Here is a 288,358-nt window from a genome sequence, read left to right as displayed (position 1 = left end):
ATTCCTTTCTATCTCCTTGAATGACTGACCTCTTCAGACAAGAAGATGGGATGTCCAATAGTACCATGATTATAAGTCCCAAATTCAAGTGGAGGTTAGTTACAACTGCCAATGAAAAGTCTATTTTCAATATAGCTGTCTGTTGGCATCCATAAAAAGTTCTACTGATCCTCTGCATTTCAGCGGAGCTAATACACCATTCTGGAATAGGGAACACCAAGAGAAATTTAATTTAATTTACATATTTCTTTGTTTTATTTGTCCTTTGCTGGGCAACTGGACAAATTGCATAACTTAAACTTAACACATTAATTTAAACTGCACATAATACAAAGCATCCCCTTTGCCTCATCAGGACAAACACAATAAATATTTCAGCATTTGTAACTAGTCAATGCTTGACCTTAAGACATGTCTTGCACCACCCTGAAGGTCAGTACCATTGGACTATGGTGGATCATCAAAACAAGCTGTTTCCTTATTTGCAAATACTATACTGAAAACACCTTGTATTTGGTCCTGAAGAGTGCACATTTATGGATTGCTAACAGAAGTACTTCAGTTAAACTCCGCCATAACAGGAGAGAGGTAGTCTATACTCAAACCACACAGCCTCGTTCTTGACCAAAAAAGTTTTATTACTTCCAACCACTACAAGCACTACTCTTATCTTATCATCACTGATGGGCCTTCAGAGGGCACAGTGATATACATGGCATAAGAACATAAGCCAAATGGGAGAGACTACAATAGACTCTCTTGATAATCAAATGAAATGCTCCATTTCTACAGAATTACTCAGTCTGACTCAGGGTTTCCACAGAAATGAAATAGGGTTCTTTATCAACTACTGTAAAAATCCTAAAGCCTCTGACAGGGAATTAGGTTCTTTCCATAGAATTTTAAAGTCATCCTAGACAATTTACTAGAGACTGCATCTCTGCTATAGAATTCTGGGTGCTAATTAAAAAATTACATACAAAGATTACCATTCTTCACCGTATTCCCTAGGACTTTCCCCCATAGCTGTATAATAAGTTAACTCCCAGTGTGTATCTCTCACTGAAGTAAATGGTCATCACTCATGCATCTGAGAAGAAAATCTGGCTGTGATGTCTGGCGCCAAACCACTGACGAACTTCATCTGATTAGTTGCAGTCATGGGTTTATATCAATGTTCCCTCTAATCTAATGGAGACGTATGAATGTGCACCCCCAGCAGAAACACAATATCTATCTGTAGGCACTCTGCTAATTATCTGGATGGCATCTGAATCTCTTCTGAGAGGCTGCACAAGCCACAGTGTACAGGAAACACTGGCCTACACATTTATCTCAATGCAATACAACATGGGTGACCAGATAGCAAATGTGAAAAATTGGGACTGGGATGGGAGGGTAATAGTACCTATATAAGAAAATGCCCCAAATATCAGGACTGTCTCCATAAAAATTGGGGCATTAGATCACCCTAAACACAACCAAAATTGGTATTGCCTTCTCCGGAGTGTCATTTAAATGCAACCCATTTTATATAGTGTCTGTCTTCCTCACAGTATTAGTGTTAAAAGTGTTTTTGTTCTCATTAGTTCAGGAAGGAGCCCTGCTATCTACCATGAAAGGTGGATGAGATTCCCCGACGTTCATCTAGATGAATTCCAGATCAGCTCAATTATGTTTCTTACATAAAATAAGCACAACATAAATGTCTTCAATATGCAAAGAGCAACACAAAGGAGGTTTTATATTTCACATTCAGAGTTAGGGCTACATTCTGCCTTCCTTAAATTATGCACAGTACTGTCCTCGCTAACTTATTGTTGGCTGAATTTGTGAGGCCTTACATGTAACTCAATGGAATTTTGCTGTCTTTTGGGTAACAATTTTTCAATGCTGTATCTGATCATTCCAAAATTTCAGTGGACACTGTAGGCATCAGTAGACAGAACCTTATTGATTTTAGCAAAATCTGAAAAACCAAAAGGGAAGAACTAAAGGGAACTCCAAGCCCCTGGTGTTTGGTAAGCAATCCAGAAGCTTCAACTCGGTCTGTAATTGTCTATTAATAAAAGAAAATAAACCAGGCTGATGGCAACCATTAATATCATACTCCCATCACTCCCATCTCAGCTATGCCCATCCTCCCAATACAGTTTAACATACAGCGGAATGGGTGGAGGGCACAGAATCTCTGGCAGAAGGGAGTGCCTTTGGGGAAATTACATGATGCTCCTGAAGTAGAAGGAGCTTCCTGAGGAAAATGAAGGGATGCAAAATAACCCCTGATATGTGCCTGAACTCAGTCTACACAAGCAATAATGTGTGGGACTCTCTAGTTTATGTGGAATACAGGATGGAGGTGGGGAAGTAAAAGTACATCTATCTACCTAAAGCTATGTAACATACCACAGGCATCTGACAAAGCAGGTCTTTGCCCACAAAAGCTTATGCTCCAAAAAATCTGTTAGTCTGTAAGGTACCACAGGACTTCTTGTTGTTTTTGTGGATACAGACAAACACAACTACCCCTCTGATACATATGACAGACAGTGACCTTATAAATAGACACCTCCCTATACTGTAGTATACATTAGCTCAAACATCCAGAGGAGCATCAGACAGACTAAAACTGACCATATCATGCACTAGAATGTATTCATGTGATGTGATTTTAACAGAGATAGGCCCAAATCAAAACCCTTACATCAGCACTTTCATCTTTAACCTATGTTTATAAATAGTCTTATTAGAAGACCCAGAAGATTAGGCAATATTTTGGGTATTTAAAACCCATCATGTTCAGGACGAAGAAATTCTGAGGACTTGTTTCTGCTCCATCTCTAGAGCATGTGCAACATATCCCACTTCAAGAGTGCATCTGAGCCAAATTTCATTTTAAAACAATGCAGTTCAATATGGGCCTAGCGATCACAGAAAATCACTTGGCTTGATTATTACAGACAAGACTGTATATACAGTTTCTTGTCTATGGAGAGAGAATTTCCTATGAACTGAGATTCCAAATAATCAATACTGCAGTTCACAAAAGGACTTTGAAATAACTAATCTAAACACATTGTTCTCTGTATTATGGACTTTCAGTTCTCACTAGATGCCCTTGCACACGTAGCCCTTCCTCACTCTTCGTATGTCCCATGTCATGATTTACTGTATTATAATAACAGAACAGTGATGGAGTTAATTTAAATGCCTGCTTTAAAACTTAAAAAGATGGGAGCTGGCCATTGTAGCAGCCTTTGGATATACATGCACATGGCTACAGTGCAGTGAAATTAAGAGTTACATTCAACCAGATAATCTAGTAATCAACATTGATAATCCCTGAACCCAATTTAATGGCAATTTCTTCAGCTACAAGGATTTCACTTTTGATGTGTTTTAGGATAAAATGTTTAATATTGGCAGAATTATAATTTTACCTCTTGAATCTTTTTTCATGGGAGGGGAAGATTTTATGGCACTAATCTGAGGCCTGTTTTTCCCATCTCCCAAACACCAGAGGAGGGGAAAAATAAAAGAGTGAAACAGAAAGCACAGAAAAAAAATGTAGGTTTTTTTGCTAGAAACATATTAATATTAATTTTTCAAGAAACCAGAGAAAAGTTAATTATCAGAAAATAGAAAAATTGACAATACTAGTAGAAGAAAAACAAATTTAAAACCCATGTGTAGATATAACTCTGAATACCTTGATCCCAATCTTACCTCTACTTTATCTAATATTCCATTATCATCAATGTGAATTTTGACTGCAGGATTTGTCTCATATTTATTGAGAACTTCAAGTGAAGTCTTAGATTTATAATCATACTTTATAGAGCTAAAAACTTCCAAGAAATTCTTTATAATTAGGAATTCTAAAGTTATTAAAATAAATTTCATTTTCACTAGTTGCCTCATTTCATTATGAAATATCAACCCTTTGAATATTTTGTTTTAACATTAGAGACAAATTAATATCTTGGATGGCCCCTTTCAAGGCTTTGGATTTATTTAAATAACTCAAACTCACATACAATTCTGAAAATAAAATTACAGAAAATAAAACTGAAGGATGTATTCATCACTCCAAAAAGTGTTCATAAGTAATTTAAGAATACATCATATTATGAACATGTGAGTTCTGGTTTTTATGTTGGTCTTATGCTGTGAGACATTAAATGCAGTATGCTACAAGTACAGTATTAATTGCGTTTATAAATTTCACAGTTAGAAATTATAACCAAAGAAACAGAGGTCATTAACAGTTATCTGTATGTATTTCTATTACATCATACAGACTCTTTGCATATCAGCTCATGCCACAAGTAACTACTTATCCCTAATTCCAGTAAAGCCAACTGAATTATACTGTTTATAGTACCACTAGTATTGGCAAAAGTGTATGGCTAGAGATCTAAAAATTACAACTAATTAAATCATTTTCCTTCTAAAAGTAGATTTTCTGGTATTCATTCCTCTTATGTGTTTTCTTTTGACATAAACACACTTTCTCCCTTCCTCCCCAGATAAGCATTTAGATTTATTTAATGTAATAAAAAACCCCACAAAATCTACAATGCATCCTTCACTAAATGTAAGTATCTGATCAATTTTCTTTCAAAAGTTAGTTTTTGTCTCAGCAGCAGTAGCACCAATACTCTTGGCTTGGACTGAATCTAATTCTAAGAGTCAAGAACAAATGCAAAAGTGAAAAAGCCCTTCATCCCTTTACATGTTTTACACCATGCACACGCACACACACACACACGCACATGCACAGATTTCATTGTATGCATTTTTAAATATTTTGACTCAGGCAAGTTGTTTTTTATTATTTTAAATTCCTTTTCCTTACTGCAAATGCTTACAATCTCCAGCCACACAAAATTACCTGTGAAAAACAGTTATCTACCCTCTGCTGTTAGTAATTTCCTCATATATCAAACCAAAATCAGTATGTTATATATTATATATTTCAGAACAAAGCAGGGAGGTACCAATTAATTCCATGGCATATACATGAAAATACTTAGCGGAAACTAAAATATATTGCATACATAGTTCCTAAACAAATGGAATTATTAAGTCATCATTAAAGATATTTCATTGCTTCATATGTTATGGATGATGTTTATTCCAAATAAAAAGACTTATTTAGTATATTGCTCTGCTAAATGAGTCTGTGTGAAATTCACAAGCAAGTATGAAATAACATTAACAGTATATGAGCTATATGCAAACAGAACTGATACAGTATTCAAAGATTTATAAACTAGCTATATAATGAGTTATAAATATAAATATGCAATGTCTTAAAATCATATTTAACTGTTTAAAAACCAATTTGGCTTTCTAAAATATTTCAAAAGTAATTAAAGTAGATTTTTTTTTAAAATCCCAATGTCCATACAAATTGTTTAACTTTTTTTTCTAATGTACTAAAATGCAATAATACAAATTGGAGAGGTTTTTAAATTAATTATTATGTAAAATATCTGATTTCCACAAGGGTCATGTTCCAACTGTAGCAAAGGCTTCAGCTCAGAGAGCCTGTGAACTGGCAAAAATATTTTCTAAGGTAAAAAAATTTAACTTATTTAGTACTAGCAAAGTAAAATTTTGCTTTAGAAGAAAGTACTTATAAATTATGATCAAACTTATTAATAATTTTGTTTTGCATTAGAAATATCAATAACAATTTTGACAAAAAGGGAGGAACATTACAAAGTTTGTATAAAAAATTACCAAGTAGGAAAACCTCTAATTCCTGAGTCTTTGACACATACACATTACTATAAATTAAAGGACTCCATAGGATAAGAATGAACCGTAAGCTGACTTCTGTTAATTGTCTGTTTCCTCTAGTCAAAATGTTTTGTCTTTATACACATTGTAAGCTTTAATCCCAACAATTATCCCTCCTTGTAGACTGCCTCTGCCTATTAGCTTAAAACAACGTGCTTACTAAAGTATAAGTTAAAACTCATAAATACAAATAAGAAATATATATTATGTCTGAAAGATCAGGTTCCTACATTTTATTAAAAGAAATGCTTTCTTGATCCAAATTTCTCTGTTTTCTTTTCTACTGCAGACGTTAAAACATCAACACTTAAGTAACTAAGTTTTAGATTCAGAAGATATATCACCTTTGTTCTAGTTACCAAAATATCTTTCTGAATTTATTCAGAAAAGTTTTTGGTTTTAAATCTTACAACTGCTAAATAAAGGCTGTAAAGCATTTAAATCCTCTGAATACTGAGAAATAACAAACAAAATTCATTTAAGCCAATTATCAGCTGATAAGCTAATAATAAAACTCACCTAAAAGACTTTTTAAAGTATTTGCAAATCTCCTTTGCTTAAATTTTAATCTACCCTTTTGTCACCTGCATTTTAAAGAAATAGTGAAAATGTATTCTTTAGCAAAATATAGGATAATTAGTAAACGTAAATAAAACCCACATGCCCAATCTAGTTCTCAGTGAAATGAAAGGGAGCTTTGCCACTGATTTCAAAGGAGCCAGGATTGGGCCCCAGAAATTTAAAATCACTTGTCTCATGTGTTTATCATATCATCTTATTAAAAATTGGGCGTGCCTACCTTCAGAGACATTCAATGATTTAATCCTTTTATTTTTAGTAGGACTAAGAGAAAAACCCCACTCAGGGAGAAAATCATAAGGCAAGACTTTAGCTATTAGAAATAACATGCATATCTTTGATTTTCTCCTTAGTTTACAAGAACACACAAAAACAATAATCTCCCTTCAACTCGGTTCTACATGTTTCGCAGATTTCTGCTTTTATGTGCACATGGGCTATCTACATGGGCCATACTTTTATAAGTTACTATATCATGCTATACTTAACCGATCACACAGTATGTCCCATATGAAATTCTATACAAGGTCTAAAGTGTGATCCTCGTGTGATTCTTTACCCTGTCATATATGTTGTCAAACTGACTCAGAAAATATCTCACTGCCTTTCCTTACTTTTCTGGCTAGCTCTGGTTCTCTCTCACCTGGAAAAAAAAGCTGCTTCAAAGTTAAATTGCAAAGTATCATTTTGTGATTACTAATCACTGATCTGTATCCTTTTAAAAAAGATATCTTTGTGCAATTTACTAAGATGAAAATCCATTCTGCTTTTTCTTATGATTCCTTTCAGTTTTATAGAAATGATTATGCCAGATCACAAACTTTCAAGAAAAAAATACGACATCACTATAAGTTTTAAAAATCCATTTAAACTGCCTAACTCAATAGCTAAATATTGTTTGATGAGTACTGCAGTCTGAAAACTGCATTTTTATTTTTAACTTGCTTTTGATTTGTTGCCTTTAAAATACAGGTATCGTGAGAAGAAATACTGCATGCATTATCAACTGACAGGTCTTATGGGGCCCAATTCTGCATACCTGTTCCCCTAGGAATAATCCTTATTTATGCATTTCTATTGACCACCTTGGGATTACTTATATGAATAAGCACCCCATGGGTGACTATGAGTTTATGGTCAAAAAGGTCATTAATAACTGCTTTACTGTATAAATAAATTATTTTAATATGACAAAAGACCTTGGGGAAAATATTATATAGTACAGAGGATGTATATACCTCTTCTTGAACTGGAACTAGCTAGCATCATATAAAGTAGCCCTTACGTCTAACAGGTAGGAAAATACAGTGCAGAAAAGGATCAGCACATACTACAGTCTCAGTCCTGCAAGGGGTTTGCTATGCAGAGCTCCCTGCTGGATTGGGGGTCTGTGCTACTAAAAGTCTGGGGATTTTGGATCCAAACCTGCAAACACTCTTATGGAAGGGAATAGTGCTATCAAGGATTACACAGACAGTGCTATCAAGAATTCCATGAACAACACCGAGTTTGCTGGATCAGGCACTCTTTTCGTACATAGTTATTAATAGCTGTGCTGGACTAGAAGTTGGACATTGCTATTGTGTATCACTTTTGATAACAGTTTTCCAGCCTCTATTTCAAACGCTGTTAAGTTCTAGCAAAAATATAAACTTTGTTTTAAATGGTTTATTCTGGGGATTTGGGTTGGCAGAAGAGATTCTCATGGGGGAAAAAATATCCACATCTAATATGGGAAAACTAGCAGAATCAGTGAAAACTCCCCTGCCTTTCCACAAAAGGGGGTAAACAAAAGTAGGGAATAATGAAAGAAAAAGCCAATTCTCCTCTCCTAATTCTTTACATTGTTAAAATCAGTTTGTCCATTTTGAAATGCACTGGGTGGAGATGGGTTAAATAGGTTTTATTAGGCTATAACAGCACCATTTGAAGTAAAAGAACTAACTATGGGCCTGATCCTAGGAGATGCTGAGCAGCCTTGATTCTGAGCTATCTGCGTGGAAACTCCAGGTATTTGGCACTGGGAGGCTACACCTTGTGGCATTTTGTCATCATATTACAACAGATAAGGGCCGGCTAGTATTTTCTCTCAGAATCACAATACTTCCAACCATAAGCAGTCACTCCAGACTGAAATCTTGGGTACCTAAACCAGAGACTCTCGGGCTGGAGTAGAGAGGTCCTTTTACCTCTGTGTTTGGCACTAGTGTGACTGCTGCTGGAATACCATGTCCAGTTCTGGTGTTCACAATTCAAGAAGATGTTGCAAAATTTTGAGCGTTGACAGAAAAGAGATAAGAATGCTTCAGGGGTTAGAAACATGCCTTATAGTGATAGACTTCATGAGCTCAATCTATTGAGTTTAACAGACAGAAGGTGAAAGGGTAACTTGAATGCAGACTCTATGCACCTACATGGGAAACAAATAGTTAATAATGGGCTCTTGAATCTAAAAGAGAAAGGTATAACTTAATCCAACGTCTGGAAGCTGCAGGTAAATCAATTCAGACAGGAAATAAGGGGTACATTCATGAGAGTGAGAGCAATTACCCATTGGAACAATTTACCAAAGGTTGTTGTGGAGTCTCCATCATTGACTATTTTGAAATCAAGAATGGAAGTTTTTTTTTAAAAAACAAAACAAAACAAAACAAAAAACCAAACAAACCTAATGCTATTAAGACAATGGTTTTCAACCTGTGGTCTGCAGAGGCCTCAGGGTCTACAGACTACGGCTACATCTACATTAGAGAGTTTTGTAGACAAAACTGGGGTTTTGTAGACCAAACTCATGGAGTGTCTACGTACAAAATGTGTTTTATTGACAGAAACTGTCAATAAAAAAGCTGTGTAGATGCTGTGGGGGTCCTTCTGTCAACAGAGCAGGTCGCAAGATCAATCCGCTTTTAGGTGTAGGTGCGAGCTGTTGACAGAAGTTTTGTAGGAACATCGCTTCTGACAATAACTTCTGTAGACAGATGCTTCTAATGTAGATGTAGCCTATGTCTAAAAGGTCTGTGAAAGGTTGTTATAAAAAATAGTGATTTTTTCAATCTGTGGCCCACTGTGGGCACACAGACTGCGTTTAAAATTTCCAAAAGCATCTTTACCCCCATCTCAAAATTTTTAGGAGGCCTGCAGGTGAAAAATGGTTGAACGCTAAGAATCATTTTGGGGAAATTGTATGTCCCCTGTTATACAGGAAGTCAGACTAGATGGTCATAAAGATCACCTCTAGCTTTGGGGTCTTATACAAGCTATGAAATAGGGCTGTGAAGATTTCAGCCCACATACAAAAGGATCTTTTTCTTGAAACAGAATCTGAAACGTATTTTAAATTCATTCAATTGGTTTTTACTATTTTTACCCTAAAGAAATAAAAATGCATTGCTAATAAATAAAGGTAGCGTTTTCAGATGATTTTTAATGTCCCTGTAACTGCTAACAGAGCAAATTTTTTTCAAGCTCAAATTCTGCAGTCCATTAATCATTAATGGAGACAGTTATTTAAATTAGAAATGGGTTTTTGTATATGGGCAGTTGCTTTTATTATCTATGAGCCCAATAAATCCTATTTTAAAAGAGTCCAGATTTATATATGGTATGATCTATAGACTTGCTAATTTTACCCCATATTGCAAATTTTCATGGCGGATCAAAATGTCTCACTACTTACTCAGATTAATTATCCACATCTTTAAAAGTTTTTGGCTACACAGAGTTAATAATTATTTTTTACCAAATGCTTTCTTATTCACAAGCTCCCCTTTCATAAGTCCATAATTTAACCAAGATCTATAACCTATTGGTTACAGCAGGAGTGAGAAAGAGAAGTGGTGACTTTTTTTTTTTGTCTGTTTTTAATCCTAGCTTTGACCTTATTCAGTGGGAAGATTTTGGACAAGTCACATGCTATCTCTACGCCATGTTGTCCCCAGCTGTAAAATGTATATGGTGGTTGTGGTGTAAGGATGAGCCACTTAATTGTCATACAGCATTTTGAAAAAATGAAATCACACAATTCTTGTTGTTTTAGGGTAGGTGCACCATTCATGGTAAGTTCAATGGATATTGAGCAGCTAAATACAACCAATGCATGGGTTTACAAATATCCTCCCCAGACTTGATCACGTACATGATGGCCATGTGGAACTCCACTGAAATCAGTAACAGCACCCTGATTGGAGTCTAAATATTGTTTAACTTCAGATTTTTGTAGTTCTACATTTAAGTGCAGGTCTGTTCAGAAAAGTGACTGTGTGGCTTCTTCTCATGCAATACAGTCCAGTCCTATGTGAGGATTTAAGTGTAAACATTTGTTATATTCTATATTGTACTGATCACCAGGGAAAGTATTAAGCCTTTTAAAAGCAAAGATCTCCTTATTTTACTGTCAAAATCTGACCGAATCTTTCAGATATTATAAATGGGTATGGATATACTGAGTTCAATGATGTTTCTTTCAAATACTCCAACACAGAATTTGGCCCACAGCATTTATACCTATTAGCCTTGAAGAGGGGTTTTTTACTTTGCCTTGCACACCAGCAACAGTACCATCTTCTAAGTTCTGAGCACAAAAACTCTGTTATAAGTGGCCAAAAGATAAAGTTTGATTTTCAGATCCTGGGCTGAGTTGTTTGAAAAGCCATCTTCTGTCTTGTAAAACTAAGAAAAGTTGAAGCAGACATTAATATGATTGAAACGCATCTCTATGGCAATGGCCAACACCACAACTAGGCTTTGCTTTAGGCCCAGTGGATGGTACATAGATTTTTGCCCAACTATCTACACAAGGGTGAATTTCACTCCAAGGGAGATTAGTTATGGATTCCAGCAGGCAGAAATGTAACTGTAAAAATGACTAATACCGTACTTCGCATCTGGGAAAGTAACAGAGAGATAGCCGTGTTAGTCTGTTCTGGTCTGGCTATGGTCTGCAGAAGTGGGTCTATCCCATGAAAGCTCACCACCTAATAAATTATTTTGTTAGTCTTTAAAGTGCTACTGGACTGCTTTTGTGTTTTGATAGTACTTCGCATGTATATCTTTTAAACTTTACTTTCAATATTTCTCTTCGTAGTTGTTGACTTTAACTTTTCTTTGAAAATAGCAAACATTCTAGCATACATTGCACATATATCAGTGCCTTGATTAGTGTATTTCCTCTAGCATCGCAATCTTTGAAAATTCAGAGTTTGTTTTTTTATCATCAAGGGCAGCTTTTCAAATTGTTGGCCTTTTTAGACTCTATCCTGTCACTTATGAATAAAAGAAATCTTAGCCACTGAATTACTAGTGGTTGCTTTGTAAAAAGAAGTCATGTGAACTGAAGTGGCCCAGTCTTGTGATATAATTAATGTATGTGGACCCCTGCACCTGAGTGGAGCCCTACTGATTTCAGCAAATATAAGGCTCTTCCCATGTCACATTGCAATGTTGGGCCTCCTTTCCAGCATAGTTATACTGGCGAAGAGCTCCTCTTCCTGTATTCTAGTCCATCTATACATATAGATAAGCCTGCCTGCCCATCTGTGGACAGTTTTTATCTTATGGCGAAACAAAATTCCTAGCATTTTAAATCAATTTAATATTTTTTTACAAAAAATATATATTAAAGTAACAAAACATTTTAAATCATCCACCTTATCTATGTTCCATATTGTGCCTTGGATTGCTAAAAAGGAAATGTTTTTGAGCAGCTTATTTGCTTTACATCCTCCATGATGGATACTGCATTTTGCTCACTTTCAACTGTGAAAGTAAATTCATCAGCATCTAGTTATTTTCATATTCCAGTTTTCAGATATGAGGGTGCACAAGGCTGAAATGCTTGAGCTTACAGCACAATGTGGAAATACTGAACCTATTAAAAACCATGAAAACAATTTCTATTAATATTAATTCAAAATGTAAAAACTAAACGTAAGGCTTACGTTGGTCAGTGTCCCTTTAAATATTTTGTTGTTGTTGTATTGAGGCTATTTTACACAATCAGTTCTTAAGCAGGAATCTCTGTTGATATCAGTGGCGTCTATTTCTTAAGCTGATGACATGACCTGACCTCATGGATTTTGTAGTACATATTTCTAACTTTACAAGCTAAACTTCCAATGCTAGATCTAAATTCAAAAAGGAAAAATAAATTTCTTCCTCTGCTGATAGAGGTAAACTCAGTAATGCTGCATTAGCGCAGAAGAAAGTTCTATAAGCTTGTAAGAGAATTTTCAAGTTCTTATATCAGCCAAGAGATTGATGCTAGAAACAGCCTGGCTTCATTGTAATTTGCAGTGAATGAGTTTACTTAGGATTTACATCAGTGTAATTGAGAGCAAGATGTATGACCATTCAACATATCTCCGTCAGTGGCTTCACTGACAGACAGGTCTTGTACTCTTTGGTTCAAATTTTCTATTAGGTTGTAGATAAAAAATATTAATTGGGTGTAAAACCCTTTTTAAAACAGTGGTGGTTCTTCCACTTAAAAACAAACAAACAATGGAATGTACTAATAATACAACAGTTACTAGTACCCTATTGTAACTAGCTACCCAAGTAATAAGCTCTTTTGTTGATTGGATTAGATTGATTTTTGATGACAAATTCAGGAAAGTCAATAAAATCTCCAAAACAAAGCTATACTGGTTACTCCTTTGCCTAAGAAAGTTCTTAACTGGAACTCTAAGTGGAGCTATCAAGTGAAAAGTGACTATAGAAATGCCTCTTGCTAGTGCATATATTTGCATATATCTGTCTTCAGAGTCACATTGACCTAATTTACCTCATTGTAGTCTGCCCTTGACATACAACTCCTGCTGACGTCAATGAGAGTTCCCACCACATATCACAGCCACTATATGATTCTTGGGTTTTAATTCTATAAGTACTGTGTAATCTGTATATCAGCAGAAGGGAGAGTTGCATTCAACTCTGCCTTGTGCGTGATCCAGCATGTTGCAATGCTTTTCAGGTTCCAGATCTTTGATATTGGATGATGGGATGCAACAGAAAAGAACACAGCCAGATTTCAAATGCTATGTTGAGCCCGGAGCACCATTTGTCTCAGAGGGAAGGAGGGAAGAAATAGCATTTTGGTTCACAAACACAGACAGCAAATACAACATGATGTGGAATAAATTAGGATTCAGTGAATATTTTCTGCAGGTGCTACCTACTTACCATGTAATTTTGGCTCTTATATTTCTAAAAAAAACCATATAACTTGCTATATCCAACATAAGAAGTGGACACTTCAGACATATATATATATCCTGAAGAATGAAGTGAATCCATTGACTTCAGAAGAAAATGATACACCTCAGAAAGAAAGAAAGGATTTCAGTATTTACTGCTCCAACAGAAGGAACAAAATATATGTATAAATACAGTGTGAAAAGATGTAACTGGATATTTAGGGTGTGATCCAACTTCCATTTGCTTTTATCAAAATGGGAATAAATGTTTCAAGCCTAATTTTCCACTGTTTTATCCCACGTTTCGTCAGTTACTCCTGGGCAAAATGGGCCTATTTCACCATTGGGTAACTCCAGCTTTACCCTGGTGAATAGCTCCTCACATCTACTAAATCTAAATAGGCGTAAAATGCCGCCAGATCAACAGAGTAGTGTTTTGAACCTAGTTTGTTTTCACTTTGCAGAAGAGTAGACGGTTACATGGCAATGGAGAATCAGACCTGAAAACTGAAATCCAAGTTCTTCTATTATGAATAGGGAAAAAATAACCCTGGGTACTCATGAAAAACTGTGAAAATCATCTCATACAGCTCTCCATAGAGAATATTTCTCTTAATTAGTAACTAGATAGGACAACAGATGGATCCACGCTAGATTTTTGCCCATTGAGCATGTGCAGACATCCTCCATCACTAGCCGGAATTTGTGGGACTCCATTGGGGAGCCAAAGAGTTAATGTTCGAAACATGGGATGAAGAATCTAAGAAGTTACATTTCTAAAAATGAGACAAAACTGCTGAGTATCATAACAAGAAATGGCCAATTTGTAGAGTTATACATGTCAGCAAATGATTTATCATTGATTCCAGTTGGTTACCATTATTGTGATGGAAATTTTTATTACAAGCAAGGTGGGGCATTAAGTGAGCTTGTCTTTGGGCAGGGATATGGTACTATCTATGAGCTGAATTAACATATTTTTAATATTAGTGATCAAAATATGGACCACAAAACCTAATTAATATAGGGTTAAACACTGGAAAAACTATTTGTTGTACACATGATGAGTGTGACAAATATATACACACTAGCAAAGACATGCAAACATGTATGTACACAGTACAGACAAGCACAAGTTGACAGACACACCGCTGCACACACAGGGTATACACCGACAAAGAGCACCGTGCACATAACAGACTGGTACAAACAGGCCTACACATTCCAGCATTATCTGCAGTGCATACTGATAGAAACAAGCAGACACATTCTTGATTATATATGGTGCAGATGTGCAAAGACATACAGATGTGGCCCTGAATACACAAAGTACATATCCCTGAAAGCACATAATACAGAGAGACCTCTAAATATGCATTTTATACAGGCACAAACACACTTGAATACCTAAAATATGTACTATAATCTCTACTGTATATGTACGCACATATAGATACATGTAAAGGTACATGCAAAGGTGCACACAACCATTCATGCAGGACAGTTATATGGTTACACTCATATTATTAACAAAGATGTAGGCATTTGCTATTATACACACATTCCCGTCTTTCCTGTTTTTCTGCCTGAATTAGGCTGCAAGCTCAATGTTGAAATCTGCTTTGCCTTGTATTTGTAAAAACACTTCCCATGTACAACTTCTCCCCATAAATAACAACAGTTATAACACATACAGGTACATGCTTGTGTACACATGCTGGCACTTACATACATTCCAGAGATAGATTCCTTTTTGGCAGAGAAATCTCAGATATTTTTTCCACAACAAAATATGCCTTACTCTCTTTCTGAGCTGTTGTGTCCTTCAGCAAAGAGTGGGATGTAAGCAGCAAAAATATCAGATTTTTAAGTCATAACTGCTTAGATTAAATTTATAAAGACCTCAACCCCTCCCTTCCCACTCTACTTCCACAGCCTTTATTCAAAGGCAGCAGTTTGCCTCTGATTCTCATCTGGGGCCCCTTGATGAATGATTTGACCTGAAGTTCAAAGGTGGGTATATTGACTCCTTTGGTGAACACATGCAAGTCTAGGATAAAAGAATGTTATTATTTATATAGTACCATAGGTGTGCATGTCACTTCACAGGGAAATAGAGAAAACTGTCCATGCCCAGTGAATCTAGTGGTCTAAATTAAACTAACACCACAATAGACACTGGTGCGCGTGGGACAGCATGCACAGTGGAAAGGGGATGTTGCTTTTGGGAGAATGTGGGGTTTTCCCTAAGAAGAGCAGATCATAGCTTTTGTTTTGTTTCATGTACTTCTTATCAGTGTTTTTAACCTATTTTTTCTTCAGGTGGTCAACTCTGAAAGGTTTTGAAGAAGAAACTCGGGGTGTGTCTATAAAGCACTCTTACTTCAAAATAAGCTATTCCAGAAGAGGTTATTTCAAAAAAATGCTGCTACACACAAAAATGCATTTTGAAATAGCACGTAGCTATTTTGAAATACAGCCTCTACACACAATAGAGCCTAAGTTAAAATAGAGCCATTGGATACACTACGGTTCATTTTGAAATAGGCTCTATTCCCTGTCTGCACAGTCCCTGTTCTGAAATAGCTGTTTGAAAATGAGTGCTGTTCATGGTAGAATGAGGTTTATCAATTTTGAAATAAGCCAACCACTATTTCAAAATAGCAATTATGTTGTGTAGACACTAGGGCTGCAGCTACACGACAGAGTTTTGTTGACAAAACTCATGGAGCATCCACGCTACAAATGAGGTAAGTTGCTCCCAGATGAGGCATAACACCTCTGTCAACAGATTTTGTCGCTAAAAAATAGTGTAGACGCTCCTTTAAAATATTAGCATTTTCCAGGATGATGCTCTAGGTAGGGAGATGAACTCTCACACGTTCCTTTGGCTACTAATATACCACCAAACAATGTACAGTTCACATGTGTTGTTCTGTGTGCTATAAACTGGTTATCTCCTTGGCTGCCAACCATCCTATAAAGCTAGACAATTCAGTATGGAAGGAATTCCTGCACATATATAGTTTGTAAAGCTTTGGGATCCTTCATAATGAACACATGGTGTTGGCCTAAATGTGTCCTTCTGAGAGATGAACTCCTGGCTGCCTTGAATCTGGTGTCCCCAAAATGCTGGCGGCATGGGGGCGTATGTGCATGTGAATACACATATAACAATGCTTTGCCTATTGAAATCTCATATGTAATTTGAAGGTAGTCTAGTCTGTCCACCTGAGCTGATGGAAAATATACAGTGGAGCAGGCAGTAAATGTAGTTCCCTACAGTGCCAAACCTGGGGAGTCTTTGAGAAGATCTGCTGGAGAAATCTGTTCAAGATATTTACTATATAATAGGGCTAAGAAGTCTGCAAGACCTGCTGAATTAGCAAGAAAGCAATGTGTTTTGCTGTCCTGATAATGACATTTTAGAAGTCACTTTAACATCAACAACTGAAGGAGTTAAGTTTCTTGCCATAGTCCCCACATTTTAGTTACATATTTTGATAATATTTGAAAATATGTATGTGCACATAAATTCAATCTTTTTAACTTTATCTTATCTTTTAGCGGATTTGTATTAACATCTTCATCTTGAGAATAATTTGAGTTTCTTTTTAAATTAAATTAAAAATTAACAATAACAATAAAAAAGAAAACACAACAATAAAATCTGACATGGTACCATAAATACTTCTCAAAGCCAAAGCACGATACTTGAGAAGTTATTGTGTCATTTGGAAATGAAACCTGGAAAAACAGGGGCAGGTACTGTTCTCACAGAGGTCAATGGCACAACTCCGATTGAAATGAGAAGAGCATGGGCCCTTAGTCCTCTAAAAATGGGAAGAACCCTTGATAAGGCTGCCACGTGCTCTATACCATGCAACACAGAGACAGAACATGCCAGGGAGGAACGGATGGATCAACATCAATATTCTCACTGTGTCCTCCAAACTGACTCATCATTGCATGTACAAAAAATGCATTGAAACCACTTATACTTGAAGAGATATGGCTGAGTTGAAACACATCTTAGATTCTGTAAACTTTTTCTGACACAGTCTCATGGACTTGTCACCACCCCAGCTCAATGTTTATGCTCTAAGCCTGACTCAGTGCAAAGAACAAAGCTAGAATGGACAGATTCAGCTTTTCTTTTTCATCATTTTCACTCTGGGGTTCTTTGATAATAGCACAGGGCTATTTGTGTTCAGCTCTAACAACTTAAGGAAAAGATGACATTAAAAAAAATGTTCCCATTACTTTTTTTGAAAAAATGTCATTAAATAATTATAGTCATCTTCTGATTTGTAACATTTATTTTAAAAGATATATCTAAATTTGGAAATAGTGACCTCTTTTTAGCTATGGTTGGGTGCAACTGACAGAGCAATGAATAAGTGGTCTGTGATGTACTGCATGGGAAAACAGCTTTTGCTGTATTTCTAACTTGCTTTGAAAACAAAAGGTTTCAAAATCCTTCCAGTGTACACAAATATAAAAAGGAAATGTTTTTATTTTGTTTGCATAATTTTATTGGTTTCTGAAATCTCCAAAGCTGCATCTACACTACAGCGATAGTCTGAAAGAAGTTCTTCTGGATAAGATCGTCCAAAAAGCTTCTTTTGAAAGATTGCGTCCACACAGAAAAAAGCAGATCAAAAGATTGATCCACTCTTTCGATAGACTGTGTCCACACAGCCCCCGGTCTTTTGAAAGAACAGGCCAGGGACTGAAAAATCTGGTGCCACGAGGACTGCTCTTTCGAAAGAAGGGCCGTGGAGCATCTACGCATTCTTTTTCTGAAAAAAATTTTAGGAAAAAGGTGTTCTTCTCCATATGGGACAGGAAGAGGGCCACCAAAAAAAGGGCAGAGTTCTTTAGATTTCAGATCGAAAGAAGGTATTTTGTGTGTAGACACTCCGCGGCTTTTTTCAAAAAAGGCCAGCTTTTCCGAAAAACCTTGCTAGTGTAGACACAGCCCAGTAGATGGACAACTGACACAGAATGTACTATTAATGCTATATACCACAGGGCATATTATCAATATAGCAGAGGAATACAGATGCTGTTAATGTCTTACAGTCATTACTGAGCTCCCGCAGATATATTAGTACTAATAACATACAGTTCTAATAACATTATGGTTGCTTTAGATATTGGATTTTAAACAAAAATGGTTAAAATTTAAATGGGCTCATTTCAACATTGTATTTATAAAACAAAAGAAGAGAGGATGAAGGGCTGGATGCGTTCTGGGGTGTACTGTTTGGTGACCAAAGACATGAAACAAATTTGAACCAGTGACCTGAAAATGAAAGTTTCTCTCATCAAGATGGATGGGTCATGGGTTTGAATCCAGCCAAAGCTGGTACTGCTCAGAGACTATAAATGAAGTTTACATCTTGTGGGGGAAATGAGTCTAGAAGTCTCATTTCCTTTGCCAATGGACCACTAACCACTAACACACTACAGTCCTTTGTTGGCACTCTCAGCAGAGAAGGGAAGGAGTGAGTGGGTCACAGATATGAAACATACCTCTGACTTCTAAAAAAGGTCACACTTAGGCAAAACTTGTACTGCTGAGCCTATTATGCATAGTGGCATTCTCGAAATATTATAGAGTAGATAATTGGCAGCCTGAGGCCTGCAGACGAACCTCTCTGACTCCTCTTCCGCACTTTATGAGATCATCAGATAGGTTTAAACGAACCAGAGCTGTGAAAGACATAATTGATTATGTATTATTCCTCTTGCATACTGTATTGGCACATGCGCATTCAGATGGGCTTTGATAGCAAATGCAGAAACAAATTAATTTTAGTGATGGGCCATTCTTCAAAATTCAGATTAGAATGCAGATTTTGAAATGCATGCAAGGGAGGAAATGTTTGGAATTGGAATTTTAGGTCCAACCATTGAGAAAAGGGCCTGCCTCAAACTTCTGCTCTGGGATTGATTTCCCTATTTTTTTTTAAACAGTGGCTGAATTCCTAGTTTTCCAGCCTTTGTGAGTGAAGAACTGCGCAGATCCACATCTCTTGAGAGACATTGTCTGAAAAGGAGTCATGGAACTTAAAACATTTGCAGTGGGAATTCATAAGTGGCACGCTATTTGCCAGACACAATTTTTGGACATATTTAGCCTGCTATTTTTCATGAATTATTGATGAACAGACATAGATTTACAGATTATTCAATGTATGACTGATGCCAACATATGTCAGCACACAAGGTTGCTCACAAACTATTTGCCAAGACAATTGCTTTGAGTATTTTGAGAATTCGATACTGCTAATTCAATATTCACACTGAGATCTGTCGCTCAGGTCACATGCAATTACATCTGCTGTCTGACTGGATGACTCCCCCTCATCAAGGAGCTTTCAGGATGGCTGCATGAAGAGTTCCAGTTTAGACTCAGATTGATCCATGTTTGTATGAACATATTCAGCACTTATCACAAACAAAATGTCATCCTCATGCATGGTTGTGGAATGTGAATAAGTGGGTCTCAAATAACATCAAAGCAAATAGGTAGTTTTTATTTAAAACATACACTTTTCTTTTTGGAAAAGTCTGACAATTTCCTACACTAATGTTTTCCAGTAGAAGGACAAATATTTGCTAAAACTTGGTACTATGTATAATAAAAATACTTTCAGGATGATGTACATATGACATCCTCCATTCAGCGGGTGCCCAAGATGCATTTATAAATCACAGGGCAGAAATTAGTCCCAAATATTGTTTAATCTCAACACAAGTTTATTTTCAATCAACTAATTGTATGAGGGGAAGAAAAAATGCAGAATCAAATCCTGTCTCAGATTGCCCACCAGTGCACCCATTAATCTCAAGGGTCAGTTAGGTCCAGGTGAATGGAAGAGTCTCCTAACACACACAATGGAAGTTAGGGCTGTAGCTGTGTTCTGATCTGCTTCGAAGCCACCAATTTGTCATTATGTTATATTGCATTATTTGCCTTACTCACACATTGAATTAAAGGGGATAACTCAAGTAAGCAAGGCAAATAGAATATGGGTCATGATATAATTTGTACAAATACAACTCCAACACGAAACCTTGGAACAACATAAATATTATTAACATTTATCTATGCTTTATTTAGTTGTACAAAACATCTCCATGAATGGATACACAAAAGATGAGTCAACAAAATCTTAATAGATTATCATTAACCTACACTGCATGGTCTCATCTTTAATTTCCCGCAGAGACACTTCTGTGTCTGTTTTATGTACATATGCGCTCAGTTCAACCAGAGCTTGCATGGGCGTAAAGAGGACAACCAAGTGAGCAGACTCAGCAAGCAGGGATGCAAACCAATCATGATCTTCCATATATAGGAGGCTGTGAGAGAACAAGAGCAGCACAGAGCTGAAGACGGCTAACGAAGAAGGATGAGAAATGAGTTGACCTAGTGGAGTCCTATGGAAGATGGTTGAAAAACAGAGCTGAAAAAAATCTGAGAGAAGGTAACAATGATTCAACTATCTGCCTTCCCATGAGTTGAATTCCCCGCCAGGATTTGTGCAGAGATGCATTTAATTATATTTCCTTGAACAGCCATTTTAGAATATGGTCATAGTAACTCTGGCAACAAGATCTGCCTGTGAATTTGGCTACTGGATTGGACTCCCAGATGTCTTTTTTCCTTCATTGATCATGCTCCCTAGCTATGCTACTTGACCAAGGGAACGGGAATTAATTAGTTAAATACAATAACATTTATAAAATACCCTTTTCCTCACTTTTGGGGAGGCAATGTGCAAACAATTCAAAGAGAAAAAATAATAAACCAGTAGCATTCTAATACTTAAAAACCTGTGGTGGGAAAAGGACCGTTCTAGCCAATAGATAAGATGAACGAAGGCAGGTGGTGCAGGTGAAGCAAGACCTGCCTCCACCCTCCTCCCTCCTCTAACAGCCAGCCCCAAATGGCTCCATCAGCTGCAAGATGTGGACACAAAGATACAGCTCCTAGAGGTAGAGGGTATCAGGGCATAGGTACCATTCAGTGACCAGATCTCTAATACAGCAAGTCTCTCTTCATTAAGGGTTTTAAAAACCACTGGGGTAGAGATTTTCAAAGCTCTCTGGAGATTATAAACACACAACTCTTATTAACCTTAATCCTCCTGACAGTTTTGAAAATCTCCACCAGGTTCCAGTTGTTCACTTCCTTGTTAACAAGGCAGCAGCCACAAACACAGCTCTGCATCTATTAACTTCTGGTGGTTCTCACATGGGGCCAACAAAAATAGCAATATTGTGTTAGAAGCTTGGAGAGGCAGCTAGGGAAGGGTGTCAGAAAATAGTTCGTTGGTGCCCCGTGGTTGGGACATGAGGTCTTCAGGTTAAATAAATCCTTACCATTATGCTCATCTACAAGCTGCTTCCTCCTCCAGTCAAAATCCCCACCCTCATGGCTTAGGATAACTGAAGAGAGTGCCTTTAGAAAGCCCAACAATATTAAGTTAGCTAGAGAAGTCTCTGTTCACCAGTGCTAGGCACTATCTCCACACTGCACTCCCAACCCAGAAAGCACGTGGGGAGGGAAACAAAATCTGGACCTACTGCACAACAGTGCAGGCCATTAGTCACCTCCAGGTTACAAGTGTGGACCGTTTGTGTAGCATTTTGAGGAGGGAACTGGCAGTGAAGATAAGATGTATTTACAATTAGAAAGATGCTCTTTATCCATTTTAAAAAGAGAACATTCATGCTGGACAACATGCAACATTTCTGGAGTCAGACCTAGCAGGCCCTGGAACAGTCTCTCTAGCAAGCTATCCAGAGCTTGGTTTGGGTGGGTTTGGGAAAATCTGTGAAGAGTACACTGTAAAAACAGCCCTACTCTACCCAGATTATGAAGAAATAATCTAATAGGTCTTTTTAATCTCCAGTTTCTGCAATTCTAAGTCAAATATAAAGACAATCAAATGTGGGACATATGTGCAAATATCCGGGTTCACGTATATGAAGATACAATTAATTTATGAGACATATATTGGATCACATATGCACTTTACCTGTGAAGAATTACAGATTATCTATTTTATATATGTGTATATGTACCTACACACGTTTATGCCTTCTCCTTCCTAACCATGGCCTTGCACTTTCCTTGACGTTTATAATTGCTGGAAGAAGGAGCTGAAGCGCATTTAGCAGTTCATGGTAGAGAGAGAATTAACATCCTTGATGGACCAACCATAGCCAAAGGGGCATACAGTTGTGCAGGTATTCTGGGGAGCCTCAAGTGGGAACAACCACACATAACTCCTAGCAGGAAAAAGGGAATCCAAGCAGCTAGAAGCACCCACCTGCAAGCCGAAAATCTGTGAAGGATACAACAATGCAAGAAAAGAAGAGCCTTCTCTGGGTTTGCTTGGCATCCTGCAGTATTGTTGTAAGGGCCTGTGAAGAGAACATGATCCATGGTGAGAAAAGAGGGTGTTTCTAGAAGCATTTAAATGAGTGGGTGAGCTGGCAACAGAAGCTGCTTCTCTCACCAAATACAGGCATCAGTTTCAAGCTCTTGTTGGCCATTGCTTTGGTCACAGGACGAGCTTGGCTGTGTTCACAAGTATTAGATAGCTGTAAATATCTCTAACCTGTGATAGCTTTGTCTGGATTGTGCCATGCACATGCATGGGGGCCATGTGACCAGTGGTGATAGTATCTTCCCAACCCAACTTGTGCTACCCCTTTATATTTAAGTATTCACAACTGTGATCTATATATTGACTGCTTTGGGTTTTGTATGCAAATAATGCCAGTCCACAGAGCTCCATTCCAGCATATCCCCAGGTCCAATAACACTGCAGCTAATTTCAAGAAGGGCAAGTTTCTAGGGAAGGCCCAAATAGCTCTGGGAAGAGTTCTCAACAGCAAGCAAGGGAAAGGGAAGGGAATCTGTGAGGAAAGGCACCAAACACAGCAACTGAGTCTCACAGAGAATGAATGACTGTGGAGTGCACGGAAGACTGAAAAAGTCGAGGAAAAGATATATTCCAGAGTGGAGACAAGAACACTACAGTGAGTAGAGCCTAGCTCACAGCCAGTGTGGCTTCCATTACCAAAGAAAGCATCTGAGCTAATGCATGAAAATGCCAGTGCTGATAGTTTGAATGAGATGGTCCAAAGAAAAAACAGTGAGTTTGTGACCTTCCATCTTGCTTGCTTTTTTTTTTCCCCCTTACATGTGAAACATTCGGGTTTTGCCAACTCTCTTTTTCTTTATAGATTCCATCGGGAATCAAAGAGTTAATAAGATCGTGACACCACCACCGCCCGGCATGTTGAGAAATATGACCTCATGGTTTCCTTATGCTCCCTCAGTCTGAATTCATCTACTGTCTCATGTTATACTGTGATTGTAAGGAGAATGGGGCAGGGACTGTCTGTTTCTTCTGTATTTGTATGGTACCTACCACAGTGGCATCTTGGTTTATGACTGAGACTTGTAAACACTACACTAATACTAATAAAGAAGAGTACAGGTGCCAAGTAACTGAAACCTGACTGATGGATGGCGGGGGTGTTCACTGAGTTGTGAGGCTTTTTGTTTGTTGTTTATGTTATTATTTGCTTAACTCAAATTCTTAACAAGCAGTAGGAATAAAACCCTGATTGTTCAAGATTAAGCACTTCATGGCTTCCCATCTCCAGGTCCCTTAAGGCAATCTCCTGTGAACTCAGGAAAAATATGGGTTAATATTATTGATGCCTGGTAAGATAAAAACAGGCATTTAAAATAAATAAAAGGGCATGGGGTGCTGTGGCGGAAGGGACCCCAAAATCTCTCAATCCTTCAGACAGCAGCAAAACAGGCCACATTTTCCCTTTGCAGGGACCCTTCAAGCAAACATCCATCCATATCTATGATGCAGTAGCTACACGCGTAGGGATAATCCACCCAAACTACGCCTGCTTATTGCAGCTTCTGTGTAGCTGAAATCCATCTAAGTTAAATACTGAATTCCATTTGAGACATAAAATGTTTTGCCCAACATCACACAGTGAATGGCAGAGTTCTGTTTTCTAAGCCCTTGTTTTAGTCACTTTGACTGGACATACCATTCTGTAATGGGGCTGATCTTGTGTATAGGGCAGTGGAGGAGAAGTATCAGAGCAGTGGGAACAACCGGCAACACTTCCAGCACATGGTCAACTTAGAGCATTGTCTGGCCTCTCTTTCTGGAATGGGTAGTTGTCTCCAACATGAAATTCCACCACTAGCAAAATCCCTCTTTAGCATCAGAACCTAACCTATTGTGTATTGTTGTTATTTACAGTTGAATAGCTACGCTGTTTAACTCCACAGCCAACCACATTTTAGTGATAGTGGAGCCATGTTTGTGTATATTTATAAATCAGTTCTGGATCCTTTGGTATGAAAACCCATCTGGAAATGTAAGAAAATAATCTTTGCTTAGGTGTCAGGTAGGGCGAAAAATATGTAATGCTGAATTCTTCTGTTAGATGCTTAAGTCAATGGGAGAGGCACAGATGTGTCTGAGAGCAGAATTTGATCCTTATTATTTTGCATAATTGTCATTTCTGCAAAATGTGTCTTACTATCCATTTATAATTTTTCAGCTTCAATTTGCCTTTTCTTAAGTATGCACATAATACCGCACACTCATGCAACATGCCTTACGAAAACAGGTTGACTTCTCCTATCTGGTGTTTTAATATTGGTGACAATGACCTTGAATCCTTTGGCCTAGAGTACAGACCTCTGAACACTGTTACATGTTGTCTGGTCCATGAAATAAAACATGTATGCTACTTAAGTCTCAGATAACACCAGTCCTCTGCTTTCACACAACAGTCTGTTGGCCTGATCCTGCTTCCATGAAATTCAACAGAAGCAGAATCAAAACTTATGTCCATTTTTTTCCCTTAGCTGGTTACTTATTTGCACCAGTATTTGGAAAACAGAAATAAAATTAAAAAATCGTACACACCTTAATGAAATACACCATAAATACCAGTGGTTTTTATTAAGCTAGAAAAAAGTGTTCATGGTCAAAATGCATCCTTCACCTTTTTAATGCCAGACAAATTTCTAATTCAGGCTCCTTTACATACTTTCCTTGAACAAGTTAAACTGGATTATAACCTTTCCAGATTCTACAAAGTGTTAACTTTATCTAAATCAGTACTATGGAGGTCTAAACAATCACAATCATTAGATATCTGATTGTAAACTCACATACTCAGAGGTCACCTTACAGTTCAAAACAACCAAACACACCTCATTGCATAATGTGGATACCAACCACCACAGTCAACTCCACAAGAAACACAGCTATACTTCTTGGTCTTCCTTACCTAAAGCAAGAATCAAAGGAATCAGACCTAAAATCTTCAGCTGTTCTCTTCCTCTTTCACCCAAATACATTACCTGAGCCCTCATATCTGCAAACACTTACTTATTTATAGGAATAGTCCTATGGGGTTCAAAAACCTGCTTGCCAAAGTTAAGTTATTTACAGCCTTCAGACTGCATCCCTGTAAAATTATGGTAAGGAAGACACTAATTGAAAAAAGGAAAAAAAATATTTCCAAAGAAAACATTAATCAGAAATAAGTAAAATTAGAAATATGGGGAAGTGAAAACCTGCCATAGGTACTACTCGGAAACTCCAGCTGAAAATGATCAATGAAAAATAGATTAGCTAGAATTGTCAACTATCAGAGACTAGTGGGCTAAATTGTTAATTAATAGTTTATACAAAAAACAAAAACTTCAGCATTCACTATCATCAGCAAAATTGTTTACAATTGATATTTTATGTTAAAAATAAAATGAAAGAAAAGCGCATGTGTTATTTTTGGAAGAAACCGGAAAAATAGGATAAAAAACTTTAACAATCTTCATAGTAGCAGGTGACAAGTGATAAAAATGGCAGTACATCAATAACTTCCCTGATCCATCCACTCAGTTTCCACTGTCACCTCAAAGGAAGTCTTTTTCCTGCATAATTTTGGTTACATTCATATGAAAAACTCATCCCAAATTCATCTAGTTAATTCTAAATTGTGCTGTAGACTTTTGCTTGACAATACGAATAATTGAACCAAACAGTGTTCCCTGTAAGCTGTGTGCTTGTGTGGCTGCACAGGAGAGACTCAGATGCCACCCAGCTGGTGAGCAGAGCACCCAAAGCTAGCTTTTGTGTTTCTGTTGGTGGTGCATATTTACACATGCCTCTGAACACAGCAAAAATTTAATCCTCATGCGGACGGATAAAAATCCACACATAGATGGAAAAGATTAGAGGGAGCACTGGAGTCAAACCTTATTTCTTTATACTTGTGTGTTGCCCCCTGATGCCAATGGGCATCATTCTACTATTAAAATCAATGGGACTATGCTCAAATGAGCAAGGCAAGATGGCCATTTTTTATTTTTTGTTTCAGACATCACTTGCAGAATGTCTGCATTCATGGCGGGTAACTGTAATCTGCTGAACTACTATCTCAAGGAGGACATAGCAAAGTTTTTGCTTGTTTCACACTTCCATTACAAGGGTTTTTGCAAAGTATTAGAAAGAAAGTCAACTCTAGATTAATTCTGGGGGCTAATTTCTGCTTTGAGAACTCGTACAAATAATCTCATTTACTTGAAATGTGTATGCCAATTAATGCCATGAGGCAAATGAGAAATATTGGCCTTTACATACATAGGTCCTCTATTTTATCATTTCTAACAGACTTACCATTTACCATTGTCTTTCACAAAAAATTCTCTTGCTCATGCAGTAGACCTTTGAATAAACATACACAGAGTAACATTTCTATTAAGGCTGACTTTTACTACACAAATGCCTACCTTAAGGAACTGCTTTATAACATCCTTAGGGATTCCATTACAATTTTGTCTGAATTTAAAAAACGTATAAAACTGTGGTAGATATTCCTTCCAATAAAGGCCTCAAAACTGCATTCCTCACATACCCAGATCATCCACTGACTTCAGAAAGAGCTCACTAGACAGTTTAATATCTAATTTATGTTTTATTCTCTTCCCTTGTTTTGATTGTTCTATTTGTTTCCTTTTAGGTGTCTTCCATGTTGTTTCTATTGGATAATGAAGTCATCTTAGGGCCTTGAGCATGAAAACACTTAGATACGTCAGTCAGTGACTTTATGGACTTGTGTAGTCCTATGGCACTCAGTGGGACTTTGTACATGTTCGTGTCTCTAAGGTAAAGTCTGCATGGCAGAGCTATTTTGGGATACATCGGTATCCCGAAATAGCTACTCCATGTCTTTGAAACCCGCACGTTATTTTGAAATATTTTTCGAAATAACAGGAGCGCTGTTTCGGCATCCCTCTACTCCTCGTTGCAGGAGAAGTAAGGGACGCTTCAAAATAGTGTAGCGTGCTGACATGGGGCACTGTTTAGACAGAGCCAAATGCCGAAATAGCCTATTTTGAAATACACTAGAAATAACGTGGAATTTTCTCATTTTGACTTTAGGGTGCCGTGTAGACATAGCCCAAGTCTTTGTAAGATGGGTGTTTGTGGGTTGGCTGGTGAAAGCTATCTGTTGTATAGAACCACATTTGCTCTATTTTTACAACAATCTAGTGGTCCCCTTGCTCTGAACAACTGTGTATAGAATAGCAGCCCATGGACTAGTGAAGCAATTGTGCAAGAGGCTGCATTCCCTGCACTGTAGTCTCTGCATGGCGATAGATAATCACACTCGCCAGCTTACTTGCACTTATACCACATACAGCCCAGTTACCCTACGTTGGATACAGAACGTTGTCACCCTAAGCAGAAAATCCATATAAACCAAAATGCAATTTTTACATTGGGATGTATTGACATACCTTTTACCTTTCATTCTACTTCACTATACAGAAAGTTCCACTAGTTCTGAGTTCTTTTATTTGTTCCACTGAATATATAGTTTTAGGACCTGTACTATTCACTTCTGCAAAAAACAGTAGAAACATATAACGGAAGGGAATTGACTAAGGAATTGACTCTCCTCTATGGATTCACCCATAACACCTGCTGGCACTTATGGAGTTTATATTCTGGAACTAGAAAATACATTGTATCATGGCAAGAATGACTTGATTCCACTTATGTTTATTCTTAAGGCAAAGGTTATATTCAATTAATTAGTGCAAAGTTTCAGTATGTTAAAAATATAATAAAAACAATAGGTAACAATTTAAAATGTGGTTGCTTGAGGTTAGGCTCCTAAATTTCAGTCCCTTGGATATTTTGGCCAATAAATAAAATATAATAATAAAACAGTGATAATTTAAATGCAGTCTTGGTTATAAGATGTAATGTCTATGAAATATTTGGATTTAGATATTTAGGTATGAAACTGAGCAATATTTTTAGATACGTAATTAAAATTAAACTATTGAGCTTTATCAGGACAATTCAGGTAAAGCAGGCAACCACGATGTGTTCCAAAGCGGCATTATATACTACATCAGGTAATATTTCTCCTTTGGCATGTTAGATACTTTGCAGATAAGTGTTTGTGATGTCATGTTACCTGCTGCTCTGACATTATGGTACTTTTCCAAGAAAAAAATCACGATGCGACGTGATCAACAAAATCTTTCTAACCTTCACGGACAAACCATTCTAACTGAGGGAGGGAAAAAGAAAAAAAAGACAAGAAAAACTTCAAGAACGACTCTACAGAGCATGCTTTCCATGTGAAGGGATACATGACACCTATCTCTTGGATAAAAATTACACTGTTGCATAGAGAAGAGATTGTAGCCCTGTAACATTCATTCTTACACATATATTGTGTGTGTTTGTATGTACCACTAATGTGGACATGTGCACTCACACTGTGAAAATAGACACAAAAATGTGAAAGACACTTTGCTTTTACGATAGGTACATTGAAGCCCAAATCCTGTTCACTGACTCCTAAGAATTAATTGAGTGAACAAGACTGCTGAAGGGCCTGAACCAAAGCTGATTTAATTCAGTGAAAAGACTGCCATTGGGCTTTGGATCGGGCTTTGAATAAATTAGTTGAGCCAAGTTTGGTGCATATCAATAATAAAATCCAAAGTATTCTGTTGGAACATCAGTGACTTTGTGACAGGCCTTTTTTGCCATGACTATTTCAGTTTGTATGATTACTGCCTGCCATTTGCCTGAACAGCTTTACGTTCTCCTAAACTACCAAAACTACTGTACACAGATAAACAGATAATTGATATATGTAATGCTCTTCGTTAATTTCCGCTGCTCATGAAAATATTTTTACATACATGCGTACCTGCATACATGTACATGCACACATACCGTATCCATTATCAATGCATGTTTAATCAGGAAACCTCCTTAACTAGAATGAGTCAAGAGACTGACTTACTTTAATGACAGTGAATGGTAATGTCCATTGTTTACCTGGGACAGCATTAGCAAAATTCCACTTACTGTGGGGGCGTAACTAACAGGTACCAATGGGGTAAGTGATGGTTAACCGGGTATTATATAACTATTTTAAGTTGTGATCTTTGCACCCAGAAGCAGCCACATTAGGATGAAAAGAAGAAGAAAGAAGAAATGCAGTGAATATAATTTTTATATTGTACAATAGTTTATTTCAGGCCTAGTCAGATTTTGTTTTTTAAAAGTATCTTCTCTTAACTGGGATACCTGCTCATACGGGGACAGTAAGTGAACTATCCAAACTCAGAGTATTCTGCTGCATAGACTATAAAGATCAAGTAAGTGAAAATGAAGAAAACATACAGCATGATAGGTTAAGACAATTTATTTTCAGAACAAGAAGTGAGTGTCATTCCTATGCATTTCTAAAGGAACTTTGCTAATGGCTTCAGTGGAAGCCTAAATGGTCCATAATCCATGAATAACATGTTAAGCTAAATGACCATATTACACACAGAGATATATTGTAGCAGGTCATATATATTGTATATGTAGATATAGTGTATATATGTGGTAGCCTTTTTGTGTTCCTGTCTGTTTGGGTATCACTGATAGGCCCAGGGACTGTTACTCAGCCACGTTAAGTTTGCTGAGTGCTCTCTGTTGACATCTCTGCTCTCATGTTGACATCTGCTTTTTATTTTAATAAATACCGTTACATTGGAAAAAAATCTGCTTTGCCCAAGAATGATCAGAGTAACAAACAAAAGAATCTGCAGCCTGTGGAACATGAGTTTGGTAGGTCTCAGCCCAGTTTCCAGTGGACAGGCGTCCACACAAAAAAAACCCACCAGAGCTATACAAATTGGCCTCTTTTAGGCAGTGTCAGTAGCAAGACCCCAGTAGACAGAATTTGCCTCTCATCCACAAAAGTTGTTCCTGTCAGAGTAGACGAACATAGGCACACGAAACCACATGGAGCAGAGGAAAAGTAAAACCTGAATTTCTACCACTGCTGGACTTTTTGAGCATGTGAAGCTTGAGCTCTCCAATATGTGGTTTTTCACCAGCACAGTTACAAATAACAACAAATAAAAATGCATAAATTAGATGATTTTTTAAAAAGTCTTCTTCCATTCTTGGAATATGATAACTTGCTTTAAACTGAAATGTAGCAAGAGCTTCATTTTCAACATGGTAGAGGGCTTTTTATGCAGCTTTAAGTGAGAAAGGGAAAAAATATATGTACGTTTTAAAAAAGAATCTGTTCCTGCAAAAACTTCTCAGAGCAGTGCTTGCTACTGGGAGAAGTTATACGATGGACCAGCTGAGTCCTGTCATAGGACGTCTCAAAATAATAAGCACTACACATGGTCACATGAACACTTGCTGAATCAGGCTGAAATTACTTTATTTAGATACATAGCAGCAGTGTTTGCAAACAGGGGAATAAAAGTCTGTACTGGGGGGTTTGTTGCAGGTATGTATAGGTGCCACGTTGAAAAAACCTTCTCCTGGTTAGCTGGTTAAAAACAGGGTTAAAAGAAAACAAAACAAAAAATAAAAATCCTCATGATCAGTTGCATAAAACATGGCCAATCACAGGTTAATATACAATTTTTTAAAAAGCTTAATTCTATAAACTATGATGTAATAGACTAAAATATGCTGTTACTGACTGCAGGGTAAATAATACTGAATGTGCCTTTAAAAATCTGCAGATATTTATTTATGAAATTGCCTATAATTTTATTTGCGTACAATAAAATCTGGTGAGTAACTAGCACATATTTTAAAAAATTCGTAGAACCCTTGGCTCCCTGGGAGGTGATTACATTTTCCTTTATTATTCATATTATTTGTGTGTGTGTGTGTGTGTGTGTGTAGATGCACAAACACACAAATCTGTACTATTTATATGTACACATAAACAAAAGCATACATACATACTCCAAAACAAAGAGTCTGAAAGCTTATGCAAAAATTATTATTTCAACTTAAAATTCACATTTTTAAACTATCAGAGCCTTTGAGGCTAATAGTATCTTTCATGATCAAAAATGAAAGTATTAAATAAATCTTATGTGATTTTTCACCATATATGTTATTTATTTTACTTGTTGCATTTCACTCATCCTGGCCAGTTACAATAAGCTTGTCGTTTTTCCTGTCTAGTCATTTTCAGCTTCTCATCATCACCTACCCATACAAATCTGTTGTGTTTGGCTTTTGGACATAACACATAAAGATTTTAATATGGAAAATAAATTGTTTTAATTTCATTGCAAGAAAATCAGGAGAACATGACTTTTCCTGTCAGGACGTCAGACCTTCTCCACACACTCTTTCTATTTGTAAACTAAACGCAATTTTGGATTTAAAAGGGGTTGATGTGGCTGCTTTAGGATAACATTGTGGGTTATAACAACACTATGTGTCTGATCCTGCAAACTGTCTGAGCTTAGAACTCCCAACTGGGGTCAACTTCACAAATGAGACCTGTTCCTCTCTCTCATCCGTCACACCTAAATATTGCAATCTAGTACAAAAGCCTGGCATTAGGAGCCCACAGTGTAACAAGTGACTTGCTAGAACACAAACTATAGCAGGTCAGGGCACAAATAAGTGACAAGGCTTAGTATTGCTTTGCTTCATTCAGTTCAAATCTGATTCTTTCCCGCTATTTTACTGTATCTATGTTATACATAAATACCATTGTAATAATGGGACGCATAATAATGCATTCTCTCTATGAGCACTGGATTCGTCATTCACGCCTTTGCATTCCTAACCCTATGACAAAATAAGGACTGCTTACGGTTACCACCTTTGTCAGATGGGAATAAGAGAAAACCAAAAATAAAGAAATAAACAAAATAAATATATAAATAAATAAAAGATGTTCTGAGAGGACATTTTAGAGAAACTCCATTTCCCTTAGCATATCATGTATTTTTTTCTCTCAAATGTGCATTTTTACTTTTCTCAAGTACACAGTGCAGTCATAACAAGCCCTATTGAACGTATAAAATGACGCATGAAAAGTTTGAATACATTTCATTACATCTTAAAATAGGGGACGGAAGGTCACCGGAAGGGACAATTAAATAAGGGATGGTCCTTTAAACTAAGGGTTGCATCAGAATCCTAGACCACATGGCCCTGGATATACATCACCACTTTCCATGCCATCAGCAACGTATTGCCACTAGCTGATTCATTCTAAGCTATCATATTACCGGCACAGTGCTAGGCTCATGCAACGCACACAGTTGCAGATGCCAATTTAAATAACCCGGGACGAAGTCAGACAAAGAATTTGATGGGAACTAGGAAAAAACCTGCCAGCACATACACTGCTCCTTCTTGCTTATATCAACAGACCTAGCTGCCGTCATTTCTGGTCTCTGATGGACTGCATGTGGCAGAACAGAGTAGCCACTCTGTCTAGCAAGCACTTGGGCACATTCTTCTGCTGTTGCTGGGCAAACTAATGCTGATTCCTGTGCCTCATTCCCTGAATTCCAGCCCTTCCCATTCTGCATTTGACATGAGTGCTCATCTTAGGCATTGCAGGGAACAAGAGTGGAGGAGCTTGGTGAAAGAGGAATCCACGGAGGGAACCTCTCCAGTAATAGCTTTCCAGGATATTATAGAAGTGCCCAGGGAGAGGTAAAGAGATGGAGTCAAAGGACAGGGAATTAATGAGGAGGGAGAGGAAATGGAAATGTGGGGGAAAAAAATGGAAAATAAGTATGATGACAGGCCCAACCACAAGGCGTGCGAGCCTAGCCTTCAGGGAGTAGCCAGTGGCAATGTAGGGCCCTGACGGCAAGAAATCCAAGGCAACCTATGCCAGTGAGCTGCATTTATTACCCCACCTACATCATCCTGTATTTTACTGGCTAACGTATTGCAACTGGACAAGTGTACATGGCAGAAGTTGTTGCTTTGGTGGGGGTAGGCCTGGCAATTAATGTTGGACAGATTTTTTGAAATACATCTACATGTAAAGGTGTCAGGTCCTTTTCTTCTGGCTTGCAGGGGACGGGAGAGTTCCAAAATGTTTTACAAAAATATAAGGGTGCCCCCCAAAGCTATGTGTCCCTAACCTATTTTGCAGCATCTCTCCTCTTTCCTTTCTTCACACTCTCCCTTCCAGTCCCCACCACTAACTCTCCTTGTGGCTTGGTATTACTCTGTTATCTGTTAAACTGAGGCCTTGATCCTGTAATCAGATCTGCAGAGGCCCACCCATGCAAGTCTATACTTAGGACTGGGGCCTTAGAGGGCACGTTACTTAGGGAAGACACTTCATTAGATTTTGTTCTGCAAAGCTCCATTCACTGGGGTATATTATATTAAAATAAAACAACACTGTAATTAATGATATTTAAAGAAGAAAGTAGAAAAACTTAGGTGACTGGCTTTAGTTTGCTAGCAGGAAGATGGGCAACTCCTCCAGAGACCAAGAAGCTCAGCAAATCACTAGATGGGCATTCCAGACAGAGAAGACAAGGACCTAAAGACATGTCATTGCTGGCTTTTGTATCTTCCTTTCGACAGGTGCAGCTCTGGTTACTTATATTCAGAAAGCATTGCTGACTTTACATTCTGTATATTTAGGTTTAATAACTGGCAGTGTCTTGGCTGCTGGCTGCTTCTCCCCATCCTTCCTCCTAGTTAACTTGCCTTTTTTGCCTATCTTCTGCTCTAGAGATATGCTTTTATTTATTTATTTTTTTTCCTGGAATGGATGCTGGGTCTCATTCATTCCTGGTACTATCACATACATTCTCCTTCAGGGCCACTTTCCTTTCTTATGCCTATGTAGAATGTGGATACCAACATGAAAAATGGCTTCTGTTCTCGTGCCTCTAGCATTATGGATGACACACCTCTATGTTTACATGGGTGTGGGCCTTGCTCTCTCATTCATAAAACATTTACAACTATTTCCTGGAGTAAAGAAATCAACTCCGCAAATTGTATCGCTAACGGAAAAAATACAAATATTCTGGGGTCTGATCCTGAAGCCCTTCCTCACCCCCCATGTACGTTTGACTGGAACTGCTCAAGTGCCTGTGGATTCTTCCATGAGGAAAAGTAGCAGCGTGGGTCCTTGTAAGATGGTCATGGAATTTCTATCCAGCACACCTGCTTTCCCTTTTCCTTTTTCAAATTTAAAAATACATCCCCTAAAGAATAATATCCTATGAAGATATTTTCTTTGATTTCTACTTTCAATAAAGATGTATACAACAGCAGAAAACATTCAGAATTTTCCCGTAACTGAGCCCGCATAATTTTTCTGCCTACGTTAGCCTAACCGATTTAAAATATTGATATTCTAGTTTGCTTACTTATAGCTTGCTGAAATCAGGGGTCAATGGAACAATTCTTCCCCTGGTTGTACCCATCTGTATCACATAAAATGCTTACCGGCTGCTTGACCAAGAGGTTGGAGCAAGCCTGAGTGCTTTGCCATCTGAAAAGATTTGTGCCTAACAGGAGCCACCTACTCCCAGTTAGCAGGAAAAACTTTCAGTCACCATTTCAGAGTCTCCCTCTAACTAACAGATGGACTACCCTGGGAAGACTAATTAGGCTCCTAACTGGTGGTATAAAGCTACCAGTGAAGGGTAAAGGAGGAATAGGGAAAGAATGAGAGGGGTTTCTCAAAATGCCAAGAGAAGCTCAGAGGAGCTTTGAGGGCGGAAAAATTCCTGGATGAAATGTAAGAAAAAATATACAGTTTGTTTTCCTTCTCTCCACTCCATCCCTGCAACATTCCTGTTTCCCCGCGTGGACAAGGGAGTGGTGGAAGGGGCGGCCTTCTTCCACACTAGAGCTCATAATACAACAGTAGTGACACTGCATACACAAGAAGTCACATCTTGCCTTTAGCTGACCGCTTGTCAAAGCCACTTGCTTTCCAGGGGTTACCATCAAGTGATTTAACTCAAGGAGGTATGACAGCTCTCCCCAAATGATCCCAGTATGGAGCACTGCTGCTGTACAGGGGAGACAGACACAATCACCACCACACCTGAAAATTCTGCCTGGGGTTAACTGCCATCTTGAATGTTGGAGGCAACTCTGACGGGGCGGGACACCATCTGGTTATGATTTCAGGCTGGTTCTAGGATAAGGAGGGTCAAATTGAAAAATAAAACTTGTGCCATGCTATGCTGTCATTCATTTTGGTGTGTGCAAAAGAATAATTAATAAAGCAGCTTCTCTTGTCCTTCACAAGCTACCAGAACAGTACCAATGACTTTGCTGTAAAATATATGACTGCAATTTCTCTGGTTTGACTTTGAGTGAAACAAAACAAAAAAGACGTCCTATAGTACTTTAAAGACTCACAAAATAATTTATTAGGTAATGAGCTTTGTTCGTCATGAAAGTGCTACAGGATGGCTATTTTGTTTTGTGCAGATACAGACTAACAGAGCTGCCTCTCTGTGACTTGATTTTAAGTGGAAAAGCTTAATTTTACATGAACAAGTTTTGTAGGTATCTACTGTAAACTGGTCAGTGTTGACTACCTGGAATTAAAAGGTTACTGGAATATACTCAACATGTTTTTGTTTAACCTTTATGCACCTGTTTTCTGCAGGATACCATGTCATTTATACAGAAGACTGCCTATATTTAAATACTGTGCAACTTCCCAATTCTGCTCCAAACAAAGTCCATACAAGTTGCAGTGTTCAGAATATATTTCTTCCCTTGGGTTTGTTTTGTTCACAAAAAAGAAATCAGGGTGAAACAACACAAAATGCAGTCCAAATTTTTTTTTCCTTGGGCTTGGCTGCTTTTGAGTGCCTGTCTCAAGACTGCTCAGCCCAGGCCTTATGTCCTCTTCCATCTCCCATCTACGGAGGATCAAGGAGCTATCTGTAAAAGTATGCTGTTTGCTAAAATTTCCCACTGTTGCTATCGCTGGCTGAGCTTGATCAGGCATGGTAATGGCACAACCCTGAGTACAGACAAAGTATTGGTGACTGCCTGTGTTTAAAGCACTCCATCATGCAGTGCCCGCCCGCCCCCCACCACTAGTTTTGCTGGTGCAACTGAACTGGTGGTAGCCAGACTGGGGATATTTTGTCCAAAAAAGGCCTAGTATTTACTGACAACATAAGTGAGTCAGCAGAACTTCCCTAACATTCCCCAGCCATGATTATTAACTACTAACAAGGTGAAGTTTTCATGTCTGTTAGAAAGGATACAGAAAAGTATTTTCATTTGAAAAAGGAAAAAACAACAAACAACCAGAAGCATGTCTAAAAGTGTGAAAGCCAAAGCGTAGCTTTGTAAACAAGTCCCAAAACGTGTGCGTGTGCGTGTGCGTGTGCGTGTGCGTGTGCGTGTGCGTGTTTAAAAATAAATATCTCGAGTAAATAAAAAAGATGGGAATTTTCAGTAGGAATTAAAAGTTATTGAAAATTGCAAAAACAACAAAAGAGATCCTGCCCCCAGTTATAATATGATCAGAGTAAATGCTAATTTCTCAGTATCCTATTTATTAACAAATAGGCTCGCAACATATCATAGAGTTACCCAACTCTTGGTAAGTACTTGTAACTAAATGACTGCTGCTAATCTATTTAAAAGAGAGAGAACTGGGACAGATTTACAGGTAATCTGTAAATGATTCAAATATCAATAAACATGTCTGGTGTGGAGGAAGAGGGTCATTCACTATTCCATGTAGTTTATTACTCACATTGTAGTTTTTTGGCAGATGGGACTGAGGTATTTCCTTGTGTCTCAGTGGTAGTAATACAGAAGGCTCAGAGGCCTTGATCACAAATTCCATTCACAGGCCTGAGCCTTTATATAATTGTAATTAAGTGGGCTGACGGACACAAAGTAACATGCACTCACCCGTGCTCCTAGGAATGTGTTCCTTGGTCTTTTATCAACCTCAAGTGTAGTAATAGTTTAATATTGGATATGTATTCTTTCAGGGGAGATTATATGCTGGCCGGGCACAGGTATGTGCTCAAGATCCAAACAGGCCTTTTCAATCTCCTACTACTAAGATCTGCTTATCTTTCCTATCTTTAAATACACAGAAATGTTTATCACAAAACCAGAAATTAAGGGGTGCCAGGAAAACAGTGCTAGGCTGTATGTGGCCTAAAGACCTGTTTGTCCCCCACTATGTTGAAAAGATAGCCTCAAAGTTGTGATGAGACCGGTCCCTAACAGCACTTGTACACAGCATGACATTTTGTTATGTTGCAGCAAATTGTGTATTATAATATAGGTGAGGATAATAGCCTGGTATTACATAAGTTGACAAAATGGAATATCAGAAATGGCCTTCTAACAAAAAGCCTTCCTGCATAGTCTTTATGGGGATTTAGAATTCCAAATGCAGTCAATTAAAACACACTTTTCTACCATTGTTCATTTATGAGTCTTTTATTTGTAACTGAAATATATTTTCTTCCTTTTTCTAAAACTGGTATAATGTTAAAATAGGGCAGGAGGTTCTTCCTGTAAATGGAGGAATACTTTGTTCCTCCATCAATTAGTCTGACCCGTATGTTTCTGCATCATGACTATAAATCTATCTATATATATATATAAATAACATGCCAACCCTGTCAGCCTTAATCAGAAACCTCCAAGCTTAAAACTAAAAGACCTGAAGATTTTGAAACAAGTATTAACATAAGGGTTGAAAAAGAAATTCACTAATGAATAAAGAAATTAAGATAGTTGTTTAATATTGTATGAAATTTTATTAAAAGACTCCTATCCTGCTACAGCTGCTTTACTCAAAATGGTAGACTTTCTACAAATCAATCTGATGGTAGTTTAGAAAAACATAAAGGGAATGTTAGCCTTTTTCAATTATTCTCTCAAATTCTACCTATTAACTTAAACTTTTCTCTTCTGCTATGAACATGGCCACTGCCGTTGCTAGCTCATTGTAACTATTGTATTTCAGAACTGTGCTCCTGTAAAGCAACGATGTAGGCCTCCTAAGGGACCAAGACTTGCTGGGTTTATTGTATGACGTCCCAAATGCAGAGGATGAGGAAGGATTTAGCCCTGGTGGACGTGACACATTTAAAAGTTACACGTAAAATTACGGAAAACATGATACCTTATGTATAGATTGCAATTTTTAATTTAAAGAAAATAAAGAAAATTATTCAAAGGGGATTTACCCGTTAATGGAAAAGAGGATTTGATTTTGATTTTTAACAGGAAAAAGGGACCTGAAGTTGAAATCCAGCTCAGTGGTTATCTGCTCCTTCCTCCTGGTGCTGTTTTTATTCTGAACTGCCTAGCTAGCCCTACATCTTGTCAGACACCCTGACAGGAAGTCCTTAGAAGCACACACAAATTGCACCCAGAGTTGGCTGTAACCCAACAGAGCAGGGGCCACACAGGAGAATGGGCTTTGGGTTTAGATCAGCCCAAGGAGGAGGAGAACTGGGAAGGCCAGCTTTTTCTAGGGTTTGGAATAGCTCTAACTTCGCAGGGCGCTGCCAGGCGTTTGGCCTGTGAATGGAGAAGCGGAGTGTCCCTCCAGACAAGGCCAGGGGCTGGTTTTCACTGGGAGAAGGAGGGGACCACACGGGCAGGGAATGCGTTTGTCTTCTAGAGGAGAAACTCTCCGGACCGAGCTCAGAGGCGAGCTGGAACTAACCTGCGTTTGACGCTTGTCCCCATCACACTACCCCACCGCCACGCTGCCTTTGATTCTTAACAGCGACGCTGCCGTCCAAGGGCAACCGGGCTGCAGACCCAGCTCCTCTGCCTCTCCTGACACCTGGGGCTCCAACAGAAAAGCCTGCACACTCAGGCGGCCGAAGGAGAGCCCAGTGGTGGAACGCCACTGGCCTCAAGGGGCGACCCCGGGGCGCACCTGTCCCGTGGATCTAAACTAAGGGGACTGTTTGGCTTATGTGACCTTCAGTGGTAACCGGGCTGGCGCCGGTGGCTTCGGCTGTGTGTTTCTCACCTGGTCTTACAGGCCCCCGACTGCTCCTCCCGCTCCGTTGGCTCCAAAAATCCGGATCCTTCAAGGCGCTTGAGCGGCTGGGCGTGCAGGCCGGCCTGCAAGAAGCACACAGAGAGCCGTTAGGGGCCCGCAGTGCACCCCCCAGAGGTGCTGAAGCCGAGCAGGGCTGTGGAAACGTGCGGCTGTGCAGCCAGAAGCAGCGGGGGTGGGGGCGGGACTTGGCCTCTCCCTGCACCGGGGTCAAGGGAACGCCAATGCCCGCAGCCTCCCCAGAGAGTGGGTCACCCAGCAGGGCAGCTGCCGGTGAATGCAGCCACCCCGGGAAGTTCACTGGCTGCGGGACATGGTGCACATCCTCCCTACTCACCTTCGCTCGGAGCGGCCAGGCCTTCCCCAGCAGCCATGAAACCGACTAGGAGTTCTGCTGTTTCGCTGTGCAGGGCCAGAGCGGCCTCTGCCCGGGCTTCCCCTTGCAAACTCAGGGGCACCAGCCAAGCCAAAGCCAACAAACCCCTCAATGGCAAGCAGCAGTCAAGGTCAGGAGCCCCCCCCCACCCTCACCCCTTTGGCCCACTCCCTTGCTAAGGCCACAGCACCTCCGAACTTCACGACCCAGCCCAGCCCCAGCTGGCGGCCGCTTCGCATGGAGCCCTGAAACTGACAAGCTCGTCTGAGGCAGGAGTGAGGCCTTTGGTACTCGAGGGAAGTTAAAGGGATGAGGTGGCCGGGGCGGCCGCCCGGCAGAGGAGGGGGAACCACCCCTAGCCGCTGCAAATGACTCTCTTAGGAGAATGGAACCGATCCGAAAGGTGCCTCTTGGGCGGGGGGGATTAGGTTCAGCTTTGGGGGGGGCATTGGAAAGCGCAGTGCCTGAGCCCTGGCCTGGAGGCTGCTGCTGCTGCTATTCAATGAGCAGGGCGTATGGAAGTTTCCAACTTCCCACTCCTTAAAGGCTGTCTTCCAAAAGAGCCGTGAGGAGGGGGAAACCTACATGGCCCGGGTCTCCGTTGCCCTGCTCCCCACCCAGGAGAGCAGGGCTTGGCGGGCAGCAACGCCCTCCTGTAGCTGAGAGGAGCTCAGTTGGCAGCAGCAGCCCCCAGAAGGGTAGCAACAGTTGGCTGGCAATGTAAAGAGCCGTGCAGCTCAAGCCCGGGGGCTCGGGTTTACATTCGCTTCTGATCTGGCCCAGCCCACCCGCGGGTTGGATGCAGTTGGGCCAGGCTAGGTAGGAAATGCTGAAGATGTTCCCAGAGCCTGGTCTTTGCTCCCCCGTCTCGCCACTTGTTTTCCAAAGTTCCCTCCGAAACCTCGTCTCTCCCTTTCAAGGCTGCTCCCGGGCGGCGAAAGCCCTCTGCAGAGCCAGGCTGGCTCTGGGAAAGGACAAAGACTATTTCTCCGTTGGGGAGAAGGCAAACAAGTGAGGCTATGCAAGTCTGTCTGGAAGAGCCTGTGACCCTTCCACCTCTGCTCTCAACAAGCCAGCTCCGTGTCCTGGCTCAGGTAGGGGTGGGGGAACCCCCGAGGTACTTTTACCTCAGCCTTGTCTCCTTGCTTAGCCCCTCGGCAGCCTTTTACTCTCTTAGAAAGTGCAGCCAGGGCTCCCAAAGAGCTTTTATCTCGGGAGAAATCTTAACTCTTTGTCTCGGGTGTGCTCCTCGCCCTGGGTGGCTTCACTGCAGACTTCGTGCAACCACAAAGCCAAGCCTTGCCGAGCCGGCTGCCCCTCTCTGCCGGCTAGGAGGGTGCAGGGAGGGGGAGCCGGGTGGGTTTTAGCGGCTCGGATCTCAGAGACTAGCCCCCTGCAAAGCATTTTTGCAGACGCTGGACCCACAGGCCCCTGCCTTGCGTCAGCCAGACACTCCACTGCCAACTTGCTGCTCAGCTCTTCTCTATCTGCCTGGGCTGGGCAGCCCGAGGAGCCTTTTGCAAACCGCTTTTCTTTCGGGGAGGCAGCAATTAGGGAGGGGGCTTGATGGGTAGCCCAGGGAAGCCGCCCTGGTCATTGCCGCCCAGAACAGGAATGCAGCCTCCCTAACTCCTGTCTAGATGCTCTCACTGCTGTGTGCAGGGAACAAGGCAGTTTCAGAGCCAAAGAGCTGCTGCTGCTGCTGCTGCTTTGCTCGCTTGCAATCACCTCGCCCAAAAGCAGCGCCTCGGCGGGGTTTTCCCCCGGGTTCCGCCTTTTTTACCCTTTTCGGGACCACTTCGTGTCGGGGAAAGGGCGGCGCGGGCACTCGACCGGCTGCAAGTTGCCTAAAATCCGGCTGGAAGTGCGCAGGGAGGCGCCTTTGGCAACCGCTTCCCTTGGTGCATCTCCTGGTAACTGGGGTCTCCCCCAAACCGCGGCTGATTCGTGCGCCTCCCTCGCCTCCTCCCGCCCTTTTTTATGGGGTGATCCCAGAAAATCCCCCCCCCCGCCGCCCCCCTCGGAGGGAGCCGAACCTCGCGGCCAGCGGGGCAATTTCATGCACCGCTTCCGCCTTTTTCTCTCCCTCTTTTTTTTTGGGGGGGGGGTTTTAATACAATCGTTTCGCTCCACTCAAAGGCCCCTTTGAAACGCCTTGGGGGGCGGGGGGAGGGGCCGAGAACTTTGGGGAAGTTTTATTGTATTTTTCCAGACGAAGGAATTCAGTGACACCGACCCGAGCCCGAGCCGAAGCCAGGCGCGATCCGCCCAGCTGGGCACAAGTCTATTAAAAAGTTCGCGGAGGGAAACGCGGGGCCCCGGCGTGGGGCCAGCCGGGCTGGGGAAGGGGCCGAGGGCGTTTGTTTGCGGCCGTCGGTACAGCCCGGCCGGAAAGGGCGGGAGGCTGGCTGAGGCGGGAGGGGGAAGGTAGCCCAGAGAGTCTAGGTAAGTCCAAGGCGCGGCGGTTGCGGCGGCTGCTCCTTCGGCGAATGCGCCCTCCGCGAATGCTTTTTGGGGTAAGGGCTTCCCGGCTAGGTAGTTATATACAGCAAGCCCAGACCGCAAAAAGATTCGCGAAGGGCAAAGTCTCCTGCGGCTTCCCACATCCATCCATCCGGCTGCCACCTCAATCTCCACACGACCCAAAGGCGACCGGCAGAGCAGCTTCCAGGTGCGCAAGGATCCCCGCCCCCCCATCCCGACCAAGTCCCTCTCCGAACCCGAGGCGATGGACCCAACTCAGGAGAGGAGGAGGTGGGGAAGGGTGGGGGGGTTCCCTCAGCCAGTCCCTAGCACACTGGGCCCCTCCTGGCCTCCTCCCCGCCCCCACCCCCACCCCGTCACGGAGCTGGGAGCCCAGGCTTGCAGGAGCTGGGGGGCTTTGTGAGCAGGGTAGAGTTCGGAATGTCCCCCCATCTCTCTGCTCCCGAGCAGAGGGTCTAGCGCTGTGCACGGGCGCTGCGTAAAGAGAAAACTCTCCCCCTGAGCACTAAATAAATAGAGACCAGGCAGCCAGCTCATTGGTGCGGGCTAAAATCGTCACCCACCAATCAGGAGGCGCCTCACATTTCCTTTTTTTCGAAAGGGGGAGAGGAGTGGCGGTGGGGGGGGGGGGAGAAAGAAACATTTCCATTTCTAATTATTCAACAAACCCCAGACACGAGCACGCTCAATAGTGTTGCCATGCAATCCCGGCACAAAAGAGACACAATTAAATTACCATAAATCACCTCAAGAGAGGACCTGGATTACGTTTGCGTCCAAGCAGCAATTAATCCCAGGTAGACTGAAGAAAAGGAGATGCCCAGAGTCTAGGAGCAATTAAGGAAGCTAAAGCCCTCTCCGACGAGCCAGGGCGTTTGTCAGCAAATTATGCTGATGCTGCCACCCCTCCATGGCCAGTGCGTGCCATCAGGAGCAATTCATCAGGAGATTGGGCACCCAGGAGAGGAGGGGAGGGAGGAGGGGGAGGGCAGAGAGACGAAACTGCCTACTTTTCACTTAGCACCAACTCTTAATACCATCGTGACTTCTAAGCGCCTACTCAGCCCAAGCCAAGAGACGGGAAATCCACCCTTACGGTTAACAAAAGTTCCCAGGCTGTGCCACTGAACTCCAGAGCTCTTCTGCTCCAAAACCTGCTGGCAATTAGCAGCCCCGTTAGTGCCTAGCAGCAGCAGAAAGCAAATCAGTGTCCACTTTTCCTCCCAGCGTCGGCCGGCTTACCAAGAAGTTCAAGAAGAGATTGCCTAGGAGGGAGGCTAGGACTGGCCGAGCTAGCAACCGCGCAAGAACTTGGAAGTGAATCCCTTGTCGGTTCGCACGCTGAAAATAATGTCACTGAGCCAAAATAACCTCCCCCCCACCAATGAGGCGCAAAGACGCACAGTTCCTGCTTTCCCAGCTGGAAAGGCACCCGAAACCCCCACCGGGCACAGCACCAGCACCACAACGCACACGCCTAGGTCCGACTACCTCCTCGCCCCTGCGTCGTCCCTGAAAAGTATTGCAAGCCACACTGAGGGCTGCTTTGACCAGCACCAGCGCTTGCTCGAGGATCCCCAAGCGACTCAACCGAGCCCCCCGGGCTGACTGCGGTGTTGGGGGGGGGGGTCTGAACACAATATTTCAAAAGTTGCAAACCCCCGTCACTTACCTTGGCGGGTGCATCAGCGTCCGGTCCTGGGAGCCTGGTGGAGGGTGCAGCCATCACCAAATATTTTTAGGAAGCCCAAAGCAAAGCATCCCTTCCTCCAGGTATGTATATAAGTTACTGTACTGTGTGGGAGGGTCACGATCTTGCTAAGTGCAGAAGATTCCCCAAGATTAACCCCTCCACTCCCTTCCCCGTCAGCAACTTGTTGTGAGTGTGTGTGTGTGTGTGTGTAGATATATAGGTATATATCTACACACTACACACACACGCGCGCGCGCGCACACGCACACAGAGGCGCACGCGCACATGCACACGCGCACACACACACACACACACACTTGCACGCGCGCACACACACACACACACACGGAGGGATGGGAGAGCAAAGAGAAAGCGAGCGCCGAGGAGTCCGGCTGCCCCCCTGACGCCGTTTTGATTGGATGGTCTTTTCATGGAGAGGGGACGTCTCAAGTCGAAGTCACGATTCCTGCTCAGTTTGGAACCATCTGTGACTGGAGCCATGACGCAGCCAGCGCACATTACTCACTTTTACAGTCACGACTTGGAAATCCGTGCAGTTTCCAACCAAAATTACACCGCCACCATTGAATTATTTAATAGGATCCAGTTAAGGGTAATCTTATGCATTGTGCCAAGAGATGCAATGATCTAGGAGGGAGGGGGGTCGGGGAAAGGAGGGGGCGGGAGAGAGGAGGGCAGCGTTTCTGGTTGCTAATGGCTGTTGTATAGAGCTATATTAAGAGTTACAGTAATTGGCTACACGTGTTATAAGTGGAGGTTTTTTTTTTTTTTAATAAGATGATCAGTTTGTAAATACGACCACGCAGGCTCGGGAAGGGGACGATGCCTACATTAAGGGCATTCGTAGGTAGGGTTCTGCTGGGCTGTGAATACACAGGAGTGTGTTTTATTAATTGCAAGAAACGCTGCCTTGTTCTACGTGTAGAGCCAGTGACCGTCTCCAACGTGTGTTGTTACCAGCCAAATAAATACATATGCCCTGTGATAGACTGATGTTCATGTCTGCGTCGTGTCATTGTCTGCAGGATCCGCAACTGGCGCTGGGCTTGGAGTGGTAGGTGCACCATTTTATAAGCTTGCTTTTTGTCTCGCTGAGCTAGGTGGATGTATTTACTTAATCCTGCTTCCTTTGTTTCTGCCTGGCTTTAATATCTCTACTCTTTGCAGGTCTATGCATGTCAGCGGCTAAGAGACCACCCCCCCATCAGGTCGGGAATTCATTTTCTCTTCCTTCTCGTGTTAAGGAGAATGGGCTGATGCATGTGAGTGCCGTGCGGTGTGTGTGTGTGTGTTTAAATGCAATCTGGTGACATGCTTTTGCTAACTGGAATGCCTCTGGACATGCATGCCCCTAGCCTAGCAAAAGAACCTCCCTGGTTCCAAAAGGGAATGATTGGTGTTTTCAGCCTTGAAGTAACCCTGCCTCTATCCTGTACACAAAACACTCGCCCCCCCAGTACTTCGCCTGGAATACCATCATTTCACCAGTTCCTCTGGTGAGGTTATGACTAAGGACGCGAAAGAAGGGCAATAATATAAAACACACACACACACACACACACTCAGGAGCTGGAGAAGGTGGGAGCTTGGGGGGTGGGTGAAGTGGGAGGAGAAGGGGTGAGTCCAAATAAAGCAACCTATAGCCTCTTATTTGGCGAAGCACCATCATCAGGTACAGACTTTTTCAAACACACAGGCGGGAAGGGCAGGCGATTCCGGGTAGAGTCAGCGGCTGGGAAAACCTGAATGGGAGGGAAGAGGCTAGCCACGCTTTAGCTTAGCATAAGCAGGGATTGCAGCGTACTCCGGGGTCCTTCTGAGCGTGCAGCAGATTGCCACCTCCTTTGAAAGCCATTAACCCTAGAGGCGGAGGCTAGATCGAAAGAATAGAGATTGAACCCCTCTGGCGCGAGCAAAGCAGTCGGCGCGCTTTCAGCACCAGAGCTGTTGGACAGCTCCCCGCTAGACCGCCGAGCTTTCCCTGGAACTGCAAGGGATAGTGGCAGTTTACTGCAAGCGCCCTGTTGTAGGCAATCTCCAGAGAGTTCCTCGCCAAGACTCCAGATCGAGTTTTGCCATCAGATTATGGCTCGCCACCCGTTGGAAAAATAATAAAGAGAGGGTGGATAGGCACAGAGAGAAGGAAGGCTCAATAGCGCCGACAGAGAGAGAGCGAGAGAGTTGCAGCTTGCTATTGATTCAGAGATTTACCGACAGGGTGATTCCTCTTTCTGCAAGAATTCTCTGTCTCTGGGTTCCGTGCATGCACCAAATTCATTATGCAAACGAGTATCTCCCCCTCGGTGTAATAGAAACAATAAAATAATAAAACCGAGCATGCATAAAGTAAAGACACGAATCACAGTCACTGTCTGCAGCATGCACAGGAAATACCACTACTTACCCAAACAGGAACTCCTTGGTTGGGGAGGGGGGGTTAGGAGGGGGACGGGACGAGACTGAGGGTGAGGAGAGAAAGAGAGAGAGAGAGAGGGGGAGAGAGGAAAAATCCAACAATTAATCTGCAGACAGGAGTTGGGGGAAAAATACTGCGGTGATGTCCAGGTTTTCTTCCACCCGCGCTCTCTTTTTATACAAGTGCAACCCTCTGTCTATTTCTGGAACGCGATCAAAACCCTGATGCTATTTTTAGCAAGTACTGGGAAAAAATCCACACACAAAGCCATTTCGCTGGAACGTTACATCCAAAACATGAAATGGGCAAGAAGTTCCCCCGGACTCCCCCCAGACACCCCCGCTTCTTTCTGCACCATCATCCTCAGTTGCTTTAGGTGCATTATTGCAGAGAACTAAAAAGTCCGCCTTCATGCTGTCCTATTCCACAACCCCCCAATCCACTGTTGCACTGAGGCTGTCTCCCTCTGCCTCTAGGCTTGTAAGCATTATTGTGTCGGTCTACTTGCAAGGTCTTTCTGAAGTGGGCTTTAAAAACACACAACCCGCCGCCAAAACACAGCCACCCTCATGCACTAGTTTAACATTATGCACAAACGTGGGCTTCTGCAGGGAAGCTTGTTTTGCCGAGACAGCCAGAGCGATGGTTGCACACACACAATGCACAAAGAAAGCGGGGGTTAATTCTTTCCGCCCCACCCAATGCTTTATAAACAGCAAATTCCTTTGTTTGGAGAATAAAGCGTTCTGTCTATATATAGCTATGTATATATATAAAATCTAGTGTGTGTGTGTGTGTGTGTGTTTGCGTTCCAGTCATTCACTACGGGGGGGGAGGGGGGAATTGGGAAAAAATAGAATCATTAGAGCTTGCAGGCTACAAGGAACCAGCCTGAGACTCCTTTGCAAGGGCTGCGTCAGTTATCAGCTATTGACGTCACGTTCAGATTCTCCTCTTCAGAGCCTCTAGTTCATCATAAAAGATGTCTGTGCTTGGAGCTTTGTGCTCGCAGAAAGGCACTTCAGTACTAGGGAAAGAGTTAATTAGCAAGCCCCCTGTTTGGTGGCGTGCAGCTTTCCACCCCGCTGCACGACAATCCTGGGGAGGGGAGGTGGGGGGGGGGGTTGCGCGGGTATCTGCGTGAGAAGGAGAAGAAATATGCACTGGGGGTATGGATATATTTTAAACATACACACAGAGAGGTCTCCCATGCAGAAACACACAGCGAAAGAAATCTGCATAGACAGACCACGCAGGGACATCTCCCCAGCTCATGTTTGCCAAGCAGAAGTAGGCATAAAAGCGTAGATTTTCTATTTCCCAGGCAAATATCATGGGGTTTGCTGAATATGTTTTAGCTTCCCCTCTGCTGCACTCATTCACACCCCCACCGCTGTTTTCTGAACAAAAACCTCCACATTCAGCAACCTCTAGTTTCCCTCCCCTTCCACCACCTTACGCTAGTGTTTGGCTACTGTAGCAAAAGACAGATATTGATAAAACTAGGATTAATTCTGTATATTTGTCAGGCAAACAGCCCCGTCTCCAAGAGTGACGCAAATAACAGATTCTATGGCTCTGGCTTTCTATATTCTGCACCCACGCACTCTGCTTGGTCTCCCACGGAATCAGCTACAGAGAGCAATGATCCAGATTATACGGGGGGAGCTGAGGGTGAGACTAACAAAGGAAATTGCAATTAAAAATCATAATGCTGCTATACGCAAATGGCTAAAATCTGATGTTACACACCCCACCCCAAAATGAACAATAATCTCATATTTTTTAAAAAGCACACGCCATGCATGAAGCTGCAAGCAAACAAAAGGCATTGTCTTGTTGACACATGTAGACTTTATTTGCAAACAAAGGGTCTTCACACCAGCCACCACCCCGCCAAGGGAGAAAATATACCTCTACCCCCGTATTACAAGCACTGAGAGGGAGCAGGATTTATATATTTGGCTGCCAGTATATGTGGGGGTGGGGTAGGGAACCAACTAACAGTACGTCCCCAAGTAAGGTAATCAGGCTCTCTAAAGGTGAACTGGCTTGCTCTTTTGTGAGACAAAAGCACGCAGCTGCTTCTTAAAATAGCTACAAAAAGCCAGCGCAATGGGTCGAGGCTATTTTTAAACCGATCTCTTGCTGCTAGAAGAGGGCACGAGGCATGTAGCTAAAAATTAAAAATCGTGGCTCGTGGATTCAAACAAACACACACGGCCCCGGGAAAAGAAAGGATTTATTGAGAGGCTGGAAACAGTCTTTCTGGAGAGTGCACTTTGTAACCCCTCCTCCACCCGAGCCCCACCCACTTCACACCTTGACTGGATGACAAACAGAATGCAGGGACCTTCCAGAAGCCGGTCACATCCCCCTGGCTGAGCTGCATACTCCCATTCTTTATTTATTAACTCGGTTAATTATCATCAGCTTCTTTGGCGATTAATTTCCTAATGTCAATACGCTGCAATCAATTAAGTAACGCTGGGTCTCTCTCCTGGCCAGAGGTAGCATTGCCAACTTCTGCTAATGATACAGCCACATTGGGGGCGGGGAAGGGAGGGTGGGAAATCACCAGGCGCAGGTGGAGATTTGGCTTTTGAAAATTGCAGCAGCCTGGAAGGACATTCAGAGGCGTTGTCATTAGCACATCCGTCCAGTGACTTGTCCCTGTTGGCCACAGAGAGCTGGACATATATACCTATCTCACAGAACTGGAAGGGACCTTCAGAGGTTATTGAGTCCAGACTCCTACATTCACAGCAAGACCCATCACCATCCCTGATAGATTATTTTTTTAAATTTATTTGCCCCAAATGGCCCCCTCAGGGATTGAGCTCCCAACCCCGAGTTTAGCAGGCCAAGGCTCAAACCCCTGAGCCGGGCCTCTCCCCAAGGTCAACCCTTTTCCTGCCCTGGCCACCACTTGCAGCAAACAGGGCGTCGAGAGAGGCCCTTTGCTGCAGGTCCAAGCCTTACCGAAGAGAGCTGCTGCCCCATAAGGCCTTCAGCTGAGAAGGGGAAGGCAGCCCTCAGGAGGGGTTTCAATGAAGAGCAGCCGGTATGGCTAGAAGTGGTACGCTCAGCCTATGTGCAAGCAGACGCAGCATCCAGGGCAACCTGACCTCGGTTCGTGAAGTAAAAGGGGGTTGCCAAGGTCTGACACGGACGAAGTGATGATTACACCCGCCCGAGTTACCCTCTCCACCCTGTACGCTTAGGGTTCATCCTCAATATGTGTAGACATGGGGGAGAAGGGCTCCTTGTCTGGAGCTTGTTTCCCCTGTATGAGAAGACACAGGTGCGGTGTGTAGTTCGGGTGGCAACACACACAGTATGGGTTGTGAACCATACCTTGCTGGCCCTACCCTCTCTAGCGGCAGAGGGGCCTCCTCCCTCATCAGTCCCCACCTTTCCCCCTTGTTTTCGTATTTAAACTCACCCATTGCAGTCCAAGATCTAACCTGTTGTTCTTCCACAGAACTGGAAACGTCTTCTGAAGAGAACAGGAGGACACCTGCCTTCTTCACCAAGAACCAAGCTCCCCTCCCACAAGACCAGCCTGTTAGCAGGAATGTATAATTTCCACCTCAGCTGGACAGCTGGCTACCTTCTGTACCTGCTGCTAGACAGACAACTCAAGACTGGGCTAAAGTGAAATACAATGCCCAGGGAAGCGTTTGTTTCAAATAAATAAAGTCATAACAACAATGGAAGCGATCCAAAGGAAAGAAAAGAACCTTGGGCAGCTGATGCCCTTCCTTGCAAACAATTCTCACCTCTTGCTAAACGCTAAAATGGAGTATGTGTCTCCCATCTTCACGTTTTATAGTTACCAGCAATGTTTTGGTTTCCGGAGAATTAAGCCTCCCTAACAACTGGGGCCTCATTAAATCAATGAATTGTGTATTCTTCCCCCTGACTGGAAGGGAAATTTGGCTGGTACCAGAAGGAATTGAGAGCGTAGACTCATAGAACAGGGAACCTGTCCAAGGTGCTGAACTATGGAACGACGGTCTCTAATGTCTAGGACCTGAGGAGGAGATCATTCTAACTCTTGCAACCTTCCCGGCCTCTCCATGCCAGGACAGTGGCATCCGGTACAATAAAGATAGCTTATGAGTATGTAGTTTAGGGTTCAAAAGACACCTCTGGTTTTCAAAACACAAAGTAATTCAGAGAGGAAGCCGTGCTAGTCTATACACTGTCAAAACAAAAAGCAGTCAAGTAGCACTTTAAAGACTAGCAAAATGGTTTATTAGGTGAGCTTTCGTGGGACAGACCCACTTCTTCAGACCATAGCCAGACCAGAACAGACTCAATATTTAAGGCACAGAGAACCAAAAACAGTAAGCAAGGAGGACAAATCAGAAAAAGATAATCAAGGTGAGCAAATCAGAGAGTTGAAGGGTGGGGGGGAAGGTCAAGAATTAGATTGAGCCAAGTATTGTCTTGTCTGTCTGCATTGTATTGTCTTGTCTGCATACTTGGCTCAATCTAATTCTTGACCTTCCCCCCCACCCCTCCACTCTTTGATTTGCTCACCTTGATTATCTTTTTCTGATTTGTCCTCCTTGCTTACTGTTTTTGGTTCTCTGTGCCTTAAACATTGAGTCTGTTCTGGTCTGGCTATGGTCTGAAAAAGTGGGTCTGTCCCACAAAAGCTCACCTAATAAACCATTTTGCTAGTCTTTAAAGTGCTACTTGACTGCTTTTTGTTTTGACAAAGTAATTCAGTTACCCTGAGCAGGCGGAAGACTAGCAAGTGCAGCCTGCACTTGAGCCATTCATGAGTACGGGGCATTTTTTTTCCCTTGAAAGGGATGGGAAATCCCAACCTTCCTTTTGATTCCTCAACCTCCAGCCCACACAGCGAAATAAGGGTCCTTCTGGTTGCGTGGCAGTCTTCAGATGGACTGGTTTAGTCAAGACCAAAATCTGCAACAGGAAGTCCTGCAGAAGTGTGGTGAAGGTGCCCTCATGTTCTTCTCCCACCCTAGTCCTGGCTCATTTGAGTGCTACCTCCTCAGTGCCCCCAGGCCTACTAGAAATTGCCTCCTAGACATGAATATAATTTACATCATTCTCTTAAACCCTAGTGACAGAAACACTATTTTGATTTCATTCTCCAGTTGAGAATAGTGGATTGACTCTTGCTATTTTACAAACCTAAGGGAAACACAGGGTGAACAGATATAAGGAGGGCAGCACCATGACTCTGGGGTCAGGTTTTCAAGAGAGCACAGCAGTGGCCCCCATTAAGAGCTGAGCTGTTTCCCTGTAATGAATAACTGCAGCACATCTTTAAAAATAAAGAAAAATACAATGAAACACTAGTTACTTTGATTAGATAATATAGGAATCAGAAAATTCAGAGGCTAGAACAATGAAATTCAAAGGCACTTGGATAAATTAGTGGTACACAGAACTTAGTGGGCTCAGAGCTGTCAAGTGTGGTAAAGTGTAAGCTAGTGAAAGGCCCTAATAGAGAAATGATATTAATTAGTAGTTAGATCAGGGTACTGGGAGTCTTGAGTCTTAGATTCTAGTCCCAGATTTGCTACTGGACTACAGCTGCTCTGAAAATTTTCATCTAAATTATCTACATTATGTTTTTACATAAATATTTTCCAGGTTTTTCCCACTCTGTATTATCCTGAACAAGGTACTTTACCTTTCATCTCCACGTCCTTGTTTGTCCAACTATGAAAATGGGTATGATATGTACCTACCTCACCAGGCTGGTCATAAGGAATTTTAAAACATAGAGCCTATGCATTAAAAGCAACACATAAAGGACAGAGCAGTATTATAAATAGTCAGAAAAACCATAATTTAAGAAGCACAAAAAGGACAACTGTGCCTTCTCTCCAACAATGGTCCAAGGTGTGGGTGTGTATGTATTACATTGGTAATAGAAAAAGATCATGTGCCAGAAGGACAAAAACCTTTAGTGATTAAGAGATGTGGTTTCGACATATAGAATTGTCAGAGAATCTGAACATGCAGGCCATCAAACCAACAAGATGGGCCACTTGGTGTGTTACTGTCATCTCATCTGGATTACACTAACAGCTATCTATAACCAACTTAAACTCAAACTGACAAACACCTGGTATAGTTGCATTGTTTGGTATTTCTTAAGGGCATTTGTTCTGTTTATATTAAGAAATAATTTAAAAGGTGGTAACCACTGAAACAGGATTGTACTCAGTGGACACGAAGTCAGGCTCTAGAAAAAGCAGCTGGGAGTATTAGGATTAAAAAAAATTAAAACCTTCAGAATAATTAGATCAAGGAAAAAAGAAAGCACAATGGTTTAAATATGTGAGCACAGTGCAGAGAAAATTACACCAATCATTGATGTGAAATTCACACTGATGGGGGGAAAAATAGATTAGGCTGGGTACTATATTTCACTCACATGGGATACCGCTGCTGGTGAATCCACGGTTAAATTTGATTGGGCTTTCTGTTAAAACTCGATCTTCACTAAACAATGAACTGGAACTTTTCATGAACCAGACCCCATTACCTTTAGCTGTGTGTGTATTCGTCCCTGGTAACCATCCATTAGATGGATGAATCAAGGAGAAGAAAAACATGCAACAATAATTTGGGGAACTTTGGGCAGCATCTTGCGATAGCAGAAAAGGGAGAGGCACTAGTAATGAAGAGACGGTAAAAAGCTGCAGGAGGCTATAACTAATTCAAAACCAAGTATCACAGCCAGTGCTAGAGGATAGGGTAGGGAGAGAAGTGACATTTAAATAACAGGCAGAATTTCTTTACTGGGCTGGCAGTGAGAATATGGGGCCAACTAGCTCAACCAGCAGCAGAAATCAAATCATCTCAAGAAGGGAGATGGTTGGATACCCTGTGAAAAGGAATAAGGTGCACAGTGCATTTAGCAACAAGTTAGACATGCTGAGGTGAAGGTTGTGGTAAGGTATGTGGGTTAACAATGACTAGATTTGTTAAACCCTCTCTTCTCATGACCTGTGATGTTGAACTGTTCCTACCTAATACCTGTATGCTCGTTTCCAATAGAATTTAATTTGGCTATTCAAACGCTTCATAATTGCAGAGTTGCTGCTGAGCCAGAGAAGTTGGGGGTGCATTTGCGCTTGCATTACTTCATTGGGAACTTTGCCACTTACCTGCACGAGGGATGGCCAGTTCCCAGGTTATAGAGTTCAGTGTTTCTGGCAGTACCACCCACCCAGAAGTCATGCTTTTGGAAAGGTGGATTCATGGGTAGGGGAAAAATAACATCAGAAGTAGTGGACTCCAACAGTACAAATGAGAATAAGAGGGTCACTGGACCAGCATATATAGACCATAAATTACATTTTTGTGTGTGTGTGTGTGTGTGTGTGTGTATCTCTGTTGCCAATAGTTACTATTTGTTAAGAATTAAAAGCATGGTCAGCCAAGTCCATAACATAAAGATCAGGGCAGTCTCTGCCTCATATTTCACAAGATAAACTAATGGGTCTTAGATTGTGGTCTTTGACCCACCAGTGTCTACAGAATATTTACCAGACTCCTAGAGAGGGCCGACTGGTCACATGGTACGGCTCTCATTTTCCCCAGTGTGCTTAACTGCATTAAAAAGAAGGGAAAAACAAAAATATTTTTCCACCTATTCCTTTTCCATGAAAACAAACACTGCATTTACAACAGTGATGGTTCTTCAGGTAGTGTGCATGACTCGGAATGGGAATAGAAGTGTCCACCAGATCCTCTCTGTATTAAGATGTGGCCTGGTCCAGTCTATGAAAAACTTGAATTGCTTCCAGACTAACAGACAGGGCAAGAAATACCAGGAGATAAACAGGAAGGAGCCACCTCACTTAACAGCGTGAAGAGCATGTTCCCTTATGAAATTCTTCAAAAACCACCATTGTTTACCATGTATGCACCTCTGAGGATTGCCAATGGACAATTATCCTTTTGATAACAATAAAGTTAATGTTTTTCTTCACATTCTACTATACTAATGTTGACCAATAGTTATTACAAAGGACTAACCCTCAGGACTCCTAAGTGCCGATTAAGTCACTTATCCGTATATGTCTAAATGTACACATAGTTAGACAAATGCGCTCACAATTATTTACCTCATGAGACGACCACACAGGGGTGAGTGGACTTACTTGTGAGATTTATAGAGTATTAATAAATGTTTGGAGGCTTTTGCGGACGGGTGATACTAAAAGGGTGGACTGCCATCACTGTGTTGTAATTGGCTAGAGAGCCAGCTGAGGAACCACAAGAGCTTTGTATAGTTTTTGGTATGTTCCAGATAATTATAGATTATTTTTGTGCTACCTCTGCAATAATTGCAACTGTTATAGGTATATAGGAACAGAAATTTTAAAACAATTTTATTTCATGTCATATTGAATTATTTCCCATGTAGTTCAACTTTTGTATTTAAAAACTGTCTGGATTTGTTGCTCAGTGGAGAACTTAGCACAAAATCCTAGTTGCATGACATTAATTGTCTTTTTTATGGTACCACCCACTTTCTTCTAACACTACCAACATGTTAAATAAACACTGTGTGCCAAGTTTTTGAACACAGTTACCTTAAAAGGGAAGTCAACCCCCACAGCTGGATGTTCCATTCTGGTATCAGTGTCTGAAAACCGGGTTCCAAGTGTTAAAATGTGTTTGCAATTGTTCTGATCAGCCCAACAAAATGTGAACAAATGGCAGTTTGTAGCTATAAGGCGTATCTGGGAAGCAAGGACAAAGATTAGAGTAGAAGGAAGATACAAATCAAGTGGCTAGGAAAGAGGGTTTAGGCAGAGTGAGAGATACAAATGGAAAGATGAAGACAGGCATAGAGGTATTCAGCACCTCAAAAGGTGGGAATGAGAAGTCGAATATCATTGTGAAAGGTGACAGGCAGCCAATGATTGGACTTGAAGAGGAGAGGAACATGACATGGTAGGAAGAACTTTGCAGCTTGTGTATATTTGAAAGAACATATTTCATTTATAATATATTGGGGCAACCATCTTGCTAAGAAGTAACCTTGCTTGTGATCCTGGCAGCATGGAAGACCAATGCTAGTCACTCTTTAAACAGAGTCATCACCCTGCTATGATAGGATTATAAAACAAAAGAAAAGAGTGACATAAGCTCACCTGGCAATGTGGAGGTAGGTAAAAGTCAATGCTGTTTGAGGTAACTTTCAGAGATGTATAGCCTAAAGGTGGGAGGGGACAGTCTCTTTGCTAGACAGTTCACATATTTTCTGCCTTCTGGGTTCTGGCCCTCACTCACTAAAAATTTAGGCAATTCACTCACCTACATTGTACTTCTCTTTACTCCTCTGTAAAAATAGTGTATTAGATTACAAATCTAAGGAATTGTCCCAGATTGAGGCGTCATTCAAGGAGGTTTTGGAACAAATTGATAAACCAGGGGTTGGCAACCTGCAGCTCCTGAGCTGCACATGGCTCTTTAAGTAGCCACTTGCGGCTCCAAGTGCTGCCGCCACTGACTCCACATGCAGCTCCAGAGGCAGCCACTGCTTAAATAGAATTTATTTATTTAAAAGTAAATTCTGTTTAAGCAGTGGCAGCTCTGCAGCCGCTGATCAATCAAAGGTGGTAGAGGGCCCGGAAGTGAAAGCTGCCCAAAAGGGGGCCACCCCCTGTGGACGGAAGTCAGCCTGTAGGAGAGTAGGGGCAGCTGAGCCTGCTCCTGCAGGAGCCACACAGCCTACCAAGAAGGTGGTGGGGAGCAGCAGAGGAGCGGCGTGTGCTGAGGCAAATTAATCCTGGGAGTGGAGGGAGGAGGTTGGGGCTCAGAGGGGTTAAGCCTGGATTTGGGGAGGTTAGTGTGCGGGATGGAAGGGTAAAACCTGGTGATTGGGGGCTGAGGCAGGTACAGCCTGGAGATGGGGGTAACAACTTTCTAACTGGTACACATAATTGTGTGTGCACGGTTATTAAAATAGGGGTGATAAAAAGCACGGTTTGATGTTATTTATTAAGGAAGATCTCATATTCATGTGCATTGTGGCTCTTGAAGGATTGATTTTGTAACTGAATTTGAAAAAATGGCTCTTCTCACAATTTAATTTTCGGACCTCTGTGATAAGCTAAACACTAATAAGTCACCAGGAACAGATGGCATTCACTCAAGAGTTATAAAAGAACTCAAATGTGGAATTGCAGAACTGTTAATGTTTTGTAATCTGTCCTTTAAATCATCTTCTGTACCAAATGACTGGAGGATAGTTTTAAAAAGAGCTCTAGAGGTGGCAATTACAGGCAAATAAATCTAACTGTGGTAGCAGGGATTGGTTGAAGCTATAGTAAGGAAAAGAATCGCCAGACACAGAGAGGAACATAAGCTGTTGGGGAAGAGTCAATATGTTTTTTTTTAAAGGGAAATCATGCTTCATCAATCTACTAGTATTCTGTGAAGAGGTCAACAAGCACATGGACAAGGGGGATCCAGTGGATACAATATACTTAGATTTTAGAAAGCCATTGACAAGTTTCCTCCCCAAAGGCTCTTAAGCAAATAAATTGTCATGGGATGAGAGGGAAGGTCCTCTCATGGATTGGCAGCTGGTTACAGTATAAGAAATAAACGGTAATAATAAACGGTTTTCAGAATGGAGCATGGTGTCTCCCAAGGGTCTGTTCTGGGATCTACCCTATTCAATATATTCATAAATGATCTGGAAAAAGGAGTAATCACTGAGGTGGCAAAATTTGCAGATGATACAAAATTGCACAAGATAGTTAAGTCCACAGCAAATCATAAAGAGCTGTAAAAGGATTTCACAACTCTGGGTGACTGGGCAAAACAATGACAGATGAAATTCTTTGTTGATAAATGCAAAGTAATGCATATTGGAAAATACAATCTCTACTTTAAATATAAAATGACGGGGTCTAAATTAGGTGCTACCACTCAAGAAACAGATCTTGAAGTCATTGTGGATAAGTGTCTGAAAACATCCACTCAACGTGCAGAGGCAGTCAAAAAAAAAAAAAAAGCAAACACAATGTTGGGAACCATTAAGAAAGGGGTACATAATAAGACAGAAAATATCTTATTGCCTCTATATAGATCCAGGCTGTGCCTGAATATCCTAAATATTGTCTGCAGATGTGGTCACCTCATTTCAAAAAGATATCTTGGAATTGGAAAAGGCTCAGAAAATGGCAACAAAAATTAGTGGTATGAAATGGCTGCCATTTTAGAAAAGATTAATAAGACAGACTTTTCAGCTTGGAAAAGAGATAACTAAGGGGGAATATGACAAAATTCTACAAAATCATGACTGATGTGGAGAAAGTAAATAAGAAAAAGCTCTTTAGTCCTTCAAGAACTAGAAGTCACCAAATGAAATTAATAGGCAGAAGGTAGGTTTAAAATAAGCAAAAGGATGTATTTCTTCACACCACACATATTCAACCCTGGAACTGTTTACCAAAGGATAATGGGAATGCTAAGACTTGAAACGCATTAAAAAAATCTAGAGAAATGCATCCGTCAGTCAGTCAGTATTAGCTAGGATGGGCAGGGATGGTGTCCATAACCTCTGTTTCTCGGGACTGGGAATAAGTGACAGGGGATGGATCACAGGTTCATTCTCTGTGGGGCAACTGCCATTGGCCACTGTTGGAAGACAGGGTATTGGGTTAGATGGACCTTTGGTCTGACCCAGCAGTCATTCCTGTGTTCTCACTATATCTATTTGATTGATGGTTGTAAGTCAACATAAGAGGTGCTATGCAAAGAGCAAAATATTATTTGGCCAATGTCTTTCCAACATTAACATTTGAAGTTGTTTTCTCAGCCAGCGAGCGCTTCATGGAATTCCCTTGTTTAACCTTGTCGTCTGCACCAACCGCTTTACAATACAGAGATTTGCTGGTGAAGGGAAGAGTAAGTTTTACTTTTGACTCTCAGAGAAAACTCCAAGAGTCAAGAAGACATGTAATGGAATTTGGGTGGCTGGCCAGATACAGATCGTGTCTCAGCTCATGTGCTCTTTTACAATGGAGACTGTGCCTAGATCTCCAGTGATGGCAGACACTTGTTCTTAAGTGGATAAATATAGATGCAATGCTATCTTACACTAGTCACAATTCATTTTAACAGCTAATGTACTGTGCAGCTTTGCAAATATACTTTGCAAATATACTACAAGATGGTGCAAGTTATCACCACCTGAAAAGTTCTTTGCTTTAGAGTTAGTTTACATGACATTCTTGAGAGAAGCACTGTTGTGGGGCACAGCTTGATGTAAGTGAATCAGGGCAGCAGGAGACCAAGCAAAGCATGAGGAACTATAAAGCAAGATAGCCTTTGGCACAAGTATATGAACTGGGACATTGACACACAGTTAACGAGCTACATGCTTGCTTAAATAAACACTGGGGAAAATCCTCAAATGGTATAAATGAATGTCTTGTTGACCTAACTGGGTAATGTTTAATTATTTCAGTACCCAAAATGTTTCCATTCCTGTATGAATGACAGCACATCACATGGCATCCACTACCTGACTAGAGGGCAGAGGATCTAAAATAAAGCAGGAAAATCCCTCCTGTACAGGATGGACATGTTTTCCATTAAATGAGTTGTACAAATATATCTGAATGGCTGGAAATGTGCATGTGTGCACAAATACGTATATGCAAATGTTCATGGACATGCAATTGTGCAACTGCAGTGAAAGTGTGTGAGCAAGCAAACACAACTGTGAAGAAATCTGGGTATGATCACCTAGCAGTGGAGGACTACAGCCTATGCGATCGAAGGCTCTAAGAATAGGGCAAAAGAACGGAGCTGGAGAAGCGCGTCAGAAAGTGCCACTTAGCCACAGATGGCAGATCAGGAGAACTGGAAATGCAAATACATTTTGCCTAATTAGAAAGACAATTTTGCAGCTTCTGAATTGGTCTGAACATGGTGGCAATGTATCTGAAATTACAGAGCATTCAAGGAGCAAAACCACCAAGCAGTAGGAGATTAAGCTGGCTCCCCGTGGATGAGGACCGATTCTTTAGGACAGAAGACAAAGGCTGAGCGGGAGAACTAGAAATGCATATTCTTTTTTCTGTAAGAAAGAAAGATCACAATTCACCTGTTGATGGAGAGGAGCTAGAGGTTACTGAAGCAGAAACCAGGGGCACTACCTCATAGTACAAAGGCATCAAACCTCACCAAGAACCCTGTCCTAGTGTCACCGGTTAATAACAGGTCCTGACTGCTGCAACAGCATGGGGAGAGGGAAAACGAGAAGAAAAGATTTTCCTATATCAATGTTCACCAAGCAGAGTGAGAATTTGGATGAAACATGCATCAAGATGGAGAGCTGCTTTATTCAGCAGTAGGGTATCCAGACTTCTGAGGTGAGGGAGACAGGTGTGGATTTAAGTCAAAGCTAAACTCATTCAAAATTTGTGCCATTCCTTTCTGCAGGCGGAGGGAGGTTGGGAAGAAAGAATTGGAAGATACAGGTAATATAACGTTATCATAGATGAGGGCTGCATCGCTCCACACCAGACGTGTTCAGTGGTTTCACAATGTCAGTATGGTGCTCCTGGAAGCCAAACATTCCAGTTCTGCAGTTCAACAAAAGAGCACGATTCTGGGTGAACGTGGAATGTGTCAGAAAGAGAACTGGAAGGACTGGCTAAAGACAGGTAGAGTGTAACCTCCCCAACCTGCTGCTGAGCTTCACTCCTGACATGAAGCACTCTCTGACCCTGCATGCCACACCTCTGCCAGTCTTGCTCTAGAGCATCTCCTCCATAATTTTGTGCTTGGTCACCCTGATCCTGGAATTGGGGCTTAGCACTCCCTTGAAGTCAATCTGCTCCATCCGGGTGATGAGGGCCACCCATGCACCTCCAACAGCAAGGTTAGAGCCATAATTTTGTAAAGCGTTTTGGGATCCTTCAGGGTGAAAAGTGTTATACATTACATTATTATACATAACATAGCATGCATATGACTATTATTGTTTTAGTTGGTACCTTTAAAAAGTCAGAGGCTGAATTGTGATCCTTAGCAGTAAAAGACATAAAAAAACAATGCATCACTTGATGCCTCTGGCCACTTTGGAGTCATTTCATTGTTCCCCTTTTTCCCCTACAATCACACCCTCCTGGATTTGCCCAGGTTGTCAACAGATGATGAAATTATCAATAAATCAAAACTACTCTTCTCAGGCAAAACACCTGTTGATAATCAGTTCTTCAGTGAATCAGCCTTAAAAGTAACCAGAACCTACCACATGGGCATTTCAGTCTGTACCTTGAAATGTCGCCTTTTCTCTTAATCTGAAAGGCTCTGGTGGTTTTAAAGCACCCTAAAATTAACTAACAGCTTGCACCTCTTGTTGCATATAGAGTAGCAAAGTTTGGAACATGTAATTCTCCTTAGTTTCCCTATAGATAGAACTATAAACGATTACTATGTATAAAGATTTCCCTCTACAGGTGGCTGGAGGTTGTAACAGCCTCTCACTCTTGCATCAGAGTTTTTATTATTATTTTGTTACCATTTACTCCTACTACTTAACTCAGCCCCCCGGAATCTATAGGTTGTCGATCTATTCCCAACAGTGGCAAATTCTGCATGCAAGAAATGCCAATTCCTTTCCACCCTTCTGCCGCTGACTTTAAATCCTTTTTGCAATTAAAATGTCATTTGCAAGCTCATTACAAGTGAGCCAACGCACTAAAAACGTGACGAAGTGAAAGTCAGAAACTCTGCAAAAATGTGGAGAAAAAGCCTAACTACCTCCCTCTTTCCATTCTCCCCCCCTTCCCCCAACTGGCAAGCTTTTTTTTTTCTCCCCTGCAGGAATCATCAAATACAGAGGTCGCACGACACGACGGGCTAGTGCTCTTCGTTTTGAAAAAAAGAGGGAGAAAGGCAAAGCTGTGGAGGTTTTGGAAAAGGCAGGGAGCAGAGCAAACCAGCCAAGTCTGCCGCTTGCAAAAGCATCCAACAACCGAAACCAGAAAACTTTGCAAAAAAGCGACAGCACAACACACGAGCGCAGACACACAGACAGGAGCCACCTACCTTGCAAAAGCTTCTTCACTTACATTTGTGTGTGTGTGTGTGTGTGTGTGTGCAAAAAATAAATAAATAAACCCCAAAGCAAAACCCCCAAAGGACCCCCCCAAAGAGAAACGCTTGTCCCACTTCCACGCGCCTCAGCTGGATTTCCAGGGAATTTGGGAAGGGCTGGGAAGGGAAGGAGGGGTTGGGGTGGTTATATAAATAAACTAGAGCGTTGCGCGCTGTGGCCCTTGCAAAAGGCTGTGGGTTTCGCGTAATGTGTGGCTGCACTCTTCCAGGAGAAAGGAAAAAAAATCCAGTTCGTGTTCTGTGCCTGACTTGGAGACAGAGCGAAGCAAACCCCCCTCCCACTCACCCTCCCACCCACGCATCCACCCCCACACCACCAATCCCGGCACCTCCTGAGTAACTGATCAAAGCAGAATAACTCATCACCCACGTTTGCAAAACAGCCCTCTCCCCCTCCCGGGCTGGGGAACAAATTGGCAAGGCGCGCGCCTTCGCGGGCGCTATTTATAGGCAAACCCCGAATGGCTTGTGCGTTGCAGTGCACAGCCTGCGTGTGTGTGTGTGTGTGTGCGCGTGTGTGTGTGTGTTGCATTTCACAACGCGTGTGTGTGTGTGCACTTCACAACCTGTGCGTGTGCGTGCGTTGCATTGCACAGCCTGTGTTGCACTGCACAGCCTGTGTGTGAGTGTGCGTTGCATTGCACAACCTGTGTGTGTGGGCGCGCGCGTTTGTGTGTTGCGTTTCACAACCTGCGTTTTGGTCGTGCGTGCGTTGCACTGCACAACCTGTGTGTGTGGGCGCATTACATTGCACAACCTGTGTGTGTGTGTGTGTGTGTGCACGGATTATAACACCGTTGCCTTTGACAGGTAGGGAGGTGTTTTTTCTTTGCACTGCAGTGCGTCTGAGTATCGCGTTTTTGCAGACTTTTTTGGCGCTTACAAGCAGCGTTGCATCTTATTTGAGGGGGTGTCGGGTGAGTTGGGGGGGCGTTGTGCATGCACGACTCTAGGATTTTCCCCCTCCCCCAGGAGTCTTTGTGTGTGTGCAGGAGCTGGGGTTGGTTGGGAAAGGCTCCCAGCCCTTGGCTCCCGGTAGCACAGTCAGTTCCTCCAGTGTGTGCTATTGACCTGCATTGACGTCATTGCGTCATTAGGTCTCCCTTAGAAACACTGACTTTCAAAAATAGTATCAAATTAATTCAACTGGCAGAGAGAAGCCACTAGCTGGAATGAGCCATAAAACTCCAGAATCTTCAACCCAGCTTTGCTGTGCCTCCCCCCGCCCCAAACCCCCTCCCCAAAGAAATCGGGTTGTATGGAAAATACCATCGATGGAGTAATAAAAATAAAAATAAAAAATAGATTGCAAACCCCACACCAGCCTCCCTCTCTTTCCCTTCTCCCCCTCTCTCTCCTCCTTTCCCTCTACTGATCTAAAAATAACCCCCCTGCTCGAGCTGACTGCAGTATCTTTTGTGTTGTATCTTTCTGTTTTTAGCCTTTGCATGAGCCATTGAAGGGTGGCCCAGGGAGATCAGAAGCACAAGATATTGATCTATACCCTCTAGCTCCAAGAATTAATTTTAAATGGAAGAGCTGCACCTTTATTTTGGCACTGGGTGGTGGGTGGCTGAGTAAATGACAGAGGGGTTATTTTAGGATACTAGTCCCTTTCTACTATTAATCCACAGCTTCCACTTCTGTCCCCCTAGATTTTTTCTTTTTTTTTCCAAAAAACATCCTTCTTTCCTCAGCCTACCTCTCACGTGGACCAGTGGGCAAGCACATGTAACCCCCATTCATACAAACACAATGCACTGGAGCATTGGTAATTTGCAGAGATGGTACATTCACAAACAGCACCACAGCCCCTGTAATGCGGGTTGATTTCACAGAAAGGACACCGCAGCCCAGAGGAATTTGATTAGGTGGATTTAAGTTCGCAATCTGCTTATTAGTTTCCTTACTGTGTTGATCGTCAGCTAGCAAAACTGATTTAATTTTTTAAAAATTAATTCTATTTACCATGCGGAAATAAGACCCAGAGCTTAAGGCCTGATCCAAAGTCCATGGAAGTGAGAGGAAAGTCAATGATTTCCAAGGGTTTTGGGTCACAGCTTTACAGATTCAGAGCTATGCTTGGACTTGGGTTGTGATGCCTAGGGAGGGGGATGGGTTTCAGCACCCAAGCTCCTGCCCAAGCCAGAATGTCTACACAGCTATTTTCAGTGCACAGGGTGAGCCTCCATCTGTAGAACTGGCCTCTGAAACTCACTGCCTCAGCACCCTGGTTGTTGTGTAGGTGTATCCATAATACTTGCACTGCACTCTCGGCCTGAGTTCTGACTTGGGTTTGAACCCAACCTCCACTTCTGCCCATGCACAAATCAGTCTAACTCAGGTCAGCAAGAACTCAGAGCCAGGTCCCAGGAGCCTGCTAATGGGGAGGGCCAGAGTCTGAGTCCCCCTGTGACTTGGGCCCAGGCCATCATTTAGCTTTGTGGATGCAGCTCAAGCTGAAGACCCACATCAGAAAAACCACATAGTGACGGCTGGATGCGTTAGGTGGGAGTGTCTCCCAACTCAGGCTCCAGCCTGAAGCTGAATATCTGTACCATTGTTTTAGCCCTGCAGCCCGAGCCCCAGGTCTCTGATACTTGGTGCCATAGACTTTTTTACTGAAGTTTAGATATAACTCATGAGATCTGATTCCAGCAGTCTGAAGCACAGGTTTACAGTGCAGTGTGCATTCTCCAACACAGGCTTGGAAACACTCAGTCCAGAAGCCTGGGTCCCACAGACCCAGGTTTATAAAGCAGTGGGGACATAAGTACTCACATCAAGGTTCTCTCTCTGTCCTTGATTTGCAGAGCAGTACATACTTAAGTTGCAGGATGGCTGGTCCCACAAACTATTATCATCCACAGCAATCTTTAGGACTCTGAGTAGTCCCATCAGAGGAACTACTTACTTCTGAAGGCTCTGTGCTTGATTGTAAGACTTAAAAAATAGCTCCTAAATAAGGCCCTGATCCTGCAAACATTTACTTATGTGTCTAAGGTTACTCCTGTGACTAAGAACGTTGCAGTTAATGGAACTACTCAGGGGCATATTTGCAAGACTGGGGTGTAAGTCTGGAGTTGATTAAATAGCTGGCATACTTGGTGCTCCTATTATTATTACTGCCTCAATGTCATGTGTGATTAGAACCTCAGTGGTAGCTCCCTTAGTTGAGGCTGAACATCGCTTTGGACCATACTAGGTACTCTAAAATCTACATGTTTACATGGAGTATCTTGAAATATACTGTCCCTCATGGGCCTACTAATGGTGATAATGGTCTTAACTTGGGGTCATTTAAGTAGAGTTCCCAAAAGACAATCCTCCTTAAAACCAGCATTTTACACCATCAGCTCAGTGTTCTAACTTTTTTTGCTCACACTTGAGGCTCAGATTGTGGTTCCAACCGTCCCCAAACTGATCTCGGATGCATGACACGTATCTCCAATAGTGCATCACACTCAAGGCCCCTTTCGGGAAGCAATATTGAAGAAGTTATTGAGTCTAGAGTTTGGCTTTAGTGAGTATGACAAACTGCTGAGCAAAGAGACCGAACTTTGCATATGCAACAGGACTAGGTCTCTTTTGAATCAGAGGGCTTTCAGGCAGGCTGTGTTAGCGCTTTCAACATAACTCAAGGTGATGCGCTGTAGTCATTCAATGGGTACCAAACCAGAGTGTTTGTATTATGAATGTTCCTTCTAAACTGCAGAGGCTCCTTCTGGAAATTTTCCTCCGAGACCAACATTTCAGGATTAAGACTGTTTGAAAGTGTTCTAAAATCCAGATTCTGATTTTAGTTTAGCTCTATTATCAAAGAAAAAAAAAGCATTATTAAAGAGAGGGCAGATGAAGGACAATTAGGAGAATACAGTCATGTTCCTGAAGAATGGAACCAAGCATGATCAAAGGAAATCAAGTCATTTAGTCAATGGGCTCTTTATACAGCCCCTCTAACACGAATTGCTCATATATTCAGATACGTATAACATTTTTGTGCAGAATATGCGGGGAAGACCAGTGAGGGAGGCCTAGGGAAGCTGGTGGTGTTAGAGCAATGCTGTGGTGTAGAGATGAGGAGGAGTGATTGGAGGTATAGGGAGAAAGGGGGTTAGGGCTGTCCGAGCAGAGGGAAAAATCAAGAGGAGGAGGCTAAATGGGAACAGGTGAAGGGGAGGAGAACGCTCTTAGTTGAGGATATGGGATTGGGGAGCAGGAGGCACAGGAGGTGAGGTGTGTTAGGATGGAGGAGGGACAGAGAACAGGTGGCATTGCGAAGGAGAGATTACAGGTGGGGACCCATCAGAGCCCCTCTCCCGCATCTCTGCATATAAACCAGGCTGTTAGAGTGCTTTAGAAGCACACATGAGAACTCCCCACTAAGGTGAGTGGAAGAGTTCACAACTCAGAGATTTTCCTTCAGGCTGAATTTCTCTCTCCATTCACCAAAGAATGTCCCATTCAGATGCATGGGCCACTTGACTCCTCTCTGAGCCACCTGTTCTGTAGATGGTTGTGTAGAGCCAGTTCTCTACATATTAGGCCCATATTTGGGGTAAGGAAAGACTTCCTGTCTCCAGCTGGTGCATGACGTCCTCACTACCCCTCCACCTTCTCACCTCGCCACGGCCTCTCCCAGCTTATCAGATATGGAGTTGAGAGGAAGAGGCAATTTGCCCCACGTTCCCCCAAACCAAGTGGTAAGTTGGGCCCAATCATACCTCTGTCATGACAGAGGGTCTATACCTGAGTGGTGCCACAAGCTCAAACACCGGGCTGCAACTCTCAGAGTGGGGAGCTTGAGCTAGCCTAGTGAAATGGCAGCCAAACCACTGTGGGGTAAGTGCACTGTGGTCTTAGACTTCAGAACTGTCCCCTCCAGCACAAGGGCCTCCTCTCAGCGTTAATGCTTTGGAAGGGTGGGGGACCTCTGTTTCAGACTTTGCATGAGGTCCCCAAGCAGCTCTGTTCGGCCTTGAAAATGTCAAGAAGAAGAGGAGAGCTGATGTGTATATAGTCTTGGAGCCGTGTGATGTATGCGTGCATGTGGGCTTGGAGGTTGGACTGATGAGGGAGGTCAGGTTGCTTTGGACAGGTAGCGGGACATGAGACAAGTAAACAAAGCAGTGCTGGTGAAGTGACTAACATGTAGCTAGAGGCAGTGGAAAAAGGGGCTGGGTTGTGGTATATGAGAATACTAGGAAATTATTATTTTTTTAAAACAAATAAATGAAAATTTATGAAGAGTTACACTGCCCAGTGTTGCCTCGTGGCCTTCCATAATGCAGAATGTGGCTAAATTTATACCTCTAGACATCAGGAAATGAGGAGGTAAGATGGTATAAATTCAAAGCTCTGAAAACCAGAAAATACAGCACTGAGGTATTATGTCCCCACAATGTCACCTTAACTCTGCTCTCTTTGGCCTGGTCTATATCAGGGAACAAAGTCGATCCCAGATATGCAATTCTAGCTACGCCATTAGCATAGCTAGAATTAATGTATCAGTATCGAATTTGTTCCCTGTTGTAAATCAGGGCTCTTCGGGCTCACACCAACGTCCCTCACTCCACATGATAGTGTGGAGTACCAGGGTTGATGACTGAGCCCAGAGAGCTTGATTTTGCTGCGTCTTCACACACGCAGCAAAATCAGTCTCTGGAAGATTGATTGGGGTCTGTCGAACTCCCCCATAAGTATAGATATACCCTTTGAATAATACATCACCATCCCAATAATACATGTACCAGCACTCTAAGCTTATGGATGCTACAGAATATTGTGTAACAGTACACAAGTAGTCTAGGACAAGCTATCATCTTCTCTTTTACTGAGGCAAAACTCGAGTTTAGGTTAGGCATAGCAAACATAAACTACCCACTCCTGGCTTATGCTCAAACACTAACACTATGAGAACAAAAAGTCTTGTGGCACCTGATAGACCAACAGACGCCACAAGACTTTTTGTTGTTCTCGAAGTTACAGACTAACACAGCTACATCTCCGATACTAACACTATGGCTACAGCTACACTACCATGGGGTTTGATGTTCTGAAATCAATTAGCTGTTGATTTAGTGGGTCTAGTGAAAACCTGCCAAATTGACCACAGATTGCTTTACAGTCAACCCCAGTACTCTACCCAAGACAAGAAGAGTAAGCCTATGGGCGAGCATCTCCTGTAGACATCTCAGGTAGTCAACCTAAGGTATATTGACTCCAAGTGTGTTATTAATATAACTGGAGTTGTGTACTTTAAGTCAACTTCCTGTGATACTGTAGCTGTAGCCTATGTCTACATTTACACTGCTAGAGTGGCACAACTATAGCAATACTGCTACTGCACTTTAGCATAGAGAATCACACAGCAATGAAAGGGGTTCTCCTATCACTGGAGTTAATCCATCTCCCTGAGAGATGGTACCTAGGTTAATGTAAGAATTCTTCTGTCAACAAAGCACTTACATTCATCAAGGGAGTGGATTTTTCACACCCCTGAGTGTCATAGCTGGGTTGACAAATTTTTAGTGTGGGCCTGGGCCGAATCATTGTCACACAAACCAACCCAGACTTGCTAAATTTTACTTCCCCATCCCCCCTTGCCTTGAAGGTTCCACCTGAGACATTGCCCTCAGTAAGCCCTGGAGATGACAGTAATGTATACCACAGGATCTCTGACAATGCCCTTGTCAAGAAACCACTTTTCAGTGCTGAACTCCATAGGTAACATGCACAGAAGCATCCAAATGAGGCATATTTGATCCTCCAAAGTACACATGCACCTCTTGTCATATCACAAGAGATGTTCTATCAGCCTGAAGCAGCTAATCCTTCCACCAGTTGATGTAGCTACATCTATCACAGTGCCCACAGATAAATGCTGGAATTCAGATCTGTGGATCACAGCTCAAGTAGCGACATACTCTGAGAACTTTCTTAAGTCTACTTATCATGGCACCTTCTCCTTCCGGAACCATTCTTTCCACTGGGAATTACCAGCTGTAGGTGAGCGGAGTTCAGGTTGTATCGTGGGGCTGGTGTGTGTCCTAACTGGTTATTTCCTGTACTTCAGAGGTTTAAATTTATCCTCTCAACACATTATGGAAGGACATGAGCCTCCACCGGGCAAGATTAACTGGGCATTAATTAAGTTTGTGGGCATTTACTATGGTCGAAGAAGCCAATTCTGTGTGCGTGGCACTTCATAGACAAATAAAAGACCATGTGCCAGCTGTGAGGAGATTCCAGTCTAACTTAGACATGGCATGAGGAAGAAGAACATCAGGCAAAAAATAGACAAGAGGAGGAACAAGAAGAAAACAATATATACTCCCGAGGTTATTTTTATGCGTAAAGGAGACATCTTCTATTCTGTTTTTGGATCCAGTTGTCTGTTTCCTTTGTTTAAATGCTCCTTAGAATCATTCAAGAAGGGTCAGCCCCAGAAAAAGAAGCTGAAGAAGCATGTAGGGTGGGATATTTCAGACGGACTGGAAGGAGCAAGGGTAAGATGCATAATTTGAAAGTTCAGGGAGATTGTTCTAGGCAGAGCAAAATATGGGTGGGGGCCAGAGGAACACTAATTTGGCAGAACATAAGAACAAGAGTAGGGGGACCTGTGGGAGGAGACAGAGGGTACCAAGAATTGAATGGGCTCAGAGGCTGAACTCTCTCTCAGCTCTAGAGCTGCAGTCACTTCACAGCAAGGGTGGTCTGGGAACTTGCTGTGCTGCTGCCCAAGCAAGTGAGGGAGAAATGTTCTTCTGCATAGCTCTGCAGTCCTTGACATCTGCGCTTGGAGGGGGGCAGGGTTGTGATGCTGGACCAGGCTTAGGAACACCTTCCCCTGTTGATCTTAGGTGGAGTCATCTGAGCATTCTTAAGGATTTAAACTGAAACAAGGCACATGTGACATGCCTGGCTGTCTTCTGGGGCTGGTGAACTCACAGGAGCCATTCCACTGCTCTCCATGTGGAACAGCAGCACTACCTGATTGTAAGGTCCTGCGAGAAGGGACCTATTTTGTTATATGGTTGTGCAGTGCCTAGCATCGTGTGGCCCTTGATGCTCCCTAAGCACTACTGCAATACAAATAACTAATAATATTGGGATGTGCTCTTATGTACAGAGAGTATTGTAGAAGCTCCCTGTCTGGGCTTGGGAAAAGGTTTTAAAATGAACACATTTTAAAGCCCCAGTGCAGACAAACCAAGTTGCACTTTAACACATTAGCTAGTCATGGAGAACCTGAAGGGGATGGGAGGATTTTGGAACATAAGGGAGAAAGCTGTTTTAGTCAGCTGTGACTTGTCGGCACTTTTGCAGTGCAGTGGAGAATCTAAATCCACTTGTTTCAAATGTTTATTTTAAATTGTGATGCATCCTTTCTGTCAGCTTAGTAGTTAGACTGTCTCAGGTCACAGCTCAGTCCTGGTAAAAGCAAGTGCAGTGCCATCAAAGTCATTGGAACCGGGCCTGCTCACATCTGGACCACACTCACCGAGGTTGGTAGCAGAAGATATTGATGCCACCTGCCAGCATCAGAAGATTCTGTCCTCCATCAAGGTGGGCGGATGGAGGGGGAGCTTCTAATGAGAGACACACAGGGTAAGGGAATGCTGCGGCAGGGACAAGCAGAACCAGCACATCCCCCTGCCACCACAGTCTTGCCCAGAGGAATGTGGGTGGGGTGGGGGCACTGGCCAAGTGTCTCCTCCTACAGCGGCTCTACCCATGTTCCACCCTTTCCCCACCCGTGCCCCTCCCCCACGCACCCTGACTCCACCCATGCTCCATCTGTTAGAATCATAGAATCCTAGGGCTGGAAGGGACCTCAGGAGCTCATCTAGTCCAGCCCCCTGCCTAAAGCAGGATCAACTCCAGCTAAATCATCCCAGCCATAACTACATCAAGCCGGGATTTAAAAACCTCTAGGGATGGAGATTCTACCACCTCTCTTGGTAACACATTTCAGTGCTTCACCACCCTCCTGGTGAAGTAGTTTTTCCTAATATCCAACCTACACCTCTCCCTCTGTAACTTCAGACCATTGCTCCTTGTTCTTCCATCTGTCACCAATAAGAACAGTCTCTCTTTTCTTGTGGAAGCACCACTGCACTTCAGGTGAGTGCAGGGCAGTCCCCTCCCTCGCTTGGAGTGGTGCAGCCTGTGAGTAGTGCAAGCTAGGAAGCTCACACTGCTCTTTGTCTGTGCCACTCGAGGGGAGGGGAGGGACTGCCCCCAAACTCATCAGAAGCAGGGTGGCATGAGAGTGAGCTGGGGTTTCTGCTGGGGGGGGGTGCATTTGTGGTTCCTATGTGTCACCTGTGATCTTGCCTCCTTCATGATCCGTACCATAGACACAGACTTTAAGGCCAAATGGGACCACTGTGATCGTACAGTGAGAATTCCTACCCGTAGCAGGCCAGAGAGTTTTATCCACTCTTAAAATAGACCCTGAACCTCTGGCTCAATTGCTGGTTTACAGATTTCAAGTTGCTTGTAGACTCCAACATTTACGTGAGTTTAAATCTGCAAATGACTCTCGCCCCTTGGTGCAGATGAAGACAACCTGTCACCTGGTCTCTGCCATTCTGACCCCAGGGGACAATTCCTTTCCAACCCCAAGTATGGCACTGAGGTCACACTAGCCCAAGGCTTCTCTAAAGCCACAACAGCCCTACTGCTATTCTGAGAGTGTTATCCAGTTTGAACTGGGACAAGTCTGTCTACCCTGGTGGGGAGCCTTGCTCCAGAAATGGTGTAGACACACCCTGTTAGATTCCTGCATTCTCTCTAGCCTGTCATATCTTTCTCCCCTGATAGCATTTCCACGTCAGGGGCCCTGCAAGCAGTTTGACCCATCTACCCATGGTAGAGTCTAGCCCCAGATCTGAAACTGGCTCTGAGTCTTGGCAAACTGGGTGGCACCATTTCCTTTACAAGAAGTAGGTTAAAATCAGAAGGGAGATTTCAGCACCATACAGAGTTCAGGGAGATCCGTATTGGTATTTGGGCTGGATTGTGCATCAGGTGCTTATGTCTGAAACTCGTTCTATGCCTGGGAAGACTCCAGTGCCTTATCCTGCTCAAAGGCATACTATCAAGTGTTCACAGCTGGACATTTCTTTTGCAAATACAGTAAAAGCAGAGGTAGTCACCTATTATCTACATTACCACAGCACCATTAAACCAGTTGAAGGCAGTCATCAGTCATACATATGCTCACCCAACACCCTACCCATCCATGTGCTTCCCCCTGTTTTCCTCCCTTTTCCTTCCTTTCTATCCACTTTGAATCTGAGCAGTTTTAAGCACTGCAAGTATTTTGGGGCACTTAAAGGACTAAGCCAAAGATACATAGTGAGGCAGTGGCATAACTGGGTTTAGAAGACAAGAGCAGCGCTGGGGTGCGGGTGGGGAAGGAGTTTTTCTATCCCTCAAATATTTATATTCATTTGAATTTTCTTCTCATCTCAAATTAAGTCAAAAAGTCAAATATTTGATCAGTTTGAAATGTTTCATTTCAGCATGGACCATTTTGCAGTTTTTAAACTCTTTAAAAACAGTCTATTTTGAATTTTGAAATGCAAAGTCATTTGCTCCAGAAATAACAAGATGAAACTTTTCAGCAATGTCCAATCTTTTTTCCTCAATACATTTTCCCCCAAGAAAACAGATTCATCAGATCTGACCCTGTTTGGAGAACAGTTTAGTTTTCACAAATCATGAGTGAGGTTGTGTCAAAAAATTCCCAGACAACTCTGCTGCACTTCCAGACCCTCAGTCCTGTGTTCAGCCCATTCAGCTTAGGCAGCCTCCTCATATCATTACTTGCTTTTGGTGATATAATCCCTTCCACAAGCCCCAGTAGCAATGCCAGAAATCAGGGAGACATGGGGTGAGCACTGACAATGACCATAATGAGCAATAAGGCCCCAGGGTTAGATGACTAGAGTGGGATTCAAGAGACCTGGATTCTATTCTGAGCTCTGCCATTGGCTTGCTGGGTGATCACAGACATGTTACTTGATGTCTGTGCATCAGTTTCCTCATCTATAAGTGAGCATAATATCTGACTTCCTTTGTAATGGGCTTGGAGACCTGCTGAAGAAAAGCGCCATGGAGGAGGGAAAAGTAGGAGACAAATGTTATGAGGTAATAGCAGAATGTACCAAGAAAGAGTATATGTTTCCATTCAGTATGACTGATCCTTTAGTAAGTTAACTTTTGGTCTTTTAAGAAGAACCTGCAGTGGTTCCTGTAGCACAGGGAGACACAAACATTCCAACTCCGGACACTGTTTTGACTCCTTGATAGGGGATGATGAGCTGCAGTTAATTTACTTAGAAATAAAAAAATTGCTTGTGAACACACCCCTCATCTTTTCCTCCCATGTCTAGCTCTCTCTGCAGAGGAATCCAAAATACTTCTCTAGTTTTCTGGTTACAAACCCCAGAAAGGCCAAGACATCCGCAGGACCAACTTGGACTAAACTGTTAGGTTCACTAAGAGCATATCTCCTCCTTGGCTACACTTTTGCTACCCACACCAACTTCAGTCAGATTGGGAGGCAGAGTGAGACCCATTACTTTCCACTAGCCACAACTCCCTATCTCAGGCCATGCTACAGCACAGACTTCTGCAGGCGTAGATGTGCTGGTTGGGGCATGACGGAAGGTGATCCCTGAGTGGCATGGCTGTGCTGGCAAAAGCCCCAGTGTAAACACAGTTATATTGGCAAAAGTGCCCTTTTACTGGTGTAGCTTGTTTGGAGTTTTGCAGGTTTTTACTATACCAATGCAGAGCAGAGCTCAGCTGATTTTGCTGTATCCCCAACAGGAATGCACTGCCAGTGTAGTGTACCGGTGCTCCTATAGCAGTAAAGATCACCTAATGCAGACATATCCTAATCTACAGAGAACCAGAGGGCAGCCCCAAGGTGCATTTCAGGACTCCACTGCTCCTGCACATCTCACCATTTCACTGCATACAACCCCTGACAGTCACTGACAGTGTATTCTTCAGCAGCACTAACTTATGCACTCACCATTCACCAATTGTTCAGCATTTTTGTCAATGAATTCACATTTTATGAATTAGAACAGAACATGCCCCCTTGTGGCTTGACTTAGCTCCCTTTTTCACACTGCAAGCCCCTCCACACCCAAGTGGGTGATGCTTGTAGGAAGATTATGCAGGTTTCCTGGAGCCTGGGTGTTATTTTATAGTGTCATCTAGTGCAGAAATTGAATGGCCACAGTGTGCAAATGATTTGGTAAAAGGCCAGTGTGCAAAACAAAAGAACAGCCACATACAATGAAATAAAGCCCCCTGAAGGAGCCCAGCAATATTTACAAGCAATTGTCTTTCAGAAAGGCTTAGCCGATTTAGTCAAGACAAAAGGTGCTGGAGCTGACACTCTGGCAAACTGAAGTCCCTTACTGGTCCAGAGAGCAGCCACAAGGTGGGCATCAGCAGGGCAACCTTTCTTCCAGAATGCCCCCTTTGAATGTCTTAGCTGCAGAGGGAGTTCAGTCTCCAGGGTCCTTTGCCTTTTTTGCTGTGATCCCTAATGTGGGGCTAACAACAGCCGGTTGTGGTGGTGATTGTCTTATGCAGACCCTTGCCCTGTCCACAGGGGACTGCACTGAGACCCAAACACAGGGGGGAACTTCATTGAGACACAAACACAGAGCAATTTCAAACTGATCTTGGTAACAGATACCAACACACAGGAGATTGAGTCTGGGAATAAGCATTTGACTGGCACACGCAGAGAAAGACTTGATGCCCATTTTGACAGCTAAAGGAAGGTGGAATGGATTTTCACCCAGGGCCACATCCTGAAGTCCTTATATAAGGTGAAAAAGCTCCCACTGAACTCACTGAAGGTTTTGCCAGCACAAAGATTGTGGGATTATGATGTCACAGCCTGAGTACAGGCTGGGCATCAGGATCCTCTGCGATCTAACCCCAGGTAACACATTCATCTCTTTTTTGGACAAGTCTCTATAAAAGATGAGTAGTGCTGCTCTCCCTCCTGGGGGTTCAATGAAGTTGAATTATTATTGATAAAGTGGTTAGAAGGCAAAAAACGGTATGCAACAAATCAGCCAAATTGCTAGATTGAGGGGCAGGCAGTAATAGCTGATGTTCATATTATGACAAAACAAATGCCTAGAACCTTGCACATACGGCAAAGGGCGCACTCTAATGGTTTGTCAGGACTCCTTGGGTCTGTTCTAGTTGTGCATTGTAGCCTCCAGAGGTCAGATTAAAAGGGCCCTTCTTCATTCACCTTGGGAACTCTTGGTGGCAGGGCATTTACATTACATTTGTACAGCATCCTTACATTTGTACAGCACCTATCACATTGGTTCCTGCTCCATTATTATAATACTAACAGCATTACAGTATGGCTTTAAAATATCTGAACTTGAGAACTAGTGTATATTTGACCATCTTTTCTGCCTATCTCATGTTATGTATCCTTTGATTGGAGGCTCTTTGGGGCAGGGACCTGATGTCTCTATGGGTGTACAGCTCTCAGGACAGCAGGATCTTGATCCTAATCTTGGGAGCTCCTGTAATAAACATATAAATTAATAACTATGGGTTGAACCTCACTACTCTGGCATCCTCAGGAGCTGACCAAGGCCAGTTGAGAGAATTTGCTGGACCACAGAAAGTCAATGTTTTTAGCAGCATTATTAACACTTCCCTTGCTTACTGGGCTCTTAGAAGTCATTGGAGTAAATGAGAGCTAAATAACAGCACAGAACACTGAGAGCCAGGACTGATAGTTTATGGGATCACAGGAAACTTGGCCACACCCATGATGCATGGTTATCCAGCTAACTAAAACCGTGCTGAATTATGGATGTTGCTAGACGAGAGAGCGCTGGACTAGAGAGGTTCAACCTTTACTATATTGTGCTAGGTGCTATTAACCTATGTTTCTACACTGCCCACAGCTTCAGTGTTGAGGGAGTCTTATAAAACTTTGTGTAACACATTGAACTGTTCTCCCATCCCCAGATTTCCATTTCTGCCATTCCAAAATATTTGAGTGTTTAATCTTCCACCATCTTCACTGTTCCCTTGCACTCATCAGGATAGGGTTTTCCCCCCTAGTTTAGTCAAACTGCCTCCAAATTAGAAACATGGCAGACCACAGTGTGGCTCTGGAGACTATTCATCTCCATCCCGGATTGTGTTTGCTGAGAAAGCTGCCTTCCAGATGACGGGAACATCCATTGAACAGCCAGTGACCTGGAGCTTAGTCTCTGTGCCTTGCAGGAATACAGGAGAAGACCTATAGCTGTCCTGAGAAACCATTCTTTGGACCTAGGACCAAGACTACTGTCCCCACACTGAAAGGAGAAAGGGAAAGGGGAGAGGAATCACAAAGGACTTCATAAACATTCCTCCTCTCAGGAGACTATTTTTGTAGCTTAATTGCTTTGTTACCATCTGTCTGATGCTGGACTAGCCTGCTCCTGACCTTGGGTGTCAGTTCTGATTCCCTGAAAAATGTGTCAGCTGATTCCTTACTGTGCCTCTTAGACATGCATCATACAGGTACATCCCAGGCAGAAGGAGGCAAAGATGGCTTTGTGCCATTCAGATTCAGGGCTAACTGGGGCTCATACAGCACCCCTCAAATCAGAGTAGCCTGGAGAGTTGGGATAATTTACATGAATCCTTGAAGGGCTGCATCACAGCACAGAATCTCCAGAGTGCCATATGCTACAGACATGTCTCTTCCCGCTTCCTCATGCGGAGGTAACAAAGGAACAATATAAGATGCTGCTGTGCTGGTGGAATTCTCTGACCCTTCGTGTCCACCAGGGGCTGGGTGAGGTCAAGAAATCCTTGGTGAGAAGAATCTTTTTCTCAGATTGCAAGTGCACTTGGCCTAGAACACTTCTGCCTCACATTCAACCTTGGCGAGTTTGACTTTCCTTTTGGATCCAGCCCTCATCACTATTACCCAGGGCTCTGCCTCCTCAAGGGTAGGTTGCTGCAATGGGTTCTGCTTGGAGCCACTGTGAAAGGCATTTATAAACCTCTGTTAGGACTACTCACTTGCTTAATGCTGTACTACACAGAGAGTATATCACATCTGTGCCCTATTACCTCCATTGTCTTCCCATTATAATTCAAGCTGTTGATTTTCCATAACTGTGCACTACACAAACTACTTTCTTCCCTGTAGAGATCACCTGGGATGGCTAACCTGACAGCCCATAGGCTTGTACAAAGGCAGTGGAAAACACTTGCATTGAGTCAGGCTTCAGCAAGGGTTTGGGGAAGGTTTTCCACAGGATGCAAAGATCTTCCCAGTGTCATTATTCATTTTACATGATATGAATTATGAATCCAGGTGGTGGGTATATTTTTTACTGCACATCCGAAGAGAAGGTGAGGGGAGCATCATGTAGATACAGCACAGTGAAATAAGCACAGTGGGTCATATTCTGCTGTCTGTGACCCTGGTGTAAGCCCAGAGTAATTCTTGGGAGCTCATGTGAACAGTTCCCTACAATCCACCCCAGTGTAGTGGGGATCAGAATCTGGCCAGCTTCTATTGGGATTTTTCTCTCTCTTTTTGTACAGTCTCTCCTAAGCAGAATGTGACTCCAATAACACTTGATTTGTGTTCCTACCCTCTGAAATAGTGCTATGCTGTGGGGAGAAATAAGCAGCCATGGCAGGGGTCCTAGCATGGACAGAGTTATTTTGTTTGTTGGGGGTAAGAGGGACATAATATCCTCTTGTTATGAAAAGCACCGATCTTTAAAGAGACAACTGGGACAGAATGGGAAGGGATGAGAGGCATAGCAGAAGATGGGAGAATTTTACACCCCAGTGCCAGGTGATTCTTCTCTCTTGTTTTTAACCGGGTTGCTTTCCCCAGTCACACAGGGGATTTTGTACCGCTGTGTGTTTTAAAATATGAATTCAAAGTCTCCCAGTTTCACAGGAGAGGGCAGAGGCTGTGGCTTGGCAGACTGCAGCTCCCTCTACTCCAGCCTGTGTCGTGCTGCAGGGAGGTGAAGGGAGAATGCACTTCTGATTTAACCTCGTGTCCTGAGCAAGGGTGTGATGTGTGTTGGCACTGTACTGGTTCCGTGTACTGGAGTCACATGTAACGGCTCACACAAGGTGGTGGTGTGTGGGTGGCTGAGGGTGGAGCAGAAGGTGGGGGCTGCTGGTAAGACCTTCCCCTTTGCCTGCTGCATGCCTTGGTGTGGCGAGAGGGATCACAGACTGGGGCTGCTGCTAAGCTGAGCCAAATCCTCCTTAAAGGGTGCAGTTTGGTGTCTTACTGGGTATTATTTCTCTCCCCTGTTCTCATCTCGCCCTGGAGTTCTGTAGTAGCCCTGAATTAGCATGTCACGTGTATGGCATGTGGAAATGAATCAGGGGCATGTGAGGAGGAGGAGGAAGCCTGTGTCTGTGTTTGCATCTAAGGATCTCCTCTTGCTCTGTGTTTGCGTAGGTGTCTAGCTGCCTTCTCTCCCCCCTCCCTTCCCTGCTTCTCTCTCTCTGCCTCCCTCATCCCTCCATCTGGCCAACCCAGTCCTGCCTGCCAGCTCAAGCAATACCTCAAACAGAACCTGCAGCTTTTTCACTGCGCCCTATTAGGAAAACAGGGTGCCCCTTAATCCCCTTAAACCTGTTCAGGGAGAGATTATACACACCCTTATGTATGCCTCTATACCCTCACTCCTTAGTCAGCACCTAAAACCCTGCAGACTGCACTGAGGGCAAGGTTGTTAATGCTAACAACAGGACTTGGCCGTAAAACCAACCCCAATGGCTGCTTCTATTATGGGGTGGGTCACACTCCCCCTTTTAGGAACCTGCCAGCAGGATAAACATACATGTAAGGAAAGGGATGAATCAAACCTATCCACAGCCTGGCAAAGGGAAATTAATGGCTGATGGGGACTAGAGGGAATCCTGGAATGAGGGAGGCCAGGGACAACTGCAGGAGAAGGTGAAAGCCCAAAATTCAAGGGAGGGGAGTCTCTGAAGGGGTACAACAAGATGAAGGATCTGATCCTGGGTCCACTTTGGAGCCACTGACGCAGCCAGAAAGGTTGTGCCACATTGTCCCTTTGCTGCTCTGTGCCCCCAAGTACCAGCAGCCAGCATCTGTGCATGGGCCATTCTCTGAGGAAGACAGGAGGATGGTGGTGAGGGGCAGGCAACTTTAGGCAGCAAACACCAGCCTGAGCCATTTGTGACTGACGTCTGAGAGAACATGGAGGTCTAAAAGTTTTGACATGTGCATGAGTGGTCCATGCCCAGCAAACCTGGGTTCTGCTCCACCCCAAGCCTCCCCTCCTTGCCAGCCAAGTAAGGCTCCACTCTCTCCTCTCCCAAACCCTTTTCCTGACAGGTGAATCCTCCCTTCCAACACCTTTCTTCCAGTCCTCACCAATGCCATATGAGCGGAGTCCCCACAGTTCCTCCAAATCTCACTCCCTTCCCATTGAGCATTACCTCAGATTCCCTCACATACCCCTTGGTTCCAAAAGATGGCTGCCCCTCCCTCGTCCTGTGTCCCACCCCATGTACCAGGCATGCATGGCTCTGCTCCCACTTCCCCTCCTCTCCATATTCTGCCAGGCATATTCTGTTGCCAGCTTCTCTCATCTTTGCTATATTAGAAGTCCTCTGCCCTCACTTCTCCCCCTCCACCTCTGTGCCAAATCTCTATCTTCCCTGCACAATCTCTCTGCCCGCTGTTCACCTATAGCAGTTGTGCTCCCCCTACATCTGAGGCAAGCTGTTTTCTTCCCCTGCACGCAACCCCCTCCCGCCCCATGGGGATGTTGCTGCTGGAAAGGTGCAGCCGTGTGTGGAGACAAACTATAAATAGCTCAATAAGCTCCATTCTCGTTGACACCGTTTGGACAGAGCATGGAAAAATAAACAAAGGAAACTCCATCTGAATCCATATCGAAACAGCAGCCACATTCTTCATGCTAAATAATAACTGATTTTCCACGAAGGTGTATGGATAATACACAAAGCTGAGTGTGAGAGAGAACCAAAACAAATTATACACACTGAGTGGATGTCAATATTTTGGTCCCCTTTGATTCTCCCCCTGTAGTAGTTAAACATATACGGATTGGCTATATTTAGAGAAGGGTATGTTTTTAAATATTCTGAGCTGAAAATTGCTGCCATTAATAATGGTGCAGTACTTTTAAGGAGGCTACCTAGGCTGGGAGTTGGGGATAGGTGCTTTAGTGAGGTACTGAGGCTTGAGAGATAAAGACAGGGAGAAAGGAGAACAAATATTTTGAAATCAAGCAGCAATTACCCCGGAGTTTGCAACTGTATGTCTATTTTTACAGTGAATGGTCTGTGTTCTTGGAGATTATCAGCAATTCCCTGAATCTGAGGTGTGGGGGATGCAAGGAGGGGGTTGAAGAAAAGTTGCATTGTCAAGAGTTTGTTTTATTTTTTAAGTTGAGCACAAAACAAATTCTGCAACAGGAAGGTTTCACTTCGGCCCACAATGAGTCAGGGCAGCAAAGAACACAGGGAAAACAAAGGGTGTTTATGCACCAATTCAGAGATGCTAACTCAGCTTCACTTAGGTGGTGCAGTTGCTACATTTTACAGTAATCTGTATTTCCTTTTCCTTCACCCTCGCTCTCCAAATAACCTCTCCAACTCCAGAACATTTCTATGGGGATTTTAGAGATGATTTCCTGCTCATATTACAGAAATGCCTAAAGGCCATAACCCAGATCAGGACCTTCTTACATAATGATAACAGACAGTCCCTGCCCTGAGGAGTTTATAATCTATGTAGACAAGACATACAAAGGACAGGAGAAAGAAGCACTGTCCTCATTTTATAGCTAGAGAACTGAAGCAGAGAGAGAAAGCAACTTGCCCAAGTGGACGTGTTTGTGGCCAAGCCAGAAATTTACCTCAAATCTGAGTTTCAGTGCAGCGCTTTAGCTACGACAGCAGCCTTCTTCTTAAAGAATCTAGTTTTTCTCCTCAGTTGTCCCTTCATACAGATTTCAGAGGCAGCCATGTCTGGATTCCCAAAGCTGTCCCTGCGTGAAGGAATGGTCGGAAAGGAAAGATTTTTGTTTTAGAAGCTTCACCAAAGTGGGACGTGTTGTTAGAGATGGTGACTGGGCATCTGTAGTCACTGACATATTGAATATGAAGCCACGAGCTGTGGTGCCTACAAAGACCCAGCAGGCACGCCATAGATTCCAATGTCAGGACGCGTTATTGTGATCATCTAGTCTGACCTCCTGTGTAATACGGGCCAGAGAACTTCCCGCAACGTAGGATCCTGAGCAAAGCTTTTAGAACAAAAATTCTAAAATTGTCATCGAAGGAGACTGTATCACGTGCTGTGGTAAATTGCTCACTAGTGACTTAATCTCACTGGTAAACCTTTATGCATTAGTTCCAAGCTCAATTTACCTAGCTTCGACTTCCAGCCATTGGCTCAGGTTATTCTTTTCTGTTAGAATGAAGAGCCCATTAATAAATATTTGTTTCTCTGTGTAGATACTTACCGACTACAAACAAGTCACCCTTTTAAATTGTCTCATTGCTATACTAAAGAGATTCAGCTCCTCAAGTTCATTATGCGAAGGCAGGTTTTCTAATCCTTTAAGAATTCTATGGCTCTTTTCTGACCCCTCTCCAATTTACACTTCAATCAAAGACACCAGAACTGGACACAATATTCCAGCAGTGGTCACACCAGCGACCAAGAGAGATGTAAAATAACCCCTTTACTCTTACTTGGGAGTCTCCTTGTTTTGCATGTGAGAATTGCATCAGCTTTTTCTAGCTACATCATGGCACTGAGAACCCATGTTCTCCTGATTAGCAACCAGTATCCCCAGATTTCTCTTGCCCTCCCCCAGTTCACTGCTTCCTATGAGCAAGTCACCCCACTCCTCATTCATATAATTACATTCAACCCTATTTAAAGGGCATAGTGATTGCTTACACCCCACTTACCAAGCCGTTCAATTTGCTCCATCTTGAGCTGAATGCCCAGGCTGCCTTGTGTTCTAACACTTGCAGTTTTCACCTGTGAAAACTCAGGGCAATTGCAATCAGCTGCATGTTTTTATTGTAGTGCTGGTGGAAAGCACCAGGTGGACTACAGAGTGAGCTGATAGACTCAGGCTGCAGTAGGGCCACTATCCTTATCTTTCACTGCCTCTGCCAAGAGCTCATAGGCCTGACCTGAAAGGACCCCACTACAGGGAGAGAAAGAGGTGTGGTGCAGTCTTTTTGGTCTCACTCTTTAGCTTCTGCCCTTCTTCTCTGTGAAGAGGACTAGGACATTCCTCTTTGGTCAGATTCTGGAGGATGGAGCTTTTCAGAGTGGGAAACTGAGGGGCTTTCCCCCCATTTTGGAGGGACTGTGATCTGTTCTCAGGCTCCTTTGGCAGAAGCAAACACAAACTTCCCTGCTGTGTTTAAGCCGGTATTTCCCCCTTCTCTCTCCCAGAGAGCAAACCAGTTGTGCTGTTACTCATTTCCCACTGCTGCTGGGCAGTTTCACAAGCTCTTCTGAGCTGCCTGCAAGGCCCATGAAAATAGACTTGCTATTGGGTCTTAGGGACTGAATTTCCAGGCTGGTAAGGGATTGAGTCTGCAGCAAACAGGATGACATGAATGCTATTGGAGGGAAGAAAAGAGAAGGGAATGGTACTTTTTACACTGTGGCCTCATGGGATAGCAGCAGACTGTGACAGCTACACTAACTACTAATTTATTGACTTGAAATACACCCAAGTCTTAGCAGAAATTCCGCTGAGCACCACCATTTACTACATCTTAATGGCACAAATATGCAAAACGGGGAAGATTTGTCTAATGGGTAATAAAATACTGGGAAGCAGGACTCCTGGGTTTCCTTACCAGTTCTGCCACCCTGTGACCTTGGGCAAATCACTTCACCTGTGTATCTGTTCAATAGGAAGAGTCGGGGTAGTTGTAGGGTTAGTTAATGGCTATGTCCACACTAGCACACTACGTCGAAGTAGCCTATTTCGACATAAGAACATCAAAATAGGCTACTTCGACACGTATCGTCTACACGTCCTCCAGGGCTGGTGCCATCGACGTTCAACGTCAAAGTAGTGATGGAGAACGTCAAAAGTTGTTGCCCAGGAGGAAATGTGGAGCGTCCAAACACAGAAGCGCTCCCTGTCAAAATAAGGGGCCAGCAAAGCCCCAAGCTGCTCTATTAAAGGGCCCCTCCCAGACACACACAGCCTGCACAGCATGAGATGCACAGAGCCAACAACCGGTTGCAGACCCTGTGCACGCAGCATGGACCCCCAGCTGCAGCAGCAGCCAGAAGCCCTGGGCTAAGGGCTGCTGCACGCAGTGACCTGGGACAGAGCGTCTCTCGACCCCTCAGCTGATGGCTGCCTTGGAGGACCCCTCTATTTTGATGTAGCAGGATCGTCTACACATGCCCTACTTCAATGTTGAACGTCGAAGTAGGGCGCTATTCCCATCTTCGGATAGGAATAGCGATTTCGACATCTCACCATCTAAAGTCGATTTCAACTTCGAAATAGCGCATGGTGCGTGTAGACGTGACGCATGCTATTTCAACGTTGTGCCAGCTACTTCGAAGTAGCTGGCTAGTGTAGATGCACCCAGTATCTCAAAAACTTTTGTACCTATGGATGGAAGATGTTAGAAAGAAGATCAGAATTAAAATGGTGGTAGACAGGTACCTTTCCTAACTTGGTGCACGCACACAGTCCACAGAGAAGGTAATGTGCAAACTCAGCCCCCTGTGATAAAGTTTGGTTTTATTAACAAAGAAACCAAGATTAAAGATGAGTTCAACTCTTCGGAGCTTGGCTAGGGTTCCTCCCTCAGGACTGCCCAGCTCACAACCACAAGCAGCCATTCAGCAGATGGGGCTGTGGCAATCCCTAGCGTGTGGAGGACACCATTTTGCTCTGCACAGAGGGACCTCTAATGTACAGTGCATGTCAGGATGCCATTTTGCTCTACAAAATGGCTTCCTCTGCACAGTGTGACTTCGCATGTACTATATGTATGAGGTTTTGTAGAGCAAAATGGGATCCTCTGTGTGACATGATCTTGCACATATGGTGCATGAGAGCTCATGCTGTGCAGAAAATGCCATTTTGATCAACAAAATGGCATCTTCCATGCTGTCTGGGATCCAGGGAAGAAACAGATCACTAAAATGGTCTGATACTGGCACAAAGTTTGGGAACCCTTCTGCTAAAGCTTGTGATGTCCTTGCCTCTACCCAAATGCTGCTGAGCCAAAGAGGTGGAAGGCCTACCTTAGCCTGGGCAGCACCCACAGAAACCCTGACTGGAGAATCACCAGTTTCACTGATTGGTCCACCCATGCTATTTAAGCCAGGATCAGGCACAGAAAATTGTCTTAGCAGTGAGGTGATTCCCTGTTGCTGGTGTGTTGGATCCTGCTTGTGCTTTCACCCTACCCTGTTCCTGACCTACTTCTGCCCAATGGTGCTGGAATAATTTGTATAGTGGGGTGTGCTAAAATACACTGAATTAGACTGTAAATCCTATATATGGTGGAAGCCATTTCAACTTATAGGTGCTCCAGCATCTTTAGTTCCCGCACATATGTTTCTGCCTTTCATCTTGGCTTCTACTGTGCTCCTGATCCCCCTTGTGTTTCCTCAGGTTCCTGCACTTATCATCATCAATGCCCAGTGCCCATTGGTGTCTGACACCTCCCTCACTATTTCCTTCCATCTTTCCTTGTCCAGTGCAGAGTGGTTTAGTTTCTGTAGACTAGCTCCACATCAATCTACTATATCATCTACCCATTCTCTGTGGGACCTGCCTCTCCTATTCAAGCTGTCCATTATACCAAATACCAGAGTCTTGACCGTCCACTTGTTGTTCATTCTGCAGGTAATGCTCAAATAGCTGTAACTTCTGTCGTATAATCTTCTGCTGTAGGTTCTCTTTCGGCTGTATCTTCTTATATAATTCCTCGCTGGTGACCTTCTGCATCCATCCTGTTCTCAGGATCTTTCTATAACAACTCCTTTTGAACACCAATACCCTTCTCTTTGAATCTTTCTTTATCATCCGTGTCTCACATCTGTACAACATGTTGCTGAATACACATTTTTAAGACGCTCAGCGACATTCCTAAGCTAATTGCTTCAGTTTTCCAGATCTTATCCATCACCTTCAAACTCACTCTTGATTTCACTATTCTAGCTGCCGTTTCCTTCTTACAATCTAGATAACGTCATGTTGCTTCCCAAATACATGAACTCTGCGTTCTCTCGTTTGATCTCATCTACACTGATCTTCCTTCCTATTTCCTTATCTCCAAATATCATTGTCTTCCTTTTATCAATGTTCACAATCATCATCCTACTCTTATGCCTCATTTCAAACCAGCGGGACTGACAGCCACCATGGACCACAGGTCAAGGTAAGAGAGGGACCCAGGTCTGCGCCCCCAGAAGGGGCAGCAGGGCTAAGGATGGAAGTGGCAGGGCCTAGAGCAGACAACACTTAGTGTCAGACTGTGGTGCTGCCCTCCCTCCTCAGAGTCCCATGGGGTGGCAGAGATGCTTTGCTGTGGTGTTTCAAGGGGACCCAGAGCCCCCTCTGCCCACTCCCCTGTCCAGGGGCCTGCTTCAAACCATCAGTTTGCAGGCTTGTCTCTAACTCCTGACTCCAAGTTCTGGCTCCGGCTTGATCCCTGATCCAACCCTCAGGTTTGACTCCTGGCTCTGGGGAGCTGACTGGTGCTGACCCATAACTTCTTTCAATGACTTGGATGCCTGCTTTGCCCATTAGGCCCGACATCTGATCTGACCACTAAGTGAGGCCACCTACAACCTGATCCCTAACAAAGGCTCTTGCTCTAGTGAGATACTCACAACTCCCTTATATCCCTGTGGGGGCTCAATAAGCAGCACCCACTTTCCCCTTGCTCAGCTAGATTAACACCTGCTCACTGGACTGTGCACTTCGGGTAGTGCTTGATATAATTATTCAAAGATGCTTCTCCTCCAAGGATGCCCAAGATTTCAATTCCATCTTCAGCCAAAAGACGTGCCGAGGCGTTACACACGGCTACATAAAACACAAAAGCAGTCCAGTAGCACTTTAAAGACTAACAAAATAATTTATTAAGTGGTGAGCTTTTGTGGGACAGACCCACTTCTTCAGACCATAGCCATACCAGAACAGGCTCAATATGTAAGGCAGAGAGAACCAAGAACACAGTGTAGCTGGATTTAATGGAGAACCAGAAGCAGCACTGTGGTCTCCCCACTGAGAATGCCACCTTACCACAGACCTCAGATCGAGAGGCTGCTAGCAGAAGGGCCCATACGACCTCAACTTTGAGGAAGATGCATGGGGAGAGGGTTGACTTCTAAGACAGTACAATCACAATCTGTGTGGGGGGGGCGGTGAAGGGTACTAACACAGAGCAAAGCTTAGAATGGAATAATTAGAGACATCTAGGGAATTTTAGCTGCCCTCTGGCTCATCCAGCATTTGCAGCAGAGTCAGAATACTTCAGTAGATGGACCTAGTGCAACAGTCTTCTCTCTTGTAGCAGAAGGTGGAATACTGAATTAGGTCATTAGATCAATGGTCACATCTACTGTGGCAGGAAGCAAGGCTGGAAAAAAGCAGCTATTTCAATACGGCAATTCTTTTGCCCCCATGTTTGCAAAATTCCAGGCTTTTGCCACCACACTCCCCTTCAAATATTTCTTTATGACGTTAAGGGCTTGTCTACACTGACCATGATGCAGCAGAACAGCTGCATGACTGTAGCATGTGAGTTTAGACATTACCTTTGCTAACAGGAAGTGTTCTCTGTTCAGCATAGGTTACCCCCGCCACACACACACATTGTCGTCTGTAGCTAGGGCATCAGGAGAATGTTCCTATCAATCTAATGTTGTCTATGCCAATTTGTACCTGCATCACTCATCTTCTCTCCCAAGCAACATAGTTACACCAATGTACCTAATTTCCTAGTGTAGACCAGGTCTAAGTTACATAACACTGTCAGAGCAGCATGAAGGAACTTTTTGGGGGATGGAAAGAGCTCCCTGGAGATATGTTCCTATAGCAGTGGGATATAGGCTCTACGCTGACCTCCACGAGGAGAGCAAGCGAATCAGGCTCAAAGGATTTTTGTGGTCACTTTTTATAAAAGTGACCTCATGTCTGTAAATCAAATTGCTGAACCTGCCACTCAGAAACAAACTTCCTCATAACGGTTCAGTGCATCAGACGAAGCGGGTCTTTGCCCACGAAAGCTTATGCTCCAAAATATCTGTTAGTCTATAAGGTGCCACAGGACTTCTTGTTTTTGAAGATACAGACTAACTCAGCTACCTCTTGATACGAGCACAGGAGTGGGTTGTAAAGCCAGGAGTAGGTCAGCCCAGCTCCACAAAACAACTGGATTCATGTCTGATGTATCGAAAGGTGGGAAAGGGGAGTCACAGTGGTAACCTGAAGGTGATCTAAACCCATTGGTGTCGAGATTAGAACTTAAAAATAAGGTGCAGAGAAAATACATGAGTGGAAGGATTGGAAAAAGAGAGTTCTAGGAGACGGGGGTAGAGCACGACTGCCAACTAAACACCAAGAGTATGGGTTTAAGATGTCCATTGGTCTTGATCACAAGTGATAACATTGGTTGCATTTCTGCTCTGATATTGCTACAGGATTGCTGGCGCCATGCCAGCTGGGTGTTTTATTCATACTTCACTACTTTTATAAAGATAAGGTCATGTGAGTCATATGTCACTGGCCACACACCATACATTTAAACCTCTTGTCATGGATCAGATGTCAGTATTTTTTTAATTCAACTCTCTCTCCCCCCACAGCCCCAATTTAATTATGCCTCTGCAAAATGGAGATCTGTAAGGCTTTAGTATCAGGGCTCTGGCTATCAAGTTTCCATGTTCACAATTAACAAATGGACACAGCAAGGCAAACAGCACTGGAAGAAATCAGTTAAGGAGGATCAATGATACTATGGTCATGTCAGTAGTCCAAGAGTTATGGCTAATCAGACACTGTGGTTTCAAGCCCAGATTCTGAGGCACTTAAAACTTTGTGTGTGAGATTGCAATACTTAACTTTATAAAACAAGGGGGAGGATTGAACAATTAGGTACACACTAGGCAGATATCAAGCCATCCAGCAAACAGTTCACCATCTCATCTCCTGCTTGATTTCAGCTGAGAAGCATGTGGGTCTGGCCAGTTTGATCAGATTCCATCTGGCAGTGGTTTTGGAGGTTTACATTTTTGTTTATATTTTTGATTTTGACTTTCAGATTTTCAGATGCTTCTTTTCTTAATGCGCTCATGACCCTACAATGGTTTCTCTTGTAAAACTCACAGTTCACCCCTACACTGAACCCTCACTGAAGACATGAGCTTCTTTTCAAGCTTAGAGAGACAGAAGAGTTTCAGAAAAGTCTAAGCATGCAAAATATGGAGCTTTCCACTGACAATTTTATAATGCACTAGCGGCACGGTTCTAACTGTCCAGCATTTGTACAGACCAAGCATGATGAATTATTAAACGTAGAACAAGATTAAACAGGACCAGCCAAAAATGTGGTTGGGTGCTCAAACTTGCTACATCAGCACCACTTGCTGACCAGATATCTTCCTTTTGTCTAACTCTGTAGCTGTGAAAGGCTGTATACTACAGTCCTGCCCCGTTAGCTCAGTACCTCCAGTCACAAATTAGTTTATTTTCGGATCAGGCTCAAGGCACAAAATCTGGACACGGAGTCGAAACACTCCAAAATTCAGACAGCCTTGGATGCAGGGCTTTCGTATAGTTAATATGTTTACATGAGGGTTTCGAATAAACGTTCATTTCATGAACACCACAGAGTTCAAAGACCTGCCATTTTATGCTGAATATTCTTCCAAATCCATGTCAGAAACACTGTATTCTTTATTAAGTCCACAGATCTCTATCCCCCCGGAAGACCTGGGTGGAGATTTAGAGCCATTTTCTCATTTTGTCAAAAAGCCAGCAAAACAAAAGCAAATGAACATTTTACATTTTCCCTCTTTTTAAAAGGGAAACTTAGCATCTATGATAACCTGCTTGTCCCTCTGAGAACAAGCAGATGTCAGAGTGGTTTAATAAGGAGAGAGTTTCAAAATGACAAGGTTACCCAGGTTTTGTGCCAAGCTCCAGGAAACACTGGTTATTATTATGCCTGATAATAGACAGGTTGGAGCCCTCTCCATCAAAGGTACTAGCTAGGTCCTAGAAGATACTAGTGGTGTCAAGTCAGAACTGATGTGGGAGCTGAGTATTCCTCCCCCTAGACAGGCAAGTTATGGTGAACATGAAAAGAATTATCCACTGCCACTCCCTCTTAAGTGTCAGGATGCCTGGAAGTTTCCTCAGGACTCTTCCAAGATTTTCTTCTCATAGTGGAGGATACTTCAAAACCCTGAGAGTGGAGTTATGAACCAGAGCTGGTGCGACTGCTGTGAGGTTGTGAATTGCTCATGCATAGACTCAGGGTCAGGGTCTACACTAGCAAGTTCTTTTGGAAAATCAGGCCCTTTTTTGAAAGAACACATGGCGTGTCCACACACAAAACGCACTCTTTCAACCCAAAATTGAAAGAATGTGGCTCTTCTTCCGGACACCCTCTTCCAGTCCTGGATCAGTACCAGCACCACCTTTCGAAAGCTTCTTTTGAAAAAAAGCATGTGTAGATGCTCTGCAGGCCCTTTTGTCGAGCCCTCAGGGCTCCAGATTTTTTGATCCCTGGTCCGTTCTTTCAAAAGAGTGGGAGCTGTGTGGAAGCTCTCTACTGAAAGAGAGGCCTGATCTTTCGATCTGCTTGTGTGTGTGTGTGTGGACATGCTCTTTTGAAAGAAGAGCTTCTGGAAGAGATCTTCTGGAAGATCATCTTTCAAAAGATTCCTGTAAAGTAAATGGAGCCAGTAAGAAAAGAATCAGGGAAAGAGGCATCTGAAAATCAAACACTCTTATTGTATTCAGATGAGGGACAGCCGCAGTCATTCTAACACCTGACATAACCACGAACAGACATGAACAGAAATGAGCCCTTCCCAAGTTATCTTGCCACCAAGACTGATGCTCCACTGCACAAATGAAAAGCTATGCAGAGAATCAGTACTGAGATAGTTGTCATTCTGTTGGTCCACTCAACCTACTGGACATTCTTTGAGAGAGGGGGGCCAGGAGACCGTGGTCCTTTCCCCTTCCCTCTCAGGTACCACCAGCAAAAACATCCCAAAGAAGATGTTGTTGGGTGACTGGGAGCGCAAAGACTTTTACCTGGAATTTGCCTGAAAGGGAGGTATAGTGGTCCAGTGCTTGAAGCCAGAGCTGCGAATCCTCTCCTGGAGGTTCGATTCTGAGCACTGCACTCTTCTGCTGTATGGTCTTGGGTGAGGCCCTTCACTGCTGTGCCTCAGCTTCCTCATCTAGACAATGAGGTTCCTTATATTGACCTATTTCACAAGGATATTGTGAGGTCTCATGAACTAATGGCTGTAAAAGATGGTGAGACTCTTTAAGGAAAGATGCTATAACAAAAAATAAATTACTGGTAGTAGTGTAATTTCTGCCTTTGCCACATAAGCAAGATCCAGGAGACAGGGAAACAAAATTGGGAAATTACTCCTTTCTTTCCCTCTAGACCTTTGCTGCCTATGTTGTGTGTCAGTTTCAGGAGAAAAATTCCCTTGCATCCTTCATGAAGGAAGAAGCGTCTTGAGCCCAGAGGTTGTATGGGTGGGGACAGACAGACAGATGGCAGTTGGGCAAAATATCAAGGTTTAGCTAATCCAGATGTCTATCAGAATGAAATACATTCAAAATGCACAACACACCCTGAGAGCTGGAGATGGAGAGTCTGGTTTCCTCAGGCAGGAGAGAGTTAATCCCTGTGGGGTGCTCATGTACGTCAGAGCAGGTTCCTGTCTGTGCAGTGCTTAGCTTGGATTGAGAGCTTTTGTTCCTTGTTGTTTTTCATGATTTCTTTGCATTTAATAGCATTTGGATTCCTGCCTTTTTTCAGAATACATTTTAAAGCACGTTTCAGGCTGGCAAAAGGGGCCAGGTTGACAGCCCTGAAGATTGCTGCCTTTTGTGTATCCACAGAATGGGTACAGCATTGGTATCAGCAGGGCAAGCTTCCCTGCGCTGAGCATGGCCAATGGGTCTTATCCCTGCCCTGGAGGGGCTACATGCACCAGAGGTAAAAGAACAGGGCAGACTACATCTCCCACTGAGTTCTTGCATTCTCGGATGAGACAAATAAGTGCCAACAGTTTTTTGTAAGGCAGACAGCTGCTCATTGCTGTGACAAACCAGTCTAAGACTCCTACCCCTCTTTTCCTTTCACCCATATCCCCCAAATAGCCATTGGGCAGAAACTGTTAGTCATTGTCAGGATGGGCCCCAAATGAACTGGTGACTTAGAGATAGAAAGACTTTGTGTCTCACTCCTACTTCCAAAGACAAATTCATCCCTGAATTTGACTCTCCTCTCCCTCATTTGACTTATTTTTAACTGAGTCTGACTCCATATGTCAGGAAGTGGAATTGTTGGTCTCTGACACCTGGTCTGAAACCAGATGCACCGACTATGATGTTTGAATCTGCTTGAGTTGGACTCTGGGTTGAATCCTACAATCTAGGAGATACACATATTCTGAAGTGTCAGTGCAGCAGCTAGCTCAGTGCAAATACTAAGGAAGATAAATGGGGAACTCCCTGCAACTGGATCCTGCATTCAGCTTTAGATGATTTGGTACCAGCATCTGGAGAAATGAGCAACCACTGTGGTAAAGGAGCCAAAGGGATTGCTTACAAGGAAGGTCAGGAGAATTAATGCAGTATGTATAGATTTGCCAAGCAGTGACTACCATCTACAAAGAGGGAGAGGAATTGTTTAGTGTGGTGCACAGAATGAAACAGAACAAAGGAAAATTTAACCTGACTCTCAGGAGACACTTATTATTATGGAAGAGACAAGAGGTAGAATATTATCATTCGAAAAAATTACAGCTTGATTGGAAAAAGTCCCATTGAATATGCTGCAGGGACCAATCCTGCTCTAAATTAGAGCACATCTATTAGACACTTGCTTTGTTAATTTCTCTCATTCAGTCCTGGTTGTGTCCTGTACGGTACATACAGATAATGATTACTGCTTGAGCTCCAGTTCTAGATCATATTCCAAGTCCCCACACCCAATGCAGTGGCACAAACCTCTCACACTAAATGCTGAACCTAACAATGTTAAACTAAATATAATTTAAAACAGTAAAAGGGTGTCTTCCATTCTTTTCCACTCTGCGATGTGGCCAGCCCTTTTAGAATGGTGCCCTCTTGTGCCCACTGAGCTCTATTGTTTTTCTTTTTGGAAAAAGGTGGATCCCAATAACAATGAATGACAAAGGCTCTTTGCACTTGTTGTGATATTCATTTTTGAATTACTGTGAAAACATTATTTTGGCCTCAAAATATAATTTGCGATATGGGGGTATAATATTAAATCTGATGGAGGAAACTGAGGCACAGAAAAGCGATGTGATTTGCACATGGCCAGAAGGAGAGTCAGAGGTGGAACTAGAATGTGCTCAGATTACAACCTCTTTCCACGATGGTGTTTCCCCCCACCCCACAGAAGAGTGAGGGAACTAACTGCCGTATGCCTCTTAAAATCACCAAGAAGGTACAAGAGGCAGGTAGACATAGCTTAGCGTGGGGTGGGGGCAGGCTGGTCAAATGAGGTGCAGTACAGGTTATCTGATTGGGATGTATTTTACAAACTAGGTACACAGAATCCCAAAGTACATATACATGTGAGTTATTTCACTTCCCGCTTCTGTGCTGAAATAGCACTACCTCGAAGGTGGGAAGACAATGCAGCAACCAAGTGGTAAACAGCACAGGGAGAAAGAAGAGCAGGTGTACATTCTGGTACTTGAGCAAACCTTTAACTTTCTTTTACCAAATATGTCATAGGACATTTAATATATAATAGAACTGTATCCAGATCAGAATCCCAGATCTTAATGCCCTGAACTTCAGAGAATTTGAAAGCTGAATCTGGATTCTGAGCCAAATTTTGTATCTTGAAGCCAGTCCCTCATGCCCATGCAAAGCACACAGCATCTCCGTTTTCAAGGTCTCGTATGAAAAGACTCACACAATAATCTGCATGGAACATGGCCAATGGACTCAGAGAAACTGGAAGTAGACAATGGCTGGCTCTGAAAATGGCACACAGTGAAAGCCTACAGGCCTCAGTAACAAAGTGTGAAATCCCAAATCAAAGCTGCATTCCAACTGAATGAGCTCACGATTCCTCTTTTTCAGACCATTGCAAGTAAAGTGGTTGCAAAGCTGTGACCCCAGCAGAGCTCTAATCAGGCAATTCTCTGCTTTAAGCAGCAAACAAAGCAAACGTTTCTCATTTCTTTAATGAATTTCTGCACTGGTGAAAGCTGTTAGACTGACTTCGGAGCAGACTAGGCTTTCTGGGAGTAGCAGCAGAGAAAGCTTTCTTCACATTTCTCCCTACCAGTGGATGTCACCCTGGAAGGAACATTTTTATTCCTAAGAGTATAGTTCAGTTTTCATTGCCTCTCATCTGAGCTTGCCCTCAGTGAGGGAGAAATCAGTGCCAACAATGCCTGGTATCTTATTAATACAGATTTCTGTCTCCCAAAGGCATTTCACACAGGCTACCAAAGAATCAGGTGATAATCTGATCATTCACTGTTAACCAAGGCTACATGAATCAGTGATGTAGAATGGGAGAGTTCTATATTTCCATTACCAATCACTTGAGGCCTGTGTGCACACTCTATGTCTACACAACAGCCTAAACACAAAATAAACTACGCTATTTGCGGTAAAACAAATTGCATAGTTTATTTTGAAATAGTCTATTTCAGCATGTGGCACTGTCTAAATGGCACCACAGGCCAAAATAAAGTGCTATTTCGAGGAATCCCCTACTCCTCTTGCGATGAGGTGTACCAGGATGTTGAAACAGTGTGCATTATTTTGAAAAATATTTCAAAATGACAGGTGCATTGCATAGATGTGGGACAGCTGTTTCAGGATACCATGGTATCCTAAAATAGCTCCCACCGTGTAGACATCGCCTCACTGCGCTAACTAAGTATGCCATGAATTAACCAATCATTAACCGACAGTCGCTGAAAATTCAGATCACATGATGTAACCGACAAGCCAAATTCCAGGTAAACACTCTTTGTACAGGGTGCTGAAAATGGGAGGAGTTTAGACCAACAGGCACCAGAGCCGAGCTGTGGCAATGCCCCCCACCCACCTTCCTATATTTGTTGACCCTGTCTATAACAAAACATTTGATAGGATAGGGAATGGTGTGTGGGGAAAGGTGTTGGGGATCTGGAGTTGTCAGAGGCTCAGGCAGGAGGAGAGAATTCTTTTCCTGCTGGCATGTGCATGATCCTCCAGCAGCAGCCCGCACACCCAGTCTCCTTCCTTCACCCATCCAGTCCTGCAGTCTCCCAGTGTGGGGAGCTGCCCCTCGAGCTCCTGTGCATGTTTCTTTGTACTAGTGCTACTTCCCGCAATGCTCAAGCTGGGGTCCAGCTGCCATCTGCAGGATGGAGGAAGCATAGGCCACACCGTATTTCAGCCACTCATAAGCATAAGAGGCAAGTGAAAAGGGCCCTTTTGCTGAAATCACTGCCTGTTTCCTCCTATTTCCAAAAGGAAGGGCTGTTCTCCTCACCTCTGGCAGAACAAGGGCATCCAGTGCCAAGGTGGGTCTCCTCTGCCTCCTCTCTCTTGAGTACGGCAGAGTTTACGACTGAATAGTATTTGGCTCTCATAGTCCTGTTTTTCTCCCTTCTATCAGTGGGCCTGACTACTCCACTTGATTATCAGCTGAAAGTTGCTACATAAAGAATTTTGCCCGTACTGACCAGGGGATACCAGAGGAGACAGTTTGCTGGACTCCGTATTTTCCCCAGTAGACAGATGTTCAAATTATTTGGAAAATCTGAGCCGATGGCACGTGTCAGAAAAGGAACAAAAGGAGAAGAGCAAAGGTTAGAGCAGCAGGACATTGGCGCTGCTGTATATTGGCAGTCTAGAACTGGCATATCAAGGGCTGTTGCAGGCTGGAGTTGAGGAGAGCAGGAGGAGCAGTGGCTGGGGTGCGTAAGGCTGGATTATCAGGGAATACTGTGGTGAAAAGAGAAGTTTGTTGACAGATAAGTCAAGGGCACCAGGTCCGAAATAACAGAGGTTGCTAGAGGTCAACATTGCTGTATGTTGCCAGAGTTGCCTGGGGCGAGGCAGGGAGAGCCGCAAGTCTGGAACAAGGTGCTTGGGAAAACTCAGACAGTATCCACCGTGCAGTGCCGTGCTGATCTGAGATTTGACAAGGGTCTAGCAACTGCATGTTTTCAACATGACATTGATTCCCCCGTAAAATACACTCCTGAGAGGAAAGGAAGCAAGTCCGACCTCCTTCCAGCAGAAGGAACCCTGTAGCTGAGTCCAGCTACGTTGGGTTTTTCCAGGAGGCCACGGTGATGCTCTGCATCACCTTTCAGCTATTCTGCAGCTTCCCATTTCCCAGCAGAGAGGACTATAATAATGATAATGTTGGAGTGGTTCCATGTCTATAATGGTTATTTTCCTAGCATGTGAAAGGAAAACCCTTTTAAACTAAGGGATGGGGGAAAGGAAAAGGTGCAGAAGATGAGCATGTGGTTCAGACAGACATTCCACTGTGAGAAATCTTCCCCGAAGGGGATTTTCTGTACTCTGTTACAGAGGAGAGGGGTTGATAAATTAGAGGTAGGAATGGAAGAGAAACAGTCAAACAAAAACTAGTCCCTTCTAGTGACATCCCATGAAGGCAGACATGGCCTATGTCTACACTAGCCAAAAACTTCTAAATTGCCATGCAAATGGCCATTTCGAAGTTTACTAATGAAGCGCTGAAATGCATATTCAGCGCCTCATTAGCATGCGGGCGGCCGCAGCACTTCGAAACTGACACAGCTCACCGTTGCATGGCTCGTCCAGCCGGGGCTCCTTTTTGAAAGGACCCTGGCTACTTCGAAGTCCCCTTATTCCTATGAGCAGATGGGAATAAGGGGACTTGGAAGTAGGCGGCGTCCTTTCGAAAAGGAGCCCCGGGTGGACGAGCTGCGCGATGGCGAGCTGTGTCAGTTTCGAAGTGCTGCGGCGCCCGCATGCTAATGAGGCGCTGAATATGTATTTCAGTGCTTCATTAGTAAACTTCGAAATGGCCATTTGCATGGCCATTTAGAAGTTTTTGGCTAGTGTAGACACGGCCATGCAATATAGACAAATTTTGTAAGTGCTTGTATACATATTTGCAAGAAATCTAAGTAGTAAGAGGGATGAACTTGAGGGCCTGGAATTAAGTGAGGCTATTGTTATAGCAGGCATCACAGAAACTTGGTGGAATTACAATAATCAATGACAGAGTAGGTCAGAGTAGTGGGACAATGGGAAAGGAAGCAAACAGTGAAACAGTAAAAATCTTAAGTGAATCAAAGTGTACCACGGAATCTCTTTGCATAGAATAGTAAGAGTATAGTTGTAAGCATATATGGTAGATCACTGCATGTTGAATAGTAACAGAGAGGAAGCCGTGCTAGTCTATACACTATCAAAACAAAAAGCAGTCAAGTAGCACTTTAAAGACTAGCAAAATAGTTTATTAGGGTTTATCAATGACCTAAAGGTATGTGCGTTACTGAAAAGGAATTATAGTGTCATTCTGGAAAGGGAAACAGCCGAGCTGGCTTTTATATTCAAATTCGGCACATTAACACATGGTTTAAATCATGATGGGAACTTTCTGAGTCACTATAGGGGCTCGTCTGCATACTTGGCTCAATCTAATTCTTGACCTTCCCCCCCCCACCCCTCCACTCTCTGATTTGCTCACCTTGATTATCTTTTTCTGCTTTGTCCTCCTTGCTTACTGTTTTTAGTTCTCTGTGCCTTAAATATTGAGTCTGTTCTGGTCTGGCTATGGTCTGAAGAAGTGGGTCTGTCCCACGAAAGCTCACCTAATAAACTATTTTGCTAGTCATTAAAGTGCTACTTGACTGCTTTTTGTTTTGATGGTAGATCACTGTTTCTGAAACTTTTTGAGACTACGGAACACCAAACAATAATACTTTTTATGCAGAACAGCTATGAAAATTTTCTTCAAAAAAATTGTCAGACCAAACAAAAACAAACAGCAACATACAGAGCAAAAACAGAACGATATAATTTAGTCAGGTATTCTAACAATGTGACTTCGTCATTGCATCTGGTTTTAATGACAGAAAAGCTATACCCTCAGTCTATGGTATCAATAACTTTGAATTACTCTTCCAAACACTCATGTGGCACCTGAGACCTGTTCACAAAACATCAGTGTTCCACAGAACATAGTTTAAAGAACTTTGCTGCAGATCACATGACCAGGGTGATGGTATGGTGACTGTCAAAGGCTTAGGGCAAAGGTGAAAATAAGCCAATGTGCCATGGTGTGGCATACTGGTAAGAGTGGAGGCTCAAGTTGGGATGCTGGCTCTTGCTGGCCAGTATACATGGATAAAGTTCCCATGCTGATGATGGGCATAAGTGACCCAGCTCTTCCCTTATGCCTGTCTCCCTGACAGGAGCCAAGCCATCTCCCCCATGATTTCCAGCTCCAGCACCAGATGGCCTGAGGTCGGGGGGCGGGAGCAGGCAAAACCTCAGCCTCAGTTGGCCTGAACCAGCACCCATTGCTCCCAGGCAGCCTGGACACAGCACCCTGGCTAGCCCCAGGGCGCAGGGATCCAGGTAGCATTGTGGCTACGCTCCAGCCCTGAGCCTCCCCCTTACATCCCTACTCCTTCCCCTAACTCCTGTACCCTGACCCCCTGCCTGGAGCTCCTCCCTATCCACCCAATCCCCTGCCTGGGGCCCCTGTACTCCAGCCCACACTTGTATTTCTCACAAGCACTGTTGTATTGCAACCTCCTGCCATTTTCCTGCCCTGAGGCCCCTCCTCTAAGGTGTGGGTGGGGGTTGCAATAGGACGACACCTGTAAGAAATGTAAGTTACTTTCACCCCTGGACCAGGGAGATTAGAGAGGCTAACAAGATAGAATACAATAATAATGGGGGATTTCAGCAAGAGCTGTTCACTCCATGGGATGTACTAGGGCCACCCACTCCAGGGCCTCTGGTTTTGAGGGACCTGCAGCAGCTATGCCAGTTGTCCTATGGACAGGAGGGGGAAGAATTTCCTGGGGCGGAGCATGACAAGTGGCAGCAGCAGCCTCTCCTCACCCCAACCTCCACACTCACCACGCAGGTGGTGGTGAAGTGGGGCTCATGTCATGAGTGCAGGGAGGCCTGCTGAGGGGAGGGGACATCCTGCTACTGCTGCCTACCACAACTGCCCTAGGTAATCCCCACCCAATTGGTCAGGGAGGGAGTAAGGAGACAGGCTGGAGGTAGAGCAGGGGAGGGGCAGAGACTGCAGTGCAGAGGGTTCCCTCAGGCCCTGCACCCCATTGAAATGGCCCTGATCTCAAGTGCCCCTGCACTGAATGGGAACTTCAGCTCAGAGCAGGAGGCAGAGATAAAATGTTTAGACACTGTGACTGACTGCTTTTTGGAGTAGCTCGTACCGGAACCAACAAGCAGAGTGGCGCTTCTTAAGTTACTATTAAGTGGCGCACAGGAGGCAGGCTAAGAGGTGAATATAGCTGAACAACTTAGAACTAAGAATATCATTAGATGTAATGTTTTTAGGAGGGGGCAAATTACAAAGAACTGTACTACAGTGGCCTTTAATATCAAAAATACACAGAAATGAGGACCCAATTGAATAGAAATCAAAGGGTACAGTCACAAGAGTAAAATGCCTGTAAGCTTCATGGGAACTTCTGAACACCACCATAAAAGAGGCAAAAATTATGTGTGTATCCCACATTAAAAAACAGTAAGAGGACTCAAAAATAAAAGTAGAGTAAAAGAAGCTGTTAGAGAAAAAACTATTTAAAGTTGAACGTAAAATCCTATGGGGGGGGGGGGGCAATAGAAACATACATAAATCCTGGCAAGCGAAATACAATTAGGCAAACAAAGAATTTGAAGAGCAACACAGAACCTTCTAAAATATATCAGGAGCAGGAAACCAGCCAAACAGTCAGTGGGGCCTCTGGGCAATCCATGGGCTAAAGGAGCTCTCAAGAAAGAAAAAACTAAAGTTATTGTGAAAAAGCTAAATTAATTCTTTGCATTAGTCTTCACTGTAGAGAATGTCAGGGACATTCTCATATCTGAGCCTTTATTCTTCAGTGACAAATCTGAGCAACTGTCCCAGACTGAGTTGTCCGGAGAAGGTTTTGGATTAAATTGATACACAGTACTATGTCCTAAGGACTATATGGTATTTATCTGTGAATTCTGAAGGAATTCTAATATGAAAGTGCAATACTAATAGTAGTACATAACTTTTTTGTAATCAGCCTTTGACTGGAAGATAGCTAACTTAATGCTGATTTTTACAAAAGGCTCCAGAGGCAATCCTGGCAATTACTGGCCAGTAGGCCTAATTGGCTGAAACTACGATAAAGAACAGCATTGTCACATACATAGATGAACATGATATGGTAGGGAAGAGCCAACACAGATTTTATAAAGGGAAACCATATCTGGTAATTATTAAAACTCTTTAAGAGGGGTCAACAAATATCTGGACAAGGGTAATACAGTGGCTATAATTTTCTTAGGGTACATCTACACTGGAAGATTAGGTTGAATTTATTAAGGTCGATTTGTTGGTACCCAATTTTGAAAGCTGAGAGTGTATGACCACACTGGCACCTGAAGTTGCTGGAGTGCATTCCCATGAAGGTGGGCAGCTTTGACTTCATCACCAGTGCACTGTGGGTATCTATCCCACACTTCCTGCTGCCCCCTTGCATTGTGGGTTAAGCTCCCAATGTCTGGCAGATGGTTCTGGGTATGTCTCATCAGCTTCCCATACTGCACTTTTCTCTTCTCCCCTCCCTTTGGAAAGCAACTGCAAAAAATGTTTTCACGCTCTTTTTTTCACTGGTTGTGTGTGCAGATGCCATTGCAAGGTTAGCATGGAACCCATCCCAGCTTCAAACTGGTGTGGCAAGCATTGTGAGCACCTCACACATTGTGCTGCTGTATGTGCAGAACCTAAGCAGCGTGCAGGGCGATGAAGACTGAGGAGGACATAGATATACATGAATGTGAAATGCTGGAGAGGAGGAATGGGGAGATGCTGGCTGCACTCAGTGCTTTGTACACAGTGGAGTACTGGTTCTGGTGTCATTCAACAAGCTCAGACTGGTGGGGCTGCACTTGTTCTGCAGGTATGGCACCATCAAGCTGACAGCAACATGACAGTTGTCTTGGCTGCTGTTAAGAAATGCCCCCTGCATGATGTGCATTGCCCTTTAAACCCTGTAAATCCCCCTACCTCCCCACGCAACAAGCAATAAAGACACTTTTTGAGAACTTAATTGTTTTCATTTAGGGGACATAATGTAGCACACAGTTCATGTCAGGGGGCTTCGGAGGTGAGTAAGCAAGGGCAAGACGTGTTTTGCCATCAAAAGTGGGAGAATGTCAACTGTCTGTTCTGAGAAGCGTCCCTGGGAGTGGAAGGGAAGGCTGTCCTTGAATCACCACCTCTGCCTTCTTGGGAACTGAGAGCAGAAATCACAGAATCACAGGGCTGTAAGGGACCTCAGGAGGTCATCTAGTGCAGCCCCCTGCTTCAAGCAGGATCAACCCCCACTAAGTCATCCCAGCCAGGACCTTGTCCAGCCAGGACTTAAAAACCTCAAGGGATGGAGAATCCACCACCTCTCTAGGCAACACATTCCAATGCTTCGCCACTCGCCTGGTGAAGTAGTTTTTGCTAATATCTAACCTACACCTCTCCCTCTTCAACTTCAGACCATTACTCCTTGTTCTGCCATCTGACACCACTGAGAACAGTTTCTCATCCTCCTTTTTAGAGATCCCCTTCAGGAAGCTGAAGGCTGCTATTAAATCACCTCTAAGTCTTCTCTTCTGTAAACTAAAAAAGCCCAAATCCCTCAGCCCATCCTCATAGGTCTTGTGCTCCAGCCCCTTAATCATTTTTGTTGCCCTTCGCTGAACCTGCTCCAGCAAATCCACATCCTTTTTATACTGGGGAGCCCAAAACTGGACACAATATTCCAGATGTGGCCTCACCAGTGCAGAATAAAGAGGGATAACTACTTCTCTAAAGTATCAGAAGGGTAGCCGTGTTAGTCTGGATCTGTAACAGCAACGAAGGGTCCTGTGGCACCTTATAGACTAACAGAAAAGGTTTGAGCATGAGCTATTGTGAGCACAGACTCACTTCATCAGATGCTGGTCTTGGAAATCTGCAGGGCCAGGTATAAATAAGCCAGAGCATTGAGTACTTCAGCTTTTCCTGCATCATCTGTCACTAGGTTACCCCCCTCATCCAGTAACAGCCCCACACCTTCTCTGATAACCTGTTTATTGTTCACATGCCTATAGAAACCCTTCTTGTTAGTCTTCACATCCCTTGCCAGCTGCAGTTCCAATTGTGCTTTCGCTTTCCTGATTACTGCCCGGCATTCTCCAGCCGTATGTTTATATTCCTCCTTAGTCAACTGTCCATGTTTCTATTTCCTGTATGCATCCTTCTTCAATTTAAGCTGACTAAGGATTTCCCTGTTAAGCCAAGCTGGTTGCCCACCATGTTTGCATTTCTTACTATGTAGCGGGATTGTTTGTTCCTGTGCCTTCAGTAAGACCACTTTAAAATACTGCCAGTTCTCTTCAACTCTTTTCCCCTTCATCTTCGTTTCCCAAGGGATCCTGTTCATCCATTCTCTCAGGGAGAGAAAGTCTGCTCTCCTGAAATCAAGGGTCTGTATGTTACTGCTCACCTTTCTTACTTTTGCCCGGATCATGAAATATACAATCTCATGGTCGCTGCAGCCCAGGTTCCCTCCCACTTCTATTAGTTCTTCCTGGTTTGTGAGCAGCAGGTCAAGTTGCGCACGACTCCTGGTCGGTTCCTTCAGCACTTGTACCAAGAAGTTATCTCCAACATTCTCCAAAAACTTCCTGGATTGTCTGCGTGCTGATGTATTGGTCTCCCAACAAATGTCTGGATGATTAAAGTCTCCCATGAGAACCAGGGCCTGTGATTTGGAAGCTTCGCTTAGCTGCCTGAAGAAAGCCTCATCTATCTCATCTCCCTGATCTCGTGGTCTAGAACAGACACCAACTACATCACCTCTGTTACTTCCACCTCTAAGCTTAACCCAAAGACACTCAACTGGATTTTCTCCTTCCTCATACTGGAGCTCTGAGCAATCATACTGCTCCCTCACATAGAGCGCAATTCTTCCTCCTTTTCTCCCGTCTGTCCTTCCTAAACAATTTATAACCTTCCATGACCGTGCTCCAGTTATGCGAATCGTCCCACCAAGTCTCCATTATTCCAACCACCTCATACTTGTGTGACTGTGCCAGGGCCTCTAATTCTTCCTGTTTGTTCCTGAGGCTTCTGGCATTAGTGTACAAGCATCTTAGAGAAGGGGCTGATTGCCCCACTTTCTCCTCTTCACCCAGGAAACCCACTTAATTGTTCCCTCCTCCTTCCCCACGTACCTCAGGGCTTGTGTCACCTTCCCCTGACAAACCTAGTTTAAAGCTCTCCTCACTAGGTTTGCAAGCCTGCCAGCAAAGATGCTCTTTCTTCTTTTCGTGAGGTGGATCCCATGTCTTCTCAGCAATCTGTGTTCACGAAACAGAATCCCATGGTCAAAGAAACCAAATCCTTCCCTGCTACACCATCTACGCAACCACACATTTACCTCTGTGATTCGACGATCCCTACGCAGACCCCTTCCTTCCACAGGGAAGACAGACGAGAAGACCACTTGTGCTCCGTATTCCTTGATCTTCCTTCCTAGGGTTACGTAATCTGCCGTGATCTCATCAGAGTTGTTGTTGGCTGTATCATTGGTTCCTACATGGAGAAGTAGGAAGGGGTAATAGTCTACAGGTTTAAGAATTTTTGGCAGCAACTCTAATATCCTGGATTCTAGCGCCAGGCAAGCAGCAAACTTGCCAGGATTCTAGGTCCGGGCGGCAGATGGATGACTCCACTCCTCTTTGGAGGGAGTCCCCGACCACCACCACTCGTCTTTTTCTCTTAGCGGCGGTGGTCATAGAACTCCCATCCCTAGGGCTGCACATCCCATGCCTTCTAAACCATGGTGACTCTTTCAGATACCTCCCAGGGATTGTATCAGCCTCAATCATCTCTGCCATATCACCGGTGGAGAGAGGCTGAAAGCGGTTACTTAACTCCACTGGAATTGGAGAGATGTGAACTGGTTTTCTCCTCCTGGAGGTAACACGCTTCCAGTTCTCCTCCTTGTTTTGGGCAGCCTGCTGTTCCTGCAGTATTATCTGTTGCCTTCTATCCAGAAATTCTTCACCCCCTCTGATGGACCTGAGGGTTGATATTTGTGCCTCAAGTCCTTTAACCGTCTCTTCTAAAATGGCTACCAGCTTGCACTTGGTACATAGAAAATCCTTTCTATCGTTCGGGAGGAAGACAAACACGGCACGACATGCAGGTCACAACAACAGACCTCTTACCAGCCATATCACTCTCCATTTTTTCCCTTTACAGAGATCCCTTATTTGTTGAGGTGAGTAGGAGCATGTGATTCATCATGGGCTGCAGCAGTGCTCTGTGCCCCTGTACCAGGCACCTCAGGAGTTCTGTTTGCTGCCTCATCAGCATCAACAGCCCCTCCTGGGTCTGAAACTCATGGTGTCTGAGCATTCTCCACTCCTCCCAATCAACCACTCTCTCCTCCAGCGTGGTTCTTCTGCATGCATTTAACTGTGTTGTGTCTGTGCAGGCAGCTTGCATGTGCTCGAGAAAGCATGTGTGTTTTCTTCTTCAGATCTGTGCCAGTCTAACAGCTGGATGAGGGTGGGGAGCGGTAGGCAAAGAGCCTGTTGCACACACTAAAACAAAACGTAAGTGAAGGCCAGGCAGAGAGCCATTTACTGTAGACAAGTTTCACCACACACAAAGTAATTTCATGAAGGAGCCTCTGTGGCAAACAATAGGGATGCGTTACGTACAAGGACAAATTTTTGCTTTTCAGCATCCTCTGTGTAGCAGGTACTGCACAGAAATCTTAAGTGACCTGTTTGACTTGGTTGTTTTCCAGTCATGGTAAGGCAGAGACTGGCGCACACTTCCACCCCTGTAATTCCAAAAGCAGTGTCAGCAGCCACGCATGCTGCTGGGGGGCTGGGGAAAGGGGAAATGGTAGCTTTTGTCACTATGGCAGTCATGGTCACTGCATGCTTTCCCCTCTCTGCTTTGCTGGGCCAGTGAGAGTTTCCCTTTCCCCAGGAACTCAGAGAATGGAAGGTGGGGCAAGCATCGCAGTTTGGTTTGGACTTTCCTCTTTGGTGCTGTGTGTGGTGCTCACAGTCACTGCATGCCCCACCCGACCCCTGGCTGGGACAGTGAAAGTTTCCCTTCCCCCAGGAGTCTGGAGAAGGGAACGGAGGGAGGTGATCCGGTCATGGCAGAGCAGCTTGTGCTATCATAGCTTAATGGTCCTTCCCCTGCTTCCTCTAGGTTACAATGTGACATATTGGCCTGCTTAGAATAACACATTGATAAGGAACAGATGCCGACTGAAAGTGGGCAGAAGGCTGGTCGGTATGCTGCACTGCTCTGTGGTGCAGTGATACCAGATTACTTACTGCTGGCTTGGCGTGGAAAGGTGTCCTATCATGGAGGTCAGAATAAGGTAGACCTCTCCAGAAACCTAGTGAGAAGGATTAAAAAGTACCTGTCTGCGAGCTTTATGGAGACATGTAGGGGGGTTCAGTTCTCCATCCTCAGCCATCAACAAGCTGTGCTGGGGCTGGGCTGTGTAGGTACAGCACCCACCAGTGGGTGCTGGGTTGCCCTGGCCTGTAAGCTGCTAGTCAATGCAGCCAGGTGGCCCATGAACTCGGCCCAGTAGCACGCCCTCCAGTCCTGCTCCCATGCATCCCTCTCCTGCTCATATGCTTGCCAAGCCTTCTCACCCCACACCTGCTGCTCCATGGTGGCTGTATATGCCCATAGGGCCTCTTCCTCCCACCTGATGCCAGTAGTGTGGGCAGTGCCTTGGGGGGAGTGTTCTGGGGCTGGTTGAAGCTAGTCCAGCCATGGGGATGGCTGACGCTGGTGGGCTGTGCAGCGGGCTGGCATGGCCCTCCGATGGTGTGTCTATAAGGAGAGAGGCGAATGCAGTGAGTCCCTTCTGCCACACAGCCCCCACAAGGGTATGCCCCACCACCCACTATCAATGGCAGCCCCTGCTGCACTTGAACACGCCTACCTGCCCTGGCACCCCACCCAACGGGCCAGTGGTCCAGAGGGTGTATGACCGCTGAGGGGTCCCAGCATGGGTGGCGAGTGAGCAGGGCACATGGCAGCCCTTGCCCCCACAAACATGTGGCCTGGGTCACTGTCCACTGGTGAGGGTACTACCCCTGCAGCTGATCCGCGCCTACCCATGGCACAACTTCCCACCTGCCTGCCTCCCATGCCCAGAGTACGTGCCCATGTGTTACTAACCTGATCCCCCAAACAGGTCTGGGGACACCAGCTTGCTTGAGTCCTTGTAGTCATCCTGGACGGTGGGTGCCTGCTGGGGCTCTGGCTCCTACTCCTACTGGGATGGGGGGGTCCACCACCCTGTGTCCCGGGTGCCCAGAAGATGGTGAAGCTCATCGTAAGAGGCATAACATTGATGTTACTGCCCTCGACCGCTGCCTTGCATCCCGATTCCACATATAGCCCTGGCAGAGCTTTCACCTTTGCCTGCACTTGTTCCAAAGCGTGGGCAGAGTGGCCAGGCTGTCAGGGCTTCAGCGACGTGGGCATAGCCCCGTGCATTGCACCACTTGGCCAACGTATCCAACAGCAGGTCCTCATCTTCCCACAGGGCCAAACAGGTCCCTCAGTTCCATCCTGGACCAGGACGGCGCCTGTCTTTTGGTGGCCTGGGGTGGGTCCTATGACCCCTCAGTGGGGTTCCTCGAGGGTCGTGGGAGGGGAGGGCTCTGGGCACCTGTACCATCACTTTGGCTGCTATTTAGGTGTTGGCGTTTGGCTGCAGACAACATGGAGCCTGGGCAGCTTCCATGATGTCTACCTCCTGGAATGGGGTTTCTTGGGCTCCCTGTGCCTTCAAGGGCCCCATAGACACAGACCATAGAGCCTTGTTTCTGGAGCAGAGCATGCTTCCCAGCTCCAGCTGGCCAGCACCATGGAGAACCTCTCTGTCAACCGAGAGGACCCCGAGTGTCTACACTGCACTTTTGTTGACAGTGCTCTGTTGACGGAGGCATTATTCCTCAATGCAGGGAGGGATAAAGCTGTTGGGGAAAGTGTTCTCTTTTGCTGAGGCTCTGTTGAGAAAACACATTGTGTGTGTAGGTGCTCCTCGAGTTTTGTTGACAAAACTGTAGAGTAGATGCAGCCATTGAATACTTCAGGATTTTCCACATCATCTCTCAGTACGTTACCTTGCTCATTCAGTAAGGGTCCCATACCTTCCCTGAGCACCTTTACATTGCTAACATGCCTAGAGACACCATTCCTGTTAGCTTTTACATCCCTTGCCATCTGCAGGTCCAATTGTACTTTGTCCTTCCCGATTACTTCTCTGGTTCCTCACTGTGTTAGCAGCTAGTTAGATCTTTTTTGTCTTTGCCTTCCAAGCCTTACATCAAACAGGCCAAGGCTATGCCTCTGACCTAGGATCCCTTTGTTTTCCTATCCTCTTTCCTCTACCAATAACACCAACCGTTCTCCACCTTTTTATTTCCTCACACTAATGCCTGTGTCTTCTATCATGATACTCCTTACACTTGTAACCTCCCTTTCAAAAATCTGTTCCTCTTCCTTCCACCCTCACTTCCTGAAATTTCACTTCTGCAGCTATGCCTACTAAAATTGGCTACTTGTAAATATAGAACATGAAAAACACCCTCAATTACCCAGATGCGTTTGCCTGCACTGAGTAACCCTTTCCTGCTTCCTTTTCATGGTCTGTGTTATATCCTCACATACCTCAGCTCTGGATTAGACATTATCAATGCTGATGAAAAAGTTGACTAAATAAGATTCACTCCATCCCTGAATCTGCACCACACCTCACACCCTGGTGGGTCCTTGAAACCAATCACACCTCACCTAATAAATTATTTTGTTAGTCTTTAAAGTGCTACTTGACTACTTTTCTCTTTTTAGGCTGTGAGCCAAAAATAAGCTCTTTAGTTACCTTCCTCAAGTGTTGTCAATTCTCACAATTTTATTGTAAGTCTTGCCATATACCACATTTTCTTAAAACTCCAGCTCCTGAAGGCACATGCTAAGAGGACAAAAGTAAAAACAAAAGCAATAGTTGCAGAGAAAAACTGAGAAAGATGATCCAGTGCACCTTAAAGATTCAAAACTGAAAGGCAAAAAGAAAGCAAGATGCCTTTAAAAATTGGGAGATTTATGACCTGATTTGTTTTTTAAAGACCTGTGATAAGATAGCTCATCCTGTCATATCGCTGCATAAGCCCTGATCCTGTCAACACTTACGCATATGACCAACTTTAACATGAGACTAGCCTTATTTAATGCAGTGAGACTGCTCACTTAAAAATACATAAATAAAAATATGGAGATATACATATCTCATAGAGCCGCAAGGGACCGTGAGAGATTGAGTCTGGTCTCCTGCCCTCTCAACAGGACCACGCATCATCCCTGATGGATTTTTTTTTTTAGATCTATTTGCTCCAGACACCGAAATGGCCTCCTCAAGGATTGAGCTCACAACGCTAATGCTGAAACCACTCAGCTATCCTCCCCCACAACTGCCTAAATGTTGACAGGTCTCAGATTTTAAAATATTCAGGGATGGGACTGATTCTGTGCATCCATATGACACCTAGTGCATTTATGGGTGCTCAGCCATAAAAATGTTTAACTGACCCAGATATATGGATGCCTTACTTTTGTTTTTTCGGACTTGTGTTCAAGAGGATCCCAACTGATGTGAAGTAGTATGACCACTTGATCTCCTTAGATAGCAAGGGTATGGGTTTACTGACAGCATTCCAAAGGGACACCACTCTTGATGCTTGAAACCAAGAGATCATTTTGATTACTACACACAAGAGGCAACAGTGCTCCAGGGGAAAGGTGCTTGATTTTTTTTTTTTTTAAGCTGCTCAGGGTAGGCTCTGATGATTGATACAGTGGCACTTAAATTCTTCTCTACTGCATGTACCTCACTGATGGCCTGATATCATTCATGTTATTTGTACTATGTAGCCATCAGCCACCAAAGCATAATCCTGGGGCTCAAAATAGTGTTCGGAGCTGTGAGCCAGCAAAGGCTTAATCCTGGGATGGGGACAGTGCTGGGGCCTTGTCAGGTCCATGCCCTGGTTCTTGGCGGGGCAACAAGCAAACCACAGTTACGGGTAAAATCACTAGGCCCAGACCCTGGTTCAGGACGTGGCAACAAGCAACAGTTCAGGCTAAAATTGCTAGACCCAGGCCCTGGTTCAGCGCAGGTCAAACAAACAAACAGCAGTTCAGTGTAGAATTACTGAGCCCAGGCCCCAGCCTTAGCATTCAATCAATGACTAAAGATAGCAGCGGGGTAGAGAATTGAGAGTATGTAAGTCTCTTGATACTGATCAGAAGACATTGGGGAGAAGAGGAAGGCAGCACCTCCATACAACACAAAGCGAAACTTTTCCCTTTAAGATTTGTGGATCAAACAGCAAGGGAGGGTTTGTACCACCAGCTTGGTGACTCCCAACATCAATTATCAGCTCTAATTGCAAACAAAGGCTGAGGTAAGTAACAGACTAAAAAGCCACTTTATAAATAGATTTTTTCTACATCAGTTGCTGCTTCAGTTCAACTATGAGCAAGTCTTTTACTCTTTCAGTTTACCTGCACCTGGTAAAATGCTGTTAAATGTTTCAGCTTTGATGAATGTTAATCTAGTTGAAAGCGTTCCGAGCAGCTCTATCATCTCCCTTTTTAACTCTCATAACAGGAATTGGAGGCATAAATTATGGTCAGAAAGAGGATCAGAGCTGACCCAGGATTAAAGAGAACTCCTAGGTCAGAACTCACTCCAAGAGAGGGGGCTGTAACTCATAAATGGGTTAAATTAAGGCTTACGGAAAAAATTAAACTACAGGCCAGGGTTTTGTTCATAACCATGGTTTTATTTTGTTCCAGGTATGTGTTGTTGTTGATTGAATTATGATGTCTGGAGCTTTAGGTCTTCCTCTGACCAAAGAAGATTGATATGGAAACACTCCACCTGACTTGTTTGCTCACACACTGTTCTCTCTCTCTCTCCCCTGTTCTCAGCAGCTGAAAGTCTGTAAGGCTCAGAGAGAGAAACTGTAAGAGTTGCACCTTATTCCGAGATGGGTAAAAATACAGTGAACAAAGGTCCTGGGCTGCAGAGGGCTTCAAATATACAGACAGATATAAAATCTCTTCTTTAGATTTTAACTGATTGGCTTCTTTTTCATCTGGTATCCCAAATATACCATTAGGACTGGTCTCCTGCTGTTTCCATTTTTCTACTCCTCCCCATTCCCCAATAGAAATAACAGCATAAAAAAGGGTTCATGTTCTTAAAACATTTTAAAAAACCCAAAAACCCTAATCTTTTTATATTAAACCCTGTTCCCTTCTCCCTCACAAACCAACTTGGAGTTGGTAATTCTGCAGTATGGACTTGATGCAACCGGGTAAAGCAAGAATTTTTAGTGGGTGAAGAACTGCTTATAACTTTTTGCATTTGGTGCAAGGATGTGGTCTGGATTTCCACTGACTTAAATGCTACAAATGAAGCAAGTTATTTGTTGGTGGTGGCACCAGCTGGAGCATTAAGAAAAACCTAATGATCCTGGAGTAGGTTGTGGACACATGGAAAGCTTCTTGGCTCAATATTTACAACGATGGTTTAAATCATGGTTTGTGAAATTTATTTCCCAAAGAGCCTATGGCTGAAAAACAAACTAAAAATCCCTTCATCTATACCCCAATTTCTTTCCAAGCGTTTTGTTAGAAATCTTGATTCTCCAATTTATCTTAGCACCACTCATTAAAAGCAGAGCAGGGAACAATGATTTTGTTTTCTTAAGAAAAAAAAGAAGCAGCTGCTGCTGTTTATGGAGACCGGCGCTCTTTTTTCATGAGTAAATGACACTGGATGGTGCGGATTCGACTCTTTGCTGGTGCAAACTCAGGCTGGAGTTTTAAAGTTGATTCATACCATCTCATGGCCTTTTCAAACTCCTCCTGTAAAGAAGGAAGATTGAAAATGTCAATGTTTCAAACAGCAAGCGCCACAACAGCCTATTCACTTCCTGTCCTAAAGGATCGCACGGTGCTGCGGTGGGTCATTAAATGTGTGGTATTCTATCCCGGAAGCAGTTAAGTGATGTCTGCATTTTCTTCACTCACCTCTCAGCGATGGCTTAAGGTCCAGTCCTGTGGAGTTATGAGTGATAATTACATCAGTGAGAGTTGAGCTTGCTCAGCACCTCCCAGGTTATGACCTTTGGGGGTACCTCTACATCAGTGTTCCCTGTAAGCTGAGCAGTTGGGCGGCCACCTAGGAGAGATTCAAATGCAGCCCAGCTGATTAGCAGAGTGCCCACAGATGGCAGCATGTGTTTCTACTAGTGGCGCACATCTGCACATACTTCAGTGCACGTAACTCAATTTATTCTACAAATGGATGGAAAAAAATTAAGAGGGAACATTGATCAACACTAGAATAAAGGTCCATGATAGGGCCATAGCTGGCCTGGGTCAGCTGACTTGGGCTTGCAAGGCTTGGGCTGCAGGGCTAAATATTGCTAGATAACCATTCAGGCTCAGACTTAAGCTTGGGCTCTGGGACCCCCCTCTTCACAGGGTCCCAGAGCCTAAATATCTTTAGAACAATGTAAGTCTTGCAGACTGAGCCCACTAACCTGGCCAACCAGGGGCGTTTAATCACCACGCAGAAAAGCACTTGATCAGTGTTTGTAAAGCACTTTGCCTGGTACCGTAGCTTATTTTTCAATCTCAGATTTTTTTTAAGCATATATTACATAGTGAATTGAAAGGTCGTGTGGTGTTTCTCAAGCAGGGGTATGTATACGCGTAAGGGTATATCAGGGTCTCCTGAGGGTACATCAACTGATCTAGATACTCGCCTAATTTTACAACAAGCTATATAAAAACACTAGGGGCTTGTCTACACTAGCTCCCTACTTCGAAGGGAGCATGGTAAGTGGGGTGATGAGAGTTCATTAATGAAGTGCTGCGGTGCAGATGCAGCACAAGCAAATTCCCCCCCTGTGGCAACTTAGAAGCGTCAAACTTTGAAGTGCCGCTTGCATCTAGCTGCGGCTCACCCGCTGGTCGTTCAAGATGCCTGGGCAACTTCGAAGTCCCTTTACTCCCTTTACTTTGAAGTTGCCGTGGGGGGGGAGGGAGGGGGGGGAACTTCCTTAATGAAGTGCTGCATAAGCACTGCAGCATTTCATTAACAAACTGCCAGCACCCTACTTACCATGCTCCTTTTGACGTAGGGAGCTAGTGCAGACAAGCCCTAGTAAAGTCAGTACAACGTAAAAGTTCGATCAGACAATGACTTATTTCTATTGCTTCATACACCTCATGCTGAAATGTCAGTACAATATTTCTATTCCAAGTCATTTATTTGACAAGATGGTGGAAAGTCTGCAAATTTTCAGTAGTAGCCTTCTGTGATGTTTTTGTAAGTATTTTTCAATGAGGTGTAACAAATCTGACTCCTGCAAAGGGTACAGTAATCTTGGAAGGGTTAAATGGTGCTTGTTTCAAGACCTCAGATTACCTCAGGACCATGTTTCTCAACCAGTGGTACATGTACCTTTAGCAAGAGAAGTCTGGGGGTGTTTTTTTTTGAAAAAGGGGTATTTCATTTAAAAAATAGGTCGAGAACCATCAGTCTAGGTCCTAGAGTAGGAGATTTAGAATTAAGACTCCTGAGTTCTTGCTCTGCCAGTGACTCAACAAGTGGATTGCTGAAGTCGTACCCGCTCTGTACCTATGTTTCCTTTTATACAATGCACATACCCATAATACTCACCTCCCAGTGAGGTTATGAAGCTTAATTAAATGTGTATGTGAAGCTTTCTGAAATTTTTGATTAAGAATGCTGCCAGGTATTTATAATAGTTACACAGACCAATAAAGTATAGTTTGTCTATGATTCATGCAAGAAGGGGCATTTGTTGTGGAATCACATGTAAGAGCCTCAAACTAGTTTTTTATGGGAAAAGTGAGAAATGAACAAGTAACATCCCACTTTCCCCAAAGTATCCCATGACCGATTTTTTGAATTTTCTGCCATTATGTACAGTGCCATTAGTACCAAATAAGGATACTTTCATAGTAATTTGGTTTTACTCTGTCATCCCCTTTTTAAAATTTTTCACATAATTCTACAGTTTCCTATAAGAATTTACCAGAATTTTCTCTACTTGCCAGATGGAGAATTTACATACAAATTACATGAACTATTTGCTAGTTAAATCTAGTGAAGGTCAGTATTTTAATAACATATTTGTAGCAAATGACATTTTTGATACTTAACTTACTTGGTCAGATTCTGCCCTCAGAAACAGTGAAGTAATTACATTCTCCTCTTGGAACTAGTCTGCTTTGCATATATGTAACTTGACCTAGAAGGGGAATTTGTCTCCATGCTGCAGGCCCCAGGCACTTCCTGAACTGGTTTAAAAAAGGCATATCCTGAGTTTGGGCCATCTCCAGTAGAACAAGCTCTGTCCTGCCTCTTCTCTCCCCATCTTCCCCAAGAATCCCTAATATGGTGGGCAATGAGGGGGTGCATTTTGGAGACAGGGAAAGGATACATTGAAGATGGAAAAAGGCATGTTGATATGTATTTTCAGAAGGTTAACTTTGAAGGGACACCAGTAGGTCAACTTCACTTGTGTCTGACATGTTTTGCATACTGTTATCTGAAGTGACAACTCAGCTTACTGTAACAAAGGGGTAGGGGAAAACATATTTTGTTATCCACTGTGCATTTGGAAGCACTGTATGAAGTAAGTTCCACAGTATATCTAATTACTTATATATTTCAGTCTCACCATAGTATTTGACCACTTGGTCCGCTGTTAATTGTGTGGGCCTTTCATACAGCAAGAAAGAGAAGTTACTCACCTGTGTAGTAATGATGGTTCTTCGAGATGTGTCCCCGTGGGTGCTCCACAGTAGGTGTTGGGCTCGCCCCGGTGCCGCAGCTCGTAAAATCTTCAGCAGTCTCCGTTGGGTTGCGCATGCGCCGATGCGCGTCAGCTCTTCGCGTGCTTACGGTCATGTGCGCGATCCGGTCCCCGCCAGTTCTTGATCAACCGCTCCGGACACCCCTGAAAACACACAAACAGAGCTCCGAAGTGGGGAGGAACGGGTGGGTAGTGGAGCACCCACGGGGACACATCTCGAAGAACCATCGTTACTACACAGGTGAGTAACTTCTCTTTCTTCTTCGAGTGGTCCCCGTAGGTGCTCCACAGCAGGTGACTACCCAGCAGTAACCCCCCCCCCCCCCCCCCCCCCGAAAAAGGAGGTGGGTACCCGATTTATGCGCAGGTTGCCCGTGAAAGGACTGCTGTCGACAGGCGTGTATCCTCATCACGCATCCTGTACATGGCGTAGTGCTTGGCGAAGGTGTCATAGGAAGACCACGTCGCCGCTCTGCAGATATCTCTCAGCGCGATGCCTTTGAAGAAGGCCGTTGATGCAGCCATCGCCCTAGCAGAGTGGGCTCTTGGCAGAACTGGCAGAGGAGTCTTGCAAATCTCGTAACACAGTCTTATGCAAGACACAATGTGATTTGAAATCCTCTGTGAAGACAGCGCTTCTCCTTTTGACCTGGATACAATGGACACCAGTAGTCTGTCCGTTTTCCGGAAAGGTTTAGTTCTATCGATGTAGAAGGCCAGTGCCATTCTTTCGTCAAGTAAATGCAACCGTGCCTCTTCATTTGAGTTGTGAGGCTCAGGATAGAACGAGGGCAGCACTATTGGTTCGTTGATATGAAAGCCTGAAGAGACCTTCGGAACGAAGGCTGGGTGTAATTGTAAGACCACCGCTTCTTTTGAGAAGATCGTGCAGGGTGGTGTGGACATTATGGCCGCGAGCTCACTCACTCTGTGAGCTGATGTGATTGCCAGGCGGAAAGTCATTTTAATAGTAAGTAGTCGGAGGGGGACCATAGCCAATGGTTCAAAGGGCGGTCCCGAGAGGGTGTGTAGAACTAGGTCTAAACTCCATGACGGCGGTATTGGTTTCCGAGGGGGGTACAGATTCACCAACCCCTTTAGGAAACGCGAGATAACAGGATGGGCAAATGTGGTTGATCCATCCTCTTCATGTCGAAACGCTGATATAGCCGCCAGATGCACCTTTATAGAGGATAGGGAAAGTCCGTTTTGTTTGAGTTGTAGCAAATAATCCAGAATCGTAGGTATGGTGGCCTCCTGGGGTATTAGTTGCCTGAAGGAACACCATTCGGAAAAACGCAACCATTTGTGCTGATAAGTCTTTCTGGTGGAAGTTCTCCGACTACGTTCAAGGACTTGTTGTACTCCCTCTGAGCATGTAGTCTCTAAGGCGCTTAGCCATGGATTAGCCATGCTTGTAGCCGAAGTCTCTTCGGGTGCGGGTGCAGTATTGACCCCCGAGCCTGAGTGAGAATGTCCGGTACTGTTGGTAGGGGAAATGGCCGATGTTGAGCCATGCACAAGAGCAATGGGAACCACTGTTGCCGGTCCCAGGTTGGGACTATGAGTATCATGCGTGCTTTCTCCCTTCTGGCCTTCTCCAAGACCTTGTGTATAAGTGTCGTGGGAGGGAACGCATAAAGTAGAGGGCCCTTCCATGGGATCATGAAGGCGTCCCCCAAAGACTCCTGTCCCATGCCCGCTCTGGAGCAGTATTGGGGACATTTCTTGTTTTCTCGGGTGGCGAACAAGTCGATTTGGGGAAAACCCCATCTGCGGAACACCTGGTGAAGTAGGTCTGAACGGATCTGCCACTCGTGAGTGGGCGCAAAGTGTCTGCTGAGTTGGTCCGCCTTGACGTTGTGGACCCCCGGTAGGTATGAAGCCTTTATGATTATATTGTTGGCGATGCACCAGTTCCAGAGTCGGACTGCCTCCGCACAAAGCGTATGAGACCTGGCTCCCCCATGTCGGTTTATATAAAACATGGTGGTGGTGTTGTTGGTATTCACGCCGACTGTTTTTCCGTGCAGATAATTGTGAAAATGCCTGCACGCATTGAACACTGCCCTGAGCTCTAATATGCTTATGTGCAGTGTCTTCTCTGCGGGGGACCATAATCCTTGAGTGGTTTTGTTGTCCATGTGAGCCCCCCATCCCATATGGGAGGCATCTGTTGTAATGAACACAGTAATTTGCGGTTGGCGGAAGGGCACCCCTGTTAGGAGATTCTTGGGGTTTCCCCACCATGTTAGCGAGCTTCGTGCCTCTGTTGTAAGTGACACCCTCTTGTGGACAGTGTGGACTGAGGGTTTGTATACAGTTGCCAACCAATGCTGCAATCCTCACATATGCAGCCTGGCGTTTTGCACCACAAACGTCGTGGTTGCCATATGCCCCAACAGTTGTAAGCACGTGAGAACTGGAACAGTGGGGCTGTACGTTAGTAGTTGTATGAGAGATTCGATGGCACGAAAACGAGCCTCGGGTAAATACACCCTTGACGTGACAGTCTATCCGAGCCCCAATAAACTCTATATTTTGCGTGGGGTCGGTCTTTGACTTTGAGAAATTGATGATGAGGCCCAGTGAGGTAAATGTTTTTGTGGTGATGTGTATCATCCGTGATACCTCCGCCCGGGAAGTTCCCTTTAGTAGGCAATCGTCCAGATACGGGAAAATGAAAACTCCCTGCCTGTGTAGGTATGCTGACACCACCACTAAGGTCTTCGTGAAGACTCTGGGCGCTGAAGAGAGTCCGAATGGGAGGACTCTGTACTGGAAATGATCTGTGCCCACAAGGAACCGGAGGAAACGCCTGTGGGCTGGATGAATTGAGATACGAAAATACGCATCCTGTAAGTCGAGGGCTGCAAACCAATCACCATAGTCTAGTGCCATGATTATTGAAGCCATCGTAGTCATTTTGAAGCGCTGTTTGCGTAGGTACTGGTTCAGTGCGCGTAGATCCAAAATGGGTCTCCACCCTCCTGTCTTCTTTTCCATCAGGAAATACCTGGAGTAGAACTCTTTGCCTTGAAATTGTTCCGGTACTCTCTCCACCGCTCCTATGAATAGGAGGTGGTCCACCTCCCGCCTTAATTCCGGTAGGTGAGAGGGGTCTCTGAGAAGGGGTGCGGTGGGAGGATTTGGTGGAGGTAAAGACTGGAAGGGGATCATGTATCCTGTGTTTACAATCTCCAATGCCCACTTGTCCGATGTGATGCTTTTCCATTGTGGGTAAAATGGCTTGAGTCGGTGATGGAACATGTACTGAGATTGGCACTGAGGTACAGTCTTGGCTTCCATACCTTTCGCAGGGACAAAGTACTTTTTGTCCGCTCTTTTGTTGGTAGGAGGAGCGGATGCTGGAGTCTGCCATATATTAGTGGCTGCCTCCATGATTGCATCGTCCAGAGGAATAGCAATTTTAGAAGAAGATGGAGGCCTGAGGTTTTTAAGGAGTCTGTGGTGTTTCTCCTGCACCTCCGCCACTTGAATATCTTGGGATTGAGCTACTCGTTTGAACAGCTCCTGGAACTGTTTCAGCTCATCTGGAGGAGAAATGTCTCCAGGGACCACGGCCTCGTCTGGCGAGGATGAGGAGGCATCACGATGGTATCTCTCCTCCAATTCCTCTGGATCCTGGCTGTATTGATGTGATTGCCTTTGTGGAATTTCGAGGTGGGGTTCAATGTCTTTAGACCCAGCCTCTGATTGGGGAACTCGTGGTGTTCCCCCTGGTGGAAGCAGAACACTGTGGCATTGAGGGGTGGTCGACGGGGATCCATAGTGAGACGTCGACCTCCTATGCTGACGCCCCGCATAATGATGGCGGTCGTAGCAACAGGGACAGGGGCCCAGCGATGGAGACCTGGACCATGACCCAAGGATGTAAGGGTGGTGCCTGGAATGTCGAGACCTCTGAGAGGATACCGACGTACGAGGAGAGCCTCTGTGAGAAGACTCATAGGGATCTCTGCTAGATGATGGAGGAAAGCGTGCAGACCCCTGGGATGGACTCCGAAGAAAAAGAGAAGGACGTCTGTGGCAGGCTGAAGGTGTTGCTGCCCGTTGAATCTCTGGTGGTGATCATGGTGACAGAGGCAGCGCAATTACCTCAGGAGAGGGGCTGCGGTGCCTGGTCTTCGTTTTAGCCTTTACCCTCTCGGGTGGTCTTGTCGGTGAACTTGGTACCGAAGCAGCTGTCATGCTGATTGCCACTGCTCCCGGTGCCGTTGTTGCTGGTGCCGTCGTCCTCAGTGCCGTCGATCCCGGTGCCTCTGGGGAAGTCTCGATCGGTGCCGCAGTAGCCGGCGCCGGACTGACTAGTGCCCGCACGGCTCTCAGTGCCGTCTCCCCGGTAGCTGCAGGGCCTTGAGTGGTTGCATGCGCCGCGGCTTTACCAGTTGAGGAAGCCAGCGTGCGCGGGCCCTTTGTTACACTCGTCCCGCTCCCAACAGTAAGGGGCAGGGATCGAGTAGGCGAGGCTCTTCTTTTCTTCTGCGCAGAGGAGGTCAAAGAGGCAGCCTTCCTCTTGTGCGGTCCTGAAGAGCCCTCCGTATGCGGTGCCTTCAATGAGGCAGGCTGAAGTGCTTTGTCAACTAACAGCATCTTCAGCCTCATTTCTCTATCTTTTCTAGCTCTATTAGTCAACTTGGAACAATGGGAGCACTTCTGGGGAACGTGCGTCTCCCCAAGGCACCGTATGCATCTGCTATGGCCATCCGAAGCAGGCATGGCCTCCCGGCAAGATTCACACTTCTTAAAGCTGGGGGATGGCATTGTTAAAACTTAACTCTGAGTCCTTAGGTGCTAATAGCACACTTAACAGTCTGTTAGGTGATGTTAATAACCGTTGGCCTTTGAAGGCTGACAAACAAAAACAGCGGGCCCGCCCGGAGGCGGCCGCTGCGGTTTTAAGATAGTCTTTAGCTTTTAACAACTTTTAACAGAGTAACTAACTATAATAACTATAGAACTGCTAACTATGAACTGTTAAAAACTATTAACACGAGAAAAAAATAAGATTTATCTGTCTCAGGCATCGGAGCTGGAGAGGATTCCGTCTGCAGCCATTAGCGGTTGAGAAGGAACTGGCGGGGACCGGATTGCGCACGTGACCGTAAGCGCGCAAAGAGCCAACGCGCATCGGTGCATGCACGACCCGACGGAGACTGCTGAAGATTTTCCGAGCTGTGGCACCAGGGCGAGCCCGACACCTACTGTGGAGCACCCACGGGGACCACTCGAAGAAGAAAGAAGAGTTAAAACATTTTTAAAAATTAAGAATATATGACTAGGTCCTGAAGAATTGATAGGGACACTCCGAGGCCACTGCAGTACCTGAAAACACTGCAGATTCCTTCACTGATACTAACTAGATTTCAAGTCTATGACACCCCTTTTACCACCTTGATTTCTTGGCATAAGAAATGATGGAATGATTGTAGTACAGCCCTGCCCACAGCAGCGCCCTCCCTAGGATGCTGCATAATAGAGTAATGGGCTGAAAACTGTGTGAATGGAAGACCAGGTGGCAGCCCTACAGATTTCCTGAATAGGGAAAGGTGCTAGGAATGCTGTGGAAGAGGCCTGCACTCGTATAGGAGTGAGCCCCGATTGGAGAAGGGGGAACTCCTGCTAGCTCGTAGCATTCCTTAATACAAACTACTATCCAGGAAGAAATCCTCTGGGACGAAACTGGGAGGCCTTTCATCCTGTCCATCACAGCCATGAAGAGCTGCCGTGACCTTCTGAACAGCTTGGTTCAGTCAATGTAAAATGCCAAAGCTCTATGGACATCTAGGGTATATAAACTCTGCTCCCTCGGGGTAGCATGAGGCTTAGTGTAAAAAACAGGTAATGAAATATCCTGATTGACACTGAAAGAAGGGACCACCTTTGGCAGGAAGGACAGATGGGATCTCATTCTAACCCTGTCCTTGTGGAACACCATATAGGGTAGGTCCACTGTAATGGCCCTCAACTCAGACACTCTTCTGGCCAAAGTGATGGGCACCAAAAAGGCTGTTTTGGAACTTAGAAACAGCAGAGAGCAGGAAGCAAGGGGGTTGAGAGGAGGTCCCATAAACTTGGCCAAAATCAAACTAACATCCCAGGAAGGTAAGGGCTCCTGCACGGGTAGTCAAACCCTCCCCAAGTTCTTCATGAATCTCTTGACCACAGGGTCTGGGAACATCAACGGAAGGCCCAGAGCAGGATGAAAGGCAGAAGTAGCTGCTAGGTGTACTTTAACAGAGGACAGACACAGCCCCGACTGGCTTAGGTGCCACAGAAATCGAGGGAATTATGGTCTGCAAAGGAGATAACCCCTTCTGGGATGCCTTTTCCCACTTCGCCAAGTAAGTGGCCCTCATGGAAGGTTTTGTACTATTTAAAAGCACCTCCCTCACCAGGTCTGAGCTGCAAAGTTTCATGGCACTCAATCACGAAGCTTTCATGATGTGAGGAATCAGAGGGGTAGCCAAGTTAGTCTGTATCTTCAAAAACAACAAGAAGTCCTGTTGTACCCTACAAACCAACACATATTTTGGAGCATAAGCTTTTGTGGGCAAAGTCCCGCTTCGTCAGATGCATGAGTGGGGGGTTCCAGAGGAGGGTTTAAAGAGGGAGTCTCAGTCAAGAGGAGCGCCAGAGCTGACAAGGTCTGTTCAGTCACGGAGGATGTGGCCCATTATCAGTAGCTAATGTGGAGGTGTGAACACCAAGAGCAGAGAAACTGCTTTTGTAATTGGCCAACCACTCCCAGTCTCTGTTCAATCCTTGGTTTACAGTGTCAAATTTGCAAATGAATTGCAGCTCTGCAGTTTCTCTTCAGAGTTTGTTTATGAAGCTTTTTTTGTTGTAGGACTGCTACTTTTAAATCTGTTACTGAGTGTCCAGGGAAACTGAAGTATTCTCCCATAGGTTTTTGTATGTTACCATTCCTGATGTCTGATTTGTGTCCATTTATTCTTTTATGTAGAGACTGTCCAGTTTAGCCAAAGTAAATTGCAGTGGGACATTGCTGGCATATGATGGCATATATTATATTAGTAGATGTACCGGTGAAAGAGCTCCTGATGGTGTGGCTGATGTGGTTAGGTCCTGTGATGCTACCGCTGGTGTAGATATGTGAGCAAAGTTGGCACCAAGGTTTGTTGCAGGGATTGCTTCCCTGTTTAGAGTTACCGTGGTGCGGTCTATAATTGCTGGTGAGAATTTGTTTAAGGTTGGCAGGCTGTCTGTAGGCGAGCACTGGCCTGCCTCCCAAGGTCAGAGAGGAAGGATCATTGTCCAGGATGGGTTGTAGATCACTGATGATGTGCTGGAGAGGTATTAGCTGGGGGCTGTATATGATGGCCCATGGTGTTCTCTTGTTTGCCTTGCTGGGCCTGTCTTGTAGCAGGTGGCTTCTGGGTACATATCTGGCTCTGTCAGTCTGTTTCTTCACTTCCTTAGGTAGGTATTGTGAGGTGAAGGGACAAGAGGTTGGGATGCTGAAGCCGCCCTCCTCCTGTGTCAACAGGTCGGGACGTAATGGAAACGTTATCAGATTGCACACTGACAGGTCCAACAGAACTGAGAACAAGTGCTCTCTGATCCAAGATTACTGAAGCCCAGTCCGCTTGGATTTTGAGGAGGATGCTGTGGATGAGGGGAATGCACAGAGCAGAGGTCCTGTCCAGGACATGTAGAATGAGCCTGCCCAGGATCTGGGACTCCAGGACCAGTAAGAACAAAATGTTTGGCACATCAAACTGAAGCGTGTGGCAAATAGGTCTACCTCGTGATAGCCCCAAGCTCAGAAAATTGATTGCAGCACATCTGGGTGAACGGACCACTTGTGGTTCATGAAGGTCTTGCTGAAGGTGGTCTGCTACGGTACTGTGGACCCCAGGTAAGTAACGCACCTGGAGGAGAATTCTGTGCTCAATGCAGAATTCCCATAGCCTGAGGGCTTCATGACAGGAGGGAGAGGGGTGTGCAACCCCCCGTCCGTTGATGATACGTGTTGCATGTGCTCTGACACTCAATGTCCTGCTAGGTTGTCCCGAACCACCTCACACACCAACCTGATCACCCTCAGCTCTCTCACATGGATGTGAAACTTGCGGTCTGAAACACCCCTAAGAGACTGAGTCCAGTGCTCCCCCACAAGTGCCCCCCAGCCTAAATATGACACATCGGTTACCAGGGACAGGGAAGGTTGGGGAGGCCTGAAAGGCACTCCTGCATGCACCGTCCTAACAACCAGCCTCCAATGCAGCATCCGCAAGACCTGCTGCATCAACGCACTAATTTGTCTACACTGTCCTGCACAGGTTGGTACGCAAAAGTGAGCCACAACTGCAGAGGCCATAGACAAAGTCTGGCGTGTTGCACCATGAATGTACAAGCTGCCATATGTCTCAGGAACTTCATGCAACACCTGGCCATCACAGTGGGGAATGTGATCATGTCGTTTATGATGCTGGCTATAGACCAAAACCTGGTCTCTGGCAGGGAAGCCCTGGTGAGCACTGAGCCCAGGAGAGGCCCCACAACCTCTATTCTTTGATTGCGGACAAGCGTCGACTTTGACTCATTTACCCGGAGGCAAAGACTGTCAAAGGTTTGGCGAATGAACCTTATGGGCCTGCAAGCTCCCCTTGACTACCCAGTTGTGCAGGTATGGGAACAACTGGATACCATGCCTGCAGAGGAAGAATGCAACCACTGTGAACTGACAACGTCCTCCATTCACTACAAACCTTAGGAACCTCCTGTGGGGAGAACAGATCGTGATGTGAAAATACACATCCTGTAAGTCGAGAGTAGCAAAACAGTCCGCCAGATCCAGCAATGGGATAATAAACCCCAGAGAGACCATGCAAAACCCAATCTTTTTTACAAAATTATTCAGGCCTTGCAAGGTTCCCCCTGAATTGTGGGAGAACCTCCTCTATCACGCCCTGGTCAAGGAGCGACAATCTCCTGCTTGAGATTCTCATGAGAGGGGCCCCTGAAGAGGGACTGGGAAGGAAGGTTGAAGGGGCAGGGGGTAAGAATTGAATTGGATAGCATATCTCCTTTCTACCATGCAAAGGGCCCACCAGTCTGATGTTACATGACACCAGGCATGGTATAAAGGAGATAGGTCGAACAAAAATACAGGGTGTGATGGATCAATAACAGGGAGTGGTGTGGCGCTCCCAACAGCGCCTTCAAAAGGTTCTAAATTTGGAGAGCGAGGAAGCTGTACTGTATAAGTATCTACTCATGAGGATTTGCTGATTAGCTACGTGCAGCTGTAGCCCTCCTGTTGAATAAACTTTCCTACCCTACTCTCACCTTTCAACCTTTGGGCAAGCATCTCAAACTCCTGTCTCTCCCTGTGGGTGGGTGCATCCATGACCAGTGAGTAGGGTGGTGGGGCGGATGAAGAGATGTTTGTGCTCCATAGAAGGGACAAAGTACCTCCTTTCCTTCTTCCTCATCATAGGCTGGGACAATGCCAGGATCTGCCACATGGTTTTAGCCATCTGGGGTATGGTCTGTATGAAAGGCAGTGCCACTCTAGTGGGACCAGTATCTACCAATGAGTCAGCCTTGTCTTTCTCCTCCTCTGCCTACACTCGTAATCCCTTGGCCACCCAGTGGAGCAGATCCTGGAGGGCTTGACAATCCTCTAGGACTGGGGAAGCAGAAGACTCCACGACTGCTTCACCCAGGGAAGAGGAGAAGGATGCACCAGCTTGCACTGGGCAGCCCACATCTATGACTCCCAACAGATCCGATGCAACCACCTTCCGATGAGAGGGGAACAGCTCTGATGCCTGCCTGTGCAATGCTAAGCCCAAAGAGGGCACTGTTACACCCCACATCATGAGAGGAGGGGCCACTGATGCCGACGTCACCAGGAACCCCCCAGGCCCAACAGGAGCCAGCATGGTCAGACCATGATGGAAGGAACCAAAAGAATAGGTGTCAAAACCACCAGAGCCAGCAATGGTAGTAAGGGCGCCAGTGCCTAAATGACCGATGATGCCAATGAAGATGGTTCTGTGAGAGACAGCTGTTCCATCCCAGCAAGGTGACTGTGTCAAACATGGGGGGTTGGGTGGGGGTGTGTGTGTGTGTGTGTGTGTGTGTGTGTGTGTGGCCGTCCGTCCCCGGTCTCCGAGGCCAGTGATTGAACCCAGGACAGGGTGCATGAACTGCCCCTGGCTTGTGTGGAATGCTCTTGGGGTCCAGAATGGCAACTGAGAGGCTGGCTGCCAGTTTGGTGGCCACTGTCCCAGCACAAAGCATTGACTCCATCTGGAAGAAGAATGAGCACTTGAGCTGGAGAAGTCGGAGTTGGACTCCAACTTAGAGGCTTCTGACACCAAAGACCAAGGTGCCTGCATAAGAACTGTCTGGAATGGTGCCATTGCCATAGTTGCCAATGGATCCAGAAGTGTAGGTGGGTGTGCCATCATGGACGGTTTGCCCCTTGACAGAGGACAAACTGACACCTGCCTTGGGGGTGTAGTTCCTCGGCAGCAAGAAGGGCGTCACGATCTGCAGGAAGCTCTGCACAGCCCAGACTGCCTCCAGCATTGATGGAAGCTGCAGGGAGCCAGAACTGGACTTCCAAACCGGCAGAGATGCTCTACCCTCTGTGCTCTGCCCATGGCACGTCTCTTCCAACACTGCCTGGGAGTTCTCCCAGCACTTGCACGCTGCAGAATAATGGCCCCCGTCATGCCTTTTCTTTTTGTGAGGCACCGAGGACTGAGACTTGTGCCTCCGAGAAGGTTGAGGTGCTGGCCCTTCACCAGGGTTCTGGGCTCCCTTCTTCATCAATGCAGTGACCAAGCCTGGTGCCAGTGCACTCTGCACAGAGGAAGATCTGCTCAGTCCGGTGGACGGGGATTTTTCAGGCTGGGGAGCTGCCTCCATCAAGATTTTGAAGCACTAAGCCCTGTCCTTTAAGGTCCTGGGATGAAGGTCTTACAGATAAGACAGCGGTCCCATTGGTGACTTTTGCTCAGGTACTTCAAGCAGGTCAAATGCGGATCGGTTTCTGGCATGTGCTTCCCACTGTCAACGCAGACTTTGACGTTTCGCAACCTTGGAATGCCCCGGCACCGAGGCCTTGAGGAGAGGGGGCAACCTCCTTTCTTGGGGCCTAACAAACTACTCTAATAACAATGGCACTATTGATAGTTTACACAGTTTTAATAGTTAACACTTAATTAGAACTATTTACAGATAAGATCTAAGTGCTATCAGCTAACTAGGAAGATTGCTCACATGAGCGAAGGGGAGTTCCAGCAACCGACACCATAGCAAGAAGTAACCGAGCAGGTGGTGGACCGGGTGGTGCCTATAATGCATATATATTGGCGCTACTCCAGGGGGCACTGCACTGACGCGACGGCTACTGTCTGGGGAAAAAATTTCTGGCAACTGAATATGTGTATGTGCGCACACACCTACATTGGAATACACACGAACTTGAAGAAGCAGAATTATCTGCAGTTTGATGCTGTTAGTAGGCCTTGTAGCCATAGCATTGTGTTATCACATTATAAATGCAGTACCCAACACAATATTAAATGATCAGTGTGGATTCTGGAATAATTCAATGAGTATATTTGAAAGAACATTAATCTTTTTTCAATCTTGCTCATCTCCACTTCCAGCCTCCTGCTCTTCTAGCCCTGAAATTCTAAGCTTGCTCCTTTGTTCAGAGCTGCTTTATGCTGTATCTGGGGATGGGAGAGAATTTAGCAGCTGCTACTCACCATTGCTACATAGACATTAGCCAGTGTAAAATGATTAACCACAAAGTGTGGGGCTATTTCCACTGCCATGGTAGCGACGATGATGGCATCATTCCAAAGTTTTGCATTGTGGAAGATGTTCGCTAGGCTTATTAGTGGCACATCCTGACAAGAGAAAAGCAAGAGGTATTAAAGGAGTGGGCAGTACCAACTGCATCCCCCTGACCCTGAATCAGGGAGTGGGCAGCAAATGCTACTGGCAGATGGGCTCTACCATCTATTCCCTCCCACTGGGTTATTGCTTGCAGACGGATGGATCACTCCCATTTTCCTCCTCATGGGTTTAGACTTGAGCAGTACAAATCCAGACTTCTGTAATTTTTACATGTAAGTACACACAAAATTTACGTTAAAGGAACATTCATTGTGGTTGTTAACTACGCATTCAAAAGTTAAAAATAGCCAATTTTCTGGTTGCTTGTGCACTCCTAATTCGTACGTCTTAACCATATGTATGATATAATCTTTAACTACATGACCTCATACTATTTCCCCCCACAGAACTTCTGAGGATAAATCAGTACTGTGTATCATAGAATTCTAGGGCTGGAAGGGACCTCAGGAGGTCATCTACTCCAGCCCCCTGCATAAAGTAGGATCAACTCCAGCTAAATCATGCCAACGAGGACTATGTCAAGCTGGGACTGAAAAACCTCGAGGGATGGAGATTCCACCACCTCTCTCAGTAACGCTTTCCCATGCTTCACCACCCTCCTGGTGAAACAGTTTTTCCTAATATCCAACCTACACCTCTCTCTCTAATTTCAGACCATTGCTCCTTGTTCTGCCATATGCCACCACTGAGAAAAGTCTCTCTCCATCCTCTTTAGAGCCCCCTTTCAGGAAGTTGAAGGCTGAAATCAAATTGCCCCTCAGTCTTCTCTTCTACAAATTAAGCAAAATCTCTCAGCCTCTCCTCGTAGGTCATGTGCTCCAGCCCCTTAATTGTTTTCGTTGCCCTCTATTGAACCGGCTCCAATGTGTCCACCTCCTTTCTATACTGGGGGCCCAGAACTGCACACAATACTCCAGATTAAGCCTCACCAGAGCCGAGTTAGAGGGGAATAATAACTTCTCTAGACTTGCTGAAAATGCTTCTCCTAATGTACCCCCAATATACCATTGGCCTTCTTGGCTACAAGCGCACACTGTTGACTCTCATTCATCCTCTCATCTACTGTAATCCCCAGGTCCCTTTCTGCTGCACTGCTACTTAGCCAGCTGGTCCCCATCCTGTAACAGTGCCTGGGATTCTTCCATTCCAAGTGCAGGACTTTTCCTTGTTTAACTTTATCAAATTTTCTTTTGGTCCAATCCTCCAATTTGTGTAGGTCACTCTGGACCCTATCCCTACCCTCCAATGTATCTACCTGAAGAAGACTGTAGGACCCCACCTAGTATGTTGTAGAAGGTGAGTGATGAGGAGACGAGATTTTTGGGAAGAGAAAAGATGGTCTTATTCATAACGCATCTGAATGACACCCTGGGGAACTGCCTTTGGCACACAGTTCCTATGTAATGTTGGGAAAGTTGCATAAACTCAATTTTCATAGGTGGTCACTAATTTTTAGACTATTATCTGGGCATCTGAGTGGGGGCTTATTTGCAGAATAGATGAATGGTCTGAGTTGCAAATTAAATCAATGGTGTGCTCTGACCACATAAATTGCTATATAATGGTAAGTATTCTAGAAAATCAGGTCCTAGACATCTAATATTGGGCACCCAAAACTAATGGACATTGACATTTAGTCTCCTGCATCTCCACTCCCCATTGCTAAAATGGAGCTGGTACCACTGCATCTCAGAGGGTGCTGTGAAGATAAAGTTCATTAATGACTGTGAAGCACTCAGATACTTTAGTGAGGAGTGCCATAAAAAAAAACCTACAAGGCAATTCTGGAATCAGAAAAAGGTTTGAATAATATGCTGTAAATAAGGCATGGAGATATACATGCAGACAGAACAAAATATTGAATAAGCTGTTCATTCAGTGCCAAGCCTCAGAGTTTTCAAGCCGGATTTCAACAGACCAAGCCCACATGTTTTCTGTGGACAACTGCACCTTCAAATAGGAAGTTAAGTCCTGAGACTGGAAAATATTCTGGTGTTGAGCAATGACATGAAATTGCTGGAGATAGGTCTGCAGCGCAGACCTGTGTTCTTTCCAAGCTGGTGTGCGCTAACATCGTTCAGTCAACGTTACTCCAATCCCTCTTCCAAAACACAATGCTAATGGACCAATTCTGAAGAGTCTTAAACAGTTAAATAAAAAGAAAGTAGTGGGGAGATAAATAAGAGTTGATGATACTCAACCTGCACGATCTTCAGTTCCCGTTTTCCTTTAAGAGATGCATGGCAAAGACAGACAATTACAGAAGCTGAACAGATGTGGTGGAACTCAAATAAATCCTGTGCTGTCAGGGACAGCGCACTTGGGACAGGGAGCTGGACACAAACTAAACTATCTCCCGAGTTCCGATCCAATGCTTGAATGACAAAATCCTTCTTTTTATTTCCTTTTCGGTTCTATCCCCAGCTGTCATGGACTTGGTGTATAGCGCTGGGTAAGTCCCTTTCCCACTCTATGCCTCAATTTCCATAGCTGTAAAGAGTGGCTAATGACTTTAAACAACCTCCTCAATGGAGACAGAACTTCTTGTAGATGGCAAGTGCTATAGAAGCATTAAGCACTAGTGTCTTGCTAGAACATATCAACTAATTCCTATGTGGCAGAAACAACAAATTCCTACTTTAGCATGCCTACAAAAATTCAACAACTAAGGCAACTCCATATGATCAAGGGATTCGTGTACGTATTAATAGCCTGCCTGTCATTTATTAACAACCACATCAGCCTTGAAGGGCATTCACCTGCCTTTGCAGGCTCAGAGAGACTTATAACCATCTTCTGCAGGTGGATAAAAATACAGCTCATATGAAAGAGGTGAACAACAACCTTTAGGATCTTCACTAGGACTGGCCAATATTCTAGGTCAGTGCCTTGGTATTTGACATTTACACTGACTTGAGTTGATGACAGCCAACTGATGAGAACTCATTAGTTGGCTACATATGAGCCACAACAGGGGAAGAGCTGCTAGCATTTCATCTTAGCACAGAACAGTGTTGTACGTACCTTCATGTGATATGGGGCATAATGCAAGGCCTGTCGCAGACAGTCTATTGCTTTCTTCCCTTGACCTTTCACCCTCCAGTAGAGAGCTGCCATGCTGGAGAGCACCCAGGAAGTTTGATTCTGGAAAAAACAATTCAGCAGGGAGGAAAAAAATTACATAAAGCTGTACAAAACTGTCTCTGAATCCCACCTCCTCTCTCTATACTCCCACAGATCCATAACCAATATCCTTCATTTAAAGATTAAACAATGTACCTTTACAAAAGTCAGCAAACATGTTTGTTACCTAATAATGAGACATACAAAACAGCTAAGTTATTTAGGATGCAAAATCAAAAGCCTGAAAATTTATGGCTGCTTCTGCAAAAAGCGGTTCCTCACCATTGTAACTGTTGTTCTTTGAGATGTTTTGCTTATATATATTTGAGTTCAGTGCACACAAGTGCACATCTGTCAGAAAGCTTTCCCTAGCAATTACCAGGTGCTCAGCCGGAGAGCCACCTGGAGTGGCACCTATGCGAATCCTATATATGACTCAACTGACCTGGCACCCCTCAGTTTCTTCTTGCCTTCCACTCTCACAGAGGGCAAGAGGGTGAGTTTTGAATAGATATAAGCAACCCATCTTGAAGAACAACTGTTACAACGGTGAGTAACCGTTTTCTCTTCAAGTGCTTGCTCATATCTGTTTGAGTTAGGTGATTCCCAAGCTAAAGTCAGGAGGAAAGATCAGAGTCAATGTGTGGCTGAGCAGTCCCGAAGGCTTCATCTCATTTGGATTGCTGCACAACAGCAAAGTGAGACGTGCTGCTGTATAGTCCTCTGTGCATACTTTCACAACAGATTTCCTGGAGAGGCACATACATTAGAAAGGCAGATGAGGAGGTCTCAGCTCGCATAAAGTGCACCGTAACAGGCCATGGGGAAGCTTTTGCGAGGTCATAACACGCCCAGATACAGGACATGATCTGGGAAGAGATACTGTCTAATGAAACAGAGAGTCCCTGCATATGCTTAGCAATGACATGAAGAGCTGTGTGGTCTTATGGAAGAGCTTGGTCTGGTCAACATTGAAGGCAAGCCCCCGTTTCACATTGAATGCAGCTATTGCTTCTGCTAGGAGCTATGAGGTTTAGAATAGAAAACAGGCAGGAAGGTGTCCTAACATGGAATCTGGACCACCTTCAGCAGGAAAGCCAGGTGACAACAGAGCTGGATCTCATCCTTATGAAACAGCATGTACAGGGGTGCTGACATGAGGGCTCAGAGCGTGGACACCCTTCTGGCAGAGGTGATAGGCACCAGGAAGTCCACTTTCCAGGAGAGGTAGAGGAGAGAACAAGTGGCAAGAGGTTCAAAGTGTGTGGAGGGTAGAGGTGCCCATAAGCATCCAGAGTACTGGGTTAAGGTCCCAAGCTGGGACTGGTCAGCAAACTGGTGGGTGAAGTTGGTCCATGTCCTTGAGGAAATGCCCTACCATAAGGTGCACAAAAACAGGAATACGCAAGGCCTTGCTGCTTCATGGAAACAAGGTAGTCTAGCATCTGCGGGACAGAGGTAGAGTGAAGCAGGAGAGGCTGAACAGGAAGACCAAGGAGGGGCAATTCCCGGAGGAGCGTGGCCAATGTCCAGGTTAGTGTATGTGGTCTTGTGGGATTGACAAGGTGAGCAAGAGCAGCAAGGAGAGTGGGACCGGTGCAGTGGCAAAGGGTGCTAAGAACAGTGGTGTCATACAGCAGAGTGGTACCACGACAAGACAGGAAGAGAAGTTGTCTTGTGCTAGGACAGGGAGCAGTGCTGGGTGTGACAGCGGTGCCCAGATCAGTGCCAAGAACTACTGAGGCACCAAGAGTAGGACTGTTGCTGGGCTGGTGCCAGGAACTGTATTGAGTGCAAGAGCTGTGCAGAGAGCAGGAATGCTAAGGAGGTAAAGCCTTTCATGCTGCAGAGGGCAGACGCTGAGAGCCCAACCCACCAGACGGGAGTGGGGAATGGGATGGAGTCCCAGAGTAGGAATGAAGTTGAGGCCCATCCTGAGCTGCTGCAGGACAAGGCAGAGATGAATGAATTCCGGAGCCTGAAGACAAGCATTGAGGGGATAGCAATGGGACTAACGAGGCCTGGTGCCAAACATTGGTGTGGGAAACAGTGTGCCAAAGAGCCAGATTCGCATGCACCCGCAGCAGAAGCCCTGGATCATGAACAGGCTGGCATCAAGCAGGACAGAGAAAGAGGATGTATCAGGCTGAGACTCAGAGTGGGCCTGAGACTGCTGGTAATAGCACTTGGACAGAAGCGCAGGCTTACCCCTGGACATTTGCCAAGGGTAAGGGGCCTCAGTACATGCAGGGGAGCTCACCATTTCTATGAGTCCCCACGCCACCTGGTATGTATTTGGTGTTGATGAAGGACAAACTGGCACCGGACCACCTCTGGGTGAGTCAAAGGGGATAGGGCTTGGTGCATGTGACACAAGGGCATCAGCATCTTGGGCTCCAGGAGCATCCGGTACCCTTTGTGCTGATGAAGCTGCTATTGATGGGTTGGTGCTGCCAAACTGGGCATCTTAAAGGCATGCACCAGAGAGTGAAAATGGTGGCACACTGTTTCGGGCAAGTCATGCCCCTTTTCAGTGCTGAGGTGCACAGCCTTGCTGGGGCAGTTTAAGTGCCAACTCCATGACGCGTTGCTGGAGCCAAAAGTTGCTCTCCTTATGAGCATGAGGCTTGAAATCCCTGCAAATATGGCACTTACCTGTTTGATGAACTTCACCCAAACAACGAAGACAGGAGTTGTGAGAGTTGCTTGTTAGCATGGACTTTAAGTAGTCACAGCATTGTTTAAAGTCTTGGGACTTTTTGATTCCCTTAATCCCTGGAGGGAAAACAGTAGGAGAAAGAGAAAGACCTTCTCTACCTAATGACTACCTAACATTAACTGAGCCAGAAACAATGGCTATGCAAACACAGCTATTTGTAAGTTATTTGCACAGAAAGTTAGGGAACTCTGGCATAGCAACAAGTACTCAGCCACATAATAGGAACAGCCCCATGGGCAGTAAGAAAGCAACTGCGGGCTGTCGGCTTAGCTTGGTCATATATAGGCTTCACATAGGCGCCACTTGCAGAGCCGACCCAGCTGGCTAGTGATTGGGAAATCTTTCCGACCGTCTTGCTCATGCACACCCCCGCAACTCAAATAGATATGAGCAAGAACTCAAAGAACTACTACAGGACACTAGACTTACCACCTCCACCTCTGAGATGTATTCTGACACTGACCATGGAAGAGGCCATCCCTGATGGTGCCAGCAACTGCTACTGGGGAGAGTGATTATAGGTAGACATGGCTGCAGGCTTCCCCTGGGGCTGCAGCATGGGAGGCATCAGGAGTCTGGTGCTAGAGCTTGTGGTGGAGGAATGAGGGGTCCTGGGAGTGGTGCCACAGAATTGGGTCCCAGGGCCTGAAAGGTTGCTTGGGATGCCGAACTAGATGCCCTTGAGGGCCTCACTATTGTCAGGATGGTAGCCAGAGGAGGGGCGCGGGCCAGCACCAGAACCGGTGTCACAGGAGCTGAAGATGGCAGAGCCTGCAATGGAGCTGGTGCTGCTATCTCAATGGAGGTCACGTGCAGCTTTGAATGTGTCTGACATGGAGGGAAGGTCAAAATCCTCCTCCACGACCACTGGTGCCATCAAATCTATCACCACCAGACTTGACAGACTCACCACCAGTCAATGGTGCAGCGGCTGAACATATCAGCCTGAGAATGCCAGGTGCAGCGCGGGCTGCCTCTGTGGCCTTTCTAGGCCTCCTGGAGAAGGAATGGCCTCCTTCTCTCTTCCTTTTTTTGACTCAGCACTGTGTTGAAGGTTCCTGCACTGAAGCTGGCATGTTGTTCCCCAACAAAGTTGCAGTCACATGTGGTTGAGGCCTAAATGCAGATTCCATAAAAGAGAAGTTTAAGCTGCCAAGTCCAGGGGTCAGTGACTAAAAATAGCAAGAGCCATTTTTTCCAGTTTGGTAAAAAACTCAGTAATCAAAAGCCGCAATTTGAATACAAGACAGTCCTTAATAAATAACGTCAAACTATACTTCTATAACCTTTTCAGAGCAGAGCGCACAAAATGATTTGTAATGTAATATGTGATGTTCACAAGCTTTGTACATATTCTATTTCTTCACACTTTACATCTGTGTTTGTACCACTGTCTTCCCAACTTTCACTCCTCAAACTTCTCTCTCTCTCTCTCTCTGGAGGATGCTAAAGGGAATTATCCAGTGTTTTGAGATCGCATATAGTTTACCTGTTCGTTGGAAAAAAAAACAACACTCCTGATTATTTGTTTGTTTGTTTATTTATTTATTTATTTTTTTAACTTTGCAATTATACCATCAGGAGCCACAAAAGTCCTTACAGAGCTGCATGCAACTCGGAAGCCAAAAAGGTTGCTGACCCCTGAGTTAGTACCTCTCTCACTATGTCCTGGAATTAACTCCCTGCAGATACAAAACTTATCTTACAGTAGTCTTCTTCAAAAACTATTAAAGCAACCACCTTTGGGCATGTGCTTTTCACACTCCAAACACTGCTTGAACCTCTGAGGCTGCTGCATGTCCTGGCAGGGCGAACAATGGGAGAGGAACCTCCTCACCTAACTACTACTAACAATCTAATAACTCTAATATTTACTACAAAGAATTTGTGAAGAGTTAATGTCTCTAAAGCTAAGGACTAGCACCTGTGAACACAAGTTAGAAGCTTCAATGGCCATGACTGGTGGAAAAAACTGAGTCGGGGGGTGGGGGAGGGCAACAGGGGTATGTATGTGATGTCAGGGAAACGTCACCACAGGGGACTCCACGGCTGACCGGAAGGGTACTGTTAGGGAAAAGTCTTTGGATTACTGTGTACATACTAGATTGCACAGGAGAAATCACTCGAAGACTAAAGTATCACAACCACTGCTGCTCAGTACATGCATGAGGTCATGAGTGGGATGCCGAAGAACTTTATACATTATTTTATTGAAAAGATATGCACAGAGATCGAATGGATCCACCTCATGTCATATAAGCACAGAATGTGTGTCAAAAACATTTTACAAGCAATTGCAGGGAACGATCATCTAGTATCACTATGGTCCTAGACTAAGTTTCTAGTCAGACAGTCCTAAAGGTGGCCTGTCAGGTAAGTAGAGGACATTAAGACCCTGCTGCAATTTTATTTGTTTCTCACACACATACCTTTTCCAAAACTTTGGCTATTCGTGTTCCAACTTGTTCCAATGACTGCGGTGAATACTGATCTTTGCCAAGATTCTGTAATACCTAGGGAGAAGGAAAACACAGGTGTTTACAAGGTGGAAACTGACAAGACGAAATCAAGGAAACACAGGTAAGTAAACGGCTTCTAAAATTTGATTCTGTCTCCCAGAAAAGAGCTAATCTCTTCCCTAAGAGGCACTCCATGTTGCCTGCATATCTGGGGACTTTTGTGTACACTAAAAGCGTGATAGCTACCAGTGAAAGTAGGCCCCTGAAGTACAATGCCAAAATGTGGAAAAATAGACAAGAGACGGATTCAGTATTTCATGAATCTGCGCAACATATATGGCAAGCTTTCTTTAAATAATTTTGTTGCTGGAAAAAGATGCCAGACTGACTGCTCCAGTCACTGTTTATCCACAGAATAGGTACAGCCTTGGTGGCAGCAGCTAGACAAATTTCCTCTCCAATGTGTCCTAGAGGGACCACTTCTAGGTGGAGGAGACAGCTCAGTTTCCAGGCATCATTTGATTCTCATCTATTTAATTTAGAAAAACAACAAGAGAATTAATAATATGGCCTCTGATCTACTTAGAAATGAAGTGAGATCACGCAGGCTGCTCAATACATATTAGACAGTCAGAAGTTTGCTCATGTGTTACTTCCCTTGAACAGTGAATTAGAGAGGTTTGTTAGCCTAACCCTCTCAATCATCCTATTCTTTACATAAATCTAACTCTTTTGATCCTTATCCTTAGACAGTTCCAAACAGCTGTGTGGAAACAGAAGCGTACCTCTTTCAATTGATTCTCTCCAGTGTAATGCAAGCTTGCCCGACTGGAGACCCCTTGCAGATGATCCAAGGTATGCATACTGGCAGGAAGATTGGGGTTGCAAAGAGGCTCCATGGCTGGTTCTTGCAGCTGTGTGGCAAAATCAATGTGCTCTGTAATGCTGGAGAGGAAGGAAAACAAGTTCTAAGTCATGTACAGAACCTCCTGGTCAGGAGGAGAGGAAGGAGCCAATTTTCAAAAGCAGCTTCTCTAGTTGGTAAGTTTTGTTTGGATGCTGGCAGAGCCTCATGGCCAAAACAGGAGGAATTTGACCTTTACTCTGTAGACAAAATTCTAAAACATCAGCCTTCTTTGCTAACCTACTGCAGCTGATTGTCTTTCTTATTAGACTGCGTAATTTATTCAACCGCAGCAAGGGAGGTTTAGGTTGGACATTAGGCAAAACTTCTTAACTGTCACGGTGTTTAAATATTCGAATAAATTACCTAGGGAGGCTGTGGAATCTCCATCAATTGAGATATTTAAAAGCAGGTTGGATAGACATCTATCAGGGATGGTCTAAATGGTACTTGGTCCTGCTGTTAGGGCAGGAGACTGGGTGCAATGACCTCTTGAGGTCCCTTCCAGTTTTATGATAATGGAATGGTAGAGAAACAAGATGAGTGAGATTATGTCTATTATTGACCTCCTCTTCTGTTGGTGAGCCAGACAAGTTTTTGAGCTCATGAAGAGCTCTTCTTCAGCAGTGGCTGTTAAGCTCAAGTGAATTTCCTTACAGCAGCAGAGCTAACTTAAGTTACCAAGGATGGAGGCAGATAGATAGTTTTTCCATTAGCCTATCAGACCTGTATGATTATACACATCATGCAACCCATCCACCCAAGACTGGTTCAGTGCTTGCCATAGTTACTGCAGGCTTCCAAATCCAAGACAGCTCATGGTTCTACGGTTGCTTAACCAATAAGTTTATATTCTCTTCTGAGCAGGTTGCAAGTATGAAGGGGACTTACCATATTACTCTATAGATTAGAAAGCGATGAGAAAAGAGGAAGGGAAACAGTCTATTTATTTTGACTTAAATAATACATCTTCACAAAAGCAGAACATAAACAAACATTAACCATTTAGTGAACCAAGAAAAAAAAACATGCAAACCCACAGCCCTTCCCCAAAGCCCTAGCAAAGAGATGAACTTTGCAGCAAACCCTGAACGTCAACAGGTTGAGACCAAGATTAAATTTCAGAGCTGAAGGTCCTGCTGGAGACTGACCTGAAGACAGCCTGTTCTCTCTTATGTCATTGGGCTCTTACTCAGCATCTCCACTGACAACACCTACAACACTATCACTCACACCCAGCACTCTCTGAGGCCCTAATCACCATCTGGAAACTGCTGGCAGCCCAAATATAACTGGTTGCAGAATTCTGCATGATAAAGGATTTAAGGAAGAGCCCATGTGTAATGCTACTGAGCTGACAAAGGGAGGGATAACAGTAACATGGTTTGTATTTGAGAGAAGAGGTCTTTGCCAACCACAGACAGAAAATAGCCACCCCGTTCATTGCTACTATGACATTATCTAAGATAACGGAGGATCCAACACCACCCTAAACTGTTATTGTGGGTGGCCAATTGGGTCAGACACCCTCAAATGAATGATCAAAGTCGCTGTCACAGTCCCCAGCCCTGCTGTTGATTCCATCTTAGAAACTCACCTCCCTACAATAGAGGTGATATCAAAATTGGCTGAAGTCATAACAGAATTGCCATCTGCATTAGCAGGCCATTAAGATCTTTGGCAAATGTACATAAGAAGGCCTTGCAGTAAACCCTACCCTGATTGCTTAATTCAGGTCCCATGCATGATACTCACTCAATATTTTTAGCAGAAACAGCTAGCCATGTGCTGGCTACAGCAGTGAATTCCACCCTGCGAAGTTTCAAGCACTCATCAGGACTCGGCCATCCCAAGCTGCGATAGTCACGCCTTTTCCCTAGAAAGAAGCAGTAATACAAGAAATACTTTAAGAACAAACCAAACCAAAACCAAACCCTCCAAAACAAGCTACAAAGATTAATTTTCAAAGATGTATAATGCATCAAATTTACACTGCTCGTTACACATGGAGAAGCATGGGAAGTATTCCCCACCCCAAAGAGTTAAGTCCCAATCCCGCAATTGAATCCCTGTGAGAAGAGTCCCATATCTGCGTGGAACCCAGAGGTGTCTCTATGGTGGTCTGATTGCAGGATCAGAGCCTAAACAGGATATGACAGTGGCAATGTGTATGTTTAAAAGCCTTTTTATTTAATAGCTTTCCACGTCTGTAGTTTAAGGAAAATTCTCTGGATTACACACACAGAAAAAGCAAAACGTTAACTGCATTTCTGTACTTAAGAGTTGCTTTAGGTAAATTTTGAAGCAGAAAATACTGCTAAGGTGGGTCTGAGCTTTCCTTGTCAGTTCAGCATTTACTTCCAGAGCCAATGCACATACTTTTTGATTATTACAGTCTCTGTTCTTGTTTCAGGGTGAGACGTAATAATGTCAGTATTTTTCAGGGAATGACTGTGATTGAGCATGATAGATAATTTTCACAGAGCCTTACTTGTGGAGCTAAGAGCAATTTACAAACTATTAAGACATTAAACCTTGGATCATCTTATTTGGCTGGTAAATATTCTTTCCATTTTACAAGTGGGTAAACAGAAAGATAACTGCCACTGCTCTTTTGTATAACTATGGACAAAAGCAAGGACTAAGGCAAATGGGACAAAGCCCCATAAGTCTTTCCACTAACTTCAGTGTAATGTGGATCAGACCCTAAGATTTCACATTTCCTGTTTTAATCACCAGTCAATACTATCATGTGGAATTTTCAAAGGAAGGGAAAAAATATTTAGGCCAATAAATAGCTCAGCAAGTGGATAACTATGTTGGCCTTTTATGGGTCTAATGATAAACATCAATACTACTACATAGTGAAAAAAGCAAGCAAACAGCTAAACAGGCTGCCTAGGAACTATTTCTACTTTATTTTTTTCTCTCTATTTGGATCCAAATTTCACCATCTACCCTCCCATAAAAACACGTTCACTCTATTTTGGCAAAATTAAAATAAATCTATTATACCATCTCTGGAAAAACACACTGTGAATAGAGATCCTTTAAAGGAAGTTGCTCTCAATGTGTCACTGGGAAAGCGTGATACTTTCTTCAGCATGTCAGTACTATGGAACGTGTTTCACTCTTAAGTCCTCAGAAGTTCATACGATCACTCTAAGCTTCCCTGCTGGTGGTGATCTTCTAACTGAGGAATGACAACAGAGAAGAAGGGTGGTCTACTGGTTAGGGAACTAGACTGGGACCTGGGATATCTGAGCTTGTTTCCCTGTTTTTAGTAGAGACTTCCAGTGTGACCTTGCTCATGTCACTTTGTCCCTCTGTGGTTCAGTTCTCCATCTATATAATGGGGAGAGCTCAAAGGAGTACCGAGAAGATAAATACATTAAAGAACAAGAGATGCTCAGAAACTATAGCAACACAGGACATCTGAATACTTAAGACCAAGACAGCTAGATAATATTTCTGAGCTCAGCAATAGGGGAGGGTATAAGGACACAGGTACAATCCAACTTCCAACCTGCATAGCATCAAGTAATCTTTTACTTGTTTTTTCTACTGTTTAAGTATTAAACAAATCCAAGTAATCTACCTGCTAAAATGGGAGCATACTAAAAGATGCACATTAGAACCTTCAAACTGCAAAATGACCTCCTATGTCACAAGATCAAATCCATTGCCATTGGACAAAGTCAGAAAGTTTCTGTGAACCAATACCTCATTGCATATATGGAGATACTCATCTCACAGCGCTGGAAGGGACCCTGGGAGGTCACTGAGTCCAGTCCCCCACCCTCTTGGCAGGACCAAGCACCATCCCTGACAGATTTTTTTTTAATCTATTTGCTCCAGACCCCTAAATGGCCTCCTTCAGGATTGAACTCACAACCCTGGGTTTACAAGGCCAATGCTCAAACCACTGAGCTATCCCTCCCTTTGCGTGATGTGGTCCACAAATGCCAGTTTTACAGAGAACCATACACTGACCTGGGAGCAATGGGCCCAGCATCAAGTGCAACCGCTTTGATGTCCAACTCCAAGAGATCAGATACTAGTTTTGTATTTCTGCAGAATTTTAGGTATCTGCATCTACAAAAATGATCTGCAGATATAAGATATCAGCACATTTGCAGGATTCTACACACAAATTTTGTATCCACATCCATAAACATGAGTAGTGGATTTGCAGCTGGGTGAACTGGAAGTGGCCTATTAAGTCTAAGATTGAGTGAAACTCACACTCTCAACCTTCAAGACTGTAGCTGAGCACCTCACACACCCAGCCAATTCCACCTTTTAATGGTCACATACTAAAATTTTTTGGAATAAGCGACCTTTGCTTAAAAAAACCAAACAAACACATCAATGTGTCTAGCATTAACTCTACAACATCACTCAAATACAATGCTATCTAGGACTCCAGGTCTGCTGAAATCCTCATCCATACCTTCTTTTGACTTGATTATGTGGATTCTCTCCTTCATGACAACCCTGAGCTGCGGGCTCTTCAATTTCCAGTTTGTACAGAATGCCACTGATGCCTCCTGGGGTGGTGTACACCTTCACACTTGGGTCAAGCCTATCTTACAGACCTTGGTTCTATTCTCCTCATGCATTTCCTCTCTGCTCCCTTGCACAGATTTTTGGCTCTCTCTTCACCGTACTTTATCTCAGTTGGTGTAAGTCTTCTGCAACTTCTGCCATATCAGGCCATCACCAAAGAAAACATAGTACGAATAAAAACTCAACACCGCTTTGCGACTGGGCCCGCATTTGATTTTTGTCTCTCAGTAATAATTCCTGGTGGCAGGGATTGTTCATTTATCTGACAGTGTCTGCGGCCGTGATATCTGCACATACAAAAATGCTATGCACCTCAATGGCACCCAGTAAATATTACTACTCACTTCTCTGCCTCATTATTTCTTTGTCTTCATTGAAATATTTTCCTAAAACATCTTTCCTCCCATACTACTACTCCTATCAATACCTCTCCTTCTATTTTTCATTTTACCCCGAAAGTGTTTTGGGAAACAGTAGAAGTGAAAGATGCTACGCATAACACAGTTAGACCGTACTACAGGTTGAACCTCTCTAATTCAGAACAGTGTCATCTGGCAACATCCGTAATCTTGCATTGTTTTAGTTAGCTGGATGACTACTTATCATGGGTGTGGCCAACCTGTCCGTAGTCCCAGAAAGTTGTTTACAGCCACTCTCGGCGTTTGTTATTTAGCTGTAACTTATACCTAAATGTCTTCTAAAAGGTAGAGTAAGCAGTGGAAGTGTTGGTTACATGCTAAACAATACTGATCTCTTGTGGTCCAGCAAATTCTCTCATCTGGCACTAGCCAGGTCCAAGGGTGCCGGAAGAGGGAGGTTCAACCTGTGTTTAGAAATAGGCGCTCCTAGGAGAATGTTTATGGAATACAATTCTAAATGTGCCACTTACTTGAACAGACTGAAATATACTTCTATAAACTTTCACTATTATCCATTTGATGTATTAATACAATAGAATGTGTGGCATTGAAGGACTTGCCTTCTCTGAAAATAGTAATTTACCTGGTGGTCCAGGGGACGGTATCTTTGGGCCACTGATCTCCAGCGCCATCTGGTAAAGATTTTCATCTTCTACATTAACCCCATCTTCTCCATTTCTCCCAGGTGGCTCCTGAAGATCCAAGCTTTCTGCTTTTGGTTTCTTCAGTCGTTTGACCTGGAATGTGATCTACAAAAGAACAACACTGTTGTGGTACCTGTGACAAATTATACTATACTTTACACATGAAGTACATACATAAAAACCCAAAGATACACAGAGGTTGTGTTCTTGCACACACCCACGTCAGTCAAATTTCGTGTAACTAGGGGGAGCCAGGAAACTGACCAGCGTAGCAGCACTGGTCAGTTTTCTGTCTCCTGTTAGTGGAGGGCAGCCAAGAGCCTGGCGCTGGGCTGCCCACTGCTCACAGGAGAGGGAAAACTGATCAGCGCTGTTGCACTGGTCAGTTTCCCCACTCTTGTTAGGGGCAGCAGCTTAACTCTAGTCACCCCTGACAGGAGCTGGGAAACTGCTCCTGTCAGGGGCACCAAGAGTCAGGCTGCTGCCCCTAACAGGAGCCCTTTCCCCACTCTCATCAGTGGCAGCAGCTGAGAGTCAGTCTCCTGGTTGCCTGTCACTCACAGGAGCTGAGAAACAGAGCACTGCAGCAGTCCTGGTCAGTTTCCCTGCTCCTCTCAGTGGTGGGGACCTGGTGCCTGGCTCTGGGCTGCCTGCCAGGAAACTGACCAAAGCCTGCTCCCGGTCACTCAGAGTTGCAGTAAACCAAGATACGTGCACTCAAGTTGTACATATCTCAGGGTTCTACTGTACACAGCTGTATCCTCTAACGTAAGAGAGGCTGTCCATTTAATAGCGACAGAATTGGATCACTTTCCTTAGTGTTCTGGTCCTAACACCACCAAAATGGACAACAGGCATCTTCACATTAAGTATAACTTTTACTGACTATTGGACCCTCTCTTTAAAACTAATTTGCCATTTAGAATAAAAGTCCAAGGCCAGTTAAAGCAGAATAGTATTTTGTTTTTTAGCTTTTTCAATGCATGCAAGACTTTTTTAAAAAATAAATTGTTTATTAACATATATCATGTTATTGTCCCAGTATAGGTGAGACATGTGGATGAAAACCTTTTATTGGACTAACTTCTGTTGGTGAAAGAGACAAGCTTTTAGATGTCACAGAGCTCTTTTTGAAGTCACAAAAATACCTAAAGAAGAGTTTTGTGGCACACAAAATGTATTGCCCTTCATCATAGAAGTTGTTCCAACAAAAGATATTACAGGGGGCAGCCAAAATGTGGCTCAAAAGCTGCATATGGCTCTTTTGCCCATTAAAGTGTGACTCACAGAGTCCTCTATGTGTCTCTCCTACTTTCTCCATCTACCAGATGGAGAGGGTGGAGGGAATTCTCCTTTAGCACGAGAGGGACTGAAACCCTGACCCCTGTTGGTGCCATCCACAGTGCTGAAGCCTCAAGACTTCCCTTCTCACAGATAAGAAGTTCCTAGCTCCACCATCCTGCTACAAGGCAGAATCTCTGAGCTTACCAGTTTCACTCCATGGAACTGAAGCGCCAAGCCCAGGTCATCACACACGGCTCTCAAACTTCTGAAGATCATCATATTCAGCTCAGAGGGGCAGGAATTTTGGCTATCCTTGAGATATTTCCTCACCTGTCTTGTCTCTCAAGTCATTAATGTACTTATCAAAATAAATTCATTTCTGATAAGTGCCAGATCTGAGACTGTGCGAGAATAAAATCCTCTGCACACACAATACAGGGCAAATTTAACTCCCATTCACTGGTAGTGAGACTCAGCCATTGACTAAGAAGGACTGCACTGCCCCATGCAAGAGGTGTACTTTGGCTTGCGGATTCATTCAATATTTGGCCTCTTTTCAGTAAAGATGTCAATTAGTAACAATGACAGTTATGGCTGTAAGGAGGTCGATTGAAACTACCAATTTATTTCACACAGGTCCTCAAACAGCTCTCAGGTGTTCATGTCTTCTAGTCGTTTACGCCCCAGGAAAGACTGGTGACTTAGAGAATAAGGACTATATTCCAGGTTGGACCATTCAGCCTTCCTCCAAACCATTATTATTAAAATCATGGGTAGGGCTCTATCTAATTTAAGATGCTTTATAACATTTGTAAATGTCATGATTTCAGCCACTGAAATCTGAAATTATAATTGTAGGGATCCTGACTCAAAAAGGCATTGTGGAGGGATAGCAAGGTGTGTGTGTGGGTGTGTGCACGTGTGTTTTTGAGGGGTTGGAGGGGGATTGGAGTACTGGGGTACTGCCTCCCTTCTAAACTGCTGCAGGGAGCAGCTCTGTCTTTAGAGATAGTTAGCTGGAGAGAAGTGACAAAGGCCAGGAGCCCAACTCAAGATAATAGTCAGCACCAGTGCAGAAGAACGGTACATGTTATATTGCTACCCTTATTTCTGCACTGCTGCCTGAGGAACTGGGTTTCTCAGCCAGCATCTGCAATTATCTGCCACCCAGCTCTGCTGATTACCATACAATACCACACTATTCACCTGTGCTGGTGCCGCTGCCACTTTCTGGTGACCTAGTTCAGAAGACATTGCAGAAGAAAAGGCAGCAATATTACACTCCTCCTCCCTCCACCCCTGTAACTCCCTTTCTGGTCAGAATGCCTAATTTGAGAAACACTGGTCTCTCCCATGTAATCTGCATAGTACAGGACAAAAGTACACAAGACTAGATTTCATGGCCCATGACGTGTATTCATGATTGGCAATTTGGTAGGCCCCAGTTACGCAAAATTAGGATATGAGTTATGAGTACTACTAAATTAGATCTTGCAAATGAATGCTCTTACCCATTCAGCTTCATCATCATCTCCACAATCTCCAAAACAGGAGCTAGCCAATCCATCCTGAGAACCTGTCTTTAGAACCCGGATTCCCTGCAAGTCCATCCGACGCCCTTTCACCTCCAGTGCCCCCTCCAAGGCTTCAAGAGACCAGGAATTTTCAAACTCATCCACCAATGCCAACATCTCTTCAGACATCTGAGCATCTCCCAGACTCTCCATCCCTTCTGAATCATTGCTTTCTGCAACAACTGTGTCTGAAACAAAGAGTCAATAAGTGTCACCAAAGTTCTGTGTTACAGTAGGGCCTGAAGATTTCTACCTGTTCAAACATGATGTGGACTCGCTAAGACCTTTAAAATAAAAAGTAAACACCAAGGATGACTTCAGTGAGGAACATCTTGCAATTTTTAAAGATCAGCATTTCCACTTTGAATTCTAATTTTCTTCTACCACTCTGGCTTGTGAAAGTTCTTCAAAACTGTCAAGTTGCAAAGCTTGATTTACTATTATAGGGCTGCTCATGAAAGCTGGATTAATGATACTGTTTCTAATAAGCAGAACTCAACATTTCTTAAGAATGAATCCCCTTCCTCACCATGAATACATGCATTCGAAGAACTCTGCAGAATGACAAAAGCAAACATGGTTTAGGTAAAATTTGGACCTTGCTATGGCCAAGAAAATTGTGCTCTCAGTACCACTCTCTTCCTGTGCCGCCCCCTCCCCCCCCGACCTTTTTTAAATCAGAAGTATTGAATAGGAAGACCACAGATCATTCACTGTGCATCACAGATTGACAGAAGCTATTGGAAAGTATTTGTGAAAATATATGTTGCTGTAAGATACTGCTTCATCAGTTGCTGATTCAAAAATTGGAAAAAATCTAGGTCAATTTTCATTCTTCTCCCTGTGCACAGCAGTTCCCTTTCATTGGGAACATAGATAGCCACCAGCCTACAGATTATTGAGCTTGAGCACTAGCATAAAGTAAACCTTTCCATGTACCATCTTAGCAAACCTGCCTTCTTCTCCTCACTTTTATGTAGTAAAGTTGATTCAGCAATTCTCAAGGTGTGAATGAGATGCGTGTACACAACATCAGAGTCTCTTTTAGGAAACAGTGTTCTTCAATCTGGACCATACCCTGCTCACTGGGCTTTTACCTATAACCTAATGATTTTTGTTGTTAGGCTCTAGGAAGAAGAGTGGGGAACAGAATATGATCCCTTTTAAAGGTTACCTCCCCCACCCCCTTTTATTCCTGTAAAACTGCTAACAAGAATAAGGACACCAAACATGGAGTTTTCAAGTGCCACAGATTGAAACTTTATCAAGATCCCTTTCAGCAGTTTACCTTATTACAGTTATGTTTCACTAGGGAAAGTAAAAGGGAAGAAAACTCACCAGAGCCATGTCTACATGTGCACGCTACTTCGAAGTAGCGGCACTAACTTCGAAATAGCGCCTGTCACGGCTACACGTGTTGGGCGCTATTTCGATGTTAACATCGACGTTAGGCAGCGAGACGTCGAAGCCGCTAACCCCATGAGGGGATGGGAATAGCGCCCTACTTCGATGTTCAACGTCGAAGTAGGGACCGTGTAGTCGTTGCGCGTCCCGCAACATCGAAATTGCGGGGTCCTCCATGGTGGCCATCAGCTGGGGGGTTGAGAGACGCTCTCTCCAGCCCCTCAGCTCAATGGTGGCCGCGTGGAGCGGCCCCTTAAAAGGTCCCCTCCCCCTCCCTTTCTGTGCAAGAAGCTGAGAGCGCGTGCAGGCGGCAGCCCAGACACGCGGCCAGCCTGCACGCTCTTGAGCAGCCCCAAGAACCCCCAACCGACTTCATGGCCGCACGGCAGCCCCCCCAGGGGACCCCAAGGGGAGCCAGGGCAGCAAGCGGCAGCAGGGCTCCTCCTGGACGGAGGCCGAGCTTCGAGACCTGCTGGGGCTCTGGAGCGAGGAGGTGGTGCTCCAGGTAATGGGGAGCAAGAGGTGGAACGTGGATGCGTTCGCTCGGCTGGCCAAGGGCCTGGCTGCCCGGGGTCACCCTGCCCGCACTCCGGACCATGTCCGGAGTAAAGTGAAAGAGCTGCGGCAGGGTTACGCCCGGGCCCGGGACGCGGCCGGCCGATCTGGGGCCGCCCCCGTCACTTGCCCCTTCTACAGGGAGCTCAGGGACATCCTGGGCCCCCGGCACACCTCCTCCCCTCCGGCCACTCTTGACACCTCGGCTCAGGAGCCCCAGCAGGCCCCGGAGCCGGAGTCCGCCCCGGAGGCCCCCCCTGGGTCATCGCAGCAGCAGCAGCAGGAGGAGGAGGAGGGGGACTCCTCCTCCATTGAGACGGGGCTGCACATCATCCTCCCCTCCCGGAGCAGCAGCCGGGCGTCCGCCCCTGGGTGTCCCTGGACCGTGGGAGTGGACCTACAGGTATGTACCCCCCCCGGTCTACACCCACGGGGTTGAGGGGCGGGGGTAACAGATATGTGGCCAGGGCCCTCCACATGCCCAGATGGCCATGTCCCTCACAGGAGGGCATCAGCCCCTTCCCCCGCCCCCCAGCATGACAGTGCCATGCCCCATCCCTGGGCAGGGGGGAGCGGAACCTCCAGGGTCCCCCGGGAGGAGCAGGTGGGACACCCTGCAGCAGCAGCCGCAGCAGCATGTGATGGAGTGGGGGGAGTGCAAATGCGAGACTCAGGCTAGATATGAGCAGCAAGCTGAATAGTTCCCAGGGGCAAAGGATGATCCTGGGGCTAAAACTGGCAGGTGACACCCCTGCCCTGAACAAAGAGTGGGGAGGAGCCGAGCTGGCTTTGAATCAGGGGGGCCGCAGATAGAGGCTAGGGGAAGGGAGAGCTGGAAGACAGCCAGCCTGAGGAGGGGGAAAGCTACACCCCAGAGGGGCACCCCTTGGGGTCTTCTCCCCAGGACGGGTTGGAAGGACTATCTCTGACTGCTGTACTGTCACTCCTGGAAGAAACTGGGCATCTGTGGCCTAAGAAACCTCTCCTGTCAGACCCTGCTGAGTGAAGTGAGAGTCACTCCCGCCAGGGGACGGGGTGCAGTGCAGGGGGACCCGTGAACCCCATCACAGCAACATCTCACGGGGATGGGGAACCTGCAGCACAGGGGTGGGGGGACAAGGGCCACGGCTCAGGGCCCACACTAACGCCTGTCTCCAATCTTCCCCCGCCACCCCCGTGTTCCGCAGCTGCACCATCGGAAGGACTGGAGAGCGCCGGCGAGGCTTCCATGGTCCCGGAATCCCCTCCGGGGGCATCACTCCAGGCCAGCCCCTCAGCGGAGGACCGACCGGCCCCACGGCAGGGAAGACGGCGGACCCCGCAACACCACACGGCGGCGACGGACCCCCAGCTGCTGGCCATCCATTGCCGAGGGACCCCTGCGACGGACCCCCAGCTGGAGGTTGCGGAGCAGCGTCTGCGGGTGGAGCAACACCGCCTCCACCTGCAGGAGTGGGCGCTGGCCTGGCGCCAAGAGGCATGGGGGGCCTACATGGAGACATTCAATTGGGTAGTGGACTACCTGGCCCCCCCATGCCGCGCCGTCCGCTGCTGCGCCTGACCTGAGTGCTCCACCCGCAGCGCCACCCACTGCTCTGCACGTCGCCACGCCGTCCGCCATTGCCCCGCCACCCGCCACCGAGGGCCGGACCGCCGAGGGACACCTGGGGCCAGCTGAGACTCGCCAGACGTATCTTCCGGTCCGCCCAGCCCCCAGGCAGCCCCAGACAGGGCTGCGGCCGAGGTGGGGCTCCCGGCCGCCCACCCCCAGTGCCGAACTATAGGGGAGTGGGGCCCAGGACATGCCCCCCCCCTTGTATATAGTTGGACTTATGTATTTGTGCCCCCCGTTTGCCCAGTTCCACCCCCCCATGTAAATAGTTCTCCCTGTCCTTGCAATCCCTGGTTTTCTGTTTTTTGTTACATGTAAATATATGGAAACTTTTTTATTATTCACTTATGTTATGGTTTAGTTAGTAGGTCTTGTACATAGTTTTGTCATTATTAGTTCAAAAAGCAGTTAAAAAAGGAAGCCAGTTTCATTTTACCAACGAGTGCGTGCTTTTATTTGTCCAGGAGAAGTGGGGAGGGGGGTGTGTGTGCTGTTGGGTGCTCCGTGGTGTGGGAGTAGGGGCAGGGAGTGTTGTGGAGGAAGGGGGGGGCGCAGTGGGGGGCCTGGCAGAGTTCACCCCGCGGCCTCCTCGAAGTGGGCCCGCAGGGCCTCCCGGACCCGGGTCCCTTCAGGGTCCACCTGGCGACTGGGGGCAGCGGGTGGCTGCACGTCGCCCCTGCTGGCTTCCACAGCCCAGCCCTGAATAAAGGCCTCCCCCTTGCTCTCCACCAAATTGTGCAGGGTGCAGCAGGCACCCACAATCTGGGGGATGTTGTTGGGGCCCGCATCCAGGCGGGTCAGAAGACATCTCCAGCGCCCTTTGAGGCGGCCAAATGAGCGCTCCACCACCTGGCGCCCATGGTTCAGGCGCTGGTTGAAGCGCTCCTGGCTGGCAGAGAGATGGCCCGTGTATGGGTGCATGAGCCAGGGCTGGAGGGGGTATGTTGCATCGGCGATGACGCAGAGGGGCATGGTGGTGTCCCCCACAGGGATCTTCCGCTGGGGGATGTAGATCCCCACCTCCAGCCGGTGGCACAGGCCCGAGTTCCGGAAAACCCAGGCATCATGGGTGCTGCCAGGCCAGCCCACATACACGTCCTGGAAACGGCCCCGGCTGTCCACCAAGGCCTGGAGGACCACTGAGTGGTAGCCCTTGCGGTTGATGTACCGTCCTCCACTGTGTTGCGGGGCATGGATGGGGATGTGAGTCCCATCCAGAGCCCCAAAGCAACTGGGGAAGCCCAGCGTGGCAAAGCCCGTGATGGTGGCATCTGGGTCTCCCAGCCTCACGAGCCTGTGGAGGAGCATGGTGTTGATGGCACGCACGACCTGCAGGGAAAGCACATGGGAGAGCACCAATGAGGGGTGAGCAGGGTGTGCGTGGCCCAGCCCAGCCCTGCCCAGGCCCCCCTGCCCTCCCCCCCCGCCGTGGGTCCTCTTACCTCCATAAGGACAGCCCTGACGGTGGCCTTGCCGACGCCAAACTGCTGTCCCATGGATCGGTAGCTGTCTGGAGTGGCCAGCTTCCAGACAGCGATGCCGACCCGTTTCTCCACTGGGAGGGCACGCTGCATAGCAGTATCCTGGTGCCTGAGTGCGGGGGTGAGCTACTGGCACAGCTCCATAAATGTCTGCCGGCTCACCCTGAAGTTCCTGAGCCAGCGGTCGTCATCCCACTCCTCAAGCACCAGCCGCTCTCACCAGTCGGTGCTGGTGGGGTAGTTCCACAGGCGGCAGCGGCGTGAGGTGGGGCGGGGTCGGGGTGCTGCAGGGTTGGGGGTTGAGTCCTGCTCCCCTGGGGGCCGCTCCTCCTCCGGTGTGGCAAGGAGGTGCCATGTGGGAGGCAGCTGAGCATGGATCAGGGAGGGCTGGGTGGACCTCTGGCTGCTGCTGCTGCTGGGGGTCCATGACTGCGTCGCCCGAGGTCTGCGTGCCTATGGCTCTTCAGACTGCGTGCTGTGCAGGCTGAGTGTGTCTGGGAGGGGTCCTTTAAGGGAGCAGCTAGCTGTTGCCCCGGAAGCACTAGTCCGCCCTGTGACCCTGTCTGCAGCTGTGCCTGGCACCCCTATTTCGATGTGTGCTACTTTGGCGTGCAGACGTTCCCTCGCTGCGCCTATTTCGATGTGGTGCTGTGCAACGTCAATGTTGAACATCGACGTTGCCAGCCCTGGAGGACGTGTAGACGTTATTCATCAAAATAGGCTACTTCGAAGTAGGCTTCACGTGTAGACGTAGCTCAGGACTGCTGTCAGAGGAGCTCAAAATTTGAAGTGTTATGAATATTAATGCATGCAATTCTCTAACTCTCGTGTCAAGGAAGGGGATTGCTTTAAGGACTTAACCTGTACACCCCAAGTAAATCTCCAATTCAAGAGCCAGAATGTGTCAAAGAGGCATCATACATTATTTTAAAAACTTTATAACTTCTTAAGGTTTCATTATTATTTCATGGGGGTGGGGCTGGGAGGGAACAAATCAAGATACAAGTCATGTTGCAGTGAGTGAGAGTATTGCACACAGCCTGTCTTTTTTCCCCAACCTAAAACAAATGGAGCACCAGAAAGGCAAAAGAAATTCAGTCACAGCCTTGGGTTGCAGCACCTTTAATTTGTCTCTTATTTGGGAAGGACTGGAAAGGTTATTTCTTCAGTTGATTTTATTTTGTCTTTCTTCTGTCTTGGCCGGGGTGTTTCACCCTTGTGGTAAGCAAAACTGGAGAGCACATCTGTCAGAAGGAAGACAGCTCTTCTGAAAAGGAGGCCAGGCTTGAAGCACAGAAATTGGCTTATTCTCCAAGCATTCACTGAAATTCCAAGACTGACTTACCTTCCAGCCTGACAGAGGCAGGGTCTCTTGTGGAACTCTGGACAAACATTTCTGGATCATCTTCTATACCTCCCTCAGAGTTTTCTTCCTCAGCTGTTATTATAGGCTCTTTGTGGTCACCAAAGTACTTCTGCTTGTCATGGCTTCCATCAGGGTTTCTTTCACGACAGTAGCCTGTAAAAAGCAAAGATACACATACAGTATAAAGCAGCTTCCTCTGGACACATCATCTAATACAAACTCTGAGTTAATGTACAGAAGCAATGGATTAGATATGATGCTCCACCCCCTTCATATTCCCAATCAAAACTTATCCTGCAAGGCCCCCACAACCTTCAGCAACTTCAGTGGGAGTGCAGAGTGCTAAGCACTTTGTTAGACCAGGCCTCTATACGTTACAGAATACAAGGATCTCAGATGCTTAATTTACTCAGATTCTCTTTTATGAATAGCCCCATTTCTTCTGCTAGTACCTGAAACACAAAAGTTAGCCATGTTATAAGTACTTTATTAACCTAAGTCAAAAACCAAATTTATTAAGTTGAAAATTTAATTCCAAATTTACAACTCCCTGGTATCAGCATTCAGATTTGGAAGAAGCGAACTCACTGAAGACATAAGACCACACAAAATGGGAGGAATTTCACAAAAATCAGATCCAGAAGGAAAAAGACAGCAAGAGCATAGAAAGAGCCATGTATCCATTTATCCTACACTGTGACTATACTTTCTTGGTGTCCTTAGTTAAACAAGTGATAGGACTAAATCTTAAGAATTTGAAAAATACCTTGAAATAAAGAATAGCCATTTAAGAATCTCCATTTAAGAATTTAAGATGAGGGGTTGGATTGCACCCTCAGCAAGTTTGCAGATGACACTAAGCTAGGGGAAGAGGTAGATAAGCTGGAGGGTATGGATAGGGTCCAAAGTGACTTGGACAAATGGGAAGACTGGGCCACAAGAAATCTGAGGTGGTTCAGTAAGGACAAGTGCAGAGTCCTGCACTTGGGCCAGAAGAATCCCAAGCATTGTTACAGGCTGGGGTCCGACTGGCTTAGTAGTAGTTCTGCAGAAAAGGACCTGGGAGTTGTAGCAGACGAGAAGCTGGACTTGAGTCAACAGTGTGCCATTGTAGCCAAGAGAGCTAATGGCATATTAGGCTGCATCAAGAGGAGTGTTGCCAGTAGATCCAGAGAAGAGATTATTCCTCTTTATTCAGCTTTGGTGAGGCTGCATCTGGAGTACTGCGTACAGTTCTGGGTCCCCAATTATAGGAAGGAAGCGGACACACTGGCGAGGGTCCAGCGGAGGGCAACCAAAATAATTAGGGGGCCGGATCATATGACTTATGAAGAAAGGTTGAAGGAATTGGGACTGTTTAGCCTGCAGAAGAGAAGACTGAGGGGGGACTTGATAACAGACTTCAACTTACTGAAGGGAGGTTGCTAAGAGGCTGGAGAGAGACTGTTCACAGTGGTCACGGATGGCAGAACATGGAACAATGGTCTCAAGTTGCAGTTGGGAAGGTCCAGGTTGAACATTAGGAAAAGCTTTTTAAATAGGAGGGTGGTGAAGCATTGGAATGGTGTACCCAGGAAAGTAGTGGCGTCTCCATCCCTGGAGGTGTTTAAGTCTCGCCTCGACAAAGCCCTGGCTGGGCTGATCTGATGGGTTTGGTCCTGCCTAGGGCAGGGGGCTGGACTTGAGGGCTTTCCTAGCTCTCTTCCAGCTCTATTATTCTATGATCTCATTTCATATATGTAACAATTTTCATTTTTGAGGGTACATTTCAACTGCACATCTCAAATATCTTACTCAATTTTAATTAACAGAATTTCAACCCTCCCACCTTACACATTTGTGACTCATGACAATAGTATCTGAGCCCCTCGTAATTTTATCTATTGGTGTAAATAATCAGATGCCCATCCCTCACAAAACCCCAGTGAGGGAAAGAAGTGCTATTATCACTATCTTACATATGGGAAACTGAGACACAGAGAAACTAAATGACAGAAAATCTGCAGTGCAAAAGGAAACTGATCCCAGATAGTCTGAGTTCCAGAATAGTGCCTTAATTATTGGTTCTCCAAACACTGAGATATGAAGTAATGAAACAGTGGTAGAGATGGAAATAAAATGCAAGAGTCCCCAGTCCTCAACTGTATCCTCAAAGATGCTAGTCACATTCCTCAGTGCACTAAACAAAATACTCCAATTCCACAATGATGGGTGTGGTGTAAGACTGAATCAAACAGTGGTTTCAACCTTTTCCATTCACTTATATAGGCTTTCCTCAAAAGAAAGAGAAAGGAAGGGTGGTTATGAATTCCAGACTGAAAACTTATGGAATAGAACATGATATCTTCAAAGATAAGCTTATTCTTTAATACTGAAATTCTGGAATTATTCTGCCTTTGTAGAAAAAACAAAATAATTGGATTTTCAGAGGCGCTGAACGCCTACAGGTCCCACTGAAACAGTGGGAATTGTCAGTGATCAGAACCTCTAAAATCAGTCCAGCAATTTTTACTGGGGAGTTCTAAAAACGAAGTGCTAGGTCTGTAAGCATTCTAAATATCTTCTGATTTCTGGCTTTTCAGCTCTGTATTGAGATGCTAGCTGACCTACATTATTTTTATGAAACCAGTGAATAAAGAAATAAAGTATGCTTTTTTACATTTTAACTTTTTGTTGTTGTTGTTTTAACAATACCATACAATTAAATTCTGGTTTTCACATTTTAGTTCTTTCATTAGTTATTGTATCTCTGCCTTTCCTTCCTTTTAGTCTCCCCCTCAATGAAAATTTAATTGGTTTTATCTTTTTAAATCTCTGCAATATGCAGAGAGCTTCATGTGTAATTTATAAGAAATGGCATGCACAGGACCCCAAAGCTGAAATTAGTCCTTCTGGCTGACATTAAAACCAGAATGACTTTGATGCAAGTCAGGTGCATTCTAAGAATACAATGCCCTTCAGCAGAGGAGACGCTGGCCAACTTCACATTCTGATAAAGAAGAAAAGCAAAAGAGACTGAGGTACAGGTTTTTTTTTAAACTACTACTTCAAAATTTAAAAAGGAAAAAAAAAAAACTGGGAACAGCAAGGGAAAAAGACACTTTTTAAAAAAGGTACTCAAGACTAGCATCGTTAATATTAAATTTACGAACACTGACAGCTAAAAGCAGACTGCATGGGAGTGCTGGTTTCTTGGGATCAGAAGTGCTACTATATATAGAAAGAAAAGTGGCCTAATTTTTTTAATTACTTCTTCCAGTTGCCTGGCATCATAGGAGAAAAGAGAAGTTGGTTGAAGCCCAAGACCTTTGTAGATTGGATCAAGTTATTGAGGCTGTGAAAAGTCTCAAGGTAGAACCTTAAATCCTTTGCCCTCTGTAATGGCTGTCAGAAGAGCAGCTGGAGAATTCAGGTTAAAAGGATGGACTAACATAACTCAGTAGCATGTGATCATTCAAGGCTGTAAATTTTTATTGTCTGTATTACTATAACATTTAGGAACCCCCATAACATTAAAACTCCATTGTTTTTATTATGTAAGAGAGATATGTGATGTAAAAGCTAACTTTGCTGAGTTAGGAGCTGGAGGGTTAGCAGCAGAAACTCTTTACCTATAATTATGGGACAAATTGAGAGTCACTTTTGACCAGGAGTGCATATCAATTTCATTGATGTTCTGTCAATTGCCACCTCTGTGTTTATTTCACTTCCAACTCCATAATTCACTGATTGGCTTTTGGATATCCGATGATAAACACTGGGCTAGTAATAATTCTTGTTCTTGCTTATACAATTTCCCTGATTAGTGTATACAAAGGTTCGCTCCATATTCCCCACCCTACAAATCCTATGTCTATAGCATGATTTTTCCAGATCCAAGTCTCAACCCACCTGATATATGGTGCTAGAAACAACCTCCTGTTATCATGGTTGGCACTAGCATGGTTGCAAATCCAGTCTAAATAGAATAGGTACAATTCATTTGAATTAATAGAACTGCATTATGCAAACACACTCAATGGACCTAACTAGGAACATAGAGCCCCCATTCAGGACTCCTAAAAGGGTCGAGGAGACAAAAGGGGCAGCTGTCATGCGATCCAATGATTTAAAAGGGCCTGGGGGCTTGTGGCCACCATAGCAGGAACAAAGGTAACAAACAGCATGAAAGGGATGGGATGAGGAAAGATGCTATGATCATGGCACTTTCTAACATTGTTAGGGGTTAGTTAAAAACACTTTAAAATAAGTAAATGAGGGAAATAAAGCACTAGCAGACTTCTTGTACTGATTCACTTACTGAGATTACGGGACTATGGTAAAATACAGAACTACAAAGCTGCATCATAAATTCTCTTTCCATTCCCAAAACTGGGGCTTTCAGTTCCCAAAATGCATGACTCTGCTTTCACAAAAGCCAATGGAAATGTTATCACTGACTTCAATAAGGGCAAAATTGGGCTCCACATTTGCTTTTCATTAATGGAAACATACTTAAGAGTTCCAAAGCATCAAGTAGCCAGTAAAATCATATGGAGTGCTGTCTAGGACTACGGCTGGCATCCAGCATTGTCAGATAGCGAAGGGCACAAGGTATCCTTCTGCCATGTCATCTTAACAGCTAACATTTACCTGAACATCTTCCCCTTTCATTGCTGCCTGATCACTGCTTTGGACCTAATTTAGTGGATGTACACTGTATGCCTGAAAGAATAGCTATTATTTCTAATGGCTGCTTAAGTTGTAAAACTCCCAAATATTATCAGAGAGCTAACATCAGTGCAGAACTCAAAAATTCCAATTAGTTCAGTCTTCGCTCCTTCCATTATTTTGTAAAGGTGGTTCATATTTACAAGGTGTCAAAGTAGAGCAAACTTGAAACTGAGTGAAATGCAACAACTAAACAACCCTCCTTGAGTGATGAAAAGTGAAGAGCAATTTTAATTGTCAATAGTAATTTAAGCGGTTAGTAGTAAACTCCTTTCTTAATGTTACCTGACAGTGGTCCTTATTTACTCCAGGCTGGCTTAGGTCTCCTCCCATGGAAGTGAACAGTTTCAGGAGACCACAGGCAGCTCAGAGTGATTCTGAGCTTCTCACCCACATACACCAGTGTGCAGACTGTGTCACATCATGTTGTGCCTTATACAAGCAGAACAAGCCAATTCATTCTAATTTTATAAGGAACTATGTAAAGGTCATATTTTTTATTCCAGTAATAGGTTTACAAACTAAGAGAACTATTATATAGAAAATCAGAATCTTAACTTGAAGAAAGCTTTATTTTTTTAACCTGAGAGTAGCAAAAATTATTTCAATTGGTTTGCCTATAGATTTATTTTTTAAGACTAACCATAAATCTCAGTACAGCGGTTTTTAATCATGAAGGCTTTTTATGTATTTATTTACACAGGCAGATGCTGTCTGATATCGCCAGATTTCCTGTTCATGTTGAGAGATGGCAATACCTTACCCTTGCATAATGGACCTATCCCTGATGAGCACAGTACCACAAAATGCCCTTATGAAATATAAACCAACAATAAATAAAACATGAAAAAAATTGAAGAGGAAGATCTGCCTGTTTAAATTTGTATGCTATGTGGCCTGAAAGGGAAAAACACACACACCAAAAAAACATACCCTTGGAGAATCCATTGGGTTGCTTTACACACAGTGTATCAAACTCTTTAAAAAAATATACTCTTCAGTAATTAGGAGGGGAGGGGAAGTGAAGGGCAAGAGGGGACCTACTTATATTAAAACCATCACATGCCCTCCATTTCTTCTCCTCCCTTGTCACTGGCTACAACGTGAGCTCATTCTTTACAATGCAGGTACAGAAGTCACAGTAGGCTCTCAGCATTGTCTGGGAACGGGCCCAAACATGGAAGAAAGCATCTAAATTTAACTTGCCAACCCCGTCAGCAGATGAGAGAGACTAGGAAATAAGATTAGCAGTGCCTCTTTCAGTGCTCCAATGCTACATATAGAGCAGCAGGTTATGCAGCATTATGGCCTGAATTTCAATTAATGCCTCAAAAACTACTCAATTTCCTTTGGAGAACAGGAGACACACACACACAAGTTCAGAATGCTGATGGTTTGTTCTCACAGAGTCTCCTATGCACTTGGTCCTGCATGTCTTAAATAAAAATATTTACATTACTGAAAAACACTATTACTTCTCTCTCCACATGGCTAAGTCAGTTCATAATCAAACAACAGACCATTCAGCTCACTTGTAAAGCAGTGAAATTCCTGAAGGTAGTTTGAGGTCAACCTTTGGTCAGGGTTCATTCTCCCAGTCACAACTACAAATGAAGGCACAACAGGTCCACTAAAGTCAAATTAAAAGGAAGTCTATCCAGAATTACTTGCCCTCAGTTTAAAATAAAAAGCTTTTCATTGTTAGAAGAATTAGGCCTAGTCTCCCACAAATTTTGTAGGTATATAACTATTTCAGTCAGTAATTTTCTTACTTCTTTAAAAATCAAAATATACTGGAATAAAAATGCTGTTAGACTAGTTTAGTTTATTTCTCTTCCTATACATGAACGAATCATATGGGTATAAGCACCTTTTTATCCCCACTAGGGCTTGTACTGCTTTGTCTATGCTATTATAGTTAAAATAAATTCATTTCTTTTTAAAAGAAACCTTTAGCCTAACTATTGACCAGCCCACACCTAACCCTCTTTGAAACCCTCATCTTCCTTAGCACAAATTGCCTGAGACATTTGCTTTGGGTTTTCTGTCTAGTTTTAGATAAGATTACAGGACAGGGAACAGTTAGTCAGATCCTATGATCCTTACCTGCTTGAAAGTGACTACTCATGAGTCAGATGACTTACATATAAAGGGACTGTAGGATCAAGCACTATGTTTCATAATCATCAGTCCATTTGATGATACTAAGTGTCACATATGTAACAATGGGAAATAATATTGCTAGTGTCATTTATGTCACGTTGTGGTAAGATTGTTCTTGCAAAGTCATGTCATCAACTGCATTAATTTTTACTGCCACACTCTCACACTGCCCATGAATTCTCTAAGCTAACTACTTCTACACTCCGACCAGTCCCAGATTCCAGACACTTAATATTTTCAGTAACAACCTGCCCTAACTGCTTCCTTACGCTCCTCTACACGTGGTACTTCTTTAGCAAATGATATTAGTCTTTATTGGATAAGCAATATTCAGGCTAATAACAATGACAGAGTTAAATGATTTGTATGGAATCTGCACCAGCGTACCTCACTCGCGGTTCCGAGTCCGAGAATATGTGCCATCAACAGAAATGCACAACCTACCTGTGGGCACTCTGTTAATCAGCTGGATGGAATCTGAATTTCTCCTGAGCAGCTGCACAGGTGCACAGCTTAAAGGGAATGCTATTTGACGTTTCAGTCAATATCTTAGGCAACATCTATGTTACCTGGATGACTGACCTACTCAGCAGAAAGCTTACCCATACATTTATTGCTAATCCTTTGCAGTAAGCATCTGGTTAGCAGCAGGACAAAAATTAACATTCCTTCTCTCACACCCCTTTTTTATATTTGTTATCCCAGTTTAATTGGGTGTTCACTGTTTTGTCCTAAATGAAGCAAAATTAACGGTTTGTTTTTTGGGTTTATATAGCATCACTGGTGATAGTACAACCATAGAACAGACAAGGGCTAGGAAATTTATATATATATTTTCTTCCCCTCAGACACCCACTATAAAACAAAAACAATCTGTACTAATCTGTCAAAGTTTCCAAAGAATGGTGAGTCAATGGGACATATCCATCCAGGTTGCAATTGTCAAATACAGGAAAATTTAGAACAAAACTATAAAGACCTTTGAGTTTTAGGATGTAAACAGTTTTACATCTGATCTCTTGGAAAAAAGTGTGGGAAATTTAGGCTGTCGTAAAATTACTGAAGCAGCTGTGGAAGCTTTCTTCTGTTACTTGATTTTCGTTCTACAAAATTGTCTTACCTTCAATAATATGTCCCCAGATTTATCATTTCAGTCCATACTCATTGCCTTATGTCTGGAGGACATAGGTATAGCTATTACGTCAGCAAGGATCCTTGACTAGAGGAATTTAGGAGGGGGCAACCCAGAGAAGCAATATAGTGATGGTGGGACTATGCGGAAAACTAAAAAGAAACGTCTCCCTCTTGGTTACAGATCACAAGGTTCAGAGGTACTAAGTGGAGTAACAGAAACCGGTACAGCTCAGATGGTAAGGTGGGCATATTCGTTATCTACCTATGAGAGCTCTCAGGCGTTCACCATTTTGTCTGAAAACATGGATCGACTTTCACAGACGGCCACGAAGCACATAAAACTTACTGCTCTCAGATCAACACAGGGGAAATGTCCTGGCTTTGAGGGTGCAATGAACAGTAAGTAGGACTAGCTCTCTCAGGAGCCCAGCCAAGAAATCCCTGCATAAAATTTAGGCTGACAAGAATAAGCATATGAAAGCCATATCAGGCTCATATACTGGCAGTAGCACATTATTTTAGGCTCTAGTTTTGAAGACTTCTTCCCAATTGTTGATGTAGTACCAAACTCACTCCTAAAACTAGGATAGAGAATTTGTAGTGGGATGCTTGGAAGGACCACACCCCACCACCCTTGAAGTAAATACTGCAAGGAACATCAGTTTCCTTCTGTAGGGAAATTTTCAGTTTTCCTAGCTCCATAGTCCCGGGTAGCTATACTAGGTTATAGTTTTAGAGCTATTGAAGGCAATGCAAGACAGACAATAAAAGAATTGGAATCAGCTAAAAGAAAAGCAAGACATGGGTAAGCAAACTATGGGTAAGCAAAGTTTCTCTCATAGTCCAAAAATGGCTATGAGTAAAACAAGGCCTGAGGTCAAATTCCCCTTGAGTAGGGCTATGCAGCCTGGTGATGCTGATTATTTTAGGTGCCAACATGCATTGCATCACCTTACAACATGAATATAAAACATACGACTATAGCCCCTTCAGACTCTACAGGCCACGCTCTGAGGTTGAAAGATATCTCCAACTTAATGGTTACGACCTCCAGAGTCTGGCAAGTTTCTAATGAAGACATGGTTGGCCCCTAATGTAAGAGAGAAGCAGAGAACCCTGTTCTAATTGTAATCTAGACAACACGTATCTGTTTTGGACAACCTTGAGGTGGATCTCATCCCTTCTAGCATTTTCTTTACCCTAACAGGACTGTCTAACGTAATCAAATCAAATCTAAAATAATCAAACTCAGGGATGAGTTGATCTCCAATAGACCATAGTAATTTGGAAATGATCCACAACTACTTTGTTAAACTCCCTGCAGAACATTGCTGCATGGCTCAGGTTGCTATACGAGAGGATATTTAAATGTGGTGTGTACACAGACAAGGAAATATTAAAACGGATGTTTATTTGTTTTGGTGGCCAGAGGGGGTGGGGGGACCCAATCCAGTTACAGGGAATTATTTTAAAGAATTTTAGTATCACTTTTCATTTTCCATGGGAGCAGTCGGGTTTGGAAACTACCATACCTTGGCTTACATCTGTTTGACAAAAGAACAACTAGAGAACTAAGAAAATCTTCAGGGAACGGGTTCATTCAACCAACCAACCCTGGCACAAATTTGTCCTGTGAGTACCGGAAAGGCTACATTAAGGCAAAAGACAGAAATCTTGTTTGCTACAGTAATTCTTTGACAAACAAACCTATCTGATAGTAATATGCAGTGAAGACACATTCAGTAGATTAATTTAGAATGTGGAACTAAACCAAAGCAGACTAAATGATCATCAAAAGAAGCTGCAAATGAGAAAGGAACAGCTGCCTCTATCTTCGGGAAAGGAGCGAGAGCAGCTTTGAACAGAAGGAGCAACATGAAATGAGAAGACCACTTTCAACTAAAAGACTTCTGTAGGTGCTACCAGAATGAGTTCTTTTAATTTGCATATCCTTAGGTATCCATCACTGCTGGATAATTCTAAAGAGAAGACAACTGGAATAAATGCCACTCTCATTCAACAGATCTGTTCCATGTGTGGAATCTGGCCCAATTGTTCACTTTACTGACTAGAATAAGTTTGAAGCACTTTTTACTCTAGTTGGCATTGCCAAGTCAATGCAGCTCATAGAAGACCTGATTCTATCTGCAAAGAAATAGATCTGTTAGCTGAAATACAACTGCAAGATCTTTTTGTTGATGATACTTAAGGCAGACAGAATCTAGCTTGACTTTCACATGCCAGCAATAGCAGTAAAAAAAAAAAAAAAAAAAAAATCAATTTACCATGAAAATGTGGCCATTTTGGCATTGTTACTGTCCAGTGAAAGTATTATTTAGTTGTTTGCCAACAGCATACATATATGCTTCTCAAAGCCTTTAAAACACAAAGGGAAGCAAGGGTAGAGTAGAATTTTGAGGATCTTATTTGTTACAAAATCTCCAAGAACCCCCATAATATAATTCTCTCTCCCCTAACTATTCTTAGTTTAAAGAATTTATTTTGCTATTAAAAGTAACTGTGGGCTTATCTACACATAATTCCAGAGCAAATCCATATGGAGACACTCTTATACCAGAACAAAAAAGCATATGAAATGAACAGGAACAAGACATTCTTTTTCCAGAATGAGAATAATCTGTACATAGATTTGATAAATAGCCATTGTGCTTTAAACTCTCACCCTACCTTAAATCCACACTTACTTTTAAAGGACAGACAAACCCTGATTGATGTTAACCCTAATAGGACAGTAGAGGGCAAGAAATGAATGAAACAGGCTAACTCACTCCCTCCAACGCAGAGTTGTGTGAAGTGTGTGTGTGGGGGGGGGTGGGGGGGGGAAACTTTCGTAAGTCTGGGTCTCAGACTCACCCATCTCACTAAAATATTGAACTATGTTACTATTTTTACATATGTGCATTCACATTTATACACCCATTAACAAATTTTTTACATTTTGCACACTTACTCTCTTACACAGGAGGAAAGGGCTTTTTTTCCCATGTTAACATAACCAAAATACCTATCAGTTTGGATTACATTAGACAGGCTGGGAGGTCCTGCAGATCTGAAAAGTCGGGCCTGATGTAAAAAGTTTGTTCATTCCTGCTCTAACACATGAAGAATTTAAGGGATGTGCTAACAATCACTTCTAATTAATGAAAACTGAAGAGAGATCAAGCATCCTCCATTCAGTGGTTAAGTGATTCGTAAAGAAATGGCATTAAGCTTTATTTGAATGAAAATACTGAGTGGGATAGATTTTCAAGTGTGTGTTTCACTTGCAGATTTAAACTAGTGCAAATGGTGGATTTTCTGTATCTTGAAGACTTTAAATCAATCTGATGACTTCACTTACTCAGAGGTTACAGGTTTATTAAAGGCGTGCGTGGGTGACGTTCTGTGGTCAGCAAATGTGCTGGAGGTCAGACTAGATCAGTGTTTCTTAAACTGTGTTCCACGAACAACTCACAGGTGTGCTGTGAGCATCTGACACTGATGGTATATATTATATTATTAAACCAGATATAATGTTACTTCTTCATTACTATGATGCCTAATTAAAATTACTTCATTTTGTTTCTGTGGTATATGTAGCTCTTTAGGTTTTTTGGGGGGTCTGACAACCATGTTTTTTGAAGAAAATTTTCATGGGTGTTCTGCATAAAAATGTTATTGTTTGGGGTTTGTGGTCCCAAAAAGTTTAAGAAATACTAGAGTAGATTGTTATAATGTTCCATTCTAATCTTAAAGTTTTTAGTTGGAGCAGAAAAACAACAAATTAGACTGAGGTTGGCATAAGCATATCAAAACCAGACACCTCTGGTTAAAGATGAGGAAGCCATGAAGAAAAAGCAAGTTAAAGCAGCTTGAATAAGGAAAAACCTCAGCTGATGACGATACAATAAGCACAAAGGTCTATGGACTATATCCCAGATAAACCTTGACTGAAAGAATACATTTAGCAGCTTTCCATTTGGAACTGCAAGGTTAACCAAGCTCTACAGACAATCTCAGGGTCCAATCCCATGAGGGTAAAGGACAATTACTGCATGTTTATGAAATTTCATATAACATTCTCATAGGTAATAACACTTTCTAAATTGGTTAGAACTGTAATAAATACATCATTGTTTTATTTGAAGTGTATAGCACTTGAATGCATTTTGTTTAGTTTGTATAGCTGACATATTATTCTACCAAAATACGAGTGCAGTCTAATGGTTGCAGGCCATTTATGGAATTAAACTCCTGGTTTCATTCCTGACTCAGTTGCTGACTTGTGATGTTATTTTAAGCAAGTCATTTAATCTCTCAATTCTTTATCTTATCTCCCCAAGCAAATGAGCATCTGACGGTTGAATGGTACCATTATTAACATTTCTCCTTTGAAGTCAGTGTCACTTGGTTTATGGGCTACGGCAGCTGCCTCTTTTCGGCAGTCACCTGAGAAAATGATTCAACTTTAATCTGCAGTGTGGTTCAAAATTACTCTATGCTATGGCAAGCAGTGCTTCCCGAGTGCTCAAAATTTGGTATTATGCAGTATGAGGACAACCACCTTCCAACAGGTTTTCCAATAGGAAGCTTATGTTAAAATGAAGTTTTAACCTCTCTCAGTTCTTCAGGAAATAAAAATTTACAAGAAGTTCCCTGACAAAGTGAGGCAAAGTTCCTTTCTTTATAAAAAGGCACATTTGAGGCTTGCTGAACTGGCAGTATCAGCAGAATATAGTTGATAGGAATGGCTAACTCCTGAAAGTAGCTTTTGGGATGTCATGGAGTTGACCAGTGTTTCCTCTTTGAATCCTAGCTCCTTTACGTCCAACTCCTGGGTCACGTTATATGCACACCCTTTAAAATTACTTCAAACTGCTGTTGTGCAGCCTCTCTGTCCCACTACGTTTAATACATATATTAAATACTTGACTGTCAGTCTTCTAATAACTGATCACCAAGTATTTTCTGTGTTCCCACATCACCTTCCGTTATGGCCCACCATAGGTAGGACCCTTTCCAGTTAGTCTGTTAGTGCTCCGCCGCTCCAAGGAAACTGGGGAAGTGTTTCTGATAGTCTAATTATGTAAAGTGCTCATAGATGCTACAACCACAGTGCATAAGGACTCTAATCATTATCAAGAGTCCATAATTTTACCTGTTGACAGAAATGCATTTCCTACAGTGACACTGACTACCTAGAAACCTAAAACAGTTGAATAGCAGAGTGTGTATTTATAGGGATGTGAAAGGTTAGGTTTTTATTAACCATTTTTGACAAAAAACAATGAAACTTTTTGCAGATTTAATGCACCCTCCACCCTGCACCACCACCAGTGTTTAAAACCCAATCTGAAGAATACTGGGTTAGCGCCCTAGATCTAGAAGGTGAAAACTAAATTTGAAAATGAGATGGAAGGGGACTGTTAAATTTAACCTGCTTCAGATACTAACTGCGCTTAATCAATTTGATCAATCAGCTCCTCCCAAAACAAGTGTGATGGGAAAATAAACGTGCTATTCAGACGGTGGCTGTCTGTAAGTGGGATGGTTAATCAAGCAGTAATAAGCGTGCAGTAAAAATGTAGCACAATTGTAGCATACCTTCAAAAGATCTGTATAAACATTAATCTGGTATCAACACTCCTAAAAGTAAAGAATTGGTTATCTTCATTTTGCAGATGGAAGATAGATACACGAGCAATACACACAATCTGTGCAAGAATCATTACTATCTTTTAGCACCTCTATGTAAATTGTCCTGACTGCTGAAATTATTTAAAATGTATACTTGACAATGAGCTGCACTGGCAGAGAAAGTAATCCCATGTTCACATCACTAGCCCATGCTACTTCATAAAGGCTACATCTACACTTACTAGAGAAGATCGATCACTCTGGGTCGATTTTCTGGGGTGCTCTTTCGCATATGCGCAAAACAGCACATTCCAGGGTCAACGTCGACCCCAGAACTCCTCCTAGCTGTATGGTAGGAGCGCTCCCATTGAAATTCTGCCATGAAGACAGGCACAGAAGTTGATGGTTGCAAAGTCAATTTTTGATACACAATTGGTGTACCAAAAATTGCGTAACAGCCATTGACCTTCAAGGGAGCATAGATGCAGTCAAAGTCTCCCTGAGCCCATTTGCTCCTTTTTTGTAAGCAGGCACAGTATCGAAGCAAATAATTAAACATCTTGTGTGTCATGCTCTCTCTCCCAATAACAGAGAGGCAAAGCACAGGGATAATACAAAATGCCCATGTCTGTAAACTGAAGCACAGGCAACTGTACTAGTGTTCTTTTAAAGAATTCCAGACAAATGCCAACCAGAAGCTCAGGATTAAACAAAATTCATTCACACGGTCCAAGTTCTAAGCATTGCAAATGCTGCAAAAGTGTTCGTCTATCTGGTGACATATGCATAGAGCTTCAAAATTAAGGAGGGAAAAAGTGAAAAGAACTATGCTAGTTGGCCCACTGAGAGTATATTAAAAGCAATGAGATAAAGCAGAAAAAGGGGAAAAAACCATGAGTGCAAAGAGACTATTTTTAGCAATACTTCATATAGGCTATGGAAGAGCACCTCATCGAAAATAATAGAATCCCCATTGCTAAAATTTTTCAAATATATAATTGACAACGTGGTGCACTGGCACGAAAGGACTGATCTTTTTCCATTTCTGAACTGTATGATTCAGTAAGCAGCACACAGCTAGCACTACATGCATATTATCACAGTGTCTATTACAATTTACTATGAAGTCAGTAGTAGCAGCAGCAAGGAGATCTCAGTAAATTATTCATGTTCGCCTCAGTAAATTTCTTGTGTACGTCTCATGTGTTTCCATAAATACCCTAAGATATAACAGACTTTTAGAACACTGAGTTGTTTTACATATGTGCATTTCAATGCAGTATTCATCATTGTGGTTGCACTGGTTATGCTTCACTATATTTCACAGGATGGTGTAATACTAAACTGCAAAGGAATCTGGAGATATATGTGCTTGTCTCACTCTATGTTCTTAACTACGCCTCACAATAAACCTGTCTCATCCAAAACCAAGAACTGAAATTAGGATGCTATCACTAAAGATGAAAAATGGTGATTTTTTTCCCCCAAAAGTTGTGTATAAACTTGTGTGCAGGTCTGTGATAGGAAGAGACAACCCAAAATACATGTGCACACATATATGCATCTCTGTGCGATTTGCCTGTGCTCTCTCAATTTGAGTGTGCTTCAACAGAGTCTGAGACCATCTTAAGTGCTGGCCCTCACTTTCCAATAACCTATGTATATTTTCCTTTCCTGTCTATCTGAGGCTACAGCTACACCACAATAGAGAGATGCAATTTCCAGCTTGCATACACAAACTTGTGGAAGCTCAAGGAGAACTAGTATGAATTAGAAACACTGTAGCCATGGTAGCACAGGCAGCAACATCACATACAGGCTAGGTCTACATGGAAAGGTATTGTTAGCAGCGTCATGCTAAAGGAGCAGTCTCACAACTGCAAATGGCCACTTATTAGCATAATCATGCAGCTAATTAGCATAGCTGCGCAAGATCTCGCTGCCAGCAGAAGCTGCTGCCAGCAGTAAAACAGGCTGTGTAGCTGTGCCTCTGCCAGCAAACCTCCCTCCAACCCACCGCATAAGGAGCTGGCGACAGAGGGGGTTTTTGATGACAGAGGCACGTCTATACAGCCTGTTTACTACCAGCAGCAGCTTCTGCCAGCAGCGACATCTCATGCGGCTATGCTAATTAGCCACACAGCTATGCTAATGAGTAGCCATTTCAAATTGTGAGACTGCTCATTGGCATGAAGCTGCCAGCAATACCCCTCCATGTAGACCCAGCCGCTGAGTACAAATCCATGTGTACATAATTGGCATGGATGCCACCTGCACTTGTATGGCTACTCTGCTATTGATAATCGTGATACCTCTCACCAAGCTAACATGAGTATGTGACATGCGCTGGGAATCACACCCCTACCTGGTAGTTTAGATGTAATATAAACGTGGAATGGATAAAAATTCCCAAACCACTCTCAGCCTCTTGGAATAGTCTTCCCTTCCCTAAGAGAAGGGGACAAACAAGTTTGCTTCCTCATTTTTGCATTCTTAAGACTTTAGCTTAAATCCAAGTTTTAAACCAGAAAACTCACCGATAACAAGGTTGAATACACTGGTAAGTTTATTTTAAATATTTCAATAAAAAAGACATTTACACCACACATCAATTTCATACTTCTACTAGTCCTGCATTGGCCCACAATCATAAGATACCTATACTGTCTTTCCCATCTCTAATGTCTATAATATAAAGGAGCAGCATGACATGAATAGGCACAAAAAAGAGAAACAGTACAAATATGTGGCAAGACACCAAGAACTTGATTTCTGGCATTAATGAAGTTAATATACCTGTTAAATGTGCAGTTTTCCTTTTGATTACAGACCTGACAGGTCCCCTAGAGGACCTCACCAGTTAAACATTCTTGCTCTGTTAATGCATACCCATGGCTAGCAAAAGCCATACTGCTTGCCAAGTTTTCACAAGCAGTAGAGGCAGAGGTTGTCCTTTCGTGATGGTTTCCGAGGAAAGGTTTCATAAATTGTCTTCAGGACAAAATTGAGAACAACGCATAAACCATTAGGCAAGCAAGGAAGAGACACATGAAACATTCAGTGAGAGGCCCAGTGAAACTGGCCGAGTTTTCTCTGAGTTTTTCTTCTTTGGATCTCAAGAATTGCCACTGGTGGCAACAAAACACCACAACTTTCCAGACATCTTTTTAAACACTCATCTCTATGCGGAACTTAAACACAAACAAAAAAATCCCTAGAAAAACAGAAGCATTTGCTGCAGGTCATGCGTGAACAAAGAAATGATCGTCTAGCATAGTGAGAGTACATTATGGAGCACTTGTAAAAAGAAAATACCATTTAAAAATTAACTCTTCAAGTGCAGAAGTACTGTCTATTATAGTTTATTTTTAAGACACGACTCCCTATCAGACTCTATAGCTTTGAAAGATCTTACAGTACTTGTCTGAAGAATTTAAATGGGTGCATCAGAGAGCTAAAAGTAACCTACCAGTCACAGCTGTACAATGATATGAAGAGACATGGATTCAGTCCTGCTGACCTAGAAGATGAGGGATTAGTGCACTGTGAAGTTAGTATGTGCTCTGTACTCAAGGGCAGCCCCTCTATTAATGTAAGGAGTAGCCCTGAATTAGCTTTGAATGGATTACTGTCCTCTGCTCCACAAGAGATGTGCCTCAACACCAGTCCTTGCTGGCAGAGAGGAGAGTAAACAGAGGGAAACAGAATGAGTCTTGGGAAAGAATACAGTGGTCTTAAACTCCAGTACATAGATTGCACTTTGTCCATAAGGCTATGTCACTTTTTGGCCACTTTTCAGCAGCTGCTTACCACTGCATATAGAAGAGGTGATGTTGTACACCAAAGGACAAAACTGCAGACATCGGATCAACTTCAAGCTGCTTTCACACTCCTGACATTTTGTAGTCAAATCCAGAGCATGCCTGAAGGCTTGCAAGGCTCTGCTGATGTTCTTCAGAGCCAGATAGGCATTTCCTAGGCTCAGGAGAGTCAGAGGCTACAAAGAGAAAAGCAAGAAATGTGTTGAGAGTTTGAAACTGATGGTAAACTGTTGCAAAGGACCAAATCTGGTGCCTTCAACCTTCCTAAATTAGTTAGATGGGGTTTAGGGATAAAGATTTCTTTAAAATAGACTGCTTATTCCTACAATGCAGAAACATCAACATAAATTATTGGTTTTAAAACAAATTAGTTGGACACACTGGTTGTGTTTAAGATTTCAGGTTTTAAAATGACAGGTAAACCTGGGACAGAAGCAGAGATTAACTTTTTGCTAATCCAATTTTATTCTTCTCCAGAAAAATTATAATTTAATTACTCAGAACTCCAATTTTATATTAACTTGAGATTTGTCTTTTGACCCATTGTCAAGTTTTTTGCAGTAGTAAACTGACACACTTATAATTCTGAATAGCCCAGAGCAGTGTCCTCACATCAGAGACAAAAGACATTGTAATAATTCTTCAAACCAACTTTGACATGCATTTTAAATATCATCCAGAGATTTAAGTCCTGGCACACAGTGAAGCATTAGACTGTGTTTTCAAAAGCATCTTTATGGCTTATGCAGATAAATGAAGTGCCCTATGGCCAGAACACTAACTGCACTAATGAAACAGAGCAGCCAAATTCCTCCACTAAATGGAACTTTTAAGACTAGTCATGGCTTTCGAAATGTTTGCTTTGTAGTATTAAAAACATGCTTCAAAAGAGGGTGTGCTTTATCAATCTGATGATACAATTAAGTCAAAAGATTCATGACCACAGAGTTAATTCAAATTTGAGGTCAGTATGATGCTCCAGCCAACTTTAGACAGTTTAGTTGATTATTGTCCTTGTGACTTCCCAGCATGTGTGTGTTATATTCATTTGGTGATATTTCTTGGGTGCTTTTGGCAATTCACCGAACCTCACTTGTTCATACACAAGCCAAACATCATTCTGTCCTATAGTTATTCATACCACCTTCTTCCTATTTTCCTTCCCTTACATCCCAGAGAATCCCCTTTAAATGCTAACTAATTCAGACACAGTATGGTTGTGGTATTACTGTCAGGCACTCTGGTCATTTAACATCACTAAAACACTGTAAACATTTAACTGTGATACACTCAGCCTTGTACTGCTTTGGACTTTTACTAAAGTTATTGGAAAAATACTCCTGCCAATATACCTTTCCTAAAAGCCAGGGATAATTGTGGGGGGTGGGAGGAGCAGGGGGAGAGGCATAGAGAGAGAGGATGACGACAACTTCCCAATTCAGTTACTTCATCATTTGTCCCTTGATTTCTTGTGATCCTCCTTTTTCATATACTTATTTCCACTTTACACTGGGTAGATTCTTTTTCAAACTGTTACAAAATTGCTGCTAGTCTTTTATTAAAAATACTCTGATTTTACACAGTTGATCGTATTTCTGCCCTCCCCACTTATTTTAAAGTGAATTTAATACTGGAGGGGGCTGGCAAGACTGGAAAAATCAAGTCTTTTGTTCAAATAAGAGGGACAGCATGGGGAGAAGCAAAAAGGGCTTTCCCCATATACTATTGCCAAAGTGCCTCAACCCTAAGCCCCAATATGATGGGGGAAGTAGAAGCTGTGATTTGGCCACTTATCCCTTGGTAACTGGAATGAGACCAATTAATTTCACTTAGGATTGTTTTTCCATTTTATTTAAGATTTACACAACCTTTTTCTGGCCACTGCACCATTTATAAGTTTTCATTACAAGCATAAAAGTTGAAAACATGGTCTAATTATTTTTAAAGGAGTCTGGAATGCCTATGTTTTCTCTGAGAAAGTTTTCGTCAAATAATTTGCTGCCTATTTATCTACAAGTTTGAGAAATATACCATAACTTGTACCAGGAAAATCTGCAGTCAATTAGAAGTAAAGTTAATCAGAGCATTTACAGAGATACAAGACTTTTTGCAACACTATATTCTGACAAGATGCTGCAAGTGGTATTAAAAATGTAAAGAAAGGAATCTAAAATGGAAGAGATTATCCAAGAAAACAAGGGAACAATCCAGGCAGTAGAAATGGGAATGAGTTATTAAGGAACAGCTAGATAGCCAAGAAAGTCTATTTTTGCACACTACAGGTTGAACTTTTTGTCCAGCACCCTTGGGACCAGATCAGTGCCAGAAGAGAGAATTTGTCAGACTGTGGAAAGTTAATATTGTCTAGCACATTGCCAACACTTCCACTGCTCATTGGGCTCTCAGAAGACATTTAATGGTAAATTACAGCTGAAAAACACCACAGATCACTGAGATCCAGGACTGGTGGCTGTAAACAAAGTTTATAGGACCCAGGGAAACTTGGCCACACCATGGTAAGTAGTCACCCGGGCTAACTAAAATCATGCCAGATTAAGGATGTTGCCATACAAGAGATTTCTGGATTAGACAGGTTCAATCTGTACTTTTTGAACACCTTTTGATCACCAACATTTTCTTTGATAATAGAACAGTCTTGTTCCAATATTTGGAATTAATTTTGAATTTTTTAAATTAAGAGCTCATTGTTAAACCTGAAATGCAGACAAGACGTTCCTTGCCAAGTTATTAACAGTAGCCCAAGGAAAAAAAGGTTCCGCAGTACCTGACAATGTTTCAGTAATCCAGTTCTGCACAGTCTTCCCACATTTCTGAAAAGCATTATTTATCTTTTTATCTACTTGCCTATTATGTGGGAGGCAGCAGATTCCAAATTAACTTTCTTGTACAGCTCAGTAATGACTAATACGGTTACATAAACACTATTCAGGAAGCTGGTGCAGTCCTATGCACTATCTATATGGACCCTGATTTTCACTAAAAGCTTTTAGTGTGCATTGATGTACGGCTGTTTGACTGCTCAATAGGGAACTGGTGGTGCACAATAGTTTGGTCCATGCAGTTAACGTATAGCATGTTTGAGTACGCTAGATTTACACCTCAGCTTGCTGTGCAGGTTTTATGTAGTCCTGCATATGTGTTTCCAAATCTAATTGTGCAACGACCAGTTTCTAAAAGGAGGTACATTACTTCATTTCTTTTCCATCTTCCATCAAAAACTCTGGAGTTCTTACAAACATGAATAAATTAAGTTTCACAACAGCTCTATGAAATTGGGAAGAGATAATAGCCCCAGTTTACAGATAGGAAAAACGTGACCACTTGGATTACTTGCATAAGTTTATATGATGAATCTGTGGCAGGACTAAGACAATAATTTGATCATTCGGCTCCCAGTCCTATGCTTCAGCCACAAGATCAGTATTCCTTTCATGTACAACCAATCTTAGCAAAACTTAGTGAACTTCCCAGGGATCTCCTACCTCCAGTAAAACCTGATCTGAACACACTTTATGTGGTGGTTTCTCTTTCCTCCAACATATGAGGATTAAATAATAACATCGCATCAAGAATCTCCATTTTAGATATTGTCCAGTGACGCCAGGATTTGAACCTAGCAACAGCGAGCTGGTTGTAATTTTGGTGTGCAGAAGCAACCTAATTAGTCACTTAAAGACAGTTATTCTTTCACACATTTACACTCTAAACACCCAGTGTCATTTGGCACTTTAATTTCCTGATCTAATCAATCTTGCAGAGGAACTTAAATGAACTTTAATTCAAATGAGATGCCTAAACATTTCCTATATGAGAACAGAACTAGGATTTGGGAATTAAGCGATCACCCAGGAAGAGAGTTTATTACTAAAATAACAAAAGCAAACCTTACTTCAGAGTTATTGATGGCCACAGCTTTTAGCAGGAGCCTGCTAGCATCCAGATGAAGGCCATAATGAATCAAAAGGTTAGCTAGATTGACTAGAGGGATATCCTGATATTCAGGTGGGGCTAAGTTCAATGCTTTTCGCAAGCACATGACAGCAAAGGTGCTATTCCCAACTGCTCGCCAGTAGAGTCCAGCCTCATTAAGAATGAGCCATAAAGGATCCGTTGGCTGAAAAAAAGACAGTCAGAACATTTCAGGAAAATACAATTACTTGCCATAAATTCTCTCCAACAATAAGACATTCGCACAAGTAACATTACGACTACGTCTAGATTCAGTCTGGCTGCCAGCAGCATGACAGAAATGTGGGCTCATGAAATTCCAAATGGCCATTCATTTGCATATTTACATGTCTCATTTTCACATTTGCAGCAGAAAACAAGCAGTGTAGAGATGGTTCTGCGGGCAAAACCCCCCTTGGCCAGTAGCCCTTATGCCACTCATTGAATAATATTACACAGGCATGCAGATCTATCAAGGGTGCCTTCTTAGGCCCAAACATTAAATGCACAAAAGAAATATAGTACTAAATGCAACTGTCTATGTGCAGAGGACTTGGGGCAATTGTTTTAATCCTAGGCATAACTGTACTAATATATATTATTATCTAGAACTTCCTGAAGTACAAAAGTCTAGAATCCTGACTTTGTTTAGTTCTAGGGTGGTGGGGAGGGAATAGGAAGACTGGCTCTTTTGCATTTACAGTTGTAAATTCTGCTTCCTTCTCCCAGCACTTGGTATGAGAAGCAGTTATTTTCAGATTTACTACTACTTTCTTTGCTCATTTTACTTACTGAAGAGACACCCTAACTTAAATTATTTTAAATGAAACAGGTGCAGGGCTCCATGCACACTTCCTTTTCCCTTCCTTCATATTGGTAAGAACAGGTGACATGCTGCCAATCATTCTGACCAATTTTGTCTCACTGTGTCCTTGCAATCCCTGTATTGGTCTATCTGTAGGCACCCAAGTATTGCACACTTCATTTGTGAACTCTTTGGGGGCAGTGACTTTTTTTTTTTTTTCAATTGTTTGTTCAGCACCTAGTAGCATCCACAACTAAGGCCTTTAGATGTTACAGTAGTAATTAATAAATGCTGTGCAAGAGCACTGGCACCACTAAAGGACATTGTCAAGGGTTAAATCCAAAATCTTTTTTTCAACATAACACTATCAGTAAGCACTCAAAACTCTGCACACAGATTTAGTTTTTCCCCAGAGAATTAACGATGCTGACTGCTATCCTCCTATTCCAGAAATGCCTCCAGTCCTCTGTATTTTTTGCACATAAGCATGAAAAAAGCATGTTTATGACAAGATCTAACAGATAAGGAAATGGTTGATTGGACAAGCTTTTCCAGATTGAATCGATAAAATAAGTGAGCATAACCAAGAAAAAAAAAACCCAAAAAACGCCTATACATGGGAATGGCCATGTTTAAACACCTCCCCACCGCTGTACTCCCCAAAACATAGGACACTAGGCCTACATTTTTACTTACACAAGAATGTGAATACCACTCAGCATTGGTCTTCTTATGGGCTATGAAAAAATGCATGAACACCCCACACACTGTATTTAGACTGACTGTGGTGTGTACATACATAGACGCAGCATATCAGTCTACCAAGCTCCAACTTGGTTTCTCCAAAAGTTTATCCTGACATTTACTGTTATTTGTATTGAGATAGCACCTGAAGATCCTGCTCCTGGTTGGGTTTCCATTGTGCTAACACTTAAGACAACCTCTGCACCAAAGAGCTACCAGTCCACATAGACAAGCAAGGATGGAGGAAAGGAACATAACACAAGCAAAGCAATGTCTATTGGTTTGGTGACCATCATATCAGTTCCAGAGCTATTTGCTGCTGTTTGATTCATGAACTGGCATTGTATTCCCTTACAAAATCGCCTGTAAATTTAGACAGGAATGGAATTCACTCCTCCACTGTGCTCTTATGCAGGAACAAAGCTACAATCGGATATACTGAGTAAGCTGAAAGAAAAGCATCCTTCTCTGAACATTTGTGGTCTTCGTGGAGTCTATCTTGAAAGAAGTTATCAATTCCAGCTCTGCTAGATAGCAGGCAAGGCAATCTGTAACTGGCAAGTCAACGAACAAGTTTAGTTATGATACTCCTAAGGAAGCAAGGATTCTTAAATTTACTTCAAATGCAATTCTTGACTCACCTTCTTCATAGAGTGATAGATGAATGTTCCTATTTGCTCCTCTGTAATAGTTTGATTGTTGATACGAGAATGCAAGATCTGAATAGGAAAAAGCATTTAATGAAAAATAGGGTGGAAGATTTTAAAGTGATCTCTCAGACAATACTTTTACAGGATATAGCTATCTGGGATGCTCAAGTTTCATGTCCCTAAAATTTCCTTACCCCCTTTGTTCTGAAGCTAAAACGCAACCCATACTGATGCACTGTTAGTGGTCTGTGGGAGGGAAAAGTCTAAAAGATCCATTGAAGCAACCAAGAAACTGTCAATAGTAAGGAAAGGAAGACAAAAAGTCATTGGAACTGGAAGCAGCTGGCCTCTCTCCTGTGACAAGGGGCGTCAAAACCAGTGAAGAGCTTTCATTCTGTCTTCAGAGTTTTAGAAAAAAACATTCAAGATTAACTATCGTGTTTTATTTCACACACTTTTAATAGGTGTTTACAGAGGCCATATCACAGGGCCTTATGCAAGGTATTAAGAAGTTTCATTTGCCAGCATGGGGAAGCCAGTGAAAGTTCTGAGCACCATGCAAGATCAGGCCCATCTTTTTGTTACAGAATCTGACAAAGCCCCTCCATTTCCCACCTTAGCCTTCATGAAAACTGGCTTATGGATAGGAATGTACATAACTCAAAGATGCTTTACCAGATCATATACTATCAATTTTACAATCTGCCGAAAGTGTACATCCTATTTTTGTGCACATATGGCTCTTGTATTTAACATTAGAAAAATATAGGTTAGAACTATAAATATCTACATGTACTAATGAGGGCCATTAGTGATGGTCAAGTACCTGACTGACTCACTATTCAAACCAATGACCTGTGAATGGCTGTGTTTGTCCTGTAAACCCACACTGTGGTTGGTCCTAGAAAGTCATGTGACCAAGCCACCTGGTACTAGAATCCACCTTGAACCTGGTATTCCCTCCATGGGAATGGGGGCTGGCATGGGGAGAAGAGAGGAATTTTTGTTCATCTGAATTCACTTTGATCTCTTTTCACTTGCAACCACAAACCCTACTTTTATACTAAATACCACTTTATTGTGAAACCTCACGTAAATAATTATTACCGGGAGGGAGCAGCAGCATCGTGTATCTCATTGATAAAGAGCGCTGACTTGATCTCATAAACTTTCCCTGTGTAAACCTTTTAAACAGGGTAAAATAGATTTATTTGGGGTTTGGTCCCATTTGGGAACAGATTTCCTGGGTGCTGAGTCTTATAACTGAGCCCTCCAGAAGCTGAAATGGTCCAGCTTGTTCCTCTGCAGCAGGGTGGCAACTCCAACTCTGTGCCTTGTCTAGGGGAGACAAGAAGATCTGGCCCAAGAGGACTGGCTGATGGGGAGCCCCAAAGAGCAGTAAAGTGAGCATCAGTGGTATGAGCAGAAGGAACAACCCTAAGGAGACTTCTTTGATTCACCCTGTCACATTCACTCTAAAACAGTAAAATGCAGACACCCAGTATGAGATTGTAACCTTTGAAAACTATGCCTCTTACTCGTCTTGCATTGTCATCCGGCATTTTAAATTTCAGTTCCAGATGACCATCTAGTTCTTTGACTAACGTGTACAGAGTTTCATTATTAAGGGCATCAGTAATAGATGAACAATCTGGCAGCTGCTGGGCCTCTCCACACACATGGGCCTCTCCTGGGTGATTCAAGATCGAATGGACTCTGGAAGTGGAAGAACAGAGTGGATGACATTTGCTCATGTTTCAAGTAGTGGGATATACACAGAAAACAGCTGAGTGGAACACGATTTTGTCCATACTGCATTTTAACCATTTTGCATTCAGGTATGGGGATAATTTCCCAATTTGGTCACAGCTGTATTGTAGAAAGATCAGTATATGGCTGTTGCTCCTCTTGTGGTGTGGGAAGAGGGAGGGCCCCCACAAAAACACAAATGCTGCCTGTTATTAATCAGAAAGATTGACACCCCATCTTTTCCAACCACGGGGGAACCCAGCCCTCCCAAATGAATACGCTAGTCTCTCTCAACATGGCCACATCACTGCTACCAGATTAAACAATACAATGGGAAATTCACTATGATTAATCAACACTTACCTGAATCCTCTGTTTTCTGGAGGTAGGAAATAGGTAGGCAGTTCCTCTGGGTTTGGGAGTGTTGGAAAGGATTTTATACAGTCTGATCTTTTAGGCCAAAGAATATGCTGTTTATCCTAATTGGAAAAAATAATTCTTACAATGTTGAGAAATAATTGAATATTGTTTACCTTTATATTAACTAGCTGTTAAGAATGCCCCACGAATATATTAGGAAGACAGAAAAGGAAAAAAACCACCACCTTCTGCTTTTTCTGGCAAAATGTCCCACGTTATCAAGCCAATGTTTCAGTTGCTTTCCAGCTTTAGTGAACTGTGCTCTTCTACCATGACCTGAGGTTTTAGGCACTAAACCCAAATTTTGCAATCATGAGAGCAACCCAAACCCACATTGTGTGACAGAATTCACACAAATGAAAGAGACACGCAGAAGTAGTGGTACCGTAGTGCCCAGCAGAGCAGCTTACCTGTGATAACGAAGGAGAACTCAGGTGTATAAGGGACATATGTCCTATAAACACATGAGTGGCTGAACACTGATGCTTTAGAATACACCTTTACTAAAGGAGAACACAATCTTGTATGAGAGCCCTGTATAAAAGGTAAGCTTATACTTTTTGCTCACCCTGTAGGCATCTGATTCCAGGCCCCACAGGGAAACAACAGAATGGGCAACAGGAGAAGACTGCGAGGACTGACTGAGATCGCTGTGGTTTGCGAGGCAATCCATATTTATGGGCATCATACTGGATCTTGATGAGTCTTCTCCAAACTGTTGATGAAGGAATAACATGATAGGGACATTATCAGTATTTTAAGGTAGCATTTTCTTTTGAAGTAGTGAACTACTGATACTGAAATTTTGTAAATTTGAGTTGCTTTTCATCACTCATGACACTTGACTTCCTGTAGTTCCCCTAGCTTTGGCAGCAAAACTAGACTGGTGAAATTCTGAATCATTTTCACTTTCTGGTCCTTTTGCACTAGCAAACTATTAGAGTTGCAAACATATATAGAAAAATAAAGATCAAAGCAAAATACTCTTGTATTGTTTTAAGAAATATTGTGAAAAAACCATCAGGCTTTGCAAAACATTTTACAATTAAAATATACCTATTTTTGCTGATCGTTTCAACATGTCTACAGGCACTATCAAACTCAAAGGATAGAAGCTGATACTTTAAGTTACTGGAATAGCAGTAGCACTTCTATTCGTATTGCGACATATTATTGGGGGGGAACTCATATTACCATTCACTCTCCTACCAATATTATGTTAGTAAATATAATGCTCATTCCTCATTTTAAATCTCACTGTTCTACTGAAATTTTTAGGATGACTTTCATCATGACGAACCGACTGAAAAAGCCAAGGAGGAGGGAACCATCACTGTCCATTTCAAATAGTTTTGAAAACTATATATAAAGTGGAATTAATAATTATGTACACATCAGCTACCGTAGCAGGGCACATTATTCTACGGGAAATACCATAAGTGGATCCAAAAGGAAGAACTGATTTCTTAAAGGTGTTTGGCTCTACGTATGTTAGTCACCTAGAGTATATTCATGGTACCATTCAAGGAAAACAGTTATGTAAATAGATGCTTCACATCTCTAGAAGCATATCTCCAGCTACATGACACTTTGCGTGGTCATGTAAGACAACTACACCCCTCCTCAAATGATCTGATGCCTACACTTAACAGAAAGAGGGAACTCTACATAGAGGGACAAAATTATTGATGGAAACTCCAGGGCAATGTGGGCATTTCACAAAACATTCCAGAATATTCTTCTCCTAAAAAGATAGTTGGGCAGAGCTAGCATTTTGTAGCCTTCATATGTAACAAAAATCTTTAATTGGCATTGGACTGCCATAATCCAACCCTATGAGCATAAGGGTCACAGAAAAATTATATTAGCAGAATGTGTAATTTCAACTCAGTTAATAGGACTACATAGTTCCATATTTTTCTTTTAAAAAGTACTGCAATTTTTATACTGTAAAGAACAATTGTGGATATATTGTTAGTTTGTTTTCCCTGAGGCTATTAATAAGATCAGAGAGTGACTTGTGTTGCTGTCGTGAACAGTAGTGGTGCTAACTTATAGCAAACAAACCTGAACATATTCTACATTTTCAAAAATGTCCCCACGATGATATCGAACAGGCTGGTCCCACTGGCAGTGTAAACTGTGTTGCTGGTTTCCAAGCCGACAAATCTGATGGTTCCCTAGAGAGCACAAACATGAACAAAAGGTCATTGCTGTGAAAGAGCAGAGAGTTTTCCAGCTGACCAAAGCAACACATTAACAGAGAATCTAGTTGCAAGCTATCTTGTTCATTGGCATTAAAGGAGAAATCTGTCTCTGAAACAAGGTGGCTAAACTAATGTGTGTGTAAAGGACCACACACTTTTTGCATGGAGTGGGGTATCTGAAATACCCAATTCTGCATTTCCTGCTCATTTCCCTACTGTCCTTTTTGCACTTTGTTTAGCTTTGTTGGCAGTTAGTCTTTTCCAAATAGATAGGAATAAGAGTGTTGCTGAATAAACTGAAGGATGCTTAGATACTGGAGATGTAGAATTAATTTAACCCTTTAAGTACAAATGAAACAGAAATAAGGCATTACATTCCAAATGTCTGTGTCTGGATTTACTCAGAATTCACTCAAGCCTAGAACCTTTAGCTTAGAGCTTGTTGGCCCAGATGCTAGTGCCAGGTGTGGATATAAAGTACATTAGCTTGAAGCAAACACCCCGCTACATGTGCACTAAAAGTTCTGTAGTTGAAATTAGAATAAATCAAAATGTGAACTTTTAGTTCACATCTCAAGTCAGCACAATGCAGATTCACATCCTGGCTTCACACCCAGCACTAACTTGCTAGTAGACAAGTCCTCAGAATAACTTGTCTAGCAAAATTCAAATACAGTAAGTAGGAAGCATGATTTTGTCATATTTTTCCCTGCACAATTGCCCTGTGTCCAATACTCAAAGGCCTCAAAATATTCACCATCTCCACTTCTAGCTATGATTTTCTATAGTTTTCACTGAGGCAGTCAACATGAGATGTACTCACTGAGGCCCTCGTCAAAAAACAGAACATACTCCCCCTTCCATAAACTTTCTTGTTTTACAGATTATTGCCTTTGTCAGACAAGGACCCATGGACTGATCTGAGAATATTTCATACACAACTTTTTCAAAAGCAAAATGAAACGGTCTCTTAGCAGCATCCTACCTCAAACTTGGAGTGACTTGTTTCAATACATTAAACTGTGACTAAACACAATTCTTACGTTTTACACTCAGTGTTCATAACAAAATATGTACCTAGTTGTGCCTCTTTTGCCATCTGCGTCTCATGGATGATGTTCCTCAGGATTTGCTCCTCTTGGATCAGCTTGTGCTTCTCTAAGACCTCCTGTTGCCTGAGGTAATGGTCATGCTGTTTTTGATACTCCTTCAACTCATTTAATGTTCGCTGAAGTGATCTTAAAATTTGACATCAGGAAAATTTATGTTGAATTGTTTTAAACATTAGCCTTTTCTGTCACTTCACATGCATATGCAACTTTTTGGTTGCTTACAGGATTTGTATTATTTAGGATTATGCAATAGTTCTGAAACTGTAGTAAGTCAAAACATATCATTGCTTTACCATAATGATGAGCAATAATCACAGGAACAGAACACAGAGAATGAAACCATTGCATACGAACTTTTGTTAGGCTTTTCAGAGGATGGATGTCTCAGTTACCTATGCTGAGCTTCCAGTTTCTGCTCAAGTTTTTGCTGACATAGGACAGCGTGCTTCCTTTTTACTGCTTGTTCAAACCCTGGTTTGGCCTGTAAAGCATGATCATAACACAGGACTGAATGGTTGTATTCCCCAAGCATCTGAAGAATGATTGAAAGAGAGAGAAAGTTAGCCACTCTTCAGCAATACTTAAATGGAATACTTCCAGTGATTAAGAACTTGTTTTACTTCAGTTTATAATTATTTCTTTTTAAACAGCAGTCAATCTCCTCCAAAATACAGCCATGTTCCTGGGTAAATCACCTAGAAAACTGGTGTTGCTCAAAGAGGTGTTTTCAACAACAGACATAAGCTTTCTTTTCCTTAGTTGAAAGAGATTAGCTCTTCTGCAAATAGGTCTGAATCCAACTAATTTAAAACATTAAGCTTGAACAATGTATGAAATTTATTGCAACATTCTGTAATCATAGCTCTATGTTTTAGAAGTGCTGCAACTGTAGCGAAAGATTAAAATTACTCTGTTTTCTGCAGTTGTTGAAAAATAAAAATCTTATTTACTGCGTATATATTTCCCAAAGTGTAATAGCTGGTAAAGAAGTCGCTGTAATCCAGAGCTGCATGGACCACGATGGCAGCATCTGCTGAAAAATGAGCCCTGTGTAGAACATTTGCCAAGTTTACCAGTGCAATATCTTTATTGTGCCTAGAGAAAAAAAGAAAAAAAGATATTTAAAATATATCTGATGAATTTCTTCAGTCTTTTTTCTCATATTTCTAATAGGTAACAAGTATGAAACAAACACAAGGAAGTCAACCTGTGGAACTCCTTGCCAGAGGATGTCGTGAAGACTAGGACTTTCCCAGGGTTCAAAAAAAGAGGACTAGATAAATTTATGACAGTTAGGTTCATCAATACTTATAAGCTAGGATGGGTAAGAAAGGTGTTCCTAGCCTCTGTCTGTCAGAGGCTGGAAATGCCTAGCTCGAAGATTATCTGTTCTGTTCACTTATCTGGCAGTGGACACTGGGGGCACACAGGATCCTGGGCTACACAGACGTTTGGTCTGACCCAGTATGGCCGTTCTTATGTACTCTCCAGGAACAGATTACAGGGGCTTTCCAAAACTAACTGCAGCTAGTAAATGTAAACATGCAATGCTGACTTTATGTCCTAATTGCATGATACGGGAACCCAGTGGCAGCTCAACCTTAGAGTCTGATTTGTCTTGCGTACCACCAAGAACTATTTGCTTACAAAAATCAACAATAAAGGACAAAAAAGTGTCACAGCACTATGACTGAACAAAATCGATTACTTTCTAATTTTTACCATGTAATTACACAATAAATCAATTAGGTTATAAATACTGCACAGATTGAACCTCTCTAGTCCAAAACAGTTGGAACCAGACCAGTTCCCAACGAGAGAATTTGCTGACAACAGCCGTCATTAATGTCAGCAACATTACCAACACTGGCACTGCCTACTGGGCTCTTAGAAGACAGCTGGGGTAAATTACAACAAATAACAGTAAAGAATGTGAGAGCCAAGACGGGTGGCTGTAAATCTTTACAGGATCACAGGAAACTTGGCCACATCCACGATATGTGGTCATCCACCTAACTAAAATCATGCTAGATTACAGATGTTGCAAGACAATAATGTGCTGGACTTGAGAGGTTTAACCCATACTTACATTTCAGTGTATAGTATAGAGAGAAGTATAAACAAGTTATTGTCTGTATTAAATTAAGTTTGTATCAATTTCCCAAGTGTGTTTTATTGGGTCTGTTGTAAAAGTAATTAAATATCTAGATGAGCTGACGAACCTTCAGAACACCTCTGAATATTCCCAGAGGTATGTATACGCAATTGAAAACCACTTATTTAGCCAATATAGTCTAAAAGTATGTTCAGCCAAATAGGGTACTAGATTGACTGATCACTTCTCCCACAGACAAGGTAGATAATATATAGGTTAAACTAAATTTTAACAATAGGCTGGAACAGTCCATTATTCAGGTGTTATTTTGGCAGCATTATGTTTTTGACAAAGGTTTACTTTTATACTGTATTTGTGTGCTTTACAGGGTGCGCAGAATAAAACTATGCAAGCTTCATTTAGCTGTCCAGAATCATAGAGGAACACACATTTAAAATACAACAAGAAACACTGACTGAGGCTGTGTCTACACTGAGCTGTGATGCTAGCAGTATGATGCAAAAAAGGGCTCTCAAAAATGTAAATTGGCCACCATTTGAATATTCACAGTTTAATCTGCATATCACACAAGATCACCCCACTGGCAAAGGCTGCTACTGGCGGGAAACAAGCAGTGTAGACATGGCTCTGCCAGCAAAAACCCTCTTTGTCAGCAGCCCTTTATACCTAATTTTTTTTCAGGCACAAGGGGCTGCCAACAAAGGGGTTTTTGGCTGGCAGAACCACATCTATGCTGCTTGTTTTCTGCCAGCATCAACCTCTGCCAGCAGGGCACTCTCTCACAAATATGTAAATTAGCCATCCAACTACGCAAATGAATGGTCAATTGCATTTGAGACTGTTCATTTGCCTCAAACTGCTACCAGCACTGCTCAGTGTAGACACAGCCTGAATGTCTTTACCATAGTATCTATGCATATTGTAAACCATATATAAATTTATCACTGTAACATCCCTGTGAGGTATTACTTATATTTTGACAATGAAAAACTGAAAAGCAAGGCATTAAATGACTTGTATCAAGGTAACAATTTCATGACAGATGGAAACTGAAAGTAGATCTTCTAAATCTCAACCACTGACTTAAAACCATACCCCTCCTTCCCCATTTCAAAAAACACATTATAAGCCACAATGAGCAAAGCAGGGTTTGCCTCATCAAGGAATTAACAAAATCTGCTGAAGTGCCACCTTGCAATTTTTGTAGAACAGAAAGTACTAAAATAGTCCAAAGCTGTGCTGCAGCAACCAAAAGTCAATGTTAGGTCATAGTCAAGAATATAAAAATCAAAAGTGGGATTATAATCTCTGAAGAAAGTTGCCACTATTCAGCTACTCAGCCTTCACAATGGCACAACAGAGATTTCTCTAGCATTAACTATGTTGGATTAGAAACTACAAAAAGCAATGAGTCTCATTAAAAAAAGCATAAATTGCAATTACTCCAAGTCCTAAGCTTTCATCTTAATTAATACATTTTATAGGTAGCGTCTACCCTCTTGTGTACTATTGTCCCATGCCAACTTTTTTGAAATAGCGTTTTCTGAACTAGCTTTGAATGGATACAAATATTCATGGTTCCACAACCACTGTGTACTTTCCCAAGACAGTAGAACGTCATTGATTCATGTCGGCAGACAGAGATTTAGTACCCAGAGAATAACCCTTCCTACCTGAATCAATCTCCAGGGACCCTATGGGATCCCTGAATTGCAATAGCACCATTGTTCTAGTGCTTCTAATTTGAAGAAACTCCACAAGAAGGCTTGCCATGTCCAGTCATTGACACAAGTAGCATAGTGTTAGTGCCAGGAGAGATAATGGAGCAGGTAATTAAAGAAGTCATCTCCAAGCACTTGAAAGATGATAAGGTGCTAGGGAACAACCAACATGGATTTGTAAAGAACAAATCATGTCGAAGCAAATCCGATAGCTTTCTTTGATAGGATAACGAGCCTTGTGGATAGGGGAGAAGCAGTAGATGTGGTATACCCAGACTTTAGTAAAGCATTTGATACGGTCTCGCATGATATTCTTATAAAAAAAACTAGGCAAATACAATTTAGATGAGGCTACTATAAGGTGGGTGCATAACTGGCTGTATAACCATACTCAGAGAGTAGTTCTTAATGGTTCTCAATCCTGCTGGAAAAGTATAACAAGTGGGGTTCCGCAGGGGTCTGTTTTAAAGTTCTGTTCAATAACTTCATCAACGATTTAGATATTGCCATAGAAAGTATGCTTATTATGTTTGCAGATGATACCAAGCTAGGAGGTGCTTCAACTGCTTTGGAGGAGAGGGTCATAATTCAAAATGATCTGGATAAATTGGAGAAATGGTCTGAGGTAAACAGGATGAAGTTTAATAAGGACAAATGCAAAGTGCTCCACAGTCAATTTCACACAAACAGAATGAGTAGAGACTGTCTAGGAATGACTACAGCAGAAAGGGACCTAGGGGTTATAGTGGACCACAAGCTAAATATGAGTCAACAGTGTGACGCTGTCGCCAAAAAAGCAAACATGATTCTGGGATGCATTAACAGGTGTGTTGTGAACAAGACATGAGAAGTCATTCTTCCGCTCTACTCCGCACTGGTTAGGCCTCACCTGGAGTATTGTGTCCAGTTCTGGGCACCGCAGTTCAAAAAAGACGTGGAGAAATTAGAGAGGGTCCAAAAAAGGGCGACAAGAATGATGAAAGGTCAAGAGAATGTGACCAATGAAGAAAGGCTGAAAGAACTGGGCTTGTTTAGTTTGGAAAAGGGAAGATTGAGGGGTGACATGATAGTGGTTTTCAGGTATCTAAAAGGGTGTCAGAAGGAGGAGGGGGAAAACGTGTTCTTTTTGGCCTCTGATGATAGGACAAGAGGCAATGGACTTAAAACTGCTGCAAGGGAGGTTTAGGTTGGACATTAGGAAAAAGTTCCTAAGTGTCAGGGTGGTCAAACAGTGGAAAAAATTGATAAAGGAGGTTGTGGAATCTCCATTGCTGGAGATCATAGAATCATAGAAGAGTAGGACTGGAAGGGACCTCGAGAGGCCATCGAGTCCAGCCCCCTGCCCTCATGGCAGGACCAAGCACTTTCTAGACCATCCCTGAAAGCCATCTATCTAACCTCTTCTTAAATAGCTCCAGTGATGGAGATTCTACCACTTCCCTTGGCAATTCGTTCCAGTGTTTGATCACCCTGACAGTTAGGAACTTTTTCCTAATGTCCAACCTGTACCTCTCCTGCTGCAATTTCAGTCCATTGCCTCTTGTTCTATCCTCAGAGGCAAGGAAGAACAAGTTCCCTCCCTCTGCCTTATGACACCCTTTTAGATACCTGAAAACTGCTATCATGTCCCCCCTCAATCTTCTCTTTTCCAAACTAAACAAGCCCGATTCTTTCAGCCTTTCTTCATAGGTCACGTTCTCTAGACCTTTGATCATTCTCGTTGATCTCCTCTGGACCCTCTCCAATTTCTCCACAACCTTCCTGAACTGTGGTGCCCAGAACTGGACACAGTACTCCAGCTGAGGCCTAACTAGCGCAGAGTAGAGCGGGAGAATGACTTCTCGTGTCTTGTTCACAACACACCTGTTAATGCATCCTAGAATCATGTTTGCCTTTTTCGCAACAGCATCACACTGTTGACAAATATTTAGCTTGAGGTCCACTATAACCCCTAGATCCCTTTCTGCTGTACTCATTCCTAGGAAGTCCTTTCCCATTCTGTATGTGTGACACTGATTGTTCCTTCCTAAGTGGAGCACTTTGCATTTGTCCTTATTAAACTTCATCCTGTTTACCTCACACCATTTCTCCAGTTTATCCAGATCCTTTTGAATTATGACCCTATCCTCCAAAGAAGTTGCAACCCCTCCCAGCTTGGTATCGTCTGCAAACTTAATAAGTGTAATTTCTATGTCAATATCTAAATCGTTAATGAAGATATTAAACAGAACCAGTCCTAAAACAGACCCCTGCGGAACCCCACTAGTTATACTTTTCCAGCAGGATTGAAAACCATTAATAACTACTCTCTGGGTATGGTTATCCAGCCAGTTGTTCACCCACCTTATAGTAGCCCCATCTAAGTTGTATTTGCGTAGTTTATTGATAAGCATATTATGTGAGACCATGTCAAATACTTTACTGAAGTCTAGGTATACCACATCCACTGCTTCTCCCTTATCCACAAGGCTCGTTATTCTATCGAAGAAAGCTATTAGATTGGTTTGACATGATCTGTTTTTAACAAAACCATGCTGGCTGTTCCCTATCACCTTACCACCTTCCAATTGCTTGCAGATGATTTCTTTAATGACCTGCTCCCTTATCTTTCCTGGCACAGAAGTTAAGCTGACTGGCCCGTAGTTTCCTGGGTTATTCTTGTTCCCCTTTTTATAAATGAGTACTATATTTGCCCTTTTCCAGTCTTCTGGAATCTCTCCTGTCTCCCACGATTTTCCAAAAATGATTGCTAAAGGCTCAGATACCTCTCCTATCAGCTCCTTGAGGATTCTAGGATGCATGTCATCAGGCCCTGGTGATTTGCAGACATTTAATTTTTCTAAGTGAATTTTAATTTGTTCTTTTCCTATTTCAACTTCTAAACCTACCCCTTTTTCACTAGCACTCTCTGTCAGGCATTCCTTCAGATTTCTCAGTGAAGACCGAAACAAAGAAATCATTAAACATCTCTGCCATTTCCAAATTCCCTGTCACTGTTTCTCCCTCCTCACTGACCAATGGCCCTACCCTCTCCTTGGTCTTCCTCTTGTTACCAATGTATTTGTAAAAAGCCTTCTTGTTTCCCTTTATGCTTGTAGCTAGTTTGAGCTCATTTTGTGCCTTAGTCTTTCTAATCTTGCTCCTGCATGCTTGTGTTGTTTGCCTATATTCGTCCTTTGTAATTTGTCCTAGTTTCTATTTCTTATACGATTCCTTTTTTATTTTGAGATCATGCAATATCTCCTGGTTAAGCCAAGGCAGTCTTTTGCCATGTTTTCTATCTTTCCTATGCCGTGGGATAGCTTGCTTTTGGGCCCTTAATAATGTCCCTTTGAAAAACTGCCCACTCTCCTCAGCCATTTTTCCCCTCAGTTTAGCTTCCCATGGGACCTTACCTACCAGCTGTCTGAGTTTACCACAATCTGCCTTCCTGAAATCCATTATCTCTATTGTACTGTTTTCCCTCCTACCCTTCCTTAGAATTGTGAACTCTATGATTTCATGATCACTTTCACCCAAGCATCCTTCCACTTTCAAATTTGCAATAATTTCCTCCCTATTTATTAAAATTAAATCTAGAATAGCTTCCCCCCGGTAGCTTTTTCAACCTTTTGAAATAAAAAGTTGTCTGCAATGCAATCCAAGAATTTATTGGACAGTCTGTCCCCGCTATATTAGTTTCCCAACATATACCTGGACAGTTGAAGTCCCCCATCACCAAATTCTGGGCCCTGGATGATTGTGTTAGCTGTTTAAAGAAAGCCTCATCCATCTCTTCCACCTGGCCAGGGGGCCTGTAGTAGACTCCTAGCAGGACCTCATCCTTGTTTTTCACTCCTCTGAGTCTAACCCAGAGACTTTCAACCCGTCCATCTCCTATGTCCATCTCCACCTCTGTCCAAGTGTCAAAACAAAAAGCAGTCAAGTAGCACTTTAAAGACTTGATAGTGTATAGACTAGCACGGCTTACTCTCTGTTTCTGTCCAAGTGCATACATTTTTAATATACAAGGCAACACCTCCTCCCTTCTTTCCCTGTCTGTCCTTCCTAAGTAGGCTGTACCCTTCAAAACCAACATTCCAATCATGAGTATTATCCCACCAAGTTTCTGTGATGCCAACGATATCATAGTTGTATTCATTTATTAGTACTTCCAATTCTTCTTGTTCATTTCCCAACTGCTGTAGCTGCTGAAAAGTGCTGCTGAAAGTGGAATACTAAGTACACTGAATAGAGACTCCCACCACTTATTTTCTTGGGGTACAATTTTAACTAAAAAAACTGTACTGTACAGGACCATGGTGTCCAACCCGTTCTGAAGCAGTAGCCATTATAGTTCTGCTATAGAGAACTAGCCATGTTATTTTAAAAATATATTTATTGCTCAAGCCAACTAGCCATACTCAACCGGCCAAATAGCCATATGTGGCTAGGGGCTAACAGCTAGCGTGTTGGACATCACTGGAGGATAAACAGAAAGCAGACCGGAAAAGAAACCTGTATCAGCTGTTCTCACCTTGAGGAGAAGTGGAGAGCACGCATGGCACATTCCACAACATGGTATGGCTCATTCTTTATTCGCCAATAAAAGGAGGCCATATTATACAGCACCCAGGAAGAAGAGTTCTGTAAGAAAAGACAACCATAAAAACGCAAAAGTCGAGGTATAAGCCAATAGATTAACTAGGCTTTGGGTAAAGGAAGCAAACAAACTCTGAACATGCCTTCAGGTATTCCTCTTCTTCTGCAAAACTGCCCTTAAATAGGGGTTGGGAGAATGAATCAACATGTAAATACATTGAGGATAAACAAACCCAAATATTATCTTTCATTAGGATGCCAGAAGTCACGGTTTAAATACCAACAGTTGTAGTTTAAGCAAAACAATGAACATGCACTGCAGTACAGTGCAGAAAAGTGTCTAAGGAAATGGCCTTTTCAGTTCCACTATTTTCTATGTTTGAGACCACTGCCCTTTAACTATTTGGCTCCTAGTTCAAATGATCAGGCTAACTTGACTGTAAAATGATGGCTGTGTACTTTCTGTGGGTTGATGAGCTACATCTCACCAGTTATTAAAGCTGATCTTTAAATTATGTTTGTTGACTTCTCTGGCTGCTGATTGTCATTGCAGCGAAAGATATAGTTTCAAGTGATGTGTTGACCTCCCAGCAGAAAACACAGAAGTGCTGTCCAACTTCCCCTGAGCCAGACTAACTATTCGGAGGCTTGGGACTATTAGATTCTGTGGGACCCTCTGAGGCTTTGGGGTGGGGCCAAAATAAGGGTTTAAGAGTGCAGAAGTGAACTGTGGGTTGAGGCACAGGATGAGGGCTCCAACTGGAGTTGAAGTCTTCAGGGTGGGGCTGGGGATGAAGCTTTTGGAGTATAGGAGGGGGCTCCAAGCTGGGTCCACCAGGAGGAGGATGGGGTGGGGAAATGCAGTGTAGCCAGAAGGCGGGGGTGAGGGAGCAAGCAGGAACTAGATGGGAGTTACAATGTGGGGGTGGGGAACAGGGCTGGGATACTCACCATGGCAGCTCCCCTTAAGTTGCACTGGTAGCTATACCTACTGCCCTGCACTCACCAGCAAGCATCACCTCCCACTGGCCTCGATTCCCAGCCAATGGGAGCTGTGGGTGTGGAGCCTGCAGGTGAAGGAAGCACACGGATGGAGCTTCCCAGCCCTTGCAGCTTCAGTCCAGTGGCAAAGGAAATTAAATGGTAGCATGTAGAACCATGTCTCCACCCAGCACCCCAGGGGGTGCGGGGCCAGGACTGGAAGGCAGGAACATCAGTGGCTGCAGCTCAGAGACCTGAATTAAGGGGGTGCCCTGAAAAAACACTGCACTTTTGGCGGCCCATCAACCCTCCTCTGCAGCCCCTAAAGTCCCTTTTTAAAACCAGCCCTGCATATACCTGGGATCTCAGTATTGCTTGGTACTTTGACCTAATGAATGGTATGTGGATAGAGTACCTACAGTGCTAAATACCATATCTATCAGGTATATTTAAGCAGCACAAGAGCTTCCTGAGGCTGTTCTCTGGCATGTCTCAAATGACATTCCCCACTATCATACCTTCATGAGACCTTCATAAATGCGATGGCCTATGTCCTCTATACTTCTTCCTAAGCGTCGGGATAAGTAAACTGATAAAGGATCTTCTTTAGGCAACAAAGGTACAGAAAGATTAACTCTCTCTTGAACACCCTAGATTGAGGGAAGAGAACACAAACATTTAAAGTTTTATTGAGCCTACAAGAGTGCACTACAGCAAATTTCAGTAAAATTTACCACATGATGCTTTATGCTCCTGAAGCATTTTCCATCTGAAGATCTCAAAATCTGTCACATTTAAGCTCTCTCTCTCTCACACACACACACACACACACACACTATACTCACTTGTTCACAAATGGGAAAATATTAATTGACATTACTGCAAACATTTACAAAAACAGCATCTCATACCCTAGATGTTTTGTTGTTTCCTCCTGCCTAAGCAGAAATAATTAGGACATGATTTTCTGGAGTACTGAACACTGGCAGTTCCCATTAATTTCAGTTGCAGATGCTGAGTACCTCTATAACATCAGGCTTAATGTGTGCCAGGCTAAGCAATGATAACGTTAGAGCACCCAAGAAGTGAGTGGATGTTTTTGACAAATATGGAAAATAATTCAGGACAGAGCCAGGAATAGAACTGAGAAAACCTAGTTACTTCTTTTTTGAAAAACTAAAAATAAATCGAGATAACACACTAAAGCAAGGCCTATACCAGAAACTTTTGCCACTACAGTAATATTCCTTAGTGGCATGATTTTATATAATTTTTCTATACCAAAACAAGGCCTGGTGTCTATGTATGTATACGGGGGCATGGGACACATAAGCTATACTAACAAAAAGCACTCTCGTCCCAGTACAGGCTAGGGACGTTACTAGTTAACTCGTAAGCCTCATCCATTTAGGATGGTTATGGTTAACTGGTAGGGAGTTGCTTCCATCTGACAGAACCACTGCAGGCAGGGAAGTTCCAGCCCGGCCAGAGCAGTCCTCATCTGCACTGGCCAGGAGAGGGCAGGCAAGAGAAAGGGAGAGGGTCCCCCTGAGGCTGGAGCACCTCCCCATGCCCAGTGAACTGTGGGCAGGTGGTGGCTAGGGAGGCTGCTCTACCCTGGACTGGAATGGCCACCCCTGCCATCTCCCACACACTATTAATTGGGTAATTGGTTAAACCTACCATTTAATTCATTAACCAATTAAACACTATTTTACATTCCTAGAACAGACTGCATTTAGACTAGGAGGATTTGCCAACATAGCTATAAGAGAAATCCTCTCTTAGGTGTAGTCTAGGCTATCAAGTAGTAGGAGGAGAAACACGTGGTAATTTCCTACTTACTCGTAAATGCTGAAAAGCATGAATGCTGTATGGAAGCCCTAGAACTTTTGTACAGTCTGGTTGTTCGAGGTCAGGAGGTACAGGAGACTTTATGTCAATATAGTCTTCAAGGCTAAAACCAGAAAGCAAAATATCAAACTCAGTTCTTGTAAGTGAAGCTCAGGAGAGGCAATAGTGAAATAAAGTTAGTTGAAAATGCCAATATTTAAAAAACTAAAATCCAGATTTGAGCTAGTTAGCATCACTGACACAGACAGATTTCTAATCCAGTAGAATGATAAAAGTTTCAGAGCACTGCCCAAAGTCTAAATTGTTAGATGCCTTAGAAAAGAAAGGCTGATAATGAGTAAGATCACAGTTGGGAGATTTTGAGGAACATCTGTCCACTCAATGTGGTTCTCCTGAAATTATTCTTCCCTTTGGAAGGCAAATAGCAATACATTCTAACAAGAGAAGTCAGATTGTGTTACAGAAGTATTATGAATATCATAACAAATGTGTAGAATCTGTAAATAGGGCAAGAAAATTCATGATCTGGGGAGAGTAACCCACCCTTCTCCACACCTCAAGAACACATACAGCAAGACAGGAAAATCACTTCATCCAAAAAATTTAACTTCACATGAACTATTTATGTTCCTTTTATATGCTAAGCATTGAGTCTAGATAGCAGTTGATTCATTAGGTTTCTACTTCTAGATATGCAATGTCCAATCTGTTTAAAACCACCAGGTTCATTTTTATCTGCTTCCCACTAGCGGAAGTTTATCCTCTTCAAAAACAATACAATGTAACTATGTTTGCATGACTGACAGTTGCTGCTGAGGAAAAATCTGGTCAGGAATACTCAAGATTTTATAGGTCATCATGGACAGAAGCCCCGGAGTACAAGACTTCAAGTCAGGACTGAAGTGCATCAGTTTTGGGAGCAAAGCTGTATTCCGCTTAACATGAACAAACAAAAACAGCTGCCATCCAAAGAAACTGACAATTGTTTTAAAAAATTCTCTACATGAACTTTCTTTGATCCCAAACTCAGGTATTAATTTCCATTTTGGAAAACCTTAAAGTGAAAACTTTTCATCTCATTACCTGATATCTTTGCTTTCTAAGGTGATGTATGTGCCGTCATATAGATCCAGGTCCCCCAAGGGCACCTTCGCTTTAATGCAGTCTGGGTCTTCTTTATTATGCCTTTGTTCCAGCCCTGTGTCTCTGTCTTCATTCTCCTCTATATGAATCTTTTGAGCAACTAATTGTTTCTGTAGGAATAAGAGAATAGAAATACACATATATAAAGGAAAAACTATACAGCAATGACAGACACTTGCATAAGCCAAGTCTCTTTCTGGCTCAAATAACCTCCTTCAGTCCACCAACAGGTCTCCCTTAAGAAATCAGATTTCCCACCCTGCCAATTTACAGCATCTTTTGCATATTTTTTGATTTAGCTAAAAGATACGTACATCTACAGAAATCAGTGTAAACTGATCAGACTCTCTTCTATTTTCACAGAATCACAATTTTCCCAAAGACCTGACTGAAGGGACAAGCCACAGAAAACCCACAGAGATAGGCTGATAACCTGCCCGGGGTGTTGATGGTTCTGTCATTTCTGACTACAAGCAGACAGCAAGAAAGCATTCCAAATGTGACTGCAATCCATTACATGTCTTCTGTAGCATTTCTCAAACCTCCACCTCCAGAAGTAAACTCACATGTTGTGACTGGACTCAAAGAATTTACAACCATGATCATTTAGGATGCTTGAATGCTAAGAATGATTTGAGTCAGTCCCTCCCACACCACTAAGTCAGGAACACTGTTGCACAATTGGTAAAGGAAATTTGTGTTTTCCCATAAAACATCAGATGACTATTGCTGGAAGCAAACCAATGATCTGACCAGCAATAGTAAGTTAGGATTGATTCTCACTTACAGCTATGAGCAGAACACCCATTAAATATCAGAAGAATTTGTTTGCGTGAAACAAGGATATATGGTCCTTTAATTTTATATTGTACAGGAAACAACTTTTTAAAAGCACAGTTCATTTAACTGTGAACATGGAAGCAATACTACATAGAGGAACGCATGCATTTACAGCATCGTTTATAGAAAAAAGCGTTTCAATATTCTGCTTATATAGTGAATTATTTGTGTAGTACCAACTGCCTGCTAGTCACTTTCAAAAAAACTGAAGTGACAGTCCCTACTCCCCTAGGCTGCGTCTACACTTGCATTCCTCCTTTGAAAGAGGCATGCCAATGAGGTAAACCAAAATGCAAATGAAATACAAATTTGCATACATGACACCTCATTTGCATATTCTTATTTTGAAATAGCTTCTTTCGAGAGAAGACCACCAGTGTAGACACCGCTCTTTTGAAAGTAAACCCCATCTTTGAAAGAATCCTTCTTCCCATAAAAAAAGGGAAGAAGGATTCTTTCAAAGATGGGGTTTACTTTTGAAAGAGCATTGTCTGCACTGGTTTTCTTCTCTTGAAAGAAGCTATTTCAAAATAAGAATATGCAAATGAGGTGCCAGCTATGCAAATCTATGCCTCATTTGCATTTTAGATGTACCTCATTTGCATGCCTCTTTAAAAGAGGAATGCCAGTGTGGACACAGCCCTAGAGAGCTTACAGTCTATTATATGCATCTCTAAGATGGCTATAGTCACAGTATTTAGGCTCCATAGCACTGGTTTCAAGAGTACATCAACCCCATTGTCAGAGGAGCTGGGTTCTCCTTCCCCCTCTTCTTATAACAGGTCTCAAAGGCTGTGCCTACACTGCCTCTCCCTTTCAAAAGAGGCATGCAAACAGGGCTGAACAAAAATGCAAATGAAGTGATTTGCATATAAAGTGTCGTATTTGCATGTCAACCACTCACCATTCTAGAGGTGCTGTTTTTGAAAGCCAAAACCACCATGATATGCAAACAAGCAACTCACTTGCATTTTCAAACAGCCACGTTTGCATGCCCCTTTCGAAAGGAAGGGGTAGTGTAGACATGGCCAAGAAGGAAAATGAAAGCGATTTGCTCCCTCATGTATGCAGGAGGGTCATTTCCTGGGGAAAAAGAACCTTGACCGAGGCACCAAATGGTAAGTATTGTGGGAACTGATCAGCTAAAAGAAGCTCCTAAATAGCAGCTGAGCAAATTCAGAACTCCAAGCAATGCATCTCTATTATCAGCCTGTAGAACTTTTTACTCCAGGCAGCAGAATCAAATAGTGTCGCAGGAAGATTTTTTAACAAACTAATGTAGGTCTTATCGCTAATGTTATGAATATTAACAATGTATTTAGCAAGGCAACCTAGGATAATGGTACCAGATTTATCAAACATACAGCAGAAAATGCCCCTAAGGGCAGGGAAGAATTCCTTATACTGAAACAGCACTGCACCCTTGGACATCTGAATTATATTCCCTGCTCACATCTCAAAGCAACTTGGCATTTGCACAACCTTTTTCATCAAAGCATTTTACAAACTGTAATGTAATATATTAATCCTCACAACACTGCATTACCTCCAGCTCTTTGAGGTAGTTTACCGTTGTTTCTTGTCTCATTAATATCACCAAATCATGAGGATGTTTTAAATTCATTGGCGAATCCACCTGCAAGACAATTTAAAACAGAAATGCTTTAATTTGGAGAATGTTACTGCTTTGATAAATGGCATTTTGAAGATCAAAATTAACATTTAACTAAGGTTTAGATCAACTTTATCGAGCTGTTGAATTAATCCCAAAAGTTACCTTCAGACTTTAACCACTAAAGCAATAAGGAATAACAAACAGCTGCACTGTCAGGGTAGCCTACATGGCAAAGTTATCTTGAAATAACAGCCCTTATTTCAAAATAACTTTGCTAGCATCTAAACAACGCAACTGCTAGTTTGAAATAGGGGTTGATGTATTTCAAAATAGATAAACCGTATTGCACCAGAAATCGCACTTATTTCAAAATAACTGCTGTGTAGACAGGGAATAGATCCTACTTTAAAATAAGCCATAGTGCTTCCAATGGCTCTATTTCAAAATAGGTTCTGTGTGTGTAGATGCTGTATTTTGATACCGAGGTCCAGATTCAGAATTTTTCTAAGTACTTCATGTTTAAAATTTCCAGCTTCAGAAGTTAGAGATGGCATTTAGCCTAGCATGATCCAACAAACTAAGGAGTCTCCGTGTTAGCAATCATAGAATAAAAAGGACTGATGTTTATTCAAGAATCTGAATGCAGATGACCTCCAAGTTGTATGGGTTCATGATGAACCTCTGATTCCAACATATTCAAAGTGCTCCTCTTTGGCAGCCTACAAAAATTATCTGAATATGGCATATTAACCTCTTTGTACTTCAGATAACCTATTTGCAAATGGAGACATACCAGGACTTCCCCATCCTTTGAGAAGAGCTTTGAGCACCATGGAAGAAGTAGGCCATATCACATTAAACAAAGCAGGGTTCTTAACTGAACAGTCACAAAAGAGATGTTTTATGGTATGCAAACCCCAAACTTTATCAAGACATGATTAGAAGTTAGAAACGCATACTGTAAACTCTTGATTTTACAGACCCCGATTTAGCAGACTTCGGGAACAATGGACACTGAGGCGTTCCCTCCCCCCATTGTTCCCAAAGTCCACTGGGGTCCCTAAAATCACCCCCCACCCCCACAAAAGTTGAGACTTACTCTACTGCAGCCTGGAGGAGCCATCATCTCCTCCCCTGGAGCTGCCATGCTCTTCCTCCCCCCAGGGATGGGGCACGTACATGGGCAGACTGGCACTTGCATACCCTGGCATCCTGGTGGGAAGACTGTGTGGTGGCTCCTACTGCGTGCGACAAGGCCCCTCCACCCACACAGTGGGGGTGCCTCGAGCCATGTGCAGTGAGGCAGCTCCAGCCATGCTGACAGGGTCCCAGCCACACTGACAGGGTCCAGCGGCTCTTTCAGTGGTGGCAGCTCTGGGGAGTGGCATTTTTTTGAGGGGAGGACTGGGGTTGGGGGAGCCTGGCAGGGGTGGGTGGGCAGTAAACCCTTACATTTAACATACTTTCAGGAATAAAGGACACTGCTCCCCCTCCTTAGTCTATTAATTTGAGGGTTTACTGTACCATCAACTGATCATCTTTGGAGACAGTATCTTGCATGGTGAGAAGATGACGAAGTATTTTCCAAATCTTGCCCCTCTCTATGACATTTCACATTTATACAACTGCAATGTTGTCCCTCAAATCATTCAAAAAGCTACCAGAACAGTCTTCCTGTCTCAGGATCCACTCCTTCCACATCTTTTCACCTTCAGACCACAGGCCCAATCTTTTTTCCAGTGCAAAGTACAAATTTATCATTTATACTTTGAAGGTCTTCTACAGCTTAGTCCTGCCTTTTCTAGTGGATTTACTAACCTATAGGAATGCTGATACTACTGCCCATACTAAAAAGCCATAAATCTAACCCATGATGAACCTTAAAGCTAAATCAATGGGATCTAAGATGGAGCTGTCTAGAAGGTCATCCTTTCACCCACCAGTTTTGTATCTGCCAGCAAACATGCACAATGATCCTTTATCTAATCAGTCCACAGGCAGGCCTCTATTTTTCATACATGTTAAATTTCCAAGGATCTTGTAACAATCCCATATCCTATGAAATAAGACAAGATAATTCTATGAAATACTTGGCAATAAAAAGCACTCCGCTGCCAGGCTGGCCTCATATTTGCTGCTGCTGTCACAACCAAATTCTGAAGCAAATTGTCCTGGGCCATTGTTCTCTTCTTCTGTTTCTTTACTCCAAGGCCCTGTCTACACTTACAAAAAACTTTGAAATGGCCGTGCTAACGGACAAATCGAAGAATACTAATGAAGAGCTGAAATGAATATTCAACGCCTCATTAGTATGCTGCTGGCTGTGGCACTTCAAAAGTGCCGCAGTTCACTTGCCCGTGGCTACATGGGGGTCCTTTTCTAAAGGACCCTGCCAAATCCCCTTATTCCTATCAGCTGAACAATGACAGGAACAGCTGACAGGAATAAGGGGATTTCAATGTTGGCAGGGTCCTTTTGAAAAGGACCCCAGTGTAGACGACCTGCGGGTCACCAAAAGTGCCGCAGCTGGCGGCATGCTAGTGAGGGGCTGAATATTCATTTCAGCACCTCATTAGTATTCTTCGATTTGGCCATTAGCACGGCTATTTCGAAGGTTTTTGTAAGTATAGACATAGTCCAAAAGAGTAAGCAACATCTGCAGTTCTAGAAATCTGAGGAAAAGATCCATTTATCCATGTAGGCCTACTTCCCACCATTGCATACCATTCTCAGTCCAAGTAGTGTGTGTTTATGAAGCAGCAGCCTATGCTTTTGCTTGGAAACTGAAAAAAAAATGTTTAAAAATCCATAGATGCAGGACTAAAGAACTCATCTGAGCCTTGCCCACATGGGCCCAGCAATGTTCAAACACTGCTACTGCTCGCAGGAGCATAGCACCATTTTTCTCAAGAATATGCAGCGTTTTATTTCAAGAGCAACACGAGACAAGCTGTGCTGTAGGCTGTAGTCTTAGCCTGGGTTTTTAATATTTTCCTTAGCCTCTGCTGATAGGACAAGAAGCAGTGGTATTAAAGGGAACGGTCAATAGCACGGACAGTTATATTAATGTATGACCACAGGGAGTGGGGGATCAAGTACAGGGAACAGTTAGATCCCAGAATGTCCTTAGACCAGGGTAGCAGCCACTGGCTGGCAGCATGGACACTGTCACCTTGGGCTGGCCTGGTCCCATACACACACACACACACATCGCCTAACCTCCTGCTCTGAGCACCTCCTCACCCCCAACCCATATTCCTACAACCTTCATGCCTCCAGTCACCTGCATCTCTGAGACTCTGTCCTGACTCTTGGACCCCACACAGCTCTCCCTCTGCTCTGAAGGACATAACCCATGCCAGGTAAATATTTTGGTATTTGATAAGCTGAAAGTGACAACTAAGTTTCTGCCTCTCTTCCCTTGTAAACGCCAGTTTGCTTGGCCATCTGACCCTGTGCTTTACTGAGTTTCTCCTCCAGCTGTGCTAAGTCTATTGTGCATTTATGGAGAAGGGCTGCTAATCTGTGTGGTCTCTGAAGCACTGTTTGCAGCACTGATCAGTGATTGCTGACCAGCACGAAGATGACAAAACATCTATAAGCATAGATCAGAATAGTGGCTTACATACAATACAGCTTAATTTTTAAAATAAGTTTTAAAAAGGCTTTATTTGAGAGCCAGTTATTCTTAACCAAACTGTCCCAACTTCTCTCTTCACCTGATTGATGGAAATCTTTAATAGGATGTGGGGGCCCTTTCTATCTGAAAACTCAGAAGACATTTGCAGGTACATTTTTTTCTTATAAGAGCATTTTTCAAGTTTGATCATGTCATAGGATCATAGGGCTGGAAGAGACCTCAGGAGGTCATCTAGTCCAGCCCCCTGCTTCAAGCAGGATCAACCTGTCTGTTTTTACCCAAGGGTTTAAAAAAAGTTGATTGTTAGATGTTTGAGAGTTTCTGACCTATGAAGTATCTGTTGATGTGTGCTTGCAGCTTCACAGAAAGTTCAAGTGTACAGAGTCATAGAATACTAGAACTGGAAGACACCTCAAGAGGTCACCAAGTCCAGTTCCCCGCCCTCAAGGCAGGACCAAGCACCATCTATATCATCCCTGTTGGCTATTTATCCAACCTGTTCTTAAATATCTCCAATGATGGAGATTCTGCAAATAGCCTAGGCAATTTATTCCAGTACTTAACTATCTTGACAGTTAGGAATTTTTTCCTAACGTCCAAACTAAATCAGAGTGGCACACCATCATACTGCCACTTCTGCTGTTGTGTTCATTCTCCCTGAAGCACCTGGCATTTACTATTATCAGAAGAAGGAATATTGGGCTAGATGGACCTTTGGTCTGACCCAGTTTATTCTTATGGAGACTCATGATGGATCTGCCCCCCTGCTATAACCCACTAGACTCTACTCTACTCCCAGAGCTGAGACAGAGCCTGGAAGCCTGACAATGTCCCTCTCAGCAGAGTTAGTAACAACGTAAGGTTTAAAATTCTAATGTACATTCTAACAGTGTCCTTTAAGTGACTTGCCACAAGATGTCAGAACTAGTGATATAACATCCTGTTCAATTAGTTAAACAGTCAAACACTAGGTTTAATCAGTGAACTGATTAAAGGGCGGATGGAAGGTACAGATCCCCTTGAGCAGCCCCCTGCCATGGGTGGGGACTGCTCCAGCCTGGTTGGAGCACTCCCATCCTGCCCTGTGGTGTACCTGGAACTGCCATGGATGGTGACTGTTCTGGCCTGGTTAGGAAAGCCCACACTCAGGCTGGAAACAGACCCAATCTCTGAGATTCCTTGGGCAGGGGCACTCCAGCAGGGCCAGCGCAGTCCCCATCCATGGTGGTGTGTGGACAGGGAAGAGACACACACACACACTCTAGCTCAGCTGGGCTGCAGCAGCCTCCCCAGAGGAGCAGCAGATGAGTAAGAACTAATAATTTGGAGAAACTAATTACATCATTCAAAAGAATACTGCAAGATACTCCAGAATGTGAAAAATCAGACAGGTCCCTACTACATGTGGTCTTACTTAAGAGCTACACACAAAGATGCACTGCCTAAGGATTCCTGCTGCCAATGTTTAAGAGAAAGAAAATACTTGCAGAGGACAACCCTAATGAAAATGTGTAACCACCTATCCTGATCAATTAAAATTGTTATTAAATAGTAATAATCAACAAACTGTTGATTGAATATAATGACCAGTTGCTCTGATAACAAAACGGACTCACCAGAAAGAACCGGGCACCTAATTTAAAAGCAGTAATATTTTGGAAAATTAAAAACAAAAAGGTGCACTGGTAAGAATTTAGGTTTAGACTCTATTTTTAAGAGCATTATCTATTGGTGCCAAAGGAGCATGCTCCCATTTAGCATTTGCAGCACTAGTGTGCTCCCACCACTGAAGCGGTAAACAGTGCCTCTCACAGCTTGTTCCCACTGGCAGTGACGGACTGTCTGTTGTGGTTACTGATTACAGCTCTATTTTTGGCATTTGAAGAAAGGACACTGATGAAGCAAAAACAAACAAAAACAAACAAACAAAAACCTAGATTTTCAATCCACTTGGCAAGGGAAATATCTTCAGTTCTGTTTAATTTACAAAAATCCAAAAAACTAAAATTCAGTGAAGACTTGCTGTGCTAAGAATGGAAACTCCATGACCACACATCAACTCTTAGGTTAGGATTTTATGTAAATTAGAATGAGATTTCTATTATCAGCCCTTTAGGATTCAGATAGAGGAACAACTCCAGAGATGAGAAATAAATCAAGGTAATAAGGCTACTCTGCATATTAAACCATTCGAATGGGAAAGATACAAGATCTCCAGCTCCACAATAGAAATGCTTTTACAATATGCCAGATAGTTCTTTTGTGATGACATTCATCACAAACAATTATCACGTGTTCACCCAAACTGCAGTCAGAAAAGTGTACACTAGCTGTTAGGTCATCCCTGTGTGCTAAGTCTGTAGTTTTTACATAAATGATTTACCTTGCCAATGCCAGCTCAAGACAAGTTAGAAGTTGTTGCTTTCTGCAGAAAACAAGAGACTTGAAGTCCAAAGAAAATCTATAGTCATTGACGAACTGAAACTTTCAAGATTATTAGCATCTCCTTCTTTGTAGAAAATTCTGTCAATAGGATATGCTGGATGCTTGTTAATTTATGAAGTGTTCCTTGCTAAATGTTACTGTAGTTTTAGCTGCATAAGCATTAGTCAGCAGAAAAAATAAAATTAAATCTTTCATAATTTATGATGCTGTACAGCATTTGCTAGGATGCAAAACTAAGAGCACTAGATACTATGACGACAGGCACAGTTGAACTACATATAACTGTTAAATGAAAGCATTCAGTAAATAGAATTTCAAAGGCCCTCTTAATACAAACTACATCTAGGTGCTTTAACAGAAATAACACGCCAAGGGAGGGAACAATTAAGAAGAAACCTGCTGATGAAGAATATTTTCAGGCAGGACTGGAAAAGGAGGTGGGAGAGGAGGCAATGACCTAAAAAGCATGTTGGAGAATATGCAGGTGCATGCAGATACTTGCTCCAACAGTGGTAAGACTGAAAAAAGAAAGTCACACTAAACAAGCAGGAGATATTTTCATATTCACTAGTTTGCTATTGCAGCTTCCTGATTTGCTTGACAAGAGAACAAAATAAATTACTACTACTTGGAACAAATCCCTGGGGCAGCAGATACACAACAAATAAAAAGCGATGCTCCCTGAAAACTGTAGCACCCAAACTGAAGAGATGAACTAACTGTGCTATTTTATACTTGGAAAAAGTGATAATGATAATCTTCTTCAGTAATGTTAGGAACTGCACTGCAGAAATTCAAAGTCATAAATATACAGATGATTTCATTTTACCAACAATAGCCAGGCACCCCAAAACCTGAATACAAAGAAAAACACTGCTGAATAGAGATTTCTTTTCCTGGACTTTTCATGCTACTTACTAAAAATCGCCAATGCTCTTAGAAATCAGAATCTCTTCCAGGAAGATAAAGTAGCACCTAGACAGAAGCCATTATTTTCTCAAAACTGGGACTTCCTATCCATTCTTCCAACCACGCACCAAGAGAATATTGACTTTATTTGGAAAAATATACTGGACAATTGCACCACCTTATGAAGAACAATCATAGGGATAAAATATTTAAAAGGGAACCATCTCACTCCTTCCCATATAACCACAGTATGTACAACCTAACAGCTCATTTACGTTCCTTAATAAAGTTAGGAAAGGACAAATGCTGGTTGGATTTACAGTGCTTCAGACAAATGCTCTTTTGATTTACAGTGCTTGGAGATGTACTAATTTCTGTAGATAGGAAATTATATAGGCACTAGAAAGTGTGATGTTATTTGAAACTGCCATTCAGCCAAGAATTACTCCAAATGAAGAATTAGCTGAGCAGTTTTGACTGCGAGCTAGTCGTAAGTAAGATGAGCTCTCAGACCAGCCTGGCCTTGCACCAACGTGCTTAAGAGTTCAGCCTGAGAATCACCATGCAGAATTAAGTATTACCTTACACTAGCCTCAGGGACTAGGAACAAGTAGCCAGGCCCTGTACAACAATCATTAAGTAATTTGTTGAAACTACTAAGTCACGTCAACGTGCCTCCATCTATAAAACGAAATATCTGGTCATCCTGACCCTTTCAGCATCTTCTCTGGGACACTGAACACTCCAGTACCAGAGACGAAAAGAGCAGAGATTGAGTCCCATCACCTGGGACGCGGAGGGGTGGGGGGGGACTGAGAGTTGCACCTAACAGGGGAGCTGTGCAAAAATACCCGGCAGGGATCAGCCCCTACTAGCTCACCCTGAGCGTCGGCGGCTGCAGGGAGATCTCTGGGCAACATGCGCTGCCAGGGCAGCGAACGGGCGTTGGTAGCTGCCGAGGAAGCGCACCATAGTAGCAGCCAGGCTAGGAGGCCATGCGGGGTGGGATGCGCGCGGGTGTGTGTGGGGGGGAGAATGTGTAACCATAGTGACCTCTCCAAGGTAGGGGAGGAAAGGGAGCGGCACCATACTCGGGAATGGGAAAGTCGGGGGAAGGGGGCAGACCCATGAGGACACCCTGCCAGATCTCCCTGGCGACAGTAGGGGTCTCCAGCAGGAAGGCGACTTCCGCGGTCTCGGTGAGAACTAGATAACCCCACGCTATGGGGTCCGGGGAAGCTCCTTATTAGGGGGGCATCTCCATAGTGATGGTCTCCATGGGCCTCCCTTACCTGCTGCTGTATCTTGCCATCCTCGGTAACCACCCAATGCGTGGTGGCGGCGCCGGGTCGCGCCCCTATGCCCAACAACAAGGCCAGGCCCAGCACCCGGCCCCATACCGGCCAACGCCGGCTCCACCCGGACGCTGCTATTGCCGCCGCCATCTTCCCCGATCCCGGCCTTCCTTCCCTACCCGGAAGCGGAAATGCCTTCTCCGCCATTTTGGGGGTGGGAGCGAGGGCGAGGAGGGTGTGCAACATGGACAGGAGTACGGGTCTCTGTGCCTTGTTGTGGTCGGCAGTGGTTGGGCTGCTCCTACGCTTGCGGCGCTCTGCTGGGTCCTAGCGTCTGGTGCGCCTAGACCGAGCCTTGAACAGTCTTTGGCTGCGCCTTGGGGAGGTTGGGGCTGAGGTCTCCGCTGGAGCGGGGGATTCGGCAGCGGAGACATCAGCCTTTCTACTGAGGCTGGGCAGGGGGCTGGGGTGAGCTGTGCCTGGGCAGGGGTGAGGTGGGCTGGGCAGAGGGCTGAGCTGTACCTGGGGGGAGGTAGGCAGGGGCTGAACTATGGCGGGGGTGGGTGGGTCTCGTCGCTCCTCCAGGTGAAGGGTTAGAAACAGAGGAGCGGCTCAAGTTAACTTGCCCTGCCCTGCCAGGCCCATTACCATAGCAGGACTTGTGGAGTGTGCGCAGCTGCCCCCGCACGTAAAGGGTGTCCCTCTACCCAAGCCTCACAGGAAAAGGCCCGGAGGCCCTGCGACAGGGGAGCAGGTGTGACAGCTGCAGTGGGCGTTGCCGGACGCTTTGCCGAGAAGGGGCTGACCTGTCCCCGACATCTCTGCGGCTTTTTGATTTATCTGGGCCGTGCTGGTCATGTAAGGGCCGGCTTGATTAGCCAGGTCACTGCTGCTCACGGTGTATGAGGGAAAACGTGGAGATCTGCATTACCGACTCTGATGACTCATTTTCGTGCCAACGGTGCTTGGGAGCCATCACCTCCTTTTGGGTTTCCCGTTGAGAAGACACCTAGCAGAGACCCACTAAGGGGAATCAGAGCTTGAGCCCAGCAGGGCGTCTGTACTCCCCTGAGGTGAAGTTGAGTCAAGTCAGAGAAACCCAGCAAATTACATGTGTTTGTTTTGCTAATATCTCCGCATCTAGTGGGAATGGCATCTCCATTTGGTATCTTGCAGGTAGATTTGGTAGAGTACTGCTAATTTTCATTTTCCATACTGAGTCCAGACTGAACCCTATGCAATCGCTGAGAACCTGGGGCCTAGGCCTATTGGGACAACTTGTCTCAATGTTGGGAGAAATAGACCCATGCATGTATCCAAAAGTCAACCCCAGACCAATAGCTAATCCTATAAGCTCTTCTTCCTTCTTCACTGCCTACTGCATCTTCACTTGCGTGCTCTTTTCAGGCCCCACAACCTCTTTCTATTCCTTCTCTTTCCACTCTAGTTTGTTCTGCCTGACTCTTACGTTCACTCCCACCTGTACCTTCTCCACCATATTAACAGCTTAAAATTCAATCACCTCCTAATAGAGTAAAACTAAAACTACAGTGCTAATGTTGAAGAACAGTAAAGCGTTGAAAAGCTAAGACTCTTGCTTCCTTGCACCCAGCCCCAGCTACTAGGATTTCTGCTCAGGTGCTGTCTCTGAAGTCTGCATTGACAAGGCTTTGGATCATAGATCTGGTTTATCTGAATAAACTGCATCTCAAACCAGTTTCAAACACAGACAAGGCATATGACTTCAGATTTAGTTATCTAACCAGAAAACTTGGTTGTCCCAAGTTTTGGGGTTGTAGTTCCATTCTCTCAGGAACATTAAGATGGAAAGTAATTTTTGGAAAGGATTTTTTCTGGATCCTGATTATTCTGTTTGTACTCTTGGGTCAGGGTTTTTCATTTTTGTAATATGAGTCTTGTGTTTAGTTTTGTCTTTATTTTAAATATAAATGAATGCCACTTCTGCTTTTCAGAGATGGAGGTTGTATCATAATTTATTTAAAATACAAATAAGAATTTTTCTAATTCCTTAAATTATATGCATATACAAAAGAACTACACTGTATATCACGTAACACAGAACAGCTAACAAAACCACAAAAGAAATGAATATTTCAGTCATCCAACAGTACATACTCTTCACATTCCTCCATACAGAGGCACAGACTTCACTAATAGCAGAGTCACCATATACTACACAGAACGTTGATTCAGATTCCACTGGGGTATCAAAAGTTCAGAATCTCTCCAGATTCCAAGCAGACGAATTTAAAGTTGCAACATGTGGTCTGTATTGGTGTTGCTAGTCTCAAGTTTTTTGATGAGGTTTAACTACAGGGTAAGTTTGAAGGGTTGGGAACAAGATATTGTACTAGACGGAAGGCTCAAAACTTTAATTGGTTGCAGAAGTGATTTTGTTTCTTAAGACAGACTAACTCAAATGTTTAACACGGCTACCTCTCTGATACTTAACTCAAATGTAAAATTCTCTTGAAAATCTTCAGGAAATTAAGTTAATTTCCTGTAACACTAATAAATTAAATATCTGCTTTCAGTACTGAAGAGAATCTGAAATAAGAACTCATGACTAAAACATTAATAATTATTGGTAATGTCTTCCTGGCTGGGACTCCAGATGCATATTCAGAATAGTCCTAGTCTAATCCTTTGCTAGAGCTGCCTTCTGTTGTTGCTGAATACTCAATCTGAATGCATCCACAAACACATTCTGCCTTTCCCTTTCAAACTCACTGGCTATGTCTACATTAGAGTGATCCTTTGAAAGAAGTTCTTCAGGGATCTCTTCTGAAAAAAACTTCTTTCCACGCACAAAAAAGATTGGAAAAGTGCTCCACTCTTTTGATAGAAAACATCCACACAGCCCCCACTCTTTTGAAAGAACAGGCCCAGGATCAAAAAAATCCAGGGTCATGAGGACTGCTCTTCCAAAAAAAGGGCCTGCAGAGCATCTATGTATGCCTTCTTTTGAAAGAGAGCTTTAAAAAGGTGCTTTTCACGATCCAGGGGTAGAGGAGGGCTTCAGAAAGAAAAGCCACGTTCTTTTGATTTCAGATCTAAAGAGCACATTATGTGCGTAGATGCGGCGCAGGTTCTTTCAAAAAAGGGCTGGATTCTCCAAAAGAACTCGCTAGTGTAGATGCAGCCACTGAGAATAGCTTGATGGACAGTATTCCCAGTAAGCTGTGTGCTTGTGTGGCTGCTCAGGAGAGATCCAAATTCGACCCATCTAATTAGCAGGGCTTCCTCACCTAGGTGTACATTCACATATGCCTAATGCACATAAAATTAATTGCACACATGGCTAGAACAAAATTAGAGGGAATATTGCTGATGTAGAAGCATCTTCAGTAAGCTGTTTCACTGGTAGTGGCATCAGATTCTGGATTATGTTTTGCTACACATTGTGAAGTCTTGTTTTTGATTGTGTAAAATGAAGGTGCTACTGTGCTACAGGTCTGTACTTGAAGGTATGTGGAAAATATTGTAAAGCTCTTAAAATATGCACTTGCATTATTTTTGTGGATGTGATGGCATTTTCATGTCATTGTATAGGCAGTCATTTACTGAGCACCTTTTCCTGAGCAAAGTGATCTAGAGATTTAAAATGTACATTGCCATAATTATTGTATTAGACATGTTTTATTACGAGGCCACTGTGCATAGTCAAAGCACTGAAGCAGTATGAATGGTGATTGCAGCAGGCCTGGTGAAACTGGCATTTACTTATATAACCTGTAAGCTTTATTTTCCCTTTTAAAATTAAACCAAAATGTACCTTACAACTCAGTTTGAAAGGCTCTGTAAATTGCTATGCAACCCACTCTGGTCTGAATAGAAACATTAAAAATTGCTGGTCTTACTGGAAGGAAAATAAATTTTGCCTTTCAGCTACTTGAAAAACCCAAATCTCTTCTCTGTACCTCTCCATCACAGTGGTAGAAGAAAACACATTCAAGCATTCTCAGCCATGCTCAACAGTGCAGTTTCTGAAGTTATTGTGTGGCTTACTGTTAGCAGTACCCAGTATCATTGAATCTTCCTATGACTTGACTTCTGAATATTTCAGAAGTGCAGGAAACTAAGATTATTCCTAGCCTGAGGAGTTCTGAAACCTTTAATTTGGTGCTATAGGCAACTGGAAACCAGAGGAAAGAGCAAAGCACAGCAATAGTGTCGTTTCAATAGGTCTTTGTTGCTGGATCAGGCTGTTTTAGTCTGAATCACTTGGGGGTAATTTTCTTTTTAAGAAGGGAATGAAACCTCTGACATTGGTAGAGACTTACAGTAACCAGGCTTGGAGGCCACATGGCTGCTCACAGAGGGTAAATTCAAACCAACATATAGGATTAAAACATGCGTCCTGGGAATCTGGCAGGCAATTGAATAGGATTGTCAGTTAAGATAAGTCTCACAAATGCCCCTGCCTCTGTAAAATGAGGCCAAGTAGACTGAAGTAAACTCATTTCAGAGTCCATTTCAATAGCTTTGATCTGCTAATGAATCTAGTTATTGCCAATGGGCATTTGGGTCTACAATCTTATCCACAACTTTTCCCAAGCAAGATGTGTTCAACAGAATAAAGGTGAGTGTAAAGAGCTTGACCTAGGAATAAAAAAAACAAATGCATAGGTACATGAGGAATAACTACCTGGATGGCAGTACTGGTGAAAAGGGAACAGACTACAGTGGATCAAAAATTGAATGAAACAATGTAATACAGAGGCAAAAAAGGCTAATAATCTGGGGTGTATTAATGTGATTTTTATGCTTTGAGACAACATGCAACTGTCCCACAGTGCTTGACACTGGTAATTCCTCAGTTTGAGTACTGTTTACAGTGCTGAATGGCATATTTTAGGACAGATGTGGTCAAAGAGGGAGTCTATCAACAGGAAAATCTGACCAAAGAGGAAAGGTTAAAAAAAACCCTGAGACTCTTTTAATTTTGATAAAAGAGGACTGAGTAGAAATCACATAAGTCTTCAAACATGTTAAGGGCTATTATGAAGAGGATAGTGATCAATGGTGTTCCATGCTTGCTGAAGGTAGTAGTAGTATGTTTAATCTGGCATAAAGGAGATTGAAGTTATATATGATGAAAGCTTTCTAATTTTAAGGGTACTTAAACTTTGGAAAAGGCTTCCAAGGGAGATTGTAGAATCCCCACAATTGGAGGTTTTTTAAGAACAGGTTGGATGAACACCTGTCAGCAATATGCTGGGTTTACTTGGTGCTGTGGGATCCTAACTTCTCAAAGTCCCCACATTCTCTTCTAGTTCAACAATTCTATGAATTGTAGCTCAGATCATTACATTCAGCTGACCTAAACTCCTCATTGCCATTTCAATTTAGAGGTGTATTTTTCATTTCCTATCCAAAACTTTGCTTGTAATGTTAATTTAGATAAACAGCTGCAACAGTCTTAATGTTGGCTGCTTCTAATTTGTAGATTAATTTTAAAGCTGAACTAGGGAGATCTATAGGAATGAAAGCCATTAGAAAATAAGATACTGTAACATCCATTAGGGAGCCATCACAAAATGGTCTTCAACTATGAAACTGTTTGAAACTATGGTAACCATGAAACAGTAAGCCACGCAAAATTACAAAATGAATTTATTCCAAAAGCATAAGGGAACGTTTACAGTTGAACAAGGTAGTGAACAGGTGCCTTCAAAAGAATTCACTGTATCAGAAATTAAGAATGAAAGGGTGGGAATGTGGGGGAGAACTCAGCTATTTCTGAGGCAGCAAGGGCTTTGCTGAAGCAGCACACCATATCTTGACACTGCCACGAAGTTTTCATTCAAACTTCAGTGAGTAAAGAAGCTGCTTGCATCCAGTGATTAGAATACAGATGTGCTTACAAAAGGTTTTGAAATTAATTTAGAAATCCTCCAGTAGTACATATTACTGCTTTACATGTTGAATTTTCACCTGCAAATACATCATCAGTCCTGGTGCCTGTTTTCAAAATGACATTTTGATCTTGTCAATTTGTATTTGAAAGCTAAAATTGCTTAGTTTCCAAGTGACCATCTAAATTTAACAAGTGTCTTGTAATCAGAAAAAAAAATTCAACTCAAGTGCTTATGGAATGTCCAAAGTTTACCATCACTGTTACAAAGCTGCAGAGAAATCAAGTTTGTAGACTGCTTCTGTAACTTGATAGGTTTTCTTATTTTTTCTTTAAAAGTTGTAATTTTCTAGAAGATCTTGCATTACTTCCAGAAATGCAAATGTGCATTGCTCATATTGCAGTGATAAATATTAGAATGTACAGAATGTTAATAAAAAGACACCTGTGTCAGACTCACAAGCTACTTCTCACAAATACACATGAAACTAGTAGGAAAATGTTACATGTTTGGTTTGGGATACAGTCATCAAAATGGTAAAAATAAAAGTTTGGGAAATCTTAAGTCCTCTAAAGCCTCGATATTTTGTATAAACACATCTTATAACTATGTTAGAATTTCTTCCTTCCCCCCAACTTTCTCTTTTTAACTATCATGACATCTTTTACAATGTTCAGTCTTTGAATGATCTCAGTGGAAAAAAAAAAAGTTATACTAAAAATTTGTGGGTAGAGGAAGCAAACGAAATCTCTGTACCCATATCTGGTCTTAAGTAGTATTTACTAGATGTCCACGATTAAATAAAATCTTAAGTTACCATGAAGAACAAACTAGTACAGAGTCTTTAATTCTTCACCTAAATCAAACAACATAGCTATGTTTTCCCAGTGGTACCCAAAATAAAATTTTATTTCTTTTTTGTTAAAATGTAGTTGGTATTTTAAAAAAAAAATTCAAGTGCCAACCAACCCAGAAACCTTCAAAACATACGGGAAAGAGCCAGGCCACTGCTGCTGTCCAACTCTAATCTATGAAGCTTAATCATTGCATCTGACTTTTCCCATTCCTGAAGTATTTCTAGTTTTAGTTTCCCTCATTTTACTGAAATTTCACAGCATATGCATACATATTCATACTGAACATTAAAAACCCATTTGCAAAACCCCACTTCTGCATTTACAATGTAGGGAGAAGAGTAAGATGTACAAAAACACAAAAAAAAAAAAACACAAACACATTTCTCCACAACTTTAAGTTAAATGATTGCGTCATGCTACAAGCAAAAATTGGTGTCCATGTTGCAGACTTTAAAAATCCAGCTTTTGTCTGAAGATTCAACGATTCTGTTATAAAGAGTAAATAAATGCTAATTTAACAATGGTACTCTTCTCCACATATTGCAAGATACTGTTACAGATGAGGAAAGGATCACTGCAGCTGTCAATCTTAACTGACATGTACCTTTGTAGTCATCCCTTTCCTGTCCATTATTTAATATATAAACTCAATTACAACATAGTTTCAGTTGAGTAATAGCCGATTTTTAGGTTAATATACAAACTATAAAGATGTAATTTCAGATAAAACATCTATGCTGTTTTCCAATTCTGAATAAACCCTGAAGACACTTCTGAAGTAACTCAAAACTGCTGACTAATCATCCAAAAATACAGTTGTAGTTTCAGTATGGACAAGTTTGTAGTCTGTTAGAAAAGTAGATCATACATACAAAGGTATAAAGAACATTTAAGTCAGTCTTTAGCAGAAGGCAGTCTTTGAAGGGATACAATACTCCAGGCAATCTTTTGATTGGTACTTTTGCAGCTGTTTTACCCCATAATGGCTCTGGAGAGTGAATGGTCTGTTCAATAGATTCTTCCTCGACTGCGATTACCTCGTCCTCCCCAACCTCTTCCTCGGCCACCACGAAAACCACCTCTCTGCTCTGAAAATAAATGCGAACAGTTATCTCATACAGGTCTCTAGTATTTGAATAGCTGATTAAAAGTGAAATTGCAGTAGTGCCATACCTATTACAGCTGTTATTTCAGACCCAATTACCTTGGCTAAACCCATCAACTCAACAATACTTACAACCTTCGTCTCAAAAATCTTGTGTATCAGTTTTATTAAGAGTTTTTAACTATCCATCCATTATAGCATGGATCAAACATGTGTTTACGTTTGAGTAGTCTGCCTGACTTCAAACAGGACTAACGTCCTACTTAAAATTAGGAACATGCTTAAGTGATGTGAAGTATTGGTACCCTAATGTTTTCAGTTTGAGGTTCCAATGTCACTGGAAGAACTAGATGACAGGGTGAACTCCTCTTCATATACTGGAGTTAGTTTTTCCATTTAGTTCTATTAAGTTCAATCTAACTGAAAGAACTGAAGCATCATAAGGTTTCCCAGGCTTGTCAGTGGCCTATTTTGAGTCCGATCCCAATGGAAGCCTTTATACATCAGTATGTTTTAGTCCCCTGGTATTTTTTCCTTCCCTTGTTACAGTTAAGACTTTAAAATTACACTACACCTAACTGTACAAAGGCAAAGACAGAACTTTGGATATTTAAAACTAGACATAGTGGAGTGAGGAACACAAAGCTGATCATCCTCAAAGGACTCTACACCACCAGGGAAACACACAAGATGACTACAACATTTTCCTGCTATAATTTCTAAAAGGATACTAAAAGTTACAATGGCCGATAGCCCTAAATGCCTGCCTACTATGTCTACAATTGGTAATTAAAATAACAGAATTTTCATTAAGAATATTACTTTATACCATAATATAATAATAAGCAATCTCAGCTTTCAAACAGCTTAATCTCCCCATTCTAGATTTCTGCAAGAAAATAGTGGCTATAAAATTATGTTGCAAAATTGCTTAGTTAATGGACTCATCACTAGTTCAGTGATTTAAAAACATATAGCTACAATTACATGGAAAAATCATGAAACTAAATTCTGAACTGGCTTATCTGATACCCTTGCTAGAGAGTAACAGAGAGGAAGCCGTGCTAGTCTATACACTATCAAAACAAAAAGCAGTCAAGTAACACTTTAAAGACTAGCAAAATGGTTTATTAGGTGAGCTTTCGTGGGACAGACCCACTTCTTCAGACCATAGCCAGACCAGAACAGACTCAATATTTAAGGCACAGAGAACCAAAAACAGTAAGCAAGGAGGACAAATCAGAAAAAGATAATCAAGGTGAGCAAATCAGAGAGCTGAAGGGTGGGGGGGAAGGTCAAGAATTAGATTGAGCCAAGTATTTTGCTAGTCTTTAAAGTGCTGCTTGACTGCTTTTTGCCTTGCTAGAGAGGTGTAATTCACAGTGCAATGTTCTTCCAAACCATGCAACTCACCGTAAGAAAAGCTGCCCAGGTTGCTACTGTATTTACCACTAGGTGGGTTGTATATTTGCCTGGCATCCCTTTTTGGTCCTGCTGGAGCTTTCTTCGGTGGTGAACTTGAGGTTGTATCTTCACTAGCTCTTTTTTGACTACAAAGGCAAGAAAATATAAAGAGAAGTGTTTGAAATATTTTGCTCTAACTTCAGGTAATAAGTACAGATACAGTATGCTCAGTTCCATCAATTAGTATTTATGAGCCAGTAGAGCTGTTAATGAAGACACTCTCGGCCAGAGACAGTATTGTAAATTCTTCCTGACAGACTGATCCACCTTTTGATTAAATAATTCACCAATCATCCCAGGAAATCTTGACACCTTATTATACAACCCACCAATAACTGAAGCTGCTATATGGCAAACAAGACTAATAATATGACTTATACACAATGTCTGTGCTATTACCTTAATTCTGTCTAAATTTATGCATGCATATCTTTGTTTGCAAGCTCATTTGCTGAATACCACAAAATGATAAGTTAACGTAGATAGCAAAATAAAGATTTCACAATGTGTGTCTAAAATTGCATCATATTAAGCAAACTTTCCTGGTAATTCTCACCCTGCATCAGCCTTTTGTACAGGTTTCCAAGACAGCGTAACTGTGCTCTTGTAAGAAGGGGGAATGTGGAAAAGGTCCTAAAGAAACAAAATTGAGAATATTTGATTCCAAAATGAAGCCTACATCCATAACGCTCCATAATCTTATCTATGATTCTGCATCATACTTCCCTATTTTCCATAATCTCTTTCAAACAGGGTCTTTAAAACCAAAGATGACTTAAGTTTTAAGATCTGGAAACAACAATTATCTAAATGAACCAAATAAAAATTCAGCTACTTTGTTCCATGTATATTAATATGAAATTAGAATTTTATCTTAACAATGGAGGTGCCTAATGTTTTGATTATGCATGATACACTACCATCTGTGTCCAGTAGTCCTTTGAGTTATGCGAAGGTTGTTTTCCCATGCACCCTCACATAACTCTAATTTTGTGTAAGTTTGGGAGGTGGGGCCGGGGGGGGCGGGGATCTTTTTTCCCTGGCAGAACATGCGTTCTGCAGCTGGGGAAGCAGCAGGAGTACATGGAGCTCCTTTTGACAGTTAAGTCCTGGGGTTGTGGGGGACAGCTGGGGAGGGTGAAGTGTGATGGTGGGTTAGGGTTGCAGAGGGAGTGAGCGGGGGTAGAGTTGAGCTGGGGCTGCACGGCCCTGTAGGGCCGTGTCTACACGTGCCCCAAACTTCGAAATGGCCACGCAAATGGCCATTGCGAAGTTTACTAATGAAGCGCTGAAATGCATATTCAGCGCTTCATTAGCATGCGGGCGTCAGCGGCACTTCAAAATTGACGCGGCTTGCCGCCGCGCAGCTCGTCCAGACGGGGCTCCTTTTCGAAAGGACCCCACCTACTTCGAAGTCTCCATGGGAATAAGGGCCATTTGCGTGGCCATTTCGAAGTTTGGGGCATGTGTAGACGTAGCCTAGGAGGTTGAGCCAGAGCTGTGTGCAGGAGTGGGTGATCCGAAGCCATGTGTGGGGGTGAGCGTGAGTTTGGGCGGGGCCATGGGCATTGAGCCAGAGCTGTTCACGGGAGTGTGGGGTGGTGTTGGAGTTGTGTCCATGAGCTGGGCTGTGCTGGGTTTGAACTGGGGCTTGGGGGAGCGGGATTTTGAGTTGCACTTAAGTCATGATAATGCGAGTTAAGCACAACTCGAAATCACGCATTTTGAGGGCTTAATGTACTGTACATTACTACAGTGAATTATAATTTGGATCTTTTTGCCAACCCCACCACGGTGTTAAGAGGCAGCATAGAAATGAGCAAAAAAATTAGCTCACGAGAGTGTGACAGCATGAACTTTGAAGGGAAATTATGATAAAAAGAGTTTGGTTTAAAATAATTATGTTAAATCTTAAGTCAACATTTCAGGGATATATTTCTAATTACAGATACCAAAGAAGGGAACGTTATGGGGCAAGACATGCTTAATCCTTTGTTTGCTTTTATTTTTAAATAATACTGTAAATTCCCTCAAATCTGTTAAAATCAAACAGCAAGTAAATCCTAAAATGAATATTATTATTTCAGTACAATCGCTCCCTATTTCTGATCAAAATGATCCTGCAAAGGAGAACTGATCCATTATAGTGGTTATTTTAAGTAAATTCTCACTCTGTCTTGATAATAATGCCACAAACTTTATACAATGAGAAAACAGAATACTAAATGAAGTTGAGGCAGGCAGTCTCAGCTTCACTTAAATAAGTATTTTATTCATTTCCAGTGTTAATTGCTAACAGACAGCTCCAGAGAATTCACTTGCATGAAAGCAGGGGAGCACTGTGAACACTAACAAAATGCTAACAAAAACTTAAAAGGAAGAAGTTTAATATGGTGCCAATGCTGACTTTCATATACTACATGGTAGAGAGAACAATGCAATGTCTTGACAATAAAATTTAATCCGTATCTTGGAAGTTTCTCAATAGCTCTCTGTTCCTGAGCTTTCTTTTTCAAAGATCCTTCTATTACAAACCTGTTCCATACTTCAACCTAACAAAAGAGTTAGCTTACCTTTATTAAAACATTGATGTTATTAGTTATTTTCAAGGCAACCACTTTAATTTTGTTCTGCAAAAGAGAAAAACATAGCAACTTTACAGCTATTCTAGTAATCTGAGATTACATCAGATGCATACAGTGAAGACAGGTATACTGAAATTTTACTGCAAACTTCCTAGTAAATTTGTATGGCTTTGATGAGCGCTCTATAGCAAGTTTCTTTAAATGACTTAGCTGTTTAATTTTTAGTTCTCAATATTTTGCATTTCATGAAATTCACAGTTGGCTGTAGAATTCCAGAATCTCCTAATTCCTACCACCACTCTTTATCCAATACTTTATAGGTCTCATTCAAAGTAAAATTTATGGTGTGTATCTAGGCCAAACAATTTCAGGGTCCGGGGGACGGACCCCTATCATAATCTGAAAGTCAAAGCTAAGATGTGATTTTTTGCATCTAATTTCATTTGGTTGCGGCTTAGAAGTGTTTCCCTATCTCCAGAAGTGGCATCGGGATTGATGACACTTGCCCATCATCCAACCACTCTGTCATGTATCTATCTGCCACTCATTCAGGCTTGCAATATAAATCCAGTCAAGAGAGTATAACCAACGCAAATATATGAACTAAATAGGGTGACTATATATCCCTGTCCCTTATATGGGACAGGGAGATATGGGGAGGAAGTGGTAGCCCCTGGTGCTCCCCGAGCCCCAGAGAAGCAGCAGACACTGGCGATCCCCCAAAGCCCAGGGGAAGCGCAGCAGCTGGCCCTCCCCTGGCACTCCCTGAGCCCTGGGAAAGCAGCAGCTGCCCACACTCCCCCTGCTTCCCTGAGGCTCAGGGAACTGCGTGGATGCGTGTGTGTCCGGGGGGCTTGGGAGGGAGGTGAGCCCAACTATGGGACGAGTCTCTTATAAAAAGAGAGTCAAGATACCTTTTTGGCATCCCAAATACGGGACCGTCCCGCCCAATACAGGACGGATGGTCACCGTAAAACAAAGGGATGTTTAGCAGTAGCGGCTTAGCAAAAACCTTTTACAGACAACTCTCCACCATCTTGTTTCATTATGCCAAGAAGACTGGCCCTGATCAGGCATCACTATAGTATAACTAGATACTGATTTAGGAAGCTAGCATCACTGAATTGTTAAATGTGAAATAACATTGCTTCTGAATTCCATGATTGATGTTACAACAAATGAAAACCTTAGCTGCTCAGAGAACTGCAAGATTGTAACATTAAAAAGCCCAGGACAGTGAATGTCACAGTTTGGTATGAAGTGTTGGCACTGTAACTTTAAAAATAGACTTAAGGATAAAGCTCCTGAAAGTGAACGACAGCACTGGTTAGAGACAAGCAATAGTACAGCAAGGTACTATGCCAGCTTCCCACTGCAGCTCTGCTAAACCATTTCAAATCTTATCTGTTGCCATCACCTTTCTAGTGCTTGACCATGGTACAGCTCTGCTAACGAGCTGCTGTCCCAATCTACAGCACTCCCTACTAATCAGTGCATCCAAGTCCTGATTTTCAGCAACATCTGGCACTGCAGTCCTCTGCTCTCACACAGCTCTATCAGTTTCTATGAATGCTGACCTGCAGCGTAGCTAGTATTCCAAACTTGGCCACAGCCAATGGCACCTAATTTCATACCCTTGTAGTATTGAGAAATACTAGTAACACATTTGAGTTCAAACTCATTTGAACACGAGGGGTATGATTGGTGGGTATCATAGGCAAGGGAAGGTAATGCCTTCCCAAACGGCTTCACCTGTCACTGCCCATGCTCAACCAGAGGTCACCAAGCTCACTGCTCCAGCCTGCTTTTGTAGGTTGCAGAAGTTAGGGGCTGAGCGGCACCAACTGACAGCTCCCTGGAGCTGGCTGCAGCCACACCACCAGCTGGCTCCCCAGAGCTCTGTTACCACACTTTTGTGGGCTGAGGGCTAGTAGCCCCTTTTTTTTTTGGCACGGCGGGGCAGGAAGGGGGACAGCTGGGGTTAGGCCTCAGGCTTAAGGGATGTGACTGTGGGGAATGTTGTCTTGCCTCCCCAGGCCATGGGGTCACCCACCACCCATGACAAGCAGCGAATTTGGATCTATAGAGGTGAGAGAATGATGCATTCTCTCTTCTAGCACTTCCTAAATCTGGAAAACATTTGCTGTTTTCAGACCACAAACTTTATTTGAACTGCCAGAGCTTTCTGCTCTCTAATATACTTTCTATCAGCTGTACTGATATTTTTTGCCAGACATGCTGAGTCAACCCTCATTCATTTAGTGGGCTTAAGGCAGCATAGTAATTTCCCAGTATCATTCAATTAATCCAATTGCCTAAAATCATCTCAGCAATAATGGCTGACATTTATAACTGTTTGCCATAGTTATTTCCACAGAATTGACAGGAGGAGAACTGCTTTTGGAGAAACATACCTCTTCTGTTTTTAAGGCTTCACCTGTTTTTCCTTGAAGTGCCAGACGAAGCTGTCGTATATAAACCTGCAATCCTCGGGCAAAATACTGTAACCTAATAGTGGAAAAAAGAAAAAAAAGTTTTAAGATATCTATTTAATGAATCCCAACTAAGCTCAGGACAAAACGTCAAACATTCCTGTAAGACAAATAGCACAAGCAAAAGAGAACTGTAATATGACAGGTTTTTTTTTTTAAATAAATGTTGCAAACATTTTCAGCCAGCTCATTATTTCATATAATGATTTGATTTACGCTTCGCCCTCACCCAAACTGTTCAGCAGAGGAAAGACCAATAATATTCTACACTGATATTTCCAAGCTAAAGTTTCTCATGTATTACCTGATTTTGAAGTCTTTCAATTTCTCAGCATTGAGCTTGGATGTGAGGAAGTCTGGAAGCTTTCGCCCCAGCTGATGAAAGCTGTATAACAAACACTCCACATAACTGAACTGTAACTTGGGCTCTTCATTGCCAGCATTTTCACCATTCTCTGCTTCCTCTGGAGGGAGTGGCATGTACTCCTGACAAATACAAAGCAGAGCAGATTTGTGACACTTTCACTCACCTGTTCCCCTCACTCCACTCTTTGCATCTCACCCGCTTCCGCAGGAGACCAAGGCTATGAAAATTAAAAACTCAATACAGAAAATAAACAGCATTACCAAATCAGTTAGCTCAATATGTAAGCAGGTTAGCAGTCTAATCTATTTATCAGTTTCTCTTGAATGTATGATTGTACAAAGTATATGTTAATTTAGTGTTTGGAAACAGCCATTCCAGCAAACACTCTGCATTGTTAGATTGTCAAGGAGGACTAGCTAACGTTTTGCTACAGGCTCTGCTGCAACCTTGTATAGGCTACAACTAAACTAGTTTAACTTACACTACATAGGGCCTTAGTTAGTCTTACAATTTTAACAGTCTCCCTTTGTTTCACAAGCTCCATGCTACTACTGTTTGCTGGCATGTAGTTCAGAACAGTTACCAACGCTTTTATCAGCATCTCACCTACACCTGCGCTGACCCACAGCAAGCCACTGTGGTAGTCCTGCCACTACTGGTAGAGCTAATGGATTTACAGATCATACGAACACAAACTATGCTACTTTCTTCAACTTGAATCAAAAACAGTGTGTAGAGCAACCATCCAGTTCTGCAATAGTACACAGAGATTCAAAGTGGGCAAAGACCTTTGCACTCAATTGTCTTGCCTAGAAAAATAACCATGGGTAAATACCTTTACAACAAGTAATAAGCTACTGAAATTCACTCACTTTCAAGAGGGTGTTTTTTATTATTGTATCTCAGTAAAAGTTTGTCTTACCAGTAATTTATCAAAAAGCTTCTTCAAATTTGATTCTAGCTTTTCCATGTCACCACAAAATGAACTCATTTCAGCAAGCAGCTTCAATACCTACAAATGAGAACAGGGCTCTTGGTAAAAATAAGAGTTATAGTCACTTAGTTGCTGAATTTTAAATAAAAGTGGACTGCAACATTTGCAGGGCTTCTTAAGCATAGCACAACATTCAATTCCTACAAACATCAGTTATGATTTTAGACAGCTGGTAAAATACAACTCACAACAGCTGAGGGACATCTCATCTTTAATGAGAGCTTTAAGTAGCAGAGGTTCGTGAAGAACTAATGAAAATTAACCTGTGAGAATAATATTTATACATGTATTTTAATAACTGTTATACAGTGCTATCAGACTAAGCTTGTATGAATCTCCTGTTCCACACTACAGACTGTAGACAGATGTTCACTCAAATCTCCTTCCTCAATGCATGTCAGTCCGTCCGAAAGCTACTTTTCCTCCATGATGTCCACAAGAAGTGACACAATAATGAATAAAAAAATATTCAAGTTATTCCCTCATGGCTGGTCAGTGCATCTTGTCCCTCTGGGACTGTTTTTTCAGCTTGCAAGTTCTTTCAGGCAGAAATTTTTTGTTTGTTTTTGTTTTGCACAGCACAAGCACATGGCTGACAAAATGGAAATTCTAAGCAGATAATCTGGAAGACAATGTGAAGGAACATGAACAGCGTGGAGAATTCACTGCGGTCACTATATGACTAATGACCACAGCTGTATCTCTTAATTAGGGTAAGGCTTTCACTTTCCATATTAACTTTTAGGCATGAGAAGGAAGGGTCTACTCAACACTGCTCCATCAGCTTGCAGAGTCCTGTGGTTTTTTCTCATATTAACTGGAACAGTCACAGGACAGTGAACTAGCACACACTGCTTGTAATTTTACAATTCCAGGGTGTTATGCAGAGAAACATTCCCTTCTGAAATAAGCACTATAGTGTGCATGTTTGAGGTTTATCATCTTTTACTAGCTTAGCTTACCTCTAACTGGATATCAAGGCCCTCCACTGGAGTAGTTAGGGAACTGAGATTTGGCAACACATGCTCACAGAAGTAAGTCACAAACCTTGTAGAATGAACATTTTTCTGTAAAGTTCAGAAAGAAACTAAGGTTACAGCAAGAATTTGATTCAGAGTCCTCCCTTTCCCTGCCTAATAGACACTCACCGATTTGCTACCCTTAGCCAATTTCCACCATCAAAACCCATTAGCCCTTCCAGCTAAGAGTGCTACCTAGGCTATAAGGGATTTAAGTGTATGCAATTTTCTTATCTATAACAGTTTACTTTCCTCGGGTGGGGGTGGGGAACACTGACACCAAAACAGGCTTTAAATTGCTGTAATATGCCTTGCAATTAATTGGAGTTAATTTACGTTTAAATTTAAATCCATGTGTCTGTTGAACTGTGTGCTCTCATCTCTGAAATACTGCTGACCTTCACTGAGGAGGGAGGAAGAGGGCGAGCTGAAGATTCATACCCATCTCTTTGTCTTGACTGGACATTCTGCTAGTTCAGTCCAATAGATATGAAGGAGGACATCACGTATGAAAGCAGGGACTGTTACAAGACCCCAAAGTCTGAGCCAATAAAAGACATGCAACACAGGATTTTTTCTGCAAGACCTAAATCCCTCTTTTGTTGTCAGAGTGCCAGAGTTGTAAAAAAAGAAGTTACTAACTATTCCTGAAGTTAGGCTGAGGCCTCTTTTCAGTGACTTTCTTTTAGCACAAGTGTTAATCTGTGTCTGATATAGGAGATGGTGCTTTCACATGGCAAGAAGTCATGACCTTAAACACTGGCTTTATCTAATAATGACTTTCCCTTGCAAGACTGGAAAACATGACAAAACTTTTTCAACACAGGATATATCAGAAGACACCATAAAACACCACAATCTCCTTTAACAGATTGTCCAAGTTCTGTAACGTGGAGGAGCATCAAGAACAATCGAATCAGTACACAGATTAGAATTCTGGTGCATTTTTCATTTTACTTGCTGGTGAATTATGGTTCAGAGATTAAATAATTAAAGACCATAAAAGAAGCCTATGACACATCCACATATGCAGTCCCAGTGCCTTAACCACATACTTCATACGCCCTCTCTCATACCCCTTTTATAATGTTGTGACGTGATGTTTTCCTGAAAGAGAAGTTTATAAAAAATAGACAAAGGACACAGAGTTGCCTATCTGAAAGGGATGCAAAGAGGAGAAAGAATGGCATAAAAAGCCTACCGTAGCCATGAGAAAATTATCTTAAATTAAAAGGTTAGAATTTGCTGAGCATAGAGTTTATTAGCAATCAAGAGCCTAGAGTCAGGTTGGTAAAATTATCTTCCATACCCAATAAACACTAAAATAAATCCTACATATGCTGAGGAACAGATGTGGAAGAATAACATTCATGTCAAATCTTCAATTTCAGATAAAGCTGGAACTTTGGGAAGAAATAAAGCTTCTTAGCATTTAAATCTGAATGGAAATTCTCCAAACAGATCAGTCCAAAATACATGAAAGACTTAGGAAAGAGAAGTTGCTGCCCCTATGTCACAGCTGTGCAATCACTCTCACATTATTGTCATGAAACTGAAGATATTACAGTCAGCAACTTTAATATAGTACTAACTATACGAAGGAAAGAAATGCATACTGAAAAAAGTGGCACAGCCTGACGAGTGCACTGCAAAAGTCTGTCCACACAGTCTGGATCGGATGGATTGAAGGTTTGCTCCAGGTCAGCTTGTTCAGCCACCAGTTCCACCAGCTGCTGTCTCCCACTCACTGTCTGTAAACTTTTTAAGCCAGATAATATCTTCATGAAAAGGACAAATTCCTCACCAGTCACATCTTCAAGCACCTTAAAATAAAAGCAGAAAACAGAATGCCACTGAGGCAAATTGCAATAATAATCTCCTAGTAAATAGTACTGTTATTCAATTGCTCCGTTTTAGCGTTCTGAATTTTACAAAAAGTAGCTAAGGTAGAGGAGAAAAAGTAGTGTTTCATATGACTCTGGGTTAAAGTAACTGAAGGATCACACAGACAAATGCTAACAAATTGCTCAACAAATAATTTTTAAATATCAGGTCTCCTTAGATTTCAACCAAAAATGAATGACAAACTGAAAGCGCTTTAATGCTATCATTTACTTCTTATTTGTTTGGTCAGTTTTCTTGATTTTTGCATTTCTCTGAGGCAAGACGATGAAAACAGATTATAAACAAAAGTGAAAAATTAGTTTCATTCACATTCATCCATAAAATGCTGCAACATCTGGGTTGCAAATATAACGGAGTAGTCACAGACTCATGTATACTGTGCCACAGTTTTGCATGGCCTTCTAAACAATTAAATACTGGAAACATTTTTACTGTAAAAAAGCTGATTTAAGAAAACCCAGATTTGGAGTGAAATGCAACACTTGCCTTCTTTGATTCTGTTAATATGAGCTCTTCTACTTCTTTTGTTAACACTTCCTCAGGCAGAGTCTTGAGTTTTGTAGAAAGGAACTTGATGGCTCGTTCTCTCACAATATCCTCTCCCTGAAGAATCTGACTGAACAAGCCTCCGAGTGTCCCTGAAATGTCAGCACTATTCAACTAATCCAAACCATTCAACAATTTTATAATTATGATATTCAGTGAAAAGAAAACTATTTTCCAAATTGAAAAAATCCCAAAAGTTATTTTAAAATAGCTAGTTTTAGAAAAAACACGTTCAACACAGCATAGAAAAACACAGAGGGCCAGGACTATGCCTTCCTGTATGTCTGCATAATACATAGAACATTTTAACTGCCACAGTTTTAAGTTTTAGACTTTAGATGATCCATATTGGGAGAAGTCGAACATTTCAAGATCTGGGATGCAGAATGGCAAGTAATAATACCTGCTTAAAATTTTACAGGGACCTGCAGCAGTTACAAGTGCCACTCCTGATCTCACTCTGTGAAACTTACTAATGACTGGAAAGCATTTAATACAATAAAAACATTTTATGTCAAGACTCTGTTGTTTACCTTTAGCATCCATCTTAAATATACTTAGCAGTGCATTGTTTACCAAGTTGAATTCAGCAGAATCATCTGGAAAAGAGAAAATTCAAAGTCATGCATCTTTCTGAAATGCTGACGGCAAGAATGAGACATCAAAAGAAGTGCTCCAGCATAACAGAAGTCTTTACTCCTGATATCTGGTTAAAAAAAAATCAAGTCACTGCAGAGTTCAAATGTTTAACAAATATTTGTCAAGAAAACAGGACACTGTCATTCTGATACTGAATATGAAAAATAGATATGAAAAAATTAATTTCACCAATAGCAAGTTTTAAAAGCAAAGTTATAAACTTTCACAAGCTATTAAATCTAAATATATTGGTAAGCTGAAGAGATGGTTAAACCCATAGTGACCAAAGTTGTACCAACCAATATGTTAAAAATAAATATTTTTTACACATTTTCTTTAGAACAACTTTGAAATTCTCCAGTGCTTTCCAAAAAGGATGAAAATTCTTTTCACCTTATTTTGAATGAAATAGGGCTTCTGCTGGAAAGATGCAAGTCCCTTCTGAAAGGCAGTTACCCATTTACAGACTAGGAGAGACTAACATAAAGCATTTATAAAATAATTCCCTATATATAATTGGAGCTCTACAAAGCCACTAGGATTTTCTTTTTTTGAATATAAATTAATACATATTGTATGCTGAATTAAGTTACGTTTAAATTTACTGTGCACTGAAAATGTTGTGAAAGTTTAAATTATACCAAAGAATCCATTTGTCCTTCAGAGTCTTTACGAAATGTGGTCACTAGACCATAAGGATACTAGATTCGTGACAGATCCAGGGCACGAGTATATGAAAAGTTCATTAGCAATTATGTTAAAGGCAAGGATAATCCTGACCAGGGGGTTATCAACACCCAGCATAGGTGCCAAGAGTGGTACTCGAGCTGCTTTTCATCGGCATGTGAGGTGGAAGCTCAGCCCCACTCCTCTTCCCTCAGGCACCTGGGAGCTTGCTCAAAGCTATGCTGCCTCTGGATTAACAAAAGGACAGCTAATGCTACTAACCACGACCTAAACCAAAGATGTCCGAGACAAATTCACCAGAACGCCACAGCTGTCCTCCTCTGAGACTGAAGCTACACTGGCTGAAGCTGCCACACAAGCTGCCTTGGGCTAAACCAGGGGCTAGAGCATGGAGTAGCTGACCCCACCACACGCGTCTCCCCACCATGGGGTAGGGCACATGCGTGGAGCGGCCAGAAGAGTGCCCCATGTGTGCGGCTCTCCTGAGCCACACTCACCATATCCCGTTGCCCCATTTGCCATATGTGGCCAATGGGAAGTGTACTGGACACCGGGGACCTAAAGGGTAAAGCTCTCCATCTCAATTTATTTATTAATGAGGCTGTTTTAAGTAGAACTCTTCGTGACTTTAAAAAGTATCACTGCAACTTGGACTGTACATAAAGGTAAAATTTTGGCACTCCACCTCAGAAAGCCTGCTGACCCCTGATCCAGACCATGAAAAGCTGGACAGAAATACTGAGCTAACTAATGTTGGATTAAATTAAGATAATCAGTCACTTTTCAGCTGAAGTGAAGGCTACCACATTTGCAGGCAGGACATAAAGAAAACGGTTGCACATAGCTATATAACTAATGTGGAAACTCAATTCTTCTGTTGATTCAATTGAAACTCTCTTCAAACAAGCCATCCACAAAAATACATGTAACTGAAGCACATGACAGAAGGAAATAGACTCCCACCACCAAAAAAAAAATCATCAGCACATGTTACCTGACTGAAGAAGCTGGGTCAGTATGTCTGCCACCCGAGGAAGATTATCTCCTGTAGCAAACTGAGGCAGCTCCTTGATTGCTTGGCGTCGGATCTACCAAAATAAAACGTTACCATCTGAACAAGTGAGTCAAAATCTTAGCATATAATTATAGGAAAATCCAGACTGCACTGATTCTAAACAAGGTCCAGAAGAAACACTGCTAAATGAGAAAAACAACCATGCATTTTCTATTTAAGCCAACAAACAGTAAGATGATTTTTAATACTGCATAAGGGGTTTATTAGTTATCACAAAACACTTGGGGTTATGTCTACACTACAAGCATTTGTCGACAGAAGTTACCATTACTGCACTAGAAGTTACTGTCAACAGGCTAATCGCGACAGAACCTCTGTCAACAGATTGCATCTACATACAACTTGCTCTGTCAACAGAGAACTGCCAGACTGCTCTGCCTTCTGGTGCCAGAAAGTGGAATGGCAGCTCTGCAAAGAGGGCTGCCCAGCAACTGGGAGCCCTCTCTGTCGGCAGACATGTCTACACTGCACTCCTGTCAACAGCATTCTGTCAAGAGATTGTTATGCCTCAAATTTTTGAGGGACAACACTGTCAAGGCAAATGCAGAGTTCTGTTGAGAATTTGTCAACAGAATGCTTTAAGTGTGTGGATGCTTCCTGAATTAGGTTGACAGAAGGCCCCTTCTGTCAGCAAAATTCTGTAGTGTAGACCCAGCCTTGGCTGTCCTAGAAGTATCATTTAGCATGTGAATGTTACCTTCTATTTCCAATAGCATCCCTGAAATAAATGCTGAACTCAAATGTTCTAAATTATACATGTTGATGTGAACTGCATAACTCAGGTAAGGTGTCCCATATGCCTAAATCTGCTTTGCCATTAGTTCCATACTGAAAAATCTTTGCCCCAGCAATTAGACATAGTGACGTCTCAAACTTCAATAGTTTCAAAAAGTCTTATGAACAGACATTTGTAGATTAAAATATCACTATGATTTCATCTTGAGCCCAGTAATGTCAGACAAATGCCATCTTAACAGATTGCTTAACACACAAAAATATCACTAACTTATCTCATTAACCAAATTTGTATTAAAATAATACAACGTTGATCCTTTATTTAATCAAATTCAAACACATATAGGAAGGTATTACTGGCTGAAACAGAAAGGACAGGTTTCTTGCTGTTGGGTGCAAGTTAGAGCTAGGAATACTGAGGTTTCTTCCTTGAACAGCTGAGACTTCCCTGTATGACCTTGCGCAAATCACCTAAGATGGCTTTCCACAGATGGTTAACCTATAGCACTCCTATGTAAGCAAACTCAAATTCTGGGTTATTAAGACTCACGGAAAATCACATCTGATTTTTTTTTGTGCCTCATATTTTCAAAGTGTAAATATAAAATGGGAGCAATATTTCCCTATCTTCCAGAGAAGCTGCAAGGCTAAATACATGTAAAGTACAAGTAAAGTAAAATGTTAGAGATATGAAAATTATTTTTAGTTCAGTTTCTGGCTAGAGAATTTTTCTCCTGTAATTCAAAAAAAGGTTCAATCACAAGGGATAGCGAAGCAAAATCTCCAAGTAAGATTTTTTTAGTGATTGAAGATGAGCACAATGTGTTTGTTGGATATTATAAACGTTATCATGAGCTAACTGACATGTATCTGTAGGAGTAGAGTCAGATTATTTCACCCAAATTGAACAGAACTGTTTTGAATGAAGTATGAGGAAGGTGCTAACATAATATTAATTTAATTATAATTTTATGACACACACATAATGTACTTGGAAACATATGGACACAGAAGTCAATTTTTTCTACAAGAAAATACCTGTATAAAATGGGAGAGGAATAAAAGGAAACAAAAACAACATTCAGTATAGCAGCTTGCTATAAAAATATCCAGCACGTATCCTTACAGAAACATCTTCATCCTCACAGAGGTCCAGTTGGGCATTGATAGCTGAATCAGCTAGCTCAGGAAAATGCTTGAAGAACTTCGGAATAAATTGTGCTGCTAGTCTCTTCTCCTTGGCACCTCCCTTAACGCCGTCCAGTATCACCTGATAAGCATCTTTATGCTAAAAGACAGGACAGTATTTAAAGCAGAGCATAACTGGGATTTCCCTAGGACCAAGAAATGTCTTTTTATTTTCACTAGTACTTTAATTTCATCATTAAGAGCGCACCCTATTTTCCCATTTCTCCCTTTTTGTAAAGTACACAAAAAGTTACTTGAGTACAGTAGATACCCAAGATACGTGCACTCAAGCTGCGTGAATCTTGGGTTACCGCAACTCTGAGTGGCGGGGAGCTAGCTGGCTGGCTTCTGGCTGCCTGCCACTCAGGGGAGCTGGGAAACTGAGCAGCACTGATGCGTTGGTCAGTTTCCCTGCTCCTGTCACTGGTGGCAACCAAAAGCTTGATTCTCACTGTCCCTGACAGGAGCAGTTTTCCTCCTGTCAGGGGCAGTGAGAGTCAGGCTGCCGGCCCCCAGTCACTGACTGTTGGTTGCTGCCATTGATTGGGAGCTGGAAAACTGATCAGCATAGCAGCACTGATCAGTTTCCTCTCTCCTGAGAGCAGCAAGGAGCCAGGCTCCCAGCTTTGCACTGCTCACTGGAGACAGGAAACTGACCAGTGCTGCTGCACTGGTCAGTTTCCTGGCTCACACAATTAATGCAAAATTTGACTTACAGAGGGTTGTGTAGGAACGCAATATCCGCATAAGCTGAGGGTCTACTGTAAAAGTGTAGCTGCCCTTTTTTTTTTTTTTGTTTGTTTTTTTGAGAATGTGGGGAATGTACTTAAGTACAAGTCACAAGCAGCCCTCTGGAAAACTACTTGAGAAAAAGTACACACATACCAAATTTACATTGTACTCAAATATCCAGAATTGGAAGTAGTTGCACATTTACTCAAGTAACTTTGAGTACTTTTTCCATACTTGCAAAAAGTTCACATCCACTGATGATAAATAAACTGTACCATAACTTGCTTTGTGACATCACTGGGCTGACCACTAATCTTATCAACAAGATTTTCCAAAAAATGAAGGTTGAGTTTAAAGAAAATAATTACTGTCCAAAGCATCTCTAAGTTAGGACATGGCTTTATGGCATACTCTTGTCCTTTCAAGTGGAGCAGAATATGCAATATGCCAAATTTACACTGACTTCACTAAGAGCAGACACAATCCTTAATGGTCAATGGGAACAGTAAATCACTCTCTGTTCTGCTGAATAATGTTAAATATTTATTTATAACATCTAAGAGCCAAATGCTGCAATCAGGTCCATGGAAGCAGACCCTTAAATACAAGCAGGGTTGCAATGAAGTTGATGAAATGCCACAGGGGGTCAATGGCAGACCTACTATCTAAACAGAGAAAGGAATTATTATTTACAAAAGCTACAAGAACTTTAATAATTAGTTACCATCTTGGATGAAGACTGACATTTGATCTTTTGGCTGGCCTTGCCAAATCATGTTTTCTATTAATCTATCTTGACAGAAAATTCTACTCAGAAGCTCTCCCCATTCCCTCCCTCTACATGATAAAGACGACTGTTGTCCAGAACTTAGGGACAGAGAGATTGCACGCTAAGTTGTACACTCATGAATAATCATATTGCTCTTAAAATTCTTACCATCTATTATTTAAACAAACTATTGTACACAATATCTATGCTTGGTAGTAAATTTCCTCTTTGCTCAGTAATCTCTCACTAATTATACAACAATTGCCATTTACTTATTTCTTTGGCTATTTTCATTTTTACTTCTACATCTGCTTAGCTGTTCAGTGCCCAGTTTAGTGCAAGCTCTTTTGCACATACTTAACTTTTGCAGAACTGAAACCTTAAAGTGCCAGCAGACATTTCAGCTAATTACTGCAACTGGAACAAAAACCTGAATACTTTATTATAAAGAAAAGGAACTGCATTCTATCTGTAACATCCTCCCTCCTCACTATTGCAGAAAGGATGCTTTGCCCAACAAAGGCGTTTTGTGGATTTAATTAATAAATTTAGAGAACATAGTACGAGGCATGTTGTTTTTATGCGTATGGCTACCACAAGTTTCTCTGGGCCAAACACAAGCAAAGACAGGTCTGTTTACTGAGAATGACTTAACAACTCAAACACTGTAGGACTCTGCAAATCAAAGCGAGACCTGGGGCTGACAAGCAGGAGGAAGCTTCAAAGAGCTGGTACTTCGGAGACGATGGTTACCCACAACTCCCAGGGACACCGACGGGCAACAGTGAGTGTTGCGCGCATCGGCAACTCGGACCGTTAACGTCTCGGGGCACCGCAGGCTACAAAACCCTTCCAACGCCTGTGATGCTATCAACGAGGCGTGTCCCGAATGCCAGGGCACGGACTCTCCGTCCAACTGCATGAGGCCGGGCAACAACAACAGCCCGCGGCCGGGTAGAGGAAAGGGGAGGCCCGGGCCGCTTTCAAGCCTAACGCCGCTGATGGGAGACTCTTTTAATCAACTACTTTTCCACATAGCCCGCTGACCCGCCAAGCTGCGCAGCCCCACCAACCACCCCTCAGCCCGGGCGAGGCCTGCGCAGCTCCCCCGGCTGGGGCCCGCCGCACTCGAGCCCGAGGCTTTTCGGGGCCCTGCAGGCCGCGGCCGGGACCCACCTGCCCCGCGGTCTCGGTGGCGTCAGCCAGGATCCCATAGTTGCGGTAAAGCTCCTCCACGGTGGGCATCGTGCAGCGGGGGCGGGAGTAGGAACCGGAGCTGGAACCGAGGCCGCTGCGACTGCTTCTGCTACGGCTCAGACGATGACGACGACAACGGCGGCGGCTACTACTGCCACGGACGCTGCGCCTGCGGCTACTGCTACCAGCAAGCGAGCGCAGCACCCCGGCGCCAGCGACCCCTGCAGGCGCGGGGGACTTACTGCGGCTGGTCTGGGGCGCGCGGAGGCGCCCAGGGTACGATCCCAGGCTGGGCCCGAGCCAGCAGAAAGGTGCAGACGTAGTATGTGGATGGTCGTTGGGGCTCGTGCTTTGGCATCAACACGGAGCTCTGCCCAGGGCACGGCTTGTAATGAAAGCAAGGCCTGGGGCTCAAGCAACTGGTTCCCTTTGCTAGGGGCTGTGGCAAGCAGGGTTACAAACTGCTGTGCCTACAGGTGCAGGGCATAGGCGGTGCCTCAGGGAGTCTATGTGGTGGCCCAGACAGGTAGAGCTCTACAGAGTTACAGGTAGCTGGGCATAGCCATCTGAACGGATCTGTTTGCAGATGCAGATACTAACTTTGTATCTGCACAAAGCTCTACAGACCACTCTGAGTCTCCATCCCTCCCGTTCGCGCTTCTTTTGCTGAAGACCAGTGATCCGCCGCACCATGTCTCTTCCCTCCTCCGCAGACCTGGGCTGGCAGGGAACTTTCAGTCTGGGAGTGCCAGGTGCACAGATAGTATGGCCCTCTGGGCCCAGATCACTGGGCCTGAGGTGTTGCCCCCTGCACCTGACCCCAGAGCCTTGGAACACTAGGTGGGCAATGCGACACGGGCAAGAGGAGTTGAATCATAGAATACTAGAACTGGAAGGGACCTCAAGGGGTCATCACGTTCAGTCTCCTGCCCTCATAGCAGGACCAAGCACCAGATATCATCCCTGAAAACAAAGTGAGCAGACCTGTAGCACCTTCATTTTATTTCTTAGGTAATGAGCTTTTGTGGGAAAGACCCACTTCAGTTTCTGGAGCAGAATTCTGAAGAAGTGGGCCTTTCCCACAAAAGCTCATTACTTAATAAATAAAATTAAGGTGCTACAGGACTGTTTGCTTTGTTTTGTGAAGATGCAGACTAACTCGACTACCCTTCTGAGACTATATTATCCCTGTTGGATGTTTATCTAATCTGTTCTTAAATATCTCCAGTGATGGAGATTGTACAACCACCTAGGCAATTGCCTCCAGTACTTAACCACCCTGCTGCAATTTAAGCCCATTGCTTCTTGTCCTGTTTTCAGAGGCTAAGGAGAATAGTTTTTCTCCCTCCTCCTTTTAACACCCTTTTAGGTACTTGAAAGCTACTATCATGTTCTCTCACAGCCTTCTCTTTTCCAAACTAAACAAACTTAATCTTTTTTAATCTTCTCTCATAGGTTATATTTTGAGACCTTTAATCACTGTAGTTCCTTTTCTTTAGACCCTTTCCAATTTCTTCACATCTTTCCTAAAATGTGGGGCCCAAAACTGGATGTAGTAGTCCAGTTGAGATGTAATCAGTGCAGAGTAGAGTGGAAGAATTACATCTCATGTCTTGCTCCCAAATTTAATGGAAAAAAAGAAATGACAAAACAAAACACAAGAACAGAAAGGGAAGAGGAAGAAAAAGTACAAAAATTAAATATTAAAGAAAAAACAAGAATGAAAGAAAACAGACATTTAAAAAGTCAGCAGAAAATTCGCCAAGATGATCATTAAAAGGAAAATAAAGTCAAAGAACTGGGAAAAGAAACAGAGGAAAAAAACCAAAGGAGATAAACCATGTTGATTTTTAAATTATTTAGTAGAAAATAAAACAATTTAAAAGACAATGAAGTGTTTCATGAATATCACATAAAACCAAGCAGCATTTTAAATGCTTATGCAGGCTCCATCTCTGAAATCCAGGACTTTCTGGTACAGCAACTTCTGTGGCTGGAAGTGCAGCTAGGCCAGCGTGGGAGCACGAGCACCTGGTGGCCAGGCCTCACTGGCAAGGCAGAATGACCATACACTCCATCCTGGAACGCTATCGTACAACAGCGGGGTGGCCTGAAGCCAGGCCAGGAGAAACAAATCAGAAAGTTGACAAGTAGTTGGAGAGTCCCCAAAGAGAACATCCTGACAAGTACATAGTAAGTCCCCAAAGAGAACAGTTGGGGCAAGTAGCTGGAAGCCCCCCAAAGAGAACATCTTGGTTGTGCAATATCAGAGGGTCCCGGGGAGAGGTTCGGAAAATGACCAAGGACAGAGGAAATCTTGTAACATGTTCTGACAGGCCAGGAGGATAGAAAGCCCAAATTAGGTAACAAACGCTTTAATTGGCCAGGTAGTGAACCCCCAATTAAGAAACAGTATAAAAGGTGATTTAGCAGGGACAAGGGTGTTGGCTCCTGGACACTAGGTGGAGGCTAGCAACTTCCAGTCCAGACAGCAGACCCCAGCCTGATCACCCAGACGTCACCACCACGAAAGGTCCCAACCAAGCCTTATCTCTGACTTGAAGGGCCGCTGTAACGTAGTTGTTGGTAAGATGTGGGAACATTGGATGTTATTGGTAAGTCACATGTAATGATATATAGCTATATGTAACCTAGTGTTTAGCCTATGCCAAATAAATAAATATATTTCAGACAAGTGTTAAGTAGTTGTAGTTACGCATAAATGAATCAGTCATTATCGGTAAATACCACTAGCTGGGGCTGTATAGAGAATTATTGGGACTTAGAACAGCCACAAGGCATTGTGATGTTCACAATCGTAGTCTTATTGTTCGTGGTACTCATAATACTATGGAAACCCAGGTTTTAAAGTAGATACACTGAATCACATATTGCTGCTACACTATATGAGGCTGCTATAGCGGTGGGGTGGTCAGTCCCGGGCCATCCACCCCCCCACTGTATCAAACTCCACGTGCACCCACGGGACCCGGAATAGGTCGGCACATCGTCAGCCAGCAGCAGGGAGCTCTGGCCAGGAAGTGCAGCCATGGTGGTAGCAGGGGGGATGGCAGCTGGGAGCCCCTGCCAGGGTCAGGAAGTGCAGCCAGTCCAGCAGTAAGGAGCCCTGGTTGGGAGTGAGATGCACAGCTGGGCTGGCACAGGATGGCCTGGAGCCCTGCCAGGTTGGCAGCAGAGCCCCATGGCCAGGGCTGGCAGCCAGGAGCAGGGCTGGTGGTGCAGAAGGGAGCCCAGGAGCAGAAGTTGGTGGCCAGCAGAGGAGCAGTGATCTTCCCTGGTCTGGCAAACCCTGTGATTTGTGACCACTGAGATCTGAAGGTGCCAGACAGACCAGGGAGGTCCAACCTGTACAACTCCAACAGGTCCTTCCATGGAGAAAATCTGTATATGCACATACCTGCATAATTGCATCTGGTAAATATAGGGAAACTGCAGAATGGGCATATGGGACACTCAAGAGACGTTGTCTGACCTGCCTGGTTCTAACTGAAAGCTGTAGCTTGGAGTTCAAAGTCCACATGAGCCCTAATATAAGAGTAATTGGATCTCTTTTCTGCATGGATTCATTACCTGGCTCCAAATGCACATATAAACACATGAGAGAGACAAGCAAGTGAGGAATTATTTTTAGTAGACCAACTACTGTTGGTGTACGTACCCATAAAAAAGCACCCAGGAGTTCTCATATTCATCCGTCACAGAATTATGACATATTTTGTACAAAGCATGTCCTGTAGGTTCTGGCATCTACAGTAGGAAGCGAAGCAATGTGGCCTCAGCCTGTTCTGCTGCCCCAGCTCCCAGCCACATCTCTCCACCTCCTGCTGCTGGTGAGGGCAGTGGGGCAGTCCCACCCCTCCCCCAGGTGATGCAGCTCACTGTCCTGTAAGTGGAAACTCATTGCTCTGCTTCCCCCTGCCACTGCTGCTAGTGAGTGAGAGACAGTGTGTGTGTGTGTCGGGGCTGATCCCTGCCTTGGGCACCAGGCCTCATTGCTAGTCCCATGTAACTACCCAAAGGCTCTGGCCCCTTAACTATCCCATCCACAGAGTTTGGGAGGGGCATGTCCCCCCTTCGCTACCCCTTACACATTGCCCCTGCTACAAATTGTTGCAATGAGCCATAGAACCAGAGTCTCTGTTAAGTCCATGATTTTTCGTGCTGGACAAAGTTATGAATTTAAGTGACCATGCTTATTTTGTGCAGATTTCCTTTGAGCAAAAGGACTAAGAGATCAGGAATGGAGTGATCGCTTTTTGAAAAGTGTTGTACCATGTTTGATAATGTGTTTTCATTTTTTAAAATTTTTCTGTGTGAATTCATTTCTGAGGTGTAAATACATGCACATCCATGTACAATTTGCATGTAAATATACTCTCCTGTGCTATTAGTAACAGTATAAATTAGAAAAGTTATATTTTAAAACAGATACTGCTGCTAGTACATTGATGTCTATTTCACTTACTTTTAACTATTGATGTTGTTCATTTCCTTTCTGCATTTGTCTCAGTTTAGTCAATTTTCTTTTCCGTTTCTCGTTTTTTTCACGGTTTAATTCTCTAGCAAATCCGAGTCTGCATGAGGGACAAAAATGCCAATACAGGCATATTATTAGACTGAGAGAGATTGTAGTTGAAATGTTAGGCAGAGTGATTCACTAGGATGAAATAACAGTGCTTCAGCTCTCAACACTGTAGGGAATGTTTATTGACTTTAAAACATGGAAACATTTTGTAGTGCCTTTTCTTTCTTTTTTATAAGCTAAATTCCAGCACCTGACAGCACCTGGACTGTATTAACCGGAAAAAAAATATTGGCCAAATAATTCTCATCTCCATTAGATGGCACTAAACATTCATGCTGGTTTCTGTCTTTGTCCCCAGACTATGCGAAACACAGAAAACTGAGTAGCTACAGCCAGGGTATAGGCAATGAGGGGCATATGCACCCATTAATCTTAAATGGCCTGTAAAATGTAACACAAGGTAAGGATGCAGGGTGACAGCAGCAGCAACCTCACCATCTCTTTTGATGCTTGGCCTCCCTGTGTTTTTAGAGGAAATCCGAAACATCAAACACAGCCTAAGGCCAGACTAAGCAAAACAGAGGACACACATTTGCTTCATCCCTTCTTTTCCAGTAGTGTGGCACCTGCATACTTTGGTGTTCTGAATGGTGGTCTCTCTCTCCAGAGCAGGGTTAGCAACCAAAATATCAAGAAGAACCGTTGTTTTTTTTTTAACTCAATAATTCCAGAGCTGCAATGCATGTGAATATGAGATGGTCTTTAGTGAATACAGTAAACCCTCTCTGTAGCAGACCCTGCTTTATGGGACATTGGTACTAGTGGATGTCCGCCTGCCTCCCTCTCAGAGAAAGTAGAGTTCAGTACTGTAAATGGTGACTCACCAGAGATGCCACTGATCCCCCCATGGCTGAGACCGCCTCAGCCGTAGGGTCCCTGGCTGTAGCTGAGACTGCCTCAGCCATGGGGTCCCTGGCCGTGGCTTGGAGAGCTGCAGTGGCTGGTCCACACCCCTCCGGCTGAGATCTGCGGTGCTGATCTGCAAGGCAGCGGCCACTCAGAGCCAGAGGAGCTGCTGAGCTCTGCCTTGAGCACAGACAGCTTGGAGCCTAAGGAGCTGCCGCACTCAGGGCAGAGCGCAGGTGGCTGGGAGCTGGAGGAGCAAATCCTCAGAGTAAACCTCCCAACATAATGGACTTTCCGTTTTAATGGACACTCCTCTCCCCCATTAGTCCATTATATTGAGGGCTTACTATAATATCACACCATTCTTTTTGTAACCCCTAATTTAAGAACATCGCACACACAATGATTTCTAATGTGATACATATTTACTGCAGGACACTCACAAACTTTTTATGTATTCTATTTCCTCACACTTTATAGCTGCGTCTACTTGTGCACGCTACTTCGAAGTAGCGGCGCCAACTTTGACATAGCGCCTGTCACGGCTACACGTGTTGGGCACTATTTCGAAGTTAACATCGACGTTAGGCGGCGAGACGTCGAAGTCGCTAACCCCATGAGGGGATGGGAATAGCGCCCCACTTCAACGTTCAACGTCGAAGTAGGGAACGTGTAGTCATTGCACGTCCCGCAACATCGAAATTGCGGGGTCCTCCATGGCGGCCATCAGCTGAGGGGTTGAGAGACGCTCTCTCCAGCCCCTGAGCTCGATGGTGGCCGCGTGGAGTGGCCCCTTAAAGCTCCCCGCCCCCTTCCTTCCTGTGCAGGAAGCTGAGAGAACGTGCAGGCAGCAGCCCAGACACGCGGCCAGCCTGCACGTCTCTGAGTGCCACAGACACCCACCCCAGCTGCGATGGCCGCACGGCAGCCCCCCAAGCGCCCCCAGGGGACCCCTCCCAAGGGGAGCCAGGGCTCACAGCCCAGCAGCCAGGCGGGGAAGCGGCAGCGGGGCCCCTCCTGGACGGAGGCCGAGCTTCAGGACCTGCTGGGGCTCTGGAGCGAGGAGGAGGTGCTCCAGGTAATGGGGAGCAAGAGGCGGAACGCGGATGCGTTCGCTCGGCTGGCCGAGGGCCTGGCCGCCCGGGGTCACCCTGCCCGCACTCCTGACCACATCAGGACTAAGGTTAAGGAGCTGCGGCAGGGTTACGCCTGGGCCCGGGATGCAGCCGGCCGATCTGGGACCGCCCCCTGTCACTTGCCCCTTTTACAGGGAGCTCAGAGACATCCTGGGCCCCCGGCACACCTCCTCCCCTCCGGCCACTCTTGATACCTCGGCCGAGGAGCTCCAGCAGGCCCCGGAGGCGGAGTCCGCCCCAGAGGCAAGCCCCGCACCCCAGGGACCCCCCAGGAGCCCACCCCCGGGGCACCGGAGGAGGAGGAGGAGGAGGAGGGGGAGTCCTCCTCCAGTGACGCCGGCCTGAGGATCGCCATCCCATCGTGGAGCTCCAGCCGGGCGTCCGCCCCCCAGGTGTCCCTCGACCGTGGGAGTGGACCATCAGGTATGTACCCCCCCGGTGCACACCCCCGGGGTTGAGGGGTGGGGGTAATAGATATGACCAGGGCCCTCCACATGCCCAGATGACCATGGCCCCAAGGACAGCAGTGGCATGTCCCTCAGAGGAATGCATCAGCCCCTGCCCCCCCCAGCACGACAGTGCCATGCCCCATCCCCTGAACCCCATCACAGCAGCATCGCCCAGGGACGGGGATGGGGAACCTGCAGCAGAGGGGTTGGGGGACAAGGGCCATGGCTCGGGGCCCACGCTAACGGCTGTCTCCACTCTTCTTCCCCCCTCCTGCGTTCCGCAGCTGCACCATCGGAAGGACTGGAGAGCGCCGGCGAGGCGTCAGTGGTCCCGGACAGCCCTCCGGGGCCATCACTCCAGGCCAGCCCCTTGGCGAAGGACTGACCGGCCCCACGGTGGGGAAGACGGCGGACCCAGCACCAGCAGCCGACGGCGATGGACCCCCAGCTGCTGGCCCTCCACCGTCGGCAGCTGGAGGTCACCGAGCAGCGGCTGTGGGTGGAGGAACGCCGCCTCCAGCTGCAGGAGCGGGCGCTGGCCTGGTGCCAGGAGGCATGGGGGGCCTACATGTGGACCCTCAACCGTATTGCGGACTCCCTGGCCCCCCATGCCGCGCTGGCTGCCGCAGCGCCTGCCTTGCTTGCTCCACCTGCTGCTCCACCCGCTGCTCCAGATGCTGCGCCATCCGCCGTCGCACTGCCACCCGCCACCGAGGGCCATTCCGCCGAGGGGGACCTGGGTCCAGCTGACACTCACTGGCCGTATCTCCCGGTCCGCCCGGCCCCCAGCCAGCCCCGGCCAGGGCTGAGGCCGAGGCGGGGATCCCGGCCGCCCACTCCCAGCACTGGACTTTAGGGGTGTGGGGCCCAGGATGTGGCCCCCCCCCTTTGTATATATTCCCCCCAGTTTTAAGTTAGTTTGTTGTAAATAGTTTGTATATTTGACCCTGTTACAATGCTGATCCTTACCACCCCATGTAAATAGTTCTCACCTTCCTTGTCTTCCCCTTTCATGTTATCCCTATTTTATAATGTATATATATTTATAAGTTATTTTCCCTGTACATAGTTAGTTAGTCTTGTTGATAATAATAATAAGAGTTCTAAAGATATTTGAGTTGACAAAGATATTTGTCTGCTTTTATTTTTACAAGAAAAGTTGGGGGGCGGCTCTTGGGTGCTCTGTGGTGTGGGCGTAGGGGCAGGGAGTGTTGTGGAGGATGGGGGGGGGCAGTGGGGGGCCTGCCAGCGTTCACCCCGCGGTCTCATCGAACTGGGCCCGCAGGGCCTCCTGGACCCGGGTCCCTTCGGGGTCCATCTGGCGACTGGGGGCAGCGGGTGGCTGCACATCGGCCCTGCTGGCCTCCACAGCCCAGCCCAGAATGAAGGCCTCCCCCTTGCTCTCCACCAGGTTGTGGGGGGCGCTGCATGCGCCCACAATCTGGGGGATGTTGGTGGGGCCCGCATCAAGGCAGGTGAGGAGACACCTCCAGCGCCCTTTGAGGCGGCCAAATGTGCGCTCCACCACCTGGCATGCGTGGTTCAGGCGCTGATTGAAGCGCTCCTGGCTGGTAGACAGATGGCCCGTGTAGGGGTGCATGAGCCAGGGCTGGAGGGGGTATGCTGCATCTGCGATGATGCAGAGGGGCATGGTGGTGTCCCCCACAGGGATTTCCCGCTGGGGGATGTAGGTCCCCGCCTCCAGCCAGTGGCACAGGCCCGAGTTCCGGAATACCCGGGCGTTGTGGGTGCTGCCAGGTCAGCCCACATAAATGTCCAGGAAACGGCCCCGGCTGTCCACCAAGGCCTGGAGGACCACTGAGTGGTAGCCCTTCCTGTTTAGGTAGCGTCCTCCACTGTGCTCCGGGGCGTGGATGGGGATGTGAGTCCCATCCAGAGCCCCGAAGCAATTGGGGAAGCCTAGGGTGGCAAAGCCCGCGATGGCGGCATCTGGGTCCCCAAGCCTCACGAGCCTGTGGAGGAGCAGGGCGTTGATGGCGCAGACGACCTTCAGGGGAAGCACATGGGAGAGCACCAATGAGGGGTGTGCAGGGTGTGTGTGGCCCTCCCCTGCCAGGGCCCCCCTCCCCTCCCATCCCCTCCCCTGCCAGGGCTGCCTCCCCCTCCCCCCGTGGGTCCTCTTACCTCCATGAGGACAGCCCCGACGGTGGCCTTGCCGACGCCAAACTGCTGGCCCACGGATCGGTAGCTGTCTGGTTTGGCCAGCTTCCAGACAGTGATGCCGACCCGTTTCTCGACGCTGAGGGCACGCCGCATGGCGGTGTCCTGGTGTCTCAGTGCGGGGGTGAGCCACTGGCATAGCTTCAGAAATGTCTGCCGGCTCATCCGAAAGTTCTGGAGCCAGCGGTCGTCGTCCCACTCTCCGAGCACCAGCCGCTCCCACCAGTCGGTGCTCGTGGGGTAGCTCCACAGCCGGCGGCGTGTGCGGCTGGGGGGTGCGGTGGGGTGCTGCAGGGTTGGGGGCTGCATCCTCCTCCCCTGCGGGCAGCTCCTCCTCTGTGGCAAGGAGGTGCTCAGCTGCCTCCTGCATGGCATCGAGCAGGGTGAGCACTGCTCCTGCAGGGGCGGCTGTGTGGACCTCTGGCTGCTGCTGCTGCTGCTGGGGGTCCATGACTGTGTCGCTCGAGGTGTGCGTGCCTATGGCTCTGCAGACCGCATGCTGTGCAGGCTGCGTGTGTCTGGGAGGGGCCCTTTAAGGGAGTGGCTCGCTGTTGCCCAGGAAGCGCTAGTCCGCCCTGTGACCCTGTCTGCAGCTGTTCCTGGCACCCTTATTTCGATGTGTGCTACTTTGGCGTGTAGACGTTCCCTCGCAGCACCTATTTTGATGTGGTGCTGCGCAACGTCTACGTTGAACGTCGACGTTGCCAGCCCTGGAGGACGTGTAGACGTTATTCGCGTGCACGTGTAGACGTAGCCTATCTGAGTGTTTGTACACCTGTCTTCCTTTCACTCCCAAACCCACTTGAATTTTGCCAATTTTACTTTGTGTTTAATATCAGTTTTCTTTCTTAAAATGTGTGTTGCCCTTCACAGCAGGAATACCCAAGCTTCCTTTTCAAAATCCAGACTTTATTAGCATCTTGATCAAAAAACAAATACAGTATCAAAACCCACAATGTACTACTGCACATATTAAAGGGAGAGTTAGCCAACATTTGCTATTTAGATATGCATTGTTCATTGTTGGCCTTTTAGACCTTTATCATTTATCAAAAGTAATCAGGAGGGTTTTTGTTTACTTTGCAATTATGATTTCAGGAGCCACAAAGAAGTCCTTAAAGAGTTGCATGTAGCTCCATAGCTGCAGGTTGCAGACCCCTGCTCTAGAGTGAAGATGGTGCATTGTTTATAGAGTGCCACACAGTAAGAAAGTAACAAACATAACCATGGGTTTAAATGTTTAGCTAAGGATTGCTGTTTGCATTTTCCTATGTTTGACTTCATGACATGTTCATGCTTACAGAGCTGGGTGTACTTCTGACGCCTTCTCATCTTTCTGAGGGCACCCTTTTTGTCCAGGCCTTGTGAGTTCATCTTTTCTGGGGTTTAGCTTTGTAATTCTCCCAGTATTAAACCAGATTTCAGGCCACAAGCTTAGATCAAGTTTCAGGTATACAACTGTGTTTGCCCAGTAGCTCCACCTGGGCACGGTACCTAGAATTCTTGCATCAGGATTTTGGGATGGGTGATAAATAGAGTGACCCAAAACAACCTTCTCAAACCACAGTATTGCTCAAATCTTTTCACGGGAATGAAGCATAAGAGAAAAAGGATTATGAAAACAAGGGAAGCTTTGCATGCATATCTATCTTACTTTCTTCCACTCTGTAATAGGAGCATAGGAAGACCTTGCTACTCTGGCACCCTGAGAGATATCAGCCTGTTTCTCTCAAACAGCTCCCAAACAAATTGTGCTGGTCATTTCAACTGTTTAGTGCTCTTGATCAGCATCAGCAGTGGCTAAACAGGAAAGTTGCATCCTCACAGTTAATAGCTCAGGCATTATCTCAACATGCCATCCTTGCCAAAGTGTGTGCCCAGAGGTGTATTATCGGGAACTATTTTCTTGCCTTCTGGCTTATTTCTGCAACAGCCTGCTATTAAGCTAAGCCAACACAGTCAGACAATAAATAACCCAATAACCAGGCCAATATACAGCTGTTACAAAATGCAGTCTCTACTCACAGACTAGAATGTTTACTTATGATCTGTTCTTTGATGCCCTTTCACTTACACAATTACATGATGAACAGTGTTGCCTCTAATTGTTACCATCCATGTGCAGAATAATTGTTCTGCACACCGAGGTATGTACATGTGCACCAGCACTAGAAACAAAAATCTAGCTCTGGGTGCTCTGCTAATCAGCTTGGCCACATATTAATCTCTCCTGAGTGGCCAAACAAGTGCGCAGCTTAGGCCAGGTCTACACTACAGGGAAAAAAAAATCAATTTACAATATGAAACTCCAGCTATGTGAATTGCGTAGCTACAGTCGACATATCCTAAACTTTTTTTTCCTGCTGTCCCCACAGGGGGATATGGACAGGAGTACCAGGGTCGCCAGTGGAGCCCTGATGGTTTGACTTAGTGTGGCCTCACTAGGCAAGCTAAATCGAACCCAGGAAGATGACCGCCACTGTGCTGATCTTCCAGTAAGTATATATGTACCCTGAGAGGGAACACTGATGACAAATATACTATTTCCCAGAGCAGAAAGTAAAGAAAAACTACAGTAGTCCCTTACATAACTCGAGGGAAGACAACTGTCGCATAACTTGAATTTCACATAAGTTGGGATGGCTTTTTTCCATGGCAGAACGCACATTCTGCAGCCAGGGAAGCATCAGGAGCCCCTGGAGCTCCTTTTGAAAGGTAAGTCCTGGGGTTGTGGGGTAGCATTTGAGGAGGGTTAAACCTGGTGGTAGGTTGGGGCCATGGGAGCTGGGCAGGGGGCTTAAGCCTGGGGTGGGTTAGGACTGCAGGGAGGGCAGGGGATGGTGAGCTGGGGCTGCACGGCCCTTTGGGGAGTTGAGCTGGAGCTGCGTGTGGGGGTGTGTGAGCTGGGGCTGGGTGGGGTGTGAGAGGTGGGCTGGAGCTGAATGCGGGGGGGATAAGCCAGAGCCGGGCGTGGGGCGGGATGAGCTGGGGCCATGCAGGGGGTTGAACTGGGGTTGCATGGGGCTGGGTGGGGTTTGAACTGGGGCCACACAGGGCCAGGGGGATTTTGAGTTGTGCTTAACTTGTGTTAATGGAAGTTCAGTGCAACTGGAAATCGCACATTTCGGGATTAGCGTATACATCGTGCAACATAAAACATTACACAGAGCAACAAAGTAGATAAAGGTTAATTTGCATACATTCTGACAGCAACTAAATATTTCCCTTTTGCCCTCCTAGTTCTGGGCTTGCAAGAGGAGGCACAGAGCTTCAAGTAGTCAGCCTCAGTGCTGTAAAGCTCAGCAAATGGACAGGGTTACAAGTGTAGCTGGGCACTAACCAATATACTGAATCCCAAATCCCTCAGTCAGGGTCTGAGCTTTACACCTGGCTCCTGACTGGGAATGAGCTGAACACACTAATTGCGAGGAAAGCTTACGTCTAGATTGGAACATCAGGACTAAGGCTCACCTCTAACTTTCAAGAAGAATTTGAAGGAGAAGGAAGCTGTCTGGGGCACAGGGAATGGTAACAAAAAGCAAGTCTGAAGCTAAGAATTGGGGGAAAATCCAAATAAACTGGTCGGGAGTGAAACTTGGAAAGCAGATTGAGAGAAAGAGCAAGTAGGAAGAAACCAGCAGACATGCAGGCAGGGTCAGAGCAATGCTGGGGTGTGTAGGGTAGGATGAGCTTTTGAGGAAAAGCAGAGCTGCCTCTTGTAAAATGTCTAGAAGGCAGGGACCAGTAGGAGTGTAAGATGAGGTTAGCCACAGAATTCTGAATGGATTCACGAGAGATTGAGCTATAGCCAAGAAATGGGATGCAGAACAATACTGAAAATACTGTGCTACTACGTACCTTAGTGCTTTGCCCTTCCTTGGCAACACTGTCAGTTCTGCTCAAGGTGTCTGTAGTAAGCAGATGTATGTGTGCTGGGAGAGGGATAGAGATTAACAAGAAAAGTGATTAAGAATCACCTTCCATTCATTGTCACCAACTGGGAAAACATGCACTCTTTCACATCTACACCATTTCTGTCCTTTGTTCCTCTTCCCTCCTCACCAGGCTTTTTCCTCTGTCTTTTCTATTTCATCTACCTCCCTGCTTCACTGTCTCCTTCCCTGCACTAAACCCCCAGTTCCCCGCTCCAGGGCCTCCTCTCTCAACCCCTTGCAGAAAAACCATCAAGCAAGGAAATAGCTAATGGTAGCATTCAAGTGATTATAGTTAGCATGTGGGTGACCTAAGTCCCTGCCCATACTCCACCCTTGCTCCATGCAGGCCATCTCTTCTCACTCTGCCCAGGCCTGGCCACCTCCTCTCACTCTGCCCAGGCCTCGCCCCCCTCCCCACTGTCTCCTTCTTCTTTTCTCCCTGCCAGCCAAATCCCTGAATACAATTGTAGCAAATGACATTTGACAAAAAACAAACCACAAACATTCTTCTAAAAGTTCTTTCTAAAGAAAATGGAGCATGTTGTTCACAGCATGCTGGATTGTGAAACCTGGACATGGAGAAGGTAACTTAGGCTATATCTAAACTAGAGAGATTTGTCGACAGAAGTTTTTCTCAGAAGATATCTTGCAACAAAACTTCTGTCGACAGGTCGCATCCAGACGGCCGAGCCGATCAAAACAGCCACCCAGAAGCACAGCAGACAGGAATGTGTGGTGTCCCGGAAGACTTTTCTGTCGATAGAAGGCCCCTCGGAACATCCAGACCGGCGTTTTGTCGATAGATCTCTCGTCGATAGCAGAGTTCCTACTTGTGGCGAGAGGGTTATGGCTATCAACAAAAGTGCTACGTTCTGTCGACTTACTGTCAGCAGAACACCCTTGGGAATGTGGACGCTCTGCAGGTTTTGTTGACAAAACAGCTGTTTTGCCAACAAATCTCTCTCGTCTAGACACATTCTAACTGAAAGCATTAAATGTGGTAATAAAAAATGTCAGTCACGGGTGTCTTGATGTACTTTGAAGTTTGTCAGAGATTTAATTGCAAAACCTTTGTAGTAAGGGCAAGTCAACTGCCATGCTCAGTAGAATATTAAATATTACAGAGTACACGATGCAGCTCTTCTCTGTTTTAAATTTTTTTAATCAGTATTTCTAAGCTGATTTCATTTTTTAAATGTATCTTAAGCCTTCATAAAGTAATTATTCCAGATTATTATATATTTAATACACTGCAAAAAGAGAGTATTTTAAATTAATCAGTCAGAGTGATTTACTGCTTTCATAACAAAGTTCTTCGCTTTTAGGAAAAGGGAACACTAATTTATTTTGTGTGATCTCCATAACAATAGACATGTTTATGAAATTTATCTGTATGTTTGTTAAAATATGTTTTCAAAGGTTTTAGGCATATCAAAGGATGTTATAACTTACTGGGTGCGTCTACACTAGCCAGCTACTTTGAAGTAGCCAGCACAATGTCGAAATAGCACGTGTTGCGTCTGCATGCGCCGTGTGCTATTTCGACGTTGAAATCGATGTTAGGTGGTGAGACGTTGAAATTGTTATTCCCATCCGAAGATGGGAATAGCACCCTACTTCAACGCTCAATGTCAAAGTAGGGCGTGTGTAGACGATCCGTGTCCTGCTACGTCAAAATAGCGGGGTCCTCCATGGTGGCCATCAGCTGAGGGGTTGAGAGACGCTCTGTCCAGCCCCTGCGGGGCTCTATGGTCACCATGTGCAGCAGCCCTTAGCCCAGGGCTTCTGGCTGCTGCTGCTGCAGCTGGGGGTCCATGCTGCATGCACAGGGTCTGCAACTGGTTGTCAGCTCCGTGGATCTCGTGCTGTTCAGGGCAAGTGTGTCTGGGAGGGGCCCTTTAAGGGAGCGGCTTGGGGCTTTGCTGGCCCCTTATTTCGATGGGGAGCACTTGTGTGTGTGGACGCTCCACAGTTCTTTCTGGGGTGGCTCCTTTCGATGTTCCCCATTGCTACTTTGACGTGGAACGTCGACGGCACCAGCCCTGGAGGACGTGTAGATGATACATGTCGAAGTAACCTATTTCAATGTCCTTACTTTGAAATAGGCTACTTCAACATAGTGTGCTCGTGTAGACGTAGCCACTAAGGTACTGATTTTGAAGGAAGGGTCTCTTTAAAGAGTCAAAAGTAAAGAAAGGGAAACTCATTTCTCCAGCTACCTGGGAGAAAAGGGATGTTGTCCTTTTAAGGGCCCTCTTCAACAGGCGAGGTGGAGGTGGTGAAAGGAGAGCAGGGATGGACAGGAATATTTTGGAAGCAAATTTTGGACTCTTGTTATCAAAACTGTAGCCATTTGAAAAATGTATTTAAAACAATATATGAAGATACAAGTGTCCAAGGCTCAAAATGAATACAATAGGGTCTCACGATTCTCAAACTTAATGTATGCAAATTCAATTATTTGTGAGCGTCCGAGCTGCCACTTCCCTGGGGCTACAGGCAGGAGCACTGGCAGCTGCTTGCTTCCCCCGGGGCCCTGGGCACCCCCCTGTATTTGCAAAAAATCAACATTCACGAGAGTTCTGAATACAGAACCCTTGCAAATGTTGAGACCCTACTGTACTCATATTGTGCATCTGAAAATCTATGCAAAAATTTTTAGAGATGTGATTTTATAATCTTCATTAACAAACTAATGAAGTATTTAAAGCAAACTAATGTCCCATAGAGATAGGAATGCACAACTGGTTTTGTCAGTAAATTCAGGGTTGGCACATGCCTGTTAAGTGGTTTCATTACCACTTAATGGCTCTTTCACAGGTTCAGTGTTATGCTAATCGGACTGGCAAGCTGGAAAGCTTTTCACTTTTAAGTTAGTAGATCCCCTTCTGAGGACAACTCAGTAGGCAGTGAGAGCCTGCTGTGGGAACTTTCAGGAAGTGTCAGAATAGGAATAGGACCCAGCGAAGACATTCCCTCCTGTTGCCTCTTATGATGATAGTTGGGCTTTAGAATTAACAGGGCGACAATATTAATGAGGGACGGAGGAATTCACATGACTCTAAGACATTATTGCAGGCTGTCTGCAAACTCAGGCGGACATCCCTGAACCAGTTACAGTTGGGACATGTTTGGAAGGATATCTTCATAGCCACAAAAGCTAGAAACTTATTTTGTAAATGAGAGCTTGGATTCCTTAGAATCTGAATGCCATGCGAGCCACTTAACTACACCAAACAAGCTAAATCTGGGCCTTTGGCCAAGTTAGTGACATTCCCAGTACAATTCCATCCCCCACACCCCATATTTGGTGGGTGATGTCCATTTGATAAATTGCAGACACATTTGATAATTAATATTATTCATACACCTTTGACCTCTACACTTGTGCTCTGCTTACTAATCAGTTTCTGCTGGGACTATGTCTAACCTTTGAGCAGCTTCAAACAGATGCCTTTAAAAATAAAAACATAAATACCAACCAGCAAGAGCAACATGTTCTGCCTTCCTTTCGATGGAAGAATTGCTTGGGTTATGGGTGAAGGACAGGTTATTTACAGGCCTATGCCGGCAAAAAAAAGGTAAAGTTAGAGATTTTGTAACCAAATGGAGCTAGAAAAAGAAGATGAATACAACTAAAAATGAAGGAAGCTCAGTTTCTCAGGAGAACAAAAGTTGCTGCTGCCAGTGGAAGAGCCTGAGAGAGACTTGAAAAACACATTATTTTGGGTGGAAAAGCTATTTTAGATCATTTTTATAGTTTGCTAAACTGCAAGCCAAATCCTCAGCTGGTGTAAATCAGCATAGCTGCACTGATTTGATTTGAGTTTTGCTGATTTACACGAGCTGAGGGCCTAACCTCGCATTCTTTTAATTTTCCCTTCTCTCTCAATATACCTGGGCCCTTGGCTTTGAGGGAGCCTAGCTTTACAAGCAAAAGGGTTTGAAATAAAGCTTTGGTCATTTTTAAACACTCTAAAACATTTCTGAAATAGTGCCTTCCTAAAATCAGAGACATATAGTGAATACGTGATGGTGAGGAAAGGTATAAAGGTTTTTACTGGCATGCGTATTAGAAATATCCTGCTTGTCCCAATTACAAAATGTGTAAATAGACATTTATTACTTCTCCAGCTAGCATCAATAATCATTGTCATTGTCCTTTGGCCCTTTGTTATTTATATTATGTGTTTTTCAGTATGATTGAACCAAAATTACATAACCTGTTTCAAAGTGAGAATGTACCATGTAGCGGTATTAAAATATTTTCCATATTTTCTCCATCTCCTTTTAATACAGCATGATATTTGATTGTTCTTAGGCCATTTTTGCCAATTGAGCAAACATCCTCATTGATCAGAAAGCTCAAGTCTTTTTCTTAAGAGATAATAGCTGCTTACTTAGAATCTATTGTAAGTGTATGCAAGTAGATTTATAGCCACTGAGAGCAGTCATTTGTGCCTCTACAGATGTGATCAAGAATGACTTTTAAATCCAATAGGTGGCACTCTGTAACCATTATTTTCATATCCACTTTAACCCTTTCTTTCATTAGTCCAGGAGTGAATTAACAGAGTCCAAAATTCAAGTTTTGTGAGAAAAGATTGTACAAACACTTGGAATGAACTGAAATAGTTTAAAGAAATAATAATTAAACCACCAGTTACAGTATTAGATTTTTACTGAACACTTCTCAAGTCACACTGTGCTCTAAACAGGCTATACCTACTGTTGTTACAAGTGACACCTCGTGTTTCTGTAAATGAGAGTTTAGAGAAAGAAGATATTTTCTTCTGTTTTCTCAGTTTGCTACCTCTGTGCACTTGAATAGAATCACTTTAATTGTATGACCTAGTGTGTAGCATTGCCAAATTCTAATTGCAGAAAATTGAATATCTTTGCACTGCCTGCTGCCTCATCTCTTTTCTGGGGCCGCACCGCTACCCCACACCTTTTCCAAAGCCCTGCCCCTCGCTTAGTCCATCATCCCTCACTTTATCACTCAGTCCACCTCACCTTGCTCACTTGCTCATTTTCACCAGGCTGGGGTGAAAGAGGAGATGATACTTCTGGCTGGGGCTGGCAATGAAGGGTTTAGTTTGCAGAAGAGTGGTCCTGGCTGGGTGCAAGGGTTTGGATGTGTGTGGGGAGGTTTCAAGTTGGGGCAGAGAGCTGGAGCATGGGAGAGGATTCAGGTTGTAGGCTCTGGGTGGCTCTGACCTCAGTTGGCTTTTGGGAAGTGACAAGCATGCCCCTCTGGTTCCTATCTATGGGTGTGGCCGTGTGGCTCTGCGCACAGGCCCCCCCCCTTCATGCTATCATGTAGATGCTAGGTTAGTTATTTCAAAATAACAGCTGTGTAAATAACAGTTATTTCAAAATAACTTTACTGTGTAGACTTACTCTGAGAAGGCCCAATATGAATTAGGTATTTCCAAAAACCTGAGTAGACTTCAGTTTTGTTTGTACTAGAAAGGATTTGCCTATGTCAGAAAACCGTCCTAGTGGAGATGCACCTGATTCTAACAAGAGTTACTTTTTTTTCCTGTATAGTTTATACGAGTTCTTCAGACTGTATAAGGTAAACTGTCAAAAAGGACATTTTTTGACAGTATAACTGTGTCACCGTAAGGTGTTTCGCCAGTATTAATATATCAGTTGGAGCATTTTTTTCAGTTGAAAGTTGGCCAGGATAAATACAGCTGCAGACTGATCTGAATGTTCAGACACCCAAGCACTGGGCCTTCTCCTTAATCAACCACCTTCCTGGGATGACCTCACTGAATGTGACACTGGTATCTATGTATTCTTCCTCATTACTACATTACATTAAAAATGAGGCATTTGCGTGTGTTACCTTGTGCATAGATGCATGTTTGGCTGCAACAGGTTTGTGGGTGATTATGTATCCCCTTTTATGTTGTTACAATTTGACACATACCCATGACATTGCTTGTGAGATGCAGTATCAACTATGTGCATGTGTGTGGAAAATGCTCCATACAGCTATATATGACCGTGTGCAAGAAGTATGATTTTCACTGTGTGCACAATGGCAGGTTCAGGGAGCTGTACACACTAAAATTTGATGCATGAATATGCTGTGTGATGTTCATTTATGATGCAATGCACTCATGTGAGGGATACCAGTGTACCCTCTGTAGTTGTGTGTGCAATGAGATGCATTTGTGTATGTATGAATGTGATGTGTAAGTATAGCTGCGTCTACACGTGCACGCTACTTTGAAGTAGCGGCAGCAACTTCGAAATAGCGCCCGTCGCGTCTACACGCGTCGGGCGCTATTTCGAAGTTAACTTCGACGTTAGGCGGCGAGACGTCGAAGTCGCTAACCTCATGAGGAGATAGGAATAGCGCCCTACTTCGACGTTCAACGTTGAAGTAGGGCACGTGTAGACGATCCGCGTCCCGCAACGTCGAAATTGCTGGGTCCTCCATGGCGGCCATCAGCTGGGGGGTTGAGAGATGCTCTCTCTCCAGCCCCTGCGGGGCTCTATGGTCACCGTGGGCAGCAGCCCTTAGCCCAGGGCTTCTGGCTGCTTCTGCGGCAGCTGGGGATCTATGCTGCAGGCACAGGGTCTGCAACCAGTTGTCAGCTCTGTGTATCTTGTGTTGTTTAGTGCAACTGTGTCTGGGAGGGGCCCTTTAAGGGAGCGGCTGGCTGTTGAGTCCGCCCTGTGACCCTGTCTGCAGCTGTGCCTGGCATCCCTATTTCGATGTGTGCTACTTTGACGTGTAGACGTTCCCTCGCAGCGCCTATTTCGATGTTGGGCTGAGCTGAACATCGACGTTGCCGGCCCTGGAGGACGTGTAGACGTTATTCATCGAAATAGCCTATTTCGATGTTGGCTGCACGTGTAGACGTAGCCTATATGTGGGAGAATGTGTTCATGTACCATGGGCACGTGTGTCATGGAAAAAATGTACAGATTATAAGTTTGTGATGTAAAATGTGTTTATACGTTTGTAGTGCATGTGTGAGCTCATGGTGCCTAGATGTGTGTAGGCCTTATTATACAGAGTGATGTGTAGACAGGTATGATGTGCTGTCTAGACAGACACAGGGCCATGTGTGCATGACTATCAGTCAACTGTGCACCCACCTGCATACTGTACCTTGGAGAACTATCTTCCCCATTGTAGATTTTTAGTGTTCTAGGCAGATATCAGGTGGGTGGGTTCCCCTCCTTAGGGATCTCGTAAAACCACAGAGTGGAACAGACATCACAGCATTGCACCATCCCGTTTTATACTGTTACAATTCAGCTGTCTTTGCTGTTCATGCAGAGACTGCATATTTGTGATTCTGTGTTTCATGGAGTTATGAACATTCTACCTAGGGTAAAGACTCTTGTTGTCTGCCAGGAGAGTGTTGATGCTGCCTTTTGTTAGCTCCCCTAGGGATTTGATGCAAAGCACATTGGAAATGCAGCAAATGCACAGGGTCCCTAACTGCTTCCAAACAAGATGAAATTAGGAAAAAAAGCATAATATTGAGAGCATAATTTTCAATTAGCATCTGTTCAGTGGAAACAAGAGAGTGGAAGGTGGGAAGCTGGCTTGTTAGAGAAGCTGGGTTTATTCAGATAGATACTTTGTAGATACTTGCTGTCTGGTGTGCTTTTTTAATTTTCCCTCTTGTAAGCCCTCACCTTGCTGTAATCTGGCAAGGCTCTCATCACTGCCACGTGCTCTGCTTTTGTGTTATCACTAATTAGAATCTCTACACCAGAGGAGGTAGATTTGAGCTTATGCCATATAGGGTTCCTTTGTATGTATCACATGGGTGTATGAAAATGAGTGTTCATGTGCCATATGATATAGTCATCTTCTTAGCATATGCACAATGTGCCTCCAGGGACAAATGACCAGGATTCATTTCTCAGTGTGGTCTGCTAGTGAGCTCATTTGCTTGCCCTGGCTAGATACAGATGGGGAGTGCAATGGAAATGCTGATACATGCCTCGCCCAAATGATGCAATGATACATGCAATGAACACTAAGTGGTCTGTTCATATTTTGTGGTTCCTGCAGCTTTTGTTGACTCCGGCTATGGCTACACTGTGGCTCCTGGCTAGACATCATGCTTAAAATAGCAGGTCTATTTTGAATTCAATATTCCGGTTCTGGTACCCCTTGTCATACGAGGGGGCAGTGGAAACAAGAATAACCACTTACTGAGAACTTTGGTGCCATGTGGACAGCACCAAGTTTGAAATACATTAACTCGAAATAACTTACACAATTTGCACTGCGTAAATTGCATAAGTCATTTCAAGTTATGGCTACAATGTAGCCATAGCCTCCTTGAATAAACTTTTAAACCCTCATTTACAATGAGAAATAACTTGAGCCCCATTAAATGGTACTGCAGTAATAATTGCTTGTTATTGTTCATAATACTGAAAAAATGGTGTACTTGACCAGTCAGTCAGACTGTAAATGGTTGATGGGGTCAACTGTGGTGTGCACCCTTTTTATTTGGGTTTGTGAGCATTCACAAAGGCATGTTTTAGTCACACTAATATTTGGGGAATGATTGGGGTTATTCATTGTACCAATATGCATATTCACAGGTGAGTAAGAATATTGACAAATTGTTACTTGCTAGTCACCATTTATGAGTCTCTTATACAAAATACATCATTCATCCAGCAGAAAAGCAACAACATCATGTGACTTAGATGGCCAGTCATATGCCACAAAGAGTGTAGAGCAGCTGTGAGCTACCTGTGGCCCACGGCCTCAGGCGGCCCACTGGGGCTCCCCCTCTGGCCCATGGACCCCTTGGCTGTCCCCCTTCCCCACACACCTCTTGCCCATTGGGACACCAAAGCCCTGCACTTCCTATGCCTTCCTACTTCCTCCCAGCATTTTTGGATGTGCAAATCACCTGATTCATGCTCCAATCCCACTTCTCTCCCTCTGTCCCAGAGCTGGAATCCTGCGAATCAGCTGTTTGCAGCATTCCAGCTCTCGGATGGAAGGGGAGGAATGGGAACCCAAGCACAAATCAGTCAATTTGTGCTCTCTGAAAATGCTGGGAGGTGGAGGAGCAGGTGAGTGCTGCGCTTGGGCGCCCCAGTGCACGAGAAGTGCATAGGGGTGTGGGAAACAGGGTGGCCACAGGCTGCAGGTGGAACTCCAGTGGGTCACGGGCTGATGTGGCCCACTGAGGTGAAGGAGGACCACTAGGGCAGACCATCTACTATTTGCGTTTGCCCATCCCTGGTGTAGAGTGAATAACACACAGTTCATGAGCAACTAGATTCTCCAAACTGTTCAGTGGTAGTGTACAAATGCTGTGTGATGTTGGTAGTCTGTAATATCCAGGTGATCAGGCTGGACAATCTGGTTGTCCCTGCTAGCCTTGAACGCTATGATTTATGAATGCCGATAAGAAGGACATTTGCAGGAATTGGAATTAGTTCAGGAACAATTTACAAATAGAGAAAGAGAGGGCTGTATTACTAACATTTGAAAGTTTAAAAGTGAAAAGTTTCCCCCTTTACATAAGGTACATAAAGATCTCTGGTTTGGAAATAATTCATAGTCTGAAAGTGGGTTGTTATGAGCACATCTCCCTCTGTGTGCTGTCTGCTTGCAGTCCGCATTGGACTCAAGTGTTCCCTGCAATGCATATATCCCTAGCCTTGCTCTGGAAACAATCAGCTCTCAGCAGCTGCTTCTGGCCTGGATTGAAATGTCTTGATTATTTATTGCTTAGCGTTCACCTACTAATACATTCACGCTATAGCATGTGGAGTCCTGGATAAGAAGCCTGGGCTTCTCTTATGAGGATGTAGACACAAACACTAGTTCCTGGCAATGAAACAGCCAAAGGTTAAACTACTTGAGATGCATTCACTGTAGAAATGCACAATGCAGACTGTTTTCTCATTAGTCTTATCTGCTCCTGGTGAGCCACTCCAGCTAATCCGCTTCCCCTGCCATTGAGTTTGGCCCTCTGAGAGGTCAGTTCCAGTGGAAATGGGTTAGTTGTATGCAACTTGAAAAGTAGTAAAACAAAATTAAAGGCTTGAGCACTGAACAGAGCAGAAGTGCCCAGATTTCCTGGAAATACCTTTGTGTGTCTCTGAAAACTATGTATTATATATGATGCAAACAATAACTAAAGTGTTTTGTTCGCCTTTTTGTTCTTCAGCTTTTCCTGGAAGGAAGAAGTAATATAGATCAATGCTGGATTAAATATGTTTCGAATTATGTATAAAAAGGAGGTCTCAGACTGCTTCTTGGTGATTCAAATGCCAGGTCATGCAACCGCATTCTACCACATTACGTACTAGAGAAGGCTCTGAACAAGAATCCATATCTGACACTCCTTCTACTCTATACCTTAGGAAAGTTTGCATACAGGTCTGAAATCCAGACTGAGCTTTGCAGGCTCATGCACATCAGTACCATTCCCTACTTAGTACCTTTGCACATTATTAAGCAACTGAAGCATTCTCCCCCAGAGGTTGCTGCATTTCACTCATAGGTAAAAAGTTTTCTGTATATAGTCTGCACATTGTATTGGAATCATTGACATGAAACACACAACGTTAATTTAGTTATTATTGTTTTAATCCTTTTAAAGTTGACACATACAGAGAATGTTTGATTCTCCACTCCCTTGCTGCTTGTGTTATCATTTACACTAATGCAAAAAAGCTAAAAAACACTAGCACTTCAGACTGGTAAAGTTCTATGCTGGCTTTGCCCAAGTGACACAAGCAGTGGAGAATGAAGCTTGTAGTATGTACATGGTGACTCCGAAGTCCCTAAAGATCATTTGGGTTCCCAGTCTGTGCTTTCAGCAGAGGTATCACTGTTTCCCAGCTAAGGCATCTCTGTGACACGAGGTGATGTGAATAAAAGACAGAGAACAATCTTGCTCTGGATGTGACTGGGTATGTATAAACTAATTGAAGTCTTATGCCTTTCCCATTTCTAATTTCTGTGGGTGTCTGAAGTACTGTATTATGATCTAAACACATTTAGGGCAGATTCACTTGCAAGTTTTCATGCCACCAAGTTAAAAGGATTCATCATTGACTTTGGTCCTACTGACTTCAGTAGGAGACCCACGTGAAGAAGAGCTTCACCTTTTAGGCAGGAAAGTGATCTGGCAAGCTCTTTCTTTTATAAATACATAGCCACTGACGGCATTGCAGAGATACCACTGAAAGGTCTGCTTTCCCCACTGTGATTAGATCGCGTCTCAAACAGTGTGTTCTGGAGGTTCATGCTGTCAGCTGTTGACTATGGCTAATGTCCTTAGTCAACTGGGTAGAGCCCTGAAAATCCACATATATCCACTATGTATCTGCACCCATAGATGTGGATGCATTTGTCCATGACTCATTTTGCAGATGCAGTTGCGGATACAAATTATGTATCTAGAATCCTGCAACTTCACAGCTATTCACTTTATAGCTGCAGTTATTCACATCCACAGATGTGTGTGCCAATCCACAGCTCATTTTTGCAGATGCAGACACCAATTTGATATCTGCTCAGGGTTCTACAATTGAGATCTCTGGAGAAAAATGCCAATCTAAAAGATTAAAACTTGATTCTCAAGGGGAGTCTCCCTTTCTGCCAGGTAAGGCTGTATTTTAAGCAGTTCCAGAAAACCCTGTTGCCAGAATGAAGCCCCATAGGCCAGTTTTTGGACCAAATACTAAGTTTGGAGCCTCTATTACTGTTCCTCACGCTGATCATTTAAATCTCTATTACCATTTAAAAGACAAAAAACTTTTACAGTGCTTGAAATTTCATCAAGTTCCAATAATGAAATCCTCAAGTGCTACTGAGGTAGAATTCTGCAATACGTAGTTATGGTACATATATTAAATTACCAGAAGCATTTTGTTCCTGAAGCTTGTGTAACCCCAGAGGCGCTGAGACTACATGCTAGGGTGAGCGAAGTCTCTGCTCTACAGCCTTGGCTGTGCATCAGCTGGCCTTTAGCTCATGTGGTAAAGGATGGGGCCTTTGCCCGTAAGGTTGCAGGTTTAATCCCTACTGATGACTTGGGTCTGTCTGTGTTTCACTTTTGTTGCTGATTCAGTGCTTGATATTTTATTACTTCATTGATATGTGAGGAGAAATGATCCTCAACTTTCCTATTTTTTGGCTCTGAGAGCCCTTATGGCAATGAATTGAAAAGAAACAATTCATGGCTAAGTAATAAGTAATCACTGCAGTTACATAAGGATAAGGTGACCATCCATCCCGTATTGGGTGGGATAGTCCCATATCATCCTGACCTATATTTTAAAAGGGATGAATTGTCCCATATTTAGGTCATCAGGGGCTGGGGCTGGGGCAGTAGTGTGAGTGCCCATGACCGCTGCTTTCCCAGGGCACTGGGCAGGGAGTGCCTGCAGCTGCCACTTTCCTAGGGCTCTGGAGCAGGCAGCGCCTGTGGTCTCTACTTCCCCAGGGTGGGTGGAGGGAGGGGTGCAGCTCTCCAGGGCTCGGTGCAGCCAGGAGGAGCTGCCCCTCACCCCCATATCTGCCTGTTCTGTATTTGGGACAGGGAGATATGGTTGCCCTATATAAGGAACAGGTGAAAAATACATTTAAAATCCCCAGTCCCACACCCACCTTTTCCACCCAGAGTGGTAAAAGAACAGCCAACAATTGAGGCACCATCACAGGTTTGGAATCTGAAGCCACAGTTGGCTGAGATGCTCTGCTTGGCTTTGCTTTGGGAGTGCTGTGCGCTGGTGATGCTTTCATTCATTTCCTCTATTAGCGAGCCTGCTCCTTTAAACATCCAAATTATTAAGCCGCTTCCCATCTGCTTGAAATGACACATTAAGGTTATGCAGCTGGACATTAAACTAAATAGAGTAAGATAGGTACAGAGGAATTGTTTCCCTTGTTACCTGTGAGACTTCTTTAAGACTTGCTGCTGGTTAAATGAAATAAAACACCTTCTCTTGGTTTATGCTGACACTACTCCCAATGAGGAAGGTTGGCTTCGTGACCAAGGCATGGAATGGAGGGGAGTAAGGAATCCATGGATCCTATTTCCACTCCCTTGATAACCTAAGACAACTAAGTGAGGGCCAGATTTTCAGACACCAGCCTCCCCCTTTTCAGGGCATTGCTTAAGTCTGTAGTTTAAGTCATTTAGGGGTAAACCCTTGTTTTGTGGGAGTAACAAGGGATTTAGACATCTGTGTGATTAAAGCCACAGACAAAAAATTGTACCTGCACAAAAAGTTCTTCATTCATACCACAGGGATTATAATATTGCCTATCTCATGGGTTTGTTGTGTTTCTTAACACATGAATATTATTAAAAATATTGCAATCCCTTGGGAGGAAGTGATCCACTAAGTGCAAAACAGTGATTTTGGTTATTACCTAGGTGCCTTGATAATGGGCAGTGTGTATAAGAAAGATAGATATAAAGACAAACAGATGCTGAGTACCAATGCTGGGGTAATGAGTGCCCTCCACTCCTAGATAGCCATAAGAGTTGAGTAGTTGACCCAGCAGTGTCTTCTAGGGTTGAACTCAGAGTATACAGAAGACAGGCCTCCTTCCCCTGAAAGTAGCCCTCTGTTGGGGCTGCTACTGTCCAGTTTCAGAGATGGTGTTGTGGAATCCAACCTGGGCTGTCTTACAATGAGCTTCTCATGCAGCCTCCTCATTCACTCCAGACTGATCTTCTGGGCAACAACCTCAGCTCTATCAAAATAATATAGAGCTGAATCCTTGCTGTGTGTTTAGAGTTTTATCTTCCCTACTGTTGCAGAAAACCAAAAGTTAGGCTTGTGCATGTACATTACAGACCTAAGTCACTGCAGAGAGCAAAGAGAGAAAAGACAGGCTTATCAGTCCATAACACATCCCATGACCATGAAAAACCATTCTGAGAAGCCATCCATCACTTGGAAGTGCTGTGAGGTGCTGAAGACAAGTACAGTGATGCGGCATATGTTCCGTGATAACTCCTGTCAGTGAAAAACACCTTTCTGCTCAAAATACCAGGAAGGTATTGAAGAATGTTGCTCCTGCTTGCTGGACTGGCTTTCTGATGACACATGGAAAATACTGTAGGGACACTGAAGTCATTTCTGGCCAACCCTGAATCAGCTCTACTTTTTTTGCAAATGACTTTGCCAAGACCCTTTCCAGTTTCTTGGTTTGTGAGCTGAGTCCAGCATATGCCACATATTCTACAGCTTGTAATTTTTAGTCTCTTGGGCCGCATCTACACGTGCACGCTACTTTGAAGTAGCAGTGCCAACTGTGAAATAGCGCCCGTCATGGCTACACGTGTTGGGCGCTATTTCGAAGTTGAAATCGACGTTAGGCGGCGAGACGTCGAAGTCGCTAACCCCATGAGGGGATGGGAATAGCGCCCTACTTTGAAGTTGAACGTCGAAGTAGGGCACGTGTAGACGATCCGCATCCTGCAACATCGAAATAGCGGGGTCCGCCATGGCGGCCATCAGCTGAGGGGTTGAGAGATGCTCTCTCTTCAGCCCCTGTGGGGCTCTATGGTCACCGTGTGCAGCAGCCCTTAGCCCAGGGCTTCTGGCTGCTGCTGCTGCAGCTGGGGATCCATGCTGCATGCACAGGGTCTGCAACCAGTTGTCGGCTCTGTGAATCTTGTGTTGTTTAGTGCAACTGTGTCTGGGAGGGGCCCTTTAAGGGAGCGGCATGCTGTTGAGTCCGCCCTGTGACCCTGTCTGCAGCTGTTCCTGGCACCCTTATTTCGATGTGTGCTACTTTGGCGTGTAGACGTTCCCTCGCAGCGCCTATTTCGATGTTGGGCTGAGCAACGTCGAAGTTGAACATCGACGTTGCCAGCCCTGGAGCATGTGTAGACGTTATTCATCGAAATAGCCTATTTCGATGTCGCTACATCGAAATAAGCTATTTCGATGTAGCATGCACGTGTAGACGTAGCCTTGGGGTGCACCATACTAGGAACTAACTTCAAAGTTAGGTACTACATCAAAGTAGCCAGCAGAGAGTCTACACACATTTTCCCTTACTTCGAAGGTAACTTCCCTTATTTCGAAGTAGGGAGCCCAACTTTAAAGTCCTTACTCCGTTCCTGGGAATGGAGTAATGGCCTGCTTCAAAGTTTAGGTCCAAAATAGGGTGTGTGTAGACACTCAGCTTGAAAGTTGCTTACTTCTTGTACTTCTTACTACTTGTACTTTGAAGTAAGCAACTTTGAAGTTATATTTGTAGTGTAGACACAGCCCTGGAGTATAAGATTTCTTACTGCACATAGGCAGAATGTCCATGCCTTGTGTCTGGAACCTTAGTACCTTACAGCACAACCTTTCTGGCTTTGCTGCTGTGAGGTGCACTGCTAATTTCCTTAGAGCTGAATGGAAGATGTGGGTGCTAAGTATCTTGAGTAAAGGGACTTAGTTTTTTCCAGGATTAGGCCCTAACCACAGCTTCTAACACCTGAATTTGGGTGAGGAAAATCAGTTTCTCTTGCAACATTTATAGGCATAAGACCTATCCAGGGCAATCAGGGGCAGTTGTGATGACCTTCACAGTTTAGTCGTAAACATGGAGGACCAAGTTCAGACTTGATGTAAGGGGACTGAAATTATATTGAAGTCATTAGAGGGAATCTGTCTTGAGTTTAGCCTTGTTTAACCATATGTTTGTAACATTTGAGGGTGCACAATCATTTTTATTTTTGATATGGAGTCACAAACAGTTATTAAAAATTGTTTTGAGGCTCAGCATTAAATGACCTTTGTAAACACATTGTATTTACGTGTAAGCTCTTTGATGCAGGGGCTGTCTCCTACTACATGTCTGTAAAGTGGTAACATGAAGTAGTAGCAGTAGTATGAAGCTCTCATATCAATTAAGGCCTCTAGACACCACTGAAATATAAATCAATAGTAAAGATAATTGCTACAGGATAAACCTGAAATGCCAGGCAGTGCTTTTATTGAGTTGTCCTACACTCAGGTGCTGGAATCCTGCATGAAGACACAGTTATTTCCAATGTCTCCAGCAGACTGGTGAGTGTTGTTAGTTCCAGCCAGAAAATGAGAGAAGGATGGTCTCTCTGATGTACAGTGAAATAAGGACTGGACTGCTGGTGTGTTAAGACTACTGCCTGTCCAGATGACCAATTTTGTCTCACAGCTTCTTTGTACTCCTTGTCTAGCTTTATGTATACATATACATGTATACATATCAGTTGTCTCTTGTTTTGTACCTAGGCTGGAAGTGCTTTGGGGCAGGGATTGTCTTTTCTTTTTTTTTTTTTTTTATTTTTGTCAGCTCCAAGTGATGGTGTCTCCTGTTCCATGACTGGGCAGCCTGGGAACTACAATGATACAACTATTAAATAATAGTAGGGATTGTGATAGAGTTGGTCCTGCCTGAAAATTCCTAGGTACAGATGTATTTGGATATAAAAGTTAGGCTGAAGTTTGTTATTGTTTAAGATGAGCTGCAGGATAGAGGTAAGATTGGACTACATGCAGTGTATGTACAGGCTCCTCAGAGAAGGGTGGGAACTTCACCTGCTCACAGTAGTGTTTCGGTATCTTGCCAAAAACTGACCCCATATCCCCAGCCCAGAACATTATTAATGATGACAAAGCTGTGCAGGTGTTTGATTTTCTGAAACAATAGCCGGCAACATGAATGGTCTGAAACCAAAAAATCCTGCTTTCATGGGTTTCAGTGCTGGTTCCCAGAAAAACAAAAAGGCCATTTACAAAATAAATCCATCAAACATTCCATTACTTACAGCTGCAGAAGGAATATTAAAGAGCAGTGGTTAATGAACTCCATGAAAGTCATGTGCTGAGGGCATGTTAAAGGCTACACTTTATGGGAAGGGCACATCTACTTATCTTAACAATTCCAGGCTGTTTGAATATTCAGTCCATGTCTTCTCTATTAGAATTTTTCATTCCGCAAAAATACCTGAATAGTCTTTTTTTCCAGATAAAAAGCAATGCTAGTAGTGAGGGTGCCTAAAAATATTACCTTACTTTCATTGTTTCTCTAATAAACTGTAACGATCATGGTTACAACTACACTGCATTTAGCAATTCTACAATACCACCTGACATTCTGTTGCAATTATCTTTACAATTGACTTATATTTCAGTGATGCCTAGAGTCCTCAATTGATAGGAGGGGTTCGTACCACTATTACTACTTCATGCTACCACTTTACAGACATGTAGTAGGAGACAGCCCCTGCATCAAAGAGCTTACAGGTAAATACGTGTTTACAAAAGTCATTTAATGTGTGTGGTTCCAGGGCTCCTTAGAAACTCCATAGTAACAAAGCAATGTATATAAGCAGCCCCGTGCTTAAAAGTTATCTTAAAATATTAAAATTATGTGAGTCTACATCCGCCGGAGCCAGAGCAATCTGGTGTACATGATTCTGGTACTTTAGAAGCAACCCTACAATAATATATCAGAGGCCTAGCAAACCTAGACTGCAGAAAAATGAGTCGTGCAGGCTTCCAGGGTTTATTTCAAGGTCTGTAGTTGTAAGGGAGGAAAAGAAAATAACTGTTTTGTTCACAGTTCTGGAAAGAATCCTCATTTTAGGCAGGTCAGACCTTTAGTGACCTGATACTGGCAATATCTTACTCTTCTGGTGCCATGTCTCACTGTATGCTGAGGATAAGGCACTGAAAAAGGACAGGGCACTAAACTTGCCACATATGAATGTACCTACAGTACAAGAGTCTATTGGCCAGAATACATTCCCTGTTCACGTTTTGAATATTCTCCCTGTCAAGGTGGAAACCAGCCCATCATGTTCAATGAGTAACCAGACAACTATGGTGATATTTGGTTGCTTCAATAAAGTTAATGCTATTTCCTAGTTTGAGATCTGGCAGGCCTTTTCCCCACAAAACAGTGGGCAGAGAGCCTCAGGGCTTTTGCCGCCATCTCAAACACAGCTACAACAATGCTGCATACAGTAATAGTATCTGGCCCTTTGCATTCATAGGTCTCAAAGGCACATTAAAAGGAAGTAGCATTATCCCCAGTTTACCAGTAGAAAAACCAAGGTAAAATAACTTCCTCAAAGTCACCCAACAAGCTAATGGCCAAGTCAGCAATAGACCACAATCTTCTGAGTACCAGTCCAGCCTTATGCACTGGACCATAATATTGCTTAGAGAGCTAAGAGACCTGAATAACTGAGAAGAGATCACATATCATACAATTTGCTCTATTAGCACCAACAATAGGGAAGAAAAGATGCAAGCTTGTCAGAAAGGCTGTTATTTAAGCTTAAGATCTGACCAGAGATTTTATTATTCTGGGCAATAAAGAAGAAGTAGATGCCACAGAGGTGGAGGGCAGAACCCTTCAGATTATCTGGAAAGGGTGTTTGTGAGCCACTGGTTGCTCCTTCTGCTTCATGACAGAGGGCAATAGAACTACACATTGGAACAACAGCATATTTAGCCTGTATTAAATTGGAGTCCAGTTCTGTTCCTTTTCAGTCATTGCTAAAACTCCTATTGATTACAGTAGTTTGGGCCAAGACAACGGAGCAATGCAGAGAATGCTGGATTTCCCAGAGTCTCAGCTAATGTGGTTAGGACAGTGAGCTAGGAGTGTTTGCATATCTTATTGTTGCAATTAGTGACAATATGCTAGGTGATTTTTGCTTCCAGGTCAGACAGTCATGGGGTTTAAATGGTAAGTGGGAAGAGGTTTTAATGTACTCAGAGGAGTCAATTCACAAATGATTTTTTAATTGGTAAGGATAAACTATCAGAAATAAAGAGAGCCTGCCACACTGTATGCTGCCTAACACCTGCTTCCTAGAAAATAAATAAATAAATAAAGCATCAAGGGAGTATCTGGACTGAATTGTTCTGAAAATTTACTTAGTCACCTTTAGGGACCAATTCTTGTCTCTCAGAACTGATTTCATTGCACTATTTGTCTTGATAATGTAACCATTATTACTTTCTTCCTCCTGGGAATTCAGGTGCCTGTTGCTCTAACCTCTTCTGAGCTGAATCAGTGGCTGTGTTACTTACCAGGCAAATCTTCAGCCATTAATACCAATACTTTCTTCCATCATGCCCAATTTCAACATGCTTCCTTTCTCTTACATGATAGAGGAGGCCACCATCGCAGGCCCAGCTGCCCAGTAACCCCTGTTGGAGACATGTAAAGTCCCTAACAATGTGCACCAGGCAGAGCAACTGAAGAACAGTCTCCTAAGTAATGGCTTCCTCATGGGAATGATGGTGGGGTGAGATCATCATACCATAGGAATTGCTTTTTTAAAAATTTCTAAATCCAAGTGAATTTATTTTTTATAAAGACCTCTTCTGCAGAGTTCAGTCCTGACCTTTCTGCATCTTTTGAGTGATCTGGACCGCTGTTTCCTACAGTCTTTCCCACTCACATAGAAGCTGAATCTTCATACAGGAAATCCGTGGCCTAATTCCAAATCCAAAAGTAGGGGCACAGCCTGAATGAACTTATCCTTATATATTCAGACACTGCAGTCTGACGACTTGATGGCTAGATGGTTGGATCCAACTGAGCTGCACTTGCTGTGCTGCAGGACCTAACGATGGTGAATGACTACATTTAAGCCCCTTTGATCCTGGGACCAGCTGTAGGCCAGTTTGGTCCCTAGCATAACTTAGAACAAACTTGGGGCTGCTCTAAATTATATCAGTATTAACAAGTCCAGTGCTAGTGTGCAGCAAGGTAGCTATGTCAGGTTTACAGCAGCCAGGGATTCTTCTATGCCAGAGGAAACACAATTTGCCCTAGTAATACAGCTTTCTGGTAGTAAGGGAGATTCAGTAGAAAGACGAAAAAGGAATTGAGGTGATATGCTGGAAAAAAGTCAACAAGAAGATAATTGCTCGTTTGTTTTGTGTGGCATGCAGGGTACTGATATGGGAAGCCATTCAGACAGAGATTCTAGTAATCTTGATGGAAGATGATGGAGATGTGGATGAAAACTTTTAGCTGTGTAGTCACATGACAGTTTTCAAATAGTTCTGTTACTATCAGTTTTGAAAAAAGATTTTTTTTAAACTATATTTTTTCCCCAGTGCCAGCAACTCCTTGTGACAAGAATCATTCTTTTCTGTTGCCTTGTGCATTACCTTCAAAGGTCTGTCCTCCTGAGTATTCTTGTTATCATCTCATGCTTTTTTTTGGTCTTTCAGAGAGTCCTGTTCTGCGAGATTGATTTGACCATTCTGTGTATGGGAAATACTCACATGTCTGCTCTACCCGAGCCTCTTGTCCAGGCAATTTCTCACCTGCCTCTTTGGTGATCTATGGGAGTGATATATATTGATTAGTGGCTGGACATGAAACTGTGCTAGGCTGAAGGGCCTTTCTTTTATTGAGAGCTGATTCCCTGTTTGCTCCATTTTCCTGTTATGAGCACCACAAGCAAAGATTAATGTTGGCTGTTCCACTTGTTTAAGCAGATGATGTCTCAACCCTGGCTCCCACCTGGGGCTCCCTGTTGGCCAATAACATCAGAACATGACTGAGTTAAGCAAGAAGCCATAAACAATGGCAAAGTTTGAGCTTCCCGGTGGATAAAGAATACATAGGCTTTCTTCAATAGCAGGATGACTACTGAAGCATAAAGAACTGAACCCCAGTATGGACAGAGAGAGAAAATTAATTATATATTTCTATAATGTCATGAAGTATTTCCTAAGTTCTACATAAATACAGATCACAGAACTGCATCAACTGTATAATGCAAATAGGTATCATTGCCCTCTACTGATGAATATGTCAGATTTGCTCAAGTCAAATCAGATGAAATGCAAAAAATCACATGGTCAGTGATTATGGATTGATAGACATTGTGGAGGAAGAAGCTGCAAAAATCTGGCAACTAGGAAAAGCATAAGGAAAACACACTTGGAAGAATTCAACCTAGCCATCTATAGTAGGTATTCTGTTTTGTAATAATGAGGAGATGGAGCTGATACATAACGGGCCAAAGACATACAGCAGCCCAACCTGTGATCAAAATGGAACTTCCATAAAGCAAGCAGGAGCATGTGATCCTTACAGGAAGTTCACAGTTAGGAAGCTGTTTTGAGGGTTTAGTATCTTCTATTGTCTGAAAAGTTTCAGATTTGGGTATGTTGGACTCTCATTGCAGCAGAGGTCCAGAATCATAATGCAGAACAGCACACCTGAATCTCACGTACAGTCAGAAGAATGAGAAATTGAGTTCATACTGCCATCAAGGCTTCCAATTACATTTTCTCGCCTCATACCACAAGAAAAGTACCAGAGAAGCCTTGAGCTACATTGCAAACCACCGAACTATGAACATTACATCTTGTAGCTGCCATAAACTTGCAGAGATGTGGGAATTTTGCAGGGTGTGCTTAGTCTGGGATTTATTTGACTAAGCAACAGAGAAAGGAAAGAGAAGAGTGCACACGCCTCTTGCCATCAATAGCTCTGTCAGTCTTCATCGGTTATCCATCTAAACCCTGCCTGAAGGAGTTTACAAGCTCTTCAGGACACAGTGAGTGAACACTCTTTGCTCAGAAACTTGCATTCTGGTTTTAGCAATGGATCCAACATCTAAGCCTTGCAAGACTTTTACAGGCAGAAGCCAACTGTTACTTTCAGGACATTTATAAACTTCAGTGTAAATTCTGGTCTAGATTTTAACCAGGTGTCATGGTTTCCTGGGAGCACGACTCCTCAAGAATGGCCTCCTTCTTCACCAGATCTAGGGCTGAGAAAAAGTAGATGAGCCTTGCAGATGGGCATCCAAAGGTACCGTGGAAAAAATCTCTTTAATGCTCTGCCTAGTGAAGTATTCGTATCCTGGGCCTCTAAACAAGGGAAAAGCAGAAAGGTTTTTCCTGAAAGTTGCATGGAACACAGCAGACTGTGGGAGAGATATTATATCCTTCTAGAAGATTTTAGAAGGTGACCAGCTAGGAAGTGTGAAAAATTGGGACAGGAGGTGGGGGAAAATCCTGTATGACAGTGCCCCAAATAATGGAACTGTCTCTATAAAACTGGGACATTTGGTCATGCTCACAGTAGCAATTTAAAGCAGTGCGGTGTTATGGGCAGCTGCTGTGCAATACCACAGAGGAGTTGATAAGGGCTGCTATTGTCTTGATGGTTGGAAGCTGCATAAAGGAGACTATAACCTGTGCCTTGAGACAGTGAAGCTTTTATTAGATTCCTAGGCAAACCCTCAGCTTGTGTTTATTTAGCATGATAGCTCTGAGGCGTCTTTCACACAGCCTACAAACAGTGGATGGAGAGGTTTAAAGGTTCAAGAACATACTACTAAAGGGTGACAGTTTGAGAAATCAGTAAAAGCATTTTATGAAGAGAAGATGGTGGCAAATTACATAAATTCACATGTAGTTATTCTGCTGAAATACAGCTCAAGAGCAATTTCAGGTGAAGCAACCCTGCTCCCAGAGATGCAACTATTTAAAATGAAGCTCTGTTAATCCCTTCTGAGCTGAATCTAGTCTGATTCTTCAAACAGCTTCTAAAAAACCCTGAGACTACCCCTCCAAAATAAGGCTCTTACTTGCCCCTCACACTCTGCAAACAATAATATATAATCAGAGCACACATACTGGCCTCCGTAAATGCTTGCTGACAGAGTGGGAGAATCTACTATATCGCTTAGGTGAAACCAGTAAGTTTCATATTACATTCCCACAGCATCTTTCATCGGAGGAAGAACACAGGGCTTTTCTACACTAAAGGCATTGCGTGAGCACAGTTGCACTGATACAGTTGCACCACCGTAGCTTGTCTGAAGACCCTGTATTCCAACGGTAGACAGCTGTCTTACTAGTGTAATAAATCTACCCCTACAAACACTTGTAGCTAAATTGGTGGAATCTCCCTTGCAGACAGACATAGCTCTGTCTCACCGGGGCTTAGGTGGGTGTAATTTACATTGCTCCATTGCGGGGAGTGTGGCTGAGTCACACTCTTGAGTGACTTAAGTTATACTGTTATAAATAGTAGTGTGGACAAACCCTAAGAGTTTGTAGGCTATGGGCTAGTTTCGGCACATGGGCAGTAGGTGACAGGAAGGGAGTATGGAACCTGCCTTCCCGTGCACTGCACAGGACAGAATAGCAATGCTGGCACTCAGCAGTGCGCAGGGACTGCTCATGTCTACTTCAATGCATGCGTAACCCCTCCTGTCCACTAGCCCAGTGTGAGGTTAATCAGCATAGGGGAAGCCTTGCAATTTCTTGCATAACTAGGGAGACTAGGCCTGAGGCTCCTAGGTGTACTCTGTGTTGTGTGTCAATGTGTGTGTGTACCTCAGACCAGACCCACTCAGACAAACCACCAAGAACAGGCTTTATTCTGTAGAAAAACACAAAATAGGATCACTGTTCAGCAGCCCCGCTCCTCTGCAGCCTGCACGCTGCTTCAGCTCAGTCTCTGGTGAGACCCTGCTGGGGGCAGGGTGCATATCCTGGCAGGAACTAGGGAGTTCTCCCAGCATGCTGCACAATTTATAGTCCACAACTTGTAGTTCCCAGGGCTCAGGCTGAAATGCACTGGTCCTTGGGCTACACATGATTCCTCAAATAAGACAATAGGGGAGCAATAAGTAGGCACAGAAATGGCTCCAATTCCCACTCTGTTGGATAGCAGAGATGGCTAGCTGTATGAGAGCTGAGGAAAATAGTCTGCACCCCATGAAATAGCATAGGCATTTGTTTGCTCTCTTGCACGTCGTCCGTTCCCACCCTCCTGCCCCGAGTGGGAGACATTCTGACTGCTCTGAGTTTTTGGGAAAAAAAATCATTCATGGTGTAGAACCAGTAAAATTAATGGATTTCACCAAGGCAGAGTTTGGCCCACTCTACTTCATATTGGAAAGGAGGAGGGATTATCTCAGTAATTAAATAATCAGATGAGTCCTGACTCTGTTCTCCAATTGGCTGGTGTGGCATATTGCCACTATGATCATTCATTCTCCTATCCATTTTAGAGAAAGTAAATATTCCACTGGTCTAATGAGAACTAGAACTCTGTGGCTGTGTCTACACTAGCCCCAAACTTCAAAATGGCCACGCAAATGGCCATTTCAAAGTTTACTAATGAAGCGTTGAAATGCATATTCAGCACTTCATTAGCATGTGGGCAGCCGCGGCACTTCGAAATTGACATGGCTCGCTGCCGCACGGCTTGTCCCGACGGGGCTCCTTTTCGAAAGGACCCCGCCTGCTTTGAAGTCTCCTTATTCCCATCTGCTCATAGGAATAAGGGGACTTCGAAGTAGCTGGGGTCTTTTCAAAAAGGAGCCTGATCGGGACGAGCCGCATGGTGGCGAGCTGCGTCAATTTCAAAGTGCCGTGGCTGCCCGCATGCTAATGAAGCGCTGAATATGCATTTCAGCACTTCATTAGTAAACTTCGAAATGGCCATTTGCATGGCCATTTCGAAGTTTGGCAGTAGTGTAGACATAGCCTGTGTGAGGCAAAGTCCCCCAACCCTTCCCCATCAAACACCTCACCTGACAGGTAGACATGTTCTTTCACAGGGTAACAAGCCTTGTGGATAGGGGGAAATGGTAGAAGTGGTATATCTAGACTTTAGCAAGGCAGCTGATACAGTCTCACATGATCTTTCCATGAACAAACGAGCGAAATACAACCTAGTTCGAAGGAGGGGGGCAAACTACAGTCCATGGTCCACTTCCAGCCTGCTGGACCTTTCTATCTTGCTCCCAAGCTCCAGCCTGGGGAGGATAGCCCCTGGCACCTCTCCTTCTGTGCCTCCAACTCCACAGCCTTAGCTCCTCCAATGTCTGGATGGTACACTCCCTGCACTACCAGCCCTGATGCTCTGGAAGCTTGGCTGCAGCTCTGGCCAGGTGATGTGGTACCCTTATGGGGACTTTGGGGCTAGGGGTTGTTAATGTGATCATCCTACCTCCTTCTTTGAGAAGAAGGGCAGAAGAAAGGCATTTTAATGAGTTCTCTGAGTTTTTGGCAGGTATGTTACACCCATCGAAGCCAGAATTAAATTATTTCAGTGAATCAATTCAAGGGAATGACAAGATAATGATTGCTTAATGGAGCTGCTCTTGTAATAGTGGTGGAATGGGAATGGAGTTAATATATCTGGGATGCTTTGGGGTGAATCCTCAAAAGAGGGAGGTTGTACAAGAAAAAAAGGAAGAAGAAATGAAGATGAGGATGAGAGAAGGAAGTGAAGGAGAATTCAGTGGAATTAAAGAGCAAGGGGGGTGATGGGGAATAGAGAGGAATAATGTAAATCTAGGCAGAGTAGAACTGTGCAGAATGCCAAAGAAAAGAACAGCAAATCTGAAACTGATGCAGACTGGGAGATTAGAGTTCCTTGGGTATGATGTCCATCTTTTTGCACTTGGAGAGGAAGATGATCTCTGTCTGGGTCTGGATTTGTCATGTAGTTGATGGATTTCCATTCCAAACAACTAAATGCAGTATCTTGCATGGTGAATAATTACAGAGAGGTAGTGCAAGGCACTACATTTAGCCGTTTGGAATGGAAATCCATTAACTACTGTGAAGATACAGACTAACATGGCTACCTCTCTGGGAGATTAAAGATAATCAAATAACAAGTGTTTTTTTTAAATGTTAGTTGTAAGACTTTCATAGCTTTTTTGTCAACAATGTTTTTCAACCTAAGTTGGAATGGAAGAAAAGTATTTCTCAGAAATATTAGCTGAAATACTTTTCCATGATTAAAATTGATGTAAAAACAATCACAGTGACTTTCCAAGTGGCTTGAGTCAGAAAGGAAAATGAAGGGATTCAAATAGATTAAACCTTCTAGGAATGAAAGAGAATATATTCAGTTAAAGGACCAAGGGAATTCAGGTGGTTGGAATCCATTTAGACCTTGGACTGGCTAACATATATTTATTTGCATTTGGTGGCTGGAATCAGACATTCTCAAGTGCTTGGTCTTTAGTGACTGGAACAGGGAGAATGTCAGTCCTCCTGCAAAAACTAGTGAAAGGTGAAATCTTCAGTTTACTTTGAAGAGGCCACTGATTTTAGAACAAAAGTTCAGGAATTCCACTCTACCTGTGTTTGGGTTTGTCACTGGACAGGATAACCTATATATTGTTTGCTTTGCAGACAGGATTTGTATTCAGTTCTTAAACACAAGCCACATCACTTGCCTTTCTTGCACTTCTCATAGATTTGTAAGCTGGCAAGAATCGAGTATTAGCACCCACCAGCTGCTTGCTGCTGCTGTGACTGATTGTTTGACCCATCCTGTTTTAATAGGTTTTGTAGCAAAGTACTTGGAGTTAACCCAACAATGTTTCTGGAGTTACTTTGTTTCAAGCTTCTTATTAATAGATTGCTTTAAAAATAACATGAGCACGCTGCATACCCAGCAGATGCTGTCAGTCTGCTGTATCAGCCAAATGATCCGGACTCTGCATCAGAAGGAGAAAGGGCACACACTATAAGATATAAAAATCAAAGTTCTGCCTCACCTTGCAGCTTCAGATAAAAAGCACGAATCTCTGACATACAGCTACAAAAATAGCTAGAGCTGATGTTGGTACTAATTGGCTAGGTATAGAGGTATAAAAAGCTAAAGGTTAAAGGATAATGATGTAGGCCCCAATCCAGGAGCTGGATCCAGAAGGAAAGGTCCCAGGGCCCATGTGGAGTCCTCCTGAAATCACTGGGGCAATAACTTACAAAGAATTTGATTGGCTTTTTCTAAATAACTGCATGTGGGGACTTGTATAAAATCTAACATAGATTACACAGCAGCCTCTTTCATTTTTATTGCAATTTTTTAGACCAAAGAAGTAACCCCCACAACTTCCACAACTAAAAAATTGAAATGGTTCTAGTGCATTGGAAGTCCCAGAAGCATTAGATTAAACAAATGTTGTTAATTTAAGTGCAGTAAAGATAATTGGCTGAGTCATTTCAAAGCCATGGTTACAACAGAATGTGGGAAATATCCCCTCTGTCAATAACCTCTAGCAATAAAAGTTGGAAGATAGGTCTTTCTGCTGCTTAGTATAAGTTTAGCTGGACTGATTCCATTCATCTCCGGAAGTGGGAGGTGAGGATAGAAGGGCTATGTCCACATGGCACCCTAAACTTGAAATTAGATATGCAATTTGTGCTGTGCAAATTGTGTATCTTATTTTAAGTTTATTTCAAAATAGGTGTTTTCTGCATTTGGTGCTGTCTAAACAGCACCAAATATCAAAATACTGTGTGGTTTCGAAGCATCCCGCACTCCGTCTACAACGAGGAGTACAGTGTGCTCATTATTTCAAAAAATATATTGAAATAATGGGCACATTTCAAAAACTCTACTCTGCCGTGTTGACAGAGCCAAGGTGATTTAGGCAGAGGCTTGAAAATAAAGGCAAGGAGCTAATTATTCCAGACTATCAATAAGGGATGTGGAACAGCCCTTCCTTCCACGTCTTATTTCCTTCTGCTCTCTCTTCCTCAAGAATTTGAGGTGTTATCCATGTCTTTGCGTGTTTTAAAGTAAAATATAGAGCACGGCATTAACAACGTGATCCAAATCCATTCCTTGCAAAATAAAAGACTCCCAGTGATTTTGGATCAGGCCCTTAATACATTTGGTACATTTGTTTGTTTCTTAAACTGCTCCATTCACTTTCTGAACAGAGTCTTGTTTTTTCCTTTTTGCTTCCCTCCTCTTCCACAATTCCCACTGCTGTTGTGGTTTGTTTTATAAACTACCTCCTTCTGAGTTGCTTCTGTTTGCAGCCCCATTTTATGCGAAGCTGATGTCCAGCCTAAGCCCTTCCCTAGTGCTTTGATGTTATTAACAAACTGAGTGCCTCACTGGATTGACTTTTCCTGGCTTATTTCAAAGAGTCTTTGGGATTGAAATCACCAAACCCATCACAGCTGCCATTGTAAATCAAGCTGACAGTCAATTACAAGATGGACAATGTATTTGAGCAAGCCTAGGCTTGAAAGCGCAGCCATCCCTAATATGCTTATGGCACTGCAAATATCCCTTGTTTGCAGGACACAGGGGTCCCCTTTGCATGTGTACAGGTATACTGGAATGTGATATAAAGAGTCAGCAGAATTGTAATAGAGCTCAGAGGAGCTTAGCACAAGTGATTAGGAAATACAGTATCTGTAGGCCTCAATTGGTGCTTATTTTTTTACCTGAAGACAAGCTGTACTGAGCCTGGTGCATTAACCCTTTAATTGCAGGCAGGTTTCAGGCAGAAACCAGCAGCTTTCTTCGATGTGCTGGCATTCCTTGAGGTGCTTCAAAGGGGAAACGGCAGGAACATGGGGCACCAGCGCGGGCACGTTGCTGTTGTGTAGTGGGTATGTTAATCACCAATGTAATGGTTAATGCGCCTTGTACCATTTTTCAATTTGGTGAAAAAAAAGGCCTAGAGGAGGCTGTGCCCCCAGCGTTTTTTGACTGTGCATATGTGTGTGCGGCCGTATTATGCATCTCCATTTGTCAAACCACGTTTTGCCCCTCCTGCACACCTATAGACACCCTGAATAGATTCTATTTTTCACTTATTCCAGTGCAAATAAGGAACATCTCCATTCAAGTCGGGGGACTTAGAGCACTGTGGAAAAGGTGTGAAATCAGGTGATCAGCCTGCACAGTGTTTCTAATGCATTAAAAGCCAAGGCAGTTTCACGTGGCTTATTGCCTTGTTAGTATCATCAGAGATGCACACAGTTCTGGAAACAACAGTTCTGGGTTAACTGCTGCAGAAGGAGCAAAAGAATATACAATATTAGCAGAGTGGCATGAATATATTTGCATAATCTTGTGCCTAAGGAGCTTTGCTAAAGAAAGAAGCCTGTGTCTTTCCGCTTCTGGAAATTTGCAGGCTCTATTGCAATGGTAGAAGATAGGCTGTCATTCTGGCCCATGACCGGTAAGACATATGACGCGTATACTCTGTGTGACTCTTTTAGAGAGTGTGGTTCACCATTGCATGATAAACTGGATACATTAATAGCAGCAGCAAGGATAATATTGGAGAAACAGGAAACTGAGGGTCTGCACTGAATTAGGAATTGTAAGAAGAGAGATTTATTCATATCCAGTGTAGGCTCCATGCTGGTCAAAGCAAATATTTCATTTCGACAGTGAATACCCATAATCTGAGGTTTCACCTGCTGAGCATGAAACTAAAGACAAAGGGGCCTTAATGTGCTTGTCACAAGAGATTGCCCTCCTACCCATCCATTTCCACCAGCATGTTAAGCAGCACAAGATAAAATCCCAAGCTTAATTATGTTGTGAATAGTGACTATCAAAGAATAGGCTTGTACCCAGTAGCTTGCTTGCCTCCTACTGGTTCTTCTGGAGCAACCTGATTCTGCTTTCTGTCAGTCTGGTTCAAAAAATAAAATAGAGAGACTGACAAGATGCAGCATAAAGATTTGATTTACTGAAATAGTCACAGATAGAGAAATAGCTTCTGTGCTTCTCTTCTCCAGTCATTAATGTTACAGCATTACATCAACTGATCCATTTCAGTAATGAGACGTTATGTGGCAGTCTGCTGAGAGGGCTCATGAATTTCACTTTCTTGTTCTATTTAATCTCTTTTAGTCTTTCTTCACTCTCTGCCATCTCTTTCCCTCTGTGGTGTGTGTGCGTGTGCGTGCGTGCGTGCGCGCGCGCGCGTGCACATATGTATGAGAGAGAGAGAGACAGAGCGCGCCCTGGGAAGTTAGTAAGTGATTTCCTCCACAGGCCAGAATATCATGACATTTAGTGGACTAGACATTTTCATTCCTCCTGATGAACTTTACTTCATGTGGGAACCAAATCCACTCTGTTTTCAATTTCACGTTCAAAGAAAACCTATAAATACTTTCCGTTGCTTCACTGTCTTTAAGGGAAATGAATTCTTTCAGAATGTTTGCACTAGACAGAGGCAGAGGAAAGGGCTGTGAATTGCACCATGCAATATGTGCATGTTTGTTCCTACAAACTTCAACAATTTCCTTGGCTTGCCAAATAAATAGAGCATGAGTTTGGGAAAGAAGAATGCTTTTCTTGCTATGTTCAGCAGCCCATTAGATGAGTGAGCAACCAGGAGGATTATTTTCCATTACAAAACCAGAGTCTCTTGCATGGCAGCACTTCTATTTCTGTCAGATGTACCTGTCAATAAGTCTGTAACATCCCCATAATGTGTGTATCTCTTGCATATTCTTCTTCTTTTTCTTCAACCCTTGTCCTCGAAGTGGAGCACCGGTCATCTAAAAGTCCCTTCTATTTCACTCTGTCTCAGGACAAAACTTTTCGGTGACTCCAGGCATACCCCAGTTGTTGCCTTTCAATCTCAGTAGATCTTCTCCATGTTGTCCGAGGTCATCCTCTTTTGCGCTTTCCTTGCAGATTCCATTTGAGAGCTTAGAGGATTATGTTGGATGATGGTTTTCTGTGAGTGTGGCCTAGTCATCCGCACTTCCTTCTCTTGATTTGAATGTCAAGTGGTTCTTGCCTGCTCTTTTCCAAAGCGCTTAATTTATGACCAAGTCTTGCTATTTGACACAAAGGATGTACCTCAGACATCTGTTTATGAATGTCTGAAGCTTGTGATTTGAAGACGTTTTAGTATGACAGTCCTTGCTTCCATACAAGAGCATACTCTTTACATTTGTGTTGAAGGTCTGCAGTTTCGTCTTCACAGATATTATTTGTGAACTTCACATGGGACAAATCTTGAATACAGCTGTTGCTTTCACTGTTCTAGCATTGATATCCTGGTCTGTTCTTCCATCTCTGCCCATAATACTCCCCAAGTAGGTGAACTTGCATATTGCCACAGTTGAACCTTGGAACCTTTTAACCCTGGAACAGAGAGTCTGTCATGTGAAATGAAGCCTTGCTAGTTGGGCCAGGAACAGCTGTGCTGGTTTGCCTGATTTGGAAGTTGCACATAGCATACCTTATACTGACATGGTCAAGTTGAACCTTATGACAGGAAGCGAAGGCTGCTGTGAGAGTCCAATGAGGATTAACATACACAGAAATGAAAGATAAAATAGCTTGCAGGTCTCAGAGGGGTAGCTAAATTAGTCTGGTTCAGCAAAAACAACAAGGAATCTTGTTGCACTTTAAAGACGAACAACTTTATTAAGGTATTAGGGCATAAGCTTTTGATGGTAAAGAAAAAAAACAGGGATACATCTCTGCATCCCTGTTCTATTTTTCTTCAGCATCTTAGGAAGTGAGAGTTGTATTTCACAAAGCCTTGCCCTAACAAATTAGTTAGTTTTTAGGGAATCCCCAGGCTTTGAACATGCCCATGATCACATCTGAGTCAGTGTTAGGACTGGGAATAGAACCTACAAGTACTGATTCCCAATCACTTGCTATGCTACGAGGTAGGTTATACCAAGAGCAGAAGTTTTCCTAGAGCTGTCAGTGGTGCTGAAATATGAGACACATGTATATGCCTTGTGTTGACACTATTATGTTGTTTAGCTGAAATATCAAGGTATAACTGGCAAAAGGACTGAGTAATGAGCACATCACCACACTTAAAGGGGCTAAAAATGGAAATATCCAAACGTGGACTAAAATACAATTATCTATCTAAAATTATATCATATTGAAGAAACTGTCAATCTGTATATTACACAGTTCAAAAAGATGACAGGAAGCAGAAGGGAACACTAAAGCTTTGTTTATACTAAGGCTTCTGTTGGAAAAACTTTTGTCAGTTGCACCCCTGACTGACATAAATTTCACCAGCAAAAGAGCCAATGTGGACAGCAAGAGACACCTGAGATCTTAAGTGAGACGTAAGTGGTGCCTACGCATTGGGTTAACCTTTAGCACAGGAGTGAATTTAAACAAGTCTGCCTTTGGCTTCTGGCTCTCAGCCTGCAGTAGCAACAGCTACACAAACACTCAGGGCTGTTGTGAGACTTAGCCGGGCCCTGGGGTCACTGAGCAGGGTAGGGGCTGGGGCTAACCTCCATCAACCAGCCAGTCAGAGCCACCAGGGATGCAAGGAGTGTGCTGCCAGGGGCTCTGGCAGTAATTTAAAGGGCTCAGGGTTCTGGCCACTGCCCTGATGAGGTAGCAGCAGCAGAGGTTGAATACCCCAGATCCTGAGGCAGCTGCTCCCTTAGGACCCCCACACCCCACTTTGGTGGCCCTCCAAACACTCAAGGTTAAGAGCTAATTAAAAAGAGATCCTCCATGTGCCGACAGTACCCAGACTGGCTGTGACTGTGCTGTATGACTACAGTGTGAGGCAGGTCTCCAGGCTAAAAGTGTGTGCAATGACATTATCAGGAAAGAAACATAGATACGGCCGTCTTTCCTTGACTCCGGCTGCTGAGCTACATGGGTCTGTAGCTTGACCCTGGCTCATCTAAGCATATCCAATAGTCCTATTAGTTCCTGTTTCCATTTCTAACAGGTGCTGAAGAGACACTCTAAAAAATGATTCAATCTTTGTGGCCAAGGCTGCAATTAAGTCCCCACCCTGCATTCTCTGTGTCTTCTGTGCTATGAGGCTGCCTCATCTGTGTGGTCTGCAGAAAAGCCTAAAGACATACAGTCATACTCCGAGATACACCCATTCGAGTTATGAGAATTTGACTTCACAAGGAGTTTAATTTAATACCCCTATTTCAGCTTATGAGGCATTTCTTCGCATTTACAAGGAGCGATTTGGAGGCTGGCGGATCTGGTACGCAAGCACCGAGGGGATGGAGTTGGCCACATTGGTCTTGACGAAGAGGCTGTGCAGGGGGGCGGCAGCGCCCTGCGAGAGGGCAGCAGTCTGGTGTGGACAGGTAGACTTGTCCGAGTCCCGGCAGTAGATCATGCTGCTCTGCGAGATGTGGATGCTGGGCATGTAGCCCATCCTGGCTCTGCTGCTGCTGCTCACCCCCTGGGTGGCTAGAGGGCCGCCGCTGCCCACCCCGTGCAGCTGTGCCTCGGGCGCCGCTCACTGTCAGCAGCACTCCCTCTCATTTAGCGCCTGGCTCGCCTGCCGCTGCCGCCTCAGCTGCTGCCACCGGGGCCTCTCCACCGCGGAGCCCCACACAAGCAAGGCATCACCCCTTGCCAGCTGGGGGCCCCCTGTGCCTGCCTAGCTCCCCATGCAGCCAGCCCCTGGCAGCACCCCCTCCCCGCTGAACCTAAGCTGCGCTCAGGCCAGGCTACCTCCCCGTGCCCTGACTGCCCCCTTGCACCGGATTTAATGGGATCTGGTGGTGTTTCAGCATAAATGGGTGTAAATTTTGGGGCTCAGGAATACATAAAATTTTTTCCCATTGAAATTAATGGTAATTACATTTTCAACTTGCGAGAATTCGCCCTAAGAGGGGTGTTTCAGGAATGAATTACCCTCACGAGGCGGGGAAGACTGTACTGGCTTAGTGAAGCATCCTTGTGCATAATGGGACACTTATACACATCTTTATTAGTGGAAGTAACCCAGGCATCACCATTCTGTTTTCATAAACTGTGATGCTTGTAAGTGGTCCCCAGTAAGAGGATTTTGAAATAAAATCTAAAAATCTCTCTTCTGTTAGATAAAAAGGAAGGGAGGACTTTTGTCTCCTGGTTAGCGCACAGGACTCGTAGGTGCTGCTCCCAGCTCTGAGGAAGCGGGTGGGGAATATGGCCTAAAGGTTAGGCTATAGGAAACAGGAGGTCAGGACCCCAGTGCAAGGTGTTTTGTTGCCCAGCACAGGAGTTTTAAGTGTCCTGTGAACAATGGAGAAAAACAAAAAGAGTAACAGCTTGATGTGGAGTCCTGGAAGTTGGTGCCCATGGTGACCCCATCCTGATTGCTTGCCCATAAGGCTGACCCTATCAGTTCCTTGCATTTGATTTTCCACTCTGGTAAATAGCATCTAGTGGGTAGAATGGGGCACTGAGAGTTATGTCCTTTTGTTTGGTGTGTCTTTTCAAAGCACCACTCTAACCTTACTTCCTGAGAATTCTTTTTCAAATTTTCCCCTTCTGCCTAGAGAATAGAGATTGAGATTGCTCTAGATATCCGATGTTTGATATTCCCTTCCCTATTATCAGACTTTTCATTGGGGACATTGAGTCAAAAACATCTCTAGTGTTCACATCGCGCTTCAAAATGCTGCTTTTTTAATGGTGGGATGGATCAGTTGATTTAAAAAGAAAAAACCTTTTTGCGTGCAGATCTTGGCTATCTCCAAGACTTTCTCCTTCAGCCGTGGTTTCATGGATTATTTGTGGTCAGACACCATCCGTTATTTAAGATTCCCACAATTATGCCCTAACCAGTAAGGGTGAAATGCATCTACTTCTGTAGAGATGGCCAGCCCATGAGCTGTTGAACACTTAGGTCATCAGTGTGGGGATTAAACAGACTTAAATAGTGCATGGACCTTTTGCTCTCCCTCTCTCCAGGGGAGTGTTTGTGTCTTGGCTTTGCTGCTGAGCCATAGGTTTGGCATTCCTCCTTGGTCCATCTCATGCTTGCTTCTCACTTGAAGAGAACAGATGACCCACATGATGCTGAAGGATTTTTTTTGAATGTTGGCCAAGATTGTATCATTGCCCTAACTTTTTCCCCATCTTCCAATCATTAATTGTATGTAGTGGGTTTTTAGCTTCTAGAGCTTTGACTTCATTTCCAGCATGGCAGCTGAACTCCTGGAAAGTCACTCTTTATTAAGCAACATCTTAAATGGCAGCTCTCAGGGATTTGGGGGCACAGGCCAATAAATAGTCAGAAATTTCCAACAGTTAACCAAGTAGTATTTTGAAACATGACAGTTCTTCTCTAGACTGAGAACACTGTGTATATCCATTGGCAAATGCTGATTTGATAACTGCAGTCATCAAAAGCCACAGACGCAGTGAATCCATTGGTTTTGAACCTAAATTTTTTCTGATTTATTTGCACCACCATGAGTGGAATTTTGCAATTTCCTGAGAGGCATGCATCTTCTTAGGTGCACAAGTAGTCCGTAAAGATGGGGAATACAGAAAATGGGAAATCACAGACATTAGTAATGTCAGTGCATACTCCAAACATTGAAGATAAATCTCACAGAAAGTGATGGGTTACTTCTTGTTGCTTCAGTGCTCTTTATTGTTAATTATGCAGTCTGAAACAAACAACCGAGTGCCACACTTCTCCTCCTCCTGTAAAAAGCCCAACAAAAACTAAAACCCTCCTGTGTGGCACTCTGAAGCTTTCATGCTTAATGAAGTAAAAAGTGCTTTCCTTTTGCACTGTGTCCAGAGCCATTTCATTTGAAAGTCAATATTAAAGCACAGCATCTCACATAAGTATCCCTTGAAGGACTTGGCTGCTCTAAAGATCAGGAGTTAATTATTGTGTCTCACAGCAGGGAAAGTGACTTTTTTTTAACTGTATACTTTAGGTAATACAGCAGCTCAGTGATAATGTTGTAGATTATTGCATTTCTTTCCTCAGGGTTTACATTAAATAGCTGGATGTTTCTGGGCAAACAAGAAGCATTCTTCATTTTTAAAAAGGCTTTCCTCTCCAGCCCCCTATCTCATGGAGATGCAGATATGATGGAGTTTAGTGTTTTAAAATGAATTTGCCCTGTTGGAAAGGGTCAGCATAAAGCCTATGCATCAGTGAAGCTCCATTATGAAAATGTAAGTGGGACTTCAGTGGTTTTTCGGGGCTTAAGCTGAATCTGTGTGCACGGAACAAATTGTACCCGACATGTGAAACCATGGAAGTGTGAGATCCCCCATGACCAGCAAAATCTCCATCTTACTGGGATTGGCAAATGCTACTGCAGGTTAAATCTCTCTAGTCTGGCACCCTTGGGACCTGACTGGTGCTGAATGAGAAATTGCTGGACCATGGGAGGTCATATTGTCGAGCAGCATTACCAACACTTCCACTGCTTACTCGACTCTTAGAAGACATTTAGAGGTAAATTACAGCACAGAAAACTGAGAGGCAGGACCAGTGGCTGTAAACAAACTTTGGGACCATGGAAAACGTGGCCACACTGATGATAAATGCTCATCTGGCTAACTAAAATCATGCCAGATTATAGATTTGCTGGACAAGTGAGTGCTGTACTAGAGAGGTTCAACCTATAGACATTTTAATGCCAAGGCAGGATATTTAAGTTAGATTGGCTCTGATGGCACTCCTATAACTATAGAAGTTTTTACTTGTAGCTGTGTATCCCCTCTAGAAGGGTCACCCGGCAAAAAACCAGCCCAAACCAAAACCAAAACGCACTAAAATAAACATATCATTTCCATTTTTAAAATAGTTTTAGTGGAATTTAAGTAGCACACAGACTCTCAAATGGACCTCTGCATGGGGAAGAAATTCATCCTTAGTGACTACCTGGCACTGTGCTTTAAATTTTACATTCTTCAAATTAGTCCCCCTTCAGACTTATGGGCTTGATTCTTACACTGATCAGTAGGGGATTTTCATTAGCCCCTGGGAACTGGAATACATAGGATAGATATGCTGATCAAAATGTGTTCCTGGTGCTATCGACCCCCTTTCTTCTGTGTTTGTACAGCACTTAGCACAATGGAGTCCTGGTCTCTGAGAAAGGCTTATAGACAACATAAATAAATAAATATTATGCTTCAATTCTAATTTCTGCAGTTCTGTGAGTACTGATCTCAGTCCCCGCCTCCTCCTCCATGACACAAGCCTTTAACAGAATGGAGAAAACACCAGTGTTCTGATTGAAAAATAAAATAAATTGCACAAAATGTGGGCTAACTTCTCTGTGGGTGCAAATGGATGCAGCTCCTCTTAGTCCAAAGATGTTTCACCCATTTACATCAGTGTCTGCAGTGGGCCCTGGGTGCGCAATAACGACAACTGTACATGAATATCTGGTATCTGTACCTGTAAACAACCAGTCAGATGCCTAATTTGTAAGTATAATCATAGCAAATGAATGTGCAGATTAGTTAATGCCAATCAGTCACTCACAATCATAGGAACATAAGGCGAGATGGGACCTCTGAGCATCCATTGTTTTCAAGAGCAATTGGCATCTGTGCAACTTTGGAAGGACAGACTCCAAATGAAGGACACAACAATAAATAACGGTAAAAGAAATTTACAGTGATAGAGGGATTAATATTTTCAACCTGAATCGAATTTTCAGTAGCTCCACTTTGAAGATTCAGCAATTTATAATAATAAACAGTGAGCACAGCACCTGTCCTGGGACCGAGCAGAGTTTAAGTCTAAAATGGTAGCTGTGTTATTTTAAAGGGCAGGCTAGAGATGCACTAGAAATGCAGCTGATAATGCTATAGAGCAGCATTTCCCAAACTAATGTGGCCATGGAACACTTTTGGGCTTGGAATATGATGACGGAACACACACATGCTGGTCCAGGGGAGGGAGAGGGAGGGATGTGGGAAGATATTCTGAAAAACTGAGATGTATAATCATCAAAAGTTGATTTAAGAGTTAGGTTTTTTTTTAAAATATTTTTGTTCTTTGTAAAATAAAAGATGAGAGAAAAATCATCTGAATGACCAACTAATGTTCTTCTGATAGGAGGACAGTTAGCAACCTGATAATTAAGTATAAAAATTAAGTATAAACTCAAACCAAAACATCAATATAACGAGGATGACTTCTGTAAAAAAAAAAAATAGAAAGGACAGTATTGTTCCAAAAAGGACTGGCCTTTCTTAAAGCTTAAAAAAATAAAAACATTTTTATGAAAAAGAAATGCAGAACAAATTAGGTATAAAATATTTTTAAATTTTATGTTTTTATATGTTTGTTATTTTTACAGAAAACTACTGGAAAATAAAAATAAGTAACGTTTGACAGTATTTTTTTAATAGGAAGAGTGTTTTCATATCTCTGTTTTAGCATCAGTTGCATAAGAAAAATTATACTATTATGAATACATTATAAATATTAATATACCTACAATCTAAATACTTCCAAATACCTTAGTATTTTTGATGCACACATCATTTCACGTTTTACATTTTAGAAGGAAAAATATTGCTAGCGTTGACATTTTTTCACAGAATACCTATTCACATTGCGCAGAACACAGTTTGGGAAACACTGCTATAGAGCATTGCAAATGAAAGCTGTGACTAACTCACCAGACATACAAACTTGGTCCTGCAGGGTTAACTAACTCTGAGGAAAGAGCTCTTGAATAAATGAGTGAAAAGTCTTCATCCTGTGTGTGGATCCAATCTTAGGCTGTGTCTACACAGGCAATTGAGTGACAAAACTTGTCGTTCAGAGTTGGTAAACAACCCCTCTTCCCACCCCGCCCCCCCCCAAAAAAGTCAGTGTGAACACTGGTTTGTTGGCAGGAGTGTCTGCCACCAAAGCAAATGCTGCTTGCCATGGTAGAAGTATTTTGCTTGCAAACGTGCCAGCAAACAGCAGGTCTGTTGCCTGACTTTCAGTGGCAGGGCTGTGTCAACATACCTTGCTGCTAAAAGCTGTGTAATGTGGCATTAGAAATTCAGGAGAAAGCATGTTAGACAAAACTAGTTGAAAAGTGTTTCACAGCCTCCTTTCATGCTTTACTGACAATTACAACAGAAAGACCAGAGCGCAAGGCCACTGATATGAGGAGGAGGAGCAAAAAGCAGCAGTTGCCCCATGACCTGGTGGCTTAAAAGGGCCTGGAGCTGCCAACCACCACAGCTGCAGAAATGGCTGGAGCCCTGGGCCTTTTCAATTTCCACCAGGGCAGCACAGGCCAGATAGTGCTGAAGACAGTGCCCCAGCCCTGCCCCTTTTGCTTGCCTGGACCTGGGCACAACCACCATGCCCAGGGCCCCAGCAATTCTCTCAGCAGGTCTGCCAGAGAGTCAAGGCTCTTCTCCTTTTTCCATGTCAATGCTGATGTATATTGGCAGGAGGCATTATGGGCAGGAAGCTTGCACTGCTGTTGCCCATGCACAGGATTGCTGGACCAATGGGTATAGCAGGGTGCTGAGTATCACTGAACCAATTGTAAACTAATGGAAACTGCAGCAAATCAGGAGGTGCAGCAGACACTCCTATTTCCAGCAATATGCCATGCAATTCCGGTTCTGTGGTTCGGGTCCATCAGGCTCTGTTTCCTATATGCAATCCAGCATGTTTCACCAGCATTAAGTCAGCATTTACAGTCAAGCAGTAAAATGCCTGTCCATTTCAGGACAACTGCCTCTTTCAGGTTTGAGGACAGGGCAGATGTGAGGATGCACTCTCTTCAGCTTCATAACATGCGTGCATGTCACATTTCCTCAGCCAAGAAGAAATATTTTCCCTCCTGAGAAGGGCCTAGCCACGAGAGTCCGCAATTAAGAAAGCAATTTATACATCATATGAGTGGACAATAGATGCCTGACATAAGGTCTTTCCGTTCCATGTCTAAGGAGGTTGAGGCGGCAATAAAGGTTTGGGAGTGTGTGCGGGGAAGACAGATTTTCTGGGCCCCTAGGCAATGTGTGTGTGTGGGGGCTCCATGCTCCCAGAACAAGTGCACCATGCTGTATCCTGCCCCCCCCCCCAATCTCCTCACAGCTCTCAGAGTCACCTGGAAAGCACTGCCCAGCACTCCGGCGGTGATTGAATGGGCCTGGAGCTTAGACCACTGCCACTGCTGTTGCAATAGAAACCCCAGGCTTTTTCAAGTTACCAGGCCCTGGACCAGTTACCACTTTATCTCCCTGCCTCCTCCCCATCAGAGGACCTGTGCAATAGTGAGAGGAAAATACATATGCTACATGTTAAGTCAGCAGTTACTGTAATCTATGATTAATCTGTGAAGTATCCTGTCTAAGGAAATCTCCCCTACTTGCATTATTATGCATTGTGCCTTTGGGCTTTTCTACACTAGAAAAAGGGGCTCAAGTTAGGTCATAGTACGTTAGCTGACTGTGACCTAACTCTGCCCTTTTTAATAGCATGAATGCCCTGTTATGCTTATCACTTCAGTATAGCATGCTGAGTGCACCCTGGGCTCCCTCCCTGGCTTGCAGTGGTTTCCATTGTACACCAGATTTACAGTTTGGTTCAATGGCTGTCAGCTCCCTTACTACATAAATTGTTTCAGCACCCATGGGAAAGAGGCAGGCATGGTTAAACAGTTAGTGACACCTTGTGTTAGTCATGCAAGAGAAAACGAAGGTGGGATCAGATAGTTCCTCCCTCTTCTTGGGCCCTGGCCCTATACGTACTCTCAAGACACCAGGCATGCCACAGCTGGGCCTTAGGAGTGAGAGTCCATGCCAGTGGGCTGCTACAGGTCAATGTACATGGCCAGCAAATGTGCCCACCATCAAACAATGGATTTCCATTGGATAGGATCCTCAAGGATAGCCCAATGTTATGGGAGACATGGGATCGGTTTTCTGCTTTACATCCTTGTCCTGTGTGGAATGGTGAGCTCACCACATCTGATCTTCTGGCTCTGGTGGGACATTTTTGTGATTCTGTGCACTAATGTACAGAGGCATTTATTCATTGGGTCACTGCTGTATTGCTAGCATGAAGCACTGGGAAACTCCATATGTTAGAATATTCTTGCCATCCTTACCTCTCCCTAGGGACTAGTTTGATCTCTGTGAGTAAATTTCTCTCAAGTCCCTTAAACCATATCCAACAACTCCTGTGTATGCACACATTTTCCTGTGTTTTCTGTTCTGCTCGGATATGGCTGACGCGTGGTGCAAATCCAAGCCATCTGCTCTGTGTTTGAATGGAAGATCAACATCACTTATTATCACTGTGGACATGCAGTCAGCCATGGCATATGGGTTACACAGGGGTAGGCAGTTCTTGCCTAACTGGACATGTACTATTTCATTATCTAACTGGAGCCTCCACTTTTCTTCACTATCTGAGTTGAGTATCCATTTCTATACAGATCAGGAATTAGAAAATCTACTCTGAGTACTTAGGCGTACTTGCTCTACCTCTAGATCACTGTTACAGTATGGGTGCGGCTGAGCAGGACATGTATATCCTCAGACACACTGCCTTGTGCCATGCTACAAGGCAGAAGGCACACGTGGATTTGCTCTGTAGAGGTGCTTAGGAGGGTGCAGGGCATCATCCAGGCTAAGGATTCCTGCTTGGTTGCATCCATATTCCTGACTGTGCTCAATCACAGGGCAGGGTGATATATGCAGACCGCTGACTATGGCAGTCCAATCTCACTTACATTAATTTACACCCCCTGTATTTCCAATAGACTGTCAGATCAGAATCAAGCCTGTTAACCAAATGTTAAAAGGTCTAGAACTGCTGTCTGAGAATTTGCAGGATTTTAATTTCCAGCCAGTAAGTGGAGCTAAAGCTCCACAAAAGACAGTTTGTATAACAAGCATATTGATAAAAATTGCTGGTGGAACTTTTTTTTCTACCCACCTCTTTGTATTTATTTAGTCTTTTTGTTGCAGATAAACAGTCACACTGCTGGGAGCTCTCAGTGTGATCTTTTAACTTTTCTTTTTCATTCCTTGATTCATAGACAGAACATAGGCTCGATGCCACATCGACTGTGCAGTTAGCATGGGAAAGCGCTATTCATTTTCTGAGGGTTTTCCTCCTTGCTGATTTCACGCACAAGTTTCTCCTGTTCAGTTGAGAGGCAGTTATTTTATGCACGTAAGTAAGTCAGCAGTTGTGTCTGACCTTTAATTTGATGAATGTCTGCAGTGCAAAGTCTCTACCCATAGGCATGTGGAGGGAAGTGTGCTAGTACTGCGCTAATAAGCAGAATGTCACACTCCATCTACAATAGCTGAGGGCTTGCTCCTACACCAGAAGAGTCAATGGGAGTGTCATGGTACATTCAACTCACTGATGAGTAATGCCTCCTTCTGGCATTTCTGGAGGGACTAGCTCCACCTACTTCAGCACCCCCTTTTCTTCTGCCATGGTAGCTCACCTCCTGTTGTTGGAATCACAGAACAGTAGCTTTGTGACTCGGTCCTCCAGCCAGATTGCACAATGATGTCCCCATGTACCAATCACCTCAGGCAGTCCTCACACCTGCTGCTCTGACTACGTCACTCAGACAGTATTGCCCTGCCCTGCTCCTAGCAACAACACTCTACAGCAGATAGTAGGGGAACCCAGGCTCAACAGGCAGACAGTCACCAAGGGCCTGGGGCAGGGCTTAGGGTAGTCAGCCCTGGCACTCCCCAACCTGCACCCACAAGGCCCTCGGGCAATCTGCTCCCTTTGCTACCCCTGTGGGTGGACCTGCCAAGGCCCAACCACTAGTCTAAATTCTTGTCCAGCAAGGAATTAAGGTCCAGTTCTTCACCAACCCCACTACTCTCTTCCCTCAACTACTTTTTAAAGCATCTTTTGCTATCAGCCTTCCTAGTCTACCAGTGACCTCCCGCGCTAGGCCTATCAAATAAACCCTGCTCTCTTACCTCTGGGAAAGAGAATATAAATTCCCTCCGTGCCAACTCCACTGTATGCTCATAGGTGTGTTTCCTTCTAGTTAGCATCCTCCACACATCTCAAATCTCTCCTGTTTGGGGCTTAATTGGTTGATTGGACTCACTTGGCCTAATTCCACTTTTTTCAGAGTGGGTGGGAGAATACACCCCATCACAAGGAGTTTTTTTCCTTTGATTTGAATAGGAGCAGGATCAACCCACAACTGCATTTATTGGCCTGTGTTGTTCTGTGACCTGGAGCAATTTCTTCTGTTCCCAGCTGGGAGGAACAAATGCCAACATATTATTCAGGCCCTCCTCCTGTTTATAAGTGTTAGTCACAGAGTCACCAAATTTAATCCCCAGAACGCTTACACACTTGCCTACTTTCAAGCATACAAATAGTCCCACTCATGCTTAAAGTTAGCCACTTGCTTATTTTCCTGAAGAGGGTGCCATAAATAATTTATTTTGCATTAGATGACCATAAAGCAGAAAATCACAACACTATTTGCAGGTAAGATTTTTTAAGAGTGCCACTGGTTGAAATACAACAGCACAAAATGTTTGTTGAATAACAACAAACCAATTTGGACTCTCAGTTGGATTCATCAAATGTCTAACTTACCTGCCACTAATTCCACAACTACTGCTGCTTCTCCATTCATTTGGACAAATCATTACTTGACTGGTACCTCAGCAGGCTCTTTAACTTGAGTTCTTAGCCACAAGTGTGGGAAAAAGAAGATCACTGACTTCTGATCCAGGACAGGTGTGTAGGGGCACGTTTCTGCCTGGTGCAAACAGACTTGTGTTGCTTTGGAGCTGCCTTTAATTTCTTCAGTCCTTGACATGAGCAGTTGCTGTTTAGAAAATGTCCAGAGCACATTCTACCATTGTGGAGTTTTCTGGCAGAACAAAGTGTAGAATTTCAGGTAGATACTTTCCAAGAAAGCTAATTAAATCTTCACCTTCTTGAAGACACCACAGGCAACTTCATTCCTATTGAGATCTGGGGAGTGATACCAGGCATCAGCTTTCTCATTAGTCTTAAACTCTGAGCCCTCACTTGGTTTCCTAAGTGCGTTATGTGAGCAGATCAAGCAGCTTGGTCCTGGAGAAATGCCAGAGGGAGCACCACAGCTGTTGCAGTTTGAGAGGGGATTACTGAGAGGGTTTTGCCAGAGACATTTCAACCAGTTGGGGGATTGCTTTTCCTTCCCCCAGCAAAATGAAATATTAATTCCAGTCAGAGTCTCTTTATGCTAGTTATTGGTTCCCTCCACAGCTGAGACTTTGACAACAGAGGTTTGTACAGAAGAGTCTGTCTGGGGGCAGCCCCTCCACTGTCATAGACTACTTGGTACACATTCAGCTAGAGGGTTCTACAGCGGCAGCTGGACTAGCTCAGCAAGGAAGCCGGCTGTTCAGTGAACATCCTACCAGGCGCAGCAGAGAATTTACAGTGGTTCTACTGGACTTTGATTCTTTGATAACACATTGTTGAGAAATAGTTATTCTGGCTAACATGATGGGAAAATGGGCTGGTCTATAAGAATGTAATAATAGGCTACTACAGTCTGAGGCACTCTCAGGCAGTGGAGAAGCCAATATTTTATTTTAACAATGGAGGATCTCTTCTCCCCACTTCCATAGGCAAAGGAACAAGGCATGCAGCTGGGGGTTGGGGGTGCTGCAGCACCTCCAGGCTTCCCAGCTTAGCTGCTGGGGTTTCTGCTTCTGACCTCATGCGCTGGGTTCTAGGCTGCCACTGCACACATGCTGGGGTCCCAGTTAGAGTCTCCCTTGCTGGGGGGAAGCAGAGCCCCTGGCATATGGGGCAGCAGCCAAGAGCCCAATGCCTGGGGGCTGGCCTTGCATGTTGAGGCTTTGTCATCAGCCCCAGCTGGGCGTGGAGGTAGACAGGAGCAAGAGGACTCAGCACCCTCACTTTTAAAAATGGTCCTGCACCACTGCCTGCCTCTAACATGTATTTTCAGGGGTGGGAGCACTGAAATGGTTTAGGTGTTGTATCATGAGTAGATCTGAGATTATATTCATAAACATGGGTCCTGTTCACCTGCTGGATTCTTCTGCCTTTGTAATCTGGCATCCATGCCTTTAATTCCTGGAAGATGTGCTCAATACTTTCTCTACACTGTTTCCCAGTAAAACGGTTAACTATGATAAAAATGATACAGGGTCCTGCAGTACATCTATGCAAGTACCGTTAAATGGTGGTTACTCTATCCCATCTGAGGCTGTCAGCAGCAGGATCATAGGACTGGGAACTAGATACTGAAGTCTAATCTGGGCTCCACCACTGTCTTGTTGGATAGCCTCGAGCAAGTCACCAAACCATCTTGGGTGTTAATTTTCATACCTGTGTAACAGAAATGTATTAGGGTTAGTTAATTTTTATTGTCAGAATTCTTTATTGATGAAAACTTGGGGTTTTCGCAGTGGGTCTGTTTTCTTTATTGAGAAAAACAGCAGCTAGAAAATCAAAATCTTCAACTGAAAAAAACTCTTCTGGATGTGATTTTCTTTTTCATTGAAATTTTTCCCCTCACACATTTCCCCCTATTTCCTTGCCACATCTCTCCCACTAGAGAGCTATGAACATCTATATGAGCACTTTGCAGATGACAAGTACTAAGAATTTCTATTAGCATTACTCCTAGGATGTGACTGTGCATTTACAGCTCAGTCATATCATGCAATAGCAGACCGAGGGAAATACCATGCCAGCTCTGGAATGTCATTTCTAACCTTCGCTGCTTTGGGAAGCCACTGAAGCTGTTTCCTAATCTTCTGCTTCCATGCATTGGGCCCTTTGTCCCTTTTCAGACAGTTTCACTGAAATCCAAGCAAATGATCAATGAGTTCTAACTATCTGGGACATGCAAGCTCCGAGACCTCCTCATAGCAAGTAAACATCCGCATCCGGTGACAAGCAAAATGTCACCATCAGCCAATAGCTGGTGTTTTCTCTGCCAAGACATGCCTGATAAAGCCAAGGTTATATACTGTGTTACAAATAGGGATTGAGCACTGGTATTGCTGGGCATACAGTGGCACATTTACTCTCAATGTACTAGGGGCCATTAGGTGATATATAAATAAGGGATTAAAACAGGGGAAAGATAATACAGAGAGAGAGAGATGGCATGGAGGAGGGTGTGTTAACAAGGCACTATTTGGGGATGAATAAAACAAAGCATATTCTTGTTAGGATTCAGGATACCTAGGGGTATCTATACTGCAATGTGAGCAGGGTTCAAACTCAGGCTTAAGCTTAGCCCCCTTTCACTCTGTACAGTAATCATACTAATGCTGGGCTTGTGCCTTGGGTACCAGGATCCCTACATGCAGAGAGTCCAAGTCTGAATCAAATCAGGACCCAGCCCTATTGAGTCAAGACCTATTGCTTTGCAGTGTAGATACAGCACTCTCCAATCCCACAGCTGTGCCCTGGAAGGCAGCCAAAAGTAGCTCCAACTGCCTTTGCTATTGAACTAGCAGTGGCAGCGGCTGGAACTGCAGGCTCCTTTGAAATTCTGTGGCAGAATTTCTGTGGCAGCCATTTTGTGTGCAGCTCTGAGGGAACATTTGAGTGGGCTTAGGGCTGATTGTCCTAAACCCTGCCCTTTCTGTCCTAAGCCCTGCCCCTTCCAGGGCAGGGAGCTGGGCCCCTCTCCCCCCTTGCCCTCAGGCCTGTGGTGGCTGTCAGTCCTGCTGATCTCACAATCCCATGGGCTGACTTTCTTTGTCCTCTGGACAGTCAAGTGTGGAGGACAGTCAATTTTCTCACAAACAAAGGGCTGGCGTGGCCTCATTTTTGGAGTGCTCTAGGAAATCTGCAATATGGGTGGCTGGATTACAAGCACACATAATGTATCTTCACACTGGGGCCCAGGGTTCAACAATTCCTAACAACTGAATTACAAAGAAGTGTAGACGCTCAAGCCCTTGGGTTAACAGTCCCAGCAGGGCCTGCTAACTCAAGTTCCACTAACTCTAGGTTTCCACTGCAGTGCAGAGTAGCTCTGGTTCTAACTAGAATGGTTCTGAGTTTGGAGTGGAGGGAGTAACCATAAAGTCAAGGGCTAAATTTCACAGGTTGAAAGTTCTGTCCTGCAAGTCACTCACAAACAGAGGGAGAGGAGATGTTTCAAAAGGCCTGATGGCGCCTTGGCCAGACATACTACATTATTGTAGGCCAGGCAGGCAGTGACAAACAGCGAGTAAAACTAAAGTTAGATCATCAACCACTGGGATGAGCAAGAGTATTCTACCCAACCTGAGCTTGTGAAAAAAGTATTATTCACAGGTGCTGTTACATGAGAGCTTGGTGATAGAGGGGAATCCAGAACTGATCTGAAGAACTGTGGTTCTATACCTTTAAACAAAAGAGACCATGTGGTGTCTGCAAGGGATGTCTTCT

The 288,358-nt window shown here is 43.6% G+C and overlaps 2 protein-coding genes across 4 annotated transcripts; both read right to left on the bottom strand.

The window, feature by feature from the left end:
- Positions 1 to 109,618: 109,618 nt before the first annotated feature.
- On the bottom strand, positions 109,619 to 202,213 carry TTC17 (tetratricopeptide repeat domain 17). Of its 3 annotated transcripts, none has more exons than XM_074997513.1 (25): positions 202,052 to 202,213; positions 193,697 to 193,786; positions 191,251 to 191,420; positions 190,159 to 190,270; positions 188,832 to 188,963; positions 187,268 to 187,377; positions 179,865 to 180,009; positions 179,307 to 179,446; positions 178,880 to 179,040; positions 177,663 to 177,775; positions 176,164 to 176,310; positions 175,539 to 175,654; positions 174,965 to 175,142; positions 173,418 to 173,495; positions 171,169 to 171,393; positions 167,248 to 167,434; positions 149,773 to 149,946; positions 143,313 to 143,563; positions 140,457 to 140,622; positions 136,641 to 136,761; positions 134,767 to 134,926; positions 133,952 to 134,035; positions 128,705 to 128,824; positions 125,527 to 125,670; positions 109,619 to 110,762 (listed from the first exon to the last, which is right to left on the bottom strand). In XM_074997513.1, the coding sequence occupies exons 1-25, from the start codon at positions 202,202 to 202,204 to the stop codon at positions 110,631 to 110,633; spliced, it is 3,609 nt and encodes a 1,202-aa protein (XP_074853614.1). In that variant the 5' UTR covers positions 202,205 to 202,213; the 3' UTR covers positions 109,619 to 110,630. The 3 variants fall into 3 exon arrangements, with proteins under 3 accessions (XP_074853614.1, XP_074853616.1, XP_074853615.1); XM_074997514.1 differs by lacking the exon at positions 109,619 to 110,762 and adding an exon at positions 118,416 to 118,520; XM_074997515.1 differs by lacking the exons at positions 190,159 to 190,270; positions 191,251 to 191,420; positions 193,697 to 193,786; positions 202,052 to 202,213 and adding an exon at positions 189,225 to 189,351 and having other exon boundaries at positions 109,622 to 110,762.
- A 1,802-nt stretch (positions 202,214 to 204,015) lies between these two features.
- API5 (apoptosis inhibitor 5) lies at positions 204,016 to 229,295 on the bottom strand. Its single transcript, XM_074997512.1, has 14 exons — positions 228,269 to 229,295; positions 225,530 to 225,691; positions 223,588 to 223,681; positions 221,801 to 221,866; positions 221,208 to 221,359; positions 220,433 to 220,639; positions 218,760 to 218,864; positions 217,726 to 217,815; positions 216,741 to 216,922; positions 216,359 to 216,452; positions 213,933 to 213,989; positions 211,916 to 211,992; positions 211,309 to 211,445; positions 204,016 to 209,878 (listed from the first exon to the last, which is right to left on the bottom strand). The coding sequence occupies exons 1-14, from the start codon at positions 228,335 to 228,337 to the stop codon at positions 209,799 to 209,801; spliced, it is 1,572 nt and encodes a 523-aa protein (XP_074853613.1). The 5' UTR covers positions 228,338 to 229,295; the 3' UTR covers positions 204,016 to 209,798.
- Between the last annotated feature and the right edge of the window lie 59,063 nt (positions 229,296 to 288,358).

This window comes from Carettochelys insculpta, chromosome 6 (genome assembly GCF_033958435.1).
Source record: "Carettochelys insculpta isolate YL-2023 chromosome 6, ASM3395843v1, whole genome shotgun sequence".
NCBI classification, from domain to species: Eukaryota; Metazoa; Chordata; order Testudines; family Carettochelyidae; genus Carettochelys; species Carettochelys insculpta.
Note: the sequence above shows the minus strand (reverse complement) of the source record. Positions and strands in the feature narration are given on the sequence as shown.

What these genes read in the sequence shown, in the direction of transcription:
- TTC17 (XM_074997513.1), bottom strand. Translation starts at nt 202,204, where the DNA reads ATGGCGGCGGCAATAGCAGCGTCCGGGTGGAGCCGGCGTTGGCCGGTA. An exon ending in TTTATGAAGGTCTCATGAAG is followed by an intron (nt 187,378 to 188,831) that starts GTATGATAGTGG and finishes CTTTTCTTACAG; the next exon opens with AACTCTTCTTCCTGGGTGCT. An exon ending in TGGAATCAGATGCCTACAGG is followed by an intron (nt 175,655 to 176,163) that starts GTGAGCAAAAAG and finishes TTTTCCAATTAG; the next exon opens with GATAAACAGCATATTCTTTG.
- API5 (XM_074997512.1), bottom strand. Translation starts at nt 228,337, where the DNA reads ATGCCCACCGTGGAGGAGCTTTACCGCAACTATGGGATCCTGGCTGAC. An exon ending in ATTTAAGATGGATGCTAAAG is followed by an intron (nt 221,360 to 221,800) that starts GTAAACAACAGA and finishes CTGACATTTCAG; the next exon opens with GGACACTCGGAGGCTTGTTC. An exon ending in AAGCCTTAAAAACAGAAGAG is followed by an intron (nt 213,990 to 216,358) that starts GTATGTTTCTCC and finishes TCTCTTTTGCAG; the next exon opens with AACAAAATTAAAGTGGTTGC.